General features: G+C 46.8%; 1 long non-coding RNA gene and 2 pseudogenes across 1 annotated transcript; 1 reads left to right on the top strand and 2 right to left on the bottom strand.

Annotated features, from left to right (window-relative positions):
- Positions 1-43,945: 43,945 nt before the first annotated feature.
- LOC120846548 lies at positions 43,946-44,675 on the bottom strand (annotated as a pseudogene).
- Positions 44,676-108,089: 63,414 nt separating this feature from the next.
- On the bottom strand, positions 108,090-256,761 carry LOC120846558 (annotated as a pseudogene).
- Positions 242,796-243,554, top strand: LOC115322629. Its single transcript, XR_005717059.1, has 3 exons — positions 242,796-242,829; positions 242,990-243,409; positions 243,476-243,554. It is a non-coding gene; the product is annotated as an uncharacterized LOC115322629 (long non-coding RNA).
- Positions 256,762-258,816: the final 2,055 nt, after the last annotated feature.

The following is a 258,816-nucleotide window of genomic DNA, read 5'->3' as shown; positions in this document are numbered from 1 at the left end:
GTGTTCATGAACGGCTCCTCTTGACTGCACGCAGGTCAAATGAACCGAAATTAACAGCTAACAGCGCGATAGGAATCAGCAGCAACGGTAATACACACCCGGGGAACGACGCATGAAGCGGCGTGTTGTCCGTCGGCTCTCCCGTCGAAAAACGCAAAACAAAGACAAATATTCTATATATACAAGAAATAACGCGTGCATAAGAGGATAGACACACTTAGAAGCAATAAGAAATACACTGGAATGGATAAAAATAGGTAATGGAATAAAAAAACAGAGGATTCAGAGGAGGCAAGCAACAAGGCAATGTGATCTCAAGGCAGAGCGGCCAGGCGAGGAACAGTCCCTACCACAATTCCTCGTTCGCAGGCCGGGGCGCTTGGGGGATTTCGCAAAAGGGCTATTGCGCCATACGCCATATCACAGGACGGGGCGAAGCCCGCACTCGTCAGGCACTACCAACGTTACTAAAACACTCAGTTGGGAAACTCGCCGTCGAAACCTGGGCCGCTGGCGTCCACCGAGACCGAGCTAAATGCGACAACAGCGCCACTCTTTATCCATTGTCTGTACTGTGGTCACCTCGAGCTTTTTGAAAGCCTGTTTTTTGCGTAAAAACAAACGGAAAAGACTCTTTTTGTATGAAATTTATTGGAGTTTAGTACCAAATGATGGGCGCGTGATGTTTTTATCATCTTTAGTTCGCAAGGTTTTGCGGAACAATTAATATTGTTTTTATAAAACCATGCCTCAGCCGGCCTTTCAGGTAGCGCGTCCCGACCTAGGTGCATTTTAACTTCAGTAGCTTAGCGCGGCGCGTCCGCCGGGGAGACGGGGGTTCATCCCTGTCAAAGCCAAAAATAGAAGTCATGTGCAGTTCCTCGAGTGGCCGCTGCGGGGGAAATGGTGGCGTTGTGTTCGTCATTAGCTCGGTGCTCGGAGATAGATTGGGTCCATATTTTTAGGGCTGTCTCTATGGGAGTTTCCCAACTGAGTGTTCTAGTAACGTTGGGCACTACCATTGTTTCTGGTCGATGGCAGTGCGGCTTCCCTCATGTCGACCATGTTTGTATTTATTTTAGGGGCCTTGATAATCGTTTGTTATGCACCAGAAATAAAATAAGGAGTCTGATTATTCATTTTAAACAGTTATGACATGATTAGTTATGATATAAAAAAATAAATAGATATAAAAAATAGATATAAAAAATTGCAGTTAATTTCTTTTTGGCTTCAACCCTTCAACTGGAAGCAAAATGGCCATGTAACACCATCTCAATTCAGTTCGGTCGTACCACAGTTAGTAGCCGCTAACTGCCGTTTGCCTAAACAAAATTAAAACAGCCTGTGTCACTAAGGTATGGGACACATTCAAACACAGACACTACTATTTGATGCCTAGAAGGTTACACTGGGTACCAGATATGGCTCCGATGCCTCTATTTTGCCAGCTAATCATCTTTGTCATTTATTTTTCAAGTGGACATTGCGTCTGTTTTGAAAGAAAGAATGACAAAGCGAAAACCTCCAAAAGTAATATACTGCAGTTGGTAGTCAACATAATACTCATCCTGCGTTACCCCTTGCTCTTCTGTCTCGCATGTCACACTGTTTTCGATATTAGTACTGTATTAGGAAATTGTGAAGCATACAAAAAAAGCTGTGCAAGCTAGGAAAAAGAAATGTTGTGGGTGTTTGCGCTTGCTGAATAAGGAACTTCGCACCACATGTTCTGACAATGGCAGTAGTGACACATCTTTCAACGCATTACTGAAGCTATCATCGTCCCTGCAGTCCACGGCATATTTTCATGAGTTAGGGAGCCACCAGCTGTTGCAGCATGTATCCAAAGCCATGTGCTCTGCGTTTGAATTTTATTTGAACCCAATAGTACGGAGCGTTAAATTGGGCATATCAAACACGACCAGCTTGCGTTATGTTCGCTGCAATTGCAACACTGGAGCAGCTCCATGCATTTTATTAGCCCATTACCAGCAAGAGTATTTTTGTATTGTGGCCATTATAACTGCTAGTGTAGAATAACGCATTGTTATTCGTACTTTCAGACCCACCTTGGTCACGGGGTCATGGTCGCCACAAGCAAGCTGAAGTACATCTTGGGTGCCCGCGGAGACTCAGTGTTTTGCAAAGAGTCAACCAAGGTTGTTTTTGGCACTGCAAACCTGCAGCGCCGAAGTGTGACTGGGCAGGCATGTAGGCGGCTCAAGGGATCAGCTGCGAAGCGAGCGCTGACTCAGAATAAGCTGGCGGCCGTGGGCAGTAAGCGCTTTTCCTTTACTCCCAACACACCAAACTCTGCCACTTATTCGCAGGCATCTCTATGACATGGCTCATGGTTGACCACTGCTAAAACTTGGTCTCAATAGTGATTTTATGAACATCAAACTTTCATTAGTTCACATGATCAATCTTTTGTACTTGAAAAAACTAGAATTGCTAATCTCAACTGATAATTTTCCTAGGATATACCATATTTGTCGGAGAAATCTATTGGGCTTTAAATGCATGGAACAAGTTGTTTTTTGACACACCATGCTACAATTTACTACAGAGGTGCCCTTAGATGCTTTATTTATTACTTGAAAGTAGGAAGTCATGAGGGAATCTCCGCTAATTCTTTTTACTCGTAATCGTTAAATTGTTTTCCAGGCACTTGTAGTGCTTATTCCGAGTGAAAGACGTATGGAATGGAATTAAAATAAAATTAGCTTGAATATTAGAGTCTTTGACTGATGTTTTGGACTTCGCAGGGACCGAAAAAACGTCCGAATAAAAGAGCAGTCCAAAAAATCAGCAGATTAAAAAACTTTTCTTTATTACGTCTAAGCGGGCCTATAAAAGCTGTGAATAGTTCCTTGCTTCAAGTTACGCCTGCGCGCCTCGTTTTAGGTTTTGCCTCCGTTTGCGTTCGGCAACTTTCTGTTAGTTTGAGAATCGCTGCCTTCTTTTCTAGTGTTATGGTCGAGTGCTTTCTGCACTTCTTATGCCTGTCTCCCACTGGAGGGACAAACCGAAACAAATGACTTCGACAAGCCTCAAACCAGTCTTTCGCGATTTGAGATGCGTTGTGTAATAAAGGAGGCTATGCTCAAACACTAGCATCACCACGCGAGGGTATCTTTGGCGGGCTTCCAACCGCTAGTGCTTACTTCACGAGCACCTACCGACTAAACTCCTGCCAAAGGTACCATCGCGAGCATGCTGCATGGGTTTGAGGCTTGTCGCTGTCTTTTGTTTCTGTCTGTCGCTCTAGTCGGACACGGGAATTAGCGATACATCGCGGCAACGGAGGAACAGATGGGGCCATGATGTCCAAGCCAGCGTAGTTCGAAAACACAATTCACCGAGACAAGATCGAGATGGGAGGCGCAAGTCCATGACTGCAATGACGAATGAACAGAGCAAAATGGAAACAATAATGATGATGATAATGACGTGCAGCTGAAGAGAAAAAATCCGTACAGCGTCACCTAGCAGTAGGACTTAGCAGTATTTAAGTAGCGCTGCCAAACCACGCCAATCCATGTGCAGCCAACAGAGAATCCAAATGGCTGCTTCTCGGTGGTGTTTCCCACTGATTGCTCGCGACAATTTTCTCAGAGAAATCAAACATTACAACTTCAAGCTGTCTGAAACATTGGTTGTGAATATGCACTATTTATATCGGGTAGGTCACGATTTGTTTGCTGTGCGACATATAACCCCCCCCCCAAAAAAAAAAGAACAAACAAAAAAACTAGTATATTGGTTGTTACGTTTTCCTGCAACATACATCTTTTTAGCAGTGTTTCCCTCAAAAGAATTTGCTTGGTTCTGCAGTAGTTCAAATACTTAACATGTCGTAACTGTTGGGTTGAACATGGTACATATAACTCATTGCCTTGTCATACCCATTTTCAGATGCCTTCCGGCTGTACATCACGCGGACATCCTCGGAAAAGTCACCGAAGAAGAGGAGGTCCCTCATGAACAAAAACATCGGCGAACAACTTCATGATATTAATAGGAAACTTGAGTTCTGAGGAACCTTCGATCTAAAGTATTTAAAGTATTCAATATATATATGTCAATTCACCTGCTTTGGAGTCATTCTTTCTAGAGTTATTTTTTTGCATGCTCTTTCTAGGTGCTGTGTCAATAGTTCATTTCAGTGGGGGCCCCGGGCAACACTGCCTAGATAATAAAAGTGTCTGCATCACCTCCTCTTCTTTAATGAAATGTCATCACAGTCGGATTATGCTGACACGATGACTGGGCCCGAGTCCCACCTTCGACGCGCTGATTGAACACAAATGTAAGCCATACACTGCCACAGCACTCGTACCCAATCTCGCTGTGAGGATGCTATGAAAGTGGTCTGGAGGCCTTGCCTATCTAGGTGGTACTGTCTCGAGATGCTAACCTTTTGTGAACAGGAATTGCATGGCCCCCGTATCTGCTGGTTTACGTAGGTCGAACAGTGTCTATAGTCGGGTTGACCCGTGTCTACAGTCAGGTCAACCCGTGTCTACGGTCCGGTCGACCCGTGTCTACGGTCGGGTCAACCCGTGTCTACGGTCGGGTCGACCCGTGTCTACAGTCGGGTCGACCTGTGTAGTACCCGTGTCTACGGTCGAGTTGACCTGCGTCTACGGTCGGGTCGACCCAACCACAGACAACATGGTTCAGTCGGGTCGACCCGACCCGACTGAACACGGGACGTGTATGTCCATAACACCACATGACCCAAACGGGTAGGGCCCGTACTAAAAGTATACGGTTTTTTTCAGTAGGGGATGCAAGAATTGTATCACTCCCTATTTGTATCGAAAAAATGACGCCCGACCGCGTACTCGAATACACAACATTTAATGGTACCGGTTACAAAAAACGGGCGAAAACAGGCCTAATTTTCCCATTAAAGCTTAACAAAAATAACATAAGATTTGAATAACAAAACCAAAAGTTCTGAAACTTTGACAGCTGGTTCAGACCACTAGTGCTACATTTGGGAGGAGAATGAGAGAGTGCGTAGTTTGTTTTTGCAGTAAAAATAAACCAAAAAGGAATAATTGTTTTGGGGCAGACACTTATCTTACACCCTTGTTTATACCCGCTAAATATTCCGCAGGGGCAGACACTTATCTTACACCCTTGTTTATACCCGCTAAATATTCCGCAGGGGCAGGTTTTAGCCGAAGGAAAAAACGTTTTCGTCAGACATTTCTTACCCGCGGGGCATGATCTCTGCACCCGGTGCATCGTCTTCAAGGAAGAAACTTCTTAAATACTTGATATACATAATATCCTTGCCTTAAGAAATACTTGATATACATAATATACATAATATACATAATATAATATCAGCGGACGATGCTTGTATCATAGTGAAATCCTCATTAGGATAATCTCGCATTCACCAAATCAATCATGCCTCCCCGTAGCGCCAAGGGGACGCCGATGAAGGGCATCTACTCTGCATCCTCCGATCATTGATTGATTGATTAGGGTTTATGGTGCATCAACATCTAAGGCTATATTGCGCTAATCTTAGACTATTGCAATCAGAGTTTAAAAAGACGAAAGAGCTATAGTAGCGAAATATGCAATAAAACTATGAACAAGAACGTAAACAAGTGTAAAGAATATCACAATGGGCTTGAGATAAAAAGTAAAATCACAATCGGCCTAGAAGGCCGAAATCTGTAAGGAAAATAAAAAAAACACGTGTGCGTATCGAGAACTTTAAGACGGAGATCTAAAAACCTAATAGAGATGTTTACGGACAGCTTGTGAGTAAAAATGGATGGTTCAAGGCTCTTACTAAGAAGTCCAAATGTACGAAACCTCGGATTTGACGGCCCCCTCGTAACATTCAAATGATACTAGATAATCATCCACGAACCTAAAAATTCTTGGAACCTTGGAACTCTCTCGTTTTTTTTTAGACAGGACTCTGTATCAGACGAGACAAGACATGACCGCTCAGTGTGGCTTCAGCAGCAGGACTGACATTTATTGATCCACGTCACTATATATATAGCCTTTGCCCATGGTGTCCAGACTTACACACGATGCATCTTCCTTTCTTTAAAAACAAACAATATAAACACTGAGAAGAAGTCATATATAAAAATGAGCGAGTAAGATATGAACCAAGAAAAAGTTCACGACACACTCCCACTAAAAAAAATAAAAAAAAACGAAGCAGACTATTTGATGAAAGTTTTCGTCATATGTTAGTGCAGCCCGAGGCCTGCGCTGCCAGGTTGATCTTGGAGGCTGGGTCCCTTGTTGAAGGGAGGTATCCCCAGCCGTTGTGCTCGCAGCTCTAGTTGCGTCGAGGTGGTTTTCAGGCGTACTTGGAGCTGTGGCTGCGGCGGGCTGGCACACTGTTGGTGGTTCTTCATTGTCCATACGAGTACAGAGATTCCTCCGATTCACTGCCAGTACCGTCGGCCTCCTCCAGATGGAACTGTTCTTGTGTCTTTTGTAGGTGCAGCCTATTCCTGCGAAATGAACCATGGTCCTCTGTTAACACCTCAAAAGACCGCGGTGCAACCTTGCGAATTCCTTTCGCTTTTGGTTCCCATGACCCAGCAGTCCTGATTCTTACAACATCGCCAGGGTGAAGTTCGTCGAGATTAGTACCTTTGTATTGCTGCTGGTGTTTCTTTACGCTGTTTTTTTTTCTCTGCTTGTAAAGTTGGGCAACCTACACCTTAAAATTCTTTTCATGAGCAACTCGCTCGGCGAAAGGCACCCTTCAAGCGGAGTCAATCTATAATTTAGGAGTCTTAACCATTTGTCTTCACCAACCGCATTGGTTTTCTTAAAAAACTCGTTTTGCAATCTGAACTCCCTTTTCCGCTAGGCCGTTTGGGCGTGGGAACCTGGGACTGGACGTTAAATGTTCGAAGTCATACGACATAGCAAACGCTTTGAATTCGCGAGACGAAAACTGTGGGCCATTGCCCGAAGTGACAACCATCGGTACACCGTGCCTTGCGAATATGGCTTTAAGTTTCTCGATCACTGTCGTGGTTGTGAGGTCGTCTAGCTTTTCAACTTCCGGGTAATTAGAGAATGCATCGAAGACAACTAAATACGATTTCCCGGCAAACTCAAATATATACGTTCCTACCGGACTCCATGGAAGTTTCGGTGTTTCACGCATTAAAAAAGGCTTAGATGGCAGTGCGTAGGCATAGCGCTTGCAGACGGAGCAGCTGTTTATCATCGATGTTATTTCTTCGTTTAAACCGGGCCAAAAAATAAGCCTGCATGCTTTAGCCTTACGTTTATTCATTCCTTGATGTCCGTCATGCAGACGCGATAACATTTCTTTACGCATACTTTGAGGCACTACAACCCTGCTTCCTTTGAATAGAATTCCTTCTATTACCGTTAAGTTCGACTCAAAAGACTTGAAGACCCCTTCGACAGGTGTGCTAGAGGTAATTGCGTTGATTACCTTTTGTAGTACTAGATCTTTTGCAGTTTCTGCTGTCAACCGTGTCAGGGTAGCTGCAGACACCAAGTCCCACAGGACACCGGTTGCGTGAATCTCAACGTCGGCAGTTGACTCTTGGGAGCCGTCATTGACTGGTGCTCTTGAGAGCATGTCAGCCACTAGCAGGTTCTTTCCGGGAACGAACTGCATCGTGAAATCGTACTTGAGCAAACAAATAAAGATTCTCTGAAGACGCGGGGGCATGTCACCTATGGATTTCTTGCAAATGGAGATAAGTGGCTGATGATTAGTTTCAATTGTTATGTACATCCCGTAGACAAACTGGTGAACTTTTTCACAGCCCATCACTATCCCTAGTGCCTCCTTCCCTATTTGAGAATAGCGCGATTCAACATCTCTTAATACCGTTGACACATAGGCCACGGGTCGCCAATTATTCTGATTGTGCTGCAAGAGTCCTGCTCCCAGTCCTGTAGAGGATGCGTCTGACGAGATTTTTGTAGGCTTCTGCGCGTCAAAGATTGCCAAGAGTGGTGGTTTTGCAAGCAGCGTCTTCAAATCATCGAACTCTTTTTGATGGGCTGGTAACCACTCGAAAATTACATCTTCCCTTAATAGGCTTCTGAGACACATTGTCTTGTGCGCTAGGTGAGGAAGGTATTTGCCGAAGTAGTTGATTACTCCCACCAAAACGTTGTAATGCTTTTTTGTTTTCTGGCACAGTCATCGATGACAGACCGCTGATCAAACTGGGATTGGGCTTGATACCATTGCTGCTTATAATGTCTCCTAGAAATGTAATTTCTCGAAGGCAAATTTGCACTTCTCCGCGTTGAATGTTAAACCCGCACTTGCGGCTTTCTGCAAGGTTCTTCGCAAACGCTCATCGTGCTCCCGTCTAGTACGTCCCCAAATGAGAATATCATCTATGTAGATTCGTACACCCTGTACTCCTTCAAAATTTTCATTTAGAGGCTTCTGAAAAACCTCTGGCGCAGAAAAAATGCCAAAGGGAAGTCTAAGAAATTTGTATCTTCCAAAGGGCGTTCCAAACGTACATATTTTTGATGTATCATCATCCAACGGAATCTGGTGAAAACCAGCTTTTGCATCCAGCGTTGCAAAAAATTGAGCTCCTGACAGTTCGGCTTCAATATCCTCCCGCCGAGGCAACTGGTAATGCTCTCGTTTCAATTGTGAATTAATGCTACTAGGGTCTAGGCACACCCTTAGAGTCCCGTCTTTCTTTTTTACAATTACCAACGGACTTATCCAGTCTGTGGGTGCGTCGACTTTCTCGATGATGCCATGCTTTACCATTCGTTGCAGCTCGTTTTTCAGAGGTTCGCGTAGAGCTAGAAGCACGCGCCGGGCCGGCTAAACACTTGGCTGGGCGTGTTCTTGGAGAACCATGTGGCAACGACGTCTGACGCAACCCGTTCCCGAAAAGACGCTTGCAAACTCCTGAGGCACGCTCCTCTCAATGCCTAAAGATCCAACGCGCGTGACAAGACCAAACATCTCCGATGCTTGTAGCCCTAGGATTGCTTGGAGTCCATTCTTTACAACAAAGAAAATTTCGATCTTTCCATGCCATGAAGCCTCAGTCGCAACGTCGCAATGCGCAGGTGCTTTATCACACCTCCATCGTAGTTTCTGAGTGTTGCGCCACTGTGGCGAAGGCTAGATGTTTGGCCCACCTTTCGGAAAACCGAGAACGGGATCAGGTTGGCTTGCGAGCCGGTGTCCACCTTGAGGTCGACTGTGGTGCGAGGTCCAGTGCCTTGAACCACGGATGCGGTGATTATCCAGTCTTGGAGGGTGTCTGCTGAACAGACGCTTATATCCAGGATGTCGAAGTCGTTGGAGGAGTCGCTGCCAAGGTTCAGCGGGGCGACGTTTTGCTGTTCTTCGTTTCGGAGAGGTCGCAACGCGGCTGCAGACTGCTTCCTGCCCTGGTGAGTAGAATTTGTATCTTGTTCTTTACTTCGTTCTTGTTGCTGGTGAACGCAACAACTGCACTGATCCTGCGAAGTGGCTTTCAAAGAGCAGCGGACGGCAAAGTGGTTCTTTCTTCCACACATCAGGCACACCTTGTTATATGCAGGACACAATCGGGTCCTGTGCTTCAGATTGCAGCGCGTGGATTTTGACGATGATGTCGACTCGCGCAACTTCGTTTTTTCCATTGCGTCCACGGTTGCGCTTTTCTGATTCCCTTCCCAGGTCCTGTTTTGATGCTGAGCCACTTCTGCTGCCTTGCAGATTTGACCTGCCTTCTCTAGCGTCAAGTCGACCTCCCGTAGCAGTCTTGCACGAAGTTTCCTGTCAAGAATTCCATAGACAATCTGGTCTCTGATCATTGAGTCCATGACCGCTCCGAAATTGCAGGATTGAGCCTTAGTTTTCCCGTCGCGCAGAAATTGCTCAAACGGCTCACCTTCGGTTTGTTGTCGCGTCCGGCAGACATACCTTTCGAACGTCTCCTTCTTTCCTGAGATCCAGTATTGTTCAAATTTCTGCACCAGTGTGTCGCACACTTCCCTTTCTTCGTCTTCAGCAAATTCAAAGGTGTTGTAGATCTCCAGCGATTCCTCTCCCGCGACGTGCAGAAACAGAGCTGCCTTTTCGTCATCGGGCTTCAGTGCGTATCCCGTTGCCTTCAAGTAAATGTCCAGCCTTTGCTTGAATCTGCGCCAATTGTCTTCGAGATTCCCGGTGAGATGCAGCTCCGCTGGCGGCTTGAGGCTGTTCATCTTCCACGCAGAGCAAGAGCCGGTTTCGCTGGAGTCTGGTCTGCGCGGACCCTCGGCGTTCGATGTCGACCGCGCCATGTATCAGACGAGACAAGACGACCGCTCAATGTGGCTCCAGCAGCAGGACTGACTTTTATTGGTCCACGTCACTATATATATAGCCGGTGCCCATGGTGTCTAGACTTACATACGGTACAGACTCTATCATAAAACGCGGGATAGATGTCGCTCAGAACAGTAGCTATACATGACCCTATGCACACACCGTTTTTTTAGATGAACACATTTTCATTCCAGGTCCCAAACGTCGACTTTAAATAAAAGACCAGAAGCTCTAAAACCTACTCACACTAAGCCCTGCTTCGTTTTCAAACGCAAAATAACGGTGCCTGTCGACGCAGTCTCCAATTCTTGCCATCAGTTTGTCATGCGGGAGCGAGTCATACAGATATTGTCACGGGTGGTGACCAATAAACAAGAAATAAACAGAAATAAATAAACGTTTAATGTGGCGAACTTGTGCCAAAAATAAAGAAGGAAACAGAAGAAAGCAGAGCGTCGCGGGCGTGGAAGTCGGCGTGTCAGCAGGCTCGAACGCTGGGGCGAAAACTGACTTGACAAGGTCGCGGGCGGCCTCTTATCTAGAGTGCGTCGCTATCTCGAAGATTCGCCGAAAGCGGCTCGAGCGTCGCGTGATCGGGCGAGAATGAACACGCACTTTCTAGAAAACAAAAGCAGGAATAAATGATAGCAGTTACGTGCGGTACATGAATAAACGAGAACTTTCTGGAGGTCCCTGACCGATCGTTGCTTTCTCAGCCCTGACGCGGCATTATCCCCCCCCCTTTAAAAGTGCATCGTCCCGATGCAGCACAAAAACGGAAAACAAAAAACAAAAGGACAGCAGAATTGCTAGCCGGAGTTCACAGTCCACAGTTCACTCGTCGATGAGAGTGGTAGAGTCCTATCGTTCGTAATACGGCTTCAGCCGGACGACATACACCACCTCGGGTCGCGGCTGACGTCTTGCAGATGGGCGCGTTCCGTCGGGTAGAACTTCGTAGTTCAGATCGCCGAGGCGTCGGATGATCTTGTAGGGGCCAAAGTAGCACTTCAGGAGTTTTTCGCTGAGACCGCGACGACGAATCGGCGTCCACACCCAAACTCTGTCTCCGGGCTGGAAGTGGACGTCGCGGCGACGAAGATTATACCGGCGAGCGTCGACATGTTGCTGGTCTTGAATTCGTAGTCTGGCTGGCTGGCGGACCTCTTCTGCCCGTTGAGCAACCACCTGGGCGTCATCGCTCCCGTCGTCGACTGACTCGTGCGGCAACATAGAGTCTAGCATAGTCGTCACCGCCCGGCCATACACCAGCTGGAAGGGCGTCACTCCTGTGGTCTCTTGCACTGCTGTGTTGTAGGCGAACGTGACGTAGGGCAGCACTTCGTCCCAGGTCTTGTGCTCCACGTTGACGTACATAGAGATCATATCGGCGATTGTCTTGTTGAGCCGCTCCGTCAACCCGTTGGTCTGCGGATGGTATGCCGTTGTTCGACGGTGTTCGGTGTGGCTTAGACGCAGGATCTCTTGGGTCAACTGTGCCATAAACGATGACCCTCGGTCTGTGATCAGTACTTCGGGGGCGCCATGGCGGAGGACGATGGACTCGATGAAGAACTTGGCGACTTCGACAGCAGTCCCCGAAGGAAGGGCTTCCGTCTCGGCGTAACGAGTAAGATAATCGGTGGCGACGATTATCCAGCGGTTCCCCATCGTCGACGGTGGAAAAGGACCCAGCAAATCCGTTCCAATTTGCTGGAAGGGCTTGGTTGGCGGGGTAATCGGCTGAAGGAGACCTGCTGGCTTTGACGGTGGTTTCTTGCGTCGCTGGCACTCATGGCACGATCGTGTGTAGAGATGGACGGTCTTCGGAAGCTTTGGCCAATAGTACTTGTCACGAATGCGGGCAAGGGTCCTGCTGTAGCCGAGATGTCCGGCCGTTGGGTCGTCGTGGCACGCTTGAAAAATTTCTTCTCGGAGGCTGGCGGGGACAACCAGTAGCCGGGGGGTTTCGCTGGTTCCGAAATTCTTTCTGAAGAGCACGCCTCGCCGCAGGACAAAGCTCGGTAGGTCCCGAGAAAAGACCCGTGGGACAGAGCCTCCACGACCTTCGAGCCTGTCGATCACGGAGCTAAGTTCCGCGTCGTCGCGTTGCAGTGCCCTCATGTCGGTAGCGTTAACTGCGCCTAGAAAATGGGCGTCGTCATCGTCGTCCGCGCCGGAGATGAAAGGTTCGACTGGAGCCCTAGACAAACAGTCAGCGTCATTATGCTTGCGGCCAGACTTATGCACAATGGTTACGTCGAATTCCTGCAGTCGAAGGCTCCAGCGGGCGAGGCGTCCGGACGGATCCTTGAGGTTTGCGAGCCAGCAGAGGGCGTGGTGGTCTGTGACCACGCGAAACGGGATCCCGTACAAGTACGGGCGGAACTTGGTTATCGCCCAGACGACAGCAAGACATTCTTTGTCGGTCGTTGAATAATTTTGTTCTGCCTTAGACAGCGCCCGGCTTGCGTAAGCGATTACTCTCTCTGCCCCTTCTTGTCGCTGAACGAGTACCGCACCGAGACCGGTATTGCTGGCGTCCGTGTGGATTTCAGTCTCCGCCGACTGGTCAAAATGTCCGAGGATAGGGGGCGACTGGAGCCTTCGCTTGAGTTCGTCGAACGCTTGCTCTTGCTCCTCTCCCCACTGGAACTGCACGTCGTCTTTCGTCAAATGCGTCAGCGGTGCAGAAATTTGCGCAAAGTCACGAACGAAACGTCTGTAATAGGCGCACAGCCCAAGGAATCTTCGAACGGTCTTCTTGTCTGATGGCTTCGGGAACTCGGCGACAGCGGACGTCTTGGCGGGATCAGGGCTTACACCCTGAGCACTCACGACGTGGCCCAAGAATTTCAGCTCACCATAGGCGAACCGACACTTGGAAGGCTTGAGGGTCAGCCCAGCAGCTTTGAATGCCTGTAGCACGGCTCGCAGTCGTCTCAGGTGCTCGTCGAATTCGCTTGCGAAGACCACAACACCGTCGAGGTAGACGAGACAGCTTTGCCATTTCAAGCCGGCAAGGACGGTGTCCATAACGCGCTGGAAGGTTGCCGGCGCTGTGCACAGCCCGAACGGCATTACTTTAAACTCATACAGTCCGTCCGGCGTGACGAAGGCCGTCTTCTCACGATCTCGTTCGTCGACCTCAATCTGCCAGTACCCGCTCTTCAAGTCCATCGAGGAAAAGTATCGGGCGTGGCGTAGCCGGTTCAGGGTGTCGTCGATGCGTGGCAGCGGGTAGACGTCCTTTTTTGTTACGGCGTTCAGTCGGCGATAGTCTACGCAGAACCGAAGAGTCCCGTCTTTCTTTTTCACCAGGACTACCGGTGAAGCCCACGGACTGCTTGAGGGCTGGACAATGTCGTCGTCAAGCATTTCTTGTACCTGCTGCTGGATGGCTTCCCTTTCTTTCACGGAGACCCTGTACGGCGGCCGATGCACAGGGAGTGCGTCGTCATCAGTAATTATCCGGTGTTTCGCAACCGTCGTTTGGCGCACTTTCGACGACGCGGAGAAGCACTCACTGAACTCGGCGTCGATGTCGAGCTCTGAGGACGTGATTGTCTTGTTCTGCGTCGGAGAGGCGTCTTCTGAGATCACGGCGATCGCGGCTGAGTCTTCAATTTCCTCGACGTAGCCCACAGCTGTACCCTTTGTAAGGTGCTGCGACTCTTGCCGGAAGTTGGTGACAAGGGCTACGGTGCGCCCGTCCTGGAGCTCTGTTACGCCTCTTGCAATGCCAATCCCTCGTCCGAGGAGAAGTTGGACGCTTCCTTCCAGCAGTGCTACACCGCAGGTGGCTCTTTCGGTCCCGACGGGCACAGACACTCGACAGCGGCGGCAGGTTTACGTGGCTGGCGAGGACTCGCACAGCAGCTAACGTCGGTTTGGTATTTTCCACCGATGGGACAGGCTTCCGAAGCGTCAGCTTGTTCTCCGCAAGGTCGATGATGGCGCCGTATTCACACAGGAAGTCCATTCCGAGAATGACGTCCCTCGAACAGTCTTGCAGAACGATGAACTTCACAGGGCATGTTTCGCCGTGAATCTCGACGCGAGCGGTGCATCTCCCGACTGGTGTAATCAGGTGTCCTCCGGCGGTTCTTATTTGTGGTCCATCCCACGGCGTCATGACTTTTCGAAGGCGGCGAGAGAGCTTCCCACTCAAGACTGAGTAGTCTGCTCCGGTGTCCACGAGTGCCGATGAGTCGAGGCCGTCGATAACAACGTTTAGGTTGTTGGACACCGAAGCAGGAGCGTTGTTGTGATGCGTAGCGTCGCGAGAGTGGGAGCGCTCCGTCGTTCTTGGAGGCTCTTTACGTCGGTCGTCTTCGGCAACTCCACCTCCAGGGGTTGCCGCGCCTAGTTTCCCCGGCGAGGAGCGAGGGGCGACAGGCTTTCACGTCGGGGTCGGTGCATGGGCAAAGCTGGACGTCGGGGCGAAGGCGACCGGAACTCTCGGCGGGACGCAGGCTCGGGCGACTGAGGTCGTCGCAGGTACTCGTCGATCTCCGTAGGGCGCTCACCATTACGGGGGCGTGGGTCGTTCGGGTGGAACCCCCGCAGCCCGAGTCGTCGGTATGGGCATTGGCGGTAGATGTGGTTTGCTTCTCCGCAGTGGAAACACAGTGGGCGTCGGTCGGGCGTTCGCCACACGTCGGTCTTCCGAGGTGCGCGGGGCTCTTGGGCGGCGTACTGCACCTGGTCGTCGCGGCGGTGGTCGTGCTGCGGCGCAGGAGAACGACGTCGGAGCGGCGCAACATAGGCTGGAGGAGGAGGCGGTGGCCTTCGGGCCACTGCGGCGTAGGTCAGGGCGGGCTCTTCGGGTGGTGCTACGCAGCAGGAGCCTCCGGTTGAATTGCCCGCTGGACTTCTTCGCGCACCACTTCGGCGATCGACAGCTCAGCCGGCTGGTTGGCAGCAGGCAGCAGCTTCCGGAGCTCCTCCCGGACGATGTCGCGGACGATTTCCCGAAGGCCGTCGACACCGGTGGCGTTTAGGTCTAGTCGGCAAGATGCGGCGGTTCGAGGAGCAGGCACGCCGGCGAGTCGATGGTAATGGCTTGCTCGGGCCGACAGCGCTCGCTCGATGTTAGTGGCTTCAGCCACAAAACCGTCGACGGTTGTCGGGGGATGGCGGACAAGGCCCCCAAAAATTCAGCCTTCACGCCACGCATAAGGACGCGAAGCTTCTTCTCTTCGGCTGCCTCCGGATCGGCTCGGGCGCATAGGCGCATGACATCTTCTACGAAGCTTGTCACGGTTTCGTTGGGGCCCTGCACCCTGGTTTGAAGAAGGTCCTCTGCTCGCTGCCGACGGTGGTGGTTGAGGAACGTTCGCTTCAACTCGGCGGCGCAGGACTCCCACGTAGTGAAGGACGCTTCGTGGTTTTCAAACCAATGCCTCGCTGTCCCTTCGAGTGCGAAGTAGAGATTGTGGAGGCATTGCTCAGTCGTCCATCCGTTGTGGCGGGCTACACGTTCATAGTGTTGCAGCCAGTTTTCAATGTCCTCGTGGACGTCTCCGTGGAACGGCGTTGGAGTCCTGGGTGCGACCGGCAGGTACACGACGGCAGAAGCGGCCGGGGTCTGCGCCTGGTTGGCCATCGTCGTCTTCGGCTTAGTCGTGGGTGGCAGAAGTCCGTGTTCCGGGGGTAGACCTCGGATGCGGCGACTTGACGGGGTCTCGATCTGGTCTTCGTCGGGTCCTCCGGAACTTGGGTTTGGACTTGTGCTGCGGGAACTTGGCGGGCTGCGCTGTACGGACATGCGATTTACCCCGCACCTCCACCAGAATGTCACGGGTGGTGACCAATAAACAAGAAATAAACAGAAATAAATAAACGTTTAATGTGGCGAACTTGTGCCAAAAATAAAGAAGGAAACAGAAGAAAGCAGAGCGTCGCGGGCGTCGAAGTCGGCGTGTCAGCAGGCTCGAACGCTGGGGCGAAAACTGACTTGACAAGGTCGCGGGCGGCCTCTTATCTAGAATGCGTCGCTATCTCGAAGATTCGCCGAAAGCGGCTCGAGCGTCGCGTGATCGGGCGAGAATGAACACGCACTTTCTAGAAAACAAAAGCAGGAATAAATGATAGCAGTTACGTGCGGTACATGAATAAACGAGAACTTTCTGGAGGTCCCTGACCGAGCGTTGCTTTCTCAGCCCTGGGCGCGGCAATATTTCATATCTATTGAGCAGGCCAAAGAGCTCCTGTCCGAATGATGTTTCAGAAAACCAATTATCTGTTCCGGGTTCTTGACTCGGAAAAGGTCATCAAATACAAGCGCCTTCAAACTTGTCTGCGGGAAGGTTGCCATAGACAATAACTCGCGGAAGACAATTTACTTTGTGTAGTTTGACTGAAGAAAATAACTTGCGTTGTTTTTTTTTTTTTTTTTCCATAGTATCGTGGTGAGTGGCATCTATCTGCCGTTTTATGGCAGAATCCTGTCTAAAAAAACTAGAAAGTTCCAAAGTTACAAGAATTTTTAGGTTCGTGTATGATTATCTAGTATTATTTGATTGCAACGAGAAGGCCTTCGAGTTTCGAGGTTGCATACTTTTTGACTACTCTTAGTGAGAGCCTTGAACCACTCATTTTGACTCACGAGCTGCCCATATATAGCTCAATTAGGGTTTTAGAGCTCCATCTTAACTTTCTTCATACGCACGCATGTTGGGTGTATGAACCAAAAAACAACAAGCAACGTTTGCCGTTTTCATTGGTGCATGCTAAACAAGTAAAATGGGGGATGTTTAGCCTGTGTTTTCAGAATGCACTGGGCAAGGCGTGCTCACACCAGGTTGATATAAGTTTTAGTAAACAATCTTCTAGACTCCGGACTGCTGGCTATCCGCCGAACCTACTAGCAGCAGTGGCTGACACCTTAGTAAAGAAAAGGCATAGTAACTCCACTTTGAAGGCAAGACAAGTAAATAAAAATGTCACATTTTTACCGTACCTGAACGGTGTCTCACATAACCTGAAGAAAGTGTGAAGTCGCGTGGAAGTTCAGGTGGCACTCTCAGCAACAAATAAGCTGGCGGGGTTCTGCAGAAGAGTTAAATCAGATATTAAAAATAAGATTGGGTGCACTAAAAACACTAAAATCAATTCATGGCTTGTGTACAGGGAGGGGTCATTTCTATTCCATTATCTTGCGGCCGTCGTTATATCGATCAAACAGGAAGGTGAGTCACCGAACGGCTGGGAGAATACAGATATAACGTTTTTTGTTTTTTTTTTTAAGTTTTGTCGGGTCACCGCGGGGTGCATTGCAGAGATTGTGGTGACATTCAAGTCTTTGACAAACGCCAAGTGTTTTTTTTTTTTTTAATAAATACAAAGTTCTGTTTTTCAAATCCTAGAAGACAGTGACATTGCAAGACTGGGACCCCATTGTGTTAGCGCCCCGTCGCTCAGGCTTTCAGATAAAGAGCGGCAGTACTAAGAATGAGGAGGGCAAATCAGTGACAGCGGTGAATTAAACACGTGATGTGATTTTTTTGTGTTTCCCTTGATTTATATGGTGTGGCATGTTTGCTAATTATACTGGATGCCAACGTAAATAAATCTTGAGTTGAGAGTCGACGCTGTGTGCTGTCAGTTTTCTTTTACTTTGTTCTCGTCTTTGCTTTTTTTATAAAATTATGTGTATAGCAATTAGCCGAAACTTTCAAGTTAATCATCTTTATAGCACTCAACATGCGGCGTCGGAAACCAAGATCGAATAAATCTGGCAGTATGCCGTAACGTCAGACCGTGTCGTATTCCTTTTCTAAATCCAATAAGATGGAAACGCACTGTTAACGGTTGACAAATTCCTCACGCACAGAGGTCTCAAAGCGGACGAGGTGATCGAAAGTAGACCGTTCTGAACGAAAGCCACATTGGAACTTATCAAGGCAGTTGCTTCGTTCTAGAAAAAAAAAAAAAAAACACGAGTTTCTTGTTAATCATTTTTTTCTAATATCTTGTAAGGACAGCTGGTTAGAGCTAGAGGCCTCAATTTAGACGAACAAGAGGGTTCTTTGCCGGGCTTTAGCACTGGCACAACGACAGCGATCTTCCAAGGGGATAAAAAGTGGACTTCGAGCCAAATTCTATTAAAAGGTACAAAATTATCTCCATAGTGGATGGATAAAGATGTTCGAGCATTTTATAATAAATACCATCTGCACCCAGGGGAAATTTGTTTGGAACAAAGAAGTGCCATGTGAAGTTCGTGTAATATGAATAAATATGATAGGGTTCATGCACGCCACCTGATGTGATAAAACCTTTTTTTCCCTGTATTTACCTTGTGTCGCTGAAACGTTTACAGTGTAATCTTGGAAACTGGAGACACACTCGCAATGCTCACCAAGGATGTTCGCCTGTTCCTCAATACTTGCAGGACTTTATTTCGACTCAAGATTGGGACAGTGAATGCCGGGTAAGAGCCATCAATTTTATGTACGCGATTCCAGACTTGCTTCGCAGATACAGTGCTGTTAATTGAGGAAGCGCACCCTCTAAACCTTTTCTTCTTCGCTTGTCTTCGAATATACCTCACCTTGGTTCTTTTTCTTTCAAATTCGATAAGATTGTTTGCTGTAGGGTAGCACCTAAACATACCCCATGCTCGATTTGGTCCTTGTTTGGCCAAACGGCAACCTTTGTTCCATCAGGATAGGTCTCCTGGGTAGATGCGAGAACCTCATGGGAATGAACAGAATGGCAGCCTGTAAAATGTGACAAGTGATATGTTCAGTGGCTCTGCCGATATCGAGATCGTCAAGTGAAATGCACGCCAAAAGACATTATTCTTTGAAAGTTGGTCAGTTGGCGTTTTCGAATTTCCAACGAGGAGAGTGCGTTGCGACTGCCATGGGAAGTCGCATAAATTCTAAAATGATGGGAAAGTGATCACTTCTGTGAGGATTCGGGACGATCTTCCATGAAAGCATTGGGAATAATGATGGGTGACAAAAAACAGGTCAACGGAAGTAAAAGTATGAGTTTCTGAGCTAAAATATGTAGATTCACTTGTGTTCAGCAGGTCCTAGGATTGTTCATTGCCAAGCTACAAACCCAAATACATCACTTTTACAACAATATCCTGAACAGACGGCTGTATCTTTTAGAATAGGAAATACAATTGATCAAAGCTGGCAGGCCGTCTGACGTCACGTCACAGAGCTTCTCTGAAACTTGACTGGGGGCAGAGGAGAAGGCCAACGATAATGTGACCTCAGTTTCGCTTAACCCCTAAATTTAATATGTGGATTAAAATTGTTGGCCAAATTAATAAATTCAAAGAGCTTATCTTCCCCATTATTCCAAATTATAAATATGTCGTCTAGGAAACGTTTATAAAAAAGGGGTTTAAGCGGGAAGGAGTTAAGTAGCCGCTTTTCTAAAGACATGATATATATATTTGCATAGGAGGGAGAGAAGCGAGATCCCATTGCTGCGCCATGTATTTGTAAATAATGCTCATTCATAAATGTGAAGTTATTAAGCTCTAAAGCTAAGTGCATAAAAATATTTAAGACGCTTTTACTAACAATGAGGTCGTTCTCATTAACGATATTAAGAACTGCTTGAATACCTTCATCATGCGGTATATTAGTGTAAAGAGACACTACGTCCATTGTGACAAGCAACGTACTATTAGTCCTAAAATCTATTTGGATATCATTAATCAAATTGAGAAAATGAGAGGCGTCTTTTACGTAGGACGGGGCACCGGCTGCAGTACTTTTAATTTGTTCGTCAATAAAGGCGGAAATATTCTCTGTATTAGTACCTATTCCCGAAATAAGTGGTCTACCTGGGTGATTTTGCTTATGTACTTTCATTAGCATATAGAACTGTCCTCGTCTCAGATTTTCCTTTTTTATTTATTTTATTTATTAATTTTGCCAACAATTTTAATCCAGATATTAAATTTACGTATAAATACTCTGATATAGAAATAGAGTTTCTAGATATTAAGGTAAGACTTACTGAAAATGGTTTGAAAACAACCTTATATCGAAAACCTACAGATAGACGTCAATTTCTACATTATAAAAGCTGTCATCCAATACAAAACAAAAAAGGTATACCATACAGTCAAATGCTACGCTTAAGAGGCTTATGTTCAGAAGATAAGAATTTTGATATAAAAGCTAGAGCACTAGGAGAGGATTTCATTAACCGTGGATACCCCTTACCGCTAATAAATAATTCTATATCAAAAAGTCGAGCGATCTCTCGGAACACGTGTTTAGTAGAGCGGCCGACAAGAAATAATCATGAATTACGACTAATCTTACCTTACCAGTCAAAACTTCCAAACATAAACAATATTCTTAGACGACACATGAATATTTTACACATGGACACAGCTTTAAAGGCAGTTATCCCTCGACCGTCTGGTATAGCGTTCAAGAGACCACGTAATTTATTAGATTTATTTAAACAGTCCCGAAACTCCATCGGACGTAGCCTGGTCCCGATTGGTTGCAGCAAGTGTCATCATAACCAATGCAGTTTATGTGGGGACATAATTATAGCTAACTCTATTCGTAGCACAGCGAATAACTTTAATTGGAAAATAAATGCTACCTTTGACTGTAATTCGGAAAATGTTATTTATTTGATTCAATGTAGAAAATGCCAAATTCAATACATAGGAGAAACTAAAACAAGCATAAGAAAACGCATGAATCTACAAAAAAGTCATATACGTAAACACGTTGCCGGACCGGTTTCCGGTCACTAAAACTCCGCAGGACATAACGGACTTTCTGATATTAATTTTATTATACTCAAGGGGGGCTTTCGAATTACCAGAGACCAAAAAAATAAAGAATCTGAATTTATCTATAAATTTAATACTTTAGAACCGAAGGGTCTTAACAGTTCGAAAGGATCATTGCCGTCTTTTTTTATGGACATTTAATTGAGATCTTCTAATCGGTACCGCACTGTTGCTTTTTTTTTTCTCGCTTCATTGTTTAATGTGACACGAGCAAACGCGTAACATTGGGCCTCTCATTGGCTTCACATGACATCAGGTATAGTTGGGTTATACCCAACCACATGTCATAAAAACTGGTTTTATGATAAGAATGGCAGTAATAATATTATATTTAATTATTTCCATAGTATTTATTGCATTGGTATCGGGATATATTAAACTTTTAAGCGAGAATTTAGTTGAGTAGGTACCCGCTAAACGGTAAGCATTTTTCCAATTAACTTCTTCTTTTTTCCGGCCGTTTTTTCTTTGATTGAAAGAAAAGGAGAACGAAGTGTTCTCACTTGACTGACGAAGAGCCTACCAGGCCCGAAACGTTTCATCAATCTCACTTTTTTGGGAACCTCCTCGGCTAACTCCTTTACGGGCTAATATTTTGTTGAGCATATTTCTCTGGAGTGCCGTCTTTTGTTCCCAGGTGCTGTTCTATATATATATATATATATATATATATATATATATATATATATATATATATATATATATATATAGTAATAAAGTCGCACTTCGAAACGTCGTTGGAGTTTTAAAGCATTTAGTGAGTCGATGTTTCGGCCTGAAACAGGCCTTCTTCAAGACTGGTTGCCAGAGTCGGTTACAGGGTTGTTTTCGGTTTCCCCACCCGGGCCACGTCACCTGTCAGATCACGTGTAAAAATGCCCAAGTAAAAGAGCCCAAGTGAAAAAAAGCTGCTGTACTCCCCCCCACTCCACGCACGGCCGCAGCAGACGCCGCCAGCCATCGGAGCAAACCAAAGGCCACGTCAGACTTCGTGACCCCAGGAACGTCACGTGCGGAAGGCGCAGTAACGTTCACATAGTTGGATCGGCCCAGATGGCCAGCAACGCACGCCGCGGAAGGACGCAAAGTCGAACAAAGAAAAATAAATAAAAAAGGGGGGAGGAATGTAATAAGCGCACACAGTAAATAACGCCAAACGCATAGAATAAACCCCTACATAGAGAAAGAAAACGTGAAATAAGCACACAGAGTATATCAATGCCAACGTGCATAGACAAAACCCCTGCAATAAAAAAAAAAAAAGCGTACGCATTAAATTGGGCAAACGCTCGGCCGAAGAGCATAAACAAATCTGCAAAAAAAAAGAAAAAGAAAAAAAAAACGTAAATATAACATTGTTAACCACAGTCCCAGAACATTCAACAAGGAGCAACAGGTGGAAGATGCCTGTTGAAGGTCATGACCCGTTGACTCATCGACAGGTTATACAGAAAGGTACACGGAAAAATTAAAGGGTTGAGCGAATGGGATTGAATTAGCTACAGTCACTCCGCTACAGGGGGATCTAGGTAGATTGCATGCATAGATGACATTATACCTGGATCTTCATTAATACCGGCCCGGATTGAATTAAATTTGTAAATAAATCTTTAAATAAAATTTGTAAATAAATCTTATTTACAAATTTAATTCAATCCGGGCCGGTATTAATGAAGATCCAGGTATAATGTCATCTATGCATGCAATCTACCTTAATCCCCCTGTAACGGAGTGACTGTAGCTATTTCAATCCCATTCGTTCAACCCTTTAATTTTTCTGTGTACCTTTCTGTATAACCTGTCGATGAGTCAACGGGTCATGACCTTCAACAGGTATCTTCCACCTGTTGCTCCTTGTTGAATGTTCTGGGACTGTGGTTAACAATGTTATATTTACGATTTTTTTTTTCTTTTTCTTTTTTTTTGCAGGAGATTTGTTTATGCTCTTCGGCCGAGCGTTTGCCTAATTTAATGCGTATGCTTTTTTTTTTTTTTTTTTATTGCAGGGGTTTTGTCTATGCACGTTGGCATTGATATACTCTGTGTGCTTATTTCACCTTTTCTTTCTCTATGTAGGGGTTTATTCTATGCGTTTGGCGTTATTTACTGTGTGCGCTTATTACATTCCTCCCCCTTTTTTATTTATTTTTCTTTGTTCGACTTTGCGTCCTTCCGCGGCTTGCGTTGCTGGCCATCTGGGCCGATGCAACTATGTGACGTTTCGGCCTGAGACAGGCCTTCTTCAAGAGAAGAAGGCCTGTCTCAGGCCGAAACGTCGACTCACTAAATGCTTTAAAACTCCAACAACGTTTCGAAGTGCGACTTTATTACTTTAAAATCTTCGGCATCCTACGCTATATTTTCTTTATCTATATATATATATATGGGTGGTTTCATCTCAAATCGTGCAGGCAAAAAGGGTCGAATTTTTAATTTCGATGAAAAAAATATATGTTATGGCGCCGTTTTTAAAAACGCAGTCGCCGCAGACCGCAAGTTCGTCGGATTTTTTGTTCGCGACTTATGAATTTTTAAAGAGGCCGCGGCGAAAAGCAGTGTTTTTCACACCCGTCGTGGGTCGGATGTTTCGCTTGATCTCCCGCCGTGGATTTTCAGTCCACATTATATTATCTTTTTTAAAGCATTCTGTGGACACATTTAAAAGGCTCCAATACCATAAAATAATTTTAGGCGGTTTGCTTTTTTTCTGTAAAAATGTCAAAAACGCCCCCTCGGTCAATTGTTGACGAACTTTGACAATTAATTACTGGCGATCTACTTGGGTTACATCATTACTTTTATGTCCACGGAGAGCCCAAAACACGTTCTTTATATGTATTATAAAATGACTTGGTTGTATAAAATATTCTTTGCGGTACGTTTACGTTAATGTTATGTGAAAACCAAAAAGTACCATTTTTGAAATTGATTTTCTCAAAAAACCCATTTTTTATTTTTTTTATTTTTTGTTAAAATGTAGATGTGATAGTTTTCTACGCGAAAATCAAGTCTAGAAAGTGTATATTTTGTTTGTATGTTTTATATTTAGGCCTCAATATCGGAAAAAAACGTCTTTGTTTTGCAAGACCCAAGTCAGACATTCCGACCCATGCGTCTCTATGAATTGTGAAAAAGTTTTCTTAAATTTTCTTCTGCATTTTGTAATCAATTATAAACGAATTTTGTGGTATTGAATATTTATGTATGTTTTGATAAGAGCGGGAACCACGAGATACATATCTAACCAAATCAGCAGGCCTAGTAGACTTTGAATAACCAAAAGGCACAGACGTTGCATTGTTTCGATTTATAAACCTTTCACAGTAAACTAGCACGACTAGCTAATAGCTGTCATATTACTGAGACAAAGAAAGTCACCACATCCGTCGATATGTTATATACAATTCTTTCCGAAACCAAACACTGGGGGTTTGTTCACCGCACATCGCACAGGTCACCAGGGAATGTCCTTTCACTTCCGTAATACACAAAAGTGGTGACACAGAAACGGTCCGCAACACACAGAGAGTGTGTCATGGAGAGGGGTAGGAAATAAAAATAAATAAATAGGAATTAAATTGCCCAACTGCGATCTTAACGAAAATTGCGTTAAAAAAAATAAAGTATTTAGGTTGGAGTGGTGGCAAGACGATAGGTCCACGCCTGGTGGAGAGTCAGACAAAGAAGTCGACGGCACGTAAAGGTAAAACAAACAAAAAATCAATAATTTAATAAAGACGGGAAAACTCAGCCGCACATGGCAAGATAAACCAACTCCTCCGGGCATTCCCTAAATGGGACGCAACCAAATGCGTGCGAACACGCTCTCTACATCACCGCCTAGGCCGCTACGCCATGACAAAATAAACCCAACTGAACAGTGCTAACAAACAGTTAGTAAGAAAACATTGAAAAAAAAAAAAAAAAAAAACGTTCAAAAACGCACCCGAGAAACTAAGTTCAGCGGGGCGAAGAAACACACACGAGTCGGTCCCACGACACTGAAGTCTGGCAGGATGACGGCGTCCAGATGATGCTCGAATCTGTTTTTCCCTCTGTTACGCACATCCACGACAGCTGTGAGGAACAGTGGCTGTGCGAAAGAAAGTGAAGAATAGATTCGAGCAGGCGATGCGCGAGAAGGTAACCGAGACTATGCCTGAAGCTTCATATCGGGAGAGGAGCTTTCGAGGTAGTTTCTGCAGTTACTCAAACTTTCTCTTTCCCCATCCCTTTTTCAAAAGAGCACGTCAGCCGGCGCTGACTTTTCATCTCGGGAGAAGCCCACTCTTCACAAACGGTTATAGTTGACAAGGAGGCTGACTTCGACCCAACTAGTCTCCGGGCAAAATACAAACACAAGTATATTTACCAACACGCTCGTTTTAATGTCAGTCTCCGGGCTTTGCTGTTTCCAAAAGAGATAGCCCTTTATAAGGACAGAATGAGCGGGTTGGTGGGGATAATTAAACTTAAACAGCTCCTTCTCGTTTTCTTCCTCAAGTTTAATAGATAACCCTTCGGTGCTATCGGATCTCCCCGGAGAGAGAGAGACAGCACGGCCGTTTCAAGGTAAGGATAGGGCGCTCGAGGCTGGGGCAAACAGGCGGTATCGTTTCACGCATGCACGGATGGCTGGTTTCAAATTTCCCCACATCCCTAACGAAACCGGTTCATCTTCGTGGGTGCGTCTGTGGGATTTCTGTCCCGCGCCGCCGGTTTTAGCGCGCACGCGGCGTTGTTTTGGCTGGCAGAACAGTTGTTGACCGTCGATATTGTAAGGCCATGGTGTCCTCATCCTTTCAGGCAACGGTTCCTTTGCTTTCCCTTGTGCAATACTCTGACTGACTCCTCCTGGGTGGCTGTCACTGTTCGCCGCGTCAACGACACAATCGTACCATTTCACTCCTCGTGACACAGGGTGCGCTGCTCGCTTTACTGTCACGGGCCGTCCCATCTAACACAACGAGCGCGAAAGGTCGTGGTCATCTGCTGGCTCCGAAAGGGCGGGACGTTCATGCAGGCCAATGAGGGCCCCGAATCAATACGACGTCTGCCGACTCCTACACGTTAAACATTTACGACACCTGCTGCTCTGTTAAGAAGTGTTGCTTTCTCTTTTTGGAACTCCTCCCAATGTAGCTTGCCGCCTATAATAAAATTTAAATAATCAATAAATATAACAGGGTGGAAATACTGTATTTCATTTTTATGTGGGAACGTTGAAAAAAATAAAAAAAACTATTTCCAAGCTTTTGAAGACGCGCAATTCGTAAGTCCATTTCGTGCCGTAAAAACATGTTTTTGTACGATATTGATGCTTAAATATAAAACATACAAACAAAATATACACTTTCTAGACTTGATTTTCGCATAGAAAACTATCACATCTACATTTTAACAAAAAATAAAAAAAATAAAAAATGGGTTTTTTGAGAAAATCAATTTCAAAAATGGTACTTTTTGGTTTTCACATAACATTAACGTAAACGTACCGCAAAGAATATCTAATACAGCCAAGTTATTTTATAATACATATAAAGAACGTGTTTGGGGCTCTCCGTGGACATAAAAAGTATTGATGTAACCCAAGTAGATCGCCAGTAATTAATTGTCAAAGTTCGTCAACAATTGAACAAGGGGGCGTTTTTGACATTTTTACAGAAAAAAAGCAAAACGCCTAAAATTATTTTATGGTATTGGAGCCTTTTAAATGTGTCCACAGAGTGCTTTAAAAAAGATAATATAATGTGGACTGAAAATCCACGGCGGGAGATCAAGCGAAACATCCGACCCACGACGGGTGTGAAAAACACTGCTTTTCGCCGCGGCCTCTTTAAAAATTCATAAGTCGCGAACAAAAATCCGACGAACTTGCGGTCTGCGGCGACTGCGTTTTTAAAAACGGCGCCATAACATATATTTTTTTCATCGAAATTAAAAATTCGACCCTTTTTGCCTGCACGATTTGAGATGAAACCACCCATATATATATATATATATATAACGGGCATGGTGGCGGGGGGCCGAAGGCGGGGGTATAGAATAAAAGAACCCTTAGTGAAGACAGCAACAACGGACGATTTAATCTTCGACGTTTCGGCCGGAGTTCGGCCTTCCTGACGAAGGCCGGACTCCGGCCGAAACGTCGAAGATTAAATCGTCCGTTGTTGCTGTTTTCACTAAGGGTTCTTTCCTTCTTTATATATATATATATATATATATATATATATATATATATATATATATATATATATATATATATATATATATATATATATATATATATATATATATATATATATATATATATATATATATATATATATATACATTGTAGGATTCGGTGCTACTGCTCACCCGCAAGAAGGACCAACGAGGCGGATCTCAGAAAAACATACCTTTACTTTCTGGTGACAGCCAACGGACTGCGGAGCTCCGAGCCTCGAGGGTGGCTCGCGCGCACGTTGCACGCCGGGCGCGAAGCGCGAGTTCTTTTTCGCGGTGACGGGCCGCAAAGCCCAGAAACTCTTTCCGCCCCCCCCCCCCTCCCCCCCTCCTCTGTCCTCTGGCTCCGTGGCTGTCCTCTCTGGTTGTTGGTGGTGGAGGAGGAGGGGGTTATGACGATGCAGGCGGCCGCGTGCGGTTCGTGGAGGCCGCCTCCGGATTGGTGATGCGTTTGTTGCAGTTGCCAATGAAGTCCCGATCTGCATCTTGATGTCGGAGAGCTGTGCGCTGTTTTGGTGACGCACTGCTCTCTGCTTGGCCAGGTGGTCCTCCATCTGCACCATGACACAGCCGTTCCTGTTCTTCCGGAACGTGATCTTGACGACGTTGCCGTACAGGCAGAGCAGGTTGAAGAGCTTCTCGGCGTTGATCTTGTTAGAGTTGAGGCCGTACAACAGCAGCAGGGACCCCTGATGCGGGTCCACCGCCTGAGGACGAGTGGGCACGTCCGGGGCCGTAGCTGATAACGTCAGGCTCTGGTGGACCTTCGTATCGGCCCTGGTCTCCATTGGTGTGCCCTGTAGCCGTCGTTGTAGCCGCTGCCGAGGCTACTCACCTGGCTTTCTCAGGTCCCGCCGTGGTCGTAGTTCTTGCGTCTGGCGGCGTAGCTAGGGCCAGTAGAGAGTCCTCGGCTGTCTACTGCGTTGCCGTAGTCCCCGAAACCACGTGGCTCATCGAGGAGGAAAGAACGAAAAAAAGAATCAACAGTTGAATTCTGGGAAGGCTTCTACAAGAAAGCGTCGGTAACGTTGGGCGCGGCAATAGACTAGCTAAATTTGCGAGCACACTATCGGTGTATATCGCACAGAACTACGCGCACAATCTGTATGGTGCGGAAACTAGTTCTCGCCAATGCCTATTGCAACGCGCATCTTCTAAGTCTTCGTCTTCGTCACCAACATCAAAACTAGTCGTCGCAGAATTAAGTTTATTTTTAAGTATATCCTGGATCGGCATCACTCTCCACCTGCGAGAGAAGCTCGTTATCCGATTCATAATACCGTTTGAGGTTGGTGACGTGAACAGGTCTAGCGAGTCGTCCCGACTCACAATGAACGAGCGTGTACGTGAGGCGTGAGTCCTTGTCTCGCACTCGATACGGACCATCCCACCTGTTCGCCAGGGAAGCTGTGAAAGCTCTGGAGGCGTCACTAAGTGGGTGTGTCCGTCGGAGCACAAGGTCTCCAACTTCAAATTGCACGTCTCGGTGGCCGCGATTGTACTGCTCAGCCTGCTGAAGCCGTGCGACGTCCAAGCTCTCCCGGGCATCACGAACAATGTCCTTGAGTATGCGTCGTAGGCTTCCTGCAAACTGACCGTATGAGCCAGCAGCGACACGGTTGTTGGTCGTGCAAGGGTTTTCCAGCGGGAAAGTCATCTCTTTTCCGAAATTAAGGCAAGCTGGCGTAAAACCTGCGGACCAGTTAACGGTTGTGCGTGTTGCGAACGCGAGCTTTGGGAGCTTTGAGTCCCAGTCAGGGTGACGTTCGGTGTGAGCTATTAACATCGATTTCAGGTTTCGGTTCACCCGCTCTGTGATGTTTACCTGTGGGTGATAGGGAGACGTCCGCTTGTGTTGTATGCCCAATGCGGCACATGAGTCTCGGAACACTTTGCTGGCAAAGTAATTAGCGTTGTCGCTACTCAATTTCGCCGGAAATCCGAAGCGTGTGAACGTCTCCATCAGACACGACCAGATTTTTTTGGACGCCGGCGATCGCAATGCAAATAGCTCCACCCACTTGCTAAAGTGATCCGTGACAACCAACAAGTACTGGTTGCCACGCGGACTGCGTGGGAAAGGGCTCATGACGTTGACAGCAACGCATTCCCATGGGGATCGACTCACGACTTGGCTGCATGAGACCAGGGGGTTCACCACCACGTGGTTTGGCTTTCTGACAAACCGGGCATGAACGAGCGTACCTCAGCACGTCCTGACGAGTTCCTGGCCAAGTTGCAGTACGGCTTAACTTTTCAAAAGTCTTGCAGCCACTACTGTGACCAGCCAAAGCAGAGTCATGGTAGTATTTAATGAAGGACGTGCGAAGTCGGCGAGTTATCACGGCTCGAAATGGAGTATCTGTGGAGCCACGCTCCTCATCGTTGATCTGAGGTATGTACCGGAGGAGCAGACCGTCTTCGGCCAGCAAGTACAAGTCAAAACCCATGTCAGCGTCTCTGTTGCCACGTCGGTCACGTGAAGATAACCACTCAGAGACCCTGCGACAAAGTTCATCGTTCTGCTGTGCAGCACGAAGCTCATCTCGGCTAATCAAAGTACCCCAGCGCGAGCCAGCATCTATCGCAGCCACAACATTGGCATCCTCGGGCACGTGCTCTTTGCCGAGCAGAGCGCGCGACAAAGCGTCTGCAACTTTTTTTTGTTAGCCTGGCTTTTGCACAATGGTATAGTCATATTTCTGAAGCGTAGGGGGGATCGGTGGCCGAGTGGTCTAGCGCACACCAGCTCGGAGCACGTGGAGCGAAAGCTCGCGCTGCAGAACCCAGGGATCCTGGGTTCGAGCCCCACCCCTGACCGTTTCGATCTGGATGAGCATCGTACCGGCGTGCGGTCGTGTATCACTACTGCGTGATGCACGTTAAAGACCCCAGGCTAGCGGCTGTACCGCACTGGCTAAATTGCTCATCTACAGCTGGGAGACTCGTCGCCCCTGTGAGGCAGACCAAGTTCTAGGCTGTATAAACACACACACAACTCAATTTTTTTTCTGAAGCGTAAGTGCCCAGCGTGCTAATCGTCCTGCCGTATTTTGCAGCCGCTGAAGCTAAGACAAGGCGGCCTTATCCGACTGGATCACAAAGCGCGCGCCATCGAGATACATGTTGAATTTCTGCAGGGCGAATATGATGGCTAGGCACTCGAGCTCGCAAACATTGTAATTTCGTTGAGCTGCTGTCAACGTATGGCTAGCAAACGCAATGGGTCGTAAGGCACCATCAAAGTCTTGAAGCAGCACAGCACCTAAACTATAGCCGCTCGCATCGGTTTGCAGCACAAACGGACGGTTGAGGTCTGGGAGCTTCAAAGATGCTGTCTCAGCAATAGCTCTGGACAGTTGAAGGAAAGCATTTTGCTGCGTCTCCGTCCAATGCCATTTGACGCCTTTGCGCAGCAGTTCGTTCAGAGGCCGCGTTATCCCTGCACAGTGGGGGATAAACTGGCGGTAAAATCCAACCATGTTAAGAAATCGCTGCAAACTCTTTGCATCATGTGGAGCAGGAAACTCAGTTATGGCCCTCAGCTTGTCCTCGTTGGGGCGAGCCGCTCCATCGTCGATTACAAAACCGAGCAGGTGATTCTTAGATGTTGCCGGTTGCATTTTTCCCAGGTGAACTGTCAAACCAGCATTCTGCATGCGCTCGAGTATAGTCCGAAGGTGGACAAGATGTCCTTCGAACGAGCGTCAGAATACTACTACGTCATCCATATACACCATGGCGTAGTTGTGCCGTGCGTCTCCAAGCACAATGTCCATAAGACGCTGGAATGTGGCAGGAGAGTTGCTCAAGCCGGAAGGCATGCGCACAAACTCGTCCAACCCTCTGTAGCATGTGAATGCTGTTTTCTCAATGTCAGCGGGTTCGACCTCTATCTGGAGGAAACCGCGACTGCAGTCAAGAGTCGTGAAAAAACTCGCGTTTCCCAAGTTGTACATGATCGACTCAATCGAGGGGTACGGGTACGCGTCACGAACGGTTACCGCATTCAGGCGCCGGTAGTCGACGCAACGCCGAGCCGTTCCATTCTTCTTGGGGGCAAGGACGATCGGGAAGGCCCAAAGGCTCTGTGACTCACGTACTGCACCCGTGTCGATCATCTCTTGGACAGCCTTCTCCAGCAGGGCTCGCTTGTGTACGCTGATTGGTCGAGGGTTGCAGCGTAGAGGCCGTGTATTTCCGGTGTCAATTGAATGCTTTAGGGCACCGGTTCTACCGGGATTCTCCGTGAACATTGGCGAAAACTCCTCCAGGAGTCTTTGGGGACGGCGCTTTTGCTGGTCCGAAGCAGGACACTTCTGCAAAGAATCGCTTACCGCACATGGGAGTCGCAAAGCAGGCGTTCTAACGCCAAACTATCGACACTGACGATACAATCCTCTCGTCTGGTAAATGGGATCAGTTTCGAGTCACTACCTAACCGGTAGCCTTTGTTCGGAAGGTCCAGAACCAGGTTCTCCCCGAAGGTGAAATCTCGCCCCAAAATAATCGCTACCGTGAGACCAGGTAAGCAAACGAAACGCTGACAGCGTTTTTTCTCGTTGAACCCGATCTGTAACCTCACGGCTTGACTCGCGAGCATTTCTGGTTCTGACGCTAGCTGTAAGCGCACGTTAGTCTCGCGCAGGTTGGCTTTCTGCTCTTTGCAGCGTTCAATCAGGTAGTCCCCGATAAGCGACAGACTCGCACCGGTATCAATCAGCGCTGCCACAGCTACTCCGAGCACTGTAACTGTCATACGAGGCTCAATTAGCTCAAGGCCAGGCTACATTCGACATACCGATGGAAGTTTTGCCGAGTTGTCCATGGTCACCGCGGCCGACAGGCGTTCCGGGGTCAACTCATTTCTCGAGGCTTCAGGACGGTTGCGCCGCGGGTCGGGGCAGTCACGCCGGAAGTGGCCAAGGCGACCGCAGTCGAAGCACCGCACCGAGTTGCGCCGGTCAGGGCCGTGCGTCAGGTTTGCCTGCGCTTGTCGTTGCGGCCCTTCTTGGTGTCCCTCGTTGGACCAGCGATCGGCGCCCCGGTTGGCATTGCGGAGAAAGGACCTTAAACGGCTTTCACCCTGCCGTAGTCTCGATCCAGCCGGCCGGGCACGTAGCCGGGGGTCCGAACCATCGAGTGGTCTCCTGCGCTCCCATTGCCCGAAGGCGTAGGAGTCCAGCGCACGGGGGCAACAGACCGCGCCATCCGGGGTTTGGCGCTGAGTCGGACCTCTTCTGGGCCCGGGAGCTCGCCAGGCACAGGACGGCTCAAGAGCTTCTTCAGGCGGTGGCGGGGGCCGATACTGCAGCTCGGTCAGGAGCGTCTCTTGTATGCCGTGAGCGTCCCGGGCCAGTTGTTCCAGGGTGGAATACGTGCGGCCTTGCAGGTAGGGCCGGAATCTTGGGTGGCTCTGCTGCATCACCCGAGCAACCCTGTCCGACTCCGACGTCGTTGGGCAGGCTCTGTCATAGAGCTCCTGCATCACCTGTACATATTCGGCGAGGGTCTCGTCCGGGTGCTGGGTCCGACGCTCCAGTTCTCGCTGAACTCGAGACTGGTACCCAGGTGCAAGGAATTCATCTTGAAACTTCCGCCGAAAGTCTTCCCAGGTGAGGAAGGGGGCCACGATGCGCCACCAGCGCGCGGCGCTCGCCTGGAACGCCACGGGCAGATCCGGCGCGAGGACGTACTCGTCCGAGGCTCCCGTGGCGAGCTTATAGGCCGCCAGCTCGGCCAGGAAGTCGGCCACGGACTTCCGGTCGTCGTAGCCCGTGTACAACGGAACCGGCACCTGGGGCCGTGGACCTTGCCCTTGGGGTCCGTGGTCAGCCAGGACCAGGCGTTGCGCGACCGTGTCACAGAGGTTGGCCACCCAAGCCATCAGGTCCAGGGACGTCGGGTCAGGCCCCTCTCCGGTCTTGCCTTGGTATGCAACGCTTCTTTGGCGGGTCTGCATCACAGTAGCAACCGCAGAAAAACAGCCAAACAGAAAAAAAACAGAACAGAACGAAACACAAAAGGACGGAAAAAGACTTAATATACTACAGTATGCACAATATACACAATGTCCAAACCGCGATGCCAAAGATGGCGTCCCGTGGCCGAGGCCTAGTCGAACGACCACGTAGGCCTATCGGGGATGGCAAAAGCAAGAAAAACCACCCGCAGGGGAGCAGTAGGCCTCGCGTGGAGCTCCAAATAATGTAGGGTTCGGTGCTACTGCTCACCCGCAAGAAGGACCAACCAGAGCCTTTTATACTGGGACCAACGAGGCGGATCTCAGAATACACATCTTTACTTTCTGGTGGCAGCCAACGGACTGCCGAGCTCCGAGCCTCGAGCGTGGCTCGCGCGCACGTTGCGCGCCGGGCGCGAAGCGCGAGTTCTTTTTCGCGGTGACGGGCCGCAAAGCCCACAATATATATATATATATATATATATATATATATATAATTTTTTTTAACGACGTTCGTTTGCCGAGTTTAAGGTAGGTGCGTTTGGAATTCAAATTTTGTTAGGCAGGCTAAATGCGCCGATCCTTACGGCCGCACCGCTGCACCCTGTACTTTCGATAATTTCGAACTTGGTTGGAACTTTGAATCCAGTCGGAAATCAGAGCTTGTTCTACGTAATTTAAGCCACCACAATCTACGTCTTGGCTCGCTCGTATGTCGCGCCGCCCATGTGCAGCTTCAGGCAGCGGCGGACACAGGGCGAAGAAGACTGCTGTGAACGGCCCGTGGTCCGAGCCCACCCCGAGCAGCCGAACTGGATGCGCAGCGGCCAGCATGCAAGTCGTTTGTTTCGGAAGACGTTTGCGCCTTCTATGAGGTAAAGGCTACAAATAAATCGCAGGTGATTCCCCCTGGTGCCACGATGATGATTGAGTTGTGTAGATTTATACACCGGGTAGCATGGTCAGCCATTCCAAAGTTGCGACGAGGAACTCGCTGTAGATGAGCAATTTAGCCAGTGCAGTACAACCGCTAGCCTGGGGTCACGCCCTGAATAAACACTGCAAGATGCAGGAAAAAGGATACTGAGGGAAATCACGATGTAGGTCTTGACGATCAGCTGGCCTCCACTGCTGCTGTGAATGTAGGCCTGCAAATGGGAGTGCGCAAGGTTAGCTGTAGTCTTCCAGAATTGAGGCTTTAAAGGTGCCCCAAAGACGTTTCTCAAATTGTTTGTTCTTGATGATAAATTATCTTACGGGATCCAACCATCCAGGAAATCCAAAAAAATATGCTTGTGCGACGTCTATTTCCCTACTAAATATTTTCGGTGGCTTAGCTCGGCTATGGCAGGATTTACGTAATGTGAGCTTATGCGCACAAAATGGGAAGCGCTATCAAGCGGTTCCGGTGCAGCTTCAGACTTGGCTACTGCGCAACGGAGGCGCACAGCTGGGCACGCGGCGGCGCCAGTGCGTCTGCCGCGGCTATGACGTCACTCCTCTGGACTGCGAAGGCCGGCGAGGGGCGCGCGGCGGCGGTGGAGTGCGCGGCGGCGGCGGCTCCGGCGCGCCAGCTGTGCGCCGTGTGACGTCACTGCTCCTCGCGCCTGCGCAGCACGGCTCTTTCGGAACCACGCGAAACTGCTCAGCTTTGGCCAGTATAGCTCAAGCTACAAAATGTGATAGAAGTTGGTGGAAGTTTGTGCGACGCCCCTTTCTGATCGTAAGGATCTGGAACACAAAATCTAGCGGAGGCGCCGGCGGCGTCTCCTCTATCGGTGCCTCCGCTTGCGATTGGCGGACGGGCGCCCATCGTCACGCCGCCACCGCCCCCACTAAAATCTGCGTTCCCGATTTTTTCCCTCAGAAAGGGCCTTGACACAAACTTCTATCACATTTGTAGTAGGGAAATAGACGTCGCACGAGCATAATTTTTCGATTTCTGGAGTGCTAAAATCCTGTAGAATAAGTTATCACCAAGAACAGACGATCTCAGAAACGTCTTTCGCGCACCTTTAACATGCGCATTAAATTCTCGAAGCTCGGAGTACCCCAACCCGATGGGAAATGGATGATGCGATTTCCAGGAGTGGAAATAGCGTCATGTTGTTGCAAGTCTGAGAGCAGCAATGGTGTCTCCTTCGAGCAGTAAGATTTCAGCTTTGTAGCGGGTCAGGAGCCAAAAAAGTAGAGTTTTGCAGCAGTACAAGTAAGTCTGGGAGCTGGTCACCCGAGTCAAACTTATGGCTCATTGGTAATGAATGTCTCGGAATACTTCTATCCACAATTTACTGCAAGTACATAAATCCTTCCATCGCCCCCTTTAAAGAGAAAGGTGTCTATACAGAAGTCTATATGGTTCCATCTCACGTCGGCGTGAGAAGGACTGCCCCCAAAGTAGCGCGTTGCCTGTTTTTATGCACGCGGTACATTCAAGAACATCCCGAATCAGAACACGCGAGTACAGCCGGGAATGGATTGAACTTTTTAGAACAGCAAAGATTAAGAAGAAAAAAAAAATCCGGTCCAAGTGGGCTCGAACTTGTTTGGTCCTCGTGGCAGCAGCGTTCGTTCCCAACATCGCCGCGGAAGCGGCAGTCAACTGGTTTGTTTTCAGTTTGATATTGAAGGATCATATAATTTTTGCATTACGCGTGTAATGACAAGGCAGTTAAATACCGCAAGTATTTGTTGAATTCATTTTTAGTTACTCAGATGTTTTTTTTTTTTTTTTTTTGCGTGCTCTAGACCAGTTTGTTTTGTGTTGTTTTGTTTCCCGTTTAGCTGCTGATTTCCGTGCCTAGACCATCAACTCTCGTACTGCTCTGAACCCTATGCCGCATAAGAAGCAATCCGTTCTGATCCTGTCTCCCTAGCTGTAAAGGCCGGTGAGACACGCTTAAATAAAAAAAAATAAAAAATGGAACACACAGTAACTTATCTGCCGTGGTTATTGTTCCTTTAGTTCAATTTCAAAACGCAGAAATTCTGACCACTCAGCTTGCAAATGTGATAAACACCATAGTATATCTTAAAAAGGGTTCCTCCCAGCCCTTTTAACGACGTCATAAAACAAGCGAGGCAAGCAAGTGGAGGACCTAAAGAAAGCTCCGGGAAACTAAATGACAGCATTCGAACGCGGATCACAATAATATGAATATGATATTATTTGTCTTGGGGCTTGATGGTGGCACATACTTATTTTTACGAATTCCACGTATCGTTAGATACAAAAAAATTAAAACAGCAATTCATTTGCCGTGGTTATTGTTCTTGGAGTTCAATTAGGAATCGCATAAATTCTGACCGTTCAACTTGTAAAAGTAATCACCACAAATCTACATCTTAAAAGTGTTTCCTCTTAGACCTTTTAACGATGTCACTAAACAAGTGACGCAAGCAAGTGGAGAACCTGACGAAAGCTACAGAAAACTAAATGACCGCATTCGAACACAGATCACAATCATATGAAAATAAAATTAGTATTCTTGGGGCTTGAATGTTGCGCATATTTATTATTACGGATTCCGCGTCTCCATGACTGACGAACAACTTACAGGGAGCTATAAAATATACATGAATGTGTATTGTTTCATAGGCTAAATATTTCGAAAGTTTCCACCATCGAAGAAGCCCATTGTTCATGAATGAATAAGTACACACAATAAGGAACGTGGAAAAACAAGCGAAAGTCCAGTTTCGATGATGCTTGCGGAAAAGGTCTTCTTCGTCTTGTTCGTTCTGCTAGCGGGAAATAGGGAATGCTATGCTGAAGATAGCGACATGAAGCTCGGCCGTGCCCAGAACCTTTTTTCCCTCCAGCTTCTCAAAGAACTCTCCAGCGAAAAGCCAGAATCGACCATCTTCTCGCCGACCAGCATCTCTGTCGCACTCGCCATGGTCTACGCCGGCGCCAGGGGCAAGTCTGAAGCGGAACTTTCCACTGCTCTCGGCCACACCGCAGCGGGACTGTCCAGCAGAGAATCTATCCTGGAGTCTTACAAAAAGATTCTAGCAGAACAGCAGACTGATAATAATGTAATTTTGATGATAGCCAATGCAGTGTTTGTAAAGAAAACACTGAACGTCCTCGAAAGTTAGCAGAAAGAGCCCGTTGACATCTTTGCGGCAATGTTCCGGTCGGTGGACGTTGGCGCAGGAAATTCTGCCGTGGAATCCGAGGTTAGCGAGTGGGTGAAGAACAAGACCAGAGGCAAGATTTCGGACTTCAAAATTCCCCCAAACACCATAATGGCGCTTCTCAATGCCATTTACTTCAAGGGGCTATGGAACACCTCTTTTGATCCCAACGATACCTGCATTTTTTCTTTTCATAACAAAGGATCTGAGGTGGTTATGGTAGAAACCATGACGCGATTGGCTAAGGTACCGTTCACCTCTGAACCCGAGTTTGAAGCCATAGAAGTGTCTTACAAAGGGACCACCACTGCATGGTAATCATACTTCCAAGTGAAAAAAAGGAACTTCCCAAACTCTGCGACGCCATGACTGTCGAGAGCATATAACAAATCCAGGGAAGTTTGAAAGATGAGACTGTCAAGATTCAACTTCCCAAGTTCGACTTGAAAACAGAGTACGGCCTCGTCCCTGCCCCGAAGAAGATGCGTGTGCGTTCAGTCTTCTCTGACGCCGATCTGTCAAGAGTCACTGGTGATGGAGTGCTGAGAGTACCCGAAGTCCAGCACAAGGCAGCCATTGAGGTCAACGAAGAAGGAACGGTTGCCACCGACGCAACAGTAGTGGTAATGGGAAAACGTGCTCCACATTCCTTTGCCGTGGATAGACCTTTCCTCTTTTACATCCGCGAGAAAGCTACCGGCCGTACGCTATTTTTGGGAGAAGTCCAGGCACTCCCAGCTGCTAAGCCCACCCTTGGTTAGTGCAGCTCTGACCCAACAGATGGCGATGGGGTCGCCTTCCAGATCCATGCACGAATGCAATAAATCGTGCGTGGTTGCACTTCGATACACTGTGGTATCTTTCTTTACTTTTCTCTTGAAATTGACATCCCTGGCCGTTCACTTATTTTTAATGGACAAGCTTTCTGGGGAGCGCGGCCCCGCTGCACCTATCCTCGTGCAAAGGAGCAGCTGCCTACGCTATCAGCTCGCATCTCCAGGATATGTGGTCCGAACAAAACGTGAAAATCGTCCTGATCTAATGGCGACTCGTTTAATCCTAGTCCTCTGGTCCCCTAAACCACAGCGCAGCAGCTGTGGTCAATTTGCAGCCTCGCGCTTGTTGGTTTCCCATCTCAGGATCGCTCACTGCGGGCATTCAGACATCGAACATTCACACGTCTGGTGCCATTTTTGTTTCTCGCCTGGTGTTCCAAGCGGCACATGACGACAAGTGCAAATCAGGCTGCTGAACACATGTTGCCATTTGTGTCTGATATTAGGAAACTGCAACCAGCCATAACTGGATAGAAAACGTTCGCGATTGAATACTGAAATTCACGTCTAACCTATCGATATCCAGTTTCTGAAAAATGTAAAACCAGAAGATGCTTCATACTTTAATGTCTCATTATTTTCGTTAGCTCACCTGATTCTGTTTTATTGCACCAGAGAATTACCCTAATTTAAAATGTGTTTTTTATTTAAAAAATGTACATTTTCTGTACAGCTTATTGCTTACCAATTTAATTCACTATATTCAATCCACCGCTCGCATAAATGATCCTCGACATTCGGACGTTATAAGTAGAGAAAACAATTTTTCAATAGCAGAAACAGCGGTCTATTAAAAGTTAAATAATAAACTAACAACTAAGAATAAATGTAATATCGAGACATCAGAGCATCGTTAAGAAATAGTTATTTAATTTCAAATTAACTTCATGACATGAAAAGAAAGTTATAACATTTATAATGAAGCCGAACGGTATGCATGGTGAGGTTGCACGTAAACAAAAAAGCTCCTCGGTCGTGAGTGGTCTCTGCTACACTGTTGTGCGTGGGCTTACGAAAATATTTGATATAACAGCATCATGTTGTTCAGCAATAGTAGAAGAAATTCGCTACGTTAAAGCGCCACTCCGTCAATTCGGACAATTTCGGGATAATGAGTGATTTTAAATTAAAGGGCACTAACAAAAGGCGCACTACATCATTTACGTTGCCAAAAATGGGATATATATTGTTGATCTTACATGACAAATGAGCAGAAATCTAAACCGAAACTTCGGCTCCGTTTGGCAATCTTCGCCTCGAGCCGCCATGGCCATGCTCGAGCCGCCATGGCCAAGACCATGGCTATCACGTGGAACGAGATGCCACGTGATCCCTTATGCAACGACGGGTGGGATTAGGGCGGACGGGTGCCAGGCGCAAGTGTTTTATGCACCGCACCCTTCACAATCTTTTGGCGTCTGCGACATTCGACGACGTCTGCACAACTGCGGCATCAGTCTGGGCACGTTATGGGAACGAAATTCCCAGAGACAATAATCGCAAACAATGAGAGAAAAGTAACAGCGGGACGGCCGGACGGCTCCCAAGAAGTGCGCTGCACATGGGCGTTCCGCCAATCACGTGGACACCGCTGAGCGCTGAGAGGGAGCTCTGCTGACGTCACCCATTACGATTGCACAGAAAAGTAAAAATAAACACAAATAGGCAATGGTGATGGCGTTTTGCTCAATGCTGGCTACGCCCACGCTGTAGGCATGACTGCGCTGTTGGTTGCGCCTCAATTCCGCCGCTAGAGTAAGCAGATTTCGGCAACTCGGCGCGTTGCAAAGCTTCGCTGAACGTTTAACTTTTAATTATTTAAAGAACCATGAACCAACTGGCCCAACTTTCTACTTTGCCGCAATTTATTTATTTTACAACGGGCTCATTTATTTGGTCCCCCACCCATCATCAGTCGGTGTATCCCTTAATTAACCTAATTGCTGGGTCGCGCTGCCGGGTTAGGACCTATACGTATGGCATTCGACGTGGATGCTTCCCACAGGACGTTATTGCGTTATTTCAGATGCGCCTTGGGTCGTTCCACTTCTTTGTCCTTTTCTTTTTCGGTGCTTTTAATTTTTTAAAGAACCATCAAACCAACTGGCCGAACTTTCCACTTTGCTGCAATTTATTTCTTTTACAACGGGTTATTTTATTTGTTCCCCCACCCATCATTAGTCGATGTATCTCTTAATCAACCTAATTGCTGTGACGTGCTGCCGGGCTAGGATCAATAGGTATGCCATTCGACGTGGATGCTTCCCACAGGACGTTATTGCGTTATTTTAAATGCGCCTTGTGTCGTTCCACCTCTTTGTCCTTATCTTTTTTGGCACTTTTAATCATTTAAAAAAAACCATGAACCAACTGGCCCAACTTTCCACTTTGCTGCAATTTATTTCTTTTACAACGGGCTCTTTTATTTGTTCCCCCACCCATCATCAGTCGATGTATCTCTTAATCAACCTAATTGCTGTGTTGTGCTGCCGGGCTAGGATCAATAGGTATGCCATTCGACGTGGATGCTTCCCAGAGGACGTTATTGCGTTATTTCAAATGCGCCTTGTATCGTTCCACTTCTTTGTCCTTGTCTTTTTCGGCGCTTTTAATTATTTAAAAAAACCATGAACCAACTGGCCCAGCTTTTCACTTTGCTGCAATTTATTTCTCTTACAACGGGCTCTTTTATTTGTTCCCCCACCCATCATTAGTCGATGTATCCCTTAATCAACCTAATTGCTGTGTCGTGCTGCCGGGCTAGGATCTATACGTATATGCCATTCGACGTGGATGCTTCCCACAGGACGTTGTTGCGTTACTTCAAATGCGCATTTTTTTTTTCAATAACGGAAGTAAAAACGAAGAGGTTAGCCCTGAAACTTCCGGGGCTGGCTACTTTGCTTTGGTATAGGGAAGAAAGGGGGAGAGAGAGTTTTAGTTCTGGAGGGAGCACTCAATGAAGCACGACTTTGGATGTTGATCTTGATGACGCACAGCACTGGAGAGTTATTCAGTCAGCTCACTTGAGTTTAGTGTAATACAGTCATGGCAGTCTACGTTAAATCACTTGTCGCGTATTGAAAGTTATGAACACGAAAGTGTATTCACAGTGGAAATAGTATTATAGGCGATCAATGAGCCCTGTATTTTGAAGAAATATTTCCAATGCAGCTATAGCCTTTTGCTGAAGACGCGGAGGGTCCCACGAACCCAAGATCCTCTCTAAGCTAAAGGGCTTGCTGTTTAATTATTGAATATTATTTATCAATATCTGCCTGTCTTCGTCGAAAAGCTCACATTCATAAAAGATATGACAGTTGTCTTCAGGCACGTCGCAATGCTGACAGTTGGGGCTGGTGACAAGACCGAATTTGTGCCTTTGAATGTTTGTGTATGTGGCATTCAGGCGCAGGCGATGTAGAAGTGTTTCGAAATTTCTTGGCAAATTACATGGAAGTGCATTGTGGAGAAAAGGATCAATCGCATATAGCGGTTTGTAATGATATGCTGGTGATTGCCATAATTGTTGAAATTCCTGCTTTCCAAGTTGTCGAATAAGGGCTCGAGCGTCGGTTTTGGTAAATAAGACTACATCTGGTACTCCAGTCAGATGGCCTTGTGCCGCCGCCCTGTCTGCTGCTTCGTTCCCTTGTAGTCCCGAATGGCCTGGAACCCACTGGAACACAACGTCGTGTCCACGACTTTGTCCTTGTCTTTTTCGGCGCTTTTAATTATTTAAAGAACCACGAACCAAGTGGCCCAACTTTCCACTTTGTTTAACGAACATTTAGACAAAACTAGGTCGTAATATTTGAAGTGTGGTCTTCCTGGCTGATACTGAAGACTCCTTTTTTTTCAACAACAAAAATAAAGCCTATTTTTTAACAGCCCAAGTCACAAGTGCTTTAAGTTAATGTTTTGGCATTTTTATGTTAAAGGAGCTGTCCAACGATTTTAACGTTGAAAGAATTGGCATCTTCGAATTTTGACATTGTTCATCTTGTCACAAAGAACAGAAAACACACCTCCTTCTTTCGAAATGTTGCGATTCCACCGCGTAATCGCGAAGCAAAAATTAGAATTTTTTCCAACCTGCAGCCGCGAGCGGCGACTATGAGAAACACGCGGCGTGACATCGATAGGGAATCTTGTATAAATATTGCAAGTTGTGCGAATACCTGCTCGATAAAAGGAAACTTTTCTATAAATCTTGTTGTTCCAACATAAAAATAAATGCGTCAAAAACCTGGTATCATGCGCAAAAGTTGTATTGTATTCAACCATGGCTAAAAGCGCTAAAAAAAGACGTACGCAAGCTAGAGGACAAACACGCGCGATGTGTTTGTCTTCTACCTTGTGTACGTCTTTTTTTAGCGCATTTAACCATGGTTCAAAACAGTCAACGCCAACTAGCCCAACAACAAGTTCTTTTACAAAATATTTTATTATACGGATTTTTAGTGGCGCCATCTATCCTAGGTCCACAAAACCGTCAGCTGTATCTGCTACCGCGAACAGCCGCCAGAAGCCGGAGGGGGAGGGGGACAGAGCCGCACGGGTAAGGCCGGACCCGGATGAGACTTCGCGCTGCGCCTGCCAGCACGTGGTCACGCGGTCGCTGGCGGATGAGTTCTCGCTGCTCACTGATGGCTCAAGGGAAAGAGCTTCACCGGAACCCCGCGTTGAACCCCCTTGACATCACAGCGCATGTGACTCGGAAGATGGTGAAGGAGTTGAGAGGTGCCGAAAACCTCAATCTTTGCCCATTTTTAAAATAAAAACTAGAACATCCAGGAAAATGCGGTATTTTGCTTTTTATTTCAGAAAGGTCGAGACACCAACTCCCAAATTATTTAAGCAAATCACTGAAACTGTTGCACAGCTCCTTTGAGGATATTCAGCAAAGAAAACGGGATGGGTGATTCCTCGGGGGCAGGCGTTCATACGAGACTACGGTATACGCGATTTAAGGCGTGCAGTATTTCACACTGTGCAAAAAAAAAAGTAAACGACGATTTGATGTTTTAGTACTTCTTACAAAACCAGGAATGCCTGCCCATTTTTGGAGAACTTACATCAACATGCCGTTGTTGGCCGAGTTGTGGCACTGACTGGATGAAGCTACGCGCCCAAACAAGTGCTTCGAAGGCACTGGTAGGGGGAACGGAAATGAGCACAAAACTTTTATTCATTTATTTATTTATTTAAAAGTTCCCACAGGGCCCGAAGGCATTACAGAGGGGACCGGGTTACATCGCTGGAATTTAACCACATACAATAAAGAACAACCTACGAATGCAGAACAATATGTACACATTAGTGAAACGCTGAAATGTGAACATTGTTAAGACAATTTTTGAAAGCAACATTGTCAGATGTTGATACCACAGACGTGTTATTCGTCTAGATACGATATATTTCTGAACAACAATAGAAGCATTTACTTTCCCTCACGTTCGAAACAGACGACTTGAACAACCAACTCGCGCGGTGTTGCCCCTCGTGCTGCTAGAGCTTGACAGCTTTTGACAGACTGAGTCTATTTACTTGGGCCGGAATAAATCGTGGTCATTCCTGCTAGATGAAAATAGGCACTTCGCACCAGTGCTCATCAGACGAGAATAACCTACTTTGACTTTGAGACAACCACATCAGTAGAAAGCTTTTAAAAATAAATATTTTTGGTGCAACATTTGCGCTTGGGAGCAGGATGGCGCGGCGAAAGTGGGTTGGTGCACAATGGCGCAATTGGCGCAGCGCTTCCACCAATGGGTACTGCGTTTGCCATCGGTAGCGTCATCCCAATATTGGACAAGCAGATTCATCTGTTGTTTCTGATTGACTTTGTTCGGAGACTCGTCAAACGAAACAGTTACGAATTGCACACTGGCAAGGCTCGACAGCAGCCTATTCCTAAAGTAGGGTGCAATACCGTGGCAAATTGTACGCCCCGCCTTGTCTGTCACGAACTGAAGTTTTGCAGTGACTTCATACGTGAAGCACATGAAGGGGAAGAGTGAGGCCAACGATTCTTTTGAACAGAGGAATCCGTGAATCGCTACCTCGTTTAAGCACCAAATTATCTCGACCTCTTTCAAGGCGCTCTTCAACGGAAAGCTACTTATCAACGTCTTCATGCTTGTTCTGGTGGTTGCAGGCTCCTCGGGCGCACATGTGCTATCTCGGCTACATCCGGCCGAAACGTTCGTTGCTGCCGTAAACAAACGACAGAAGTCCAGCTTCTATTATTTTCGCCGAGACTGGAAAGCAGCAAGATGCAATTCGCTCGACGTGTGACTGGAAACTGCCGTGTCTTGTCCCTAAAAGAAAACGTTTTGAGGCACATTGAACATTCAGAGTTGTGATGATCATTTTGCATGGGCTTAAAGGGATACTGAACCAAAGAATTTAGTGCCCGTAATAAGTGGCGCACGTTCTTTCCACCAGCCAGCAGCCACCGGTGTGCGCGAGCACACGCAACAAAAATGACGTCACAGACCTCCATTCGCGGTTGAGAGGACAATGAAATGCATGGGCTTCGGACTAAAGGAGAATAAAGACAGGCTTTTCATCTCTACAAGTGAAAGCTACGTGCTTGTTAGACCAATTCATCGCTTACTTTTTACACCAGGCACCACTGTGTAGATGAAAAACTTGTCTTTATTCTCCTTTGGTCCGAAGCCCATACATTTCACTGTCATCTCAACCACGAATGGAGGTCTGTGACGTTATTTTTGTTGCCTGTGCTCGCGCACACCGGCGGCTGCTGGCTCGTGGAAAGAACGTGCGCCACTTATTATGGACACCAAATTCCTTGGTTCAGTATCCCTTTAATCTAACTTGCAAATTCCGAAATATTTGGGTTCGTTCAGTCCGGACCCAAGAAGCACTTTCTTGTCGCCGAAATCGTCAGTGAAAAGATGTCACTTTGTAAAACCCCAAAAAACGCGATGCAAAACCAGTCCTGCATAACTAAACATTCGCCGACGCGCCTTCGACCATGCGCTCTGTGGCCGCCGCCAACAAAGAGTTACAAAAACACAATTAAAAAAGAGAAGAAACAGGGAACTACTGATGCCCAATTTCGGCCCTAGGCCTAGCATTGCTAGCGCAAAATTGCCAGGTCCTTGGAAGAAAAAAAAAGAAAAAAAGACGCCAAACCTGCAACCCCGGGGCTGCTTTCCCACTGCAAGGCCTGGACTGGATTTGTCGGCTGTTCCCTTTGCATTAAGTGAGCCGGGTTCGCACTCCGCTTTAGGCAGAATTTATTCGGTATTTTTCTGTCATAAATTTCTCAAGTCTCCGCTTGGTGCACTTGATGGCATTTTTGGCCCGTTTTTCCTGACTGGGCTCGCTTTTTGACAATATCCCTGACAATTCCCCGATTTTTTTCCGGCAGCTAAAATTTCCACGACTATTCCCGGCATTTTCGGTCACTAGAAACCGTGGGTCATTCTCCTTGGATGAAAATAAACACTTGGCGTTGGACTGTGCAACAATTTCAGTGTTTTGCTTAAATAATTTTGGAGTTGGCGTCTCGACCTTTCTGAAGTAAAGAACAAAACACCGCTTTTGCCTGCAATTAGTCCTAGTTGTTATTTTAACAATTTACAAAGATTGAAGTTTTCGGCACCTCTCAACTCCTTCACCATCTTCCGGGTCACGTGCGCTGTGACGTGAAATGGAGACACGCAGGGTTCAGGTGAAGCTCTCTCTCTAGAACCATCAGTGAGCAGCGAGAACTAACCCGCTCGCAACCACGTGACCACGTGCTTGCGCAGCGCGATCAAGATGCGAAAGGAGGAAAGTGCCAACGTTCTCGTCCTGGTTCGACCATCCCCGTCCGGCTCTGTCCCCCTCCCCCTCCAGCTTCTGGCGGCTGTTCACGGTAGCAGATAGAGCTGACTGTTTTGTAGACCTCGGATAGATGACGCCACTAAAACTTCATAACGTAAACGTTTTGTCAATGATATCAGGTTTTTGACCCAGTTATATATTATGTTGGAACGAAAATATTCATAAAAAAACATTACCTTTTATCGAGCAAGTATTTGCACAACTTGCTATCATTTTACAAGTCCCCCTTTGACGACACGCCGCGTGGTTCTCATGGCCGCCGCTCGCGGCTGCAGGTCGGGAAATATACTCAATTTTGCCTTTTGATTACGCGGCGAAATCTTAACGTTTCGAAGGGAGGAGATGCGTTTTTTGTACCTTGCGACAAAAGAAAAAATGTCAAGAGTAGAAGATGTTGATTCTTCCAGCGTTAAAAGCGTCGCACAGCTCCTTTAATAGTATGTTCGTCTACTTTGACACTGACACGACCACATCGCTTCAGCAGTGTCTAAACAAACACCACACACTAAACCACATTGGCCAGTAGACAAAAGTACACCAATAAATTTAGGAACAAAAAGAAGACTTTTTCGGCCAGTTTTGGCACATTTGAGGTTGGCAGCAGGATGGCGCAACAAACGCGGATGGCCGCACAACGCCACAATGCTTCCACCCCGGCATTAGAGATCAACTTGGTCATGCTACAAATCAGTCATGCACACTAAGACCATAAAAAAATTGGCAAAGACACTTAAGACTGTACGTGTAGGAATGCGAAAGCATCCCTACACGGCATCACATTCCTACAAGCATCCCGCCACGTCTCCCTATCGCGTACGGCACTCCGGCGGTGACGTCGCGCTCCCCCATTGCGCATGCGCGGCGAACCTTGCCGGCTTTACGACGGCTTCCGTGACGAAGCATTGCGCTGCTGTGCTTTGTGCTTTATTTCTAAAGCGCCTGCCCTTTGACCTTGAGCGCACCCGCCGGCTTCAGTGACGAAACATCTGCGTTGCTGCGCTTTACTTTGGGTTTTATTGGGAATGGGAATTTAGGTGCCATTTCGCTCAGCCAATGGAAATATAGGTGCCGTTATGCTCAGCCAATGGGAATTTAGGTGCAGTTTTTCGCGGCTATAGACAACAATAACGTTGGCCTCACTCAGATAACGCCGGCTTCGCTTCATGGGACAGATAGTGCTTTCGAATTAAAACTTTCTTCAAAGTAAAAGGTATTAGAGTTACCGAGCGGCGGCGACCTTGTGCTGCTTTCGACTTTCTCTCTGTTCATGAAATGCCGAGCGACCGCGTAGGCACTCACGACTCCGCGCTGCGTCTTGTGCATGACCGGGGGTCCACGGATGTGTTTCCACCTCGGGCCAGAAGTTATTGCAAACACGACGCACTGCGACGAAACAGGGACAAGGCGAGAGAGTCAGAACACCGGTGGAAGAAAAACGTTGTGCTTTGCTCAAAAAGCGTGGCAGATGCTTTCATTAGGCCCTGCAAGTGTGGGGTACAAAACAGTAAACAACTAAAATAAATATAATGCGAGAAATGCACGTCAACGATCATTCCATTCTTGCCAAGAAAGAGAAAAGCAGCTGTGTAAGAATACACGTTCAAGTCATATTAATTAAGAAGTTGCGTCTACTCAACGTTGTATATAGCTCACCGAGTTCCGTTCCTTTTGCAGAGCCAAGGCCTCCGAAAGGGTTAGAATTTCCAGGCTAGATACGCTGTACAGCCAAATTCTGCGTTTGCTAAGTTAATAAATGCACAACATGCACAAGTCCATGGATACATGAGAGTGTAATTAGCATTCTTCATATAAAAGCTAATTTATAAGAAATAGCTTTACTACATCAGGTTACTAAGTAGTATTAACAACACCTGATATGCCTTTGTATTCCAAGTTTAGAACAACTTTTCTTTATACACTAGCGTAGAGGTCAGTCAAAATACTCATCCTGCAGAAATTATTTGGTCTTGTTGAGTATTGAATTTGCTATAGAGAGCTTCCATTGTGTATAATAAAACAGCACTGCATTTCGCAATGTTCGTTGTAATTCTATTTCTGATGTAACCTACTTTGCCCATTTTTATTTTCCTTCGTACCCAAATAGTATACATTTAACCAAACTTTCATCTTCAACCGTTTGGCTAAAATTCCCCATTCCACTGAATGGTGGTGGATTGGGAACTTTGGAAAAAAACGATTACTTTACGGCTTTCATCTGGATTATTATGCTGATTCAGCATTCAAAAAATCTAGTCTACGAGCGTTAAAAACGAGAACCATGGAGCACGAATAGGGACGGCTACCTTCCATGGGCTCACTAAAACAACGAGGAACACGCAGACGCCAATTGAAAGCCCACCCCTAAGTAATTGTTTTCCTCGCAAATTGCACTATTTTCCCCAGCATTTTGGTTGCATTGTGTAAACCACCCAAAGTCCCAAAGTTTACCCAGTGACTTGACTGAAAGCTCAAACCAGCATTTTTTTTTCTCATTTGGCTGGATGTTCTAGTTTACCTCAATTCTCAGTTGGGCCATAATAATTAAACTCAACTGAAGGTTTAATCCAAGATCATTTTTATGGTGTAAAATACCCGACACTCTGGTAAAAGCTGGGAATCTTGGTCGAAGAAAAAAGACAGGAAAAAGAACTTCTCAAACTCAGCTACTGCGCTTATTTTCTCAAAGCCTTATATATCCACAAACTAATAACCGACCATCGACGTCACAAAGTCAACCTTTGTTATACAATTCTACCCACACTGGTGTTCACCTCAACCTTAAACGTTGACCTCAATCCCAAACTTGTGTAACAAAGAAATGTATAACAAAGGTTGACTTTGTAACGTCGGTGGTCGGTGATTAGGTTGTGGATATAGAAGGCTTTCAGGAAATAAACGGAGTAGCTGAGTTTGAGACGTACTTTTCCCCTGTTTTTTTTTCTTCGACAGTCCCGGGTATTCTACATCATGATCAACTTGCACCAGCTCGCCTGCGCACTCACTGTTTTTTATCATTTCAGTTTGGCTCAAATTCCCGATTCCACTGAACGCAGGGGGATGAGGTACTTCGAGACAAAAACAATTACTTTATGAATTTCATCGGCATGCTGAGAGTGTTGGGAAGATCAACATAAACCTTCTAAGTACAGACTTTTTTTTTTCCTAAAACCCATAAGGCCTGTTTATGCAGCACTGTCGGCGAAAGCACTGACTCTGCACTCTATCATTGCTGTATCAGTAGACATATGACTCCACCTTTTCTCGCTTACACACCCAGGGCAGCGCAAACTCAGCGCTCCTTCAGCACTGCACGTAATGCTGAGTCAACACTGACAGTAATGCTGAGACAGCACTGACAATAACGCCGAGTCAGTAATGCTGAGTCAGTAGTGTCAGTAATGCTGAGCCTGCACTGATAGTAACACTTCCAGTAACACTGATGCAACGCTGACTGCCTTATTTCAGCGCCGAGCTACACGTGTGAACTGGCCGGTACAAGACCATTGTCCGCAATGGCACTCCACGGACTTCCACTTCCAGTAGACAACCAAGCGGTCTGGAATCTCACCAGCTCCGCAATGCCCCAGGACGTCTTGTTGTGGAGGAAGTCGAGGTTGTCCCTCCGCATGTACAGCAGCGCTCCGATGAGGGTGACCAGGATGACCAGCGCAATCGTGGCCGATTAGCTCGGCCGTCGGAAGATGTGGAGCTGCCAACAGTAAAGCACGCGACACTCCCTCACCCAGCCGCAAAACCACCTTGCCGCCCGAAGAACCAGCTTGCAGACGGCTTGACGCTTGCCTTTTCAGAACCCAGATACAGAGTTTACAGAGTTTATGTACACCTTTCTGAGCACCACAAAAACCGTGTCCCAGTGGTTGGTTATTGCCCCGCTTGGTCCGAACCGCAACCCAGAGTTGATGTTCGGCTTAAAATATGCAACCACCTGGACACGCAACCGTACGCAATCGCAGAAATTGCATGCAACCACACGCAATCACGGTTGGCGTTACATCACAAGACTGCGCCGACTTTCTACGCTTTAGAAGCGTGTGAAAGCCACGACGGAACGCACTGCACTGAAACGCACAATAAAAGAGCATCCTGCCTTCCATCGTGCTTTTCAGCCCTCGGCTCAGTCCAGAGCTTTTTTGTGGCAGAGCTTAGGGCAGAGCTTGGGGCAGTGAGAACACTTACCGTAAAATACCGCGGAAGTGCCCACTTTGTTCAAGCGCCCACTATAAAAAAATTCCCAAACTTGGGAATTCTGCATTGTATACGTTAAGTGCTTGATTTGATCGCACGAGTTTTCTTGTCTAGATTAACCCAGATTTCCGTGAAAGTGGGGTAGGCATTCCCCCGGTATTTTACGGCAATGATGATGCTGAGACAAACTCAGTACAAATCGGTATATCGGTATATCTGTTAACAATAACTAGACTGTGTTACAAGTTACTCCAAAAAAGAAACGGAATCAAGGGTTCAGTACAATTAAAGTTGCAATGAAACATTGGCCACGAGAAGTGACTCGGCCAACGTGGCCGAAAAATTACTCGAAACATTTTCTCCATGGGTCATTTTGGATGTTGACAAATTTTCTTGTGAATAATGAGTGTTATGGGCATATGTTTCTTCTACTTTTCATACAGGTACTTCAGTTAGATAAGCCCCAGCAAAGGCAGCGGGACAGTCTCATGGGGTCACATCAAGGATAACTGCATTCCTGTTCGAGTCCCGAGTTTTGTCACCCAACTTCACTGAACATAATGGTACATTCCTTTTCCTTAACTTTTCCCTCTGAAATGTGTTTTTCTGTTGTTGTTTTTGTAAAAAGGGCGGTACAACGTTTAAACACCCGAAGGTTCCTAAAAGGTCTCTGTACCAGACAATAGACTGTCTTAGGCCCGCTTCAGACGGGGCAACTTTTCCAGCAATTTCGGGGTTGCTGGTGCGTTGTTGCATAGCTTTCCCTAGGTCGACACGAACTGCTGAGATCTGGTCCGGCTCGAAACGGACGAGATACTCGGACAACTCGGAGACGTTTGAAGCGGCAGCAGCCAATCAGGAATGTGATATTTTCACGTGACACCTCTCTGGTGGTGATGACGATGACAACTGAACTTGCCATCATTATCATGAAATTTGATTTCCCTTGCACTATTTAGATGCACAGTTATATCAAAAAAAAAATACTAACTCATCTTTTTGAAACGGTTTATTTCCAAAAACGATTCATTTCAAACGAGAACCAAGTCTTTAGCTGTCATCGTCCCCACCACAGGGATGTCACGTGAAAATATCGCGTTCTTGATTGGCTGCTGCCGCTTCACATTTCTCCTAGTTGCTCGAGTTGCTCCTCCATTTCGAGCCGAAACCCATCTCAGCAATTCGTGTTGATCTGGGAAAACCTAGGGAACAACCCGCCAGCAACCTTAAAATTGCTGGAAAAGTTGCCCCGTCTGAAGCGGGCCTTAGGAAACGGAAATGAAGGGCAGCGGAGCTCTTAGTTCAAAGCCACGTAGAGATATTTTCTGCCTTTTTTTAGTACACACACACACGCACACACACACACACACACACACATATATACAGATATATATACAAAGTGTGGTGGTAGAATATTCGGGGATGGCCATTGAGTCGGGATGTTAAGGTAAAACTTTCATCCACATGACGAGATTTATGAGCCTTGTCCCCCTAGCAAGGGGTACAAGGCCTTCAAACTTTTAGGTTTGCAAAAGGGGTGCATCAGTATTGATGTCTCATTTTACATCAGGCCTCTTGATCTAAAACGCACTATAAATGACATGCCTGAGATTCGTTTGGGTGTACTTCCTCTCAGCAAGTATATGGTTCTCTCTCAAAAAGGTCTAATCTGATGTTGACCGCACCTCAGGTCTCCACCGACGATTCATCAGGACGAGACCCAACCGGGACACTAGGGAGGAGCGGCTTAAGCAAGTTAGGCTACATACACGACAGCTTCTTGCGGACAAGAAACGAAAATAGATAGATGGTGGGTGTTTCATTTTCTATGCCTTTTGGCATGCACATTCTGTTTGTTATGTTTCAAGATTCCTGCAGAATTAAATTTCAACTATTCTAAAATACCGGGCATGCGCCCATATCGCAGAAGCGCCTACTCCCTGATTTCGGAACAATCCGCAAATAAGCAAAGGGCATACCAGACACCCATCCACCTGTTTTCAGCCATGCTCAAAATATTAAAAGAGCATATCAAGTGCCCAGGTGCCGTGGCGGCCTTGCCACAATAGTGACGGTCACGGAGCTCACAGATCCGTGCCTGTCACAAGCCATGGCATGGCCTTTGGGAACTAGGGAATCGAGATTAGAAATGTAGCACAGAAATTGGAGGCAAGCGGTGAAGGTGAGCAGAGTTAACGGAAAACAAGGATATCCTTGAAGGGGGTTCCGTCACATGAGGCATCTACGTCCCATGCATGTAATTTTGAGTGTGCTGTAGGCGGCTACTAAACAAATTGTTATTTGTACCTAACTAATCGCCAATCTCTCTCTCAGTTTCCACGGCCCACAAGCCAGCAGGCCGCCAGTTCCTTCTCGTTCAAAGGTTAGGATTCCAAATTTTCTATTTAGCTCTGAAGCAGCAATACTGAAGCCAGACAAGCTGTAGGGCATTGTTAATTGACTGAGCTCAGAACGACTGGGGACGCTTTCATGGAAGCTTGTTCAAAGGCCACATTTGCTGCTCCAAAACACTGTTTTGGTTTGAAGTTGAACATTTCGGCAGAAGTCGGCCTGGTTGGGTTAAACATTATAAATAAAGGGCAAACGCCAACCAATCCCTAAAAGATCGTAGGGTTCCAACGTTTCGATGCCGGCTCGGCACCTTTTTCAGGGGGGCTATTTAAAAGAGAAGTAACTTCTTTCTTTTCTTCTGTGGTGAATGTAGGGAAGTATCTTCGTTGTTTAAGGTAGTTAGTTTTCAAACCAGGTGCGGTAGCTTCGTTTTCTTCAAAGTTGGTCATTTACAAACGAGGATCAGCATCTTCGTCTTCCTCTATGGTAGGGGCCGGTTTTTTTGGTGTCTCCTCTAAGTGTCGTAGTCCACTGACGTATCCTGAGGGCAAGGTGCCGGAGGATCGATTAATATTTCCTGGTGTGGTCTGTATGCGCCATGACTAAAAAAAAAGCCGTTGCCGCCAGTTGGTTTCTACATTCAGGATTCGGGTATTTTCAAAGTCGATGCGGTGGTCATTGTCGTCGCAGTGTTCCGCAACAGCGCTACGCTCTCAGTCAAATTTGCGTACGTCATTCTTATGCTGGCGGACTCTTTCCTTGAGACTGGCTGGTGGCGCTGGCGCAACACCACCTAGATCTAAAGCCGCAGCACTTCCCTCTCTCCCTTCAAGGAGCGTCGGCATGAGTAGGCTGAACTGGTAGTGTGCTTCTCCGCAAGGCTCCCCTTGACAGTTGGCTTCTTTGCAATGCACGTTCTCTTTTACTTTCTCTTTCCCTCTACGCTTGACACGGGGCAAACAAAAAAAAAAAAAACGCCATAAAAACGTCGTTTTTTTTTTCTCCTTAACGGTCGTCCGTCGCGTTCTTTTCTTCGACGGCTTTTTTTAGCTACTCCTGCGAGTTGGGTCACGTGACAAGAAGGCTAGAGGAATCAACTAGAACAACTCTAGAAGCGAGTAGGTTTTTGGACGCCGAGGGTCAGAAGTTCAACTCTCGAGTGAGATCGAGCATATTTTGGAATACAACACAACCGCGGCCTCGTGTGTGAACGAGAATATTGCTTATCGATTGTCGGTGCTGTCATTCCGCACAGATGTTGTTTATCCGCGCTTTGACGGAAAATTGGATGTGAAAGTGTCCATATTTGAGTTTCTGCAAGGATGACTACGAAAGCGTGGACTATACAGCGAATCGATGGTAAGATCTCGCTCCTTGACGGCATGGCAAGGTGAGAACTTTTTAAATTTTTATGATCGTGGTTGCGTTTCTTGTTTTTACTTTTCGCTGAATGCATGCTTGGGAGTGATTTGGTTGTGGCCTGGAAGCAACATATTTAAATGCTGGCGCTACTTGTAGGTGCAGAACTAAATAAAAATGACTTGATTTATTAGTTCAGGTTGGAATGTTTTTGCAAGGTATGCTAGTGACAGGTTATCGCGGCTGCAACCAGCACATCAATTAAAAAAGAAAAAAAAAAGAAGTACATTGTGTCGTTTCTGCGTATCCTCATCGGAGCGCAGAAACGTTCCGCTACAACTAAGTTTAGCTGGAGCTCCTTCAGGCTCCCCAAGGAATCTCACCACACACCAGGAAGCTCTGTGGAGCATATTAATATAATTATTATTATTATTATTTTCTGTACCTGGTATTATGTGATCGTGCAATAAGCATTATTATTATTATTATTATTATTATTATAGCGCATTCGGCACATCAAATTCAAGAATAATTTTGATGTTTGTCATCCAAAATACCAGATCGAATCACTGCCAGTGTTTTCTCTCAAATACTAAACCCTTCAGCTGCACTTTAAAGAAGAGCATTATTTTTTTATGTTTTGTATTTTTATAACCATTTTTGATTACATTACCTTTCTTTGGATTAATTTGATTTCCTCCTTTTTCGTTCTATTTCCTGCAGAAGCGGTCAAATACACATCCTGGATAACGCTTTGATGAACTGGGGCTACTGTACGGCCTCCACGGGACAAGATAAAAATTGAACACTTAGAATTGTGCTTCGGAATGTATAGGCAACTGGCTTGCTTCTAATATCACATGTCTACAAGGCACATTTACGAAGATGAAAACTAAATACTGCTGAGGAGCACACTGTCAACGATCACTACAGCTAGCAAGGATGGAAACTATAAAGATCTTCCCAAGCGAGCGGATACTTGACGCCCTACCTGCAACGTGGTATACCTGCAATGTGGCCCTGGGCTGTGAAAATTGCGACTCTGAAAATTAACATACGAGTGAGCTCATTTTAAAACACGAGTTGCAAGAAAATGCACAAGCATTTTCTTGTGACATCTTTGCAGCAAAATGAATGTTCGCATTAATGCCAAGAATGTCAAACAAAAGAAATGAAAAACTGAAGCTCTGCAATCAAAAACACTTGCTGCCAACCGTCACGGATGTCAAGAAGCGAACTCAGACCAAGGAAGAGTATGTCTGACGCCTGTGATGATGAACCCATCTTGAGTTCGAGCTGAAGCATGTGTTGGACTGCAGTGAAAATATTCAACCGAGAAACCTTTGTTGCAAGATGACAACAATATTATAAGCGGCAAGCAGCATCTAAAAAGAAAAAAAAGCTAAGGGGTCAAGGTTAAACAAAATAGTTTCTGTCCAGCAAGCAACATGCTTGCACTTCATTCTCATGCAAAGGCAATTGCTCTCTGAAGTCTTTGAATCTGTGTGTGTGTGTGTATGTGCAGACAGTCGGTGTCCTTGTAACAGTCTCTTGGGTATCTAGTGGTGCTACAGTGTAAATGCCAACATTCTGAACCGATATTGTGTGTCTCGGTGTCACGAAATCTACTGCATCTAAGATGCATGTGTATAAATGTTTTTCAAGACGGATATTTTCAGAAATTATGGACACCAGGAGGCTCGTTTCGCGGTGTTCAAAGGTGACCAATTTCTTATTTAGGACTCTCTTCTGTATTGTAAATGCAAGCAACTTTGAATGTGAAGCTCCCATGCCCACTTCTGTTTGTGTACAAAACTTGTTTTTAGCCTCCCTGACTGTGTCGTTTCACACACTGTACTGTCGAACTACATCAGCCTTTGGGGCAATGCTCGGGTATTACGGTACTTTTTTTGCAAATATAAAGTTTTTTACATTATGACAGTGCCAAGAAATAGGTCACAGGCGTTTTTTCGATGTAGTAATCAGATAGGTTGCTTGCTGCAGAACAAATACTATATTTGAACAAGCAGAGTGCATTGAATTGCTGAACCTATGCAGGTTTATCACAGGTCTAAGAACAGTTCGTCAAAATATGTGCAATACATTTTTGAAACCAGCACATCACAATTTTAGAATGTTATTACTTTTATACTTGTCTGGCAATTCGCATCCCGTTGCTGTTGCATCAGGGGTCCTTCGGGCCTTTTTTTGTTTCTAATATATATCAATGACCTACCATCATCAATGAAATCGACAATTAGACTTTTCGCTGATGCTTGAGTTATTTACCGGAACATTAATACAGCTATAGTGATCACAATATTGTCCAAGACGATTTAGATACAATATTATCATGGTGTTCCCTACGGCAGATGAACATTAACACATGTAAATGCAAAGAAATGTCCGTAATTAAGTCCTCCACTAAAACACTAACTGAGTACTTGTTACTTTCCCAACCACTAGAACAATCATTGTCGTTCAAGTATTTGGGCGTGTATTTTACAGACTCATTATCATGGATTGAGCAAATAAAACATGGCGCACTAAAAACACTTGGTTTGGGAAAAAGCCATTTGTGGGAGAAAATTCTTGTGTTCAATAAACTCCTGAATCATACAAGATATATAATAATCATTTAAAAACTATATGAGAACTATATAAGATACAAAAGAAACTTCTTACAGGTTTCTTATAAGTTCTTATATAGATGATGACGTCATCAGTGATGATGACGATGACGATGCGGATGCCGGTGACGTAATCGATGACGTTATCGGGGAGGTCACGTGACCCTGGGGGTGGTCACGTGACCTGGGGGTGTCACGTGACTTCGGCGGGGGGGTCACGTGACCTCGGGGGGGGGGGGGTCACGTGACCTCGGGGGGTCACGTGACTTCAGGGGGTTCACGTGACTTTGGGTGTCACGTGACTTTGGGTGTCACGTGACCTTGTGGTTACCTTGGGGGTCACGTGACCTTGGGATGACCTTGGGGGCCACGTGACCTTGGGATGACCTTGGGGGCCACGTGACCTTGGGATGACCTTGGTTACGCCGACGCCGCTCAAGCCGGGAACGGGCCCCTAAGAACTGCGCTCTAAAAAAGTGAAAGCCATTTACAACTCCCTGTAACACCGAATTAGAGCGCAGCTCTTGAGGAGGAGGAAGGAAGGGTACTGGGGGGTGAAGTGACCTGGGGGGTCACGTGACCTGGGGGGGTCACGTGACCTTGGGGAGTCACGTGACCATGCCGATGATGTCATCCGTGACGTCACTGATGACGTCATCAGTGACGATGACGATGCGGACTCCGATGACGTCATCAGCGATGATGACGATGACGATGCGGATGTCGGTGACGTCATCAGTGACGTCACTGATGACGTCATCTGTGATAATGATGATGACGATGCGGATGCCCCCCCGAAGTCACGTGACACCCCCAGGTCACGTGACCTCCCCGATGACGTCATCGTCACTGATGACGTCGCCGGCATCCGCATCGTCATCGTCATCATCACTGATGACATCATCAGTGACGTCACTGATGACCTCACCGGCATCCGCATCGTCATCGTCATCATCACTGATGACGTCATCACTGACGTCACTGATGACGTCACCGGCATCCGCATCGTCATCGTCATCATCACTGATGACGTCATCGATGACGTCACCGGCATCTGCATCGTCATCGTCATCATCACTGATGACGTCATCAGTGACGTCACTTTTGACATCATCAGTGATGATGACGATGCCGATGCCGGTGACGTCATCGATGACGTCATCGGGGAGGTCACGTGACCTCGGCGGGGGGTCACGTGACCCTGGGGGTGCTCACGTGACCTGGGGGCGTCACTTGACTTCGGGGGGGGGGGTCATGTGACCTCGGGGGTCACGTGACTTCAGGGGGTCACGTGACTTTGGGTGTCACGTGACCTTGGGGTAACCTTGGGGGTCACGTGACCTTGGGATGACACTGGGGCCACGTGACCTTGGGATGACCTTGGTTACGCCGACGCCGACGCCGACGGCGACGGCGACGCCGACGCAGCTCAAGCCGGGAACGGGCCCCTAAGAGCTGCGCTCTAAAAAGTGCTTTGCTTCCTGTATTTCACCAGTGATGCCCTGGTGTTTCCACATGGTGCGATTTGTGCTTGCACCGTCGCACACGACACCGTCGATCATAGCTCCAGAGTCTTCAAGCAGCACAATAGCTTGCAGAAGAAGCTGACATAGCACTGTGCCTCGCGTGGCGTTTTTAGAGCGCAGCTCTTAGGGGCCCGTTTCCAGCCTGAGCGGCGTCGGCGTCGCCGTCGGCGTCGGCGTAACCGCGCGGTGCATCATGGGAAATGTCCCATAATGCACCGCGCGAGCCCCCCACCGGGGTCACGTGACCTCGTGGGGGGGCACGTGACCCCCCCCCCCCGAGGTCACGTGACCCCGGTGCATCATGGGAAATGTCCCATAATGCACCGCGCGAGCCCCCCACCGGGGTCACGTGACCTCGTGGGGGGCACGTGACCCCCCGAAGTCACGTGACTCCCCTGAGGTCACGTGACCCCCTCCTCGAGGTCACGTGACCCCCGCCGATGTCGCGTGACCCCCGATGACGTCATCGTCACTGATGACGTCACCGGCATCCACATCGTCATCGTCATCATCACTGATGACGTCATCGGCATCCACATCGTCATCGTCATCATCACTGATGACGTCACCGGCATCCACATCGTCATCGTCATCATCACTGATGACGTCACCGGCATCCGCATCGTCATCGTCATCATCACTGATGACGTTACCGACATCCGCATCGTCATCGTCATCATCACTGATGACGTCATCAGTGACGTCACTGATGTCGTTGCCGACATCCGCATCGTCATCGTCATCATCACTGATGACGTCATCAGTGACGTCACTGATGTCGTCACCGGCATCCACATCGTCATCGTCATCATCACTGATGACGTCACCGGCATCCGCATCGTCATCGTCATCATCACTGATGACGTCACCGGCATCCGCATCGTCATCGTCATCATCACTGATGACGTTACCGACATCCGCATCGTCATCGTCATCATCACTGATGACGTCATCAGCGACGTCACTGATGACGTCACCGACATTCGCATCGTCATCGTCATCATCACTGGTGAAGTCATCAGTGACGTCACTAATGACGTCATCGGTATCCGCATCGTCATCGTCACTGATGGCGTCATCAGGGACGTCAGTGATGACATCATCGGCATTGGGGGTCACGTGACCCCCCAAGGTCATGTGACCCCCCTGGTTAGTTTAACCCCCCCCCCCCAGTGCCCTTCCCTCCTCCTCCTCAAGAGCTGCGCTCTAATTCGGCGTTACAGGGAGTTGTAAGCGGCTTTCACTTTTTAGAGCGCAGCTCTTAGGGGCCCGTTTCCGGCTTGAGCGGCGTCGGCGTCGCCGTCGCCGTCGCCGTCGCCGTCGCCGTCGCCGTCGGCGTCGGCGTAACCGCGCGGTGCATTATGGGTAAATTTTTCCGAAGGGACCCGAGGACTCCCGAAGGAACCCGAGGTCGTCCCGAAGGAACCCGAAGTCCTTCGGGAGGACATCGGGTCCCTTCGGGAGGACCTCGGGTTCCTTCGGGAGGACCTCGGGTTCCTTCGGGAGTTGCATGCAACAGGTTGCATGCAACCTGTTGCATGCAAATGGCATACAACGAGTTGTATGCAACCTGTTGCATGCAATTCAGGTTGCATGCAACCTGATGACGTCATCAGGGACGTCATTGACGTCACTGATGACGTCATTGGCATCCGCATCGTCATCGTCATCATCACTGATGACGTCATTGGCATCCGCATCGTCATCATCACTGATGACGTCATCAGTGACGTCACTAATGACGTCATAAAATCGTCATCGTCAAGGTCACGTGACCCCCGAGGTCACGTGACCTCAGTGGGGTCACGTGACCTTCGGGGGTCATGTGACCAATAAGGTCACGTAACCCCTGAGATCACATGACCCCCTAAAGTCATGTGACCCCCTGAGGTCACGTGGCCACCTGAGGTCACGTAATTATCCTGAGGTCACGTGACTCCCTTGACGTCACCCGACCTCCCATGAGGTCACGTGACCTTAAGGAGTCACCTGTCCCTCAGTACGCTTCCATCCTCCTCCTCAAGAGCTGCGCTCCAACCGGCGTTACAGGGAATTGTAAACGGCTTTCATTTTTTTGAAGCAAATACAGCCACAGGCTGCGCTGAACGTTCAGCAAATGAACAAAACATAAACAAGAGCGCCTGATTTGCCAATTCTGAACTTTGCCTCTTATTTATGCCTTGCTCAACTAGTCCGTCATAGCTCAAAGTCCTAGAATTGAGCCGTTTACACTGCCTCACTTGCATTTCGTCCACCATCAGCATGCCGTGCTTGGAGAACATCGACTTTCCGTTTAATTTTTTCTTCAAGGCAGAAAAAAAGTTCCGGTCGAAGCCGCACTTCATTCCGACAGTGGCAATATATCGCCGGATGGTCTTCACTAATGGCAGAGGAAGGACGTCACTGTCTCTTAGGAACCTGTATGCTGTGGGCGTGCGAATATGTAGCAGCAAACACAGCAGCAGCCAGTTATCCTTGTAATTTCTTCCTTTCTTGGATTTATGCCGTGCAGCTGATATGCATTCGGTCACAAGCATTTGCTGCGCCTCTGAAAGGTTCCCTTCCTTGAGTGTTTTATGAAGGGATGCCTCACTTAGGTCTTTGAGTTTGTCTTGACAAGACAATAACTCTTCAGTCAGCTTTTTTATCTTTGAGTAGCCGCATCTTAAAACGGTAGCAGGCGATCCGTTGCTTTCTTAATCCATCTACTTTCTGCTTGTTAGGTGGGCTCGGGATGATTCTGACTCGTCGGTGCTCTCGACGCTTGTTCATTCTTGACTTGTGAATTCGGAGGGTGTCTTTTAACCTCGCACAAAAACAACATGGCAGTTCTCCGACCTGGAGGACGGGGCATCGGTTGTGCCGCCAAGCACCAGCTGGATCCACGTAGCCACACTCAAGCTGCACGTTCGCATATTTCTCTTGTGGTGGTCCACCAGGACAGAGATTCAGACCATCGAGATGCTTCAGAGATGCAATGACAGTGCTCCAGTCATCTCGGCAGCGCAATTCACATACACCTGGAACGGTTGCTATCTCGATTTTGCGATCAAGTGCAAATGTGTTTAAAGTGAACTGTGCTTCCTTGACTTGTTCAACATGCAACACTTCTAAGCACAGAGGCTTTCCAGATGACGATATGCCAGCTTGTATCAAACAAATGCTGAACAGTCCCTCTTGGCTCAATGTGCAGCGGTTCCACGCAATGCTCGGCAAGTGGGCGTTCGAGGCGTCCAAGCACACTTGTAGGCAGTCGGTCTTGGTGCATTTTGACCTTTCTGCATCAGTCGCCTCTTTCGCTTCAGTCTGGTCATAAGCTCCCACGACCCTTCTTTTTGGATATGCTGGACTTGAAGCTAGTTTACTGCGCGCAGGATTAGATGAGACTTCGTTTGTTTCGTCCTGCGCTGGGCACGCTTCACGTACTTCCTCATGCATGCCAGTTCCTTCGGACGTCCTTTTTTTCTTTTTTGCCGTTGGTGCCGGTGTCGCAATGCTAGGCAAATGGGCGCTAGAGGGGTCTAAGCACCCCTGTGGGCAATCTGTCTTGGTGCTCTCTCGCCTTTCTGCACCAGTCGCTTTTTTCGCTTCAGTCTGGTCATAAGCTCCCACGACACTTCTTTTTGGAGATGTCGGACTTGAAGCTAGTTTATTACACGCAGGATCATATGACCTCGTTTGTTTCGTCCTGTGCCTCCGCTGAGCACGCTTCAGGCACTTCCTCGTGCATGTCAGTGGCCTCAGCAGTTCTTTTTTTCTTTCTTGCTTTGGTGGCGGCGGTGAGTGTCTGATCATGGGGGGCTCTTTTTTCCTTGGAGCTGTGGACGGTGGTGCAGAAGACGGAAAAATGCAAGGAATGGCGTTGTCGGAGAGGATGAACTTTTTTGGAATGTCAAGTAGGATTTTCCTTTCTAGCTCCGCGAAGTGTCGTCCTTTCACAATCATGTCGTTGGTGAAATGCTTGATGCAAACAAAATCTTTATGGCCAAGCGGACGGTGCTTGCGAGGAGTTGCTTGAGCCCACGCTTCCGGACGTGTGGGGTTGGATGGGACCTTGAACAAACTAACCTTTTCTTTGCTACTAGAATGACCTGAGTTCCAGTTCTGGACGAAGCATCTCCGGCCCATTGTCACCACTTTGAAGCCGCGTCAAACCAGTGGTCAAACGCCGCACACGGCTTCTTCAATCTTCATTCCATGTAGCGTACGGCGACTGGAGTTCCAAATGTCTCTGTCGCAATTACGGTGTAGTCGCAAATCGAAACTAAGCAAAAACGTGCAAAGCGACTCTTAATCATGCAGGAGGCAGGCAGTAGTGCACAAGATGGCTTGTGCCGCCTCATGCTCCACACGCGCAGAGCTCCAGCGAGGTTGTCGCACGTGCAGAAAAACCACGGTGACCACGGTGTACCGGGGTGTCATGGCAACGAGATACTTTTTTTTTGTTTTCACACAGTTTCGCCGTTTGGCCGCGGGTACGGTGGCCGCGAAATGCTGCAGCCTTTCGGATGCCCATCGAACGAACACTATCTGATTCCTCGCGCCGCGCGTTTAGCCCCGCCGTGTCCTCACCTAAAGAGTATTATCTTACAACCGTGCTTTTAGTTGATCGTGGCAATCGCACGATTCTGATAAAGTGAAAATGTACATCACTTGCGACAGAAATCATAACTGAATGGGGACGTCATAAAAAAAAGTTCTTACCTCTTGATTTTGGTTCTCTTCGGGAAGGCCAGCCGACTCACATATCGCAACTGAAAGTCTAGGCCTTCTCAACCAATAACGACCACAACAGAGCGGTAGAGCGCGAACAGCCGTCACCGCCGGACGGACAGCATATCGGCGTTCAGAGTTCTGCGAATTCTCCGGAGAAGTCACTCCCCGCGAATATCCACCTAACCGCACTCCGCACCCCTCTAGCCCCTCGGGGCGACTGCCGGCCGCGGCCCGCCGCCGCTGCCGTGGGCAATGTTAGCCGTGGGCGACTCGGCACGAGCCTCACAAACCCGCGAATCCGCTGCGAGCATCGAATGCGACGTCATCACGTGTCATTTACGTCACCCTACCGAAGGAGACGTGAAGCGCCGTCCGCGAATTTCTCGGGGCACGGAAGCACTGTGAAGGCTGTCACAAGCGGCGTTTTGGTTGCGTTTCGACTACACTGAAGGAAATGCAACTGTAACGAACCAAAATGTGGTTTACGTTCTTTCCCGATGAGTTTTAAGAGGCACGAGCTCTCATTTCGCTGCTAGACCCAGATACGTTACGCACTCATTCGCCTCGGAGGGAGAGTGCCTTTTCACGCCTTCGACGCGCGCGCCATCTGGATTCTTGAAAAGTTCCCATCGGAGATGAAATTCCAGGAGCGCTCCCTTTTAAGAGGAGAACCGCAATGCCATGACACATCCAGCCATTCAAATTGTGCAAAAGCTGTAGTCACCCAGGCCGTTATATTCTCAGGGAGTGTCCTGTATTCCCCCTTGTGAAGTATCTGGTTTTATCGGGAGTAGCGCCATTTTGAGAGCGAGAGATAGAGGAGGGATAAGGGCTAGGGGCGCTTTCCCCCTTGCTGGTGCGTTAGAAAGAGTGATAGTCCCGGATGAGAGGCTTCGTCGGTGCTGGCTATATGTATTGCCCGAACTTTGTTCGCGCTTTCTTCTTTGTTTTAAACTCCCAAATGTAATTAGAGCCACGGGCTTGGATGGCGACAGTCCCCCGGTCATCGGGACACCATTGCTCGGTTATAGGGTGCAGGAATAACGACAAAAAGTGTCGAATACTGTACGAGGACCTATCTAGCTTGCACGGAATCCGGCAAGTGCGGCTGCAATGTCTTTAAGCTCCATCGCTTTCCACGTGACCCCGAACTCCGGCGGCAGTGGGTGGCGTCCGTGAAGCGAAAAGACTTTTCCCCAACACCATCCTCTCGACAGTGCTCGGAACATTTTGTGAATGGAGAACACACCGAACGCTGTGCTGCCGATGAACATGGCGTACGCTAGCAAGGTACGTGCAAGTCTTCTCCCGATAATTGCTATTTCAGCTTGTAATTTTTTGTAACTAAATTGATCTTAATATTGACATTTTGAAATCTTGACAGTGTTTCAACTGTTTGAAATGGTGACACCATTTCAAACAGTTGGATGTAAGAGGAGGCGCATAAAGTGGGACTCTTCTGGAGGTCCGCCAAGTCGTATCTGAAAGAAAGCCAACCAGTCCGTGAGCTTGGGCCTCTATAGACCACTCCATTTAGCGCTCTCTGGGCGGCACCATTTTGTTCAACAGCAGCGCCCTCTCTATTCATCCGGGAAATTCAGCGGGTTCGACGCGGTAAAACGAGAGATAGGGCACGCGCCTGACTCCGCTATATCCCGTTTCACCTTACGTTGGACCGCGGCGGAAGGCTGGGGGCTGTGACGCGACCCAGACAAGTTGTTCCTACGCATCGCGAAGTAGCGACTCAAAAACCTTGGGCCCCTTGGGCAGCACGAAGCGGAGATATACTTTAGCCTTAGTTTAACATTTTTGTGTCGTGTACCATCGACACAAAAACAAATTTTGGATTCAAGAAGAGCTTTCAAACGTGATATTTAACATATAATTAGGTAGCAAGTTCGGAGAAATAAAATTTTTGGTTGGCAACGCTGCCGTTGCGTTCGTTTCTTCGTGCGTTTGGTTCAAGCTTGCTTTTCATTTCGTGACGTGTTTTAAAAAAATACTGCCGCGCGCAGACTTGCAGAAGGTTCTCGTTTATTCTTGCTGCGAACATAAGTTCTATCGTTTATCCCTGCTTTTGTTGTTCTAGAAAGTGCGTGTTCATTCTCGCCCCGAGCGCGCTACGCTCGAACCTTCCCCGCCGAATCTTCGAGACAGTGACTCACTCTAGATAAGAGGCCGCCCGCGACCTTGTCGAATCAGTCTCGCCTCTGCGCTCGATCCTGCGGTTTCGCCGACATCGACGCCCGCGACGCTCTGCTATTTTCTTTTGTACCCTTTTTATTTTTGGCACAAGTTCGCCACATTAAACGTTTATTTCTTCCTTTTTATTTCCTGTTTTTTGGTCACCACCCGTGACATTTTGGTGGAGGTGCGGGGTACCGCATGCCCGTGCAACGTTCCCCTCCAAGGACCCGCAGTGCAAGTCCGATTCCCGACTCGGTGAGAAGACCACTCACCGCGGAACCTGAAACTCGGACCAGCCGCCGCACCAAGGAAGAGGATCCTGAGTACGGTTTGCTGTTGGACAAACCCAAGCCGAAGAACACGACGATGGCCAACCAGTCGCAAGCCCCCGCCGCTTCTCCCGTCGTCTACATGCCCGTCGCACCGCGGACGGCTGCCCCCTTCTTCGGTGAACTCTACGAGGACGTCGAAGACTGGATCAACCAGTACGAGCGCGTGGCTCGCCACAACGGGTGGAGTGACGAACAGCGCCTGCAGAACCTCTATTTCTCGCTTGAAGGAACTGCAAGGCGCTGGTTCGAAAACCACGAAGCTTCCTTGAGTTCATGGGAGCTTTGCAAGAACGAGCTCACGCGCACGTTCGCCAATCAACACCGAAAAGAGAGGGCCGAAGATTTGCTGCGATCCAGGACCCAGGGCCCCAATGAGAGCGTCACCAGTTTCGTAGAAGACGTCCTGCGCCTGAGCTCCCGCGCCGACCCTCAGGCCACCGAGGAAAAGAAGCTGCGTATCCTGATGCGCGGCGTGAAGGACGACATTTTCGGAGGCCTCGTCCGCAACCCGCCGGCAACCGTCGACGCCTTCGTCACCGAGGCGACAAACATCGAGCGCGCCCTCCAAGCGCGCGCTTCCCACTACCAGCGGCAGCCAAGCGTCACTGCAGCCGCGCTGCTTAGCGGCGGAAACGCTCCTGCTACGGACATCCGCGAAATTATTCGGGAGGTCGTCCGGGAGGAACTGCGAAGGTTGTTGCCAACCACGAGCTGTCCGCCGCCCCTTTTTATCACCGAGGCTGTTCGAGAAGAAGTGCATCGGGCGCTCCAACCAGAGGTTCCCGTCACCACGGTGGTACCGGAGGAACCGACGTTGAGCTACGCCGCCATGGCCCGACGACCGCCGCAAGCTTCCCGTCAAGCCCCGGCGCCGCCCCGAAGAGACGCCCCAGCGTCGCAGTACCCCCGACGACATGAAGATCAGGCGCACGTTCACCCAGAGCGACCTGCGCCTAGGAAGACAGACGTCTGGAGGACGGCCGACCGACGCCCGCTGTGTTACCACTGCGGTGAAGCCGACCATGTGTACCGCCGATGCCCATACCGACGACTCGGGCTGCGCGGATTCCACCCAAACGACCCGCGCCCCCGGTATGGTGAACGCCCTCGGGAGATCGACGAGTACCTGCAACGACCTCAGTCCCCCGAGCCCGCGTCCCGCCGAGAGTTCCGATCGCCGTCGCCACGACGTCCAGCTTCGCCGATGCACCGACCCCGACGTGAAAGCCTGTCACCCCTCGCTCCTCGCCGGGGAAACTAGGCGCGGCAACCCCTGGAGGTGGAGTTGCCGAAGACGACCGACGCCAAGATCCTCGACGAACGTCGGAGGGCCCCCACTCAAACACCACCAGAGACCAAAGCGACGCTCCTGCAACGGTGAATAACCTACACGTCGTTATCGACGGCCATGACGCGTCGGCCCTCGTCGACACCGGAGCAGACTACTCCGTCCTGAGTGGGAGGCTCTCCCAACGCCTTCGGAAAGTGACGACGCCGTGGGATGGCCCACAAATACGTACCGCCGGAGGGCACCTCATCACACCAGTCGGGATTTGCACTGCTCGCGTCGAGATCCACGGTGAGACGTGCCCTGTCAAGTTCGTCGTTCTGCAAGACTGCTCCAGAGACGTTATTCTAGGAATGGATTTTCTTTGCGAGTATGGCGCCGTCATCGACCTCGGAGAAAACCGGCTGACGCTACGAAAACCTGCTCCAGCGCTGGAGGAACCCAAAGCGACGTCATCCGCAGTCCGAGTCCTCGCAAATCACGTGAACTTACCGCCGCGGTCCAGTGTTTTAATACCCATCGGGATCGCCGGGCCTTTCTGCGGCGACGTTCTGCTCGAGGGAAGCCTTCAGTTGCTTCTGGGAAGAGGGATCGGCGTCTGAAGAGGCATCGCGGAGCTCCAAGACGGACCCACTGTTGCACTCGTAACAAACTTCCGACAGGAGGCTCAGCACCTTACGAAAGGCACCGCCGTGGGTCACGCCGAGGAGCTCGTGCATTCAGCCACAATCGCCGGAATAGCAGAAGACATCTCTTCGGGGTCACACGAGACAACACCGCATTCGCAGTTTGACATCGATCCAGTCCTGCCTACCCCACAACGACGACAACTCAGTGACCTTCTCGCCGAGTTCAGTGGGTGCTTCTCCACGTCGTCAAAGGTGCGCCAAACGACGGTTGCGAAACATCGAATTATTACTGATGACGGCGCACTTCCTGCTCATCGGTCACCGTATCGTGTCTCTGTGGAAGAGAGAGAAGTCATCCAGAAGCAGGTCCAAGAAATGCTCGATGACGACATCGTCCAGCCCTCAAACAGTCCGTGGGCTTCACCGGTAGTCCTGGTGAAAAAGAAAGACGGGACTCTTCGGTTCTGCGTGGACTATCGTCGACTAAACGCCGCAACAAAAAAGGACGTCTACCCGCTGCCACGCATCGACGACACCCTGGACCGGCTGCGCCACGCCCGATTCTTTTCGTCGATGGACCTGAAGAGTGGGTACTGGCAGATCGAGGTCGACGAACGTGATCGTGAGAAGACTGCCTTCGTCACGCCGGACGGACTGTACGAGTTTAAGGTGATGCCGTTCGGACTGTGCACGGCGCCGGCGACGTTCCAGCGCGTAATGGACACCGTTCTTTCCGGCCTGAAATGGAAAAGCTGCCTCGTCTATCTCGACGACGTCGTGGTGTTCGCAAGCGACTTCGACGAGCACCTGAGACGTTTGCGAGCCGTGCTACAGGCTATCCAAGATGCTGGACTGACACTAAAGCCGTCAAAATGTCGGTTCGCTTACGGCGAGCTCAAATTTCTGGGTCATGTCGTGAGTGCTCAGGGTGTAAGCCCTGATCCTGCAAAGACATCCGCTGTTGCTAAATTTCCGAAGCCATCAGACAAGAAAGCCGTCAGAAGATTTCTTGGGCTGTGCGCTTACTACAGACGTTTCGTTCACGATTTTGCAAAGATTTCTGCACCGCTCACGCATCTGACGAAGGACGACGTGAACTTCCAGTGGGGGGAGGAGCAAGAACAAGCGTTCAACGAACTGAAGGAAAGACTCCAGTCACCCCCTATCCTCGGACACTTCGATCCATCAGCGGAAACAGAAGTTCACGCTGACGCCAGCAACGACGGACTCGGCGCGGTACTCGTCCAGAGGCAAGACGGAGCAGAGAGGGTGATCGCTTACGCAAGCAGGGCACTGTCCAAGACTGAGAAAAATTACTCAACGACTGACAAGGAATGTCTCGCTGTCATCTGGGCGTTAACCAAGTTCCGCCCGTACCTGTACGGGGTCCCGTTCCGCGTTGTCACGGACCACCACGCTCTCTGTTGGCTCGCCAACCTCAAGGACCCGTCAAGACGCCTCGCTCGCTGGAGCCTTCGACTGCAAGAATACGACGTAACAATTGTGCATAAGTCTGGCCGCAAGCACAACGACGCCGACTGTTTGTCTAGGGCCCCAGTCGAATCTCCTACCGAAAGCACTGACGGCGACGATGACGCCCGTTTTCTCGCCGCAGTGACAGATGCCGACATGGGAGCACTTCAACGAGACGACCCGGAACTTCGCGCCGTGATCAAACACCTCGAAGGTCAAGAAAGTTCAGTTCCGCGAGTCTTGGCCCGAGACTTGTCAAGCTTCATTCTGCGTCGAGGCGTACTCTTCAAAAAGAACTTCGGAACGAGCAACCCTGCCTGGCTGCTGGTTGTTCCGGCCAGCCTGCGAGAAGAAATCTTTCAAGCATGCCACGACGACCCGACGGCTGGACACCTCGGCTACAGCAGGACGCTCGCCCGGAATCGTGACAAGTACTACTAGCCGAGACTCCCGAAAACAGTCCATCTGTACACACGATCGTGCCATGAGTGCCAACGACGTAAGAGGCCCCCGACGAAGCCAGCAGGACTCCTGCAGCCGATACCCGCACCGACTACGCCCTTCCAGTAGGTCGGAATGGACTTGCTTGGGCCGTTTCCACCATCGACGCAAGGAAACCGGTGGATTATTGTCGCGACCGATTACCTTACACGATACGCCGAGACGAAAGCCCTTCCATCGGGAACAGCGGTGGAAGTCGCCAAGTTCTTCGTCGAGTCTATTCTCCTTCGACACGGCGCACCTGAAGTGCTGATCACAGATCGAGGGTCATCTTTCCTGGCACAGCTGACTCAAGAGGTACTTCGGCTCAGTCACACCAGCCATCGACGAACCACCGCTTATCACCCGCAGACCAACGGGCTAACAGAGCGGCTGAACAAGACCATCGCCGACATGGTCTCCATGTACGTCGACGTGGAGCACAAGACGTGGGACGAGGTGTTGCCGTACGTTACATTTGCCTACAACACAGCGGTACAAGAAACCACAGGAATGACGCCGTTCCAACTGGTACACGGCCGGACGGTTACCACGATGCTGGACGCCATGCTGCCTCACGTGCCAACCGATGATGGCAACGACGACGCCCAACTGATCTCTCAACGCGCGGAGGAAGCTCGTCAACTGGCAAGAATCAAGATTCAAGAGCAACAGCGAGTCGACGCACGCCGGTATAACCTTCGTCGCCGGGACGTCCACTTTCAACCCGGAGACCGGGTGTGGGTGTGGACACCGATCCGCCGCCGTGGTCTCAGCGAGAAACTACTGAAGCGCTACTTTGGACCCTACAAAGTGCTTCGTCGACTCGGGGACCTGAACTACGAGGTGATGCCCGATGGAACACGGACTTCATCACGCCGCCCTCCATGACCAGAAGTCGTCCACGTCGTGCGCATGAAGCCGTACTACGCTCGATAGTACTGTCGACCTTATGTGTTCCAAATGACTCTTTACCGTTTTTTCTGTTTGCTTTGTTTTCGGTTTGTGCTGCATCGGGACGATGCGCTTTTAAAGGGGGGGGGGGGGATAATGCCGCGCGCAGACTTGCAGAAGGTTCTCGTTTATTCTTGCTGCGGACATAAGTTCTATCGTTTATCCCTGCTTTTGTTGTTCTAGAAAGTGCGTGTTCATTCTCGCCCCGAGCGCGCTACGCTCGAACCTTCCCCGCCGAATCTTCGAGACAGTGACTCACTCTAGATAAGAGGCCGCCCGCGACCTTGTCGAGTCAGTCTCGCCTCTGCGCTCGATCCTGCGGTTTCGCCGACATCGACGCCCGCGACGCTCTGCTATTTTCTTTTGTACTCTTTTTATTTTTGGCACAAGTTCGCCACATTAAACATTTATTTCTTCCTTTTTATTTCCTGTTTTTTGGTCACCACCCGTGACAATATTTCTTCCAAAGACAAGATTTTTTATTTAAAAGTTATTGTAAACTTTGTAAAACTCTGTTAACTGTTTATTGGAAGAAATCATTTTAACTTTACAGATACTTTTTGCCCTTGTTTAAGATGTCACCTGACAAATTGCTGTTGTTTGCGTAATGGCTGCCCTGGCTGCGGTGTCGTCAAGCGTGTCTCCGTCAAAGGCGCCGGTACTTCCATCGCCAGCTCGCTTCCAGACGAAATTTGCTAAAACCTCGTTCGGAAAAGAGGCGCGCCAAGTTGTGTTGAACGTTTACTACAAGCTCCGTTGTGAGTCTCCGAACGAGTCTTACAAAGCGATCGTCCGAAGAACGTCAGAGCTGACAAGAGTGGGCTACTCCACGATCTTCAGGTGGAAATAACTCGTTCAATCGAGTCCTGATGGCACGCCGTCGGTATCTTCGCCCAAGCGAAAGAAAGAGGTCTGCTCCGCCTACACCCAGTCTGCTGGATTCTTTCGACCTTGGAACGTTGCGGCTCATCGTGCACGATTTGTTTCGCCGCAGCGAGTGTCCGACGTTGTCAAAGGTAAGGGCGCTTTTTAAAAACATACTTCGCTAAAGCGAAAGAAACGCGTTGACACCTTCAACTACCTATGGTTTATTAGCCACAGTCACTAATATATGCTAAATTACTTAAATCACGTGAGCGCCACTCGTCATAATTGCATGGGCCTGAGTTTTTCCAATGACATGAAGCAGACATAATTTTAAAGCTGCGCGTATTTGACGACCCATTTGAACTTCTCAGTTGATAGAGATAAGCTGTTAGCGTTGTCATTATAACAACCACTTTTTATTTTCAAGTGGAGCACTCCACAGCGCTACATAGCGAAACTGAACAAACATAGCTAAGTTATGCACATGTGTACAATGGTATCGTAGCAGTTTTCATTTTTTCGCAGAAGCCGTGCAGAAAAATAATTGACATTACAATAAATTGCTACAAGTATAATCTAGTCAAAGTGATCGTATACAGCAATATTTCAAAACAAGTTAAAAAACCAATATTTTCGACTTATATTTACAGGTCTTAGAGGTTGCTCGGGACAATGACAAGTTCCCCAAGATCAGCCGCACAACGCTCTGGAGAGCTCTGGTGGATCTGGGATTCACTTACGTCGAGCGCAACAGGGACTCGTTGTTGACGGAGCGCACAGACCTGGTGCTCTGGCGTGCCACCTACCTCCGGGCAATCAGGAAGCATCGCCTGCATGACAAGACCATCTACTACCTAGATGAGACCAGGGTCAACGCTGGCCACACAAGGTCTAAGGTGTGGAAGGACACTACCGTAAAGACACCAAGAGATGTAATCCACAAGGGCCTCACCGTTGGGCTGAAGAATCCTCCCGGCAAGGGAGAAAGACTTATTGTGGTCTATGCAGGAAGCAGTGAGGGCTTTGTTGACGGTGCTGCAGAAGTTTTTCGTGCAAAAAAGGGCAGCGGCGACTACCATGAGGAGATGAACGGCGCACGTTTCGAGGAGTGGTTTACGGAGAAATTGTTGCCAAACTTGAGACCGAATAGTGTAATTGTCATTGAGAATGCGTCTTACCATGCGGTCAGGCTGCACACTCTTCCAAGCTCTCGCACAAGAAAACAAGCAATCTAAGAATGGCTCACCGACAATGACATCGTCTGGGATCCAACATTTCTGAAGGCAGAACTTCTGGACCTTGTGGAGAGGGCTAGGTTGACAATGCCAGGTCTTCAGAAATACCGCATTGATGCCATCACTGAGCAGCATGGGCACACTGTACTGCGTTTGCCACCTTACCACTGCGAGCTCAACCCCATCGGGCTTGTCTGGAGCCAGGCGAAAGGCTCCATTGCAGGTGCAAACAAGACGTTCAAGCTGGCAGAAGTTGAGCTACTGACTCCAGGTGCTCTACAACAGGTGACGCCTGACGACTGGAAGGCATACGCGAGACACGTCATTGATGTGGAAAACAAGATGTGGGAAGCCGACTGCTTGTCAGATACGGTTATCGACAGTGTCGTCATTCACCTAGGCAGCGATGACGACAAATCAAGCGATGAGGATATGACCGACTCTAGCGATGAGGACATGGGCTGCGAATCTCTTTCGTGGTAAAAGACCCAGATTCCTACAATGCCATGGACGACCGTCGAAAAGCCGTTCCCCAAGAGACCCTTCCAGGCTCATCTGCGTCTGCTACGTCACCCTGCGACTCCTGTCAGATGGTAAGAGAGCTTGAACTTGCAACATTTAACTTAATTTATTATACTCTCAGGGCCCGAAGGCATTACAGAGAGTGGAATTATACGTCAATATAAATTGAACAATGAGAAGAAAACACAAAAAATACAAGTTATAGAATTGCTACGGAACATTATTCAGAATATCAGTGATTTCAGTTTTAAAATCCGCACCGTCATTAAGTGAGACTACGGATGCGGGAAGGCGATTCCAGTCGACGGAGGTCAGGGGTAGGAAGGATGCATAAAAGGTGGAGGTGATGCAGTAGGGGATTCCTACTTTTAGTAGATGATCGGTACGCGGCGATATGTATGATGGTTCTGAAAATAAGTGCTGGGTTGGAGTGATAAATCTTGTGAAATAAGCGGAAGCGAGCTATTTTTCTACAAAAGGAGAGGTTGGGCAAATATAGAGACGCTTTCATGGAGGTGACGCTGGCTGTACGGTGATAGTGAGAAAGTATGAAACGTGCGGAGCGATTTAGAATGGATTCAATGAATGATACTAGGGTGACGCCAAGTCCTGACCGAGTCTCGGTTTAGTGAGGTTGAGATTGTTGCTCAGTGTGTGCTAACGTTAACTTAATGTGCTTGTTTTGCAGCAGTGTCGTCATCTTGTATACACGAACTCAACTCTGCAACGTCACGCCGTGGTGGTGGTGCGTCGGGCGCGCTTCCGGTCTGGGGCGGTGGGCAGAAGTCGTCGTGCGAGACATGCATTCCTGTATCCTTTTGGGAGAAAGCAGACAAAGACCTAGCTTCTCGTCAAAAAGCTGCGACGGGGGCTGTGCCAAGAGAGTCTGGGAAGGTTTGAAGCTCAGTTTTCATGTGTTTCTGCCCCCTCCGTTCATCCAAGAACGTGGATAGTAGCGGTAAAATAAGGTTAACCCGACGCTGTCGAACTACGATTGCTTGTGCGGGCAACACTTTGTGGTCGCCAGATGTATTTGTTTTGTTCCATCATGAACGAGAGAAAACCGCCAAGTTGTCCGGACCACCCGCGGGTTCAGTGCGTCTTCAAATTCACACGACCGCCTAATCGTTCGAACCTTCGTCTGCTTTTTGTCGTCTGCTCGTTCACACAAAAGCTGCCCGTAAACCAAACATTGACCCGGTAATTGCGATAAGAAAGTGCAGGCCTCAAAACACTTTTGAAGGTTGGTTGGGGTAAGTAGGCTCAGTGTAAACAGTAGATACAAGTAGTAGATGTTGATCATTGTTACCAGTGGCCGTCACCGACTTGTAATGCCCGATTCTACTTGCTGTTTTCAGTAGGGTGCCTAGTTTTTAGTATCGACGTCCACTATCTGAGCTACGGTCCACGTTTTTGAAGCCCGAGTGACATCGCGACTGAAAATAGCGAGCAGAATCCCATCGTGGGAGTCGGGCTTTAGCGCCCATTCTGCGGCGTCCACGTGAAATAAATCGCCGCACGTCACATTATTCATTTGCGGTGTAACGAGCCTTGTTGATTTTGCTGAAGCCGCTCAAGTAGTCAGACATTGTTAGGAGGACGTAGAATAAACAGTTTTAACGCGAAAAAGAGCACGGGGACGCACACCGACGTCGACAACAACGCAATTCAATGGTTTGTTTATGGGCGACGGCGAGCTTCTTGCCCACCGCTCATGCGCAGCGCCGGTGGCGTCCACTCCGGTTTGTCTGTAAACATGAGTTGGTGTACATATTCACGGGGGGCTTGGTGGCCGAGTGGGCTAGCGCACACCAGCTCGGAGCATGTGGAGCGATAGCTCGCGCTGCAGAACCCAGGATCCTGGGCTCAATCCCCACCCCTGCCCGTTTCGATCTGGATGAGCACCGTACCGGCGTGCTTTCATGTATTACTACTGCGTGATGCACGTTAAAGACCCCAGGGCAGCGGTTGTACTGCACTGGCTAAATTTCTCATCCACAGCTGAGAGACTCGTCGTCCGTTCAGGCGGACACAATTTTTTTTTATACATTGCATTATTATGTTCATTAGACGCAACGTTGAGAGCCTTCATGGTAGGGGCTTTTGTCTTTCCACGATGCGGCGTCTCTTCAGAGCCAAATAAAGAAAATATTTTATCATCTGAATGAGCATCACAGAGGTGTGCGGTCATGTATTACCGCTGTGAGGTGCAGTCCAGATAAATTTCTTGCCTACAGGATAAATTAGTGTCGCTTCGCACTGGTAGACTTGCACTAACATATATTTTACTGTGCTTTTGGGCTTGTTTGTGAATGTACCTTTCATTAAAATTGTTTTTATTATATCCTGCAGCAGCTTGATTTCTTTTGATAGGTTTTGCTGTTGACACGAGAACTAAAATATACACAATTTCTACTCGATCAACCTCCACAACATCGTGACTGCGTACGGAATGCGAGCAACATTAAATTCGGTTTCAGGGCTACACGCTTTTTAGAGATATTTCGAACTTCCCAAGGTTCGAATTGGAATAATTGGGGCCAACATCGCTAGGTTCGAATTCGTACAGTTCGAAGCTCAAGGGGCCTTCGCACGTTAGTGCCGCCTCGGAAACTTTCCTGGATTCAGAAGGCTGTGATCACCGGAATCGCGACGGGCGAGGTGGTACGCCATCGTAGTGATTGGAAAAGAAAACATTTATTGACAAAATGTGTGGTTGCACCGTGAAGCGGAGATTTATTCGTCGATGCCGCATGGTTTTTGCGGAATTGGAGAAAAGAAACAAAACAGCTTCATACCACTGTCGTGGTTCGTTACTCGCTCTCGCAGAGCTAGTTTTGATGAGCATTCCCCTACACTCTAAAAAAAATGTAGGAAAAATGTAACAACGGCGCGTCTTCGTCCCTTCTACCGACGCGCCCCCAAGCGGACACGAGAAAAGGGGAGGAACGAAACGTTTTTCTCCTTCTCCAGGCAGACGGGAGAAAGCTTTCGCCCTCCCGACTCATCTTCTTTCGGTTTCGTTTTTCGAGCAGGTCGCGCACGTTGTTTAATAAATAGCTGTTGAGTTGATTGAGCTTCAGCAGCAGCGAAGGCCGACTGTAATGCCGTCTTCTAGTTTAAACGTCCAGAACATTTCGGTTGAATTAACGTTTTTATCACTAATTTTATCAAACGAGCAAACGAAGCCGCTAGAAACAGCGAAGTTCCGGAGCAGTGCCAGCAGCGCCACGTACACTGGGGGATGGCCGTCTCCGGATTGCGTGACTCGCGCGGCACGGAACTACAGCCACTACAGCACTACAGTCACCAGTGTTGCCAGGTCTACTGGTTTATCAGTAGATCTACTGATTTCGTTCCGGGTCTACTGATTGACTGAAAAAGAAGAAAATCTACTGACTTTCTCTCAGTAAACATATTAAAAATGTATTATTTGGCACCTTCAGTTCCCAGGGTCGACCATCAAAGGAAACTCATATCCTCCCAGAATTAAAAACGAAGCACTGGCTAGACGGCCCAGAAACCCAACCTATTCGAGAGACTTAACCATAGGTGTGTCGCGAACAGGCCGAGGTTCGAGTTCGACCAGGTTCGACTTTTTCGAACTTTTTGTGGAAATTTCGACGAACCTTGTATTGAGGTTCGACTCGTGTGCGCGCATGCGTGACAGGCTGGCCAGTTGACTTCTAAGGGATGAATAAAGGGCACCGTTGATTGGTTATTTCAGTTAATACAGTACAAAAAAAATATTTATTAACGTCTTCAGTGATTAGAATTGGTTTCTTTTAATTGCAACTGTTCATAAAATAAAATAAACCCTTTGCATAAAAATAAATTCTCCAAACCTAGACATGCGTGTATCAAGGTCTGGCCACACTGTCCGCAAAGTCCATCGTTACTAAAACCACTCAGTTGGGAAACTGCCATTGACACTGCTCTGAAAAAGTGGTCCCAATCTGTCCACCAGAACCGAGCTAATGGCGAACACAACGCCGACGTTTCTCCCGCAGCGGCCACTCGAGGAACTGCACGTTACTTCTATTTTGGCTTTAATCGGCATTTTGGCGCCAACACAGATACAACGGAAGAGGTTAGACGGGTGCCACCCCTGTTTCGCCAGCGGACGCGCCGCTAATTGCTACCGAAGTTAAAATGCACCTAGGTCGAGACGCGCTACCTGAAAGTACCGCTGAGGCATGGTTGTATAAAAACAATATTAATTGTGCCGCAAAACCCTGCAAACTAAAAATTTTAAAAACATCACGCGCCTATCATTTTGTACTAAACTCCAATAAATTTCATACAAAAAGAGTCTTTTCCCTTTGTTTTTACGCAAATATATGCTATGTAAAAGCTGAAGGTGACCGCAGTACAGACAAATGACGAAGAGTGGCGCTGTTGTCGTATTTAGCTCGGTCTCGGTGGACGCCACCAGCCCAAGTTTCGACGGCGAGTTTCCCATCTGAGTGTTCTAGTAACGTTGACAAAGTCGAACCGGTCGAATCTGGTGAAAAGTTTCGAAGGTTCGTCGAACCGGTTCAACCCAGTCGAACCACGAAAGTTCGACCTAAAAATCCGGTTCGACGAAAGTTCGCGACACCCCTACTTAACCGTATACTCATATCTATTCACCCAGAGCAGGTTCGACCGGTTCGACCAACGTTGGGTTCGACGGTGACATCCGGGCCAGAGCCATATATGGGGAGAGTTTGGCAGTCTATGATCTCGCCGCCGTAACGTCTCCCTCCCAAGTGAGTCAATCAGCCTGCGGCGTAGAGCGACAGGCGTGAGCGCATGCGCGTGGAATCTCGGCTGCTCCCAGCTTAGCGGGGAGGGCCGCCATTTTCATTCATTCACCCGGCGGAACACATGGGATCGACATGCAAATTTCTGTTCTTAACTTTTATTTGGCGGGTTTGGCAAGAAAATTATATAATGTCATTCCTCGGTGGCTTAAAAAGCTAACGCATTAAGTTTCTCCACGTTCGAACGCAAGCTTTAAGGCCACGGTCCCACTGAATGTGGCAGTTTAGGTACTTTTTGGCAGGTCAATACTCATCACCTTATAAATACTGTTTTGTGGGATTGATGTCATTCGAAAGGTAATGCAATCCTCTTTCATTTGATATTATGTATGTGTTGGATTTTACTGTTCATGCGCGTTTATAGCGTTGCGAATATGATGGCGCGGACCCTCACTTACTCCGCTAGTTCATGTTTTATGAACGATCCATTAAAGATAGCACGGTTCCAATATAGCAGTTTTGTTAAGATGACGTCGGAGCAAAATGTAACGATACACTTTTTTGGTATTTGCACTACTTTGTTTTTTTCATCCCTCCAAATATTGCCCTAAAATTGACATTTTTCAGCACAAATATTTTTTTATTGACAAGCGCTAGGGCAATGAAATTAGCTACAGATGTAGTGCTTATAATTGGTAATATGCAGAAAAATATTTAATGCTGTGTAAAAAATTTTTGTTTAGATATTTTATATCAAACGTAGCACTTTTTTGTGCTTTGAGTCATCGTACTTCAAATGCCGCTGAGGAAATATTTAAACTATGATAAAATATTTTATAACATTTAGAGCTACAATGGTTGCCCAAGAGGTGGACGATGGCTTTTTTTCATTTTCAAAGTCATAACGCTCCAGGAGACCTTCAAACTTACCTGTTTTTGACGCATATCTTTTTGGACATCAAACAGATTTATTGGCATCTAATAACACTTATTGTTTGGAATAGGCATACATTGCGATGTATTAAATTTTGACAATGATCTTGCTTTGGTTTCATAATAGGTGTAGAGCTTAGCTAATTTTAAAAACAGTTAAAAACTGTTTGGGTGTTTTTTTGCGCTACCTGGCGGATGGCAGACCAAGTGCTGATTTCTAGTGTTCGAAAAATTTCCGAGGGCGGCGTTGGCGTCTGTATCATCATCAATCGCCGTGTCTTTTTACCTTCACATTTAAAAATATATTGGAAGATTTACTATCGATAAATGAATGGCTTAAGCACTGGGTCACGTTAATAAATCTAAGACAAATAATTACACACGCGTAGCGTGATATAATCTGTTAATTATTCGATATGATTGAAATCAATAAACAATAAAGACGAAGAGGAAAATAATACACCCGAGTTGAAAACGACGACGAGAAGTGCTCCAGAACAGGTCACATATTTTTGTGCTTTTGAGATATCTTGTATCACATTTTATCTCAAACAGCAAGAGTCTATTGAAACCTTCCAACTTGCTCCGGCGTCAAAGAAGAGCGCCGGGAGAACAGGCGGTATGAATGCTACTGCTCACGAAGCCGAAAACATTCTTCCGAATGCATGTGATGACCACCCTTACTCGTCCCAACCGAACCAGGAGCTTCTGGTAACTCCAACACCACTGGAGCCGTCATCACCCATCGCCCTCACACAGCCTGACCCACTACAAAGCCAACCTGCTTCTTCAAACCAGGACATGGAGCTCGAGACCGACGAAGCGAGCGCAGAATATACTACAGTCACGGACAAGAAGTGGCGCCACTCCAGTGACAGTGTCGTCTTGAAAACGGACTTCCAGCCACCAGATCACCCCCGGGGCCTCACTGTGATATTCACCCCAATTAACCCACAGGAATCCTTGATGAAGTTGAACATGAAGAAGGTGTCCGACCTCCTCGAACTGCACTGTCCAGAATGCATTCTCATGGTACGTCCTAACAAGCGTCTCAACCTTATTGCTGTGGATACGCGAAACTCCCTTGCCACAAAGACACTACTTAAGTTCACTGCGCTTTGCGGGGTGGGCGTCAGGGCATACGAGCCAGGTCCTCGATCTGCAGCGGTTGGGGTGATTCGAGGCGTAGAGAAGGACGTCACTGACTCGGACATTCAAACACATCTATCTTCTGATCTACCAGTAGTTCATGCAAGAAGACTGAGGGACACTACAGTAGTCAAAATAACGTTCGACTCGGTTTTCTTGCCCCGATATGTGCTCCTCTTTCGAGTGCGATATCAGGTCTCGCAATTCGAAGAACGTCCATTGCAATGCAAAAACTGCGGCCGTTATGGCCACAAGGGCGTGACCTGTGAAAAGGGCGAGACTTGTTCCCGATGCGGAGGAGGGCACAGCAGTTCAAAATGTAATGCCACAAACCCAAAATGCATCAATTGCGGAAAGCAACATGACGCACTCGACCCTACCTGTTCCATACGAATTGAACAGCAAAAGAAAGCTCAACTGCGTAAGAGAGGCTTCGCCACAGACACAGTTGCTCCAAAGGAAGCCATTGTCACAAAGAGGAAAGATCATCCCTCTACAGAGGTCTGCCCTGAAATTATGTGCGTGACTGAAGAGATCGTGGAAACACCTCATCATGTACATGCCACATCCAAAAAATCCTATAAGGATATCTTAACAGCCAAGCCTCCAAAGAGCTCGCGTAAAGATATCGCGCCGGGTGGAGCAGAATCCAGGTCGATAGATGCTGACATTGCACAAACGGAGCCGAGATCAGTAACCAGTAAGTACACTGACACTGATGCAAGTGGTCACGCTCGTGTGTCTCCCCACAAAAATGCGCCCCGCCATGAAACTCCCATACAAAACAACAAATCCCTTTGCGAATCAGCCGTAACGATGGCTTTCGATTTTGTGCGGAGCTTTCTAAGACAAGGCAACTACACATGGGCTCCTATAATACTCAGCCTAATTAATTACATTAAGCCTTGCCTCCTGGCTTGGTTCAAATAAATGAACCATTCTGTGACATTCTAAATCAAACAACTCTCTTTCAATGAAATTCAAATGGCCTTCGCTCAAAAATGTCAGGCTTCAAACAACTTGTACGGACCCACTCTTTTCCACTATTAGCAATATCGGAGGCAGGAATAGAAGATGTTACCAAACTGAGACTTTCGGGATATTCATACAGCACATCAGCGCGGACAAACGGAGTTAGTCGAGCTTTAATAGCTGTGCGAAATGATCTCGTTTCCAATGAACATCAAGTCCCCCCACATGAAACAAATGAATATGCATGCGTGACAGTACGCAACAAATCAAAAACATTCACGTTAATATCAGCATACATTCAGCCACAAGTTAAATTTGATATTAGACGTCTTGAGACTCTATTAGAGACTACACCCTCGCCTCATATATTATGTGGCGATTTTAATGCTCACCATGAACTTTGGGGTGGCAGGTACACAGATACACGTGGATCTGCCCTGCTGAGTATTATTGAAAAATTTAATCTCTGTCTCCTAAATGATGGCAGCGCAACTTTTCATAGAGGTAATAGTAGTAGTGCATTAGATTTAACTTTTGTATCCGCAGACCAATATCATAATTTTCGCTGGACCACAGACTTCGAGAGTAGAGGCAGCGACCACATGCCGCTCCTAACATTTTGTAAAGATTTTACTACGCGTAAAAAGACTCATACTTTGATTGCCACCAACTGGGAAAAATTTTCTGTACTTGTAAATGAGTCCATTACTGCTACTACTTTGGAAGAAGAACTAGGACCAATAATAAAGGACTGCCTGGCAAAGTGTACAATACGAACAAAAATGCCGATTAACAGAAACGAAATAGATGCAGAGTATGAGAGATTGCGTGCAATTAGGCGAAGAGCAGAAAGGAAAGCGAGACGAACAAGAACTCCGGAAGATCGCCGAGCTGAGAGGAGAGCGCAAAAAAAAAGTAAGACGGTATTTGGATGCCCTCGCACGGAAATCACGGCGAGAACTGTGTGTGTCCTTAGACGGCAAAAATAGCCTAGCAAAAATGTGGCAGATAATTCGCGGCATCAGGCGCCAAACTCACCTCCAACGCTATCCTTTCAGGGCTATTGCTCTCAGAGAAGATTCAACTGAACTTGAAGTTGCCGAGTCATACTGCGAACTGATTTCAGACAGCAGAGCTTCGTATACAATAAAGCAACTGACAACTCCTACCTCATTCGACCGCAGACTAGATTTCCCTTTAACGCTGAGTGAACTCGACAGTGCTTTACAAAGTACAAAGAAAAAGTCCTCCCCTGGTCCTGATGGAGTGACATATGCCGCTCTCAGTAGGTTAAAAGACAATCCACGACGTAGACTACTTGAAACATTCAACTCATCATTCACAAATAGCTCCGTTCCCACAGAATGGAAAAGGGCTAAAATCATACCTATTCTAAAACCGGGGCATTCCCAATTTCATTTAGGATCATACAGGCCAATCGCTCTTACAAGCTGTATTGGAAAAGTTATGGAAAAGATGATTCTCACAAGGCTAAGCTGGTACCTAGAGAATAACAACATATACCCCGAGGCAATGTCCGGATTTCGATCCGGGCGGTCAGCAATAGACAATGTAATTGACCTCATTACCTGTGTGGAACACGGGATATCGGAGAGGAAGACAACAATAGCCATTTTTCTAGATATTCGTAAGGCCTTTGATTCTGTTGAACACGCTGCAATATTAACAGCCTTATCTGAACATGGAATTGGTGGTCGAATTTACTCGTGGATTGAAGATTACCTTAATAATCGGACTGTCTTCATGGAAACAATGGAGGGGCGCACCTCTCCTCATACAGTTAATAGGGGTGTCCCGCAAGGTGGTCTCCTCAGCCCGACACTCTTCAACTTGTGTCTAATATCTCTTGTACGGAACCTCCCTGAGGAAGTAAAAATCACATTTTATGCAGATGACGTCTGCATATGGACCTCCGATCAAAATCGCTTCATTTCTCAGAGGAAGCTTCAACACACACTTCGTATAATTAGCAACTTCCTAAATTCACGCGGACTCAGCCTCTCACCAGAAAAAACTATTGCAATGGCATTCACACGCATGTCAATGAAAAGATTTCCATTACTTTTGGCAGGAAGAACAATCCCTTACGCTTCACAGCATAAGTTTTTGGGATTTATTATTGACCGAAACCTTACATGGACCCCTCATATTAAGACGTCGAGAAAAAAGATAGACTCAGCAAATCACGTTCTCCGCTGCCTGACTGGTAAATCTTGGGGCAAATCAACATACTCCATGCTCAGAGTACAAAATTCCCTCGTAAATGGCTTGTTGCGGTATTCGTTAGCCGTGCTAAATACATGCACAAGCAACATGTCGAACCTTCAGCCAGGACAGAATAAATCGCTAAGGATATGTCTTCGATTGCCTCCAGATTCATCCCCATTAGCAACACTTGCCGAAGCCCGCCAACTTCCACTTAACATCATGCGCATTCAAGAAATTCTCCGCATTTACCTTAGATACAAAACTCAACATCATCATCATCACCTAATGAACGTACAACAAAGGCGTTCAGACGTCTCCGAAAATATTGCACAGCTACAGCGTAATATCCCCCAAGCTGCCGCTTACCCTGAGCCTCCCGATTGCCCACTTTGGATTTTACCTTCACCGAATGTTTTGCTGCATGTAGACGGCATTACAAACAAAACCACACAATCTAAAACTGTCCTGCTGCAATGTGCACTATCACATATACATTCAAGGTACACAAACTTTATACATATATACACAGATGGATCAACAACTGATACTTCTTCATTTTCAGGAATTCATATCCCGTCTCTGCAAATCGTTGAGTCTTTCAGACTTTTACGGAAAGTGTCATCCACTGCAGCCGAACTCCATGGCCTTAAAAAGTCACTTCAACACATCTCGGCTTCTAAACTCCAACAAAAATGGGTCGTACTTTCAGACTCGCAAGCTGCACTGCAATGCTTAAAAAACCCTCTCTACAAAACAACAAATCAATCGTTAATTTCTGAACTTTTATATCTCCATGCGACAGCGATAGGCAATGGGCAGCACATTGTATTTCAATGGATACCGGGACACTGCGGGCTCCCTGGAAATGAAGCAGCAGATGCTGCTGCCACACGCGGACACGACATGGAGTTTGGTGAAGATATACCTTTTACAAAAGCAGACTGTCGCCAAGTTGTTAATACACTAGGTAAGGATCACTTTCTTAGGACTTGGACATCGCCTGAAAATCATCATGCTTACTCCTACCACATTGACCCCTGCTTACGAAACTTCCTTCCGAAAGGCCTTCCAAGGAAACTAGAAACGCTGCTACATCGGCTAAGAATCAACGCGGCCTACACAAATGGCCGCAAGTTCAAATTTGGGATTGTATCTAGCCCCAACTGCAGTGCATGTGGAAAACCTGAAGATGTTAAACATATCATCTCCGAATGCCCGCTCTACAACACAGAACGTGCTAATCTTCTCATGTCCCTACCGGGTACTCCGACCGCCAACATAAACATATCTCAAATACTAGGTCCCTGGCTGTTGCCAGGCGAACAACGAAAGGCTGTGAAAATGTTTTCCATCTTTTTGGAGAGCACAGGCTTGATGGAGAGACTTTAGTGTTAAATATATGTTTTAAATATGTTCTTTATTTAATTGAAAAGGTACCAACCAATGCACGACTACCATTCTCCGTCCGAACTTTGTCTTAGAATGTGACCACGTGTGTGACAAACTATTCGTGACCGTGACTGTGATTGTGTCTGCGTTGGTGTCTGCGATTGCGGAGGACTCTTATACAAAGACAATTGAACACAGTTACCACTAGCAACTCTACTACGCAATCCGTGTTATCACAATCGTGCCAAAGTGTGTGTGAATTTTTTCACTTCTTTTCCCTTCCTCTCATATTCTTTTCTCCCCTTCCCCCATCCCAACAAAGTAGCCAGTCAAGGATAGGCCTTGGCTTACCTCTTTGTTTTTCTCCCTTTAAGCCTAATAAAAAAAAAAAAAAAAAAAAAAAAAACCGAGTTCACGTTATGCTTAGAGTCACTGAATGAGCTTTAAAGTATCGGCACTCCGTTCCCCAAAATTGTTTTGGGCGCCGCCATTTTGGGTCCTGTTCAGTGCAAACGCAACTGCCGATTGTCATGATCCAAAAGCACGACTTCCTCAGCATTAGATGCGGTGCTAGGAAGCTAATGCAATATTGCAATGCTCTGTCGCGGGTAGTTTAAACATTTGTGGGGGACGGAAAAGCGTTTCCTGTGATTTTAAATAAAGCTTCAGGTAACTGGCAACCATGATTTTAAGCCACAATATGGCCAAGTGTCGTTACTCTGAACCGTACCTAATTTACTGGCACAAGCGGGAACAATGAAGAAGAGGCAGATGTCAAAATGTAGTGGCTTGTGGAATCCACGGGGCTTGCGTCTTGGCCCCTCCAGGTATTAGAAGCCTCTTGAACAAGAGCATGAATAGTGTCATTAAATAAGCTACCCGTCAGAGTAGCGACACTTGGCCATATTGTGGCTTAAAATCATGGTTGCCAGTTATTGGAAGCTTTATCTGAAATCACAAGAAACGCTTTTCCGTCTTCCACTTTAAACAGTGTGCGACAAAGCGAAGCAACATGACATGAGCTTCCTAACACCGAATCTAATGCTTAGGATGTCGCACTTTTGAATCATGACGATCGGCTGTTGCGCCTGCTCTGCACAAGAGGAGGAAGCGGCCAGGTAGGAGAAACGCGGGTTTTATGTGCGACCGTTCTAACCGTCTCAAAAGAGAGAACGCGCGAGCTTGCGCTGGTTTAAAAAAAAGGCATCCAAAGAAAAGAGGCAGCACGCTGTGCTCTTTGTTATTATGCGTCTAATTGCAAATTGTTGTGTGTATGTTTATACAGCCGGAAGTTAGTCCGCCTCAGTGGGCGTCTGACTCTCAGCTCTAGATAAGCAATTTAGCCAGTGCGGTACAACCGCAAACCTGGTGTCGTTAACGTGCACCACGCAGTAGTGATACACGACCACACGCCGGTAAGATGCTCTTCCAGATCGAAACGGGCAGGGGCGGGGTGGCTTCTGCAGCGCGAGCTTTCGCTCCAAGTGCTCCGAGCTGGTGTGCGCGAGACCATGCACTTGGCCACCGACCCCACCCCCCCCCGCCCCCCTTTTGTGCGTCTAATTTATATACAGGTATAAGTATTTGAACATCGACGATGGACGTCGATCGTCTCGAGGTAATGTAACGTAATAACATTATATAAATAATTAACTTGTTGAAGGACTGAACGACTCAATTTTTTAATTCTTGGATTGTAATATGGCGGTAGCCTATTCTACTTACTGTTGTTGAAGAGCAATATGAGGCGACGAGGTAATGATTAAATGATGAGGCTCTATAAGGACGACGACGTTAGTGGGTGTCGAACCACAACGTACAGTGCAGACTTGTTTCAAGTATCGTGTTCCCAAAGACTTTCTTCACCCGCAACAGAATATGGTAGAATCAATGAGGATGCTGCTTTACAACTGTACCTGGAACGGGAAAACTGCCCTGTGCAGAAGTGCCGCTTATTCGTTAATAGGAGGACGGATTTCTGGCAGCATTCCCTGATTGATTACTTGGAACAAATGGCCTCGTTGACCGTAAAGTGTCCCTGTTACAAAAGATTCTTGACGCATACTTAAACCGCAAAGGAGTATGAGGCGAAAAATAATAAAAATGAGCCTGGTGTGAAAGGTCCAAATCACCCACCATGGCTTCTACTATCAAATACAAGGGCAGTTACACAATACACAAAGAGAGTTTTGTGATTTAGTTATATTTACACTCAAGGACGTTGATATCTAACGTATACAGAGAGATGACACCTTCTGGTCAACCAACATAGAGCCTTTTCTACTCAAGATTTACATGAAAGGCCCGACTTCCGCTGAAATTCCTTACGTAGACGAGTTGTCCGACCGAATAAACTGCATTTACTCCCGATCTGGGAATCTCTCGATCTTCGTTTGTAAGCCATAGTATCATGAGATCGAGGGGTGTGGCTCTTCGTCCACCGAATATTTCTTCGGCGAGTGTTTTTACCGTGTAAGATGAGACCGTCGCGTGCTGCTGGAACAACAACCTGGCGATTCTTCACTGAACTGCTTCTTCCGTAAGCTTCGAAAGGGCTTCTATGGTTCTGCATGCCCGTTAGTTGCAGGATGGTATGGTGCACTAATGTGATGCCTGATGCCGGTTTTTTTCTTCAAAAACTTGTTTATTTTGTTTGAAGCAAGATTTGGCGCATTATCAGAGAAAAGTATTTTCGGTAGGGCAAAAGTAGGTAAAAGAGACCGTAGAACGTCAATGACATGTTTGGACGTCGTGGCAGGCATCATGTAAACTTCCAGCCACTTAGAGTACGCATCGCCCATGACTCTGCAGATGCGGATACGTTTCGCCACCCACCGATTGAATAGTGGATCGTTTTCAGTTACTGTTCATGATGGCGTTAGACTCAAGGAAGACCTCGAGTCTTTCCAGAAAGTTAGCCTAGGTGCCAGGACTTTTGTCGAAAGCGGTAAGTGTTCGAAACGTCGACAACGTCGGTAGCCACGTGTTGTGCTTGACACTGGACACTTTCCATTCGCTGAGACGAAACTTGCTTGTTCGTCTGCCACGAGTCGTCCGATATCAGGTCATCACCGCAACACCATCTCCCGACAAAAAACGTATGTCCATAGTTAGCAGTGAATTTATAAATTCCCGAACGCTCATAACTTGCCGTCGCTAAACGCCATTCATTCATACCGTCATCAATGAAAATAAACGCCTCCCTATATCTTCTGATGGTTTTCATCATATTCCTCCTAAGCTGTACACTTACACCATTATGTGTGTCGGTACTTCCGAACATATTGCAACGGCGTTTGTTTTCTGGGAACACCCCCCCCCCCCCCCTGTAATGTAACAACCTTTACAACATCTTCCGAATCCCATGAAACACAATATATCGTGACGTTATTTTAGTCGTCATTAAAATGGTGAGCCGTTCACTAGACGTCCGGTTTCACGGTGTCTTGGAAGATTGAGTCTACTGAGCGTGCATTCCTGCAGAAGAAATTTTCATTGATAGAATATTGACACGTCAATCAACATTTGATTCCTTCTTGGTAAGATTTATTGTGAAAGCCCGTTGCAACCGCCGAACCGCATCTTCCTATATCAGAGAACAATTTATACCCAGCCTGACATTCTCGGATACATCGGTTTGATGGGCCACGCTACTTGAGCTAGCTGAGCACAGCTGGCAGCGGCGCGAGCAAGGCCACGAGGGGAACGTGATGGTGCTCGAGCCATCCCACTGTTAACCAATGTTTCGGCCACTCCACGGGTACGTGTCGCCATCTATTGGTTGAACTAACGCCTTGTTCAAGATGGCTGCCGTGGGACCGCAGCCTTAAGTGAGGCGAAAAAGAAATAAGCCCGTAGCAGACGACGCATAGCCTCGACAGTGCTCCGCGCCGACAGCGTTGCGTCAAAAACCTTCCACAGCCCAGTAAGGAAAGATGGCAGCTTGCAGAGGACATAAAATGGACGTGCACGCCCGCACTTGCTGGGACGTCTTGTTTCAGTTTCGTTTCAATAATATCGACAGGTGTGTGTCCCACTGTCGCCCTCATCTGTTGATCCCAAAAGTGGCTCAGTCTCGATTTCAACGAATAATCCTCGAAATCGCAACACTAGTCAATGCTGATAAAAAAAAATATATATATATATATATATATATATTCACGGTGCCATTTTACTTTGTTTTTCATAAAGAAATACTCGAGAAATGGTCTTGTTTCTTTTATATGTTATTTGTGTTTATTACCATGTTATCTGTTGCTCTATAGTATTTCTTGGAAAAATGGTTTAATGGAAATGGCAAAACATGGCAAAGACACAGATTTCGTAGAATCTACTGAGTTTTGTGCAAATCTACTGACTTTTTGGAGATCAATCTGCTGACTTTTTTTTTTTTTCTCCTTCTGGCAACACTGACAGTCGCTACAGTAGCGAAACCACGCAGAACTGTGTCGATGTTTTCGACGTTATGGAAACCGCAGGAACTGCGTCCAAGACAGGCAGGTTTTGCTGCCGGCTGCCTGGGTGCCTTCCCCCCTGAGTTCGATTCTGTTTTCCGATGCCGAGTGCAACCGGCGTTCAACGTGGTTCTGTGTTCGTGCGTGTCAGCAACATAGCTGCAACGTCGTGATGGCAGTGTTGTGGGTTGTGAACAGAAGACTGGAATTATCGCCGATGTGATCATGTGTTCGCGTATCAGTGGTGTAACAAGAAGATGAGATCGTAAACTGTTGGGCATCGATACCGCTGGTCGGGTTGTGATCGGAGGGGGCGGGGTGTCGCAAGTTGACATTCCGCTTTACATTAAAAAGTTTAATACCTCTTGAGGGATTACGTGCAATCGATCAACGTGTGGATGGTCATGTTGGAACGCTGGTCTGAACAGTAGAAGCTCCTATCGTACAGTGGCCAATGTGACTGTCGGAATTGTCGCGTCCCCGAGAGCGATTGCGCTCAGGGGCAAGGAATGAACAGTACGAAATCGTGACGTAAAGTACGTATATTTACAGTATGGAATTTTGGCATTAAAAAACAATAGTAGCAAAATCGAAAAAAAAGCTACCCTTTATTTTGCTATTAAATATACTACGGTTGCTGGAGAAACTGCCCTCCGTGGCGCGCTGGGATGAGCGCTAGACGTTTTCGGGCTCGCCACGGCGTAGCTCCGAACACTTAACACCTGCCGCAAGTCGCGGATTTAACTGCATTGAAGTTCATCGAAAAGCGATTTCTCAGTCCTTGAAGCATCACTTCCAGCTGACTGAATATCCGCTCTACAGAGATTAATTTAAGACGGCAATTGCAGCTTTGCGCGAACAGCACAAATAGAAAAACAAATAGAAATACAGGCTACGACGTGCCATGTGGGGAAACAAACTCATGGCTTCGAACCGCATTGGAGCGGCTTGATTTATTGGCTTTCAAATAATTACGGCATGATCGAGCGTTTACTTTTTAATAAGAGATTCAACCCCTGAGCCATTCAAAATACTCTCAGAGGTATGACATTGCTGGGAAAATATCAGCATGCTGGGAATAGTTTTTATTGCTTAGGGAGTCACCGAAAACATCCGTACGCTCAAAACGACCATTATAAAAGACGGAAACGCAGAGCACGGGTGCAGGTTCGGGCTAGTGTGGTGTTCCGTTGTATTGATATTTGTGTGTGCAGTGTATGTGCTTAATGTATGTTCACGTGATGCTTGTAATAAGTGTAATGTGTGTATAGTAGAGGATCCTCAAGCGCAGTAGTGGACTGAGAGAAGCAAATTATGTTTCGTAGAACATGAATTGGGCGCTAAATAGTGCCACCTAGCCTAGCTACTTGCAATTACTCTGCTTGACCCCGCCATCTGGTGGCTAGCGATTTAACCTTCTTTTACGCTACGCGATAAACAGCGGCTTCGAGTTTGTTCTTTCGAGAGCGGCTTTTGGTTTCGTGGAGTGAGTTTGCCCTTCTCCGTGATGTGCGGTTGACGAAGGAATTGTGACTCGAGGAACACAAAAGGTAAGACGCAAGATGCGCGAAGTAACTGGGTATCGGTTGTCTCCGTTTAACATCGCAGTGCTGTCGACGAGAAGACTGAGTAACTGCTTTCGAAACGTAGGTTTCTGTACCTGTGGTGGGAATCTGGCTTCGGAAATAAACACAGTTTGCGGAAAGCTCGTGTTATGCTTTCATTCGCTGCTGCTCTCGTCCCGTACAGGAGACGTAGTGTCCTCGTTAAGCCTTATTGGGCTCGATTTGCTCGATTCGGGGCCGCCATATTGAGATGCAAGCGACGGAGGAACTTTGCTCCCCTGCTTCAGGGACTAAGGTTTCTCCCTTTCCAAAGGAACATAGGTTACAAGACCGTTCCTCCCGTAAGGGAGGACTATCCATACCCTTTTTTCTAAGAGTGTACGTTAGGAGTTCTTGTGAAACGCACGCACGGTTTAGCAGAAAAAGCTACGAATTAAAACACCCTCAGTTTACTTGCTCTTCCACTTTTATTTATCGATATATAAAACCAAATACTTTACTAGGGGGAATACATTCCACTCATCTCAAATACAATAGCTTCGGCGCGGACAGGTTTTCTGGGCTTGGCGAGAGCCATCTATCGTCGTGGAGGTCTCGGCTACCGGGCGGTAAATATACTTCGTTTCACCTTATGTGCGAGCGAAGGCAAAGCTGGAAGCGCGAGCACGAAAGCTCCGCGCGCTCAGGCTTTGATCGAGCGCGCGAGCTGGGCAGAAACGCAAAAAGCGCTGCTCTCGCGCTTTTAGCTTTGCCTTCGCTCGCAGATAAGGTGAACCGAAGTATAGCTCAGTGCTGCGCCAAATACTTTGCTGCGCTGTGCCGCCGTAATCTTCCCAAGGGTTGCACGTTGCACGTGCCTCGTGCATTGACGCACCTCGCGGAGACGACACCGCCGCGGCCGCCGCGAACATCCAGGTGCACATGCGCGTGGACTGACGCGGACCTCCACACCGTCAGCGGCGCTGTAGGCGTTCTGTCTAATGCAAATGAGCAGAGTGGAATGCATTCCCCCTAGTAAGGTATTTGTATAAAATCCTGGCCTGCGCGTTCTGCACGTGAGCAGGAGCACGCGGCGCACTTCCAAGCAAGCAAGAACGTTTTGGTTTAAGTCAAGGTTCGATTGTAAACGCTTACCTGAATTGTTGAGTGACTTAAAATGTGTATGGGTTTCTGTGTGCCACAAGTAAAGCGAAAGGCTTCTGCGGACCCTGCTTCTACTCGACGGGTAAAGCTATCCGTGTAAGCCTATCCCACACACAGAAATGCGACGAAACCGTCGCGCGTCGATCTCACAACTCCAGAATGCTCCAGCGTTCCGTAATAAGCGAAGAACAATACATAAAATCAGGTAGGCTAATCGAAAACAGCAGATGAGATCGATTCATCCCCAGAGAGCCCACCTAAGCCTTCCTGCCAGCGCCATTGCAACCCGCGCACTGATACGCGCTTGAGGAGCAAGCTGACGTCACTTCTAAACATGCGCTTGATTGGCTCTGGCGGTCCGTAGCTTTTGCTCTGGGTCCAACGTAAGGTGAAACGGAGTATAGCAGTCGACAAACCGGGAGGTTGTCATTCTCCATCTTTGTGCTGTACCGGCGGGCTGTACGGAACATTGAACTCTCGCTCGTGGCTGCCGTTGTGAAGTGGTTCGCGTTCTTAGAATAGTTATGGCTACTCCAAAATCAGCCTAGAGCTCTCAGTTGTTCTACTTCGGTAAATGATCAACTGGCATATCTTTTTTCTGTTACTTAAATAGCAGTTGAGTCAGCCGGCAGTACTACCCTCAACTACTGCGTGTATTGCGGCAGGAGAGCACATCTTTCTTTATTATTTCCGACTTCCACTCATGGTCGCTAAAGGCCTACACCAGTACGAACTTTCTATACTAAAAAAGGTACAGCAACCGGGTTCACTTTTGGCCGGAGAGACCGGCTAATGTGACACAGTTTTCCCTATTTCTTCTTTTTTATTTTCACGCAGGTGACAGCGCAATTGGACCCTGTTAGTCTTTTTATCTAGCATAGTATTACACGATGACTGGCCTACCAGAATTTGTACATTCGCGCTTGAAATTTCCAAAATGACGCGCTTTTAAACAGAGTTTGCACGCCAGCCGGTTGCTAGGTACAGCCCACTCGGCGGTGCAGACGAAATACGGGGTGAGAGGGGGAGGGCATTCTTTTCTCTCTATTACCCTCTCTGCTATGACCCTAATGGAACGGTCTATAGAAGAGTAACACGTAAGACACGTTACTACTGAAAGAATAAACGCAGGGACGGGCACGACGATCTCTTGTCGTGTCCGCCTCCGTGTTTATTTTTTTAATAACGGGTAATTCGGCCACTCGTGTTTGCCTTCTAAACGTAAGACAATGTGCTTGAATTTTTCAAACTGTTTATTGAAAAAATAAGGCATGCTATACCACACGCGAAACTCTAAGGGTATCAAGGCGGACACAGAATTCGCCTGTCTACATCCGCTGGGGAAACCCGCGAAGGAGTAGACGCTTGATGTTCCTGAAGATGGAGCAGAGGCCGTCCCCGTCGGTTGCACGGGCTGTCGGTGGGTGAGCCTAGGAAGAGAAATGCACTGAGCTTCACTCGATGAGAACTCACGCGGCACTCCCACCGCTGTCAAGACGCTGTCGCACAAGGACGTCACGTACTGCTTGACGCCCGTGTGGTGCCTTCATTCACAAAGCATCGCAAGTGGATGGGACAAAGTAGCCTCGTGGCGTTTGTGGATGCAAGTATACCCACTTTCTATGCAAGCGTTTCAGTCTTATTGTTCAAGTCCCTGCGATGCGTTGCTTACGATCGTAAACATTCGGAAACCAAGAGCGTCCCCTCGCTACGTTGCAGCTCCGGTTTAAATCGATCCGACAACGAAATACAATCACCGAACACAAAACTTTACGCGGTGAAGTTGCTGAACGTCATGTCCCACAAAAAAAAACAAAAACAAAAACAAAACAACGCTGCATTGACACGCAGGCCGCACGGTGCGTAACCAAAACACGTAATTGATAACTTTCTGAAAAAAAAAAATAACGGATGCAGCTCGATGGATATTAAACTGATCTCTTACCAGTGGGGACACGCTCGGAACACTCATAACGTGCCGTAGGAAGATCTGCTCCCGTGTTGGTGGACGCTTGGGCGCAAACCCTTGGCTCACCCTCTTCCAGAAGGACCCCCGACCCTGGACAGCTGATGGTGGCTGCAAGTGCCGCCACGGAGCCGGAGTGTCGGCGTCCCCGACGGGCCTTGTCCTGGCCGTCGACTCGCAGTCCGTCGAAGCCTCGGCAGGCAGGGGGTCGTCCAGGACGACCTCAGACCACGTTGACTCCAGACGACCCCCCAAACCGTAGAGCTCATCAAGTTCCTCCGAGGACAGGAGGCTACTCTGAACCCATTTCAACCTCTGCTTCTAAAACGAAACGAGGGGGAAAAAAAAGCGATGGTTCTCACATACCGAGCCTCATGAAACTCAAATACGCGGGACAAGAGGCAGCTTTGCAAGTACTATAATCCTTTTCACCTCAAGAAAAAATAAAGTTTTGTGCATTGTTCATACGCCGCGCGAAGTAGTTCTTATAAGATTTGGACGCCTGAGGAAGAAGCGATGCTTTTGGTATTTGAAATGTTGTCGGTTTAATAAGATATCAACGATCTAATCTACAATGCACCTACCTATATATCAATTATCTAAATAAAGGGTATATTAGTAATGATCCGCGAAGAGCCGGACTTCTCTTACTACGGTTTTTGAGGTGAAAACTAGTAGAAGTTTCGATTCTGCTTTCTTTGTTGACGAGATTCACACGAATAGTTGGCAGCGCTCCTCAGAATTGAGAGACGGCTAGCACTAGTGCACGCACCATCAACGAAGCGGGACACGCGAGTGTTCCTTTGCCGTACGATAAGGCTTCGTATGGACTGTATGTTCGGAAGCATTGAAAAACTCACCTTGATTTCAGAGGCGTACTGCCACAGCTTGACTTTCTCCGTGTAGCTCAGAACTCTCTCCTGGTTCCTGACCAGCGTGTCAACTTGCTCAAATGAAAAGCAGGCCGCATCCTCGAATTCGACGCCCTCTCCTGAGAAGAAAATGATATATAAACGTCACGTCAAACGAACCCACAAAGTTTCATTTGAATTAGAAGAAAACCGCCATAACTATCTCGGGAGGTGTGGTTTACAATGATTCAACAGAGCCAAGTGTGATGCCTTGGCGAGACCAAGCCCCACGCCTCGATTACCGCCCAAAGGGGAAGCCATCTGTGATTTCCTTGTAGCGATTCTCACTTAGATGCTGGTAATCTAAAAAGCATTTGCAGCTTGATCGAGCGATAAAAAATAAATCATACTTACTCCCCAGGAAGTCGAGCTGAGTTTCGTCGACGCTGAAATAGGAAACGGAAGATACCGAATTTGTGAGCGACTGCTCGGAGCCAAACTGCGCAACGCGAGACGTTGAATCATTGGAGATATCCATGAAGACAGCCGAAAATTCTTAGTAAACTGGAAGGAGCTTTCGTTCCGAATGGCAAGAATAACGTAGGCTGCTACTTATAAAGCTGCGTCAAACCGGATTTCAAAATCGTATACCCGGGCATACGCCTTTGTGTTGCACTGACCAACTTAATCAACAAAAACTTTAGATAGCCGGAGTACAGTGACAACCCCAGGCTGAACAATCAGGTACATCAGGTATACAGACAGAGAGAGAGAGATGACCCAGAAAAAATGTTTATCACAATGCATAGCATCGTACCGGTGTTCCTGGACAATAAAACAAGAGGAACAAAGAACACCTTCACCTCCTTCAACGCTTAAAAAAAAACAAAAAAACGACGTTTTTTGAAATCTTCAAGAGACGTCGTTTCATCTCAGCACTGTTTTTTCACACATAGCTGATTCCTGGGTGGTTAAACAAGTGGTTGTAAATAAATGTGAAAAACAGAAATCCCCGTGTGTCTTTGTCTCTCCCACTAGGTGGAGAGACGCAGAAAGACTCCAAAGGCTCATTTTTCGGGTACGGGGTACAGGTTAACGTGGTTGAGCGCGCTGCCTTTTACATGGGCAAAAAAGAAAACGTGTTTCAATTTTTCAGGGTAACTTTTGGAGCGCAGCTCACAGGCAGACGATGCCAGGTTCAGCGGCGTCGGCATAACCACGCGCGTCGCGTTATGGGGCGTCACAGTTTCTCCGCTAAATTTAGCGGGGAAATAGAATTGGTGTTGAGGACACGTGACGTCAATTTCCCCGCTAAATTTAGCGAGGAAACTTAACCATCTAAGTTTAGCGGGAAACTTAACCAGCTAAGTTTAGCGGGGAAACTTAACCAGCTAAGTATAACGGGGAAACTTAACTCGCCAATTTTAGTCGTGAAATTTTCGCTAAATTTCACGCTAAATTTAGTGGAAAAATCTTCCCTAAATTTCCAGATAAATTGGAGGGGGGAGGAGAGGAGGGAATGGAGGACATACCCTATGCTCCTTCTCCTCAAGAGCGCTGCAACTTCACATTACAAAGAATTCTAAAAGCCATTAAATTTGTTGTTGCTTTATTTTTCATTTTTACGGTTTTATAGATCAACCCAGCACTTCGGCACTAGTGCATCTTCAAGCAACTCTCGTTTTTGCGAGAAATAGTAAAAGCGTAGGCGAGCTGGTGCATACTCATGATCTTTAAACCCTCACACTGGGAAGAAACTTGTAGGTAAGTTAGACGGGACAGAAGATAGAAAAAGAAAAGAAAAGTAACACTGCTCTTTTTTTCTTTTTTTTGTATCTGTGTTTTAAAGACTAGTTTTGCTGAGCAGCTTTGTTCGGGTTCCCCCCTGACCTGTTAATACTGTTTTGTGTCGCGCTGTTTTCGGTGCCAACTGCCTTAGAAATTGGGTTTCCTTAACGAATTAAGTTCTTGCTTGTCCATTTTTATGTTGTGGACGAACTTGGAAGACGGATATAATAGCGTTGTATGAAATAAAGTTTCTTATCCGAGTTTAAAACGCTGACAGTTTCCTTTCTTCTGTCTCTTTTAATTATTCTTCAAATTCCTATCCAGTCTCGGGGTTAAACCTCATGATTACCTCTCTCTTGCTTACAGATGCAGTAGTGTATTTACTGTGCCTGACATTGCATCTTGGTGTTCTTTGACTTAGTTGTCGCAGCGTTTTCCCATTCTTCTGTTATTTTATTACGATCTTTCTTAAGAGCAACTTTAGACGCCACCAGACATATACGAGTAGGGTTCATTCCATTGTATACTCTAGGACAATGTTCTGTGGTATATCTCTAATTGGTAATCAAGGTGCTCGAGCACCCCTGCGTCCATAGCTTCATAGCTTTGACGGGCCTAGAAAAACTCGTCAAAGCCAACTTGTCACAGGGAAACTGGTCACCAGCGGACATCTCGTCACAGTCCATCTCGTGCACGGGGAATTTGTAAGAGCGCGGAATTCGTGACGGCGGAGAACTGGACCTTTGTCCATTTCGTTAAAACTTCTTGGTCGCAGGGTGCGCCTCTAAGGCATCAATTGAGAAATTTATAAGAGATCATATTTTTTCTCTATTTGGTACAAAGTACAGCGAGTAGAAAACGATTAGGTGGTATTGAACTCGGGGCTCTCTGTTCAAACAATTAGTGTCTAAATGGGTGACGATTGTACCAGTTTAACAGCACCCTTCCGGAAACGCGGTGCATATAGTGCGCGCAAAGCAGCAGAAATTTCGAGCATTACGGGAACTATAAAATCGTCAGTCAAAACTTTGTGCAGAACCATAGTTGCCTTGCGCTTGGTTTTCAACAGCTCCATCGTAGAGTCTACCAGTGTTTCCAGGCAGTTAACACATTTGTTCCCATATGTATATGTACTTCAACTCAGCGTTGTACCAAGTGTGCACATCGGTTTCCCGGATTTAAACTGGTAAAGAAATAAGCCGAAAAAAAGTTCTTAATATTGAAAGAATAAAAACACGAAGGCTCACGCAACAAAGTGCTTCGAATTCGCCCTAACTTCCACGCCACGAACATAAAAGAGGGACACCGAGACCACTATGGAGGCGAAATCATTGAGTCATTCCTCATCGAGAACGCGAAAAAGAACGTCTCGTCGGCATCCCCACCTCTATCATAACGTGAAATGAAATTCCTTAAGCCCGAACTGCAAAGAATGTGTAACTCCCCGTGGAAATATGACAGTCACGGACCTTTGATCTTGCCTCCTTTCCACCCGTCTACCGCTCTACCTTTCCCGGCTTCCCTCCCCCATTTCGCCCCCTCCTTAACACTGCCTTATCAGGGTGATCTCGGGCAATCAGACGTAGTCACTAAAAGGAAGGCTGTTGTGTCCTCGTCCTTCGTGTTTTTATTCTTTCGATTAAAAGCATCTACATTTCGACAGGCTCGATCTAATCAGTTCAACCAAAACGTTAAACATATAAAATAGCGCAAAAAGACAAGGACAATAAATACTGTAAAATACTTAATTTTCGCGAGGGCCTAATTTTCGCGAAGTTCGCGAATCGTCTACAATTCGCGTAAAATAGGTCCCGCGAACAATTCCGGGAAAATGTAAACACGTTGAAATCTATATCGATATCCCACCAGATTGCGAAAATTAGAACCCCGCGAATTATTCTGAAACTTCAGCTTTGACCTAAATCTCGAAATATTGAGCTCGCGAAAAATACGTCGTTTACAGTATTCAAAAGAAGCGATAATTTTCAACAAGTATTACTCGGGAAAAGTAAGTATACATACACACGACAGGCGAAGCACCACCACATAAAAGTTGATTAGTTTTGTACTCGATCATGTAAAAACTGAAATTCATTACTATGAAGCACAATAAAGTGTCGCTGACAGATGCCGTCCGACTTTTTTTTTTTTTTAATAAATAATGTTTCGAAGCGCTCAGGGGCGAGAGACGGTCGCTCGTGACACCCAACCACCGCACCACGTTCTTCAGCAGGCGGTACTGCTTGCAAAAAATCTCCTCCGGGAGTTCGAACGCATCGCGGTGTTCACGATACAGCCTTTCCGGCGAAAAAGAAAGCTCTACTGAAGAAAACGTCGAGTTAACAAGAAGGCGACGCCGCGCCGCCGAAAACATGGCTCCCAATTACACCTACTTCCGAACAAGCACCTATTTCAACGTACTCGGTATAAAACGAAAAGTCAAGTTGTTGTCACGTCCGGTAAGCCGCCTCCGCCCAGTTTAGCCGACTCCGCCCACATTTTCTAGGGAAATTACATCACTCTTGCTTCCAACCAATCAGACGTGAAGACCTCACTTCCGTGTACTTTCAAAATGAACATCTGCAATGTCGAACCTAGCTTTCCTGGCCACGCTGTTTTGAGCGCCTGGAATGTTTCTTCGCTGCGTAGAACACGACCACGCCAGAAAAGAAACGAGCCGTACTCTGCAGCGTTTGTTGCTCGGTTACACATGCCATCTTGCGCGCTCTGTGTTCACCTAGCGCACCAACCAAAAAACACTGCAAGCACTTCGCTCCCCAGGCGCCGGTAACCTTCACGCGGGTTCAGTTTTCAAGCGGGACCAGCGTTGTGGGGAGCCTGTGGCGGGCTTCGTAGCAGACCTCCGGCGCTTATCTGAGCACTGCGAGTTCGGTGGGATGCTGGACGTCATGATTCGTGACCTCCTCATTTACGGCCTTCGAAATGATCTATATATTTTTAGTATGTTTGTGTTTGTGAGTGTTTCTCTTGTGCGCTGTGACTCAATTTGGCTGTGTGTCACTTCTGCAATAACAAAAGGCACAGTGTCGCTGTGTGCCAAGAAGATCAGGGAACCAAACGTTGACGGCCAGCAATAACAGGATTTTAGTTGTAATACTTTTGTCTCGCAATGGTACAAGATTTCTGTTAGCATAACTACATCGAACGAGAAACTAAAGTCTCGAAACAGAGCACATAGCTCGTCCTACTTTTTACCTGCACAACACACCAGTGAATGAAAGAATGAAAACGGTTTCATACGGGTAGAATTGAAAGGAGCGGTTATATCGCTTGGCGTGAGATACGTCGGAACAGCAAGCAACAAAACAAGAACACAAAATAATAATATTCTAGGTACGCTTAAGCTTCACCTTTAAGAGTGAAAAGCGACAGCATTGTCGCGGCCCCGCTCGCATCGCCTTCTCAATCGCCGTGCAAGCGTGCCTTGAGTGGTAGTGTTTCTGGCTCGCAACCGGAGGGTCGTGGGTTCGAATCCCGTCTGAAAGTCTTCGAATTTCTCTTTGAGGCAAATTAATTAATTGCCTTATAAAGTAAAATCGTTTTAGACATGCGGCTACCTTTAAATTTACCTCGCATGTCATGTTTTAATCACCTTCAATCCACGCGTGACGTAACGTTTCACGTGAGCGTTGTGGGTTGTTTGAAATTCCAGCGCGAGGTCATGGGGCTCTGACGTCATGACCCTATCGACCAGTTAGAATTTTCCCGCCAAGGCAGCGACGGCGAATTTCTGCGACACAAGCTTCTTGAAGAAGCTGTAAAACAATTTTAACGTCTAAAGAATTTGCGCCTTCTACTTTTGAGATTGTTTATCTTCTCACAAAGGACAGAAAACGCATCTCCTTCCTTCGAAATGCTGCGATTCCGCCGCGTAATCGCGAGGCAAAAATTGGAATATTTTCTGTTCTGAGAACCACAGTGCTTGACGTCAATGGGGAGCCCAGTAAAAGGATAGCAAGTTGCGCAAATAACTGCTCAACAAAAAGGTAATTTTTCTGTAAACCTTGTCGTTCCAACATAAACATAAATGCGTCAGAAACCTGGTATCATCGAGCAAGTTTTTATTATACAGAGTTTTACTGTCGCCATGTATCCGAAGTCAACAAAACCGTCAGCTCTATTTGCTACTGCGAACAGCCGCCAGAAGCCGGAAGGGGATGGCCGGACCCGGACGTTGGCACTTTCCTCCTTTCACCGGGTGTATCTCAAAACGTCCCATTCGCATTTGAACCTTGCACATTTCGACCCATTCTCATTTGGTCCTTCTTGTTTGAGCCTTCTCATAAGATCCGAATGGTGATGGTGTTTTTCGCAACTGGACCCATTCTCATTTCACCCGCTCGCGCTACCACCGAATGGCACTAGTTCGGCATGCCTCTGACGTCGTTATGCCTTCGCGGCTTTTTTGATGAGCCTTACCTTGCCTGGGCCCCCAACATACCATCAGATATATGTTATGTGTAGAGGCACGCACTGAGAATCGTACATTGACGCCAGCCTCCCTTTCTCTAAGCAAATGAGACAAAAAAAAAAGCGATGAACATTTGATTTATAAACTTTGTTTGAACAGAAAGAGCATACATAATAGCAGTGGTTCTCAACCATTGATGTTTCCCGGACTCCTTGTAGAAAGGCGGAGATGGTGGAGAACCCCATTCGGGGTGAGGGGAATAGAAGGGTATAGGTTATCATGATAATGATTTAATGAATGGATATGATTAATTGCTACTGTGAAGTAGACTTATCTCATTGACACACACACGAGAGTACTCTCACGAAAATTGGAACGTTTCTCCTCAACATGAAGAAAGGCAGCTGATATTGCCGTGCCTGACTGATGAGACAGGGCTTCGCAGACCCCCTTTTCAGAACCACTGCATTATAGAAGTGGTGGCGTTGTCCGAAGTCGAGAGACCTTCGACAACGCGACACTTTGGAATGTGATCTGGCTGCGATAAATAGTTCGTCTGTTTTATTGTCAGCTATAGCTGTCAATAAAAAAGTACTATAGTAGCTTCTCACGACGACCTCGACGCACTGCTAAAATCCTTAGCAGAGAGAGTATGCCTGTAGCGTGGCAAACACACACACTCACACACAAATTATATCAATGTATGTATTAATATTACAATAAAAAAAAAATTTGGTATAGAAAGAGTCAAGTGCGACGGGGTCAAAGCGAGATATTTTCGAGAATGGCTGTTTTGAAAAGGGTCAGGTGAAAAGGGCGAAACAAGAACGGGTCCAAATGAGGAGGGTTGGAATGCGAAAGACAAAACGGGAAAGGGCCAAATCCGGTAGGTCCAAGAGAGAAGATCTTTTTGAGAATGTGTTTTGAGAAGGGCCAAATGAGAAAGTCGAAACGAGAACGGGCTCAAATGATAACCACCCGGCACTTTCCTTCTTTCACCATGTTGATCGCGCTTACTCGACACCTCCTAGAAGAGAAGGCCGTAGCGCTCCGAGTGGTTACGTTACAATGTCGGAGAAGGGTGTTCATAGCGCAACTACGTGAGAAACATTTTCTGGCTTGAACGTGAAAAAAACGTTTCTTGTAGAGCGGCGCGGGGTGTTCGTGAGCGTTTATTCGACATTAATATATGTTTTAAAAGCGCAGTCTTGTACAATTTATTATATATATAATATAAACATATTATACAACGCGCTACCAAGGTTGAAAGTACCAATTTTATACTTATGAGTATCCCCGGTAACCGCGGGACTACGTGCAGTCCCGCAGATCCCCACACTTTTCGAATGAACCGGTCCGCTCCGACGTTTTCTTCCCTCGTACGGGCTCCGATTCTGACAAATTTACGTTGTGTGTGAGCTGCTGACTGTCTAAAAAGGAACGCTGAGACTTTCACAAGGGAGGGGAACCGAAAAAAAATCCAGTCATCGCCGCAGGGAGCGCACGCGAGCAAGAGATGGGTCGACGACGTTAAGCCTCCCACACTGCTGCCGCCGCTCTCGTGTGTATGTGTGTTTGATTTTTTTTTATCCTTCCCGTCGTTTCTTGGTCGTCACCGCAGTCTCTGGTAGTTTTTTTTTTTTTTTTTTTTTTTTTTTTTCGGGGGGGGGGGGGGGGGTTCGCTTCATACTACGGCATTTACGTGGATTCGCAGAACAAGTCCTGCTACGGTTTGAGTGACGTGTGTTGCATCTGCAACAATCACACTGGTCGATTATCGATAGACCTCTCTTTCGACAGAGAGAGACTTAAAGTTCGGATTCAAATGTTTTCGTCACGGATATTGCTGGATGTATGGATACGATCGCCGGTTGAGAAACACCTTATTTACGGGCTTTCTTGGTCATGTGGGACGCGAGTAAAGTGCTGCAGTCGTTTTATTTTTTATTTCTTTTTGTAATAGAATGGCATCTTGTTCGTCTTTAGCCGTGTGCAGTTGCGTCGAAATTTGTAAATATCCGTGGTAATATTCTAGTTTTCACTGGAAGGTGAATAACAAGTTTGTGTGATTATACAAAGTGCGTTGTGTGTGTTTATGTGTTTATTTATACTAATGTAATTTTTTTGCCTTTACCGCCTCTATACTAGAATATTAACTGTATTAAGTTATTATTATTATTGTATACAAAATATATTTTGTTCTAAGGCAGCTCGAGCCCATGGGGACGTAAATTAGTTGACTGTAAATAGTAAGTTTAGTACTCCTGCCACACGAAAAAGTTAACATATTTTCATTAAATGATATGGGACTTAATCAGCTCGCGGTTTTGAGTGATTATACAAGCGTCACAAGCTGATTTGTCGACCCCATAATGTCATTCGATAGAAAGTACATCACTTTTGCCATGTGGCCGGGGTATGATGCAAGAATTCAGTGACTGCACGCGATAGCATCACTTACATAATCGTGACATTTGTCTAGCCGTGTCCGTGTTGACTGCGTCTACCTGATTTTTACCTGTTATCTGTTTTGATGTGTCCAATCACTGCGTGTCTCGCCATTTTGTCGAAGTATTTCTGTGTAAAATATGCATTCCTACAGCAATAATTGCGTGACTCAATGTTTTCTCTTCCACGCCTACCTCGTACCATTTCGTACCGATTATTTAGCGGTGTAATATTTGGCCGTGTAATAAAGTGCTTCTTAGACCCGTTGCTATGGGCAGTTTTCATTTTAGCTAATAAGACACGCGTATGTGACTAAAAGGGCATTACGACGGTCGATCCACGCGCGTTGCCTTCGCTTCGCCGCGCGTGGTGTTGCCTGGCTGCGCAAGCACGTGGTCACATGGTCGCGAGCGGGCGGGTTCTCGCTGCTCAGTGATGGCTCTAGAGAAAAAGCTTAACCGGAACCCCGTGCGTCCCCCCTTCACGTCACAGCGCACGTGACTCGGAAGATGGTGAAGGAGTTGAGAGGTTCCAAAAACCTCAATCTTGGTTTATTTTTAAAATAAAAAAAACTAGGTCATGCAGGCAAAAGAGGTATTTTGTTGTTGTTCTTTACGTCAAAATGTCGAGACAACAACTCGCAAATTATTTAGGCTAAGGATTAAATTGGCTGCACAGATCTTTTACCGCTATCGTGTTAAAAATGCAAGAAATGTTCTACACTATCTTGGCGAGGTCATAGACGCTAGTTATCGCAACAACACTAAAGTCTTCGGTTTTGTGCACATATATTTTACAACCTCTCGTCCACGCGGACTTCCACCTGAGCTCATTCTATTTTGCAGTAGCTTTTTGTGTTTTTTCAGTTCCGGGCACAAGTGTTTATGGACACCACATGTGATGGCGTACATATTCGTAACGCCACCACATGCAACGTCAGTGCTTGGAGGCAATGAAAAATATTTTTCCTTTTTTGAAATGCAAGAGCAACATCGTTGTAAGATATCTGGAAAGATAACCATAAGTTATATTCTCTTTGGCATGCACAGTGCCAATGACGCTTAGATTGGCAAGGAACGCTTTCAGTTGGATGATGCTCCAGAGCGATCTTGGTGCGACTGGTTGGAGCTACACTTTCGACACTTTGAAGGCCTAAAATGACGATCACCATGGCAACCGAAACCGGTCAGCCAATCACCTTGAGAGGCTCTGTCGCCTGTTTTGTGGTCTTTTTTTCTTACGTCTAGCAAACAGGAAAGGCAATGGCGCCGCTCTCTCCGGACCCAGTGACTTTAGCGTGAGCGAGATCAACGGCTGAGATTCCCTTCCTTCGCGCCTTTTCGATGATCGCGTCTCCTTTTGAACGGCTCATAAAAGGCTCAATGAAATGCATGCATAACGATGAATTGCCGGCTGGTACCCGATGACAGATATCTCGATATTGCACGGAGCTTTTGCTTCTTCAATAAAACTCGCCGAGTTTCTTCAGGATAGCTGACAGATTTTTATTTTTGTTAGCGATTAGGTTAAACAAATTACGATGAGGTTGGATTAAACTGTTTATTTAATTAAAACTTTGAGGAATACGCAAAAGGGCGATTATATAAAGGTTACAGTTCTAGAGCGGTGCTGCGTCTCGCTCGGCGTCGTCCGATGGAATGCCCTTCTCCGTGGGCGAGGGCGGTCGTTTCCGAAGCTGTTGCTTGCGGGCACGCACGGGGGCTCGTGTATTCTCCAGGGACCGTATAGCAACTTCTGTCTTGGAGCAGCTGTGGGCCACCTACGAGCTTTTGTATTCTTTTCTGATTTAAATCTCTTGATCGCTAACATTTGTTGTGAAGGAACGTTCTGTAACTTTAGAATTTTGGTTTCGAGAGTGCTGCTTGTAGAGTAAAATCCTACGTTCTTTCTGCTCGGCTTGGTTTTTCGGAGCTTCCCATTTCTATCGAAGACGAGTACTTTCTTTGCTCAAGCTAGCATTGTACCTTTCTAGCGTCTTCACATCTGTTCTCATGTCCTCAAACTCCTTATTAAAGTTGTCTCGACTCGCCTTGATGTCCCTGAGCTCCTTTCGCATTTCTCTCTCTTGAAAGCATTACGGAAATAACAAAAAGCTTAAAAAAACTTATTTTTGCACATACCTGAGTAGTTTAGTGAATAAAACGAATGTTATCTATCAGATCGTACACCCCATTGCTCGGCTTTACATTTATTTTGATCTTCTGGATGCTAGGTTTTCAAAATTCTGTTCCTTGGCTTGACACGTAAACCGCCATACAGAAAAGCGTCGATGTCGTGTTGGCGCTAACAGAGTCGGACACTGTAAATAAATGCATGTCCAAAATCATTTTAGCACCCTTTTTTATTGACATAAATTTGAAAAAAAAACGCCGTAACCGATCAATATCTCCGTCTGTTTAACTGAGAAATGCTCCAAGCTATGTAGTACGAACTAATTAATCGTGATTTTTGCTCTTATACTCAATAGCAGGAAGAAAATGCACTCGAACGCATTACCGGAAGCTAAATTCAGCCACGTTGCTGTCTGCTTCAATTTGAATCCGCATACTAGCACCAGTCGCACCACTACAGCGTGTACATTACAATATCTCAATGCACCCAACGTTCCACCGGTTTCGCTGCTCTTGTCCCTAGGGCGAACTAACAGAGTAGGAAGCGCCACCGAGCCGATGGGACACAAAAAGGCGCCAGGCATTCTATAAAAACTCGCCAACTGACTTAGATCTAGCAACGTTGAGCTTGATGTAATGCACACACGAGCGGCATAAACAGGCGCCGCTCGCTGATTCCCATAGTAATCGCCCAGGACTCTGTGACGTGGACCTATGTCAAGCCCCCTCCCGTCACAGCGTGCGCGCCAGTTCCCATAAAAACTGCCTCGCGGCGCCCGGTTTTGTCGCTCATGTGTTCCCTGCTTAAATACAGTCGTAGCCTCCAATATATTGACAAAGCGTGGCAGATGGCCACGAGAAGAGGCCGCCAAAATGGAAAAGGTGGAGCGGCAGACAACGGATGGGAGAAGAGCCACGTGACTGGCGCCCCGCTGCGGCGAGACGCCGAAACACACTACTTCCGAGCGAACAAGTGTGTTTCGGGACCTCGCCGCTGCAAACGCTGTGCGCCGACGTCCAGGTTTCCCGAAAAATGGCTCTTTGATGCCCTGTGCTACCAGAGCCTCGCGCTCCAAATCTGCAACCGGGCGCTCTATGGCTCCGTCGTCGAACTGCCAGACTTTGCGAGTATAGAGGCGGCTATAGTACAGAGCAAAGCGGCAGGCGCGCGAGTGTGTTGGCGTCGCCGAATGTTAGCGTCGCTCTCGTTGTCAGACGGTGAAAAACGGCCCGGCGCCGACACTCAGACAACTCCCCGCTCGTCGCGGGGAGAGCAATGAAGTGCAGACTCATGAGCACGAAGCCATTCTGCCCAAAGAAGACGAGAGCGTGCGAAGACGTCAGAACGCCGAGTCCTGATTGGAAGGATTAGTGGGTTGGCCTAAAGCTAGCCGCCTTTGTGTCCACTGCACTCGTCGAACGCATTCGAGTGTGAGAGCAGAACGCGGGTCGCCGGCGTTCCGCGTTCCAGAAGCGTTTGACGAGCGCTGTAGAGATGAAGGCGCTTTAGGTCTACCCACTAATTCGTCCAATCAGGACTCGGCGTTCTGAAGTCTTCGCACGCACTCGCCTCCTCCCTCCCTCAGTTTATCGGCCCATGGAGTCTGGGCCGTTAAGACCCCGTGTTTGCGCGAACGCGACTCTGGTGCCCAATTACTTCGCGGCGGCTGCAATACTGCGTATTAACACACGACTCCTCATTTTTTTCTTCTACCTTTTTCATTATTTCTTAAACTTATTCTTTGTGTTGCATTTTTTTTTCACGAAATTTTTTAGTTAGGTCATTATCTACCCGTGTTTAGAATCCGCGCACTGTTGTCGTATATTTTACATATTTTCGTAGCTTTTTTTGTCTCCTTATAATTAAACCTTTTATGTGGAGCTTTTTTACGTTTGCTTCGTATGGCCTCGATGAATGTACTTTTGTGTCATGTTCCAGGTAGCGGGTGTTGCGACTTGGTCCGTCAGCAGTGTTAGGCCGCACTCTTGTATTGTTTCAACCAATGCACTTTTGTGTTACGCTCCAGTTGGAAGGTGCTGTGACCTGGACCGTTTTCGGAGTTCAGCCGTTTTCTTGTTGAACCCGCAAAAGGGAAGGTTCCTGTTTACAAGGCCTCTGGACGTGTAGTACACAAGCAGCGATGCCCGGTGACTGATGTTTAGACCTTTATTCTTCTTTCCACTCTATTCTTTATTAGACCTAGGTTTTGTGATTTTTTGTCTATCTGAACACTTCTCTAGTTGTTAATATACCTGCGTTTAAAATTCGCACACTTTTGTGTATATTTTGTTTCGTACCTTTCTGAGCGCACCTCTTAGGCGGCGCTGCCGTCGGCTAAAAGCGCGCGTTGCATTATTGGACGTCACAGTTTACCCGCTAAATTTAGCGGGAAATTGAATTGGTGTTGAGGTCAGTTGACGTCAATTTTTCCACTCAATTTAGCGGGGAAACTGAATTGGTCTGTAGGTAACGTGACGTTAATTTCCCCCTCAATTTAGCGGAGAACGTTTTGTTAAATCTCCTCCTACAGTTAGCGGTGCAATTTTTGTTAAATGATAGAAAACTTTCGCAGGGAAATTTAACGCGAGGAGGAGAGGAGGAGAAAAGAAGGAGAAGGGGAGGAGGAGCAGGATCAGGGGACGAAGAGGAGGGGAAGAGGAGGACGGGAGGGTATGGAAGGGGAGGAAGGACATACTCTATTCGCAGTACCCTCCCCTCCTCCTCCTCAAGAGCTGTGCTGTAATTTCACATTAAAAAAATTGTAAACGTCTTTCATTTTCTTTTTGCGCGATTTACGCGTGAACGTTTGTTGTGCAGCTAATATACACTGTTTCAGTATTGTTTCGACAGATGTGCTTAAATCTTATAGAAGGTGGAAACCTCTTCTTCCACCGTCATGAAGTTGAAGTGTCGGTCGATTCCCATTCCCGCTGCCCAAAAGCGCTTACAAAGAAGGCCACGATGCGGCATGTCCCACATGACAAATAAATCGTGCAGGCTTTATTGAGGCCACTGTATTTCTGGACGACCGTGCAGAAGGTAAAGCAATCGTATGCCGTGGCAAAAGCATCGCTGCCGAAAGGTGAACCGCGGTCAGTGCAGGTCGAGGAAGCGGTACCTCGCTGGCCTGTCAGGTGCGTTGACTTACTTGCCCCGCATACCGATGTCCTCGTAGTGGTACTCGATCCTGTATTTCAGCAACAGCTACAGAAGAAAAAAAAAACATATGTAGGAGAGGTACACCAATGTGTTCCAGTGGAAATGCTGAAACGTTCAACACCGACGGATCTGACTTTGCAAGACTCCCGCAGAACACAAAAAAGAGACAAAAAAAGATTACAAAAAGTAACTCTATCAAATTTTTATGAGCAAATGAGAATGTTCATAGTTCAAAAAATTCACGGGCCCAAGGCATATCGCAAAGAAGTGGCCCCTTTGTCGTGCTGGCGTGGCAAAGGCATTGGTAACACAGAATGTGATATGTTAGTGTGGAAAACCTGTGTGCACTTGTGGAAACTGGATAGGGCGAAGCGGCCCTGCATCGTGCAAGGTAAGCGCGTGGGCGCTTTGAAGGTTATCTTGTTGGTTGGCGCCATCTTCTGCGGCACAAATGTGACTTTCTCGAGGACTATTCAAGTGTGCGACGTACAGTGCTGGGTAAAGTACATGTGAAAAGTACTTGAAGTACTTAAAGACTTTGAAATATTTTGAATAGAAAATAAATAAAAATGAGAGGTTATGTCCTTCAAGTAAAGTAAATAGTAAGCCGGGACCCATGTACTTGAAGTAAAATACTATAAAGAAAATGTACTTTCAAAGTGAAGTACAAGTATGCTTTAATCTTCCGCGATGCCCTTTAATTCTCCTATAGAGTGTTTTTTTTTTGTTTTGTTTATTGTATGCATTGCCCCAGGGGTCATCGGGGGTGCATCAGTTATTTTCGGAAATGGCGGCCGATATTGGATAAAGTAAAGGGGCTTCAGAGTTGACAAAGCATAATTTTGGGATACAAACATAACAAGACCGAATTCGGAAATGTACTTTGGGGAAAGTGCGAACACGTAAATACTCAGAGAATGTACTTGTTCAAGAAACGTTGGAAACTGATTGTTTCTAAGCTTTTGTTTGAGATTTCTTTTTTTTTTTTTTTTCGGACTTCTAGTAACAGTATTCGAAGCATCCTAGAAGTAGCGTACAATGTACTCGATATATACTTCCCAACACTGGAGGCGCAGTAGACAGAGCATGCCGAAAACGGAATGACTGAAACGCGGCAACACCGAGCAGAGCCCTGGTACCAGCTGGCGGCAAGAGAGAACCAACTACTCAACCCGCTGCGGCAAAGGAGTCTGATCACCATTTTTCAATGCGAGAGCATTAACTGTCCCATGGAGCGAACCGACCTCATCAGCTTTGAAACCACGCCAAACGTTGGCCAAACGGCATCTACAATTCTCTTTCCCAACCTAGCGAAGTGAAGCCGATTTCTGATGGATTATGCTACCATTGGCTAGCGCGCGTCATCAAGGAACGAGGATTCCATTAGCTCTCGTGCTGCGTAGTTGCGAAAAAAAAAAAAAAAAGGCACCAGAGAAGCCCTCCTCATGGTGGCGCAGCGCACGCAGCGGCCCGGCCGCCGGCAGTGCGGGCCTGACCGCACAACCCGCTCCGGCGAGCTCCGGGGAGGGTGCAAGGCCGAGCTCAGCGCGGCGCGGCCACTTCAGGAGAACTCGCGCTCGGCCGTCGGCCGGGGAAACGTGAGCGTCCACGCCACTACGCCGCAGACGAACTAGGGGAGCGGAAGAACGACATTCATGCTTTCGCATTCACAACTCATAAGTGCTTAATGTCCGTGGATTTTTTTTTTTTTGCTTTTCTGTCGTTTTTTTTTGAGCTGGGAAGCCCGGATCACGCTCGTTTCACGGAGCACAACGACGTTGTATGCCTGAACACGTGATGTTTCACCCGTCGCCGGTCGCCGTGGGTAACCAACACCACCTAGCGTCAAGGCCGCAAGGACATCTCCCGCGATGTCACCGCCGCAGGCGATCCGGTCGGGCCGGGCATTTGCGAATAGCGCTGATTTCATTTCATTTATTTCATATATTATACTCCCAGGGCCCGAAGGCATTACAGAGAGGAGTGGAATTTGACATAAATATAAAGTGAACAATGAAAACAAAACGCAAAAAACAAAACACAAGCTACAGAATCGTTATGGAACATTATTAGGATCATTAGTTATGGCGGTTTTAAAATCAGCACCGTCGGTAAGTAAGACTACGGATGCGGGAAGGCGATTTTAGTCAACAGAGGTCAGGGGTAGGAAGGAGCCATAAAAGGTGGAGGTGATGCAGTAGGGGATTCCTGCTTTTAGTGGATGATCGGTGCGCGGCGATATGTATGATGGTTCTGAAAATAATGAGGTTCAAAGTGCTGGGTTAGAGTGATAAATCTTGTGAAATAAGCAGAGGCGAGTTATTTTTCTACGAAAGGAGAGGTTGGGCAAAGATAGAGATGCTTTCATGGAGGTGACGCTGGCTGTACGGTGATAGTTAGAAAGTATAAAACGTGAGGAGCAATTTTGAATGGATTCAATGAATGATGCTAGGGATACCCCAGGGTTCCAGATAGAGCCTGCATACTCAAGTTTCGTGTGCACTAAAGTTTTATATAGGAGAAGTTTAAGTGAAACAGGGGCAAGGGAGATGTTTCTTCTGAGATAGCCTAATAATCGATTAGCATTCTTAGTGATATTCGACATGGATGTACCAGGAGAGATCGTTAGTTATATGAACACCGAGATATTTATAGGTTGACATAGAAAGCAAGGTGGAGTTACTACTACAGTAGGAGGGACAAGTGTTATTTTGACAGGACACTCTCATGAATTTACATCTAAAGATGTTAAGTTCCATAAGCCAATTATCGCACCAGCGGGTGACGTTGTTAATATCGGTCTGAAGAGCAGATGTGTCAGAGTCGTTAATGATTTCCTTATAAATTACACAGTCATCAGCAAATAGGCTAATTAAAGAGGATACATGAGTGGGAAGATCGTTAATATATATAAGAAATAAAAGTGGACCTAATACGGAACTTTGTGGGACACTGGACTAATTGACACGTGAGGTTGAAGAATTATTTCCATTAGCGTTAACAGATTGGTAACGGTCTGATAGAAACGATTCTATCCAAGCGATTACATTAAAATCTATGTGAAGTTTGCGGAGTTTATGAAGAAGCAGCGCGTGAGGAACCTTGTCGAAAGCTTTTGAGAAATCAAGAAATATGCAGTCAGTCCTGGAACCTTGGTCAAGTGTTACGTGAAGGTCATGAGTAAAGGTTAGGAGTTTAGTTTCACATGAATAAAACCTTCGAAATCCATGTTGCGCTGAGTTAAAAAAGAAGTTTGAGTCTAGAAAATTGAAAATGTTAGTGTAAATGATGTGCTTAAGGATTTTACAAGAAAGGCTCGTTAAAGACATGGTACGAAAGTTTAAAGGGTTATGCTTATCGCCCCCTTTGTGGAGAGGGATCAGCTTCCCCACCTTCCAATCCTTTGGAAATTCTCCTTGTTCAAATGATTGCGAAAATAATTTAGATAAGATAACGCATAAGTACGTATTAGTGTTTTTCAAAAAGTTACCATTCATATTATCAATGCCTGCTGTCGTATCGGTTTTAAAGTTTTCAACAATGTTAGATACACCTTCGCAGTCTATGATAACAGGAAACATGGGCAAAAATCATATCTTCTAAATACCGGACAGTCTGAGGTTACCGTGCATGAAAAAGATCCAACAAACACATCATTTAACAAAAAAAGAACACACTTCACTTGGCACATCCTCTCCATGGGTGTCTCTAAGTACTATGCCAGGACTAGAAAGAGGGTTAATAACTTTCCAAAATTGACGCGGATTGTTAAGTGCATTGACGGCAGCGTAGTGTTAAAGTAATGTAATTTTGCCTCTTCGACTGCTTTATTATATAGCTTAGCTGCAACGTGGTAGGCTTCCCAGCGTTGTACATTGTCCGATAGCTTTGCAGTGCGAAATAATCATTTCTTTTTATTTGACAGCTTTTTCAGTGTCACGCTGTACCATGGAGATTCTGGTGAAGAAGATACCACGCGAAGGGGAACATGGGTGTTCATCAGTGACATAACTTTTTCTTTAAATGAACACCAGTTATCATCTACTGAGCGCTCAGCAAAACAACCTATGTAGTCCTCTAGAAAACGACAAAGTCCATTGTTGATTGAATCAAAATCAGCCCTAGCATAGGCAAAATATGTTTTCGTCTGATCGGACTTACTGCGTCCAGGAATGTTTAACAAAAAATGTAGAAGGGAATGATCACTAAGACCAGGCATGTAAGTTAGCGAGGAGATCAGCTCAGGCGATGTTGTTAATATGAGGTCAAGCACAGCAGCAGTTGTTGAAGTCGTACGCGTCGGTTTTGTAACAGTTTGAGAAAAATTGAAATCTAAAACAAAGATTCAAAAACTCACTACATTCGGAAGAGAAGTGACTAAGGTTGGCACCCTCGTCTGACCATATTATAGATGGGTAGTTTAAATCATCCAACAGTAGTGTCGGTGCATTCGGGAAAAGAACAATAACTGCGTTGATCTCATCGTGAAGATTTGTTATAAACGCGGTATTGCTAAAAAAAGGGCGAAAACACACGCCTAAAATATATTTTTTTTATTTTTTAACTGGAGACCAACCCATAGTAGCTCGAGTTCTGAAACGATATTGATGTGATACGATGGTATATCTTCTGCTACCGCGACTAACACCCCGCCAACCTTTCTTTCTTCCCTGTCGTGACGATAGAAGTTGAAACGTCTCTGACAGTGCACAATTTCACAGTGGCGTATCTTACTGGACAACCATGTCTAGCCTAACACGACAATATCCGCGTTAGAAGAGTCCACAACTGATGACAGATCGTCCCCTTTATTCATGAGGCTTCTAATGTTTGTAAAAAGAACAAAAATATTATTCTAAGGCAAAGTATTGGTAGTAGCAGCCTCACCCCTCCTAGAACGTTATGACGAAGCTGAAGCTTGATCAGGATTTACGACGTCACGTTCTGGCTGACGAGCGGAAGCACGGTTAATAATTTCGACGTTGCGTCTAGGTAAATTATGTTCTCGCCCGCGGGAGTTAAATTCACTGACACAGTCTGTCTGAGGCACATAGATATAGCACTAATTTCCAATGAGCAGTTTGTCGAAGCGCAGCTTGAACGGTAGATACTGTGGTTTTGCAAATTCTAATAGCTTTCGCCGCGCAAGGCGCACTGATGGTATGAAATCCTCAGTCACGGAAAATGATGTTCCTTTGAATTTGTAGGCCTTAGAAAGTACGGTCTCTTTATCTTTGTACGAAAGCATCTTTACAATCATCCGGCGACATTTTTGCTGAGAATCCATACCGAGACGATGCGCCCTTTCGATACCCACGACGGTGCAAGTACAACTCCTAACCTTCTCGAGACACTCGTCTACAACAGTCTTTTCCGACCGCGCCCATGTTTACTTATCCTTATCGAGGGAGCCAAAAAAAAGAAGATTTGATCTGCGCGCTGTGCTCGCCGCGTCATCGCAGCGTGCCCTGAGCTCCGATATCTCGATAGCAGCCGCGGTTATCTGTGCGGTTATCTGTGCGGAAGGACCCACGTCGCTGTTAACGCTGACTGATTTCACCGTAGAGATATCACTTTCTAAGTGGCTGACGCGTGCAGTGAAATTACTCAGCGATTTCTCGGTGGAATGTTACTTCGCCTTTCACTCTTTTTCTTCCTGGAGGATGTCGGTTTGCCCAGTCTGAAGCGTCGCAACTATTTCGTAAACTTTGTTGAGTAACTCCTCTTGCGCTTTGGTCATGGGTCCAAGGTTAGTTTCAATATCCCCACCAAGTAGTAAAAGCAGCCCAAATCCCACATTTTCGACATATGCAGCAGCAAAGCTAAACAGCTCTAAAAATTCAAGTTACAACGTAAAGCATGCCTTGGGGCCTGGCAGCACAAACAAACACAAAACGTCGCTGTGAAGGTATCGCTACTGAATTAATATACAATAACAAAAAAAAACGTTTTTATAAAAACTACAGGGTTTTTTTCACCGCAAAAATAAGCTAGCAGTGACGAACGCTCATTTTTTGCCCAAAATTAGCGCCAAAGGTCACAACCAGATGCCAAAGTTTCAGACCGATCCGATACCTTATTCAAAAGTTATAAGTGATATTTGTGAAAATTTCAATGGGAAAATGGAGCCCACTTTTGCCCGTTTTCGGTTTTTGGTGCCATAGAGTCTCATATATTCGAAAACTCCGTCGGCCGCCATTTTCTAATTGAAATTTTTTGAAAATCACTTATAATTTTGAACAAAATATCGGATCGTGCTGAAACTTTGGCTACTGGTTATGACCTCTAGCGCTACCTTTGGGCGGAGAATGAACGCTCGGCGATGCCTAGTTTATTTTTGCGGCAAAAAAAACACAACAAAAAACCCTTCGATATTTTTTTTTTTTTTTGACACCCTGTAGTTTAGAAATGGCAAACGGGTCTGGAAACAAATTTTGTTGTACGACAAGCGATCAGGCGCCGTGGAACATCGCTGTCATGTAAGCCCATCGCGAGTATATTTACATTCCTAGCCATTTGTTTTAATGCAAAAGAATCTGCTGTCTCGTGGAGCGAGCCGACGTCATTAGCTTTGAAACCATGCAAAACAGCACATTAATGAAACTACGCGCAAAGCGAGCCAACGGCACCTTTTACACTTCGGTCCCATTAGCCGCTGCGCGTCAGTTTTTGTGGTGTCATCCTGACAGTGTTATCCCGCTGTTTCGTTATCACTGATCACCGCGTTCGCTCGCCTCTTATCGGTTGTAGAGTACGTGGCAATGTATGCAGCGCATGGAATAAACCAAGCGGCTCGTCCTGCTGAGAACTACGTTGCTGTCTGTCCCTTCCTCGTGTCGCAAGGCACACGACAGTTTGAACGATCCCTCACCCGATGGCGCTGCGTGTCCGCGAGGCAGCTGCTTTCCCGCACAACACTCGGAGAGACAATACGCCTCGCAAGTGGGCTCATTTTCGTCTTCTGCGCATAAGAAAGGAAGTAGCGGTGACGTCAGAACGCCGAACTCTGATTGGCAGATCGCGACCCCCTATCTCAGCGTCGTCTGCTCCTTTGCAACGTCGTCTGCTCGCAACGTCGTCTGCGTCTGTCTTACCTTTTTTGCGACTTTCGGAGCGAACTCGACCTCGCCTTTAAAAGAGGGCAGACGAAATACCTCGAGCGGTACGTTGTTTTTGTCTAACAACTAGCAGACGCGCATCAAGGAGGGAAGTCAATGGACTCCCTGGCGAGGTGTCCCGGGGCGCCGAGGTTTTTTTGCTTAGAACCGAGGCAAGTTCCCTCCCAAATACTTTTTCCCTCCATTCGTGTGCGGCGAGACCCCTCACTCTTTAACGGCGTCGGCGGGTTGGCGCAGTTAACGTCGTCTGCTTTACGTCTGCTAGTCAAAGCGGTCAAAGCGATGGCTGCTTTACCTTTGCTGCATCTGTCGGAGATTCACCGCTTTTTTATCGGCGAGAGTCACCGTTGCCTCGGCAAACAAGGAGATAACAAGAGGAAGAAATTGACATTTTAATCTAAAACTGAGGTCAGCAATCAAAATATTATACGGGAAGGGTTAACAAGGGTCGCGCGGGCATATTCCACTCAGCACACCAGCCGGTCGTGGGCAGACGGTCGCCGAGTCGCGGAGAGCCTGCTAGGCCTAACTGCCCAGCTCGTTTGGTCGCGTTCGGTGGGATCTTGGCCGTGGGAGCTTTTCCCGGGTGTTTGTGGATCCAGCGTTTTTGTTTGTCGTGGTCTGTTTCAAGTACTTTTTACTTTTTTCTTGCTGCTTGAAGTCGGGACGCGTCAGAACCGCACGTAAAAAAATAAACGTCCGTGGGTCGTCGCGACCGCGACGTTGTCGGCCATGCTGATTTGATCGTAAGAAGTGCGTAAGACAGCTTCGGAGCTGTCGTAGGATTTTGTCGTAACCTGCTCAAAACTTACGAAAATTTCGTTTCGTGAATACGAATTTGTTCTTAAGTTTTGTCTTACGCACATTTTTGGCGTAAGATCGTTTCGTGAATCTGGCCTCTGCACTTCCGAAAGTCGCAGGAAAGGTAGGAGAGACGCAGACGACGTTGCGAGCAGACGACGTTGCAAAGGAGCAGACGACGCTCAGATAGGGGGGCGCTATCAGCCAATCAGGGCTCGGCGTTCTGACGTCACCGCTACCCCCTGCGCAAGAAGCAGACGAACTTGCCCTCCGCATAGACAGTTTTAGTGGACCGTACGCTATAGCTTTGCGTACGCAAGGAGATTGCGGGTCGTGAGTGCGCATGCGCAGAACGCAATAGAAGGGCTAGCGTATTACGACGCACGCAACGCTGGGGATTTTGCGTTGCTGACTAGCGGGCCTTGCGGGATGCTCTCGAGAGATCTCGGACCCAACGAGAGCGCCAGTTTCAAGATGGCGGTTGCCTAGACTGGCGCAGCAAGGCCGACGTGGTGTTTTCGAAGTTCTGTGTTACGTGAAATTGCGTGGCGTTCAGCTCGGCGGTTCTTTCTGGGACCTACTGCGGTTGAATCAGATCGCCCTGCAGCTGAAGGAGTGCACAGTGAAAATGTTCGCCGCTCGGAATGTGCGTCGACGCTGCGATCTGCTCAACGCTAAGCCTATTCCCAGAGTTCATCGCCGACGGACGAACGACTCTAAAAGAAATCGCCGAAGTTCTCGCCACGCAATGGACATCAGGCTCATGAATTTCATTCCGCGATAGCATTGATAAAAGGTGCCGTTTCCACGGGACGACTGACGGAGGCTCCGTGATCGAATTTGGCTACGCACTCGTACTCGTAGCCTCTGTACCCCGCAGAAAAGCGCGCTTGACAAGGCAGCTGTGGCTTGGTTTAATCTGTAATAAAATGATTGGACACTTTTTCTTCTTCAATATTTCTTTCGAGGAGCATGGTTGCGTTATAAGCACGCGAAATTCTACGGCTCTAGCAAATTTAAACAAGATCCTGCGCGGTGTTCACTCGAAAACGTAACGCACAACTAAATTCGGTCCGAGCAGGTCATTTTTAGCGTACGCTATACTATTGCGTATTGCGTACGTAAGATCCAGCAACGCTATACTAAAACTGTCTAATCACCGCAACTTACGGAGGCAGCTCAGCGAGTGGCAATACCGAAACATATGTATAGACCAAAAAACACAGTCTGAGTTGTGACATTAAGCAATGCAAGCGTGACGTTTTGCATTGTTTAATGTCACAACTCGGACTGCGTTTTTCGGTCTAAACATATGTTTCGGCATTGTCATTCGCTGAGCTGCCTCCGTAAGTTGCGGTGATTGGCTCTTCGAGTGTTGTGCGGGAAAGCACACTCAAAAACAATTTTTAGAGTGCGGCTCCACCGTTCCACGCCCCAGGTCACCGCGTTGTACGCCGCAGGTCAAAAGAAAGGAGCGAAAAGCGGCGTGCGTGCTTTCGAATTCACAACTCATAAAGAGTGCTTAGGTGTATTTTGATCCTTTTTGTCAACGCAGTCATATCCTATAAAAAAAAAAAAAAAAAAAAAAAAAAAACGCAGGGCTGCAGGTCAATTGTCTGAGGGTGGATGTTTGGGCGAGTTTGGTATTCATCACGTAGAAAAGAGCGCAAAAATAAACTTCTTCCCACTTTAAATACACACACACACCGGGAACAAAAATCACTCACGTCGCGGTAACTAGCTAACTGTTAGCGCGATGTGAGTAATCTTTTTTCCGGTGTGCGCGTACTTTCAGTTTGAGTTTAATTTAGCGCTATTTTCCGCGGGTGAATGATAAGCACAACAAAGCAAAACAGAAATAAAAAAAAAACGGACAAAACTTTTTTTTTTATTCTTCCTCTGTCTGGGGTTAATTATAGATGTTTTGTTTTTCAGAATGATAGCTGTACACAGTAATTAAGCTAGAGAAGTGTGGAAAGGCAAACTATCAGGGCTTAGGAAATTGAGGCGCAGTGTGAGAATACGTGCACAACGATGCCGGAAATGATTAATTTGCTTTTAAGCCAATGTCTCTATCGCTCCCTCGCTCCCAATGGCATATTGCTCGGCAAGAGGGATGTTTTATAACCAATAATTATCACAAAAAGACGTGCCACAAAATGATACGACATGACAATACAGTTTATAGCAACATTGTAATGCATACGGAACCAAACTCTCACAGAAAGGATTGCCTACAAATGCAATACCGTACAGTTGAGAAATTTGTCTGCCTTCCTAAATCAAACAACATGAAAGCAGACAGGTGCAGGTCACCCCCAAGAAGTAACCAAATACGTTACTCGTTACCTAACCGTAGAACAAATTTTACCTCAAATGTAAAGAGTAGTCATTTTATTGACCAAATACATAACAGCTTTTGTTTCATGCTTTATTGTTTTCTGTTCGGTAGTCTTTGCACGTAAGCGGTAGCTTCGCCTCGAAGTTTTCATCAGTTATGTTCCTCCGCTTCCTTGAGAATACATCTCTGGGAACGCCGGAGTCGTTCTACTGACGCGTTCAAAGAGACGGCAGTGTTCTGCGTAGGAAGAACTGGTGAATTTGTGTTTCCACTCTCTGGTTTGTCCTGTCTGCCTCTAGAGTTCCAAATTGGCAATGGGTTCTGTGCCTCGCCGTGTTGGCAGCCTCTGGGTTGACATTTGTCTGTACACAATTAACTAAAAGGTTCAACCTTTTAGAAGGGTGAAGGACACTCCTAGGCTCTAATGTCATACTGCGGTGTTCAGCAATAAACACTGCTATGTTGCCATACTGTTTTATTGTTTTTCGGGTGGCCCATCTGCCTTTGTCGCGATAGATGCATACTCAGGTTGGAATTAAAACGACTCTTTAAACGGTGTTCTACACGTAACTCCTCAAAAGGAACAAAAATACCGTTACTCGTTACTTGGCCTCCAAAGTAACTAAGCAGTTCACTCGTTCCTTTTGTTAATAAGGAAACTTAAAAGGCTACTTGTTACAGTCATGTCTGGTTAATATGGACGCCTCCGTTCCCCAGAAAAAATCCTCCATAATAACGAATCAAGGTCAAAAACACAAACATTAGGTAATAATTGTTAAAAAAAAGCATTGTTTATTTCGCAAAGAACGAGGAGATATGAGTTTGCACTGACGCTTTCGATCCCACTTTAGTGTCCAAAAAGCGCAACACTGCACGTTCTCCGTCCCCCTCCTGCTCAAGGTAGGCGATCGCTGTCTCCAAGCCACAGCGAGCTTCACAACGAGTAACGGTTGGTCTCTCTTCTTCATCGTCTGTTTCTGTCGGCGCAAAGTTTTCGACAAGTTGATGGCCCTGTTGAGCGGATTCACCGACAAGCTCCATGATCTGCTCGTCGCTCATAGGCTCCCATCTGTTAGTCTCTTCGTCTATATCCAAGAATGCCGATGCCTCTTCATCTGGGTTTTTCTCCCCGAGTTGTCGAAGAGCTTCACGAAGGGCCGCGAGCGGAAGTTCATCCATCGGATCCTCCACCTCCATAGCAGAGCTGTTAACAAGAATACCTGCGTGACGCCAGCAGTTCACAATGGCTTGAGGCCTCACCGCGTCCCACGCCCTCTTCAGCTTTTGAAGGCACCATCTCAAGTCAACAGTTTGCGGTTTGTTGTCTTCCGCGCAAGCGATGTAGTGCCGCACAAGTTCACCTCTGTAGTGTGCCTTAACCGCGCGAATAATTCCTGCGCCCAAGGGCTGTATTTTGGCAGTCATGTTGGGTGGAAAGAACTTCAAGGTAAGGTTTTCATAGTCCGCACGAACAGAATGGCATGATGCGTTGTCAACCAACAAAACAGCTCTCCTCTTCTCAGCCTTCAAGAAGCGGTCGAATTATGCAAAGAAGATTTCAAATATCTTTCCTTTCATCCATGCTTTCTTGTTGCAATTGTAAGAGCAATACATGCTCGGGTCAAATGTCTTTCCAAAACATCGTGGTCGCTCCGCTTTTGCCACGACAATGGGCTTCCACTTGTGGGTGCCGCTCGCGTTTCACAAGAATCCCACCGTGATTCTCTCTTTGCTTCGCTTGTTTCCAGCCACAAGTCCGGTTGCCAGAGTCGAAGATGGGCCCAACTTATAAAAAAAGCCAGTCTCGTCGAAGTTGTAAATATCATCTGGAGAATACTGAGCAAGAAATTCCGCAAGCTGTTTCCGAGCACTGGCAACGGCGGCTGTATCCACGCTTCCACTCTCTCCATGAATACGGTGGCTTGAAATTCCATGCCTTCTCTTAAACCTGCTGAGCCAACCCATTGAGTAGTTCAGGTCATGAATGTCTGCATAAAGACGTGAAGATTGCAGACATTAAAATAAAACCACTGAAAAGAGAACAGTTATTTTAACGTAGATGCGTAATTGCACAAGAACGAGCAACTAGAAAAATCATTAGAAGAAACAACATTTTTGGGGAGGAATGCGTAACATTTTGAGAAAACATTTTCAAACTCAGTGCTTAAAAAGATACGCTCAGAACTCACTTAGCCATCGTTGTGCCGAACTCCTTCGCCTTTTCTTGCAGCATCTCGTCGCTGACGGCGGACCCTCTGGAGCGCATTTCCGCAAACCAGATGTTGACGGCCTCCTCCAACTTCTCAAACTTTGGGGGTCGCTGCCGGCAGGAACTGGAGCTGGCTGTGGGAACGCTCATCCATTTCTTTGATTTTTTTAGAATTGCGTGGACTGTCGATTTTCCGAGATCAACGCCAAGGTTTTTTCCACTCCACTCTTTCACTTACTGAACAGACGCTGAAGGCGTTTCAATTTTGAATTTGCATATTTCCTTTTTGAGCTGAGCAGAAAGCTCTGCCCGTTTACGCTTAACACCTGTCATCGTCTCCACCTCCGAAATGACCGGAGAAGCGTCCAGCGTTGCCTCTTGCCTCTTATGCACAACGAATGTGATTCATCACGTATGCCAACCCGGAAGGAGATGGCATACGTTTAAGCTTGAAAGGCAAGAAACAAAAAAAAAAAAAACGACCACCTTCAGGCGCGCAGGTCTTATCTCAAGGGCAGAGGACAATAGTGAATTCCGGGTACAAACTGTGACCTCTACGATTCACTAAACTTTTCTTCGGTCGGGTATGTGGACTCGCCTTCAAAGTAACCAGACGGGGAACAAAAAGGAAATGGTGAATTCCGAGTAGTACACACTGGGGTCACTAATATTTTTTTTTCGTGGACACGTGTCCATATTAACGAGACAAAAATGCCTGTATTTTCCCGTTTCATACCCAAAATAGCCGTCCATAGTCCGGACTGCGGGTTTCTGACCTTTTTCGGAGAATTTTGTGCGCATGCCCGAACTTGAGGAGAGAGTAGGAAAGGGAAAGGCGCCATCTTTGCGGGCTCTCCTCGTACGCTGCCTGGCTTCGCTCGCATTGCTAGGCGCGTCTGTCCGGCACTGTCGCGATACCTCACCGCTGCTCGGCTGTTGGATGTACAAATAGCTAGAAAAACACGCCGACCGTGAGCTTCTTTAGATTCCCGAAAGCTACCGCGCACCTCAAGAAGAGAGAAAAATGGATTCAAGCGCTGCGACGCCAGAACTCCGACGGGACGCCTTGGCAGCCATCTGCGAACTCGCGTGTTTCCAGCGTCCACTTCATTGGAGGTTAGTTCATTCATATTTGTTTGAACTCGGTATATACCCGTCATACTCCGTGCAGGCTAGTCATTCATGGCAAGCTTTTGTTCCTGATTTTTACGACGCAGGGGTATCTTCACGAGACCAGAATCACCCAGACTTCGCTCCCTCCTTGTTTACATAGAAGCCGACACCTGCCTCCGCATCGAGTTTGCTTGCACGGTACAGCAGGGCAGCGAAGAGGCGGGTCGCCAAGCCGTTGTCACGGAAAACAGATATTTACATTGTCGCATAGTGTAAAGAGCAGGCCAGCTATGTGCTGGCATGCTCCGCTCAACCTGCAAAGTATATATTTACGCTTCACACTTATTAAAATATTGAATAAAAAAATGTCCTACTACAGAATTTTATATCAACACGTCACCTAGTTCGATAAGTAGATTGATGACACAGCTTGGCCCTTTTTAGTTGCATGCTGAAGTACCACAAAAAAGACGAAGACGACAAATCTTGTTTTTTGTTTTGTTTTTTTAGGTAACTTATCGCGTCACGCATAAAATATTATCAAAGGGCTGGCACACACGGATCTTGATACAAATCTGCCGAAAGGATAGCGACTATGGGGCTCACGCCTTACAAATATTGACACATCTTGTAATTTTTAAGACACATTATTACATCGCCACGGGTTTTACCGAAGAAATAAACTCACACTGCAACGCAGTCGCAAGACGCTTGAACGATATTGGCGGTCTTGGAAAGCGATATCAGTTGCCTGTAATGTCCCGGCTTCATAGACGGTGCACGCGTGCTCCTTACGAGGTGAACGGTGTGGTCGGGGTCAAAGTTGTTCACCATGTCCTTCTTGACGTAGGCTTCTTTGAAGGCCAATCCTTTCCGGAGTTGTCTGCAGTCCTTCGCCAAGTACCGATCGACGTACGCTGTGTTGACGACCGGTACTGATGCAGCATCGGCTCTCCACCCGTCTTGAAAAGCGTACAGACGGATAAAGTCCGAAGTGTCGAAGACGGTTCATTTACTCGATCCTCCGGGATCGTCATCAGCCATTTGTAGAGAACGACAGCCGGAAAACAGCGAGAAAAACTTTCCGCAACGAACCCACCCAAACAATCGCGTCTAGGAAGCGAACGGGGTGACGGGAGGACGGACTGAGCCCGCAAACGTTTTGAATTATTTCCACGAGGGTGCGCCGCGGTCGCTTCAACGAACTCTGAAAAAGGAAAAAGACCGGTCGCCGAAACTTTCGTCCATATTGCGGGGTGTCCCGATTAACGGGGTCCATATTAACGAGACATGACTGTACCAAAAAAGCAACTACGTAGAAGTAACTCGTCTCTAGTAATGCGTTACGTACGTGTTTGCATAAAACTTACTTTATTGGAGGGAATAAAAACGACTGGGGAAATAAGTTTGGAAGAGTTGATACGTACATTAATATTTTATGTATGAATATGAACGCTAATCATTTGTATCACTTGTCAAATTGCAGCATTTGTTTGACAAATGACTATCTTGAACCACAACAAAAACATCAACAGGACACCAGCACACCCTTTCTAGGCTGGTAGCTCCGGCAAAAAACAAAAACCCCGTTAAAAAAAAAAAAGAAAAACGGACGCGTGAGTTTAATTTGAAACCTACGCTATTAATTGCACCATTGTACTCGCCTAGCGCCCGATACGAAGAGCGAATGGCATGAAAATAGCTCACCTCTTAAAGGAATCCATGCAGTGAAGCCACCGCCACAAGTAAATTTGGATACTACCCAGACCCGTACGGAAATCATTACAAGTAATCAACTTGTAACCGATTACGTTTGGAGTCACTTTGTAATCATTTCAATACATTTGTTATGAACATATCGCAAGAGTAATTTGGTTACCTTTGGAGTACTGAAATGACTTGTGACCGTTGCTATTCTCCCTACCTTTTTCTAAAGGTGCCCTTTGTTTTTACAAGTTTTCTACCAAGAAATTATGGAACCAAGTTTTTGACAGAAGAAGTGTGTACGAAAATTGGGGGATGAAGAAGATAAGCGGTTCATCATTCGGTGATTCTAATTAAATAATGGAGAGTACGGCCCCGTATTTAAACGGGCAGAAAAATCTGTCATTTTAAAAATTCTGAAGTAATCGGAAAAGTAACGGCTGTACTTCAAGTAACGGCCATTTAATTTTCCTTCCCAAATAATCGAGTGATCTAATTGAATATTTTCTAAGCAAGAGTAAGTGTAATGGTCATTGTAATGTATTACTTTTTTCCCCCGAGTAACCTGGACATTGACTGGTACTACCACCTCAGACAACGGCCGATTGATGCCTCTCGACATCGCTGGACACTTTGTGAAGTATCTCGAGTCCGAGCCAAAAGAAAAAGGAAAAAAAAAAGCAGAAACCGTCGCATAAAAAAAAAGTTACAGACAAACACGCACACGTGTCATTACTGGAAGGAGAAAGCCACAAACGCTGCATAGCGAAAAGCACTTTCGGAAGCCGACAGTGCATTATGTAAGCGAAGACGTCATCGTCGTGCTTGTGCGCGCCGGTAACTTTGATGCATATTCTCTTCTAAACGCGTCTCGACGTGTCTTTCTAGACGCCCGAAAGGAAACGATTGAGCATCCGTATATATATATATATATATATATATATATATATATATATATATATATATATATATATATATATATATATATATATATATATATATATATATAAACTCGAACTTACACAAAGGCGTGAATTTAAAATTACGTTTCGTAGTATTCTGTTTACGGCACTGGACCGCTTCTACGCACAAACAGCCGACTGTTCGGAAAGAAAGAAGTCCAAAAAAAAAGGACAACCCCAAAGAAATGTCCAACTTCTAGGATTAGCTCCTCCTTCTGGCGTTGGTAACGTCATGCCTCCAAGCGCCACGAACTTCCCTCTAGGTGGTGTTGAAGTAACACGGAGGTTCTCGAGAAAAATGTTCGGCTGCCACTGGCGTCCAATCAATGAAGAAACGTGCATGCGTTGGGGTTCAGTTCGCAGTCAATCTGTTGACTTCCGTTGCTAATACTTAATTGAATATCGTTAGGTGCGAGCCATATAACATATTTTGTGTTCAAACACAAAAGAAGAATATTTTCTCAGATGACACAACACAGCTATGTACAGCCGGTGACACAACGACGCGGAATAAATAAGGAAAAAGACACTTCAAATAAAGAAAATACCATTTTGTTAAAACACCTGAGACTGGGACGGCGGCGATCGCGAGTATATTAATGACCACGATTATTTTAGAACGGCACGGCAACCGTCCCATGCAGCACGGATATTGGCCAAGCATTGACCAATGGCTGGCGATGGTCCGTTGGCCAATGGCCAAAGAGTGGCCATTCATTGGCCAATGGTTGACAGATGGCTAATGGCCAGTGGTCATCGGCCAATGGAGAGAGCAGGACCAGTCATTGGACGATGCCTGACCTCTGCCTGGCCAATGACAAAAGTACCATCGCCAATGATTGGCCAAATCTGTGCTGCTCGGGGTGGGACTTTTTTTTTTTCCTGATGCTGTTCTCTAACGCGATGCTCGTCCCATGGAACGCCACCAGACACTGCGCGTAAGAGGGTTCAACCGCCGTACATGCACTCATCCAACCACATGGTTCGACCCCACTAACGATGTCGCCAAGCGCAGGATATGTCTACTCGACACTACTCGGCCCGCACGGCTCACCTTGACGAGCACGATCCAGATCTCGAGCTCGGCCAACCGCCTGCCGAGGCACATGCGCGCCCCGAAGCTGAAGGGGAGGGAGGCGAACGGGTGCAGCACCCAGTCCTGGCGGCCTTGGTCGTCCCGCTTCAGCCAGCGCTCTGGCAGGAACTCTTCGGCGCGGGTGAAGTTCTCCTCCAGCCGGCTGGCCACGTAGTTCTCAGTCAACAGCGGAGTCTGCGAGAAATCGATACCCCGCGTCGCCATCGTCCGACAACACACGGCTCGATGGATTGGTCGGTTTCGCGGGGAACGACGAGAGCCTCCGAATGTTCCGAGAGTCGCGTCGTGATCGGAGGTCTCCCTAAAGACCCGCATACAAACTCGCGACTTCTGAGGACCGCGTGCCTTGAAACCGCTTAAAATTTCTTGCGACGAGGGAACGCACTGGCGTCAAATATGGGCTAGCCATGGAACGCCTGGAGGTCCCTTATAGTTCCTACTTCCTTGCGCGCTGCGCGCATATTTCTTTCTTTCTTGGCTCGCAAAAAAAAAGAAATAAAAAGAAGAAAGTTTTGTTATTGTTATGGACGACCCTTTCTCGTAGGTAGTACGTGAATTTGACCTCGCAAATACCGCAAAACCTTCGGTCTAGTAAAGAATATAGTTCCAAGATCACAGCACAGATGGCGCCAGTGTGTCAGTGTGTTCTCTATTGGCGAGGAGATCCAACTTTAGGGGTGCGCTCTGACTCGTCTGTTGACCCCACACCTCGGTGTTTACCCAACACAAGGCCTTGAACATGCCCACTGGCCTTGTGGGCATGCTTGTGGGCATGTTCACGACCTAACGTAAAAATGCTGACAATAAACGAAGGGACGTTTATTGTTAGTGACGGACCTCTCCCAAAAACAGTCGTCAAAGAACGTGAGCTTAACCCACTTCGGCTTTTCTGCAGAGCTGGACATATTGCACCGTGCTTGCTGCATTGTTCATGCAGGCCAGGGTGGTAACAAAGGAGCCCCTCCTCTCCCTCAGGCGACCGGAGAACACGAACTCCAGCCGAACGCTGACCCGGCGTTCGGTTAAGTCAGCCGAGCGCTGAGTCATTGTTATTTGTTGTCCCAACCGTATAGTTCCAAAGTTAGCCGCTTGGGGCGCCACGGTTTGACCTCCTCCCAAATAGTCGGTGACAAGTGAAGAGTGAAGTGGAAGCTCCTCCCACTTCTTCCCATTTTAGCAGAGCGAATTCGGGACAGGAGGAAACCTCCTCTCCAGCCTTCACTCTGTTAAAGTGGCAAGAGGTTGGAGGAGCTTGCACTTCACTATTAACATGTCACCGACTATAGCGTTCTTTAGAGAGCATGTATTCCAGAGAGTGTCCAACATCTCGATCGGCTTTACGCAGTTTATGGGCCGACTTTGCAACACGAGTTGCGAGAAGGTATTGGAACGTTGATTGTCTGCTAACGTCTCCGCCTTTCCGCCTGCTTTCCTTTCCTCGCCACGCGAAAACGCTCCGCGCACGTGCACTTGTGGCTGATGTCCGCAAGAGGCGTCCGTCATTAAATTGCAAACGCTCCCCATGGTTTGAAGTGGACCCTATCTTCAGGCTAGGCTCTCTCATTCTCTCTCCTCGTAAGAGGTTTTGAGAGGTTTTAAGGCACTCTGTCGTAATGAGCCGGAAGTGAGTCCCTCTATACGGAAAGGTAATGCCATCTTTTGTAGAAGGTCATCCGCTACAGTAACTAAGTAGAGAAGAGTATCGCCTTTGTTGTTTTTTTTTTTCTTTCTTACTCTGATCCTTTCTCCGTCACCTCTTCATTGCCAGAGACAAAGTCACGTACACCAAATAAACCTCAAGCGCTTGCGGTGTAGCGGCCTTGCGGAGCGCCGGGTTTGGGGCAGAACACGTTTATCGCTCTGTGTTCGCGAAGCGTACACCTTACACTCAGGTCTGAACACCAGAGAGCGTCTTGAGCCTTCAGACACATTGTGCGTGTAGGCGCGTGTAATTGTTTCCCATAACGCAAGCGCTGTTTCAAGGTGGCCGTGCAAAAGCAGATGATATGATAACTGACGACGCAGAGCGCGCGCGCTTTCGTGGATACATGCTGGGTTCCCAGTTTTCGGAGATTTTGTTCGTGAAATTCGGAGGGTGATTTTTTTACTTCATTTTCTCCATAAAAGTCGGGGTTTATTAAAGTTCATTATTGTTAGACTCCTAAGTCTCTGAAATTTGGAGTTTAATGTTAGTAACAGTAAGAAAGCACAAAACCAGCAGGAGGACGAAAACCAGACATGTACAAGCTTTCCTCCTGCTCGTTTTGTGCTTTCTTACTGCTACATCTGTCTTCTCAATTATTTTAAATTAAAAAAAAAATATAAAAACGTCTGGACACAAACATAAACTGAATTCATCAGAACTCAGATGTACCGCATGATATTTCTGCAGCTGAAAATGGCATTGACGCTTTGTCATTGGCTATATTGTCACCAATAGAAAAATGCTCGACAAATGTAAACTGAAAATAAAGGTTTATTCGGCGACCTTGTGCCAAGCAAAATGAAGGAGTGTCGAGGCAGCAGAAAAGCGGGCGGCGATTTGGCGGAGTAACAGCAAGCGAGAGCGAGACCGACTCGACAAGGTCACCGGCAGCTCCTTATCTAGTCTGCGTCGGCAACGTGAAAATTCGCTCCAGAAGGTTCGAGCATTGAGCGTTCGGGGTGAAAATAAACAAGCACTTTCGAGAACAAAAAACTAAGACGAAATGATAAAAGTTACACCCTGAGTAAAAGTAAACGCGAATCTTCTAGGATTTCATAACCTAGCGTTTCTTGCTCGGCCCTTCGCGCGGCAATATTAACTATCCCACGGCAAATATTGAAAATAATTTTTGCCTCGGTAAGAGTCAATACTTCGAGAAAATCAAACTCCTCGACGTAGTCGTTGGAGCATGCAAGCTTTGTCCCTCCCTCCACTAAAATTTTCGGGTTCATAGCTATCGCTGCGACAGGAGGCTATGCGTTTATAGAACACCACCTCTACTTTCTCTCATGCCCGTGTCCCACTACAGGGACAGACAGAAACAAACGACACCGACAAGCCTCAAACCAGAGTTCTTCGCGATTTGAGTGGCTTTGTAGAATAAGGAAAGCTATGCTCAAACACGAGCATCATGCACGCGAGGGTATTTTTGACAGGCTTGCAATCGCTCGTGCTTACTTCACGAGCACCGAACGACTACACGCTTGCCAAAGGTACCATCGCCAGCATGCTGCATGGGTTTGAGGCTTGTCGCTGTCGTTTGTTTCTGTCTGTCGCTCTAGTGGGACATGGGCATAACAAGCACACAAATAGTATGCTCCAAACTGGAGTCCTAAACAATGGCTTTCGTCGTGACCCAGAAATACCATGACCCGTTGTCCTAAACGAACCTCGACGAGGTAAAAGCTAAACCCGCTTTTGCGAGTATTCCAAGATTTCCAAGGAAAATAATGTCGCGTCTCCTGAGGACCTCAGATTTCGTTCTCTCATAAAATGTCTTAAAAAAAAAAAAAGATTTTGCTTGGTATTATGTATTCGATCTCAAAATTTGGAGTTGTTTGGAGAAATCCGAATTGACAAAAATACTACCGGCGAGCGTTTTGAGCATTTCTTTTTCCTGATTTATCCAAAAACACGCAACCCTAATCCCAACGTTACTAAAACACTCAGTTGGGAAACTCGCCGTCGAAACCTGGGCCGCTGGCGTCCACCGAGACCGAGCTAAATGCGACAACAGCGCCACTCTTTTTCGTTTGTCTGTACTATGGTCACCTCGAGCTTTTTGAAAGCCTGTTTTTTGCGTAAAAACAAACGGAAAAGACACTTTTTGTATGAAATTTATTGGAGTTTAGTACCAAATGATGGGCGCGTGATGTTTTTATCATCTTTAGTTCGCAAGGTTTTGCGGAACAATTAATATTGTTTTTATAAAACCATGCCTCAGCGGGCCTTTCAGGTAGCGCGTCCCGACCTAGGTGCATTTTAACTTCAGTGGTTCAACGCGGCGCGTACGCCGGGGAGACGGGGGTTCACCCCTGTCAAAGCCAAAAATAGAAGTCACGTGCAGTTTCTCGAGTGGCCGCTGCGGGAGAAATGGTGGCGTTGTGTTCGTCATTAGCTCGGTGCTCGGAGACAGATTGGGACCATATTTTTAGGGCTGTCTCTATGGGAGTTTCCCAACTGAGTGTTTTAGTAACGCTGCCTAATCCTATGCTATTTAGGCCGATCACAGCGCCACTACCGTCGAAACGCGAGTGAAAAAGAGCAAAATAACAATAATTATAATAATAATATTAAAGTCGTGTTATGAGCGAGGAGGAGAAAAGAGGAATGCAGTGGACGCCAGAAGCCCACCCAGGCAGCACACAGTATTGCGCCAATATTGGCGTCGGATCAAAAAAATGGGGCCAATATCATTCTGATACTGCCGATGTTGGCGATGGACTGTGAAGATCGGGCCATTATCACCGTGATGTGGCCGATGTCGGCGGAACATCACTTGGGTCGGCCAACGCCACGCTAATAGACAGTATCCTCCCCCGTTTTCCGGTGTTTTGTCGGGTCTGAACCGGCTATATCGGCCGGTATTAGGAATTCTTGACCGTTTCTAAAACGATACTGAATCACTGTCAATCGCGCCGGCCAATCGCGGGGGCCGCCGCTGTTGCCACGGGCCGCGCCGAGGGCGCGCCGGGCGATCAGCGGCTGGAACTGGGTTTTTCCGTACAAACAAACGGGGAAAAAACTTTCTGTAGTAACTTTCGTTAGAGACTAGTACAAAACGGGGGGCGCGTGATGCTTCCTACAACCTTTAGTTTACAAAGTTTGCGGCATAATTAATATTGTTTTCATACAACCATGTCTCAACGGTGATTTCAGGCAGCGCGCCCCAACTTGGGCGCATCCTAACTTCGGCAGTAACTCGCGGCGCGTCCGCTTGGGAGTCGGAGGTGGCATTCTTGAATCCCCTTCTACCGCATCTGTTTCGGAGCCACAATGGCCGATTAAATGCAAAATGGAGAGAAATGGTGGTGATGCGATCGCTATTAGCTCGGGTCTCGAGTACGGATTAGTGTCACTTTATCAGAGCAGGCTCTATGGCAGTTTCCTAACTGATGGGTTAGTTCTATAGTTACGTTAGCCTGGCCTAAGTCCGCTGACACCGCAGAGGCCGCGGCCATGTTAACCAACATTCGCCCACCTCTGCCCAGAACTCGAATGATATCGCCGATTCTGGTCCATTTTTAGAACGATCGGGAACCGATATTGGCACAATACTGGGTCGTGGTGCAAACATGAAACTGGGCCATTGTTGTGAGCAATATTCCCCCGACGCTGGCCCAGTGTCGACGTGCTGCCTGAGCATGTCATCAAGTAAGTGACTTCGAAAACGCAACGTCAGGGCTTTCGGTGTCTTTCTTTGAGCACATTCTATACATCTCATCCAATTTAATGCGCAAAGGACACCGTGACAGTTCCTTTTTATCTGTGTGTATCTGTCTGTGTGGCGTTTAGCCTTTGACTAAGCTCTGATTCAAGTTAAAACCGAGTATAGGAAGGCCGCTTTCTTTAAGAAATCTGTAGTTAAATTCTTTTGAACTTTTGTCAAAAATTTTTCTGGAATCGTATGGAAACTTTTTAGAGCGCAGCTCTTAGGCGCCCGTTTCCGGCTTGAGCTGGGTCGCCGTCGCCGTAACCGCGCGGTGCATTATGGGTAAATTTTCCTGCTAAATTTAGCGAAAAAATTTCCCCGCTAAATTTAGCGGAAAAACTTCCCCGCTAAATTTAGCGGAAAAATTCCCCAGCTAAATTTAGCAGAAAAATTTCCCCGCTAAATCTAGCGGAAAGTTTCCCCGCTAAATCTAGCGGAAACATTTCCTTGCTAAATCTAGCGGAAAAATTTCTCTGGCGGGTCGCGCGACCTTGGGGGTCACGTGACCGGCGCTCCCCCGAGGTCACATGACCCCCCCTCAGTACCCTTCCCTACTCCTCCTCAAAAGCTGCGCTCTAATTCAGCGTTACAGGAAGTTGTAAACGGCTTTCATCTGTTTACTTTTCTTAGGTTTCTTAGAGTTTATTTCGACAACCTGCTTAATTAATTATTAAAATTGGCCACTTAAATTTCTGGAATTCTTTTTTAACACGAATTTTGATGAATTCTTTTTGAAGTAACAGCAGAATATCGTTAAATAAACACTCGATTTTTTATATAATGCATTTTGTTAGGCAATAGTGCCTCTGTGGTATTTATACATATGCACATCCCACAAATACACATTAGAAACGAACTCAAACACCAGAGCCACAGTCCCGATAGCTGCTCCAGAGCATTCTACAGCCAAAATATTGAAGGTATACTTATTGGGCCGGTGACCACCTCAGCATCATTAAGATCCCAAATGTCCGATCTTCTTCTCAGGAGTGTTAAAAAAAAAAGCAATGTTTCCAAGATCGTAGCCTCGATCTCTTACTAAAAGGCATTGGTGCAAGTAATAATCATTCGGCGCAGTCGCTAAAATAACATCCGCGAAAACAGCATCTTGAAGAAATGTCATCGCTTTTCAGTGTTTGCGGGCGAGAAAAAAAGGGGGTTAGGTTAACCGTGGTTTTAGCGGTTTGTCCGGACGTAACGCTAGGCACAGCGAACGTTTATGTTATTTGATTTAACTTAATTTTATTTTTGTTAGGTCGGACATTGGCAGTGTATAGCGTTACGCTATACACTGCCATTAAAAAAAAAAAAAGATTTCCTATAGAACGATGTCAAGTTGAAGCAATTTTTCAACGTATGTTAGGAGTGTTGTTTTACCAGCATGTTTCATTAAATAGAAACAGGAAAAAGAACAAAAAATACCCTTCTTAACTTGCATTTGTCCTCTTATTCTAAAAAAATAAAGAATCCTATATTAAAAGAAAAAGAAGTACAAAGGAACTTACAAACGCTTTTAGAACTCTTACAGTTGTTTCATCAGGAAAAAGATCTATAGAAAATGCCTTTTAATTCCCTTTCAATATTTTCAAAAAATGTGAGCAAAAAATGTGTGTTCTTCAAAACTCTCTTCCAAATTTTTATAAAATAATATAAAAATAATGTCAATAACAATGTTTCGTCTGATTTTTTTTATACAAGTCATTTAAACAAAAACATTGTTAGTGTTTTTTTTAATTGTTTTAGAAATAACCTACAAAAAACGTCATTACTACTTATTTTAATTTTGGTATAAATAAGTCTACAAAATATTCATTAATTTTTTATTTAGATTTTTTTTATAATAATTAAAACCAAGCGCGTTTATCAAGGAATTCAGTAGGATCCCGCGGGAAGACAATAAGAAGCCTAAAAAATTAAAAAAAGAACGCTGAGGCCTGTTTTCTTAAGGGCTGCTAGCTTGGAACGCTCCAGTCAGCACCACCGTCGACGTACGAGTGTAAAAAAGCAAAAAAGTGAAGATGAAAGAGTGTGCTAAACATATGTCGATAGTCAGAGGCTTTCAGGTCGAACAAGGGCGGGCCAAATGGGGCTGCGCGGATCGCCGTATCTTCAAAGCTGCCGCCTAAAAGGGTTACGTACGTCTTTTCTTTTTTTTTTTCCAGCATCAAGATATCTAAACTAAGCAGACAACTCGATTCTCCAGCTGAGTACCGAACGAAAGGTTATTGTCGGACAGAAGGTCCATTGAGACAAGGGAACCCGTTGTCGGCCCTGTCTGGAAGCGTGCGTCGGCGCCAGCAACCCGCGGGCGAAAGGGAATTGAACTCACCCCCGCGGGCACGAGGTATCCGGACAAGGTGACGTCGTGGTTGAGTTTTCGGAACACGCCGGAGAGGGTTGGGTTGAGGCTGCAGGGCATAAGAGCGCCATCATGAAAAGGACAAGCTCCGTGCTTCAGCGCCTGCAATTGCGCGCATCCTCGGGAGAAATGTGCAGTCCGATAGAACGCCTTGAAAGCCGGGGACAAGTGTGCCCTTCTAGCTCCAAGATACGAGGTTGCACTCGATATTCCGGTTCCCGTGTTGGGCGGTCAACTTACAGGCGCGTGGTCGTTTAACCGCGCGATGCGCCTTAAAGATCCCTCGCAAGTAGCAAATACGCCATCTTGTGAATTTTAGTCATTAAACCAGTCTCGCCAAATTTTACGCGTGGACCGACCTATTTGTTGTATAAACGATCACGACGTCCAAACAGCATCGCTTCTAAGAGTAATATATTTGAAATCTACGAAATACGGTGTTTTTCGTTTTAACAGAGAATGTGTTACAATAAAAAAAAATATGCGCGCTCCAAGTCCAAGACCATGTTGTTGGCCATGCCCCCCCCCCCCTCCCCCCCCCCCCCCTTTCCCGAGCGCTGGTAGATGCAACGCTGACACGTGTGGCGCCTTTACAGGGACATCCGAGGAGCAAAGCAGAAGACTCCTTTCACTGTATGTGACAACCAAACTCCCAATTTACAATACAACATCGAGGCAGCGCCACATTATTCATTTGCGCTGTAAATCGCACAAAACAGACTGCGCCTTTTGCACGTTAAAAAAAAGTGAGACAAGGCCCTTACGCAGAGCCCGCTTATTTAAACCTGCAACAATCATAGCGTGAGGCTAGGCGCATCGCCAGCACAAAACATGGTTAAAATTCGCGCACAAAGAGACGAGGACAAACGAGGAAGTAACACACCAGCACAAAACCTAGTGACAAAGTTGGAGCTTCACGTTTGAGCTACGGACGTTTTGTGGGAGCCGCGGGACGACGAAGTTTGGTTTCTGGGCTCATTTTTGACTCGTCATCGCGTCGACCCGGGACATTCCCCGGGTCGACCCGGGACATTCCCCGGGCGTCTGAGGGATACTCGCCGCCTCACCGCAGCGACTCTTTGACGCAGGCCTTGAGGAAGGGCAGCTGATTCAGGTGCCCGGGCTCCAGAGTTCGGGACTCGCTCCCGACCACGTCGAAGACCTCCTGCCGGGCCCGATCCTGGGCCTTGGAGTTCCGCGCCAGGTGGTACAGGCAGAACGTTACCGTGGACGACGTCTGCGAGGAGTAGCACGTCATGGGTGATGCCGTTTAATGCGTCGAACGCCTTAAAGGGCCGATGCAACAATTTTTGTACCTTGCGCAAATACCGCTAAGAACGAATCCCTGATCTATAATGACCTGTGAAATACCCGTTCGTTTTTTACCGCACGCAATCGAAGTCGCAGAAAAAAATAAAGAAAAACGAGCAGAGTTTACCTCCTCAACTCGCAGCGAGAACAAGCGGCCACGTGATCTGGAGCCGATTATATGTCGCCAATGTTGATCATAGCCATGTGCTGGGGTTGGCAAGGCACAGGACACGAGCTGAGTTCCAGACATTGTTATGGTTCGGCTGTTGTCGTCATTGCAGCGATTGGACACGGGTCACAACCCGATTGCTTCTCGAGCTATCGATTATCACGAGCCCAAATCGAGTGTCCGCGCCATGCTCGGGTCCAATCTATGAGCCGCATAAAAATATTGTCACTGGGCGATACTGCTACCGCCCAGCTACGTCATCAGGTTTTTCGAAGGAGAGATCAAATGAAAACACTCGATTTTGTCCACCAAATTAGAGCGCAACAAAAGAGTTTCTTGATTAGTGGTGTTGCGTGCGAGTATCCTTGAGTCCCACTAGTGCCAGTAAGCTCCTGTAAAGTGAAAAAACATTCCAATTGAATATCGTTGCACCGCCCCTTTAAGCGCGAGACACATGGACGGCAGAATCGTCCGATCCGACGTCCGATCCGACACTCCGAACACCGCGCTCCGAATCGCCGCACGCGACAGTTTGAGACACACGCTTCCGACCTTGCATGCGACACGACGACCTGTTCGGCTTCGCCCAAGAGATCCAAGCACTCCAGCGGAGGTCAGCGTTCATAGATCTCTGGACACAGATTGACGGTTTAGCTCACACGAGCGAAGTTAGAAGCTCGTTCTCGTTAGCGCGTGCATTCTTTGCCGGGGCCATCTTTCTCGAATGGATCAGCGGAATCCACGCGTCCGGCTTCCCGTCGCCCGTCCCGTTTTCTTGTTCGTCCCGCCAGACCCAGTACGTCATCATGACGTTCGCGCTAGCTGTGCTGTCATTGGCTGGACGTATCCGACCATCCGTCCGCCGTGCGAAACTATCTGGCGCGTTGGACGCATGTCGGATCGCCGATCCGACGCCTGAAGCGACCAAATTTTTTCGGATCGGTTGGATTTTTCGCGCATGTGTCTCGCGCTTTAGAGGTCATAATAACACTTCTGCCAGATAGACGTCCACGGCAGGTTACGTCGGCAAATCCGGTTTGGCGTGGATCCAAAGTACTAGCTCGGAATTAATCCAATATACACAAATCGAATCTAGACTCTCAGGGCTCAAAGGCGGATGCGCTACGTATGCGCCATTTTCTTTCTTAACGCGCTCAGAATGAGGAGTTACAACTTGCCGACAGTCTCCGTAGCTAATGGTGGTGATGTAGAGGATGATGTTGGCAATTGATACACAATACATGACCTTCGTCGCTCCCCGACAGTCTAATCTCTTCTAAACAATATTAAAGGATCGCTTCTCAAATATTGCATTCCAAGTAGGAGCAAATACCGTCGAAGCCAATAATGGCAACTCCCGCGGAGCGCGGGCGAAAAGTGATTGAAGCGCCCCTGGCGAGCTCGGAGTCTCCGCTAGCAGACGAATACTCCAGAATGCATTGGTTTTTATCTGTGTGCGACATGACCAATGAAAAAAAAATTGTCACGGACTTTCGCTGCTTTGATTGTTAAAAAATGGCAGCCACCTCATGACTGAAGGACATTTTCTTCGCGTGGGAAAAATGTTAGAGCTTTCTGGGTGCAATTCTGGAGTTCTCCCGAAGAAAACATTCTCACAACTTATGTAAGTCAGGCAAAACACGAATGTATACCTTCGCGCTTTGCTTTTTTTTATTTTTTAAAGGGCAATGTACAAACATTTCAGAACATAGCTTCGTTTTAACTTTATTGTTCTTATCAATCATTTCGTTGAGATTGTTGCAATTCCCATTTCTCAAGAATATCTTGCTTATAACCGTTTCGTTGGAATAGGCGAGCTGGCTAATGAAGAAAGGTAAAAAACACAAGCGGGCTGGTAAATGATATCCATAGTAGCCCTGACACGTAGGAAAAACAGAAAAAAAACGGACAGTACAACGAAGTCTCTCCGTTGTACTGTCCGTTTTTTTTTTTTTTTTCCTACGTCTCAGTGTTACGATGGATGAGCTGGCTAATCCCGTTAAGATCGTCTGCGAATGAAGAAGCAAAGGTCAATTTCGAACCACGTACGTTACTGCGATGTCCGTATGCTCTGGAAGAAGTCGTTGTGCATATGCAAATCTGATGCTATTATATATTAATAAAAGCGGAGTTACGAAAAAAGCAGAGTTCTCGCGCTTCCGAAGAAGGAAGGGGGAATCGTCCGTCATTACTAATCATCACACTTAAAAACAATACCAACCAACTAAAGGTTTGCACCATGAAATCGTGGAGCACACGCGCGTAAGAAAAAATATATAGACTGAGTTTAAAGTGGAAATTATGCGATAACTGCTTTAAAGGTTTTGTATTGTGTATTAATCGTGCCTCAACTTTTCCAGCCCTTCCTCTAGATGCTCGTCTACCGAAACGACGGAAGGGGCTGGAGCAGCAAATAGAAGACATGGAGAGGAAGCTCCAATGGTCTCAAAAACAGTGCTCAAAGCTGAAATAAACAATCGAAAACCTGGGGCTTCGGAGTAAGGTCAAAGCATTGGAAGACTTTGAGAGTCATAAACAGCTGGTAGAACTTGATGGCAGTCATCCTGCAAAACACTGCACCAAACCAATTGACGTAACTCAAGCGAAAGCGCCGTGACCGGAGATTTACATCATATGACAAAAGTGTTGGAACTGCCTTGCTCTACTCTTCGCCAACAGGCTACAGATTCATGGAAAAAATCTTAACATTGCCATCAGAAACATCTATCCGGGCTTGGCTGAGTTCTTTAGCCGTTAAACCAGGCCTCAACAAAAGCTTTTTGAAGATACATGCCTTTAAAAACGCAAACCTCCCTGCGCAAGACCGGTTAATGGCAGTCATTATTGACAAAGTCTCACTAAAACAGCAGATCACCTTTTGCGCGAAAGGTGATTACACTGAGGGGTACACTACGGAGAGTAGACCCGACGTTCTTGCCAACCAAGCCCTCTGGCAGTGATGATCAAGACCCTAGAAAAGGAGAAAAGCAGGTGCCTGGATACTAGTTATCTCATAATGCGATGCCTGGAGATGAAATGGCCCAAACACTGCGTCAGATTTTGTAAGAAATGCGCGAAAGTGGCTTCATCCCAAAAATGGTGGTTTGTGACCAGAAACCCAACAACTTCAGGATGAAGCGAAAGCTGGGTGTCACGGAAGAAAAACCATTTATCGAGGTGTCGGACGAAAAAGTGTACTTCATGTACGACACCCCACACTTGCTCAAAGATACTAGGAACAACCTTAAAAAGTGTGACTTCAAGCACCCAACGGAAATCTACAAGTTTTGTCACATTCAAGACTTCTACAACTTAGACAAAGACTATACACCGAGAGCTGCACCACGACCTCGTGCGGTACACCTCGCTCTTCCACCGTTCACTGCAATGAGAGTTTGTTTTGCGGCACGAACTCTCAGCCATTCCGTCAGCTCTGGAATGCTCACTTACATCGAGACGAAGGACCCAACGGAAGACGCTAGGGATACAGCAAAATTCACCGAGAAAATGGACTCTTTCTTCCAATTGTTTAATTCCTCAAGCCTACATTGCACGAAAGCGCTCAAGCGAGGGCTTTCCGACAAGACACAACCTTGGCATTCCTGGGAAGAAATAAAGGCTTTCCTAAAAAACCTTGAAGTACTCAATCGCAAGCAGAGGAACCCGCCCTGTCTTCGTGGATGGCTGGAGAACATCCATACCGTGAGGCTGCTCTGAACCGAACTGAGAGACCTAAATGGTTTCAAGTTTTTCCTGCTTCGGCGTCTTACGCAGGAATGTATTGAACACCTATTCGAAGCAAAGGCGTGAACTATCAAAAACCTTGACTCAGCATCTTTCAGGTCACGAATGAAGGGAGTTATCGCGAACAACCTGCTGCAACCAACGTCAGACAGCAACTGCGGAGCAGATTTCGCGGATTTTCTTATGCAGAAGGGAGAGCTATTCAAGTCCAGTTTCAAAATCTCCACTGACGTCTCAACAGACGATGGTGACAACTCAACGAAGATAGCGGAGAACCTCATGGACGACAGACCAGATGCAAGACTGATTGCCCAGTGCTATGTAGCCGCGGGTGGGCAGCCAGTCAGATCTCTCATCGTGCTTGCCAAATCCAACTTCGATTAGAAACATGGAACACCTCCAAAGACATTCTGCTGAAGAACAAAAAATATTCATATGCGAAAATGACACCACCTTCCGAATTAGCTCGTAACCTAGCCGGTAACGTCAGCCGTGCCTTCAACACGCATTTCGCCGACATACTGCACCAAACCAGAGTTCAGCGGAAGGCGCACTTGAAGCCGCTAATCGACACTGGAAACAAAGGTACGGTGTGCCAAGATTGTTTGAACACGTACGTCAACAAGTACTTGAATGTGCTTTTAAACTGCTTTGTCAAGCGAGCGAACGAACAACCCGCCAAAGTCGTTGGAAAAAAGAAATGCGAAAGCAAAAAAGGTCCCTCACTCCTAGCACATATGGAAGATTGCTGGCTGCGACCAAAAAATGTGTGCGACCCTTATTTACCGGGCAGTGTGAGCTGGACTACGTTATTATTTCCCCTATTTTGTTTTTAGTTTCTAAATACACCGCAAAAGCAAATAAACAAACGTGTTATAGGAAGCTGAAAAAAATGACGCTTTCGTATTTTTTTTATTAATTTCGTCTGTTGCTTCCGCTTTGTTTGTTGTGAACTTAACACCGGCGGCAATTACCAGCTATTCATTTGCTGCTTTCCATTTTTCTTTCTTTGTTTCTATAAGCGCCGGAACGATCATCGTCGTTGAAGAAGTGTTTTGCTGGGTATCTTTGTATCGTCTGCTAATACCTTTGTTTTATTCGCCGTTTTTCGCAACTGTTCCCCATTTTTTTTATTTTTGTCTGGAATGACGACTGCATCTCTTCTGGAAAGTTTGGAAAGTGTTTGCACGGTCATTTTTATCCTTACTTTTGTTTTATTTTTATGCTGCAGCAGCTGGTGCGCTTGCTCTGGTAGTATCAACATGTCGTTTGTGCACGTTTTAATGATAACCTACTCATGTAAGAAACTGTGACAACTCAGTTTGTAACGAATCAACAGAACTCCTCTTACGACGTTGTTCGAGTAGTTAAACGCCTTTTTTCTGCTTCCCAGATGAGCTTCAAACGCGTGTGATCCTCCTGAGTGTCGTTTAAAACCTCTAATTAAACTGCTCTATCTTTGTTTCTGAGAGCCTTGTTATTCGATTGTCGTGGCAGTTGCGATCAGTGGATTCCGGTTTGCAAGTAAACTGACCGTAAGGAACTGTTTCAGTTGTTGGGGTGATGAAACGGGACTCGCAAAGCTTAAGGACGTTGCGGAGCCTATACTTTTCCATTGCGTCGTCTGCTTCCGTAGACTCCGAGTCCGCTAGAGGCGCCACTGTCACGTTCGCCGCCGCTCCCATAGGTTTTTGGAGCAGTTTCCAGTATTGGCGAAGCTATATCGCATTCGGTGGGACTTTGGAGATAAACGTCGCTCACAATTTAAATTTTTTAATGCGCTGTCCTTGGAGGGGTACTTTCGCCGAGAAAGTGATGCAATTGGTTTATCATTTTATTTTTGGCATCTTTTTCTCGTTGATGGCCTTATTCTTCTGGAAGCATGCAGTGCAAAGGCATTGGCTTCATTACGGCTAAGGAGCGAAATATCGAATAAGCTCTGTCTCGCAGAAACGTAGGGTGCGACTTTGGCGATTCCAATACATTTTCTCAAGTTAGCCCTACCACCTGAAACTATAGCTTCGTGGTTTGCTTAGACTTTCCTTCGAGATACCGATGTTTCCTCGGTACTGGCACCTAACAAGCTAAAACGTCGTTGGCGAAGCATCGGTTTCTACTATGCTTCCATGGGGTTCTTTTCTTTGCTGCCGCTTGCACCTTCGAATGTCTCCGGAAATTTTCTGACGTGCATCAGAACTCAAATTTACAAATGCTAATATTTCGAGGGACATAACTATGAGTCCCAACGAATAAGCTGGTCAGCGCTGCGATCTGTTTGCATTCTCCTATTTGTACGTGTCTTTGTGCTGTCGTTCTATGCGCATTGTTCGAAGCTGTAGACGGCACTGGAACAACCACGATCGAAGGGACCGAATGCGCAAATTACGCCAGTTGTCGACTAAGAATTTTATTCTGTAGCACAATACAGAGAAAGACAGAAATTCAACATTACCTCGAATGATAAGAACAATAGCCTGGTGCGCTGATTGTTTTATTAAATAGTGCAATCCACTTATAACGATAATAAGATAACCCGAAAACGCGATCGTTATAACAGTCTATCGTTGTATCTGAACTAGGTGCCTCATGCAAAAACGGATGGCCCTCTAGAAACCGACTGTGAAAGCTGTACTTCGTTATATGTAGTACTGTTATAAGTGGATTACACTATGTGCAACTTTAACAAGGCGGTAAGTTGGGCTAGTTGGTTTAACATCGTCAAACGTGAAAACAGCGCAAAAAATTGAACAAAGGACAAGTGAAAGGAGTGCACGGACAAAGCGGTGCAACTTTAATCGTCCGCATAATGCTGCAGCTTCATAGCTTGGTCGATCCAGGTTCGTGCCAGTGGATTCACAAATAAAATGTTTGATATATCATCATTTTTTAACGCGCTTGTGTCACACTGCATGGTATGCACTTCGCATTTGCCGAGTCCGAAGAACTGTTGACTGTTTATATGACGACTCATGTTGGAAAAACAAAACTAGCAAGTGCAAAAAAAAACAAAAAAACTATATACTTTAAAGAATCAGGCGAAACATTATGAAGACGCTACGCTACAACCGACGGTGACGTCACGTTCTGCGCTTCCTTGCGAACCGTGAATCGCTGGTCGGAAGATCGGAGATTAAGCTTCTGAAATACAACGCACACTTTGTGAATAGTGGAGAGATTTAAGACAGCGTAAAGACCCTTGTCTAGCGCTGTGTGCGACACACGCAAATTCTCATCGGAACGCTGCCGAGCGCGTCAAACCAGCACTTTATTTCTGCAAAACGCAACCGCGCATGCATGAATAGATGAATGGTGCTGAACCCTTGTAATCGGGCGGCACGTTGCCCCCCCCTACGAGAAGCTAAACAGGGCTAGGGTCAAGCCTTTGAACAGTACACTTCTACATCCAAAATGAAGCATGATAAAAAAAAAAAAAAAAAAAACTAGCAAAGGGTTGCAGCACCATCTAGATGTCTTCATGCGAACTGCTCTCGTCACCTTGTCCCACACGCGACGACAGCAACGAGAAGGGCACGCAGTGTACGCGCACATACGCATAGCTCGCTGCGTTGCCTGCATATGGCGCATGCGCACGAAGCGCTGTGCGGAACACGCAATGCTAACCCGAACGCAAAGTGTTGGTGTTTTCTTTTGCAGACACTTCTACAACTCTGTAGTACCGAGGGTTGTAGCGAAAACTAGGGTGCCTAGATGTCTGTCTGTCTCAGGGTGAAGACATCCATTGTTGTCCGGAATGTGCCAGCGCGTGACGCTCTCGCGCACTCGGTGCGTGACTTGGGCGGTAAGATGGCGTCTATGCATCAGCCAAAGCTACGAGCTCGAGTTGAGTGACACCGGATTGCGCGCACTTCAAAATGCATAAAAAAAAGATTGGGCGGAAAAATGGCTGAGGTGTCACCACTCAAGCAAAAGCGCGCGTGTGTATGAAGGCACTCTAGCGAAAACCAGAATAGAACGCCGTACCACGGCTGGACTGGAAGCGCGCGCTCTCTTTCTCTTCTTACGGCCTTTGCAATTGGGGCAATCGCCACCTCCCGCCGCAATTCGCGGGGGGCGCTGTCACCTCACCCCTGGGCTACTCTTTGCCAATTGCACAGAGCGCGTCTCACAGTATATCTCAGCGCTGTATCAACTTGCGGCCGAGATTTTTATAGCCTTTGACACCTGATCCTTACGTTTAGACCCTCAGCCACTATCTAATGCGCTTCTGATGAGCCCAAAACGGTGAATATTTGACGCACATCTCCGAGAGATTTGGGAGTAAAAAGTAGTAAGTAGAGGCAGCGAATGCAATTGCGGAAGACCTATACTCGTCTTTACCTCCAGGACTTCTGTTGCAACTCAAGAGCAGGACAATACGGACCTCCTCTACGTGGAGGAACTTTAAATGATAAATAATTCATACACTGTCATGAAATGAAAGCAGGCCCAATCTATCTATTGTCGTGGTCTGCATTATCATTTCATAGGCCGCACATAGAGTCGGTCAGCTGCTCTAGACGAGGGTGTAGTAGTCTGTACAATTTTCGCACAGTGCATATTACAGCCTAAAGTGCTTCCTCGGGGGCTTGTGCACATATCCAGCTAATTGTTCGTTTCTGTCCGTGACCGTCTTTGCATGGTTAATCAGAAGTATTCTGAGCAACTTGTTGCAAATTAAATCTGCCAAGCGCTTTGAGCGACTGTTGCCAATGTGCATGCCCTCTGGACAACTTAGGATTGGCACGTCTTCAAGATAGGGTGCAATGAGTAGTTGCAGAACTTCGTGCACATTTGTACGCGGAAGGTGCTTAATAGCCTTAAAAAATGTCCAGATGTGCGAGGAACCTAGGATTTGGATAATGAAGTACGCTTTTATCCTGGCCTTGCAATAAGACGAACAGAGGATCACCTCTGTTACTCATATAGTCAACAGCATAACACAGGCGGCGCACCCAAACTCATTAATGAGTTTCACCAGATAGCCATGTACACCAGACAAGAGTATGGCACGGATGGAGATGGAGCGCAAGGCTCTTTCAGTTTTTTCAGGTCAGTGTTAATCAAGTCGGGCACAGCCGCTGCCAACTGCTCAGAATCAGTGTCTGACATCTGTATTTGCTTAGAAGGGGCCTTTTCTTTAACAATGTGATCAAGGGCTGCTGAGACAGCCCTTGCATCACTTAAATCGGAGCGAAGTTCAATAAACCGTTTGCCAGAACACAACCTACGAAGCTCGAACACCAGTGCAAAGCAGCTCGAAGGGACTCTCCGAGCGGGTTAAGTGGGGTGAAGTGGTTGCGCCCCTGGCGGCAAGCAAGTGAACTACATACGGAGAAAAAATGCCAGTGACTCCCGGGCGATTGCAAAGGTCGTAAGAAGAGAAAGAGAGCGGGCGCTTCCAGTCCGGCCGTGGCCGTACTTGAAACACATTTCCAGAAAAAACTACCCAGAAATAGCGCGAACTATCCAAGTTCCGCGCTATTTAGGGAAAAAAATTATGGAGGGTGTTTGCCGCCCTTTAATCGCAATTACGGTTCGGTAAACGTATATTTGTGATTCCTGTACGCTTAATATCTTCGAGTAGTTCGTATATAAAAGTATGTGGAACTATTTTACCATGGCCGGGTGTGCGCAAAACCGGTTGGTCTTAAACATACCTCTTTGGGTCCTTGTAGACCTTTTTCGTATAACCTCATAGCAGCGCATTACTAAATAGCGCGAAGATCAAGCACTGACAGAACAAGCGCCTGTTCCGTCGGTGCGTAATTGACATTTCGAAGCAACACGAGACTGGGGAAATACGAACGTTCGCACCAAGGGAAGAAAAGGAGAAAGTCTCAAACACATCTAAAATATCTGCATCTTAAGTGGTGGCACGTAGACGTTTTTATACTTTGTAGTTCTTAGTCTTTGAAATGTTCAGTATACAACAATCCACTTGCGCCCTTACGTTCTGCTTGTACTTGACCTACACGCTATTTAGTGATATGCATATCCAACTACCCCACCTTAATAATTTAGTATATTAACTTGTACCAGATCGCAACTGACGCAACCTCAAAACTGTGCATTCTTGGATTGCCCGCGTACGCACGGTATGCACCGCCAAGAGTATGGGCGAAAATGTCTAAACACGGACGTCGTGCCTGAGTTAGTTTCGAGTGTTTTATTGTGTGTGTGTGTGTTTTTTGTTTTTTTACCATGTTAAAATTATTAACAACTCTACGGTTCGCTGATCACCACTGTGTTGTCGTCGGGTGCACAAATAATTTTAATATGCCTAAGATCAATCAGCAGAAGTGTGAGATGAGCACAAGAAGCTGCCGCGTGAGTCAGGCCGCAATGCTATTGAGCTTCACATGTTCCCTGAGAATGCTTATATATGAAGTCAGTTGATTGCAAGCGTGAATCGCAAGGGCTTTGTATCAGACTCATCGTCACATTTATGCCCACGACTGCTTTTTCTAAGGCAAACGGTCTGATTCCGACCCGGTGCCGCTGCTCCAATTAGGTTATCCCTGCAAGGTATGCTATTCATCCATGGCATGTGAGGGGTATGAAAATGTCTATGTGCCACCACTCAAGGCGCAGCTATCCAATACCGAGGGCTTACCTGCATGAACTCCATTAAACTGCTTATATAATCCTTCGAAACACCGCACCATCTCCGTCCTGGTTCTTCCGGGAAGGCAAGGTTACCAAGCGTCATCCAACTCGTCAAGCTCCAACAAAGTTATTTTAGCCCACCATAGCCAAGTCTAGTCAAGTTCCCCATACCCACATTACCGTAGCCTACCCAGATAGCTGTGCTGCCACAACCATCCGGTATTGCAAGGTTTAAGCTCTAGAAGGCATCGTCGACGCCGCAACTCTCAAGATGGCGGTACATTAAAAAAAAAGTCTATGTTGGGCATTTTTCGCGCTCGTACAGCAAGCGCAAGGTTGTCACTGCACAAAAGCATGATTTTTGTATGTGCTTTGCGGAATACGTTCAGATACGCACATTTGTACGTAGGATTCGTTCAAACAAATCGCTTCGTCATAACAAATAGACGACACTGACTGCCTTCGTTTTTTTTTTTTTTTTTTTTTTTGGTTTACGCGTGCAGTTTTGTCGTTCGTGGGTGGAACCTGGGCTCAGTCACGACCACTGCGAAATAAGGGTGTGTGAACAGCGCCGCTTTGCCGTGGAACTACTGTTTCGAGGGCCCGCTCGCGTTTCTTGCAAACGCCGTGGGATGCACCACATGATAAGGAGCTCGGGGGAGCCATCGCTATTTGCGCACACTTTGTTTTTTTTTTCTTTTTTAAAGCTGTGCGGCGCGCGACCGCGCCTGCGCGAGGAACCCACAATTTCCGTGCCAGGAGATGCGCCCAGCCAGAGGGAAATTTCGGTCCCCCTTTCCGGTTTTGTTCAGATACCTCTCTCGCTTCTTCCACCGCGGTCACAGCACTGTCGCCCGCTCTACGCACACATGCCAGCGTCACAAGGAGTGGTCGCCTCTCAGTCGCTGACCGTGTCGGCTCCTCCGAGGACGAAGTCGCTCATGAAAGCCAAGATCTCGCCGAACTCGAGCTTCTTCTCGGCCAGGAGGTACTCGAGGATCGTGTAGTCCCTGTCCTCCATCCAGGTTTGGAGTCGCTCGGCGGCGGCCTCGATGTGCCTGAACAGGCGGCTGAGGGACGTCGAGGTGAAACCAATTATACCAATTGGAACAGGTTTGCGCCTTTTGCCTCCCAGACATCATCGGTAAACGGCCCACGCAGCGCCTCCTAGCTCACGTCAGCGTCGTCCGCCAGTGCGTCTTGCAGCCTCACCACAAGTGCGACGCTAGCACACGACGGCGTCAAGACGCGCGCGTTTGTCGCTCTGCAGCGTACTCTAGCCGAGTTTCAGCGTGTTCACCTGCTGCTTAGGTCGGGACGAGAAACCACTGAGAATAAGGTACGTACTGCGCAACCCTTGTCTCCTATGTGGTATTGAGCGAACACGTGAGCCTCCAAATCATTCGGGTGGAAGTTAGCAGCAACTGATCACCACTAAGGGGCTGGATGGCTCATTGAGCAAACAGGCACGAAGCCACCGGAAGTAGGTGGCTTGTGCCGGAAGTAAGCGCTTGACAGGCTTTTCAAATCTTTCCGAGTGCTCGTTAGAACACCATTCGGGGTGCTAGATTTTTAAAGCGATATTAGCGAGTTTTAGTAGACCGTGTTCCTCCTCCGCTAAGCCCTCCGCAACGAAGAAACCGCCACTGCGCCTGAGTGCCGATGGCCTTGGCTGTAGCGCTCCGGGTAGCGGAGGGGCTTAGCAGAGGGGGAAACACGGTCTACTAAAACTCGCTAGTAAAGCGATAGCTATACGGGCGACACTTTGCAGAGATTTCGACCTGGTCTCCTGTCGTCGCCGCTACGGGAAAACCTTTCTCTCCGCTCTTGGAGCGAGGCCGGGGAAGTCCGGTTTTCCCGTCGGTTTCCCCGGCATTCCGCCAGTAACGGTGCGAAAAAAGACGAGTCTTCCGTGTCGTCTGCTCGAAAGACTTGTTTACAAACATTACTCGCGTTACGCGAAGTCCCACTTTGGCTGTATCAAATCGCTACGCCTAATGTTCGATGGATTTAGAAACTTCCACAGCGCATACCCACTTTACGGATCACCGAGATCTAATTGCGGTCGTCCGTGGCCTCCAGGACGCCAACCCCGACGGCGATGAGAATTAACCACGTCGCACCTCCGTCCTATGGTACGTGACGGCACCATTCCAGCCTCATCAGGCGACCGTGCTACAACTATCGCTTTCGTTTCCTGTCACATTGCGGAAGAAAACTAACACCTGTATTCACCTAAGTCACGTCGAGACAGCCTGCTTTTTGCGCAGTAATGGCGGAAACAAACCCGAGAAGTCGCCTTGGAAGCTATTTGATGTAAAAATTCTGTGATCCCAGACGATCAAGTGTGCGTTTGTCCCACGTCCAGATGGCTTGCCCTCGGGATTTAATTCAAAACGGGATCATTAAAAACACAAGAAAGCACGGACCAAAACATCGACTGAATGCACCAGAAAGCCCAGCAGACGCTCGACCCCCGAGACAAGAATCAACTTCCGGTGGCTTTACTTGCGCCAGGCTCGGAGACCAGCTATGCGCCATCCCGCCCCCTATACTAGAGGTCAGTGTTTGCAGTAGATCGTACACGCGTTTTAATTTAGTTAGTTATATTAGAATATTGGCAGTGACATTTACCTTCACAGCCCTATAATGCATAAAAATATGTTTTTAGGCGCAATTGCTTCAATCGTTTGAAAGATGTTTAAACAGTCGTTACGGTATAAACAACCCACTTTTATCAATGTACGTCAGGTGACGTATACTTTCCCGCTAAATTTAGCGGGGCATGTGATGAGTGTGCGGGTCACTGATGTCAGGTCAAGTGACGTTGACTGGCCCCGCTAAATTTAGCGGGAAAACTGGATTGGGGACTTGGTCACAAAACCTGAATTTTCCCGTTACATTTTGGGGGTAACTGAACTGGTGTATGGGTCACGTGATGTCGATTCCTCGCTGAATTTAGCGGCGGAACTGAATTAATGTTTTCACCAAAAGACGTGAATTTTCCCCAGAAATGTTGCGGGGAAACTGGGTTGACGTATAGGCCACGTGCCGTCAACTTCCTCAAGGTTGTTCTCCGCCAAATTTAGCGGAAATTCACGGACGGACGGACGGGCGAATGGACAAACGAACAGAATTCTGGGAATGGGGGTAGCGTGAAAAGCACTTCATGCTTTAAAAAATATCTTAATTTTTTTTGCGATTCATTTTAATAAAACTTAACGTGCTTCATTCACTCTTTAACTAAGTAAGGAGTCACACTTTTCTTTCATTTTTTTTTTAAAGTAACGCCTACATTCCAATTTTGTCCTTAGCCATACCCGTGCTGTAGTTTCATCGTGGTTGAGACGCGCCAAAAGAAAGAACTGGGAGGGTCCAAAATGTAGGAACCAATGTAGGTGCTCTCATATCTTAAGGCACTAGCTCTATCCTATTTTTTTAAACAATAATTTCTTTTTGCAAAGTTGTAAACAAGTGAAATCATATTGTGAACGCGATTGCATTTATATAAGTCGTGCATGAGTTCTTATGGCATTTTACAAATCCTTGCGTGTTTCCTAGGCTCATTTATATAATTGTTCCCTTTGGGGTTCCAATGAACCTTTCACATTTTTCTACGTTCTTTTTAGCCTTACGTTAACCTCCAGTTTGCTATAACTTGAATAGCAACAGGAAACGGGAAAAGGCTTCCCTCGTGAGAATGCGAAGCCAGAAACACACTCAATTTACTCTTGAGCGAGGAACTAGTAATGGTACTAGTTGGTTACTCCTTTGTACAGTGCTTGGAATGCGTCTCCGGCTGGCGCGTTTACTGCATCCTAAGAAGTAGTCCCATCATTTCAGCCTGGTGACGTCATACAAATACCGTGCTTTCGCCGGCCGCGATCCTAGCGGCAGGGGGGGTAAACACGGGAGCAGAACGCGGCAAATCCTAAACACTGAGGTCGAAGGTCCCGAAAGAAAGAACAATAAAAAAGCGACAAAGGAGCAGAAAAAAAAGAAAAGGTTAGGCGTTGTCTTTTTTTTTTTTTTGGCCTCCTAGATGAGTTGGAGTTACTCGGGAACTTGTTACCTTTTTTTTATATAAAATGCCCGATTCCGGTGTTTTTCCGGCAACGTACGCTAGAACTAGGTACATACCTTCCAGGCGATGTTTTCTCGCTTTTTTTTTTGCAGATTGACGCGTCGCCAGCAACATGAGCTCATCGGTATCACCTAGTACAGGCTGCGGCCACCGAAGTCCGCGTCTATGCCCCGCCGTTCCCAAGCGACCCGAATGTATCGGACCTTTTCCTTTAGAAGATTATATTGACTCTACGCCCAAGCAGAGTCGCAGCAGCGGTAGCGGATCTGGCACAAGCCACTGCTGCAGCAGGTCGCCCACCATCATGACAGTCCACAGAAACTTTGGCAGCCAAGTCTTTCGACACCGCCATGATAACAACACTTGCGTTCTCCTCTGTGCGTGTTTTTTAGAGCGCAGCTCTTAGGCTCCCGTTTCCGGCCTGAGCGGCGTCGCCTTAGGCGTCCACGTAACCTCGGGGTGCCTTACGGGAAATGCCCCAGAATGCAACGCGAGGGACTCGTGACGTCACGACGGTCCTGCGCGGTGCATTATGGGAATTTCCCCATGATGCAACGCGCGAGGAGGAGGAAGGGAGCAGGGAGGAGGAGGATGGGGAAGGGAGAAAGGGACGGGAGAAGGAGAAAGAGAAGTAAAGAGGGGGAGGAGGAGGAGGGGAGGAGGAGGTGGAAGAGCAGAGGAGGAGTAGCAGGGAGGAGGAGGAATGAGGGCTATACCCTCTCCTCAGTATTCTTCCCTCCTTCTCCTCAAGAGCTGCACTCTAATTCGGCGTTACAGGGTGTTGTAAACATCTTTCTTTTTTTTTAATATTCTACGTTTGGTTGTTAAGGTCGCGATATCCGTCAGCACGAGGCTCTTTGGCTTTTGTGAGGTCATTTGTTAACACTTCGTGACTACTTTGAATGCATTGGTGCCATAGAACGCTAAACCCAAACGTTAGAGACGCGTTGCAGTCACCATACTCTCTTGCAACCTGTCTACTGAGAAGCCAGGGCAGCGTGCTCCCTGTGTGATCGCTTACACGGAGAAGTCGTCCATGGCGCGCTCGAACCTCTTCCAGCTGGGGGTCCTAAAGTAGCGGAAGTAGGGGAAGCGGTAGCCGAAGATCTGCAGGCAGGCGAAAGCGTCGTTCATGTCCCTCAGGATCATGGCCCCATCCGAGAGCGGGTCCAGGGGCACGCTGAGGAAGCCAATGCGGGTGTCCAGGGACGCGAACATCACGCCTGAAGGGAGGCGCCCAGCCCGACACGCGTTGCTCAGTTCCTTGCCAGAGGTGTTCTGACAAGTACTGTTCGGCAAGAGCGAGCACCCAAGAACAATATATATTTATCTCCGATCAAAATAATTTCCTAAATATAACTGAAAATATTATAGTCCTCGTTATGTTGTCCAAACTTCAGAAATTATTAGAAGCTCGAATGGCGAGTTGGCGGGAGTCTAGGCTGTCAAGCCAGAGAATAGAACATTAAATAGCACGAACAGAAACATTGCGTTTCCCATGAGGCACAGAGTTCGAGCTTGTGTTTATTTCTAAAATCGCCGGCTTTTTCGCCAAATAGGTGCAAAAAGAGTGTCTCTCTCAAAACACTGCGTTTGTGTTTGTCTCTCTTTGGTACCAATGTCTCCGTTCATATCGAGAAGCTATGTTCCACCGTCGCTGTTCATTCTTTTTGTAGGAGACTCAGGACGAACACCGGGATGGTGTCTGTAGAAAACGATGCGTCTGTGTTCAGTTTTTGCGCCGCTGTCTCTCTGAAAAATAGGTGGTAAATCTACATTTATAACGAATGGTAAATCTACACAAGCTCGCCGGCGCCATCACTGTTTGTCTCGTTTTGGCACCAGTTTCTGCACATACTGCACAAACGAAGAGACACACTTGAAACAGTATATGTTCGTCCTTCTGATGCCAAGCTGAGAATGATCACTGGACCGTGTCTTTTGAGACACGGCGTCTTTGTTCTTTTTCGGTGTCGATGTCTTTTTGGACAAGTACGCACATACGGCGTGTTCCTCTTCAGACACTACGTCCATGTTTGTTTCTTTACCATAGTCTACTTAACACAGACGCGACGTATCTAGACTCTTTCCCCCTTGCACCAGAATCTCAAGAGACAGAGACTGTGTCTCTCTTGAGACACCAAGCATGTTGTTGTTGTTTTTGTTCGTTTTTACCGTGAAAGAGCCCGTAGACAAACCCAGTGCCCGGACATGACATGGGTGGTGTAAATAAAGGTTTTCTCTCTCTTCCTAGACGAACAGACAATGTATGTCTGTATTTTTGCCGCGCTCTGATTACCAAACAGACAATGAGTCTTTCTGGAGACCAATAATGAGAGGCGTACTATTGATTTCCAATTTTGTTTTACCTTCAGATACCGGTCACTTAAAGGTTGGTACACTTTTGGGAAAGGGATCACGTGTGCAGGTGCCAGCTGACTCAATCAACATCGGAGGTTGTTGTGCGACACCATGAACATCGATGGCGTACTTGCGAGGGCTCTTGTCGGAAAGTCCTACAGAGATTCTACAGCAGTAGCAGTACATCATCTCCGGACCAACTGGTCCATGCCTGAAAACATGTTGGAGGTGCGTTTCTAGGCCACGTACTGCAAACGCCTTCTCTCCGAGTTCGCCCCTAAAAACCTGGAGCTTTGATACCGTACGTCGAACACTATCACGGCGACGGCTGCTCAAGCACCCTCCACGACACCACCAGCCACGACGACGCCCACTAGCGCAACGATGACTGTCCCCGCGCCGAACCCAATCGAAACTCCTCCGGCCTGGAGCACTCGTAATAGCCAAAGAGACCCAAATATTTTTGCTGGCATTCACGATGGCGATGTGGAGGACTGGCTCGACAGTTCCGACCGTGTTAGCGCCTATAACAGGTGTGACAACGCTACTGAACTAGCCAATGTAGCATTCTACCTCACGGAAGTTGCCAAAACCTAGTTTCTAAACGAGGAAGAAATTTCGCTGGGATTCTTTTTCAAATAAGTTGAGAGAAAGAGAGAGAATAAACTTCAATACATGACTCAAGTTCGAGTAGCTAAAATGGCAATAAAATAATTTTCGTACTTTGCGCAAATACCGCTCAGAAAGAATTTCTTACGTTGTGGTTCTCCTGGGGGCCACTGCCTTTGGGAGTACCACGTTCGCGGCAAAACGCTCTACCGCGAAGCGGGTTCGTACTCGCGTGGCATGCTGCTCGTTCAGCGGAAACAGACAACAGTCACGTTGATAAAGGTGTATCCACACGACGGACCAAATTGTTGTTTCGGTCCGCGGGCCACGCATCACGTGATCTTACGTCACCGGTTTTCGAGGTCCGCTGGCGGTCCGCGGCCCGCGCTTCTGAGAAATGCCAAGCGGCTTTTCTCGCCCGGACCTTAGCGGCGGACCGCGGTGTTTTTAGTATAATTGAAGCGCTAAGTCTGGCAACAAGCTGACTTTTGTTGTTTGTATTGGAATTCAAATCCAAAGTCGTTTTCTTTTGCCGCCAACTGTTGAAGATGAAAAAGACGAACCTTTTGTTGTGCGACGATGGCGGTATGGTGCGACGATGCAACTTTTTACTTCATCGCGCTCGTGTAGCAGTTCACTCTCTGTGGGACGATAGTTGCATGCCCTTTTTGGGTTCACTTAAGTCCTCCTCGTCCTCAATAGTCAACGCTAGGGCCACCGCGGCCAAACATCTCTTTCGTTCAACCTCCATCTTGGCTCCTTACAAATAGCCTCAAAGCAGCTCGCAGCATGCGTTTGGTGGAGCTGAGGTAGAGGGTTAGACCGGCCCGTTCACTCTGTCGTCCGCTCTTTTGGTCCGCCATGGAGATGCTCATTGCAGCCGCGCGGCCCGCGGGCCGCGCATCACGTGATCAGTCGGTTCGCGGCCCGGTCCGTCGTGTGGATACACCTTAACGGTGATAAACTCTGTTTATTTACAATGAAACAAAAAGAAGAAAACAGCGGCTATAAGGTAGTGAACGCCGTCGGTGTGGCGATCGCCCACGGCCGAACGGTCGTTCACAAAAGTACAAAGGACGGGGTAAACGCTCACCGGTGCACCGGACGGTTCCCCGTTGTAGCCGCCGAATCCCAGGAAGAAGAGAGCAAGATACTGCTGTTCGCTGGTTTTAAGATAACGGCGGGGGCGAAGTGGCCAATCAAGGAGCGACACGTCGATCTCCCCTCTGCGGGGGTTCGTTACGAAAATCGTCCCTAGGGGGGAGAGGAAGCCACTCATAGTGGTAAGCAGCGCCACCTCTCGCTACGTCAACGCGGCCGCCACGGCGTGCCAAAACGCTGACGCGACAGAATTTTGGGGGATCACGATCCCCACAACGTTTATGACCAATGTAACACGCGTTTCTTTGTCTCCCACGCAATGAACATAGCAGAAATATTTAAAGAAAAACGAGCAGAGTTCACCCGCTTAACTCGCAGCCAGAACAAGCCGGCACGTGATCTGGAGCCGATTTTATGCCGCCAAAGTTGACCATAGCCACGCTGAGGTTGGCAAAGCACAGGACACGCCTGAGTTCCTGATATTCTGTTGGTTAGGCTATTGTCGTCATTGCCGCGATTGTACACGGACCACTACCCAAATGCTTATCGAGCTATTTATTATCAAGAGCCCAAATCAAGTGCTCACGCAAACCTCGGGTTCAATCTAAGAACCGCATTTAAATATTGTCACTGGGGGATACCGCGACTGTCCCACTACATCATAAAGTTTTGCGAAGGAAAGATTGAAAGGAAACGCTCGCTTTTGTCCTTGAAATTAAGCCGCAACAAAGGGTCAATGGTTAATGGCGTTTCGTGCGTGTATACTTAGATCCCACTAGTGCCAGTAAACTTCTGTAAGTGAGAAAAATTCCAATTGAATATTGCTGCACCGCCTCTTTAAGTCGAAGTACATATTCGGCACTCCAACCAGCCGCCAGGAGAACGCAACAAAGAAGCTTGAGCGTCGGCAACAATAAGGTGAAGAAATGCCTATCTCGTACATTAAGGATGTCTTCGCGCTCTATACCACCGCGCAGACATTGACATGCGTGAGTCTGAACGTCTACGTTACGTCTCAAAAGGAATCACGGAGACTACCTTGAATGTTAGCCTGGTTCCAAGCCCACATCCTTAGCCCGCGTGGCATCTGTGTGTTGAGAGATGCGAGCCATCAGGGTCACCTGTCCAGCTCCGAACATGGGACAACCAAAGACGTCCAGTACTGAACCACGCAACCTCTTTAGGTTGGTCGATCGAGAAGAGTTCCTCACTTGCTCAGTGAAACACATCGCGGAACAAACAGGGAGCAAGTTCGTCCGAGTTCTGTTCCCTTGTACCAGAAGAGCTGTGCCTCCTGCAACGCTGCTTCCCCCACACAACCACCACCAACGTACGCCGTCCCTTCGCAAGTTCTTTCGTTGCACTAACCTCACTTCCCACCTTCGCTGGCTGCATTCACGCCAGCCGCCTTCGCTCCGCCAACGTACCAGACTTGGAGAGCACCTAACCTACCTCTGTGCTACCACTGCGGAAACAGAGGGCATATCGAACGACACTGCAGAAAGCGTAGAGATGACGACAGGTACAAAAACGCCTATTCTTCTGACTTTTACCAAGACAGAGGCATCCACAATGCAGGTCAAACCAACCGCGGCCTTCAAACAAGTATTTTTCCTGACACGTCGAGATTTGGAAAACAGGCATATGCCAGGCGCTGTTCCCCTACTCTCTATTCACGTTCTGGGTCTCCGATGATTCCATCTATCCAGACATACGCTAAAAACACTGACAAACTAACAAACGCAGTTTTTGGAGGGAGAACTGCGAGCCAGCAAAAGCAGTCAATCCCTCCTATAGAACATTTTACTGTTTACAAACATAAACTGCAGCTTGCGCCCAGAGCGACTTCCGGTCGCCTAGTCTCTGCAAGCCTGTCCAGCTTGCCTACGTCAGCAGTGCTAGAAAGCATAAATGCTGCACGGAGAGCGAAGTTGGAGATTTAACGAGGGTCTTCGGCTGTAGAATTTAAGGACTTAAAGGAGGCCAGTTGGTTTAAAGAAATATGAGAAATTTTTTAACAGATCCCGCGCTTCTTCTCTCTTTTGGCATTCAGCTGAAGAATTGGTGGTTAAACGTTCTATTGACAATTCCAGTAGTGGCGTTAAGGTGGGCTTTGTTCATTCTTTTTTATGAACCGGAATTTCTCCGCAACGTCAAAGACTGGAGCATCGCCTGGTGGCGTTTGTCATGAAAGGGTCTATACGATCCAATTTGATTGACGTTTTGTTTTTGCAGAAGGCCTACATATTCTTGCTCTAGTTGAAACAGGAGCCGTCATTTCAGTTATACACGAAGACTTTGCGAATGTTTGCAAAACCTGCAAACTCCATTTAAGGACAGTTGTTTACAAGGAGCGGAAACCGGTCTGGTATATCTTACCGCACACTGCACCGCCAGGATCACCATAAAGGATATCTGCCATCACATCATATAGAGTTTATTGTCTTGCCTGTTTTTGAGCACTCGCTGATTTTAGGGTGGGACTTTGTTTCATTTATTTCAGCAGAAATTGATTGCAACCGTTCGGAATTATTTTTAACTGCCCTTTTTGTATGTGATACCTTCGTTGGCAACACCTCAGGCATTTCAGTTGAATACGGTACTTTCCCCGCTCACAACTGTCGTTTGTCTCAACACTAGCTTACACTAGCTTCGTTCGATTTAAATACACCTCCTGCACCGGTGCAGAAAAGCGTAGGGCGGTGTACTTCTGCTCGTATCTCAATACACATACGGGAAGTACGCATCCCTACAATTTTCTGCACCGGTGCATGACGTGCAGGAAAATCGAACGAAGCAACTCCTGATGTGGTCGTGGAGCCTTCGAACATATTTTTCTTTAGAGGAATAATCGTCCAGCACTCAATCATTTGTTATGTCAATAGAAGAGCTTCCATAGTGTCCCCTAATGTTAGCGCCGAGTCTATTATGATTCCACTGTGTTCAACTGGAGTGACAACAACGCCAGATTTGGCAAAGAAAAACTGCTCCGACTTTACCCAACGAGAATAACAATTTAATCAAACGTTTCGTTTCCCATGCGGGAAACATCGTAAGTGAAACCTTCAAGCAGGAATGAGGGAAAAAAACTTCAACAGTCCTATTTAAGCAAGTCCGCGTACACATCGGGGAGGGGGTCGCGGTTGGAGTTGCAAGCTGATGAGTCACTTCGGATGAACCATGATTCCACGAACCTGCGTGGACCCCACCTTTGTTCGCGCGCCAGAGTAGACGCATTCTCAAAGTCGAAACAGTGACCCGTATTCCAACAATGGTCTACGAGATCCGTCTTCGCTCTTGTCGCATGCGCGGCCTTCGCCACGTCCCTTTTGTGTTCGTTTAAGCGAGTGCAGCGCTTCCGGCCTGTCTCCCCAATGTAGGATGCGTCACAGTTTAGACAGTTCACTTTATACACAACACCGCATTGGGACTCTGGGCGGGGGGGGGGGGGGGGGGGTGTAATTTTTAGGTTTAGAAATGAGGTCACGTAGCTTAGGGTGGGGTTTGAAAGCTGTGCGGATATTCAAAGGGGCGAGGGCCCTGCGAATGGACTCAGAAACACCTCTCAAATAGGGTATTGTTACTTGCCCTGTCCTAAGTCGTCCATTATCCTGACTTCTTTGCCCCCTCTGTTTGCGCGTGTTATCAATAAAACGTTTCGGATAATTCCGCTTCATCAACAGGTCAACAATAACAGCATCCTCAGAAGCACGCAATTGAGGATTAGAAGAAATGCGTTCGGACCGATGTAGTAAGGTTTTTACGACAGCCCTTTTATGTTCGACAGAATGGTGCGGGTTAAAGTTTAAGAGGTTGCCTGTATCGCAAGCTTTGCGGTATACTGTTGCATCTAAGCGACAGGTACTATTTCGGAACACATTAACATCCAGAAAAGGCAGTGCACCGTTCTGTTCAACTTCATGTGTGAATTGGATTGATGATTCAACGTTGTTTAAAGCTAAATGAAAGTCAGCAACATGGTCTTTGTTTAAAATTACAAAGGTGTCGTCCACATAACGTTTGAAAAACCCTATCGGGAGCATACTCTGTTCAAGGACAGTTTCCTCCACATACTCCGTAACCTGATTTGCCATTGTGACAGAAATTGGGCTACCCATTGGACATCCTTCAATTCGGTGATAAATTTGTCCGCGAAACGTAAAATGCGAATGTTTAAGACAAAAACGCAGAAAAATTACGAATCCCGGAGAAAAGCTCACCGGAGAAAAGCTCACCGGAGAAAAGCTCACCGGAGATAAGCTCACCGGAGAAAAGCTCACCGCAAACCCAGCGGATGCGGAGAAAAGCTCACCGATTTGTTTTTTCTTCTTTTTATATGGAGCTTGTTGGATCATGCATATATCAATTTTTTATCATTAAAATTCGTCAGCTTTATAAAAAAGAAAATGACCTTTTTTGTATTATTTGTTAAGCTTATTGAATGATATTGCTCCAAAATTAATAATTGCGGGTGAGTGTTTTCTGTGGCTTACTCTTTAGGCAACGAAAGCCCAACTCAAAAGTTTATGAACTTGAAGAACAGGAAAAAGTTCGAAAATTTAATAATGTCTGCATAAAGCCTAAAAAGCATAACTGTCAATGGCGAACACCCGAAAGTGCATGCGCAACAACGCGGCACCTGAATTCCTCTTTGAAGCTTTTGTTAACCTTTGAAAACAGGATAGAACGGTCAGTAGAATATGGAGGTTTCTTTCTTCCACGTACATACACGTTTTGTAGCCGTTCGTGCCGGTGTTTCCAGACGTATTTTTAATGAAGTGGCGAATGCGAATTGTGTTAAATGGCAATGTTTGACGCAGAATCCGCTGAGTTAAAAAGAAAAAATCGGTGAGCTTTTCTCCGCATCTGTCGGTTTTGCGGTGAGCTTTTCTCCGGTGAGCTTATCTCCGGTGAGCTTTTCTCCGGTGAGCTTTTCTCCGGTGAGCTTTTCTCCGCCGCCCAAAATGACAATATCATCCACCGTTAACGATGTGCGTAATGGGAGGCTGTCATCCCTACGTAGGCGTGTTTCGGCTATCTCAACAGCCCGAGAGGTGTTGAGATAGTTTTTTGAACGCCAGACTTATCTCCTTCTTTGGCTTCTATATCTGCGCCTCTAACAAGACCTAATATTTTTCAGAGATGTAAAGCTTTGAACTTGGATACAGACATTAGCAATGACCTAGACGATACGAAGAAAGCTGTACCATTATATTTGTTAGAGCAGTACAAGACAGCGCTTGACATCGCTTCCTCTGCTCTCGGTCAAACCCTAACGGCCGAACACCGGATTCATATCAAGCATTCTGCTGTGACTCATCGTCGTCCATACAGACGTTCACTATCAGAGCGCTCCATGATAGAAGATCATGAGCACGGGACCAGCCAAACCATGCGGTAAACTTATGCTTTCTTCTTGTTTGCACAGATTGCGGTTTCCCTTCAGTTGACGCCCCACGAGTCCCTTCCCGGACGCTCCTGCACGGCCTTGGAGTACGGTCACTCGAATTGCCGACAGAATACGCGCCGGCATGTGAACAGTGCGACCAATCTGCCGGGGATACTTCTACGGAACTTCAACCCGATCTTTGATGGAACTTGGATAGCGACACCGACAACGTCATCGCGTCTGACCGCGCCAGCCACGCCCCCTGTGAGCGCTGATATATACGGGCTACGGGCCGTTCGTCGAAAGACAATTCGTAACAGGGCAATTCGTAGCAGGGCAATTTGTCGCGTAGGGCAATTCGTCATAGGGCTATTCTTCGCTAGGGCATCTAGTCGAAAACTGGGTTTTCTTTTTCTAGTTTATTTTTTTTTTTTTGGAAAGTTTAGAGGAATTGGAAAGGGGGAGGAGGAGAGGGATGGAACGTGTATGTATAAATATGAAGTTCAGAAGCCTTCCAAGAAAAGTTTGAACACCGCCTTGTTGTCTGCGTTCTTTTGAAATTTCGGAAAGGTCGGAGGCTGTTGTGATGCATGTTGTGTTGTATACAGTTTGGATAGTTCACGATCCTTTGTCCGGTTTCGATACTCTATTCACCTTTAAGCCGACAGTGCACGGGAGGCTGTATGTTCGGCGGGCCAACAGTTTGAGTGGTTCAGCAAGCGTGCGACTTTTTTGTTATTTTTTTGTTATTTAGATTTCGCTTATCTTTTTTTCGGGAAGTCCAGAACGAACATTCAAGACTTACAAGATAAAGTTTATAAAACGTCTTTGTCATTCACATCCTTTTAGTTCTGAGGGCACGTTCGTACACCAGCCAAATGCTATAAAATAACTGGTCTATGTGTTTATTTTGGCAGTCGCTATGGAAGTCACCAGGACTGAAAGAGGCTGGGAGATGCTGGTTTGCGAAGGATTTTTGTATACTGTTAACCGAAGGTCTGAGCAAAGCATCTACTGGGTATGTCGAAGAAGAGACCTACAAAGTTCATGACTGACATCTCTAAGCTTCGCGTTGTTAAAGTCACACATTACAAAAGTCATGCTGGGGTTATTTGTGGCAGTTATTTTAAAGTCACAAATAACCACAGACAATAGGGACATCCTCGAGGCTTGCGCCAGAAGCATTACATTGTAAACGTAGATGTATAGGTGACATTTGCTTGACGTCACTCGCTAGGTGCGCTGGCATCGCCCACCGCGGTCGCCATCTTCGAGGTCTCTTTCTGTCCCACGTACGTGTCAGGTGTCGTCTGGCCGGACCTTTCAGGGTCGGTTAGCAGCATTGTACAACTCTAAAGGGTCCTTTTGGCCGAAACTAGGGGTTATTCTGAGATTTTAGTGCGTTTGAAGCGCCGTAGGAATATTTTGTGTGTGTTTTAGTTTTTTTTTTTTTTTGTCGCTATCAGATTTTTCCACCGCGGCTGTCTTGCTCCATGCAGCGCTCCGTGTTGCACGCCGTGCCCACAGCGGTAGCTCTTCTGCGAGAACCGTGATTTTTTTTTACTTTGGGGCTTTACCTTGGGGTAGCACTGTGGGATTACTTTGTTTTTGTTTGCTACTTTCCGTATTGTTTTTTTTTTTTTTTCTAGCGGACTTTCTGTACTACGGCCCTGTAACCGTGTTGCTCCATCGCCTCCGTGTCGTACGTCGTGCCTTCGGTGTTCGCTCCTGTGCAGAAACATACCGTGCGGCTCACCGAGTGCGCAGCTAATGGAAAATGCGCCGCATTTTTTATTAGTCCAAACTATTTAAAAACCGCATGCAAGCGATTTGGCGAGCGACAAGACAAGCGACGGTGACTTGCTTCGCTGTCGCTCGCGCGACAAGGCAAACCGCATGAAAGCGACGAAGCACCAAGGCGATGAGCGCTAAGTTTTCTAGAAATCCAAAAACCGAGCTACGCGACGGTGAAGGGTGAACCACATGTAAGCGATTTAGCGAGGTCGGCGACGAGCGACACAGATTTTTCACGGTCGCTCCTCGCGTCATTCGGTTTTTAGGTTTCTATAAATCGTCGCTCATCGCTTTGGTCGCCTGCTCCCGTCGCTTTCAAGCGGTTTGCCTCGTCGCGCGAGTGACCGAGCGACAGCAAAGCGGGTCGTCGTCGCTCCTCTCGTCGCTCGCTAAATTGCTTACGTGCGGTTCAGCCTTTACACACGGTACTCGACGGAAACCAAGAAACTAAAACGGCCTGCCCCCGAGATAAACTGTTTTTCTTTTCTATTCAACCAAGCTTCTTCGACGATATGAAATTGGCCCACAGAACCAACGGACATCCGTGCACCCAAGGCAGTCAAACGTCAATCCGCGACTTCGAAGTGTGTGAATCGCCGGTGGCGCTCCCTGGCAAACTCGAACCTGCAGGCTCAGTGAATACCACCTATATGCAGAGCTTCCGATGCAAATGAAACTATTTTTGTGAACTGACACCTGTGTGGTCGTCCTATCAAAATTACTGAAACATATTTATAACTCTGTTTTGCCGTTTACCCACAAAAGGAGACAAGCGTCTACTGCGAAAGTAGATCATTTAAGCAAAATCTTTAACATTATGCTACAAATCAAAACACCAAATGAGAAAGAACCTTCGTTCGCAAATAATAATTTTGAAGCAATATACTCGAAAAACTGTGAAAATTAAACACATAAGAAGCTATTAATAGGGTGACGAATCGTCATCTGGACGAATTAGCCTATTACGAATTGCCCTATTACGAGTTGCCCTATGACGAACTGCCCTATGCGACGAATTGCCCTGCTACGAGTTGTCCTGCTACGAGTTGTCTTTCGACGAATAGTCCTACAGCCGATATATACTGCTCGAAGCAATTCATGGCCCCGAGTGAGCACGGGACCAGCCAAACGATGCGGTCAACTCATGCTTTCTTCTTGTTTGCATAGGTTGGTCCAATTCCTTCGTTAAACGCTAGAAAAACAAGTAATGTGTGTTTACTGCTGTTCCCGTCCTCACAGGTGCTTTGTACAACTATTTGCGAATGTGTTGACGTAGTGGGCCTTCTTCTCATGGTTTCTGGAGACGTCGAGTCTAACCCCAGCCCGATGAGTATTGTACAGCTTAAGCAGTTTAACGAAACGCACCAAATGTTGAAAGTCGAAAGTGAGCGCTCGTTCAGAATAAACTAAGCTCAATCAGGAATTCTTGCCTCACTAAACGAAGTAAAACAAAACCAGGAAGCCGTTAAAGTGGATATAAATGATATAAAAGCTCGCCTAACTGATGTTGAAAATAAAACTACAGCTATCACTCAACTTCAGCAAGACGTTAACACGGCACGAGGCTTCGCAGAGGTGATGCAGAAGAAAAACAAAGCTCTGAGAGCGCGTTTGGACGACGCGGAAGATCGTTCACGCCGGGACAACCTAGTTTTCTTTGGGATTGCTGACACACTAACCGAAACTTGGTCACAAACGGAGAAATCAATTTTAAATATTTTTCAGCGGTCGCTTAATCTTCAAGTTGCGAATGAAGCGATTATCAGAACCAATAGAATTGGAACATTCTGTCAGTCAAAGGGCCACCCATTCATTGTGAAGTTCTCATCTTACAAGATTAAAGACCACATTTTGCAACGAAGGTTAATGCTGAAGGCTGACCGCATTTCTGTGAGCGAGGACTCCTCGATTGGGACGCGTCAATCACGGAAAAAGCTTATCGAATTCGCGAAAGAAAAAGGCGACACGTTTGAACTACGGCACAACAAAATGCATATTAACAACATATGCTACGCTTATGACACGGTGAATGACAACGTATATGAAGTCGGCCCATCCGTATCTCCGATGCCATCTACCACGCAAAATCTGGCTCCCAGCGGTGAATCGCCTCGGCAGCCGATATCCAGTTAACGGACCGCGAAGGGTAGAGTGCCTCCGTCAGCTTTCTCGGATGTATCGGTGATATACACAAATATTAGAAGCATCATTAAAAAAACGTGATGACTTGTGCTCAATTATTGATTCAACTGATGCTCATGTAATTGTTTTAACGGAAACTTGGTTAAACGGGAAGGTGCGTAATGATGAGATTTTTCACGCGAATAAAAAGTATAATATTTACAGAAACGACAGAGTAGATAAGAGCGGTGGTGGAGTGTTAATTGCAGCAACAGCTCACATGAGTTCTTTCTGCATAAACACGATCTGTTATTTAGAAATTCTTTGGGAATGCATTGGTAACAACCATAAAAAATACATAACAGGGGTGTGCTACCGACCACCCTTCTACGCGTGATCATATGTTAAAGCCTTGCATGATTTATTAAATGACATTAAGCTGCGTTATCCCAGTTCACCTATTTTCCTTTTGGGTGACTTTAATTATCCTTATATTGTTTGGTCTGAATCTATCATTGCAACGACTTTATCTTCTGAATGCAAAGACTTTGTCTCCCTGTGTCTAGATTTTAATTTGACTCAGCTAGTCACGAAACCCACGCGAGTGACCCCATTGATAGCAAATGTCTTGGATCTTGTTCTAACAACTCATTCTGATATTGTTTCCCCGATAATACACCTCGCAGGACTTAGTGATCATTCCATATTGCATTTCGATGTTAAAGCAGCAGTGCCTAAGCCATCAACTCTCACAAAGCAAATTCATAATTATACTAAAGCTTCATCAAAATTAATCATGACCTCGAAGCTTTCTTTGACGTGTTTTTAGCAGGTTTCTCGAGCCGGTCAGTAGAAGAAAATTGACAACTTTACAAGACAAAAGTACATATGCTTATCAATCAGCATATTCCACTCAGAACAGCCTTTGAAAACTCACAGTCACCCTGGTTTGCTAGGGCCCTAAAACGCCTCTCCAATAAGAAAAAGCGTTTATTTCGCGCTGCAAAATTTATCGCATGTAAACGTCGCTGGTAGAGCTATCGCACTGCTGCTGAAGTTTATGAAAAAGCAATTGAAGACGCCAAATTAGATTTTTTTCACGCAGCTTATCAGCTATGTTGATAAATAACCCTAAACAATTTTTGGACATTATGAACAAAAAATCCTAGTCTTCAATCACACTAATGTATTTAAGTGGTGAAAGTATGCCTAGCGAAGTCTGCGAAAATGTAATTAATCGCGTTTTCAGTAATTATTTTTCAAGTGATAGAGAGAGAGAGAGGTATGTTTATTTACAGGAAAGCAAAGAGGTCAACCTGCTTGTGAGTGCTGGTTTGCTACTTTGCGTGAAAAGGAAGAGAGTAGAGAGACAGCAGACAGAATAGAGAAGTAAAGAAAGAGTGAGATCACATATCCACTCGTATCCCCCCTCCCCCACACACATCCCACACACATACTAAAACACATATATACGCACTCAAAGATTGGCGAAAAATAAATAGCCACACCTAAATTAAAAAGAGTGATGTCAGTTCACAGCTCTTGGTCCAGGCGGGTGTCCTTTAAGAACCGGAGTAAAGCGTTGGTTGCTTTGGATTCTTTCGCTACTGAAGTCCAGGGTCCTAATATATGGCCGAGCTCCATGTCCTGATCATGTATCTTCAAGGATTGTTTTAGTATTTTCCTTTGGGAACTATATAGTGAACAATGGCAGAGTACATGTTTAATGTCGTGTGTTGTTGAGCATGCTGTACAATGCGGTGAATCTACTTGGCCGATCATATGAAGATATTTTCTAGTAAAAGCCACATTCAATCGTATTCGATGCAGCACAGTTTCTGTTCGTCGTTTTTTTTTTCTTTTTTTTCAAGTGATAGACGCCTTTATACCCCACTGCTGGTTAGCACCGATTACCTGCCGATGAATTCGATTCCTCTTGATTAGGTTGGAGTGATTTCAATTATAGAAAATCTCAGATTGTCCTCCTCAAGAGGAGTGGATGGTATCAATTCAAAATTCCTTAAGAATACTACATTTTACTGATCCATAATATTAACTATGTTGTTCGAACAGTCAATCAAAGATACTGTTCTTCCTCTTCACTGGAAGATAGGGAAGGTGGTACCTATACCCAAAGCTGGTAACAAGCATTCTGCTCATAATTACCGCCCAATATCAATAACCAGCATACCTTGCAAACTACTTGAGCATGACATCTTCTCCCACATTGTCAACTTTTTAGAGTCTAACAATTTTTTCAGCCCTTCCCAGCATGGATTTCGAAAGACATTTTCATGTGAGGCTCAGCTTCTCTCTTTCACTCATGACGTCCATTGCATTCTAGATCGAGGATCCCAGGCAGACTGCATTTGCTAGACTTTGCAAAAGCGTTCGATAAAGTGTCTCATAAACTTCTGATTTTGAAACTTTCCAAGCTTAACTTAAATTCTAACATACTTGCATGGATTCAATCTTTTCTGTCTGATCGCTTGCAATTTGTTACTGTCAATAATAGTAACTCCTCTGTTGTATCCGTTACTTCCGGGGTTCCTCAGGGGTCTGTTCTAGGGCCGTTGCAATTTTTAATTTATATTAACGACCTCCAGGTTAACATCTCCTCGTCTATGTGTTTGTTTGCTGACGACTGTGTACTTTATCGTGAAATAATAGATAATCATGACACCAGTGTTCTACAGTCCGACATTAACACTATCATCGAGTGGTGTGATTTATGGTCAATGAGCCTTAACGCTAACAAATGTAAGTCTATGCGTGTATCTAGACAATGTTCTGACAATCCTAACTATTTTCTTGATCAGGTTGATATGAAGCCGGTGTCGTCTTGTAAATAACTAGGCGTGCACATAACATCTGACCTTCCATGGAAGAATCATATTCAGTATGTTTCCTCTAACGCTAACCGCTTGTTAGGTTATGTTAAACGAAATTTTTCACTAGCTCCAGTTGCCCTAAAGTTGGCTCTTTATAAAACATTAATTCGTCCAAGGTTGGAATATGCAGCCTCTGTCTGGGATCCTGGACAAGTCACCCTTATCACTGCATTGGAAGCGATTCAAAACAGATCAGCTTGTTTTATCCTTTCTAATTACCACAACACGGCTGGCGTGACTGCCATGAAAGCTACTCTATCATTGCCGCCTTTAGCCTTGCGCCGTAGCATTTCTCGCCTTTCTTTATTCCATAAGATTTATTTCCCCAATCGTATCCTGCGCGACAAATTAATATCCCGTCTTTTTTACGTTTCTTCTCGCAACGATCACAATCACAAGGTTGGTATTCCAATTTCCAACACAACAACATTTAGTTCATCGTTTGTCCCTCGTACATCGCGAGAATGGAACCACCTTCCCGGGACAATTGCCACCATCACGGACTCTGACCTTTTCAAAACTGCAATTACTAATCTTTTATTTGTTGAGTGCGTTTAACCTATTTCTAGGCTTGTTTTCCTTTTCTGTACTTTTCTTTGCTCTCCCCCTCTGTAATGCCTCTGGCCTTGAGGGAAAATGAAATAATTAAATAAATGTCAGTGATATGCTAAAAGAGAATATAATTCGTTCCTCGTGCAGCTCATTCTGGTCTCCAGTCGTTCTAGTCAAAAAGAACTCGTTTTTGCAGTGACTACCGCGCACTGAACATAATCACACGTAAAGATATTTATTCCATGCCACGAACTGGACTCCTTGCAGAAAGCAGAATGTGAGCAGAAAGCAGTGTACTACGAATTTTTCTGGTAATAACATCGTACTTCCGTCGTTTCATCCGTAGCTTTGCGAACACTGCCGATCCGCTTAACAACCTCCTTAAAAACGACGCCCCCGTTATCCGGTCCTCTGACGCTTATGAAAGTCATTTTCCGAGCAAGCCACAGCAAAACTATACGATAACTGAAACGGAATGTTTAGCCTAAGCATTACAGCAAACTTGTAAATAGCTTTATATATATTTTTAATATTGTCATGTTCTTTTTTACTTCGGTGTTTTTGACCAACTGGTACGGGCCTCCGGCATTTCTGGCCGGAGGCCCGTACCAGTCACTCTCTTGGGCTCAACCTTTCTGGGTCGAAATTAATATAAATATTGTTATTAATGAAGTACTTTAAGAAGCCCACTCAGGTGTGTGAGGGCAAGAAAGGCAGTGGCGCGGGATATCGAACGAAAGGGGCATGAGCAAATACTTCGCGCTTTGCTCTACGAATTTCTGCGCATGCGCAGCCGGCACGACAGCTGCGGACAAAGGCGGTGGTTTAAAGACAACGAGTTGGCGCGTTCAACTTCACGTGGATTCCAAACAGGTAGAGACGCAGACCCGCGATCCAATAGCGACGCGTCACGGCTGGCGGGACAGTTGCATGGTCAGGCGCCTCTGTACTCACTCTCTTGGGCCCATTTGTAGAGCAGGGCGTAGCAGTCCGGCGTCTCTCCCCTGGCGTCAATGGCATGGGCGAGGACTCGCAGGGTGTCTTCGGCGATCTTGTCCAGGCCCGGCACGTACGACGTGATGGTCCGGAGACGGAGCGTGTACGGCCGCGTCTTGGAACGCAAGTTGTACCACTCCTCGCCCTGCCTGCACGAGGCGTCCAGCGGACAAGACCGCGCGTCACTCCGAGGCGCAGCTGCAGTTGTTGACTTAAACAATAATTAAGATGTATACCGTTACTTGAACTAGAATGTAATCATGTTACAATGCAATGACTTTCTTACAAATGCATCGAGTTACAGACACAGTTGCTCACAAAAGGTAGCTAAGGTAAACACACGAATTAAATTTTAAATAATCGTATGTCGTCGAGGTGCACCTTGACTTCCAATCCCTAATTCGTTTTTTTTTTTTAATCCAGTAAAAATATTTCCATAATATTTGTTTTGTTTCAACCCAACAAACACTCACTTCGGGCAGTGCTCGGCTATATATAGTGACACGTTGCATTGATGTTGAAAGAAAATTATTGTGAATTGGCGTATTTGTCACCAATAGCTTTGATAAAGTTACTGTATTGAGCCAAGGTTCAAGCTTCAAAAAAAATTGTTAGCAAATTAATAGGCATTGTCTTACACGTAAAACGTTCAGGCATTCCTTTGGAACGTCACAGAGCCCGGCGCCGAAGCTCAGGGCGCTCTTTATCAAAATAAATTAACGCGCGGCTTATAAAATTGATACTGGTTCCTGGAATAAATATACTGGCGCTATACTCCGTTCACTCTTAAAGGGACACTGACAGGGTATTTATGCTCGCCGGGGTTTTTAGTTGTACATGACATGAGAGCCCAACCACCCAGAACAGAATTTGCGGCTCGAAATTCGGTTTCTTTCCGCGCGAAAACTGTCGATCGAAAACTCACCGGTTTGAATCGCGCTCACTCTCTTTTCTGTCGTCACGGGCCGTTTTCTAAGGTTTAGACACGACCACTAAATTTAATCAAAGTCGTGGGTCATTGAAGGCGGACCAGTCCATACATAAAATTGAAAAAAAAAATATAAGAAACCCATTTTTCTTGGCTTCCAAAAAGCTGCAAATACGTTGACTAAAAAAAAAAGTTGCACAGACAACGGGAAGCATTCTGTGCGTTCACTGCGTAATTCTCAACATGGCGTCGTTTCCCTATCGTGGGAGTCGCGGATGGCAGCGGACGACGGGCGTGGGACCTTTACTTCAGAACTGCCGTTCGCGAGAATTTTTGGACCGATCAAAAGAATTGGTATTCATCCCGAACGACACGCCGGACCGCCAAGCCGACTGCACGAAGATGTCGCCGAGCCGTCGTCCCTTCTTGTGGCTGAAGGCATCGCTCGCGCAAACGTCAAGCACGCATTGCGTACTTCGAGTTGAATATAAACGCGCACGATCTCTTTACTAGGGGCGAATGTGGCCAATACGTGGTGCTGCCCGACTTCGACCCGGGAGTGCATGTACAAGAGGAAAATCGGCAGCAAACTTTCCGACCTGTGGTCTACCGGCTGCATTACTACATGCAACGGAGTTGTCCCAGTAGGTCAGTGGAAAGACGTCCCCTCCACACGCAGCGGGCGCGGGTTCAATCCCTAGTGTGGGAGTACCTCTTTTTTTTTTTTTTTTTGCCATACATCTTGCGATGCTTACGCTTCTTTTTTTACAATTATCACAGAAAAAAAATTGTTGCGGACGATACGTCGCTGAACTAAAAGGTATGAGATTCCCTTTTTGACACCTGCGATCTCAATCTAGTCACTTTGCAGAAAATGCAAGGACAATATGGATCGGGTAGCGTCCGCTTTCCGAGGTGCCCGTAACTGTTCTACAGGAATTGCAGCCAGCTATTGATCTCGATCCCATTGATCTTCCGGAAACGTGTGCACTCTGCCGCACAATGCCACTTTCAGATGCAGGACCTGTGATGCAGCACGTCACGAAACATCTTGGGGGTATTCTTTTCGGGGCCGATCACGGGAGTTCACCAAGGGTACTCACTACTAGTTTCCAACACCTAAATGTACAGACCAACTCATCTTTAAGTACAGGGTGTCACAAAAAAATATTTACAGGGTTTCTATTTCCGCAAAAAAATAAACCGAACGCTCATTCTCCGCCCAAAGGTAGCGCTAGAGGTAACAACCAGATGTCAAAGTTTCAGCCCGATCCGATAGCTTAATCAAAAGTTAGAAGTGATTTTCTAAAAATTTGAATGGGAAAATGGCGGCCGACGGAGTTTTCGAATACATGGGGCTCTATGGGTACCAGAAGCCGAAAAAGGGCGAAATTGGGCTCCATTCTCCCATTGAAAATTTCAGAAAATCACATAACTTTTGATTAAGTTATGGGATCGGGCTGAAACTTTGGCATCTGGTTGTGACCTCTAGCGCTACCTTTGGGCTGATAATGAGCGTTAGGCGATGCGTAGTTTATTTTTGCAAAAATAAAAACCCTGTAAATTTTCTTTTGTGACACCCTGTACAGGACAGCAAGCGGAATAAACATAATTGCAAAGGAATCGCACGGCGAACAGTTCCCGTAAAACATTTCGTCTGCTGCGCGCGGAAAAAAAAAAAGCGTACGGTTGGGTGTAGTTACGTAACTTCCGGCTCTCTCTCATCCTCTATATTTCTGCGACCTCCGTGCGGTAATTCCGGTTTCGAGCAGTTCCGTTCTTTTTTTTTTTTTTCTGGCTTTATTATTTATATACGTGACTCTGTAGCAAAATATTAATTGGGTAGACTTTCGACGGCCATAATGAATAGCCTGTCAAAAGAATGAAAAACATTTTGGGGGGATGTCAGTGTCCCTTTAAGCTGAGACAGCGGCGGAAGCTACGTCCTCGTTGGACCAATCATACGTCTATTTTGTTTTTCGAACCACGTGATCACTCTCCCTTTCATACTCACTCACGCGCACAGGGTCGGGTCAGTTGTCGAAAGGGAGGCGGATAATTGGTCCGACTGGCACGTACGTAGCTCCCACCAGTCTCAGCTTAAAGGAGTGGTGCAACGATATTCAATTGCAATTTTTTTCACTTTACACGAGTTTACTCGTACTAGTGGAACTCGAGCATGCTCGGACGCAACGCCACTGTCCAAAAAACTCTTTTGTTGCGCTGTAATTTCAAGGACAAAAGCGATGATTTTTATTCAATCTCTCTTTTGCAAAATTTGATGACGTAACGTGGGGATCGCAGTACACCCCAATGATGATATTTGAATGCGGTTCATAGATTGGACCCGAGCATTGCGTGGGCACTCGATTTGGGCTCGTGATAATTACTAGCTCGAGAAGCATTCGGGTCGTGGCCCGTGTCGAATTGCTGCAACGACGAGAATAGCCGAGCCATAACAATATCTGGAACTCAGCGCGTGCCCTGTGCTTTGCCAACACCAGCGCGTGGCTATGATCAACATTGGCGGCATATAATCGGCTCCAGATCACGTGGCTGCTTGTTCTGGCTGCGAGTTGAAGGGGTGAACGGTGCTTGTTTTAGAGCGCAGCTCTTAGGGGCCCGTTCCCGGATTGGGCGGCGTCGGCGTAACCAAGGTCACCCCAACGTCACGCGACCCCCAAGGTCATCCCAAGGTCATGCGACCCTCAGAGGTCACGTGACCCCTCCCCCAGGGTCACGTGACCCCAAGGTCACGTGACACCCAAAGTTACGTGACCCCTCGAGGTCACGTGACCCCCCCCCGAAGTCACGTGACGCCCCCCGAGGTCACGTGACCTCTCCGATGACGTCATCGTCACTGATGACGTCACCGGCATCCGCATCGTCATCGTCATCATCAGTGACGTCACTGATGACCTCACCGGCATCGGCATCGTCATCGTCATCATCACTGATGATGTCATCCGTGATGATGACGACGACGATGCCGATGCCGGTGACGTCACTGATGCCGTCATCCGTGATGATGATGATGACGATGCGGATGCCGGTGACGTCACTGATGACGTCATCCGTGATGATGACGATGACAATGCGGATGTTGGTGACGTCATCAGTGACGTCACTGATGACGTCACCGACATCCGCATCGTCATCGTCATCATCGCTGATGACGTCATCGAAGTCCGCATCGTCATCGTCACTGATGACGTCATCAGTGACGTCACTGATGACATCATCGGCATCGTCACGTGACCACCAAGGTCACGTGACCCCCCAAGGTCACGTGACCCCCCCAGGTCACTTCACCCCCCCCCCCCCCCCCCCCAGTACCCTTCCCTCCTCCTCAAGAGCTGCGCTTTAATTCGGTGTTACAGGGAGTTGTAAACGGCTTTCACTTTTTCTATAATTTTTTTTCGGGAACTTCTATTGCGTGGGGTGAAAAACGAACGCGTGTTTTATAAGTCATTAACGTAAGGGATCCGTTCTAAGCGGTATTTGCGCAAAGTACAAAAATTGTTGCATCGGCCCTTTAAGGGTGAATAAAGTATAGTCGGGTTTTAAAGCCTTGAAGGTTTTCAGAAACTCCCATAGCCACCGAAATCATTCAGTCACCGTTGATTGCGCGATCTCTTCACCAGCCAATCAGTGTCGTGCTTCATTTTTTTTTTGGGTTCACTTAATATGGCGACCGCCCCTGACGAGCCAAAGACTGTCTTACGTTGAAACGCGATGAAGGTACTATCGTGGACACTGTTAGCTATAACACCGCAGCGGCGGCCGTCCCGTACCCCCCGCGCCTCATAGCAGGCGGCGTCCGAAACTCCACGCATGCGCTGTGTGGCGGACTCGCTCTTCCCGTTTGCGAGCACACCCTCGCTTTGTCGTCTGCAAGGCGCAGAGCAGGCGATGCCACAGTGCTGCTCGTCTAGTACCCTGGCCCTAGCGAACTGGTCTCAAACTCATTTTAAACCGGCGATTTTGATTGGGGGAGATTGCAGAGTCATTGAGGCATTAACCCTGTCGACGTTTTTTCTTCTTTTTTTTTGCTTTTTCAGGAACAGGATTTCGCAATGCATCTTTCACAATATGCGCTCGCAAACCAGTATGAGCGCAGCAGGTGTGATACAGAAATAGACTTATACTCCGTTTCACCTAAACTCCGAACGCAGCGTACGCTACAAAACGACATAGCCAATCAAATAGCGGCAAAGGTGCAATGTCACGGAGTGCATCACCGGGGGACACAATAACGTGCAAAAAGTGAGCTTTTGTCGCTTTTGGTTGGCCCTATCGTCTCGTAGCGTCCGCTGCGCTTAGACCTAAAGTGAAACGGAGTATAACTGTAAGTTTGTCCCATAAAACAAAAAGAAAACAAAGAAGTCTACCGCGATATTACAATTAGTGGCGATGATTATCCTTAGTCAGCGGAGTCAGGGAATCAACCGTGGACACCACTTACGCGGTGGTTTGCTGAACCGTGTTCAGAGAAAATTGGCAAGAGCTGTGGCGTCGTCTGCTCCGTGCCTAGCAGACGACAAAGCGAGGGTGTGCTCGCAGGCGGGAAGAGCGAGTCCGCCACACGGCGCATGCGCGGGGTTTCGGACGGCGCCTGCTATGAGGCGCTGGGGGTAATGGATGGCCGCCGCTGCCGTGTTATAGCTAACAGTGTCCACGAAAGTACAGTGACAGTTACTGACATTTTATTTTATTCCATACTCTGCCACGTTGGTCTCGGTGCTGGCAAAGATGGGTGCGAAGGGGTGCTATGAAAAACGCTTTCTGTTCATGACACTCGCCCATTTAAAGCGCCTTTGAATACCACGCGCTCATACCAGTGTTCTTGTCGGTGCTGTGGTCAACTCGTCAGATATGTGGTGCAGTAATAATATTTTTTTTTTTTGTATGTTCATACAGCCGAACCTTACTCAACCTCGATGTTTATCTGGTGTCTCAGCTGTAGTTTAAACCTTTTGCCGGTGTAGCACTATACTCCGTTTCACCTTATGTTGTACCGCAGCGAATGCTAGAAGCGCGAGCTCATAGCGTTGGCAGCCGTCTTTAGTGCACGAGAGCTTCTGTCGCTGAGATGTGCGCCAGAGCAAGGAGCTCGCGTTTATAGCCTTTCCCTGCGGTACACCATAAGGTGAAATAGAGTATACCGCTAGCCTGGTGTCTTTAACCTTCATCACGCAGTAATGATACACGACGGCACGCCCGTGCGATGTTCCTCCAGATCAAAACGGGCAGGTGTGGGGTTTGAACTGCAGAGCGAGATTTTCGCTCCACGTGCGGCAACCCTTCTCCTATAGAGCAGTGTCCGAAATCCTAGCCCCCAGCGATAAAAATGGGAAATAATAATCTCAAACGCAGGCTTCGTAAAGAGGGGGGCTGCGCATTAACTAAGGCTTTTGCTCTTCACAGCGCTCTTGTCGTTGGTGTTGTTCCTGGAGCTTCGTGACTCTGCATTTCTGACGTTCTTGCACCACGAGATGTGCGAAGGTTCCTAAAAAAATCTAGTTCTTTGAAAAAGCGCAGCCTCCCTATTGTGTTATGGCGTCAGCATAAACAGACATGGCGGCGCCCATGGAACAGAGCAGACACTGGTCTATACGTTACAGTGCAGAAATGTCAGCGCTGAGACCTACCATACAAGCACTCATTGGCCCAGATAGCGAGCAGGTGCGTATAAGTGCCCCGAAAAAACACGAGGAAGGGTTCGTGCTTAATAATCATTCGGCAAGTTTGCCCACGAGGCGTGCTTACCTAAAGTCCGTAAAGAAAAGTGATAAAGGTTTTTTTCTTTCAGGTACCGCCACCTATTGTTGTGGAAACCGGTAGTACACGTGCAACGAGGGGGAGCTCCGTCGCCATTTAATAATAATAGCTTTATTTACCATATAAATATGGTGGGGGCTGAGGAAAAAAGCTGTCTATACAGCTTCACTGGTCCTCAGCAACCTCACAGGTACACAGCGATTGCAAAAGCATACACAGAAAATTATATAAAGCGAAGAAACACACACAAAAAAATAAAGGCAAAGAGCAAACAAAAAACACCTACGAGAGAATCAGTGTAATCAGATAATTACTTTGATAGGAGATTATCCCCTGATATTTGCTTTGAAAGGCCGCTCATTTCAGTGCTGCGCCGCCATTTCCTTCCAAGGTCCGTTCGAGACACGGTCCTCGTGCACTGGCGCATTTGATTTTGCTACGAACAAACCTTGGTTTATGTGGGACGCACCGGGGTATTGGTTCTTTTTGAAGTCCATTATAGAAGATGTAATGACGGTTGTGCGACCATTGGAGTTTCCGCTGAGAGCACTGGAGTTATTTATTGAAATAAAAAAAATTGACAATTTTGAGTGCTTTAGCGCATTTTGGGGAAACTTTGAAATTAAAATTACGAAATTAAAGTAAGAAAACGAATGGTAGAACGTAATAAGCTGTCTCCAATTTAATCTTAAGAATTTAAAGAGATGACTAATTTCGTGGTATTGGCATTTTTGTGTTGATAAAATGGAGAGGGCAGTTTTCGGTAGATTTTGTTTTTAATGGGTTTACGAGATCTCGACACTAGCAACAAATGCCCCAAGCCAGAGCATGTGTTGCTGTTGTTTTCAGGGACTAGCCCGGACGGCGACTCACGGCATGAGTCCTTTGGTTGCCACCGCAAAGATCAGTTTTGTCGTTTGGCCGGGCGATCCGTGGCCAAGTGGGGTGGCCGGGAAGAAAGAAGAAGACGCCGTTCCAAACGGACGCTTCTCAATGTTCTCCAAAGAAAACTCACCGTCGACAGGCCGGGGAACTGTTGAGGCTTCGGCCTGTACTACGATAATTATGACTGAAGAATACCGGACCACACTGCCACATCTACCAACAGGTAAAAAGCTGAATAACAGCGTGGTGTTGCACTGCGACACCGGCGGACGCACATACCGGGCCGAACACTTCGTACGGCCGTTACAACTGTCTACAACGTTGTCGGAGTTGGCAGGTCTCGGGGCCTATCAGAAAGGGCCATGTGTTGCTCCTCAAGATGAAAATACCAGAAGCCAAGGAGAAGCTGGTGCAAGCCGGTGAAAGGGCGTCGCTGCAATCCTGGCGATTGACCCCTACCGGAGAAAGGTCAGGGTGAAGATGCATTGGGTGGCCATTGACGTGCCCGTCGACACTGTTCGCTGCGCTTGCGAACCGTACGACGACGTAAAGAGCGTCGTTCGTAAAATGGGAAAGGTGGACAGACTCGTAGGCGTCGAGTCTACAACGCTGTCAGTCGTCCTAACTCTCCGCCAGGAACTAACACTGGAAAGTTTGCCGCACCAGCTCTGCTTCTAAGGGGTATGGTCCTGGTAGTGGTTCCCGTGCGTGCGCTCGTTTGCTTACGTTGCTGACGCATTAGGCACATACGGCGCGAGTGTAGGGCGCCTTGGTGCTCCAAGTGTCGTAATTTCGGGTACGAAAGCAGAGACTGCACCCGAACGTAGGCCCGAGCTGTGGCAGTGCACAGCGCTGGCGGCGGCATAAACAAGGAACTGATGGACGAGGTCGAGGCCAAGGAAGCTGCAAGCGTGGCCGGGGTTGCGAATAGTGACGGTGAACACGGTAAGAAACACTCAAATGCCTACTGAGGCAGCGAATACCAAGGATGAAGAACGGCAATGAAAGTCGGAGAGTGGAGCAGACTTCTTCGACGACGCAAAGTAGCGAAGACAGTGTTGTTGCTGCACCTGCTACAAATAGAACCTCCGAGGGCAAAAAACACGGCATTGACACGAACTTCAACCGGGTGATGATTAAGCGACGACACGAATGGGGCAGCTGTGGCTGTGTCTGGACCAGGTGAGCAGCCTCAGCAGCGCTTGCAACAAGAGGAGGATGCTGTCAAGAACAAGAAAAGTCCCGGCGGGTCTCCAAGGTGGTCATCGTCTTTGTCTCAAGGTGGCCCACCGGCCCAGTAACAGTTTGACTTTGAGGCATAATAAGCTCTTTGTGCGTGCACGCAAATGACCACACCAGTCCTTGGAAGGCCATTGCGGGTCGGTACGTTGAATGTTCGAGGTCTAAGTGACAAGCGTAAGCAGTATGAGCTTCATCTCCTGTTTATTGACCAAGCGCTAGACATAGTTGGAATACAAGAGACAACGGTGGAGAGAAATGAGCGCACTGAGAGCATGTTACGACCCTTTACATCGCGGTACGACGTTTCTGCAGGTCATGCAGTAGAAACATAAGGAGGTTGCTGTTTGTTCTTAAAGGATTTGATGGGTATAATTGTACAGTTAGTTGTCACATGTCTAACGCGTAGGCTAGTGATTTGTGATTTTACATACTATTCGTCACGCTGGCGTGTTATTTGTCTTTACGCGCCGAATTCTGCAGTGGACCGCCAGGTCCTCTTTGAATTTGTCTATGGCACTGTGTGTGCAAACGTAATGTTATTTTACGTGGCGATTTCAATTGTGTCTGTTCAGCAAAAAATAAGACCGGAGAGACACCGTAGAGAAAAGCTGGCACTTCGGTATTGAACGACACCGTCAGCGAGGCAAGTCTTTAGACGTTGCAGAATGCATCGGTCACGTGGGAACTGTTCAGTACACTCATTTCTAAGGAGTCAGCCACTCTCGATTGGACAGAGTTTACATTTCATTAGAACAAGTGCCAGTTTGCAATGAATATCAAGTAGTTCCGGTGTCGTTTAGTGACCACTGCATAGTTTCTTTTGTGATGGGAAGCACGCGTAGGCGACCAAAGTTTTCCTGGGAACTATGGAAGTTGAACTGTCGACTCTTAGACGACGAAGTGTTTACAAAATGGTACGAGGCCTCTTGAACAAGTTAAAAGAAGTTTCAAGCAACTACGGAGCTTAATGGGAGGGTCTTAAACACGAGTTCCAAATGATAGCCATAGAAAAAGCCTGTGCTGCAACTTCAGAGACATAGAGCGATCATGCGAAGTAACTTTCAAACGCTCATCAGAGAAGAAAGCAAGTCACCGGGCGAATTTAAAAACGACATACGTGATTGAAAGAAAAAAAAATGAAAGCCCTTAAACAAGAGCTTTATCACGGAGTTCTTATCAGAGCACGAGCAGAAAAGTTCGCTTAGGGGAATTCTCGACCAAAAAAGGCAGTGGACACGCAAAAAACTTACGCACGAAAGAACACAATCAGCGAAATCTGAAAGGATGGAGAGATTATGAGGGACCAAACAGATATCAGACAAGTGTTTATTATGTATAATTCGAAATTGTTCGCGCACAGTTTTTGCGCTAGAAGTGGTAGTGCCGTAAACTGGGAAAAATGCATAGGGTTTTGGCACGGGGAGTGGGACGCGAAGCCCAGTGTGTTTGAAAACGTCAAATGGGTCTCGTTTCCGGCGAAGTACTTCGGGTTCCCCCTGGAAAGCTATCGGAAAAGCGACCCTTTTTGGCGGACCCAGAGAGTCGAACTGCAAGGAAAAGCAGAAAGTGGAGAGAAAATGATCCATCGGTATTTGCCCGATCCACTGTTTGCAATGTGTTCCTAATAAGTAAATTGTGGTATGTGCTGCAAGTTTTACACTGTTCGAGGGTGAATATCTAAAATCTGCAGCGGGTGTTTGCGGTCTTCATTTGGGGCTCTTCAAATGAGCGCACGAGCCGGACTAGTCTGTTTCGCAGTGTGAGTGATGGAGGCCAAGGGCTATCTCATTGATTTTTGAATCAGTTGGTAAATCGTTCCTTTTTTCTTACGTAAAATCAAAGACCTGTTTTTGATCAGATTTTGTCAAGTGCGATTGTGCAATGTTCTGCCCGAGTACATAGTGTCGTCAGAGTATGGAGATGTTGCGTGTATTTTCGGTTATATGCGTGAAGTGGTAAAAGCGTAAACATTCTTAAGAGCACACTTTTCGTTGGAATATCTGAGTGAAGTCACCAGGAAAAAGCTGTACCAGTATCTTGTTGACATTACCCTGCCGGTTCTAATGTTCCGTATTTTACAGGTACGGGGCAGGATGTCCTGAAGGGTGGTAGCGTTTCACTATACTTCGTTTCAGCTTCGGTCCAGACGCAGCCAAAGCTACAAGCGCGAGCTCCGGGCTGTCAGCATCCCTGCCAAGCACGCGCGCTCGTGCAGTGCAAGCACTGTTCTGGGCCACATGCTCGCGCTTGTAGCAACGGCTGCGTCTGGACCGAAGCTGAAACGAAGTATACTATGTCCATATTGTTTTGCATTCATAGGTTGTTATTTATTGTATGTTGTTGATTTCCAGTGATGTAACCCGCTCCCCTCTGTAATGCCTTCGGGCCCTGAGGGAACTTTTGAATAAAATAAATAAATAAAATAATGTCCCTCCCAGAGTGTGGTTTGTGAGATATTTGTCTACTGCGCCCTAAAAACAACAGGACCCAAAGGAGGCGACGCATGTATGAATGTAGTGATGCCATGACAACGTGATCTGTCCACTAACTGTGTCCCGCAGTCGCACGAAGCGCTTTCACTTTAAATTTTAAAGGGACTGCGGCCGATGCCATTAACGAAGCCGCCAATTCAGCGATAGAAACGTGCCACGTGATCTCGCGCTCTGCGAGTCCCTATAGTTCATGTCGGCACATGCTCTTCGTAAAACCCCTTGATGTGCTTGTTTGTCCACGGGCGGACTAGATACGCGCTATCGCTTCCTTTTCCAGTCCCCCCCCCCCCCTCCAAAAAAAAAAAAAAGCATAAGCACCTTTTAAGAGGGTGCTGAAAGCCAACTATAGCTTACTTTACAGCGCATGTTCAGAGCGAGCTGTGCTATTTATTGCATCCCAAGATTAACAATCTTCGCGGTGTGAAATGCGCATTGCAAGAGCGTGGAAGCTCGCTCGCAGCACGTGCTTAGCAGCAAGGGATCTAGACATGGCCGCCACTAAAGGCCAGCTATAGTCGCAGTTCCACCCTCCTGCTCAACGGTTGACTCAGCGATGGTCTTCTGTTGTGTTTCGAACTGCCATTCAAAAGCGTAGATGACTCCTGGGCCCGTTTGCTCGACGCGCTAAACTAGGCTAAAGTTAGCCGCAGTACCTAGGAGAGGGATTTTGAAATCACGTGACTGGCTCGGAAGGGATGCGGGAAAACATGGAGGTGCCCCTGCGAGTGAGCGCCGCTCGCTTTGGAACTAATATGTCGTTGTAGCTGCAATATCAGGCGCGTTGGTCAGCAACGAATAATGCAGAAGGCTTTCGCTTTGCCTTACCTCACTTAAATCGCAAAGCATGGGCAATGACCTCGCCGAATTTTTTTGAGTCTTTCGATTCTGGCCATTCATAAGCCTAAATGAACTTGATAATTGTCGGCCTGGCAACGTCTTTGCAAAGCAGATTGCCTTGACTCAATCGGCCGAGTATTGATTGCACACACAATCATAATAAGGTTTTGACGAGCGCATGTGCAGGGCGAAATTTGTTTTAGACTTTTTGCTTAGAACAATTGCTACGGCAGACACAAGCGCGTGCAACGCGTGTAACTACACACGTAACATGCACCTCGGTGCTTGGGAAATTTAGAAAAAGGTCTATTGGGACGCTGTCTGCTTTTTTGTTCTATCAATACGCGGCCATTTGAGTAAAGGCAACCCACTTTCCAGAGACGTTGCCAAGCGACAATTATCGCGTTTATTTAGGCTTAGGAATGGCCAGAATCGAAACGCTATTTAAAAAATGCAAAGCGAAAGCCCCCAGCACCAGTCGTTGCAGACTAACGCGTCCGATATTGCACCTACAACGAAATATTAGTTCCAAAGCGAGCGGCGCTCACTCACCGGGGCACCGCCATGTTTCCCCGCAACCCTACCGAGCCAGCCACGTGATTTCAAAATCTCTCTCCCAGGTACTGCGGCTACTTTAGCCGCGGTTAGCGCTTCGAGCAAACGGGCCCTAATGTGTCTTTTCACCAGCTGCCCAGCAATGAATCTCTAAGCGCCGCGTGAAAGACGAAGATACCAAGAAAGGACCTAGCCGTCCACGACAAATCTCAATCTAGCGTTGTCTGCACTGCAGCAGGCGCTTCAAGTAAGGAGATTACGTACCCGGATTAGGCATAAACAATCTGGTCTTCGAAACCGTGCGCGCGGTGTCCGATGGGTCTCCGATCGACCGAAAAACACCTGGAGGAGATACTGTTCCGCGGCAGCCGGCGTCGACGTCGAAAAGCAGGAAGCGAAAGTTAGAGGTGCTGACTTAGTATACGAGGACCTACGTCTGCACTCAGGCATAAGAGAAATATTTCCGCCAGTCGAGTATGCCGCACCTGCTAACCATGTAGAGGTTGCGCACCAAAGTTATATAGTACAAAAAGTCTTTGACCCAACTGAAGCAGCAAGCAAAGGTGTGTGTTTATTACCAGAGAACGTACACTACGCTGCACTGAAGTACATTACAGGCGACTCGAAGACGGACGAGATGATCATATTTCTTTTGAACCAGCTAAAAATCTATAGGAAGATTTTTTTTTTGTCTTTTACTAGCAATATATTCTTCAAGAGGGCACGATATGCATGTTCCTGTCACCGAAAGGCTACGACGATGCCAGATCATCGAATCGGCTCACGCTACCCAGAAAATATATCTTATAGGGCTACGTAGGGCCTAGTCTACTAACATCTGGAGTGAGCGCTGCAATTAGAGACCGTTCGCCACTGAATCATTCATATTGAGTGGAGCACAGCAGTTAATGTCACTAATAATAGACCAAGCATCAATAACGGAATGCGTCAACGACAGAAAAATTTACGACGTCTTCAGACTGAAGGACCGGCCGAAAATTCGCACTAGCACGTCATTAAGCTGCGCCCTCGCCAACAGATCGCTGTGCTACGTCTTGAATGGAGTCGTGACCCCTTACAAGATTTCTTACGCGTAGTTCTTTACAAAGCAACCGAGCGCACGGGACCTCTTCGCTTGGACCAAAAATGTAATTACAGAAGTAGAGTCCTGCGGATATGTCATCATTCGGATTGTCACTGACAACTATTTTGCAAACATCACTATGCTTAGGCATTTTGAGAACAGTTTCTTCAAGGCCGTTGTAGACCGCCCTCACAATCCTCAAAGGCTGTTCTTCTACAGCTTGAATCCATGTCACATTCTTCAAAAATTAATCAAGCCAATTACTTAAACGCGAGCTGTCAGATGCGTCAGGTGGCGTAACTGGAACGCTTGTCCAAACTTTTATGAGCTGCAAGGACAGAAGACGGTAAGGCCAGCAAGAAACCTCACGAGCAAACATGTTTACCCTTCCAATCTCGAAAACATGAATGTTCACAGAGCTGTCCAGGTGTTCTTACCTCAAGTAATGGCTGCCCTGGAGCAACTGCTTGCTGGCACGTCCGGAAATCCTGCGCTATATGAATTCAAGTTCGCAGGCTCAAGTATCTACTTTCGGAAATTGATAAAAAATTTCGCACTCGTACTATGGCACTTGGCTCAAAAAAAAAAAAAAGACTTTCAGAGCGAAAGAAGATTTATGCCTGAAGTGACTGCGTTGTGTGTTGGCGGGTATTATGGCGCAACAGCAACGGGACCACACTGCGCAAGACTAAACTAACTGATGAAACTGCTATGGTCACGTCATTACAAAATGATAATATTGAAAATAAGTAGGACTAGACCTGGTGTATAAGGACCGTACTAGTAATAAAAACCAAAACTTGATCAAGACGAATGAGGAGGTGCTTTCCCTGCAAGAGAGCGGAATGAAAAGGAAATACACAATCTAAAAAAAACCCGGAAAATGAGCCGGTCGTGTCAAGTCCTGGGCAGAGCCACAAATAATGAATAGAAAGATGGTCTCCACAGTGCTCACAAACTGATGAACCCTCCCCACAAAGGGGACATGTGTGTGTAAGGAAAGAGTGACCAATTCGAAGCCGGCGTAATACCAATTCATGTTAGTGGTTCTTAAGTGAGGAGCTCTCCCAAGACCCAAGGACTGGCTTGGTTACATGGAGCTTGTTACTAGAGTCCATGGCCTCCTTTGACTGCCATTAACGAAAGAGTGACGTCCTAATTAGTGGTTTGATATCCTGATAGGGGAAGCTATAGCACAATATAAAGAGCAGTTGCTTGAAAATGCAGCGAGCCTGTCTGCCTCCTCATTGCCCTTTATTCCCACATTACTTGGAACCCAGCAGAATATTGCAATATTCGTATATTGCAATTTTTACGTAAAGCTCCGTTAAGTTTACTTCGTACGTGTTCCACAAGCATAATCTTAGTGGCTTTTAAAGGGCATATTGCGGTAATGGCACTCGAGAGGCCACAGATTATAGTGGCCGTCTACTTTTAGTCTTCGAAATATTGTTCGGGAAGGGGAGAGAGAATTATGGGAACCAGAGCCAGCGTGAGAACTCAGAAAGTACTTTACCGTAGGAATACAAAAAGAACAATACGATCAAGGGCGTCACATAAAATAATGACTCTTGCATTCAAAAGTAAAGATATACATGGTCAACAATAATGGTCGTGGCGGGTGGATCGTCGTTGAGCGGATCGTCGAAGGATGATCCCGCGGCCCGCTGGTGCCCTTCGGACCAAAATGTCGAAGCCTGGAGGAGTTGATTTCAAGGGCGGGACATAGCCGACCGATTAAAGCCTGGCGGAGTCGTGCAATTCAGGAACGGGAGTCAGCCGACCTGAGCTCCGCAGCCCAAGACGACAGCAGCCAACGAACAAAAAGTAAGGGCGCAAACGAGCTGGTGTACATTGCACATGGTTGAAAAAAAAAAAACCGAGACTGCGGGTAAACGACACAACAATAAAAAGTCTAAAGAGACTTTTTAGTATTGTGTCGTTTACCCGCAGTTTCGGTTTTTTTCAACCAGCAGCCAACCCTCGTAGCCCGTCAGTTCGCTTCGAAGCCCTCTCGCGCCTCTTCCTCCTTCTTTTCTTCACGCCACCGAAAATCTCTTCTTCATTACCTTCCTCAGGATCATGTCCGTCAGCAAACAAATGATGACACAGAGCTCCGGACAGCTACCGCCATCCATGAACGACGGCGGCAACCAGACAACCAGCTTGCCGGTTGTCGGGTTGCCGCCGTCGCCCATAAATGGCGGCAACCTTTCGAGACTTTCCACTCTGGCTTGCCGACTTGCGGCCGGCCATTACTTCATTTCCACCATAGTACAGCTTCGCTGAACTTCCTTCTTCACCACAGAGGAAAGGCTGAAAGTTTTTTCTCCTTGTCTTGCAAATCATGACAAACTCTGCCCTCTCTAGCCTTTTGGCTACCGGGGGAGCGGCACGAGGGTTGTGCCGCCCTTTGGAGGAAGTCCTCTCCAGTGAGGTAGGGCGATAGTGTCGCTCTTCACCAAGGGGGGGGGGGGGGGGGGGACCTCAAAGTACGTGCAGGCGTGAGCACTGCCTGCCTGTCTTGACACTGGGGGGAGGGGGGGGAGGGGCAGGTGGTGTGCTTACCCTAGAAGCTGAAGGTAGCTGCCGCCCCTGCTGTGAGGCTGGGGCCCGGGGAGAAACTGCTACGATATCAGGCGAGACCATGGGTGGCTTTTGATTCCGTTCACGGCGCAGGGCTGAACACCGTGGAGCGAAGTTCATCAGCGAAATTGGCAAATTCGAGGGGTGCAAAAATTTAGTACAACACGCCGACGCGTATTTATTGGCACCAAACTTCATGCGACGAATTGTCGATGACCGCCGCCGAAGCCGATATAAGATGTCAAGGCGTCAGTTGCGTGAGCGACTCCATCTGCGCGCTAATGATCACTTGCAAACGCTGAAAATTCGAGTGCACTGCCCAAGCACAACGCCGTCAGCAAACCGGGTGTCACAAAAAAACGTTAAAGTAGTTGGAACGTGGTTCCAACTTCGGAGCCAGTCGGAAATAAGTCAGTTACTTGACCCAACCGGTAGCGGCGGACGCCGGGAGAACAATATCAAGCACGTATGTACACGTTTTTCACAAGAGCGCAGCCATCTAGAATTTCGTCACTTCTTATATGCGTTAAAATATCGCTTGAGTCTCTCCCTGCCGCTGGGAGGTGTTCAAGAAAATTTCGTGATTGTCAGATATTCTTGATTTGCCTCACCTAAATTTTCTCACGTATTGTAGAATGAAATGTTTTATTATTTTTTCGTCCCGGATCCCAGATACGGAACTCACGTGACTGAGAACGAAAGAAAACGAAAAACCTTCTATATACGTTTCCTGTTTCCTTTCATTCTCAGTTACGTTGGCTCCATATCTGGTGTGCGGGACGAACAAATAATAAAACATGTCCACCTGGAACATGCGAGAAAATACAGGTGAGACCAAACAGGAATGAATCACAATCACGCATTTTTTGTGATCACCTTCCAGCGACCTGGAGAGATCAAAACAATGTTTTATCCGATACCAGAAGTGACGACCTTCAAAATGGCTGCGCTCTTGTGGAAAAGGTACATTAGGAAGGAGATCGAACAGTCACGAATCTAGCGGTACGCTTCAGCTGTGTGGACAAAAAACCAGACTTGTTTCTTTTTGATCTGAAAAATCGAAGATGGCGATTCGAAGGCTGCTTCTCGTGCGACTACAGCAATGGTCACTTGCAAACGCTGAAAATCAAAGTATAGCACGGTCGTGCCCAGACCGTGCTATTCTCCGTTTCACCTTATGTTGTACCGCAGCGAAGGCTAGAAGCCCGAGCTCATAACGTTGGCAGCTGCCCTTGGTGCACGAGAGCTTGTGGCGAAGAGGTGTGCCCTAGAGCATGAAGCTCGCGCTTGTAGCCTTTCCAACAACACGACGCGTTGTTGGAACAACACAACGCAACACAACAAAACACAACACAACAACGAAAAAAAGACGAGGCGAGGTTCGATTTATTTGTTACACTGTGTTACTAAATGCACTTGTAGCATCGGCTGTGGGGACAACACGCTTGGTAAAGGGCTCCCAATAGTTAGGTTTTTTGCCCAATACTTTGTTTAAGCTAAAGTACAGACGCAGTTTTTGAAGCAGCCGATGCTACAAGTGCCAGCACGTGACCCTGAACAGTGCTTGCACTGCACGAGTGCGCGGGCTTGGCAGGGACGCTGAAAACCCGGAGCTTCCTCTTGTAGATTCTGCCACGCTCACTGTGAGAGTGGCAGAAGCTCGTGGCCCACCCCGTGGCCCGATTCAAGGCTGCACACTAAACTTTTTTAGACCCCTTAGGGGTGTAAAGAACTTGTCCCAGGACGAGCACCCTTTGAGGGTGCAAACGAGCATCCCTGTGCCAAAGCACCCTATAGGGGTGTGGAGTACCATAGGGTGCACGGTGCAATGCACCCCAATCCAAGGGTGCTGATGCTGATTTTAATGTGTGCTCGAGGATGATTCATTCTAATCGAAATAGGCTCTTGTAAAACAAAACTTATCTTATTTACACAGATGATCTCGTTACAGTGAGCACTTAGCCAAGCCGACACTTTGTACAGGCAGGCTGGCACTAAAAGTGGACTATTACCTAAAATTAGTTTATTAACTTTTTCAATTACTGGTTCAACAGCTGTTGCGAAATTTAAGACAATCACCTCCTTAAACCAGTCAATTTTTCATAAATCTTAAAATGAGCACACAGACAAAAAAAAAGAAGAGAAAATATCATTTCACTAAAGGCAGTGGTATTGTAGCGGTCCAGAAAGTATTGTATCCCACAACCCGTTTTCTGTGCAAAAATCTTTCTCAATCGTTTTTTCTGAGGTTAGTGCTTATTTTACGATAAATAAGCTGGTCTAAGAAGGTGACTGCTTTCATTTTCACAATATGTGCGGGTGCCATCAAACCAGTAACTAAAAAGCTAATTCATGGCTTTTAAACAATAAGGCCACTTTAAGTTGCCATCTTGCCTGTATGAAGTGTCTGCCAGGACAACTATAACTCAACTGTAAAAAGATAATTTGCATAAAACAGAAGTTTTATTTTACAAGAATCTGTTCCGATGAGAATGAGTCACACCTGTATCCCAGCAACTGTCAATGTGGGTTCAGTATACCAGGTATGGCAACCAGAAAACCACGAAGTATGCAGACCGATTAAGTGAAGAAATAAGGAGATGCAAAAGTAAAGTACCAGCATAGGACCTCGTTACAGAAACTTATTTCATTATTTGATATGTGTGCAATGCATCGGCACACATGCTACTTGAAGCAGCTGTGCATAGATGCATTGTCCGATAATGAGGGCAAGATGTGCATGGCAGAAAAGGTAATATTTCAATGTTAAGCTTAATTTGTGTGCAAACAGAAGTTACAGGAAAATCTTGTGTGATTCAAGTTTTACTTCCCACAAAATTTGGAAGGAAAATAATAAAAAAAACACAGACTGTTCCATGCCTAAAGCTTCTGAATTTATTAATTGCTCGATGGTCTTAATACTCGTATACTAGAATAGACCAGTGGGAGACATTCTCAAACATCATTTTAAAGAAGGAGTCTGCCACCAATCTCAGTGTGTCATTAAAACTGTCCAATTGTCAAACTACCAACACTGAAGTGTGATATGCATCACATGCATAATGAGCATTTGCTCATGCAAACTATGGAGCTTAGCTCGTTCAATCCCGATACTTGGTCCTTGGATCCTGCTCTGGCTCGTCGGTCATTTGCTTTGCATATGAGGTGGTTACGAGTTGTCATACTTGGTATACCGTAGTGCATTTACACTTTCGCCCAGGGCATGGCAAGTGGCATCAGCTGCATACAAACAGCATGTGCTTAAGCTGCAAGTAAATAAAAGTTGTTATAAAATGAGAAAAAAAATGAAAGCCGTTTACAACTCCCTGTAACGCCGAATTAGAGCGCAGCTCTTGAGGAGGAGGAGGGAAGGGTACTGGGGGGTGGGTCAAGTGACCTCGGGGGGCGGGGGGTCACGTGACCTTGAGGGTCACGTGACCTTGTGGGTCACGTGACCTTGTGGGAGTCATGTGACCTTGGGGCGTCACGTGACGTCGGGGGGTCACGTGACCTGGGGCCACGTGACGATACCGATGACGTCATCAGTAGCGTCACTGATGACGCCATCAGTGATGATGATGACGATGCGGATGCCGGTGACGTCATCAGTGACGTCACTAATGACGTCATCAGTGATGATGACGATGACGATGCGGATGCCGGTGACGTCATCAGTGACGTCACTGACGACGTCATCAGTGCCTATGACGTCAACGGGGGGTCACGTGACCTCGGGGGTATCCCCAGGTCACGTGACCCCAGGGGGGGTCACGACCTGGGTAACCATCGTGACCCTCGTGAGGGTAACCCTAGTAACCCTTGTGAGGGCAACTCTCGTGACCCTCGTGAGGGTAACTCTCGTGACCCTCGTAAGGGTAACTCTCATAACCCTCGTGACCCTCGTGAGGGTAACTAACCCTCGTAACCCTCGTGAGGGTTACGAGGGTGAGTAACCCTCGTGAGGGTAACTCTCATAACCCTCGTGACCCTCGTGAGGGTAACCCTCGTGAAGGTTACCCTCACGAGGGTTACTAACCCTCGAAACCCTCAAAAGGGTTACCTTCACGAGGGTTACCCTCACGAGGGTTACTAACCCTCGTAACCCTCGTGAGGGTTACAAGGGTAAGTAACCCTCGCGAGGGTTAGTTACCCTTGTAACCCTCACGAGGGTTACAAGGGTAACTAACCCTTGTAACCCTCGAGGGTAACCCTCATGAGATTAACCCTCGTAACCCTCGTAACCCTCACGAGGGTTACGAGGGTTGCGGTTACGCCGACGGCGACGGCGACGGCGACGGCGACGGCGACGGCGACGCCGACGCCGACGGCGACGCCGCTCAAGCCGGGAACGGGCCCCTAAGAGCTGCGCTCTAAAAAAATGAAAGCCGCTTACAACTCCCTGTAACGCCGAATTAGAGCGCAGCTCTTGAGGAGGAGGAGGGAAGGGCACTGGGGGGGGGGTTAAACTAACCAGGGGGGGTCACGTTACCTTGGGGGTCACGTGACCCCCAATGCCGATGATGTCATCACTGACGTCACTGATGACGTCATCAGTGACGATGACGATGCGGGTACCGATGACGTCATTAGTGACGTCACTGATGACTTCACCAGTGATGATGACGATGACGATGCGAATGTCGGTGACGTCATCAGTGACGTCGCTGATGACGTCATCAGTGATGATGACGATGACGATGCGGATGCCGGTGACGATATCAGTGACGTCACTGATGACGTCATCAGTGATGATGACGATGACAATGCGGATGTCGGTGACGTCATCAGTGATGATGACGATGACGATGTGGATGCCGGTGACGTCATCAGTGATGATGACGATGACGATGTGGATGCCGGCGACGTCATCAGTGATGATGACGATGACGATGTGGATGCCGGTGACGTTATCAGTGATGATGACGATGACGATGCGGATGCCGGTGACGTCATCAGTGATGATGACGATGACGATGTGGATGCCGGTGACGTCATCAGTGATGATGACGATGACGATGTGGATGCCGGTGACGTCATCAGTGATGATGACGATGACGATGCGGATGCCGGTGACGTCATCAGTGATGACGATGACGATGTGGATGCCGGTGACGTCATCAGTGATGATGACGATGACGATGTGGATGCCGGTGACGTCATCAGTGATGATGACGATGACGATGTGGATGCCGGTGACGTCATCAGTGACGATGACGTCATCGGGGGGTCACGCGACATCGGCGGGGGTCACGTGACCTCGAGGAGGGGGCCACGTGACCTCAGGGGAGTCACGTGACTTCGGGGGTCACGTGACCCCCCACGAGGTCACGTGACCTTCGTGGGGGGCTCGCGTGGTGCATTATGGGACATTTCCCATGATGCACCGCGCGGTTACGCCGACGCCGACGCCGACGCCGACGGCGACGGCGACGCCGCTCAAGCCGGAAACGGGCCCCTAAGAGCTGCGCTCTAAAAACTGAAAGGAAAACTAAATTAATAACTATTTATTGAGCTATTATGTGATCACAAAAAAATAATGAGGTATGTCCTCCACAAACATATCAAAATAAAATACTTGTAGCATTCTATCAACTGTCACAGCCTATGTAGACCTAGATGCTTGTAAAAATCGAGAAAACATTGGGGGGTTTGAGTCAATAAAAGCCAAACTAAATTAATAATCATTTATTGAACTATAATGTGAGCACAACAAAATAACTAGGTATGTCCTCCATACAAAAAACCAAAAATATGTATATATTTGTTTTTTAAATATCACAGCGTAGGCTTAAGATGCTAGCAAAAATTAAAAAAAAATCAATCGATTACCTCAGTACATGAGAATGGCTCTTGATAAAATGACTAGAACAGAAGAACAATTTAGATGGCTTCCGGTTCGAGTGTATACTTTTTGTTCCATAGCACATGCGACTTCCATTTAGGACCCTAAAGTTGCATAAAAATCAAGCTACACTTCTTTTAGTTTAGGGCTTAAAACATTAAAACAAGCTACCATATTTACCAGACTATAGTCCACAATCCGGTGTATAATGTGCAAGGGTAAATTTCGGCTAAAAAGAAAAAGTATTTTCTTAGATAGTTCGCACTCGGTGTATAGTCCTCAGGGAAAACTTCAGGCTGAAGAACTCCACAAAAGGGATAGCTGCGGATGAATGTCTGGGGGCTTTCCGTGATCCGCTCTTCAGTCAATCGCAGAGCTCCTCAATATTAAGCTTGACCCAAGTTGGTTGCGTGCGGGCTCCCAAGCAAACACCATGTCAGATGCGAGGTATCGAAAGCCTGGGAAACAGACTGACGGCAAGAGGTTGTCTCGATTACTTTATCTCAGCATAAAATATCCAAAACACGGCAATCTGGCCTAACCAGTTTTGTATAATGAATAATCTTGAAACAAAAATTTAGAGTTCACACCTGTAGATAGACCGTACGGTGTAAAATATCAACATTTAGACATGTATAGTTTGTGCACTATAGTCTGGAAAGTATGGTAGATTTATTTTAGTTTAGAGTTAGAAAGTTAAGGGGAGACACTACCCCCAAAAAGTGAATGTTTTAACCACTTATCCGATCTAAATTACATTTACAGGGCTCGTTTCTATTGATGTTGAGAACATTTGTGCCAAATTTTGTTAACGTGGGTAAAGTACAGTAAGAATAGCAAACGTTCAAAGATGGAAGTGATCGTGCCTGCATAGGAAAACTATCGTTTTGAAATTACTTACAAATTTGTAGTTTTCATGTGTTTTATTGCTTTAGAACAGTTCAGAGCAGATAGCTATTCTTTATATTATACCATCTTTCATGACAAAAATGCCACTAAACACAAAGGCCGTTTTTTTAAATTTCCATTCTTTGTCCAAAATGCGAGTTCTTGAGCATGAAAAATGACAAAAATAAAAAATTCAAGCCACAGCTATCTTCCCCTTAAAATTTCACCCCAGAAAAACTTATAAAAATGAATCCAAGTTATGTAATAACAAAACGATAGTTTTCCTAATGGGAAATGTATGCCAAAAAGTGGATTGGAGAAAAATGCGTTCAAAGTGCTCCAACCTCTACCCTTTTCTTTAGCATCGGTGGATCGAAATAATTTATGAAAAATTAACTATGCAGTGTAAACTAATAAAAATTTCTGGGAATACTCTCTAGATGTTGGTGGATTTGGATATCACATTTTTGTCAAAATCAACTTTTTTTTTTGCAGAAATTGTTTTTTCTCTTTTAAAAGTTAAATGGGTGCTGTACTGAAATTTGGCTTCACAAAACAAGGCATCAGAAGCACACAGTGGGATGATCCTGCCTGGTTTCGTGCTATCAAAATCTCAGTTCAGCATCTTTTTGGTACTAGAGCGGTTGTTTGTTGGCCTCACTGATTTTACTCTCTTGCAACCTTGTTCAGTAATTTCATCCCAACTGGCCTCGGAGTAGTGCTGCTGGAGCCGAAAAACAACCGTTCTAGTACAGCAACTGTGTTTGCTGCCTTTTTCGAGTACTTTATATTAAAAAGCCAGTAAGCCACCATGATGGCAGCGATTCCGTCCTCTGCATTCTTCTCGGACAGGAACCGCTGCTTATCGACAGCGAGGTACAAAAAGTCAGCCCCCTCGGCGTCATTGCCAGAGTACACGACGCACGGCATTGCCGGGATGTCTTGCTCCTGTGTTAGCAAACAAAATCAATGCAATGTAACGCAGGAACCATGTGTGATAGTCTTCTTTGAATCACCACAGTTAACATATCACTATCTACCAGTGAGCTGGTCCAGTGTTATTTGTTATAGTTATTTATCTATGTGTAATATGTAACGCCCCCACCCCCTGCAGGCCTGATTATACTTGTGCAGAACGCAACTTAGACCAGTGGCAGTAAATCATGCTTTCCCAGCACTGAAAAATATGCAAGATTATCAGTGCAACAGGGACACCTGCATTATCTCTGCGATTAGTTAAATTTCGGCAATGCTAGCCAGAAGTCTGGTTCCAGATAGAGACCTAAACGTTGCTTTGGCTTGCTCATTGCAAAAAAGTCAGAATCAGTCAACAGCAGCCCATATTCTCCTTGTGTGATCTGATCTGCAATGACTTCACCTCCCATGTACATCTAGGCCAAAATATTTTGCTTTAGATGGTTAGAAATCTTCGAAGAAACTACTTTTGGCCATGATATTCTCAACCATCAGTGGGCCAGGAAAGACAGCCACTGTATCTTTTGTTACTTTCTAGAAAAGTGCGCAGTGCAGTGAATAGAGAGCTTGCTTGTCGAAGTTGTAACCAAACATGTGAAGCAGTGCCATCAGCACCGTATTGGCTCCCCTGAGACCAAGCGACTCCTAAACATCACTTCCAACTGCGTAACTTTGCTAAACTCTGATCTAGATGAAGGCTAAACTAGGTACAAGCATGAAATATGGCTCTATCTGTCGTGCAAGAAAAGTGCTAGTTTGTAATATACCGCATGCTTTGCTGCCATAGAAAAATGAAAATTAAAAACTTTAATAAGATGGATACATTCACAATTGCATAAGTGCACCAATGTTGCCTAAACATTTGCTTAGAAAGATTGTGCGCAAGGGAATTCATAAAAGTGCTAGGTTACATTCTGCAACCTATGCTAGGAAAGATAGTTGAGCGCTTACCTCCTCTCCAGCAAACAGATGTGACAGTGCCATGGTTTCCTAGACATTGTAAACCACAATCATCGTAGCCGCTACTGCCAAGATGTCTGAAAAATAGTAGCACCGTTCCAGTATAAGATTAGTAGAAATTCTCTGCAGTTTTAATGCCCTTGGCGCCGTGGAGGGCTCGCCCTCCATGGCGCTTGCCCACATGATTTTGCAACGTCCATCAAAGTTGGAGCTTCGGGTACTAACAGGAGTGTGGAGCTGGATGTAGTGCTGTACAAGCATACTCCTTGTAAGCGTCTAAAGCGCACTGGCGAAGCCTCTTGGCTCCAGCCGGTATCAGGGGCAGCAGAAGACGACCAAGACCACGCTAATGTTCCGAGCACGCCTACTTACAGCACCCGGCGAGTCGAAGCCACAGATTGGCGAGCATTTGTTGCAGTTAGTCCCACAACTACCTGGTGCACAAAATTAAGGAGCTTGGTTCTAAGCAATGTTTCCTGCAATCACACAGGTGTAATTGCAGCCACTGCACAGGTGTGACAACTGCTCAAGGTTGCTTTTACTGCTGAGAGCTACTGCCACCAGCCGTGCACTAGTGCGCCCCCTGTTCCACCGCTTCATGGTGGGTGTGTTGATGATGTGATGTTTTCGTTGCTTAGTGATTCCATACTTTATAATTATAACTTCAGATGTTCCTTGTTTATCAGCTATATTAAATAAAACTACTTTAATAAATAACTGGTGGAGCTCCCTGATTATAATATTCATTTTGCTTTAAAAAAGACTTGGCGGATCTGACCCATCGCAGTTGCTTCATGAGGCATCGCCAATGCGTCGCAAGTCACGTGCATTCGGCATCATGTGACGCCACTGCAGCACAAGCTGTTTCTGCCTTGTTCAATTAAAACATAATGCACTAGTAACATAATTATCTCCTTATTGCCTAGGTTGCCCAAACCACTAATACAAGGATTCTAAGGATTCCTTTTATGTGAAGAAGCTGAAATGAAAGGTCATAAAATGCAACAAAAAAACATGCTCCTTCATCGTCTTTTGCCCAGTACAAACTGACATGTCTAGCTAATTGCTTCAGAAGCTAAACGACGTCACAACGCACAAAATGAAGGCAACTGCATAACAACTCCATGGGTAGTGGATTATTCTGTCCGTCTTTTTCTGTATTATTGCTCTGTCGTGTTGGCATTCAATTTTGTTATCCTCTGCCTGCATTCCTCCAGGGCGATTTCTCGGCCACTAATACATATTATAGATTTTTCGAACCAATTAATTTGAAGGATATGAACCTCAGCTTTCCGAGTGGCACAGAGGCATTGCCAGAGCCTGTCCCACTCAAAAGATAATGAAAGCCCATCCCCTTCTCCGCTCGCGCTCGCTGTCTCTCTCTCTCTCTCTCTCTCTCTCTCTCTCTCTCTCCCCCCCCCCCCCAAAGCCTTCCATTTTGCTGGGGCCCCCTCTCCCCCATCCCCCTCATACAGCATTTTGTCATGGGCACCGCCGAATCCAAATTTTGGCTACGTGCCTGGCTTGCACCCATTTTTTTGTTTGTTCATTACTGTAGGATTCAACTGTAAGCACAGGGTTAATACAGAGTAAGAAATAGCAGCATACTCTTGTTGGCTAGTGCTGATGATTGGACCAGTTGGTAGACAATTATTAAAAATAAATTGTGAAGAATATGGGAACAGAGCATATGGACATGACACAGCACTGTGTTCATCTCCTCCTCCTTGTCTGTGCGACTCCCATTCTTTGTTTCTAATAATAATTCATTTTTAATGATTTTCTGTTTGGTATCATCCGTATGGGGGTTCACTGTAACGATCCACCTGCCATTGCATTCACTTTGGGGGCACCTCCCTCTTCCTTATGGTGCCATCGTAGAGGAAGTGCAGGGTGAGCGTCACTCTCACTTTCGTGGTGCAGCTCCCCAGATTCTCATAGGTTCAAAGCTGCCAGCCAAACGGAGTCAGACCTGCCAGCCCTGCGGGGTATGCCAATTCCACTCTTAAACGTTGACACCCACGTTTGCGTGTACCTAGAAAAAAGCTCTAACAGAGAGGAAACGCAATAATTGGCCCTTTTTGAATGCATCTTTTCCTTTTGCTGGGAACATAATAAAAGTCACAAGCTATTGTACATTCAGTGGTGCGGCTTAATTTATGATGAGCATTTTTTTTATATATAACTTCGAGCATTCAGAAAAAATATACAATATAATGGGTCGGACATAAATTGTTCCTGTGAACTATCCTATACATTTACCCATTACCTGATATCATGAAAGCAACAGAGCAGGGAAGGCTGTACTGCATGAATTAGAAATTTATAACCAATTAAAAGTTGGCATTTATCTCATTTATTACTATTGGCTATTATTTTTTGACAGAAAGAATAACTGGGCGAGGTGGTACGTCGGTAGTCTTTCAACACCATCGAATATTCAGGATCTTTTCGCATTTTTTTTATACTTTTGCTTTTTCTAGCTGCTCTGCTTTTTGTAGCACAATCGTAAACTTTGAAAGCGTGCCGCGTCGGCATACGCGAAGAGACCGCGCGTCTCTGCGGCACGGGCATAAGCATAGGCAAGAAGTCATGCTGCTCGCTCTTGTAACGTTTTTTCTCGCTTCCGCTTTACGAAACGAATTCTCGGCGAGCGGCTGCTGAGACCACACGGCAGAACTAGCATGACCTGTGGTTGCTTGAACTGCCGTCAGACTGCACTTGAACGCTCCGCAAAAGCGTCGTTGGACAAACGTCGCAGAACGGCGCCCAGAGCAGTCTCTCGGCTCCGCCGCACACGAATCTTTCTCGCTCTTTTCGCTCTTTTCAAATGACGTACGCTCTTTTCAAATAACGAAATAACACCGGGCAGAAGCATTGTTAGAATCAAGCATAGCTTAGCAAGCACATGGTACACGTACACGACACAGTTTGAAACAGCAAAGAACTTCGCAGAAACAAAATAGCTCACCGGCGCTTGCAGCAGTGTTGATGGACTGTCCGCAACTTGCGCTGGTAAGACGCAGCGTCTCCCAGCTCTCAATCATCGCTTGCTATTCTTGAACACGGTATTCGTAAGAAAGATATCTAAAATGCTTAAACGGCAAAAACGTAAAAAGGAAGCGATTCACGATGCCTGATCCCCAACGGTAGCTGATGGCAATAGCGATGGTCCTTGCGCAATCTTCAAAAGGCTCTTCTTTTTTTTTTTTTTAAAACGAAACTAAGCAAATTAGTATTACATTACTATTAATAGTGTCACTATGATGTTGTAGAAAGTTAACAAAAATTGAGCCTATCTTAGATTTTACCTAAACTTTAGGTTTTCTTTTTCTATACGAAACCGAAACTATAACTCAAGCACGTTTCGTTTGTTGTATTCGTTTCCGTGCGTGTGCGCGTGCATGCACCCGTGTTCGTATGCGCGTGTGGATACGTCCGCGTGCATGGTTGTTTATGCGTGCATCTGCGTCTGCGTGCGTTTTCGCGTGCGCATGCTTTCGTACGCGCGTGCGCGCGTGTATGTGTGTGTCTGCGTGCGCGCAAGCATGTCTGTTTATGCGTTCTATTGAACTACGCCAGCAAGAAAACCAATTGGATGTCCCTGGACACTGTAAAAAACACTAAATGATTTTATTATTATTTTTATTATTCAAATATGCCAACGTGAAGTCCAGTGGTTCTTCCTTAACTCTGCAGTAAACACTAGTTGATTGATTGATTGAGCTTTATATTTGCTGGTCGTAATTTGAGACAGATGTCAATCGGCCACTTCTGCGACATCCGTGGCCCTTCTAAATATCACGAACATCCGTGGCCCTTCTAAATATCGCGCTTCGAACGTACCTCGAGAAGTCCGACGCCTTGATTGTCGCCATTTCAGCAGTTTGATTATCAATATGATCAGTTCACTTACAGTACGTACAGTTCAAATTCTGCTACAACCAAATAATTTTTTTAATATGGTATGAAGAAACTTATGCGATTTTCAATAAAAATATTTTGCACTGAAAGTGGAAAGCTGAAGTACTGTTTTAGACAGAGGAAGGACTCGTACAACAGTCCAGGTCTTTAACAAAGTGGTAAATTAAAAAAAAAACAAAAAAACGCTTCCTTCTTTTCTGGTGTGTTCCTCCGCAACTCATCAATAAATAAAACAAAGTCGCATATTAAAAAAAAAAGACTGCGAAACGTATAAGTGGAACAAGCTTTTAGAAATTGAACAGATTTAGGCGGAACAGGTGATCAGCCTGCTCTAAATGCCCGTGTTCCATATAAAAAAATGAATTATAAAAAGAAAAAAACAAGCGTTCCACTTAAAATCCTTTGATCCGCTAAAGATTTCTCAGGACTTAGTCAAAATTTGTGGAACGCCAGCCTTATGCAAAATTTAACTGGAACCTAAGTGAAACAAGATTAAGAATGTATAGATGCCTCACGCTTTGAAGGTGCGTTGAAGACGCTTCCTTGTTTACCGGGAGTGCGCCACTTCTATAATCCTAAATAATACTAATCGCGCGCCTAAATTATACTTGAAGTGTCCATGGTTGCTTAGAGCGTACTTCGAGTGGGCTAGTAGTTATATGATCTAAACATACCTGGCAAGTATACTTGGATCATGGAAGGGCTCCCGCATGCCATATACTACTACTCCACTTTTTGTGATATTTTATTACACTCCCTGCCATACAGTACACTACAACTATATGTCGACTATACTTTTATTCCGCTCTTTTTCACTGAGACAGAAATAACTACGTCCCATTCGTATATCAGCACAACATACCCTTAGCAAAAAAAGCCTATATTTTAAATACATTCTAAATGCATTTAGTACATGCGTTTTTTCGAATTTTTTTGTCCGCACTTCAAATGCATTCGAACGTATTTTTTTAATGCACTAAAAGTATGAAGGAAAATATATTATAAATGCATTCAAATGTATTTTAGAATGAATTAAATTTGCACCACGAGGGCGTTCTAAAATGTATTCGAAATGCATTTCTGTATTTTATTTAAATGCCTTTTAGGTGTACAGTATTTATACGTTCTATTTATTTCTTACATAACGCTACTGAATATCCCCCGACCTCAAAAATGCAAGCCATCTAGTACAACAAATGCACAAATTAATGCTCACTCAGAGACCCCTCCCAGGATGCTAGGCACACAAAATAGAACTGTCAAGCACATTGAGCATTCACACAGATTGCAAGTAGAAACTGGTTTATTTTGTACTACCGGTACAATCGTAAACTATCCCCTCAGCCTTCTCGTTGTTTTATACAAAGCTTTATATTTAGACAACACCCTTCCCAAATTACTACAGAATGCACTTTTACGCTTAACAAAAGATAAGCACTTGCTACCAACAACACTCACACGTGCGACGAAGAAAGAAAACAAAAAAAAAACAAAAAAAAACAGAGGAGACAGAACTAGTGACTGAGGTCCTTAAAGGTAGAGAAAAAAAAATAGTTTCCTCTTGCACAACTTCTGGAATACGAACGTTGCCCGGACGCACATGTAAACAAACATTGAAAACAAAGCCAATTAATAACCCACGCATTTCGAAAAAAAAACGAAAAAAAAACGCTTGCCGTGTGCTGTCGAAGATGAGCTGGCGCCCGTCCGTTTAGGCCGGCGGCCGTTAGCTAAATATCTAACTCGATGAAGGCAAACACGCGTCCGGCACTGGCGAATGCCGCAAAAAAAAAAAAAATGTGGTCGGTCTCGGAACTAAGTTTTTCGCCTTGTAATCGCCTGGTCGTCATTCGGTCATCCCGCGAAGGCCTGTAGAATCGGGAAGGCGTCCGGCACACCTGCTGACCGCCAGAAGGCACCGCAAAGTTGCGCAAGAGGTGCCGCAGGATAGCCAGGCGGGCGGGAATGTGGGCGCCATGTTGACTCGGCTGCTGCTGGCCGCCAGTGGCGGGCAAATGGCAGCCATGTTGAATCGGCCGTCTCTTCACGTTAGGAACGTGCACCTCGGAGCTTGAAAAGCTACACGAATGATGGAGAAACGTATCGTGTGCTTTTCTTGAAGAGTCATGCAGCCCTCCAGGAATTGTTCGGTGAAAATCCAAACGTTTTCCGGCTAAAAACGTAGAAACTCACGGGGTCGATGGTAGAGACCTGGATCGCTAGGTTGGACATTTGAGAAAAGGTACATGGAAGTGACGTAATGCAAAGGAGGAGCGTATCGTAGCAACACTCACGTGGCGGCTCTGCCCACTTTGACGCCGCTACGTCATCGCAAACTTGACACCCGTCACCCGTTTCAGCGACGTCCGGAGCCAACCGCCGACGAGCGGAAGTAGTTACGCATTCCCTGAGGCGTCCCTACGCGCGGGATACGGGGTAGGATTTACTACGACGCGGGGAGCAGTTCCTGCGTTTAGCGAAGGAACGGCAACCAATCCTGTGCGTCGCTGGCCGTCGCATCTGTTCTAGTGCAGGTAAAAGTATTGAAAAACAATCGAAACCTTTTGGGCGTTGTTAAAACAAACCGCTTTTTTGTACCCTTTTGCAATACATTTAAGAATTAATTGGAGAGAAAGTTGTTCCAATATTATGCGGGATGTGCGCTACGCGCCTTCTTCAAACCAAAATGTCGAACCACGAGGAGCCGGGTGTGCCGGGGGCAGCGGAGGGGTCGGCGGAACCAACGGGGAGCGCGCGAGTGACGGCTGCTTTAGTCAGAAACAATTTTTTTATCTTTCGAGAACTTGCTATTGCTGTGCTCATATAAGAATGTTTGGCGCAACATCTGTGATATTTTTTTTCAAAGTGGTCCAGTGTTTATATGGTGGTATGCTAGTCAGAAAATATTTATATTTTTTTTCCTTTCGTAATTTAACTATTGTGCTCAAATAAGACCAGAGTGTTCAACAAGATATCTGTGATATATACTTAAGATTGCCCAATTGCTTACATGGTTCCAGTCGATGCTCAGTTTTACATCCAAGAATGAAATATTACATTCCATGTTATCACACTTTTATTCATGAAGTCACAAGTTTTTCTTTAAGAAATAAAGCAATTTTTAAAACAAACTACATGTGCACTGTCTTGAGATAACACAATCACCTAACTTTGATGAAGTACCATAAAAGAGATAATAAAATGGAGCAGAAGGCAAGACGCTTTGAAGCATTTGTAAAATGAAACAATGTCCATGACAACAATATCCCTGGTTCAATCAGCAACTAAGAAAGCAATCTCTGCAAAAGCAAGCATTCCTTTCTAGGGGTAGTCTAAATTACTTCTGAGTTCTTTGCAGGGGCAATCCAGATGACCTGTTGGTTTGGCAACTAAACCTCCGAACCTTTTCTGTCACTGTCGACTGCGTCTCGTGCCTTCTGCTCATAAAAATAAAAAAAAGGCTGTATCGATTTCACCGCGATGCACTCGAGACGTATCCGGAGGCAGCACGCTGGCTGTGCGACGAACTTCACAAGGTGTAGGAGCTGAAGAGAGTATGTAGCTTGTGGACGGCCATGACTGTGGGGCAGGAAGCGAAGTGTGCACTTTACGGCTTCCACGGGGAGGGCTTCACTGAGGGCAAGGATGTGACGGGGTCCTTGGTGGTCAGGACCTCAGTCGTGGTGACGAGAGTTTCCCTGTCGCTAGCGGCGTCTGTGCTGGGCACCACCGCAGCGAGGGCGCTGAGGGGCTTCCCGACGGTGTCCCTGGTGGTCGGGACTACCGTCGTGGCGGCGGACCCCTTGCGTGTGGCGCTCCTCACGGGCACGTCTGCGGCGGGTTCCGAACCGGGCGACAAGGCGCTGCCTCAGAGCCTTCCCCCTGTCCGAGAGGCCGACCGGAAGGCCGACCGGAGGCCCGGCAGGAGCCAGCCTCTCGGGAGCCGACGCTGACCTCTCCGAGCTCGGCTCAGAACCGTCCGAGCTCGGCTCAGACTCCAACTCTGACTCTTCAGGGTCGGAGTCTGACTCCGGTTCTGGCTCGCTCGATGCAAGGCAGATGTAGTGGAGCACTGCACATGCCGAAATAATGGCGGTGGCTGTTGAAGGGTGGTAATACAGAGCCCGGTGCCTTTGCAGACACCGGAATCTGTTTTTCAACAGCCCGATGCAGCGCTCCACAACAGACCTGATCGAGGAATGCGCCTTATTAAACCGGCCGCAAGCGGTGGAGGTCGCGTGGTTCCCGGGGACCGGGGTGATGAGCCAAGGCTCCAAGGGGTAGCCGCTGTCACCTGCACATGTAGAGGATGGAACATATTACATTCTTTACTTTTTAAAATGAAAGGCAAGAAAACAGCAAAAACAGCTGTGTGCAACTATGTCAATTATAATGTAACTTAAGTGTGACTAAAAAGTGTGTTAATATTTCTGCACTACAGTATCAGTTTATATTATGATTAATTAGCACTAGCTTGCCTGCAAACTCCCTGTTATTTCATGTAACTATGTGTTTTCCTGGTGGGTTGTATGGGATGTGTGCACGATTCCTTAGGGGTGCTGTGTTGTATGCAAGTGCATTATTAGGCCCTTGTATCCGACAAATAAAAGCTCTGTTGCTTTTGGGAGTGTGGCCGTGACCTTAGGCACGGGCAGAGCAGAACACGCTGGCCTTGTCTTTGGCAAGCGGGGGGATAAGGCGCCAGTTCGACGAACCTCTTTCCTAATCATCGGTGGAGTTGGAGATGGGGAAAAGAGAGGGGGTGGTTAGATTAGAAAGGAGTCAGGTCCTGTTGGGATACGGAGGGTCTAGTAGGAGGAGCTATATAGGCAGACCGAAGAAGAAGGGTCAGGGAAAAGAATCCAGTGTGTGGGACAGAGACGACCCGAGGACAGATTTGGCGAGCCCCAAGCGGCCAAGGAGGAATTGATCCCATTCCGTACAAACTGACGACCGTCAAAGCGACCAGGCGAGCCCCCAGGTATCAGTGAAAGAGCTCCAACTTCATGCGAAAACCAACCAGCAAGAGGGTAACAGGCAGACAGTAACAGTGAGTGGGCCGAACCGGACAGCGACTCGCACTGCGGTCGCATGCCTTGCATAGTCTATCAGTGTCGTGAGATTGGTGTAGTGTGGCTTTCGTAGCCTGCAGAGTGTGAGAGTTATGTGGACATAAACAGAGGTTAATGGCCAAACTTTGGGTGCTATCTCACTTCAAGGAGTTCCAGCAACTGTGTCTGTGTGCCTCACAACAAGCACAGTACGTGTGGTACTGTGGCTTTCAAGCAGTGGGAGCCTCCGTGTGCGTAAGGAATGAATTTAGTATGCTCACCAAGCAGGAACCGGCCGTCGCGTGGCATCTGCCCTTGCTCGAGTTGGTTTCGGAGCCAGGAAAATTGCCACGCGAAGGAGTCGTGCACCGACCTGGGATACCGTGGGTCGATGCACATTATCCGGCAGTCGGCGTCACACACCTGAAAGTGAGAGAGATATTGACATGTAATTACCTGAATCCACAAGTAGTAGATTGTACTTATGGTTCACAAAGCAGTCGCAATTTCAGAACCTTTAAGTTATTTTGTCTGACACATGGATGTCAACACACCTTCCTGGATGCAAGGTACAACTAACTACCTTAAAACAAAAATAATGTGTTTTTTTTTGTTTTTTGTTTTTTACGGAAGTTTGCACGTTTTGAAACCAAAAATAAGTATTATTTTTGGGAGAAGAGTCTCACGGCTCACATGCTACGTAGAGCACACGCTCGCGCAGTCGTGAGACCCCACAGCCCGCAGTCATAAAACGGCATACTTAAACCGTATCGGCAATACGTTTTTTTTTTTTTCTACAGATTTGGGGCGCGTTTTGACAACGTAACATGAGTGTACTTACCACCATCACGTTGAGGGCGTAGAAGTACTTACGGCACCAGTACGCCGCCTTCGTGACGGTGGGGTCGTTCTTGGACGGGCCGACGATGGAGACCATGGTCCCGTCCACGCAACCGATGACGCCGGGTATCCTGCCGAGCAGATTGAAGCCCTTCTCCGCGTCGAACCTCTCGCTCGGCGTCTCGGGGAAATGGATCCAGCCACGCTGGACCCCGAGACGACGCACGATAGCGACGGACACGGCGCGGACCGCAACGCTGACTGTCTTTTGGTCCCGCGCTACGTGTTCTCGCTCGCCACCATGCCTTGGAAGCTCCCCGTGCCGTAGAAGCGCAGTGCACACAACACTTGAAGCTCCACAGTCATGACGTGGTACGCACTCTCCTCACCTCCGGTTCCTCGCGAAGTTCGCCGCACAATCACCGCACCACGATCTTGGGCAGGCGGTATTGCTTCCGAAAGATCTCCTCCGGGAGCTCGAATGCATCGCGGTGTTCCCGATACAGCCTTTCGGGCGAAAAAAAAAAGCTCTATTAAAGAAAAAGTCGAAGTGACGAGACGACGACGCCTCGCCGCCGAAAACATGCTGCCAATGACACCTAGTTCCGAGCAAGTACCTTTTGAAACGTACTCGGTACAAAACGAAACGTCATTTTGTTGTCACGTCCGGTAGCCGACTCCGCCCAGTTTTGCCGACTCCGCCCACATTTTTCTAGGGAAATTACGTCACTTTTGTTTCCAACCAATCAGACGTGATGACGTCACTTCCGTGTACTAAAAAAAGGTACATGTACAATGTCGAACCTAGCTATCCTGATGCACGCTGGCCTCCTACTACAGTGCTGCCAACCGTAAAAATAAAAAGTGGATTTTTTTTTCGGAATGGGGCGATAGAGAGTAAAATGTGTACATAAAAAAAATTCTTGCTCGAAATTTGCCTTGCTTTTTCAAGTCAGGTTTTGGCGAAGCCTACCTCGTGTAGCAACATTTAACGTTTATTTAAATTATGGCAAGCCAAATTATGTATTATTGTTGGTGTCGGTCGCGCTTATAGGGAGTATTCACTGGGGACATAGCTCTGTGCCCGACTGCTCAGCGCGTGCTGACGGCGGGCTTTCACAGTTCTTTTGCAACGTGCATTTCGCACCATCAAGAGCGTCGGTCTTAGCAGCCTATGAATGTGAGCTCGTTCTGAGCATGAGCTCTATCCTTTGATTTCCTTCTCCCAAGACTCTGACTGACTGCATGAGCTCTAAACATCGACCTCAAGTATATCGTCCAGTGAGTACCCTCTATAGCATTCCACGACTTTATGTATAAGTGCAGTTGGACTGTGCCTAATTCATATTTACCATAATGTATTTTTGTAAATGTATTTACAATATATTTTTGAAAATATAATTTAATTCAAAGCAAAGAAAATTTATATTGACCAAAAATATGTGAAATGCATTTTGAATGTACTAACATCGCATAAATGCCTTTAAGTGTACTTGAGGTGTTCTAAAAGTACATTTTAGAAAACATTTATTTTTACGTATTTAGAGAAATACATTTTAATAATATACGAAGGACAAAAAATGCATTTTAGTGTACATTTTAATGCATTTAGAGACAGAAAATACGTTTAAATGCATTTGAAGTACATTTGGATATATTTCGAACGTATTAGTTTTCACTGAGGATTGCTGGTGGCATCCCTGGCTTCGAAGCTAGACCATCCTAAGTCTCCCTGGACGGCTTCGTTAGCCACATTTCCGTGGCAGCCCAGAGCCTTTCGTCCCACTGCTCGTTGTCGTCGCTCCAGAAATTCTTGTAAATCACCGGGGACGCACACTACAGCATTCGCGAAAGCCAAGCCCGGAACTATTACTGCCTTCCACACTTCCCGTGTAACTAGGATCCTATTGCAGCTCCAGAGACTTCTTTTTCGGAGGACGTTGGCCCCTCGCCCTGCTCGAACCTGCCATCTGGTGGCAAGCGTTTTAACCTTCTTTCGCGCTACGCGGTAAACCGCGGCTGGGAGTTTCTTCTTTTGAGAGCGGCTTTTGGTTTCGCGGATTGGTTTGCCATTCCTTCGTGATGTGCGGTTGGCGAAAGAATTGTGACTCGAGGAACAGCAAAGGTAAGGCGTGAAGTGCGCGAAGTAACTGGGTATCGGTTCTCTCCCATTGATATCGCAGTGCTGACGATGAGAAGACTGAGCTTTCGAAAAGCAAGTTTCTCTACGTGCGGCGGGAACCTGGCTTCGGAAATAAACACAGTTCGCGGAAAGCTCGTGTTACGCTTTTATTTGCTGCTCCTTTCGTCCCGTACAAGAAATGTAGCGTCCTCGTTAAGTCTTATGGAGCTCGATTTGCTCATTTCAGGGCCACCGTAATGAGATGCAGGCGACGGAGGAACTATTTGCTCCCCTGCTTCAGGGACGAAGGTTTCTCCATTTCTAAAGGAACATAGGTTACAAGACCGTTCCTCCCCTTAGGGAGGACTATCCATACCCTTTTTTCTAAAAGTGTGGCGCCATCAGGCTGCAGTACCAGTAGCACGTAGCTGGGCCCGTCACTCTCATGTTTGCTTTGATCGAAAGAGCGCGTTTTCAGGCACGGAAGTACAAAAGAATTTTTCAGGTCCGACTGCTCTCGTGCCATCATCGAAATAAGTCGCGTTTTCGGATCACACCTGAACAGCCACAGTGCTGCCTGCCGGCGTCTGTAGACGCTTTCAGGCAGCTGTAACCCAGCTCGGAGTCAGATAGCGCCGCCGCACCTTGCGCGCGTTCGATTGATATGCGGATACCCTTAAAAAAAATCTTTGTGCAGCCCCGCGAAGTGATAGCGTAAAGAAATGCTGCGGCCGTGGCCATGCACTACATTGCGCACACTGGAACACTCTTCTGTGGGCAGGTATGGATAACAGTAGGTCGTGGGCGTAACAACCTACCAACCAAAACAAAACTAAAACTGATGTCACATTACCGTTTCTATTTTTTTGTGATGCAAATTAATTATATGCGCACTTCATTATTAACGTTTAAAACAAAATGAAATTAACTTCTATTTTTTTTTTTTAGAGTAAAGAAACTGTAATCAGTTCATTGCAGACGAATTCAAGTAAAAGAGACATAACGAAAGTCTTATTGGCACCGATATCACGATAACCGTCCTCGCCGAGCTTTGGGTTCCGCAACGTGTCGTGATCGTTCTAGCGGCAGCTCTGGCCCCGAAACGTAACTTTCCCGACAATATTTGCTTCTATTTGCTCCGCCATGTTGGTGCTGGTGCAAAGCAGACGCAAAGACCCATCATCATGATTCAAATGTGCGACTTTCTCAGCAATAGATTCAGATTCGGTGTTATGAAGCTAACCCATGCTTTGGTTTGTTGCGAACTGTTTAAACATTTGTGTACGACGAAAAAACGTTTCCTGTGATTTCAGATAAAGCTTCAGCCAACTGACCAGGCACGTAGCCAGGTAGGAGGTGGGGGAGGCGGGCCCATCGGGCCCGCCCCCCCCCCCCCCCCCCCGAAATCTTCCATTTTGCTGGGACCTCCTCTCCTTCTCCCCTCCATACAGCCTTTTGTCCCCCCCCCCCCCCCCCCCCCGCCTTCCATAACAAAATCCTGGCTACGTGCCGGTAACTGACAACCATGACTTTAAGCACCAATATGGGTAAGTGTCGTTACTTTGAAGCGTAGTCTATTTAGTGGCTCGTGTACCCTTAACGAAGAGCTGATTGAGGCGCCGATGCTACTGAACACTTGCTGACGAGGAGCCCTCAGAAGCTCGCGCGCAACGTGCAGGAGATTTAAATTAGATATCTCGCTCCTGGCAGACGATCAGCGAGAGCACAGAGGAGTTTCTGCAAGAGACCACTTTTCGCGTGCCGCTCACATGTTCAGGATGCCGATGTTCTTGTAGCAGTCGGGTCGGCTGCTGCGGTACTTCTTGAAGGCCGTGACCCCATGCGGAAGGGCGTCCTGCCCTCGTGCTGGTAGAGCGCGTGAAAATCGTCGGCGCTGAACAGGTGCACCAGCGAGTAGCGGCCGGGCAGCTTCTCAGCCACGATGGGGCCGTACTGGCGGTGCATGTCCAGCGCCGCCTCGTGCCGCCGGTCCGGGTGGTATTTGCCTGGGGGCGGGACAGCCGCGTCTTTCACTATTGGTGGCGAGTTGTTCTTGGTGGCGCCCTCCTCCGGTTCCCTTTCGTGACGGCATTACCTTGCGTACAACAAGTGCGATGGTGTTTGTAATGAGTATGGTGGAAGATTGAAATATTTGCGCTTTGGTGCCACCTCTGCCAACACCGTCAAAATTGAAGTCCTTACATTCCTCTTATTCCTGTCGATGACAAATCCTTTGCTGACGTCATATTCAGCATTCGACCAATCGCGGCAAGTAGACTACAGCGAAGCTTTCGATCGCGTGCCTCGCCATTGGCGCCGAGGGAGATCAAAAGCGTCGCTGCAGTCGACGTTCCAGATTGAACAAACCATAGCTTCCTGTCTACTGATAATGCCTGCCCAATCTCTGAACCACAACGAGAAATATCTTAAAATCACAGCGAGGCGGGTCAAATCTTGCAAATCACGGCGAGGTAAATCCTGGTCGTAGCGTTACGAACGGGAACCATAAGATGGCACCACCCAAACATCTCGGCGCTAATACAGAGTTTAAGGGAACCGTTTTTGCATATCCTCTACGGTACAATGGGCCCTCCGGTACGTACTGCGCATGTGCGAAGCTTCTGCGGTGGGTGACCAGACTTGGAAGTAATCCGTTACAAGTAACGGAATTACTTGCAATTAATTACTTTTCTAGTAATTTCGTAATTAATCCGTTACATTTCTGAAAATACAATTTGTAATCTAATTTCATTACTTTTTCAGTAACGCGTTACTGAAATTACTCGCTACAATTCTTCCGCCTCGTCAAAGGAAAAAAGAGAGAGGAAAAAGGGCGATGCAACAGCCTTCGCGTTTTTGGCATGGTAACACAAGACGGGGGTTCGCTCGCGAAGAGATCCAGTGCTGGCGAAGGAAAGGAATTCACGGAAACCGCGGCAGCCCAACCAGAGCCCGTTTCTGGACTTGTTCGTGCGGGCAGTCAGGCTAGGAGGATTCGACTGTCTACATGAAGGCAAGAAGCTTTGACTTGGAAAACGAACGGACTGCGTCGAGCGCACAAAAGAGCAGAAAACTAATGGCCCATAAAACCATCGAGTGGGAGTCGTGGAGAGTACGAACGTGGACACTGTGACCGTGGTGCAGATGTCCGCTCACCCCTTCCCCCCCCCCCTTCTTTCCGCCCCACAACCTGCATGTTGTCCCCCAAAAAGCAATCAGCATATTTCTTTTTTTGGCACACGAGACCGTCCTTTGCTTTTCAATGTTCTGCCTACACACACCCACCCCGCAGACAAAAAAAAAATTGTAACGAGATCTTGACCCTGTTCATCTTTGACAGCGCTGTGAAAGCTAAATACTGGCTTTACCAACCAGCTTTGTGGTGTCTGTCACTTGACTTCGCGCTAGCGGATGCGTAAGGCACAAACATAAGGGAAGCGATGGCAGCAGCTCATTGGAACAGAAAACGAATGTAGCATCTGTCAGTTCAAACAGTAACTTTAGACAACAGGCGATAAGGTGGCTGGGGAGCACAGCCAAAATGGCTTGGGACTTCGAAGCTGAACCCATATTCCTAGAAACGAGAATGTTGGGGATTGTGCCTACGGGAACTTACTCCGGCATTTTAGGGAAAGGGAACACAGCCCGAGTTTTCTGAGAATAAACAGTGGCTGACTTGGACACAGTAGGGTGCCTCCACAGGAGTTAAGGCAGCGGAAGGCGGCTGTGAACGCGTGAATTACATTGAAGCCTGCTGTTCACTGAAAATTGGGCTTTTTTTAATATTCTCTAAACGGAAAAATCAGCTTGGCTGAAAGATTGTTCATGAATATTTCGTGTGAAGTTTCAGTTTTGATTAGTTTGATAACCAAGAAAAAAGATCAAGTGGGTCAAGGCCGGATAACAACGTTCAACAAGCGGTACTCTGAAATCTGCTCAAACGCAAGTACTTCATGTACGTCTTACAGCCAGTTGGTTTTAGTGGCTAAACGAGTCCCTATTTAGGCATTATATAGCAACCGTAGAAAAACCACATCTTCAGGAGAATCGTGTTCTAAAGTTTTCCGTTGCCATATTTCGAATGGTGTGCGTGCCTCCGCCACCCATGTGCAATCGTCACATGTTCATGGGCTTCAGTTCTGTCCCGGGTGGACAGCGCTAGATTCGTTCATATCGAACACCTGTTCCAGTCCTTTTGAGCTTTATAGATCTATCGTCGCAAAATTATTATCCTAAATAATCGGTAGATATAGTAGTGAATCTGTTTTATTTTTGATGGGACCCGAAATTCCCCCCACAAACACGCAGTAGATATTGCAGGTATTTCGCGTGTTTCTTTAAAGTAACGCAAAAGTAATTCAGTAAAGTAACCAAGTAATTATTCAGTTACTTTTTACGGGAAGCAATTTGTAACGGTAATTCATTAATTTTTAGGCCAAGTAATTGTAATTGTAATTAATTACTTTTTCGGAGTAACGGGCACAAGTCTGTGGGTGACACATGCGCAGTTTGTATCGGAGGGCCCATCGTACCGCGGAGGATGTGCGAAAACGGTTCCCTAGAACTCCCTAATATTCAAATGGTGTAACCGCCGAGTGCAACGGTCACATGAACAGCGAGTGATTTGAAAGACATTTCTATTGGGGCGGGAGAGACTTGTATGTAACGCGTTACGAGCTGCGTGTTACGTACTATTCGGTACTTTTGAAGTAACATAAACTTATTACTCAACAAATTTTCATTTTTTTGTTTTTGTTTTTTAACAAGAACAATGTCTGCATTTGTCAGTGCGACCGCAACACGCCTAGTCATAGCCTCCTCTATACGGAGAAAGCCTGGCACATCGATGACGGAGCCATAAGGCACGCGGTTGCAGGAAAACCGAGAGGAGGAGCGCGCGAAAGGTGAAAAATATGGTAGCGCAAAGCAGAAAGGGCAGTGATCAGAGCCGTTTATACTGAGAGAGTTTGGCCTTCTTAAGGAGATTTTGACAGTCTGACAACCACAGCAGCGTAGTCTGACAACCGGGGGATGACTACTTCCATCCGCCATATTGTGGCTCTGACTCATAGGAACGTTACGCGATTTCTCAGGAATGAACAAGACAAAGAAGTAACGCCATATTGTGTTATCGCGAAATCCGCTTGTTCTAGCGGCCATCAAGCTCCGCACATCGGCCAAACTTTCTCAGTATAAACGGCTCTGGCAGTGATAGTGTGCGAGCGCTTGGGTCGTGCAGCGGCAGCTCCCCGAACCACGTTTGTTTACGAGTTTTCGTCACCATCGTTTTCGTGCTCCGTACAGAGGATAGCCAGAGGAAATGTATTAACTGTATGAGCGCGCCTGCAAAGCAGGGAACATGTGAGTGCTCGGCTCGCACGCCTAGCATTGCCTTCGCGCGCACGTAGGAAGAAACGAGCTATTTCTTTCACTTCGTTCAAACCTATAGGTGAAACGAAATATATGGTCCATGAATCGCCGAACACTCCAAGCACCAGATAGCGAACTTTCCGGGCAGTTCGTCGCACAACCTCCAGGCCAGAGATGGCAAGATTACTTTGAAAAGGTAATTAAATTCCATTATTAATTACTTTTCTGAAAACTGCAGAAATGTAATTAAATTACATTACAAAGTACCGCAGACTAAAGGTAATTACATTACATTACAATGACTCTCCAAAAGTAATGAAATTACTTGGAAATTACTTTCTACTTACTTTTGAATACCTTGAGGCAGTAATTCGCGCTCAGTTTATTTACCGTATACTCCAGCCCAGTGTTTACAAAACAAGACCTAGTTTGACCCCACAACGCGTGTGCAGGAACCAGATCCAAAAGAAGCCAGGCACTGCGCATGCGCAGTGCCGACAGCAGCATTACCGCAGTGATGTCACGTCAAAGACCTGAGTTGGTCTATGTGTACCAAAACTCAGATCTTCCTGATTACACCGCAACAACCTCATGTGCCTCAAAGTGAACCATACTGAACCGTGCTTTTACTGGTGCACACTACATAAGTGTTAAACCTGCTGATTAGCTTTTTAGAGCGCAGCTCTTAGGGGCCCGTTCCCGGCTTGAGCGGCGTCGGCGTTGGCGTCGGCGTCGGCGTCGGCGTCGGCGTCGGCGTAACCAAGGTCATCCCAAGGTCACGTAACCCCCAAGGTCACGGGACCCCTCCAGGTCACGTGACCCCTCCCAAGGTCATCTCACGTGACCGCCAAGGTCACGTGACCCCCAAGGTCACGTGACCTTGGGGGTCACGTGGGGTCATGTTGGGATCACGTGGCCCCCAAGGTCCGTGACCCCTCGAGGTCACGTGACCCCTCCCAAGGTCATCTCAAGGTCACGTGACCCCAGGATGACCCCACGTGACCCTTTGAAGGTCGCGTGACTTCCAAGGTCACGTGACCCCCAAGTCACGTGACCCCCGAGGTCACGTGGTCTCCTCCCCAAGGTCACATGACCCCCAAGGTCACATGACCCCCAAGGTCACATGACCCCCAAGGTCACGTGACCCCTCCCAAGGTCATCTCAAGATCACGTGACCCCAAGGTGACCCCCACGTGACCCCCCCGGTCACGTGACCGCTCTAAGTCACGTGACCCCCAAGCTCACGTGACCCCCTGAGGTCACGTGGGGGTCACCTTGGGGGTCACGTGACCTTGAGGTGAACCCCATGTGACACCCAAGGTCACTTGACCCCCAGGCCACGCCTCCCCAAGGTCACGTGATCCCCCCTCCCCGAAGTCACGTGACACCCCCCCCCCCCGAGGTCACGTGACCCCCCCGGAGCATATTAAAGAATCAGGGGAGGAGGAGGAGAAGGAGGAGGGGTCTACCCTCCCCTCAGTACCCTTCACTCCTCCTCCTCAAGAGCTGCGCTCCAATTCGGCGTTACAGGGATTTGTAAACGGCTTTCACTTTTTTAGATGTGACTCAGAAAGACAGTCGACTGACCGGTATTCGCTGTTCATTCAACGGTGAAGGTTCTTGCTAAAAGGGCGATATGTTTCCGTCTTCCTAATTTAGAAGTTGTAGTCCGTGTCAGTTTGTTAAGTCGGGCAATGGCAGCTCGTTCTCACAAAGAGGCGTCGCGTGAAACGTTTCCCTTCTGCCTTGGACGCAATCTAATTCTATTCTTTCGAGAGCACTATACTCGTCGATAACGCTTCTTCGCAATGCACTGCAGAGGAGGAGAGCCCGCGCACAGCTTTATTCGGTGCTCAAAACGGGAGAGGGAACCCGTGCCTGTACCCTCCACTGCATTGCCAAGGAAAGCTGCCGCCGAGTATAGTTGACCTATTCTCGGTCATTCCTTTTAAGGAGCATTTTTCCCAAATACCCGAAGAATCCAAGCTTTTTTGCATTGTCACAAAAAGGACCCAAATATTTGCTAAGCAGAAGCGTCGTAGGTCGGGGAATGGCGCGAGCTTCCTAAATTGTGTACTTTCCCAACAAACGGGGGCCGATATCTGCTTGTAGGCTTATTCCCGAGTAAACTTCCAAAGGGAAGGCAGCAAGGCATACCGCGAGCGGCACCTGCTTTGCTCGAGGACGCACGAAACGTTCTGGGGCTTCGACAAGGCATTTGGAATTAACTATTTATTCGGTCGTTTGTTGTTCACAATGGTCGAAGCTTACGGTTTGACCTTTCTTGACGAAAGTACAAAGCTGGGGATCTGTTTGCACTGTCCTCTTAGGTTTTAAATTATGTTTGACTTCCTGGTGATGTGCCTGTCGCTTTGTAGCATATGAGCTGTTCATCCCTAAGCTGACGCACTGTCCACTTAGGGATAAACGGTGGAAGCTACGTGTTTGATGGAGCAGTCATACGTCTCTCGTCCACCACGTAACCACGCTCTCGTTCATACCCACGCGGAGAGAAAGGGACGGGACACGTGATTAGAAGAAGATGTTTGATTGTTTCTGGTTATAGCTTGCAGCTCCCACAGCACTGCCAGCTTCAGGATGAACGAAGTATAGCATCGTCGTGATGACGCGACGCCGACAATCTGTCGTGCCTGGGGTTGCACGCCGTTTCCTTTCAGCGATGTTTTCACTGAAGCTTTTCTCCTTCGCCTTTCCAGCCCCTCTTTGTGCGTCTGTTTACCTCTTCGTACAAGCCTTTGCGCTCAGGTGGCCGTCGATTATTTCCGCTGTTGCTCGTTCACAACATTTCACCATGCAAATTAATTTTTCTCTTCTTTCTTAAAGGGACACTGACAGGGTATTTATGCTCGAGGAGGTTTTTAGTTGTACGTAACATATGAGAGTGCAACTACACAGTACAGAATTTGCGGCTTGAAATTCGGTTTATTTCCGCCCGAAAACCGTGGATCGAAGTCTGGCCGGTTTGAGTGGCGCTCACTTTCTTTTCTGTGGTCACGGGCTGCTTTCTAAGGTTTAGACGCGACCACCAAATTTAATAAAATACGTGGGTCATTGAAAGCACACAGTCAATACTAAAATTAGAAAAAAAATATTAAACCCATTTTTTGTGGCTTCCAAAAAGCTGCATATACGTTGATTAAAAAAAAAAAAAAAAGGTTGCACAGACAACCGGAACCATTGTGTGCGTTCGCTGCATAATTCTCAACATGGCGTCGTTTCGCGTTTTGTGGGACTCGCGGGTGGCAGCGGACGACGGGCGTGGCACCTTTACCTCCGAACTGTCGTTCACGGTACCGGCGAATTCTGTCTTCCTTCGAAAGAGAAATTGTGGATCGATCAAAAGAATTGATATTCATCCCGTACGACACGCCCGACCAGCAAACAGACTGAAAGAAGACGTCACCGAGCCGCCGTCTCTTCTCGTGGCTGAAGACATCGGTCGCACATACGTCAAGCACGAAGTGCGTACATCGAGTTAAATACGCACGCGTACGGTTTCTTTACTAGGCGCGAATCTGGCCAATACGTAATACTGCCCGACTTCAAGCCGGGAGCGGATGTAATAGAGGGAAATCGGCAGAAAACTTTCCGACATACAGTCGACCGACTGCATTACTATGAACGAAACAGTTCTTCAGTAGTTAAGAGATTGCAGTTCCGGCGCTCGAATGAGACGAACGTGCTATGATGAGCTCCGTCGGAGCGGCGAAAACGGCCGCGCCAGGCCGTGGTACTACTGTTAATGCTGCAACAGAAGATTATCAGGTTATCCTTCACCAGCTGCCCACCGGATACGTTGTAACGAATACTGTTTCTTCATTGCAGCGTGAAAGGCCGTCCGTACCGAGTACCCGACTTCCTGAAGAACTACAAAGGATCGACGTAATGAAGGACTTGGCTTCTGCCGGCCCTCATCAGATGAACCACGTCTGGAGTTTGAAGATGCACACCCTCGCAGCGAAGCAACGACTGTTCGACGCCAAGGAGCTGACCATCAAGAGGGGCGGTGCCTTTTCATCGGCCCGGCGAACATGGCGGTGAAGGTGAAACTTCACTGGGTCCCGTACGACGTGCCAAACGCCCAGGTAAAGAAAGAGCTGGAGCGCTATGGCGAGGTCTCCGAGATCACCAGGGAGCTCTTCCGAGAGAAGGGGTTCGAAGCTGTCAAATCCAAACCCAGAAGTGCGCGTCTGACCCTCAAGGAAGGCTACACTGTCGACAGCCTCCCCCACAAAATTCGCCTGGAGGGGTGTAAGGTGCTCGTTGTTGTGCCAGGACGCGCTCCGCTTTGCCCGTGCTGCCGTCGTACGGGCCACATCCGCCGGGACTGCCGTATCCCCCGATGCGCCGATTGCCATCGCTTTGGCCATAAGGCCGACGACTGTGTCAAGACCTACGCGTCGACAGCCCGCGACCGCAAGGTGGACGACCAGTTAGACTTCGTGATGGACGACGCCGAAGCGGAGGAAGCGGTCGGTGCTTCTGGGCTGACCGTACTTCCGCCGTCCGACGGCGGTGGGTCGGCTACCCCAGAAGACGTCGATTATCCGGCCGCTTCCTCGCATACCGGCTGGAAGCAGCAGCTCCGAGCCTGTGCCGCAAGGCGAGAGGGCGACGGGGGCGAAGACGGAGGAGCCACAGGCTCAGGAGCAAGACCACAGCCAAAGCGACGGAATTGCCCCGAGAGAAAGTGACGATGGTACTCCTAGTCGCGACCCCTCGGTTCCTGTGCCGGACGCGGACGTTGAGATGGTCCAAGTAATCAAGCGACTGCGAGACCCAACGTCAACCCTGGAAGACGCCGCAGCAGGATGGACCGCAACGCATCCGGAGGCCGGGGCCTTTGGCAAGCGAACTCGTGTTCGGGCAAAGCCTCGCGTACCAACTGAAGACCGCCGCAGAAAGAACTCGCAGTGAGTGTCTATTCAAGGAAGGTTCGGTTCGTGTAACACTGCCTTTTATTAACATCTGTTGGAGGGTTTTTATTTAAGCAAGGGGGAACTACGGATTTCGACCCGACCACGCTCGATCTTCGCGTCTCGATTCGTTTCCCGACACTAAACGTTCACGGCCTCAACTTGCGGAAAATAGATTACCATCTCCAACGGCTACTGGCTGAGGAGGAAATTTATGTTTTCGCCATACAGGAAACAAATGTCATCTGACCGCGACATAGAACAAGCGCTGAAACCCTTTCTTAGTCGTTACGAAATTTTTGCTAGGCTTCAGCGTTGTTGTGGATGAGTGTGGTCGCTTCATTTCGTGTGATTTCTTTTTGTTTAACCGTGAGTGGCGAGTAATATGCATGTATGCGCGCAACAGGGCTAGCGAAAGAAAAGTGTTTTTTGAGTTTTTAAAAATATTTTTACAGTGCGACAAGGTTGTTGTAGTCATGAGGGACTTTAATTGCGTCTGCAGCCCGGAAGACAGAGTATCGCCCAGAGATAATCGCGCTATCAGCGCAGAGGTGCTGACCGAAGCGTTGGAACAACATTTCCTGGAAGATGTAGCACGCGCCAGGGCGATACGAGACAGACTCCCGTTTACATATTTTCAAGGGGTGTCCCACTCGCGATTAGACCGCATATACGTACGTCTCCACCGAAGCTATCAGCAGTACCACAGATTACTTAGTGACGCCGCTTTTTTTATACCGATCACTGCCCAGTGAGCGTGACGCTGGGAAAAAAGGAACCGCGCAGAAAGAAATTTAACTGGCAGCTCTGGAAAATAAACAACACTTTGCTGAAGGACCATGATTTTGCCAAGGCCGTTTTAGAAATATTAAAAAAAATAATCGCGATGCAAGAGAGCTGTTTTCTCGAAAAGTGGGAATATTTTCAAGAAGAAGTAAAGGAAACCGCAATCGAAAGGTCGTCTCAATTAAAGTGCGAGGCGCACCGCGAGGAGAAAGAATTACAGAAGTATTGTCGCGAACTTTTCAGCATTGAAAGTGCTTACCCGGCCACATAAGGGAGGAAACAAAGGAAATTAGAACGAAACTGGATGGCTTTCATCAACAGCGCTACCGGGGAGCAGTTGTGCGCGCGCGGGCAGATAAGTGCTTGTTAGGCGAACAGCCCACGCTGAAGGCCTTGGCCGATGAGAAGCAATACGCCATAACAAAAGAGATTCCCGCTATTTATCATGAAGGCGTTACGAGCAGAGATAAGGATTTTATTAAACGTGTTTTTGTGGGTTATTAATCCGAGCTATTTGGCGGCGTAAATAAGTCTTTAAGGAAAGCTGACCTCGAAACGTTGTTGTAATGAATGCCTAGGCTCGCTGACGACAGAAAAGAGTGGTTGGAAGAGCCGGTGACACTCGAGGAGCAGGAGCGCGCCACAGACAGTTTGTCGTCCCACAAAACGACGGGACCTGACGGCCTTAGTGGAGAGTTTTATAAAACATTCATGGATCTGTTTTCCTCTTTCATTTTAGAAGTGATTCGCGAGGCTTACTCTTTCAATGCGTTAACGCCTTCCTTTTTACAAACGCACACCATTCTCATCCCAAAAACGCCTGACGCGATACAGGCGAAATGCGTCACCGAATATCGACAAATCACTTTGAGCAACGTTGATTATAAAATTTTTGCGCGAGTTTTGACTAGCAGATTACAGCATTTTCTCAGGGAGCTAGTCGGTGAACACCAAACCTGTGGGATCCGAGGACGATCCATTCAAACAAACATTTATGTTGCACGTACTATTTTAGAATCTGTCGAAAACGAAGCATGCCAAATAGCCATGATCCAAGTCGATTTGCAGAAAGCATTCGACCGCGTGCAGCATGATGTGCTTTGGGCTGTTTTAAAACGGGTAAATGTAGGTAATATTATTTTTGACGGGATCTGTATGGCGTACACCAGGTGCACCACCAAGTTAGTACTGAATCATTTTTTAACATCGAAAATACCCGTGTCGGCCTCTGTGGTGCAGGAGTGTCCCTTGTCCCCGTTGTTGTTTGCTTTGTATTTGGATCCCTTATGTTAAGCATAATTCAAATCAAGAATGGGAGAGGTTTTTTAATGGGTTCTGTAGAAACAAAAGTTGTGTCTTACGCGGGCGATCACGCTGTTTTGTGCCGACAAAAAGAGTGTCGTGGAAGCTCTGAGGCATTGCACGTCTTTCTGCGCTGCAACAGGGGCTGTGGTTAATCTAGACAAATGTGTTGGTCTATGGCATGGGACGTGGGCTACAACGCCAGCAGTGCACGAAGGGTTACGATAGGACACTACCCCGTGCAAATACCTCGGGGCCCCGTTGCAGCACATGAAAAGCACAAAACCCTACTGGGAGTGTGTAGTAGAGAAACTTAGGAAAAGCACATCCGGTTTGGCGCAACCGCAATTTGTCTATTTTTGCTCGTGCAACTGTGGCTGTGTTCCAAATCTTGCCCAAATGGATCCGAGTTACTCCGGTGGATCGTATCACGTGACAGCACAGATTGAAAAATGCTGGACGCGGGTAGGTTTTGGAACGCCAAGGGTACAAAACCCTTACCCTAAAGTAAGATCGAGTAAACGTTGGAAGACGGCCTGTATGTAATGTGTTTTTAACCGCCAAGCTATGGTATATCCTCCAAGTCTTATGGTGTACGCGAAGCTGCATCCAGAAGATGCATCCAGTCTTCGCGCTCTTTGTTTGGTTGTCGGAGAGCGAAGCGATGCGTCGAGACAATCTTTTTCGCCGTGTCTCCAAAGGAGGGGTAGGGCTCGCCCATCTTTTTGTTAGAAAGACTGTTTCTCGTTTTTTCTCGTTCTCTTTTCTTACGCGATCAACAGAATCCACTGTTGCCGGATATGATCCAAACACGCTTAGCTCAATTTCTGCCATCTTTCCTTGTGTCTTCAGAGGTACGTCCACCAGCAAAGATGGGTGGGTTTATAAAGGAAGTTGTAGACTCCTTTCAGTTTTTGGTAGTGAGATTTTCAATGGACTATTTGTCGAGTGTAACGCACAAAAGATTGACCCGCGAGCTTCTTGACGTACTTTTCCCGGTGCCACTTTACCGACCGCCGTATATGGCAGGTCCTGGACAGGATGTACTGGTCCGTGTAAAACAAATGTGTGCGCCGCTGGCGGTAAAAACGTTTTTCTTCCGTTTACATACTGCCACCTTGCCAGTGAAGGTATGGCTTCAGGAGCGGGGCATGTACGTTCCTTGGGGTGTCGATTGTTTGTTGTGTGGACAGCCTGAGACTATTCAGCACGCGTTCCTGCATTGCTGGGACGCTGTCTTTTTTTGGGATGTCTTACAACGGACCCTGAAAAAAGATATGTGCATTGATGAATACACCACTCGTTTTCTTCCCGTGGAGAAAGGTGAAACTGTGCCTTACGATCTGTTTATGGCCCTTGGATTGTACGGTCTTTGGAGGTTCCCTATGGCGGTGCGGCATGCCAAAGTCCGCCCAAAGTCAGCGCCTTTATTTTTTATTGAAGCTGTTTTGCAGGTCAAGAGTGTTTTAGAGAGGAGTGAGACCCCGCCCGAGTGGGTCGGCCTGTTAGATGGCTTAATAGGTATGAAGGAGTTTTAAGGATCGTTATGGCGCCCAGTGAGTGCACGTGGCGCTTTAGCCCCATTTTCTTGTAAGTGTTTTGTCAGTATTGCGTGTTTTGTGCAAAATAAAGAAAAAATATTCTTCAGTAGCTCAGTGGAAAGACGTCCACTTCGCACGCAGCGGGCACGGGTTCGATCCGTAGTGTGGGCGTACCATTTGTTTTTTCAAACATTTTGCGATGTTTACATTTCTTTTTTTTTCTTTTTTTTTAGAATTATCACTGAAAAAACAATTGTTGTGGACGATACGTCGCTGAACTAAATGGTATGGGGTTCCATTTTTGACACCTCTGCCGCACAATGCCACTTTCAGATGCAGGACATGTGAGGCGCAGCTCTTTACGCAAGATCTTGGGAGTATTCTTTTCGGAGCCGATCACGGGAATTCACCACGGGCACTCACTACTAATTTCCAACACTTAAATGTACAAAACCAACTCATCTCGAAGTACAGAACAGCGAGCGGAACAAACATAACTGCAGAGGAAGAGCACGGCGAACAAATCCCGCATCGCATTTCGTCTGCTGCACCCGGAAGACAAAAAAATCGCACGGTCGGGTGTAGCCACGTGAGCTCCACCACTCTGGCTATGTTCCAAATGTTACCCGAGTACCCTGCCTCCTACGTCAGTGGGTAATACCACGTGACATCGCGAGTAAACGATCCGCGACTCGATTTTGGAACGGCCAGGATAATCACCTGGATACTACGCGGATTGGCTTCGTCTTGTGCGACGGCAAAAAGAAAACACAGCAGCGATGGCAGAAAACAGCAGACGATCCTTTTGATCATGGAGAAAGCACCCGAAGAACGGTAATATTAATGACGACGGTGTGTTTTTTGAGGTGGATCCACCAGCTACGAAAACGACGACGAAGTGTCCTTTAGTGTGCGGAACGATTCTACTGCTCCTCAATTTTTCTGTAATTAATCCAATATAAAAGAAGTCGCCACATCTGAGGTTCCGGTAGGCCTACCTGCCGCTGCGGCATGTCCTCGGCAGACGAGGATCGACCACCTGCGCAACCACAGACTGCACCAGAGACCAACCCAACCCGGTCTCCACCGGTGCCTAGTTTACCCTCGCCAACTCCACCATTTAAAGGCGACTGCACGAACGTCCCCACATCCTCATCTTTAACTTCGGAAATTAACATGGACACAGAATATTTGACTCCTGGGCAACGCCTTCATGACATCAGCGACTCAGACAGCAAGGGCACGACTGACGATGAGGGTTTTATTCTGCAGCTGTCTAAGAAAGCCAAGAAACGTCGTCATGGGGCCCAATCAACGTCATCGAGCAGTAGTTTCATCATTTCCATCGAGAACAAGTCTCCAGCACTTACTGTCATTTATATGCCCATAGATCAAACAAAGATAATAACAAAGCTGAGCGAACTGAAACTCACCGAGCTGCTCGAATCGCACGCGCCAGCGTCAGTAATTCAAATTCGTCCCAACTACCGACTCAACTTATTATCGGTTGACACTCGAAACATGGCTGCATCCTCCTCGCTTCTGAAGGTGTCGTCACTACTAGGAATCCCGGTTAGAGCATTCGAACCACGGTCACCCGCTCAAGCAACAGGAGTTATCAAGGGAATAGACGCAACTATCAAGATTGACTCAAGAGACACCATAGCTCAGATTAGATCGAGTGACAACACGCCGGTGATATCTGCACGTCGGCTCGGTACGTCCGCGTCTGTCGCAATAACATTCGCATCTGCAAGACTTCCAGACTGCATATTTCTAGGGCTTGTTCGGCACCAAGTGGAGCTTTTCGTGGAAAAGCCGATACAGTGCCACAGATGTTCTCGCTTCGGACATATTGCATCTACATGCCAACATGCACCAACATGTTCACGATGCTCTGGGCCACACCAGCGAACAGAATGCAACGCCGATGAGACACCTACACGATGTTGTAACTGTGGCAAAAACCATGAGGCTTCATCTCACCAGTGCGTTATATGGAAAGATGAGCTTGAAATACGTCGCATACGTCAATTCAACAAGCTCGACTACAGAACAGCTCGCAGCTCGGTTACAAATTTGACCAACTTTCCGACCCCAGAACAACCTATCCCCCGAGAGAACCTCACAGCCGGTCGCTCCACCACTACTGGAACTTCAAGCACAACACAAAAGAAGGACTCCACTAAAATAATAGACAGTAAAACATCCCAACGAGAACACCAACGGGAAGATACACTTCCCCAAAATCAGACTTGTGTCAAAACACCGGCCCAGAACAAAACCCTGAAACATCATTTCTCACCAAAACAAGAACTCACGAGACCGTCCTACAGCCAGACACTCACAACAAAGAGGCACACTGAACAACATCCTCTCCGTGTTGACCAACCATCCGACCATTCGCAACCCAGCTCTGGAGTCTCGTCAGCAATCATCCATGCGGCAGCGAAGCACATACGTGATTTTCTTGCCCAGTTTTCGTCTCCAGTTGCTCGCCTTGCGCAACAGGCATTTGAATTCCTTTTTCCTCTTTTAGTTGCTCTTTTCAAGTAATTCACGGTAGAAAACCCATCCATCTCTTCAACTCAACATAGAATTCTCCAGAAAGAAGTGAGCGACATTGGAAAAAAGTATCCTCTGATACTTTTTACACAAATAAGGACAACAACAAACTCAATATTTGATAATAACATCGCAGAAGTTAGGGCAATACTGACTATAATACAGTCCCTTAACTCCACATGCCTGTAGATAAACCGCTAAAAACACTGCCGACAATTATACAATGGAATGTAAACAGTCTTCGCCCTCGCCTGGCAAACCTTCGGCGACGACTGCTGCTAACACAAATAGATGTCCTTGCTTTGCAAGAAACATAAGTAACCCCAGGCTCACAGCGCATCTCCCCGTACGTTCAATACAACAGCCATAGTCCTCATACTGACGGAAAATCAAGAGCATCTCTACTAATAAAAAGACATATTCACCAAAATGAAATTAATCTAAAAGACTTGAACACGGAATACGACGAGCACGTCGCAGCAGAAATTCGCATAGCGGATAAAAACGTTACGATAATTTCAAGCTACATCCGACCAAACCAGCCATGGGACCCAGTCACAATGCGAAACATTCGTGCGCGCTGTCCAGGACCACTTATATGGTGCGGAGACTTCAATGCAAACCATCTTGCTTGGGGAAGTGACGACTGCACTCCTCGGGGGACCACGCTCCTTGATATGATCAGGAAACTTGGACTTCGATGCCTCAACTCTGGCAATCCAACATACGTCAGGGCTCACCTCAGCAAAGTGAGCGTCCTAGACTTGACGTTTGTTTCACCTGAGATTAAGATGGTCTGGGATACTGAACCGGATACTTGGGGATCAGATCACCTCCCCATCCGGCTTACTCCACAAGCGAGCATTCCTCCGAAGAAGCGAACTCACAGTGTTATAAACTGGGACGAATACCGAATTGCCCTTACGACCATTCTCACGAGCCCAGACGCTCCATCTCTTGAGAAGGCCATTGAATTATCAATGAAAAGGGCAACTACATTAGTCTGCCTTCCCATTAACAAACCCGTTCCTGACTTGACATACCTCAAAATAAGGTCGCTGGCGCGGCGTGCCCAAAGAATTGCCCGGCGAACAGATGCCCCAAAAGACTGGACCGCATCGCGAAAATTCGAAGCTATACTCCGCCGTCACACAGTGCGCCTAGGACGACAACAGTGGCAGCTCCGGAGTGAATCGCTCAACACCGAGGCAGGGTCGCGGCAGCCCTGGACGACAGTCAAAAGCCTCCTCAGCCCCGTCAGCCCGACATCGCCCTTTGCAGCAATAGCTATCAAATGCAACATCTCGATTGCAGAACTTGTGGAAATATTTGCGGATACATTCTCCCAAACAATTGAGGCACCTAAAGAAACCCCTTCGGCACCAAAACCGCCCACTTTAGCGTTTAGCCCAATTGCAATTTACGACGACTTTACAATGACAGAGTTAAGCTATGCGCTTTCACGATGTCGCCGACGCGGCGCACCCGGGGTTGACGGCATTACTTACCAAGCCATCAAAAACAAAGACCTGTGCTTCAGGCCAAGATTACTGGAGCACCTTAACCAAATATGGAGCTCTGGCAATCTCCCAAATACATGGCTACACTCAATTGTGATAGCCATTCCAAAGCCTGGTAAGCCTACACATGAACCAGCATCATACAGACCTATATCTCTTACTTCATGCATGTGCAAGCTACTAGAAAAAATGATTCACCGACGAATCAGTTGGCAACTGGAACGCATGCGAGCACTACCGACTGAACTATCTGGATTTCGCCAAGGCCGGTCAGCATCAGATTCAATAGGGGACCTTGCATCATCCTTGGAGGAAGCAAAGACAGAAGGGAAGGTAGCCCACATCGTCTTCCTCGACATACACCGCGCCTTTGATGCACTTCCACACAGTGTCATTCTTGAGCGCCTAGAGCTCATCGGGGTCGGAGGACGGTCTCTACAATTCGTTCGAGCATTTCTAAGTGGTAGAACATTTCGAATACGAATGGGTGGACACACCAGCACAACACGCACCGTTACCCAAGGTGTACCGCAAGGGAGTGTGCTCAGTCCGTTACTAGTCAACATCGTAATGGCGGGACTTCCCCCAATTCTCCCACGATTCAAAGCCATCCCCGTCAACTGTGCCATCTGCGCAGATGACGTAGCCTTATGGTGCACAGGTCCTACAGAGATCTCCACGACCGTACAAGCCAAACTGCAACAAGTCCTGAATGTTGCTACCTCCTTTTTTCATTATGCCGGCCTTACCTTGTCAGCAGCAAAAAAAAACAGTTCTTACATACCGACCACGAGGTCGATTGAAGGGAAAATATTCAACATTACAGATTTACGGCAACCGGATCAGAAGAGAACCACAAGTTCGCTACCTTGGAGTCATAATCGACGATCGAGTCAACTGGCGGCCGGCGGTACAAAAGGTGCTAGAAGGGGCACGGAAATTACTTGGAGCGCTATGCCGAATCGCCGGTCAAAACTGGGGCTCCAGCCAGCAGGCAATGATGACACTTTATCGAGGTCTCATTGTTAATAGAATTATGTATGCCCTGCCTCTCCTGAATCTTCAACAACGACAATGGACGATGCTGGAGACATTTCACAGGAAAGCGATCCGTATATACCTCGGCCTGCCCACTTCATCAAAGAACGTTCCCACCCTGGTAGAGGCGAGCGACTCCCCACTTCAACTACAGGCAAAAGAACGGGTTTTGCGCCAGATATCGAGACTTGCTTTTACTGAATCCTCATACGCCTTCCTAAACTCAGTCACTGAAAGGCCATCCTCCCACTTCGGAAAGGTGGCGCAGACCTTCCTGGATATCATCGGATGCCCAGAGAACGTGCCCCCCATCCCGCCACCGCATCGAGAGGACAACCATCTCAAAATAGCGACCGACATTGTCGACCTTCCAAGACGGAAAAAAGTCGCAGAGACGGTGGCTCGTCATGTTGGAAGCGAAACAATCAGCACCTACGCAGATATGATTCACGTTTACACAGATGGCAGTGTGAAAGGCGATTCGGCCACAGCAGCCTACGTCGTCCCTGAAATGGGCTTGCGTTGTAAAGATCGGCTGAGCAATTGCACTAGCTCAACAACAGCCGAGCTTGCAGCTATATGGCTTGCCATCACACAAGTGCCAAAATACATAAACTCAATAGACCTTGCTATCTTCACTGACTCGAAAGGCGCACTAATGCAATTGGCTAACCTCAACACAGCTTGTCCCCTTGCAAAATCTATCGCCCAACTCACACGGAAAACAAACGATGCGGGGATCACTATATACTTCTTTGGATTTCATTACACTTGGGAATTCTAGGAAACGAGGAAGCAGACGGTCTTGCCTTGGCAGCACACAAAGATGCCTGCCCAACAATTGCTATCCATAAGTACAACTCCGCACGCATCATAATCCACCAAGAATTAACAAAACAACACCCTGACGCAGAAACGGCAGCTGGTTCTCCACCTTTCCCGATACAAAAGAAAAAATTCAACCGTAAACAAGAATCGCAGTTACACAGGCTGAGAACGGGTTGCTCGAACACCAACGTCCGTTTGCACCTCCTCAGACGGTCAAACACAAAAAATTGCAGCTCATGCAATGAACCCGAAGACATCGACCATATATTTTGGACCTGTGCAGCGCATGAGGATCAGAGGAAGACGCTACTAGAAACCTTCGGAAAACTTCACATCAACGCTAGCACTACACAAAAACTCCTATTCCCGAGAGGACCACAGGCCAAGCGGACCGCTGCACTCCAGGCGGTGCTTGACTTCGTGGATGAGGCAGGACTCTCTTCTCGACTTTGAAAATTAACAGCCTGATCAGCGCAAATCACGACATCGAGAACTCGCCTCAACTCTTTTATGCGCCCTGTCTAAGGGCCAATGTGCAGTTTTTTTTGTAGTTTTTTTATGTGTTTTTTTAACCTTTTCTACCTATATCTTTTCCCCCTCTCCCTCTTCCTGTAGGACGAAAAAGCTGACCCCGCTTACGGGAGACTAACCTTTCGTCCTACGCGTTTCCGTTTCCTTCCTTTTCACTATATTTATTTTCTTTATTACAAATGAACAACAACAACCAGCTACTTTAAAGGGGCGATGCAACGAGTTTTGTATTTTGAGGGAATACCGCGTAGAGCGGATCCCTGACGTTAATGACCGGTGAAATAACCATTCGTTTTTCACCACACGCAGTCGAAGTCGCAGAAAAGAATAAAGAAAAACAAGCAGAGTTCACCCCCTCACCTCGGAGCAAGAACAAGCGGCCACGTGATCTGGAGCCGATTAGATGCCGCCAATGTTGATCATAGCCATGCGCTGGGGTTGCAAGGCACAGGACACACGCTGCGTTCCAGACATTGTTATGGTTCGACTGTTGTCGTCATTGCCGCGATTGGACACGGGACACTACCCGAATGCTTCTCGAGCTATCGATTATCACGAGCCCAAATCGAGTGCCGACGCAATGCTCGGGTCCATTCTATGGGCCGCATTCAAATATCGTCACTGGGCGGTACTGCTACCGCCCAGCTGCGTCATCAGGTTTGCGAAGGAGAGATTGAATGAAAACGCTCAGTTTTGTCCTCGAAATTACAGTGCAACAAAGGAGTTTCTTGGTCAGTGGCGTTGCGTGCGAGTATCCTTGAGTCCCACTTGTGCCATTAAGCTCGTGTAAAGTGAAAAACATTTCAAATGAATATCGTTGCACCGCCCCTTTAACTCACCTCCGTTTTGAGCTTTATATTGAGATCAGAATTACTTACTCCTTACAGCGAGACATAAAAAAATTTGCACCGATTATGTTTTGCAGAAATATATTCCACACGGTGTAGCGGTACAGCACGATGGTGCTTTTTCCAGAATGATATGAAACTCACGTTCGCTTTGACGCGAATGTGATTACAGTGAAATTTTCGAAGCCTTCACTGCTTCACAAAAGTTATCCTCTCATTACACACACTCTGGAGGAAACAAAAATACTACATTATCATATACTGAGTTCAAACATTTTCGGCCTTGAACGTGAGAATACGGCATTCCCCCAACGCCGAGGACGAGGATGCGGAGAAGCTCCTGTTTACGCTCGCACTCAGATAACAACAGGTATACCTTCCCGGGGAAGGTGGACGGTCTGGATGTAATGCAGTCAATTCCTGCGTTGAAAACAGCAAATCGCAATAACCACACACGCTGCACCATATTCTTTGTCATTTCGAACGTCCGCCACCAAAACCAACGGAGCAAGCGAGCTTTGACGGCTGTCTGCGCAGAAAGCAGACGACGATCAGATCACGTGACGTATTTACTCGATTTGATCCGACTTTACCCCCCGATCGAGGAGGGTAGCGCGAGTAATTACTCCGGAGCAAACAACCCGCTTCTGGAACGCGAGTTCTGACGTCAACGAGTAAGCTCGAGTAAGTTTTGGAACGCCACGGTACGAAACGTTTACTCCGGTGTCGGATCGAGTAAATTTTGGAACACAGGCTCTCTCTCTCCTCTCCACTTCTCCGCGCGGTGCGGGGGTTTCGGTTTCAGTTTCGAGCAGTTGCATTTTTTGGCTTTATTACAAAAAAAATACGTGACTCTCCAGCAAAATATTGTTTGGGTAGTATTCCGACACCATAATAAATCGCCTTGCAAAAATGAAAAAAAAATATTGGGGGGTGTCAATGTCCCTTTAAAGCTTGCAAACGAATTTTCTAATTTAGGAAAAAAGTACTTTCAAAAGTAATGAGTATTGTTTTCTAAATTACTGCCTAAAAGTAATTCATTACATTACTAAATTACTAGCACAGAGAAGGAATTTATTACATCATTCATTACTCCAAAAAGTAATTTAATTACCGTAATTCCATCACAGTAATGTCATTACTGCAATCTCTGCCCAGCGCAAACGAAACCGACGACCACGACCGTTCAAGGACAGTTCCGGAGAAGCAGACGCAGGTAGCAACGGGAAAGGGTTGACGCTGAGGCTCTCTTCTCCACGATATCGAAAAGAAAAGAGGAAAGGCAGTCAATCTCTCCTTCTTTCCCGATTCCCCGCCGCTGCTTTCCCATTTTTGGCGGCCGTGTCGTTTCGTGACGTGCAAGGCTGTCTCAGTATAGAGGACGCTGTGGTCTACTCTAGTGCCCCTGAATAAAAAAGGTAGCGACATCTTCTCCCTCCGCCTCTAACACGCACACCTTTCACCTTTATGTTTTGCTTTTTTACACCCGTGCGTCGACTGTAGCGCCGCCTGGAATGGCCCAAGATAGCAGACGGCCTTTCTATACTTGAGTCAGAACGCAATTAAAGGCTGAAATACACGCAAATACATACACACCGTCTAAAAGCGCAATGTCACGGTCTACCAGCTTCAAAGAATATGCTCAAAGAAAGACGATGAAAGCCGTGACGTAGCACAGTCGGCGTTATTTTATTGGAGGCATGAGCGCATAGCATGAACTGCACCCGACAGCATAGACATTCCTTCTCCCCCCTCCTCTGGCGCGCACACCTTTTATCTTTGTTTTGCTTTTTTACACCCGCGCGTCAACTGTAGCGCCGCCTGGATTGGCTCAAGATAGCAGGCGACATTATTCAAAGGATATCGCGACTTTTCTGTGTAAAGGGGCTTCAATCTAGTTATCTCCAATCACATGCGCTTCAAGTTATTCGTTTATTTTCTACCCAGTCGCTATCGTCAAGACTCGATCCCATACGCTACGGTTGTCTCTCTGTAGTTTGCATGCATGCGTTTACTTACGTTTGGACTCCATAACGATGCAAAGGGATTTTTTTTACTTTCGTCCTCTGAGCATGCACAATCGTAATTTTGTAAGCTCTATATCTGTGTTACGTTCCAGTAGCACTTCCCCGGTGGAACATGGAAGAGGCAGACAAAAGCATTGGATACGTCTTCACTGTCTCCTTATACGCCAGGCTCAAGTTTATATCGACCTTTTTCGCATAAGCTCATACCAGCGTGCAACAGACGTACCCACAACCAGGCTCGTTTTTGGATTGCCCGCTGACACAGGGTACGCAACCGCCAAGGGTATGAGCGAAAAGGCTTCAAGACGAACATTGCGCGTGAGTTTGTTGGAGGTGCTTCTTTTCATCGTGTAACAATTTTCGAAAATCCCCGGTTGTCTCGGTATCACTGCGTCGTCGACGGGTGCACAAATACTTTTAATAATTATAAAAAGAATTGCGGAAAGTGAGCGATAAGCACAAGAATCTGCTCCGCAAGTGTGGCTGCAATGGTACTAAGCTTCACATGTTCCCCAAGAATTTTTATTTATCAAGTTAGTCGATTGCGAGCGTGAATCGCGAGGGCTTTGTATCAGACGCACCCTTACAGTCATGCTTACGACTGCTTTGTCTAAGGCAACCGGACTGATTCCGACCTTGTTGCGCTCTTTGGACTCCCACGGTGACTAGGGAGAAGGAAGTGACGTCAACAACGCAGCAAACGCAGATTAGATGTTGATTGGTGAGAGTCGCTGATGACGAATCTCCGCAGAAGAAAACAAAGAAAAAATTAGCTTTGTTTTCTTATGCAGAAATTAGTCATCAGCTACTCCACCAATAAACATCCAAAGAGTGTTGTTTACGTCACTCCTCTCTACCTGGTCGCCCTGGGAGTCCAAAAAGCGCAACATAAAGCCCCTGGGGCCGGTGCTCCGGTTAGGTTATCAGTTTCGGGTATGCTATCACTCCATGGGAAATTAAAAGTATGAAAACATCTGCGTCCCACCACTCAAGGTGCGAATATCAAACGCCGAGAGCTTACCTGCATAGACTACATTAAACTGCTCATTTATTCCTTCGTTGTGGGAACTCAATCAAACACCCCACCGTCTTAGTCCTCGTGCTTTCGCGGAGGCAAGGTGATGGCCTGTGTTTAGCCACCTCCATCCCACCGATCAAAATCCAGCTAAGTTAATGTAGCCCACAATAGCCAAGTCGAGCCACATCACCTGACCTCACGGGGTCAAGTGACGTCACCGGGGTCCCGTGACCTCACGGCGGTCATGTGACTTCACCGGGGTCACATGACCTCACGGTGGTCATGTGATCTCGCGGCGGTCACGTGACCTCATGCGGGTCCCGTGACCTCAAGGTTCACGTGACCTCACGGTTACGCCGACGCCGACGCCGACTGCGACGCCGCTCAAGCCGGAAATGGGCGCATTAGAGCTGCGCTCTAAGACATATTAGTGTAGGTGTCAGAATCCCAAAACATCAACTTGGTATTTTCTGAGAAAAGGAACCAATGCAACATATTGATCGAGGGCGTTTAATGCAATATGGCACTTCGGAGGGAACTTTGATGTATTAGATCCAGATACGCTAATTCCTTCGCATCTCGCACAAATTAAAACACTTCAGCAACAACGAATACACTTGTTAGTGAGCGCGTTGGTAATGATGTAGGTGTAGAAAGAGTTATATACGTAAAGACAGAGGACGGGACAAGACATCTTTCAACTTTCAACAAACAAATGGAAAGTTGAAAGATGTGCTATCCTGTCCCCTGTTTTTACGTATATAACTCTTTCTAAAGCTATAACAACGAATGCTTGACACAAAACACGGACGCCTTTATAAATGCGAATAAACTTTCATGAAACTAAGTGCAAGTACCTCAAAACTTGACAAAAAAAAAGGCGTAAGATGCGGACAGTGCAAAAACCACCACAAAAAAGCTAAAAAATGCAGGGCTCAAAACATTTTTTTTTTTAAATTGTGAAGTGGCGGAATGACAAGACTAATAGCACGGAAAAGGTAAACAGATAACAGCAAAATTATATAGATATTGCGAAGCTTCCTTTGGGAGTCGTATTATATTAGAACAATTTTACAAAATTTGGCACGTACCTAAGCAGCAGAATGCAAATTTAGTAATCTGTACTCTACTTATTTGATATCTTGCAAGCTATGATGCCTGTGTCGGTAAGGTCAATGTTTCGATCATATTCTTCGTATTCCTGTGCATCTCAGGTGTTGACGAGGATCTCTCATTTTCGGTCGTATACGAGATCAATATACCCTAAAACGTTCGAGGAAGACGAAAGCAGCTCACGCGAAAATCGGGCAAAACGGAACCATTCTCCACTAGAGGGCTAAATGGAGCATCGAGCAAATAGGTATGAGGCCACCGGAGGTAAGCAGCTTGTCTCGGAAGTGAGCGCTTGACAGGCATGCTAACTCTTCCGAGCGTTGGTCCAAACAGTGTCCAAGGCGATTCATTTGCATTTGCTATCTCAAGAGGCCTGCTTGTTGCACCATAATTGCGCATGCAGGCCCCAGAAGTCTTCTGGAAAGCCATTTGATGTGTGTGAATTTTGAGATTCTAGTTGATTTGTACATGCCCCACACCCAAATGCCTCATTCTCAGGATTGAATGTTAAGGGGGATTATTAAAACCCTCGTAAAAATGCAAGAAAGCGTGAACCAAGGCATTAACAAAATGCACAATAAAGGCCAGCAAACACTCAACTTCCGGACGAGCATCGGACTTCCGGTGACTTCACTGGCAGCCGGCTTGGAAAACGCCAGTTGCCAGCGTTTTGTGTTCGGGTGGAGAGGGTCATGTGGTGTGCCGTCCACGCGTTTTCGCTTATCACTGCAACCGGCGAGGGCCAATGGAACGTAGACGAGAAGACCTCCTCAACGTCATCTCCACCACAGTGGAGATGATACAGTGCCTAACTACGATCAGGTCCGTTTACACTTGCAAATTCGTCAGCGGATCTGCGCCGGCGGGCATCGGATTTGGGAGCCGGATGGCCAAAGTCGCTCGTCGCTGCCGGAAAATCTACATCGTTCCGGAACCTACATTCAAAAAAAAAAAAAAAGGATATCACCTTGCACCCTTTTGCCCGTATAATGCACCCCAAATCTCCAGTTCGACGTACAGCGGACCGTGGTTGTACAGACGGCCCCACATTTTACGAGGGGCCTGATAGCCGTGCGATACACCCAGGGTTCGGCGTTTTCGGTTGACACCGACACAGACCGACAAAATTATGCCGAATTCATTTTCGGAGATTCGGTTTTAACCGAAAAAGGTGAGTATTTGACAGTAGTATTGAACGCCAAGTGATGTGGTGGCTTCACCGGTTGACAATGTTGATTGGGAGTTTGGGCATGTCCTGTGGATAAAATTTGTGTTTGTGATCCACTCTTTCTGCATCAACTTTGTTGTTGTCTTCTCAAGATAGGGTTTCAACTGTTTGCAATGTATTTCATTTCTTTAATTTTTTTTCCTCAAGAAAATATAAGCGGGGGGGGGGGGGGGGGGGCGGGTCGTCTTGTCTGGTATGGTTTAGTTGACTTGGACTGTAGTAGACTTCCAAAAAAAAAAAAAAAAAACCTTAATTTTTTTTTTAGCACGCTTCATCAAGCTTCCAGTGTGGTTAGAGGAAATACAGTTTGTTGCTGTACGAGCGTGTTGCCAGCGGAAACAAACAAGCTTTGGCAGTCCTCGAAGTGTGAAGGAAGAAACGGCATACCAAAAATTATCCTTGTCTACAAGAGCGCTTAGAACCTGCTCGACACATCAAAGTGAAATCTGTAAACTGTCTTCATTTGTTTCAGTAAAATTAAAAACACAGAAACATATGGAACAACTATGCGCCTACAGTAATCCATTCTGGACAAGCAGGCATAGAAAGAGGGCATATTTCGTTAATACATACTCACCGATAAAAACCGGTTAAATTGTATATGCAGATATATTCACCGATAAAAACCGAAAACATCATTTCAAAATAAAAAAAAACCTAAAAAGTATGCCCGAATTTCAGAAAAATAAAAACCGAACACGCAGATCCCGAGTTATAACTCATTAAATAGCTAAAGTATTTATCAAAGACAACAGAAAAAAAAAAACACTGAGGTTTTGCAGCAGGGCCAGGAAAACCCTAACTTTTTTTTTGTTGTAAGTAACACGTACATTAGCTATTATAATAAGTTGTACCACACGGCTATCAAGCCTCTGGTGAAAGTTAATACCGTCAGATCGACGTCAGTGCGCTGTATGTCAAACTGATGGCCAATTCGTCCGGGCCCGCACCTCACCCGTCTAGTGCAGTAAACTCTTTCCACTTTAGTACACGAAAGACTGGCGGGGAGAGAAGGAAGCTCCCCTCTCCCCTCTAGCCTTCCGTGCACCACGAACCACACTGCACCGGTGTGATGCGGGCCCAGACCAGTTGGCCATTAATTTGTGCGGTGTCTTATATGGGTCAAAGGGTTGAAGAAACACACTTTTTTTTAAGAGTGCATATTGCCGTGCACGCAACTGGCCAAGTAGGCAGAGCGCGCTTGGCCTAACGGTTGTGGTACCTGGCTCCCACGCGAAAAGCCAGGGTTCGATTCCTGGAAGCGGCGTATCTTTTTGTTTATTCCTGCAGACTAGTATTCCGGTAAATTCGAGAATCCTGTTGGGCTTGTTCGAGGTGCGAATGTTCTACGCGTCGAGCTTTCTACGCCGATTATTCCAGAAGCCCACGCATGTACAGTCGGGGACAAAAGTCTCCAGGACGCGCGAGCTGCGACTGAAACGCATTGCTCTGCCATCTGCCGGCGGGTCGCCTGGTTTCGAGATGACACAAAAGCGCATGCGCGTCCTACTGTGCCTGCAAACATGTGCGTTTTCCCGCTCTTCTGCAGCGCGACGGCTAACTTGGAATCGGGCGCGTGGTACCGCCTCGGAGATTGCGCTTGCGGCTGACCAAAGTCTGCTACGCATTCCGAAACTGGAGATACCGCCTGCAGCATTGCTCCGCACTTCGCCGTGTCAGCGCACCTTGGTTTATAACCAGTTGAGCTGCCGTGACTTCTTGCTCTATAGGTGCCATGTCAGTAAGCGCGGCTGATTGCTAGTTCGGCGCCGTGCTGCAAAAGAGCGGAAGAACACACATTCTTGCAGGCACAGTAGGACGCGCATGCGCTTTTGTGTGATCTCGAAACCAGGCGACCCACCGGCAGATGGCAGAGCAATGCGTTTCAGTCGCAGCTCGCGCGTCCTGGGCACTTTTGTCCCCGACCGCACATAAGGGTCCCCGCGTGGCGAACCACGGTCAGTTTTCGCCCCAGCGTTCGATTCTGCTGTCACGCCGGCTTCGACGCCCGCGACGCTCTACTTTCTTCTGTTCCCTTTTTTTTTATTTTTGGGCACAAGTTCGCCCCATTAAACGTTTAGTTTCTTCAGTTATTATCGCCTCATCAATTGTCATTCGTGACAATAACTAGATTGTTTGCCAGCGACGAGTCGATTTTGCCACCAGCGCGACCCAATATTACCGACTAGGCAGCGCGCTCGTAGCCTAACGGTTATCGCGCTTGCCTTCCACGCAAAAAGCCTTGCCGCGGGTACACATTTTTGTTGACTCTGTAATATGGTGTTCTGGTCAATTCGAGAACCGTGTTGCTGATTCGAGGTTAAAATGTTCTGCGTGCCGAACCTTCTACTCCGATTGTTCTAGAAGCCCGCGCGTGTACAAAAGGGGCTCCGCGTGGCAAGCCGCAGTCAGTTTTACACTAGCGCCGGAATCTGCCTCTTCGCCGACATCGTCGCTCGCTTACGACAGCTGTTCTTTTAACCCTTCGTTTTGACACAAGTTCGCCTTTATTAGCCTTTAGTTTCTTCACCGAACGCTGTCTCGTCACTTCACCCGTGACATCTGGTGGAGGCTTTGGGTAGTGTAACACATGCCCCTGAAGCGGACTCCCCCAAGGCCACGCAGCGCAAGCCCGTCTCTTCCAGGGAGACCAGCGGAAGAATTTCGCTGAGGCCGGTCAAGTAGTCAGACATTGCCAGGAAGACGCAGAATCAACAATTCGAACGCGAAAAAGAGCACGGCGACGCCGAAAACATCGCATTTCAATGGCTTATTAATGGGCGACGGCGAGCTCCTTGCCCACTCTCCATCGCGCATGCGCGGCGGCGGTGGCGTTTGCTTGGGGCGCTCCGGTTTGTTTGTAAACGTTAGTTTGTGTATACTACACTGATGTGGGAAGTTGATTAGTAATAGCTCTATGGCTTTTTGTTTTTATTGAGCCATTCCATGACAAACGAGACGCCAGATTTCGTAATATTTTGGATATGCTTGAAAAAAATATTATGAATAAAGACACGTCTGAAAGTAAGGATGGCTCTGTTTAAGGGCTATTTTAGGTTTATTTTTGCTGACGTCGTGCTCCAGAGTGTGGGGAATCGGAGGAAAGCTTCTGTACTTCAAAAACTGCTGAAAAACTCTTTTTTTACATAAATTTACGTTGGCGTGCGATCGAGCGCTAATATATTCTATCTTACCTTGAAAAGAAACACCTTGCGCTGCCAGTTTGGGTCCAGAGAGCCACTCTAAACATAAGCAGAATTTCAAGATTTCTTGATTTTTTAGATAACTTGAAATTAGAATTTGACTAAGAAACTTTTTTTTTTTACTTAAATTTCTGAACCTTTGTCTCGACTAAGTTGCACTACACTTGTAAAAAATTATTCGTACATATTTTTAATTAAATTCTTCAAAAACGGCACTATGATCAAATGGTAAAAAAAAAGCCATTGGCCAACGCTGCTCGCCTTTTCTTAAATATCCGAAAGTTCAACCAAGTCCATCTGTTCAACTATAAAAAAATGTGAAAAGTACTTTTTGTTATTTTGCAGAAATTATTATTTTTTTTTTAAATAAGAGGCAGAACGGCTTCGCCTCTAGGCGTCCACCTCGTCGGCAACGCACGCCGTCGTCTGCTACGGTCGTGTGAAACATCGCACCTGGTACTTAATTTCGTTAATTATATTTGTAGAGCTACCGCCGAGTGTTGTAAAAGCGAGCAAGTTTAACATGAATGCTTAAAATAGAAAGAATAAAACATGGTGGACAAGCATAGGTCAACCACGTTCCTTCATTGAAACGAAAGAACGTGCATGGTTGTCGTGTGCTTGTCCTCCATGGTTTATTCCTTCGATGTTAAGTAACGCTGAGAATCTGGATCTTATGACATGTCTATTTATAGTGACTTGAGAGCGCATATCTGTTTTATTCAAAAAAATATGCTCGGGTACACTGGCAAGTTGAATAGCGACAACTCGAAATATTGTTTGGGATACTTTTTATCAAAGGCAAAACAAAGCACATTGTATCTCCCAGGCGTTTTTTTTTCTGTTTTTTTTTTCTTATGTAATAAATATAAAATATAGTCCAAAAGTACTATATTAAATTTAGAATATCAGTCTTTCGTTAGTTTTCAGTTCATGTCATATGCCAGAAAACTGCGCACGTCTGGAACGTTCCCGGTATGATCCGTCTGCCGCAATGTCTTTAAATTTGCACGCAAATTTTTCCTGCACGGTTAATGGGGCTGTTACTTTAGCTAGCACGTAATAATATTCTTGTGGCATGTTAATTTGAACGTTTTAGTTCCACTTTACATGTGCCCAGGTGACGGGAGACAAAGCTATCGTCTGCTAACCGAGTTTGTGAATGCAGACGGTTCGTCAGAATTGGGTAGCAGATGGCGCGTCTTCACTTTTTGGTCATACTGCGTTTGCTTATAAAAACTAAAATAGTGGGCACGGGAGATCGTCAACGATGCCGAACGAGAGCGGAGGTCCCTAGTGAAAAAGCCATTTGTATGAGACATTTCTTGTGTCCAATAAACACATATGAATCATACAAGATATATAAGAACATATAAGAATTTTGTAAGAGCTAGATAACTATAAGGTACATAAAAATATGTAAGAACCATATAAAAAAATATAAGAAACATCTCACAAATTTCTTATATTGGTCTTATATGTTCCTATATATCATATGGTTCTTATATAGCTCTTATATGGTTCTTATATGGATCTTATATGTTCCTATATATCTTGTATGATTCATATGTGTTTATTGGACACAAAAATTTCTCATACAAATGACATTTTTCAATAAAGATATGGCTTCCCCTTCAACGAAAAGGTATTGTAGTGCAAATACATAGTGCAACTGAAAAACAGAGTGGAACATTGAAAGAAGCAGAACATTAAAAATGTATATCTCAGGCCAACGAACATTCGAAGGAAATGACACAACAGAAGTATGTTGCGTGTTTACCGATTGTAAAATATATGTCTACTCTATATAAAAAAGTTTTTCGTTGTGCTCCAATTTAAAACCCCTAAATATGGTCATTCGCTTAACCTTCTTGGTATATTGAGGCCTTATCTGAATGACATTTGTACCCTATCTATGCCTCGGAACAGCACCGCTGTCAACATGTAGGACTAGAGCTGTCCAGAAACAATGTAATAACTGATAGTGCATAGGAAAGAAGACTACTTTTAGGACAGTGTGTTCACAAATGCCAATAATCTTTTTAATTGCAGCCCCGTTGATAACGCAGTGGTTTGTTCATTCGGCCAAGAAAGTTGCCATCTAAAACACTATGTACGAATAACAAGGGGCAAGCTGTTCTTAGACTTGCCGCGCAACCAGCAGGGCGTTATTTGTCGTCGTGGAAAACGACTCAAGTCTACTGTCAGTGGCATTGGCGCACACCAGTTTTACATGTAATTATCAAAGTACACGACCCACACCACTTCCAAGCTGTGCATGGACCCCTTTGCGAAAAGCAGAAGACCATACCGCGGAACTTCTCTTATTTGTAACACTTTGGCACAAAGGCTGAAATCTCTCGCCTTAGTTTTTGGTGACAGGTTATGTACCAAATGTTATATGGAGTGTGCAAGTCTGAAAGAGGCATTCGGGCTCGACAGCGGCAGACCAGCTCAAACGTCATTCGAGGAGGAGGTTGCGGATACACCTTACAGCCCCACAACAGAAGCCCCTGGAAGCAGAAAGCGTCCTGCAAAGGACCGCGAGAGCCCTAAGCCATCCAAGTGCAAACTGTGGGTTCAAATTCCTGCGTAAATGCCAGTGCCAGTGTCTCTCCGAATATCTCACAAACTGAATTTCCTGGAGAGGACAAATCATTTCTGCGTGGTTATAAGTTTTATGTGGGTAGCTTTCGAGACAAATTTGAAAGCTCGAAGTCAAGACAAGAAAAGCTGTTAATTTTAGCACTATGCCCGCCATCTTGGACAATATTAGAAAATAATAAATATTTTGGTTGCGGCAAGAAGATAGATTGATTTGCCAGACAACTCCGCGACACGAGAGGAATTCTTGAAAAACCCGATCCACGAAAAAATCGCCCACTATTCTCCAAGGTGAAAACCTCATTTGAGGCCTTTTACAAAGATGACAGGATTTCGTACTGTCTTCCTGGGATGAAAGACGGCCTGAAAAAAAAAAAGCGGTTTCTTTTGTTGAACCTAGTCGAAGTTTTCATTAAATGGAAAGAGGAAAATCCAGACCTGCCAGCCTGTTTTTCAACCTTCGCATCCATGCGACCACCCTGGTGTGTGTTAGCAGGCTCAACTGGCACACACTCTGTTTGTGAGTGCGAGTACCATAAAAACGTCAAGCTGATGCTGCATTCATTGGGAATAAAAGAAACCTGTAGCGAGTTCTTGGCTTTAACCATTTGTTCAATCGAAAAGGAGAGCTGCATGATGCACACCAGCTCGAGATACCCAAGACCGGAACCGCCAAAAACTTTTCCCTAAAGCAAGACTCCCGAAGACGACGAAATAAAGTACAAGCGGTGGGTTCACTCGGACAAGTGCCTGCTCGTGACAGTTGTATCAGGTACCCCAGAAGTAGTGGGAAAACTTCCCGAAAACCTGGAGAACTTGAAATGTAATCACTATGTGAGAAAACTTCAGTCAAATCATCTTACGTTTCTGACCTCAACACTTCCACCAACCGTGGCAATATTCATCATGGACTTTGCAGAGAACTACAACTTCATCGTTCAGGGTTTAAGCGAAGTCTCTGTTAGGATTACAACGTCGGTATCGTTATCGTACATGTATGATGACCGTAAATCATGTTTCGGGTGTTTGTGAACAAAAATGAAACATTGCACTTCTTATCCAAGATTCTTGATAAGACCCGATTAGGACAGAGGGGATAAGATTTTTGTTTTGTTCACTGTTATGCTGTCAGTTGTTCTACACTGTCTGATAGGGGATTAGAAACAAATATTCTGTTATTTATTTCTGGCTTATTAAACGTCAGCTTATCAGACATTTTTTTCTTTTGCCACATGGAGAAATTTTCTTTTAGCAATGCGAACGTCCAAAGAAAAGTCTTCCACTACGGCGAAAGGTGTCTCCTTAAAGGGGCGATGCAACAATATTCGTACTTTGCGCAAATACCGCTTAGAACAGATCCCTGACGTTAATAACCTATGAAACAATTTAAAACCCATAAATATGGTCATTCGCTTAACCTTTTTGGTATATTGAGGCCTTATCTGAATGACATTTGTACCCTATCTATGCCTCGGAACAGCACCGCTGTAAACATGTAGGACTAGAGCTGTCCAGAAACAATGTAATAACTGATAGTGCATAAGAAAGAAGACTACTTTTAGGACAGTGTGTTCACAAATGCCAATATTCTTTTTAATTGCAGCCCCGTTGATAACGCAGTGGTTTGTTCATTCGGCCAAGGAAGTTGCCATCCAAAACACTATGTACGAATAACAAGGGGCAAACTGTTTTTAGACTTGCCGCGCAACCAGCAGGGCGTTATTTGTCGTCGTGGAAAACGACTCAAGTCTACTGTCAGTGGCATTGGCGCACACCAGTTTTACATGTAATTATCAAAGTACACGACCCAAACCACTTCCAAGCTGTGCATGGACCCCTTCGCGAAAAGCAGAAGATCATGCCGCGGAACTTCTCTTATTTGTAACACTTTGGCACAAAGGCTGATGTCTCTCGCCTTAGTTTTTGGTGACAGGTTATGTACCAAATGTTATATGGAGTGTGCAAGTCTGAAAGAGGCATCCGGGCTCGACAGCGACAGACCAGCTCAAACGTCATTCGAGGAGGATGTTGCGGATGCACCTTACAGCCCCACAACAGAAGCCCCTGGAAGCAGAAAGCGTCCTGCAAAGGACCGCGAGAGCCCTAAGCGATCCAAGTGCAAAATGTGGGTTCAAATTCCTGCGTGAATGCCAGTGCCAGTGTCTCTCCGAATATCTCACAAACTGAATTTCCTGGAGAGGACAAATCATTTCTGCGCGATTATAAGTTTTTTGTGGGTAGCTTTCGAGACAAATTTGAAAGCTCGAAGTCAAGACAAGAAAAGCTGTTAATTTTAGCACTATGCCCGCCATCTTGGACAATATTAGAAAATAGTGGTATTTTGGTTGCGGCAAGAAGATAGATCGATTTGCCAGACAACTCCGCGACACGAGAGGAATTCTCGAAAAACCCGATCCACGAAAAAATCGCCCACTATTCTCCAAGATGAAAACCTCAATTGAGGCCTTTTACCAAGATGACAGGATTTCGTACTGTCTTCCTGGGATGAAAGACGGCCTGAAAAAAAAAAAGCGGTTTCTTTTGTTGAACCTAGACGAAGTTTTCATTAAATGGAAAGAGGAAAATCCAGACCTGCCAGCCTGTTTTTCAACCTTCGCATCCATGCGTCCACCCTGGTGTGTGTTAGCAGGCTCAACTGGCACACACTCTGTTTGTGAGTGCGAGTACCATAAAAACGTCAAGCTGATGCTGCATTCATTGGGAATAAAAGAAACCTGTAGCGAGTTTTTGGCTTTAACCATTTGTTCAATCGAAAAGGAGAGCTGCATGATGCACACCAGCTCGAGATACCCAAGACCGGAACCGCCAAAAACTTTTCCCTAAAGCAAGACTCCCGAAGACGACGAAATAAAGTACAAGCGGTGGGTTCACTCGGACAAGTGCCTGCTCATGACAGTTGTATCAGGTACCCCAGAAGTAGTTTGAAAACTTCTCAAAAACCTGGAGAACTTGAAATGTAATCACTATGTGAGAAAACTTCAGTCAAATCATCTTACGTTTCTGACCTCAACACTTCCACCAGCCGTGGCAATATTCATCATGGACTTTGCAGAGAACTACAACTTCATCGTTCAGGGTTTAAGCGAAGTCTCTGTTAGGATTAGAACGTCGGTATCGCTATCGTACATGTATGATGACCGTAAATTATGTTTCGGGTGTTTGTGAACAAAAATGAAACATTGCACTTCTTATCCAAGATTCTTGATAAGACCCGATTAGGACAGAAGGGCTTAGATTTTAGTTTTGTTCACTGTTATGCTGTCAGTTGTTCTACACTGTCTGATAGGGGATTAGAAACAAATATTCTGTTATTTATTTCTGGCTTATTAAACGTCAGCTTATAAGACATTTTTTTCTTTTGCCAAATGGAGAAATTTTCTTTTAGCAATGCGAACGTCCAAAGAAAAGTCTTCCACTACGGCGAAAGGTGTCTCCTTAAAGGGGCGATGCAACAATTTTCGTACTTTGCGCAAATACCGCTTAGAACAGATCCCTGACGTTAATGACCTATGAAACACGCGTTCGTTTTTCACTTCACGCAATAGAAGTCCCAGAAAAAGATGAAAGAAAAACAAGCAGGATTCACCCCCTCAACTCGCAGCCAGAACAAGCGACCACGCGATCTGGAGCCGATTATATGCCGCCAATGTTGATCATAGCCACGCGCTGGGGTTGGCAAAGCAGAGGACACGCGCTGAGTTCCAGACATTGTTATGGCTCGGCTTTTGTCGTCGTTTCAGCGATTGGATGCGGGCCACGACCCGAATGCTTCTTGAGCTAGTAATTATCACGAGCCCAAATTGAGTGCCCACGCAGGGCTCGGGTCCAATCTATGAACCGCATTCAAATATCGTCACTTGGGTGTTCTGCGATCCCCACGTTACGTCATCAATTTTTGAAAAGGAGAAATTGAACGAAAATAATTGCTTTTGTCCTTGAAATTCCACCGCAACAAAGGAGTTTTTTGGCCAGTGGCGTTGCGTGCGAGTATCCTTGAGTCCCACTAGTGCCAGTAAGCTCGTGTATAGTGAAAAACATTCCAACTGAATATCGTTGCACAGCTCCTTTAAAGGGGCGATGCAACAATTTTTGTACTTTGCGCAAATAACGCTTAGAACGGATCCCTGACATCAATGACCTATGAAACACGCGTTCGTTTTTCACCCCACGCAATAGAAGTCCCAGAAAAAAATAATGAAAAACGAGCAGCGTTCACCCCCTCAGCTCGCAGCCAGAACAAGCGGCCACGTGATCTGGAGCCGACTATATGCCACCAATGTAGATCATAGCGACGCGCTGGGGTTGGCAAAGCACAGGACACGCGCTGAGTTCCAGACATTGTTATGGCTTGGCTTTTGTCGTCGTTTCAGCGATTGGACGCGGGCCACGACCCGAATGCTTCTTGAGCTAGTAATTATAACGAGCCCAAATCGAGCGCCGACGCAATGCTCGGGTCCAATCTATGAACAGCATTCAAATATGGTCACTTGGGTGTTCTGGGATCCCCAGGTTACGTCATCAAATTTTGCAAAAGAAAGATTGAATGAAAATGATCGCTTTTGTACTTGAAATTACACCGCAACAAAGGAGTTTCTTGGCCAGTGGAGTTGTGTGCGAGTATCCTTGAGCCCCACTAGTGCCAGTAAGCTCGTGTAAAGTGAAAAACATTCCAACTGAATATCGTTGCACAGCTCCTTTAAAGGGATACTACAACGAAATTTCGGCGCTCATCTTATGGTCTATTTGTATTCAAAGGAGCAGCATCACATCGAACATACCAATATCTTGTTAAAAAGTCACGAAAAGGAATGTTAAAACGCATTAAACGATTAGCACAGAGCACCTGGTGGATGTCGCTAACGCCTCGCTTGTAGTGCCCGTCTAGGAACCTTGACAGCTAGTGACGGAGGTTGTCTCGCCTCCGGCCAGGACGAGACAAGAGGGGAAGGAGGAACTCCCCTCTTCCCGAGAATGCCTTTTGTGTGTCGCAGAAGTCGCTATTGTCCCCCTACAAGATTACAGAAGATTAACGCGTCACTCAAAATTCGTACAATAGCAGCCGCTTCGGTTGCTGGAACGACTAGGCCATCCTCTCGATGTCAGCCTCGCCGTAGCGTTGCTCGTCTTGAGACGACCTAGGTCACGATTGCGTTGGATGTCACGTGGTTTCCGCTGGGCCTTCTCCGAGCGCTTGCCAGAGTGGGCCGTTTATAACGAAAAATACAGCAACGAGGCTCAAAATACAAACGTGCGATTGTCATTTACGGATATTGTGGATGATATTCAACCTAATTTTGAACACGACGGGAATATTTCAAATTTCGTTGAGGTATCCCTTTATGCAATGGGCCGGACATTAAGATCCGATCTTTTCTTATTGAATCGGGAACACGTATCATTATTGGCCGATTTGTTCCCGCTGAAAAACGTCCCAGGTGATGGGTCCTTTCAAAGGAATCAAAGCTTACGGTCTGTTTATGTTTTTGCGTGCAGACTTTAAAAACGTTTGCTTCACTCATGGCCCACGATTCGTTTTTAAAATCTGCGATACCGTAAACCAAAAGGTTACAACGCGAAGTTTGTTTTCTGCATCGTCGCATCTAGCGACAATACAGAAAACAGGACTAATTTTAGATTCCAGTGACGGGATGGTTTCAGCAGGCAAAAGGGAGGGAGATTAGGTTATAAACTGCGCAAGCTCGGCTTCTATTGCTGTCACTTTGTTCGATGACTGTTGGAGTTTGGCATCTGTGGTTTTCTGCTTATCTTTTAGCAGTCTCAGTTATAATTTGTGTTTGGCCCCCTGCAATTCTTTTCATAGTTGCTAAGATTGTTGTTTAAACATTAGCGCTTCGGGTTTCGGGGCCAGGGTTCGATTCAATAGGTCTGTTCGATTCGCCTGAACTGGCTGAACTAGTTCAGCAGTGCAAGAACTGGCGCATTCGATTCAACCGGAAATTGCACGACCGCTGCACTGGCGCGTTCGATTCATCCTAGTTCTGAACGAGTTCAGTCCCAGTTCCGGAAATGCTTGCACCGGCTCCGAAGCCAGTTCAGCGTTCGTGCAGTAGCAGACGACGAAAGCAGACGACGAAAGCAGACGACTCTTCTCTTTTTTGCTCGCTGTGCTCGGTCATTAAAGCATGTTTGTTATACACAACAACGTAGAAACGGAAGTCTTCCCACTTGTGGACGAAAATTGTGTGCCCGTAGTGGACGGAAGCGGGATGGTGTACGTTACCGAAGGTAGGAATAAGCTCGAATTAAATACGTTAAAAATCGTAAGAGGGCTGCGTCGGCTTGCTTACGCAGCCTTGCTTACGTTTCGTGAATGACTTGCTTAAGCCAGTCATTTACCTCGCGATTATACATCGATGTTTACAATATTCGCATTCTACTCTTTAAGACGGAGAACGAGTTACGCTCGTCTTTGCCTCTGAGCCGGACGCAGACCCAACTGTCCTGCAGCCTGCGCGTCCACCCACAACGGACGTCGACGGGCAGCTGCTGTGGAGTGCCGCGAAGACGAAGTTCTTTATCGGCTGTTATAAGGAACTAAAAGAGCGTCTGAGAGCAAAGGGGGGTTTCAGGTATGTCTTTGTCAGGATATATTTTATAATACATGCTAATACGTAGTAAACATCATGTTTAGGACCAAACGAGCCCTTTGGCAGCAGCTGGCCGACACCGTCGTCGGAGAGTTCGGCGGCGTTGTCACCGCTGACCAGGCCGAAAACAAATGGAAGTCCTTGGAGAGAGCGTACAAGAACGGCAAATCAAAAAACAAGAAGTCGGGCCACTCTAGGGTGCATTTTGAATACGAGGAGTACGTACGTTCACTAATTGTTTTATATAGGTCATCACTTGTAAACGTGCTGTTTCTGTGGTTTAGCGAGCTTCATGACATCCTCGAGAAAGAGCACCATATTTCACCAACTGTGTTGTTGGCGCCGGGAAGAGTGCTTGAAAAGAAAGGAGACACCAGGTAAGTACTTAAGAAACGTATAATCAACGTAACATAAAAAAAAAAAAGTTTCAGCGCCGAGGTTGAAACCTCCCGAGGGACAGAGGCAGGACCCTCCTCCCTTGCCTTAGGGGTGGCTCCGCCCTCAAACCAGCGTGCTCCGGCCGGTACACCAAGCAAGAGAAAGAGGGAAACCGCCCTGGGCTCGCTGCTCAAGGTGTTCGCCGACATGGAGGAGAGTCGCAAGAAACGACATAAGGACCGGATGGCTCTTCTCGAGCGCCTCGTGACTGCAATCGAAAAGAGCGCGCCGGCACAGTAGACGTGCTTCATGCACCTCAATGAACTTGATTACAGTTTCACTGTTTCGCAGGCCGTTTTATTTATTCTGTTGTTATTATTTTGACTGGTGCACAATTGTGCCGTACGAATAAATTCGTTCAAATTGTCTTGCTGATTTTGTTTGCCACTCCTCTGTAGTCCCCCGATTCATTCTTAGTTTTTACAATTCTTCCCGAGTTTTGCAGCATGTATTTTTTTTACCACCATATCTAGTTTTTTTTCTTTTTTTTTTCTTTTAGGTTTTGTTGATTGTTAGGTTGAAAATAGCTTTGGGAACAACGTTACGTTTTAGGAGTCACTGGCACTGACTACCTGTGCATGCCCGCATATATGTATTCTGGTATACGAACGTACTAGGATATTGGATCGAAATAATACTGTACGCAGAAATGAAGGAACGAAGTAACCAGTTACTTTGTTTAATCGTGTTTTCATGAAGTCGGTACGCTTCATTTTTCAAAGCTCAAGTACCATCTTTGTATGTTCACACACACACAAAAGTAAAAAAAAAAATAATAATATTTTTGGAGGATCAGGTTTTGATATCGCTTCCTAACATTCGGTCTTTGCAATGGCCTCTCGGATCCGCTCGGAGAGACTTCTTGTGGCGTCGTCCGGTTGGATCGCGTGGTCGTCGTCGTTGGTGACTTGGTCAGGCGGGCGGGCGTTGTTCAGGTCATCGAAAAAGTCTCTCTCTGCATTACAGAGGTTGTGGAGAACGCAGGCGCCCATAACGACAAGGCAGCATTGTCTGATGCTGGCGCTGTCGACCAAGTACATTCTCCGAAATCGCTGCTTGAGCAGCCCGAAATTATTTTCGATTGTCACTCTCTGTTGACCGTGCTTCGTGTTATACGTAGTCTTCCAGGACGGCAGGGCCGCTTTTGAAGACTTGAAGGGGGTCATGACGTATGGCAGCAGGGGATAAGCCGAATCCCCCAGCAGGTACCCACCCGCACACTTGGCTTCCGCGTCCTCGAAGATGGGGCTCTCCTTCAGGATGCGGGCGTCGTGCGCTGAACCGGGGAACCCGATGTAGACGTCGATGAATTGATTTTGATCATCGCAGATACCCTGCAGAACAATGGAATGAAACTTGCTCCGATTGTAGTAGGAGTTCGGAGACTCTGTTGGTCGCAGGATTTCTACATGGCATCCATCAATCGCCCCGATCGTTTTGTGGGGCCCTTTCCCCTTAGTCTTCCTCAGGAAGCCGGCTTGGCTCCTCCGACGTCTTTCCTGGTCAGGCCAGGTGATTATTTGTGCGCTGATACTGTTCAGAAAGTTCAGAACTCTTTCAATGCAGAGGTGAACGGACGACTGCGTTATGTCAAAGCGATCCGCAATCTGGTACATTGTGGCTCTCGTGCCTACGTAACTAAGCACAATCAGCAATGTCTTCTCCGCCGAAATCTGCGGTCGTCCACCAACGGAATCCGGGTAAAACGCCGAAGCTTCATATCGACCAGCCAGCTCCGCGTGTGTCTCTCTCGAAAGCCTGAACAAGCGCATAAATTCAAAATCGAAGTAGGTGTCGATCACCTTTTCGTAGTACAGGGGAACCCTGCTCCTGTCAGTCCGTGCCGAAACAATCGAGGCGAGGGCGATGATGTCGTCGAGCTCATCGTCGCTCTCGTCTTCGATGAGCGCTACTGCAGCGGCCAGTAAATTCTGACGGGACATCGTCATCTTGATCTCGCGAAGGTATCCAGGTACGTGGTCGATGAAATGTCTATGAAAGCGATCGCAGCACGAAATCAGACGATATAAAATGCAGACATGTTTCATTAGATGCTGCACGCACTTTGTAATGTAAAGAAACATACATGGAAATTATTTTTGTAAAAAAAAGTAATATAAAACTAACGCAAATATCCAAGCGCTAGCAGACAAAATTCCATGGCGACGCAGCCAGACGGCAAAAGCAGACGACGTCTTGCGCATCCGTTTTATCGGTACTCCGGAAGTCGATCACAGCGCCAGTCCTAACGCGGCGGCTGCACTGGTTCTGCGCCGCCGCTGCACGACTCCTGCACTCCTCTGAACTCGGACAGAACTAGTTCAGAACTTTCTAGCCGAATCGAACAGACCTAATATCTCCCGCCACAAGAAGCCGTAGACGCGACCAGCAGGAACGGAAAAATAACCAAAACACGCGCGAAGTTGCTTTCCAATACTTTGGTGGTCAGAGGGGCATAACACCATAAACAATAGTCGCTCGACCGACAGGTATGAAGTCCTCTCGTGACGTCACTAAATTGCGAACCACAAGTTCGATGGTGTTTGTTATGAGCATGGTGGAAGCTTGAAATCATTGCGCTCTGAAACCAACACTGCCAACACCGTCAAAATTGAAGTTCTTCCATTACTCTTATTTCCGTCGACGAGACATCCTTTGGTCACGTCATCTTCAGCATTCGGCCAATGGTGGAAGACTGTTCGCAGCGACGCTTACGATCGCTCACGTCGCCTATACTCCGTTCCCTACTTAGTATACAACGCGGTGAAAGCTACTGGCGCGAGCGCGTGCCTATATCTATAATTGTGTTTGCGCGAGAACGCGCGCAAAATGATCTGCGAAATCAAACCCCATGCTTCCACCAGAACCTTCGACAGCGTTGTACACTATCCTCCGTTCACCCTTAAGCTAAGACTAGAAGCTCCGCCTTCGGCGCGAGCCCTCTGGCTTCTGTAGTGCTTTGGTTGCGCGTGCCTGCGCGTTCACACTTGTTTTAGCGAGGGCAGAAAGCTCAAGCTGAAGGCGCAGCTTCAAGTCTCACCTCGAAGGAGCGGTGCAACGATATTCAATTGGAATGTTTTTAACTTGACACGAGCTTACTGGCACACCTGGGACTCAAGAATACTCACACGCAACTCCGCTGTTCAAGAAACTCCTTTGTTGCGGTGTAATTTCAAGGACAAAAGCGATCATTTTCATTCAATCTCGCCGTTTTAAAATTTCATGACGTAACGTGGGGATCGCAGTACACCCATATGACGATATTTGAATGCTGTTCATAGATTGGACCCGAGCATTGCGTGGGCGCTCGATTTGGGCTCGTGATAATTGCTAGCTCGAGAAGCATTCGGGAAGTGACCGGTGTCCAAATGCTGCAACGGCGACAATAGCCGAGCCATAACAATATCTGGAACTCAGCGCTTGCCCTGTACTTTGCCAACCCCAGCGCGTGGCTATGATCTACACTGGCGGCATATAATCGGCTCCAGATCACGTGGCCGCTTGTTCTGGCTGCGAGTTGAGGGGGTGAACGCTGCTCGTTTTTCTTTAATTTTTTTCTGGGACTTCTATTGCGTGGGGTGAAAGCGAACGCGTGTTTCATAGGCCATTAATGTCAGGGATCCGTTCTAAGCGGTATTTGCGCAAAGTACAAAAATTGTTGCATCGCCCCTTTAAGGTGCAACCCCACCATGCATGACGCTTTCATGCTTTTTTGACGGCTTATAACTTTTTTTCTATGTGTCTTACACTTATAAAGTTAATGTCAGATTAAAGAGCTGTTCTTTAGCGATACTTTAATGTCTCGATATTACGATTATTTGTAGTGGTTAGTTATTCATTTAGCTTTTAATAGACCACAGTCTCTAACATTGAACATTTTATTTCTCGAATTATAACGTCCCATCGTCCACGATATTTTACGTGAGCGTTTGGTTGGATGTAATCAAGTAAAAAAGTAAGCAAAAACTGTACAGATAGCGTATATTTTAAAATAAAAAATAAAGTTTAAAATGGTATTATTTCATGACGCTATAAAAACGGAATCACGTCAACTAATCGAAATAACGAGACATTAAATTATGAAGCATCCTTCGATATTACATTTTTCAGAACTTCCATCTTGATATACTACACTTTAAAAATGTTATAAGACCTCAAACTTTTCCCATTCAGTTACGGAAAATTGTAGGTTCTTAATATAAAGTACAGATGGCGACACGTGCTCAAGAACAGCTTGATGTGCATCTTCCGTCGTATGCCGCTTGAAACGCTACGTTAAAGACAGAAAAAGCGCCAGATGTCAGTGTGTCAGATGCCTAGATGCCCACAGTGAGCGAGCCAGAGATGTCAGAAACACAAGCGTCAGGCTGCGGGTGCACCACCGCTAGTTTTGCGCGCGTTATATTGTGCGTCGGTACACATTCCCGACGCGATCCAAATGAAATGGGCGCCATGAAATTCATTCAGCCATTTCAGATCCCGCCACGTATGCGAAAACATTTTAATGTTTTTATCATTTAGAAACACCATTTTCGCAATCAAACTATGCTTGTCAAAATGGTTTAAATATGCTTTGTTTCAAAAACCACCTCGGTGGCTCTTAAGTGGCAATGATATTAAAACAAAACATTAAATCGTCTCAGTGTCTCTGAGCCAACGCGCTAGCCCATGAATCCACAATTGTCGGGTTTAAATATCGGCCGAGATGCCCGCAATCCGACGGAGGCCAATCTGAGATTTCGGTTGCACGTCAAAAGATCTCCAATTAGTCAACATAACCCCGCATTTTTTTTATTGGGGAGTGTTAAGTGATTTTTGTTGGGTTGGCTTGTGAAACCCTAAGATCTGAATATTTGCTTTGCTTTACCTTAGTTCGGAGCGCAGCCAACGCTACGGGATGATGAAGCCACTGAAGCATCGCCAAGAGCGCGAGGTTAAGCTGTTCGTTCTCTTTCTGTGCCTAGGCGGTCGGGCTAAACTAGAGCCACTAAATAAGCTACGCATCATACACATATTGGTGCTTAAAGTGATGGTTATCCGTTATCTGAAGCTTTATCTGAAATAACAGAAAACGCTTTTACGTCCTTCACAAATGTTTAAACAGTTCGAGAAAAAGCAAAGCAATATTAAGTGAGCTACCTGTCACCGAATGCTGAGGAAGTCGCACTTTTGACTCATGACGATCGGCAGTTGCGTTTATTTATTACAAGCCAACAAGGTGGCGGCGCCCACAACAATATTGGGGGGAAAAGTGCCGATACTCTAAGCGTAGCTTCTTTGGTTTACCTCACATGCTAAACCTAAAGTACCTCTATGCTGGGAAAAGTGGCGCCATTCATTGTTGTAGAAATGCTCGAGGCACGTGCCGCGCACCACTTCTGGAAGATTCATGGCGTCTGAAATCTAGCTCAGTGCTGTGCTGTGCCGCCATGATCTTCCCAAGGGCTGCACGTTGCACGTGCCTAATGCATCGACGAAGCTTGCGCTAGTTTTGAATCATGAAGGGGCTTTAGCTAAACCAAGTGCGGTGGGGGATCGTTAATTGTGTGTGTTGTGCACCGCACACCAGAGCACGCGGAGAAATGCTCGAGCGCGAGCTCCGTTCAGGGCACGGAGCTCACGCTACAGAAACTGTAGGGACTAAATCCCCTCGATGCTGTTTGCGCTGGTCTTTCATGTAACCTCAAATGTGCCAGTACACGAGGCCGGTCTCTCGAGCAGCCCTTGGAGGCAAATGGCGGCGCAGCACTAAAATGACTGGCTCCCGAAAGAGATTGGCGGCGGAGCACCTACTCGTGGCACGTGTCTTTCACGTTTCCACAACAATGGTTGGCGGTACTTGTAAAAAAACGCCTTTATCAAGGGGCTTTAGCAGGAACCCTGGGTTCAGTCGCCTATCTGCATCCTACCGTCGTGCAATCGTGTACCACATATACTGCATAATGCACGTTAAAGACACCGAGCTGAAAGTTGTACAGCACGTTTTATAATCTTCAGCGGGCAACAATGTCGCCCTACGAAGCTCCTGCTCTCTAAAAAACTAACAACTAATTCTGAATGCTCTGTTACATTGCACTTTAATGTGTGTTCGCGTGTTCGCGTTTTTTTTCTACATATTTGATTATGTGGTTCTTATTTATGAAACAGACTATAGTTGTTGGACGTCTGGAAAATATTATATAACTAGAAAAATGGCACGTGAACGCAAAAAAAAAACAAAAAACATACACATAAACACACTTAATAAAAATAATTGGAATAATAGAATTGATTATATTTGTTTTCAAAGGTTTGAGCGCACCAAAGGTTGTAAAAGCAAGCTCGATGCATTGGATGGTGCGCCTGTTCACTGGAAGTGTAGTTCAGGGTAGTATGCTCGCACTTGTATGTTCCGCTTCACTCGCACGATAAAATCAAATACTCCACTGGTAATGTATTTAGTGAAACAAAGCTACCTTCTGCATATGTGCAATGCCCTCAGTTTCCGCGTGATTACACTGACGCTTGTTTATCATTATTGTTTTCGTTTCCCACTGCGATTCATTTCGTGTTTTTTTTGTGTGATACATGCATTAGATACCAAGGTAACCCAGGAGCATTCTATTTCGCGGATTGCAAGAAAAACCTATGCAACTAGACACGTGTGCCACAATCAATACAAAATATTGTATAAGCTTCACATGTGACCGCTGGCCTCAGTAAACATTGCTGTTTGTCAAGAGCAATTGAGATTGTATGAAATAACGTGGGAAATACCACGACCGTTAGCATGCAGTAAATACTCATAATCGGCGCCGAGATGAGTGGTAGCTGTCTTCGGGTGGAGTTTTTCTGTCAACCCAGAGTTAGAATGTTTCCTTCTTTCTGTTGTAAGCAATCAGGAGACAATTTACACAAAATCTTAAGGTAATAAAGTACTATGAACATTCAGACATTACTGCCTGAGCAGTATATGCGTGCAAGCTTTATCTTTTGATGCACGCTTAACTTTCGATACGCTCAACGCTAGAGTAAAATGTAGCGTCGTTTCAGTCTTAATCAGCGTATCATGTGCGTGCTTACACTGCATTTTATGCAACGTCAAACTCTACCCGTTTGCATCTTTTTCATTTATGCCCATCACTACTTGCGCGCATAAATCACCAAATTAAGACTGGTGCAGGATGTCACAAAAAACATTTACGGTTTTTTCTACCGGAAAATAAACTACGCATAGCCTAACGTTCAATTTACGCCCAAGGGTAGTGCTAGGTCACAACCAGATGCCGAAGTTTTATTCCGAACGGACACATTATTCGAAAGTTATAAGTGATTTTCTGAAAATTTTCAAAGGGGAAATGGAGCCCGTTTTTGCCCGTTTTCGGTTTCTGGTGCCATAGAGCCTCATGCATTCGAAAACTTCGTCGGCTGTCATTTTCCCATTGAACTTTTTAGAAAATCACTTATAACTTTTGAATAAGGTATCGGATCGTGCTCAAACTTTGACATCTGGTTGTGACCTCTAGCGCTACCTTCGGACGGAAAATGAGCGTCCAGCGATGCCTAATTTATTCTTGCGGAAAAAAAAAAATCCTGTAATTTTTTTTGCGACTCATTGTACATTGCTTAAACTCTGCAAAAGCTATCCACAGACCCAGAATCTTTGCCTGGCCAGTCCTGCATTTATCGCTGGATTCGTATTAAAATTAATTCGTATAATTTATTGCTGTGAATGAATTATTAACCTCGGAATTTTTTTATTATGACTCCCGCACCAGTCCTACTTTGGGTTTACCAAACTCAACATCTAAACCTGAGTGTCATTTGTTTGTGTTTTCCAGCCTCGTGGTTTTGGTCAAACTAAACACCCAGCTACCTAAATGAGACACCTGACCGATAGTTCATTTGTTTTGATATTTTAGGTAGTTAATTCCTCAAGGCAGAATTTTGGAAACTCATGTCTATCACGTCATCACGTTTTCCTGGAAATCCACAAAGAACCAAACACATGCACCACAAAAGGGCCAGCCCGTCTTATTGCCGCCCGCAGAGCCGGGAAAGCAACGATCGGTCACGGACTTCTAGAAGATTCGCCTTCATTCCTGCACCAGACTTTTGCCCTGCTCTCTTGTTCTCGAAAGTGCCAGTTCATCCTCGCCCCGAGCATGTGACACTCGAACCTTCTTTGCCGAAGTTTCGAGATAGTGACGCCCTGTAGATCAGCAGCTGCCCGCGACATTCTTGAGTCAGTCTCGCTCTCGCTCTCTATTACGCTGCCGAATTGCCGCCAGGTTTCTGCTGCCTCGACGCTCTTTCTATACTTTTTTGTTTGGCAAAAGATCGCCGATGAAACCTTTATTTTTCAGTTCAGTTTGTCCTCTCGTCACCTTCATTCGTGACAATATAAATCTGATCACTTTGAAATATGTGTAATTGGCCTCTGAAATCTCCGATAACGTCGCACGGGCAATTTTATATTTTTCAACACGTCGGGGGTTTTGTTATGCATGTGTCTCGCCGTTTGGCTCAGGACGATTTTCACGTTTTGTTCTGCCCACATTTGGTGGAGACGTGAGATCGGAGCGTAGGCAACTGGCCCCCTGGCACGAGAACTGGCGCAGCCGTGCGCGTTCCAAAAAAAGCTCGTGCACAGAAGAACAAGCCAGGGACCAGGGATGTCAAATTCAGGACATAGAAAAATAACCCACTGTATCGAAGCGCCACCACGCACGATTTCTCGCATTGATGTACAGGCCTGGAAGGCGATCCCACCGCCATCTATTGGTTCAGAATCACACTAACCAAGGGTGGGGTTGCACCTTAAGGGGTATTCACACGAGGGAGAAATCCCGGGGATTTCTCCCCGGCACGCGCGTATCACGAGATGAAAACGCGAGGCTTTTGCACATCGCAAAGCCTGACGTTTTCGTCGTGGGATGCGCGTGCCGGAGAGAAATCCCCGGGATTTCTCCCTCGTGTGAATACCCCTTTAAGGGTGAACGGAGTATAAAGGCCGGTTCACACGGCACCTTTTATTAAGTTGCGTTATGTTAAGGAAGCTTACGTCGGCTTACGTTGAGATTCACCGGGACATTTATGCTTCGCATTAAGCGTGGCAGCGAGTTCAATGAGGAGCATTGGACATGATATTGGAGACACGGATGTTCCGGTGACTTATCGCATGCCGTAAGAATATCTAAGCAGATGATTCTGCGTGAGCCAGACTTTAGTATGAAACAGAGCTTTGCGGTACCACGGTACCAACTCTGCGCGACACGATGACTATGCAGCTGGTCACTTGGGTTGCCTTCTTCTCGAGCCGGTAGTTTCGGTTTCGCCATAGACCCGCAAAACAAAACTTTAATCTTTGATATAAGGTATCTACAAAACTACACAAGGTATCTAAACAAAATTAGAACTCGTAATTCGAGGAAACTCTCTGCACTAAAACGGTTGTAACCCTAAAATCAAGGAACAGGTACTGTAGTTTACATAGAAGATTACTCGCTTCAGCTAATGACTCAGAAAAGCACGTTTTACAACGCAAAATGTGTGATCCCCACCTTGTACACCAGTCAGACGATGCCCCAAAGCTCCATTTTATTAACCAATCTTTTCACTAAAAAATATTCTGCTAGAGGAGCTGCTATTACACGGCCGCCAAGATGTCATTTACCACCGGTATTGATTCCTTTGGGACTGTCCACACAAAGTTAAAACCGGAACTAAAAATATTCTTAACTTTTATTACCGTTTATAACATTACAAGTTAATGCCTCTTATAGGGCAATGTTTGAAACGCTAATAAATCAAATAAACATGAAAGGAAACATTCGCAAGAAGCTTTCGTGTCACCGATAGACGCTGGTATACCACGCGTACCAAATTCACAGCGCACAACATTATTCCCTGCTTACTGAAACCTATAAATCAGTGAAAACTAATATTTTTTCATGGTTAAAATCTGAAAATTATTTACTTCCACGCTAAGTGCTTCATTTCAGCAATACCCGAAAGAGATCTGAGCGCGCGGGCAAAATGTGGAATAGCCCGAGATGCGTGAGAAGGAAGAATGTACATATCGTCTCTGATGCAGTTAAGGTTCTAGTATAGAACGAAGGCCTCTGAAGGGTACATTACCCTCAGCCAAGGATGGGCAAAATACATGCAAATATGTATTCAAATACAAATACAAAATACTTTGTCAAAAATGTATTTAATTACAAATCTAATTACATTTCTAAAAAAACATTTAACCAAATGTATTTGATGTCCTCCAAATACTTTTTTAAATACATTCCCCAAAATTTGCGTCAGCGACTTCAGGGCACCCGCAACGGGGTTTCCGGGTATCTCATTTTAATTTTGAATCACACACTCGGGAGTTAGTGTGCGGGACTTTAGTAACGTAATAAAAATATCATCATAAAAAAATGTAATCATCTTGGACGTAATAGGTTAAAAAAGTACAGAGCTTCAAGCAGTTTTTTTTTGTCGATTACATTTTCGTATAGACCAACAAAGAACCGAGACGACCAAGACGCGCAGCACTAGCTAGAGTATTTTTTATTGTTGCAACTCGCACCAGTTACGAAAATCTGGACGACCCGCGCATTCAGAATGTCCCAGGCAACAATATGGATGAAAATCACGCTGGAAAGCGTCACGAGTTGGCACAGGCACTTATTTAGCCAGTCTGCCTGTGAACGTCGATTTCGTCACTATTCTTTCCCTGGACTAGCACCGTAATCACAAAGTCACTAAACGCCTGTGCTTGATTGAGAGACACTGCATTCGGTGCAGAACGTAGCTTTCTTTCTGCTCTGTACAGTGACAATAAATTTGAGGGATGTATTTTCGCCCACAAAATTGTATTTAATTAAAATTGTATTTGAAATACCCACGTTTTAGTATCTGAATACACACGTCGATAACATTACCCAATTTGTAATTAAATACAATAGCAAAATACACAAAGTATTTGAAATACTGCCCATCCCTGCCCTCAGCAAACAACAATAATGGGGCAACTCATTCAAAGTTCTAACCCCAGGAAGACGAAATTATGTACTCCCTTGTGCTGAAGGACGCTAGCGAGCTCCTTTCCCGAAATGGATGTTTCCGGGAAAGGAGGATCTGCGGTGACGTGTGGCACGAACTCCTTCTTCTTTTTGGGACAATGTCCCTTCTACTAAAGGAGCCTAAGTGGTCCGTCCGACAGGGGTTTGAGATCCGTAAAGCCTGACTAAAAAAAAATAAATATATATAGCATTTTCATGAATGTGTCGGGTTTTGAAGACCTGAAACGTTGACCAGGGTCTTTCACATTTAAATATGACAGTTCTTCGTGGCTTTTTTCTTTTTAGAGCGCAGCTTTTAGGTGCCCGATTCCGGCTTGAGCGGCGTCGGCGTCGCCGTCGCCGTCGCCGTCGGCGTAACCGCGCGGTGCATTATGGGTAAATTTCCGCTCTAAATTTAGTGGAAAAATTTCCCCGCCAAATTTAACAAAAGCTTTTTGCGCTAAATTTAACAGAAAACACATTCCGCTAAATTTAGAGGAAAATTTTCCCCTAAATGAGAGGCGGGCAAGGGAGGAGAAGGGACAAACCCTGCTCTCAGTACCTTCCCCTCCTCCTCCTCAAGAGCTGCGCTCTGATTCGGCGTTACAGGGAGTTGTAAACGGCTTTCATTTTGTCTATGCAACTTTGACTATGATGCATTTTGTTCAGTGATAATGTAAGCGACGCGAATAAGACTGCGCCCGCCGGACGAACAATTTGGTGGACTACAATAGTTTACGAGAGGACCTCTCCCCAAATAGAGCGCGAGGTTCACCAGCAAATCGTACATGGCTATTGCTTTCCGCTATAAAACATAAATATCAATTTACATGCATAATAGTGAAGTTTAAGGCGGTATGACTCTGTCCTTGACGACTCTCGATGAATTCTTACAAAACCTTTACCTAAACATAAGCACAGTCGGTATATCAACAATCCATACAACGAGACATGCACACACTCTTTTTACTCTGTATTCATTACGTGTTATTTGCTTCTAGCGCCCTCAACGAATGGTAATTGAATTATTTTTGCTGGCATATTGTTGCCGTAAACAACTGCTACTGTTTTTGCTAGATGTAAAGCATTTCAGTTTTTTTATATTTTGTTTTTCCGGGTCTTCTAAGAAGAAAGTTTTCTTTCATTGCCAATGATCGGAGGATCCGTTAAGCTTCACGCAGGAGCATCATTTCTGTCGTTCGACCATTTGTGAATCTGGCAAGCGAAGAGATATTGCTCATAATGGATGCCCGAGACCGAGGGAACCGGCCAGAGGGACGGATCAACACTGAGGTCGGTGTATGGGACTCTTCTCTTAGGGCAATTTTTCTTCCTATGAATGCTGAAGTTTTCCCTAACATAACTTAGTCTTTTTCTCTTTCTCTTTCTACATATACGTATCAAATTCATAAAGTAAGCACTACAAAAATGTCACGACCTCATTTACACGAGCTCTTGGCATCGGGGCCCAAACAGTTGTTACTTTTTTGTTGATGATTTATGTGAAATTCAAGACTAAATTGTGTGTTTATAGCGAAACGAGATGCGATGACAGACTTAGGAGGGAATAGCAGAGCTGCGAAATATTTGCCATACTTCAGCAAAGTCCACCTTCCGCGTCCTTTATGCAATCGAGCGTTCACTTCATAATGCCACAGAAACCAGCACGCCAGACAAAACAAGCGTGTGAGTCAGGTTCGTCATACAAACACGGTCTGCAGGTATGCTCAAAGCGTACACACACACGAAGCCTTCCAACATTCTCGAGACGTGTCCGCGGACATTTCTGCCATCGTACCTGCGGAGAAACTCCGCGTCTTTGTGAACAATGAACGAGGAGTGTCAATTCGGCTTTCTGGTGGAAGAGAGCCCTAGTGCGCTGCGCCGAGAGAGGGCGCACGCTCACCGACGAGGGGCCAGTAGATCCACGAGCTGCCAACCAGCGGGAACGACGGCACGCGGGGCATCTGGCCGAAGGGCTTGGCCGTGACCCGACACTCACCGCCGCGGGAGGCGTCGGCCGACAGAGCTGCCACAGGCCCCGGGTGAGCCTCCCGCCGAGGAACCCGGAGCAGAACTCTGGTCACCTTCATCGCGGCCGCCTCGGCTACGAGGGCGCGGTTGGCGCTGGCGGAAGAACTCGAACAAAAGGGAGAGGCAGCGACCCTTCACCGCGCGCGCACCACGCTGAGATTGCTCGCGCCGAGCCAGGGGACTGTGGAGACTTCCGAACGGGCGATTGTGACTATAGAAAAACGGAGTCGGATATTAACTGGGCCCACGATAAGCGTCTTATATTCGATAACGTTGTTTCACCTACTGGTCTTTATTCTAGTAGGATGCAGGGTACCTACATGTTTCTGCTCCGCTTTAGGGTGGCGCCAACTTCTTGTTACCCTTTCCCAGATCCTCTCACACCGCCATTTTTTCCCACTTCTTATTTCACCAAACCTAAACGACGTAGAGTTTATGCAGTCTCGACACACCGGCAACACTATGAGGCCACTTCCTTTTCCGTTCATAAGAGGAGTCAGAGGCTCAGCGGGATGGTGGTCGTCGTGGCTGTCGCTCTCTTTATTCGGGTGTTTCATATTTTGAAGTTGCGAGCAGGAAGTGTGCGTTGCTTTTATCGAAACGCGAGTTCTCGCGACAAAATGGAACGCAACAGACCGCCATTGAACGCCGAAACACCGCCGTCGGAACGAGAGCGGTGAGCGCTCCCTAGCCCTAACGAGGATTAGCGGCGTAGTCCGAGCGCACGACTGGCGAGTGTGACGAAATGGTCGACAAAAACAGCGGAGGTTACCATGGTAACGAGGTAGGCAACACTGGTTTGTCGGCAACAGGTATCATAAACGTTGTCGCCACCCTAAACAGCAGAGCGGCGTAAACATGTAGGCACCCTAGTAGGATGGATCGCGGATCGAGGATTGTCTTGCTGGGGCCGAGCGGCACCAGCTAATGCACGGGACTTTATGGGAGAAACGGGGAAAACTGCAAATTCCTACCTTAGTAGGTTGTTCTCAACGACCAAGCGTTGATCGTGTTTTACGAGAATAACTATTAATATTCTCTGCGCAAATACCAAGAACTTTCATTTTTTTTAAATAGATGTTGTTGTTGTTCTTTTGTTGAGGTTTGAGGGCTGCGACTTTGTTGGGCGTCAACTATGATGTGGTACGAGACGGTTGCCGGGAGTCAATGTGGAGTCGCTTGTGATCTCTAAGTCATCATAGCTTAGCAGACAATAAGCTAGAAGAAATTCACTAGGAACATTCGCATCGTTTCAAGCGCTTGTACAGAGCACTTCTGGTGCAAGCTTTTGCTATGAACTGCAGTGAGGGCTTCAGTGACGCATGTCGTTCATAAGTTGAACGTGTCATTTATCTAGCAACTGAAGCGAGCGAGGGTGGCAGAGTAGGCGGTGTTGCGGAACATTTCATTGTTTTTAATCGGCATTCAGACATTTCACGAATAGCCATCCGATTTCCGAACTCCCGATATAATGATCGCATCACATATAAAATAATCGCCTTCGAACACCACGTACGAGCTTTAATATTCATTTTTTTTGTGTCTTTGTCCCATAGACTTGTGTGCATTGCCAGCTGTAAAGCAATGGCCACCGGTGGGGCCACCGACGGGCTCCCGATCCGCATTAAGCCTACTACAATAGAGATAACAACGCCATCGTGGCTCTGGTCTTTCTCCGCGAAGTTTCGTCAAAGCGTACGTCGGAATATTGAGCGTTCGGTCCAGTGCGAATATCAAGTTAAAAGCTGTCCAAACAAAACACAGATGCCGCGCACTTCGAAAAGAAGAAAAAAGGCCCAAATCGTTGATTCTGGAAGAAATGCGTGAGCATTTTTCACACCTGTTATACGTAACGCAGCATGGTAAATGCAGCCTTTGAGCGCTTTTATGCTGTGTGAACATCCTCGAAACCCGCGTTCACCCTAATGCACTCAGATCAGTTCATTTGGCGTGTGCATCAAGGACATGCACGTGATGCACAAAAAATTTCAGAGGGTCATTCCATGCCAAAGGAGACGCCAATTTCCGTCATATTTTAGATATGCTTGAAAAAAATAATATGAATAAAGACACGTTTGAAAGTAAGGACGGCTTTAATTAAATGGTGAATGTGT

The sequence above is a fragment of the Ixodes scapularis genome, unplaced genomic scaffold (assembly GCF_016920785.2).
Source record: "Ixodes scapularis isolate PalLabHiFi unplaced genomic scaffold, ASM1692078v2 PGA_scaffold13__105_contigs__length_92229423, whole genome shotgun sequence".
In the NCBI taxonomy this organism is placed as follows: domain Eukaryota; kingdom Metazoa; phylum Arthropoda; class Arachnida; order Ixodida; family Ixodidae; genus Ixodes; species Ixodes scapularis.
The sequence above is the reverse complement of the archived record's forward strand: the minus strand, read 5'-3'. Positions and strand labels throughout refer to the sequence as shown.